Source organism: Cucurbita pepo, chromosome 6 (genome assembly GCF_057944985.1).
Source record: "Cucurbita pepo subsp. pepo isolate OVF chromosome 6, ASM5794498v1, whole genome shotgun sequence".
In the NCBI taxonomy this organism is placed as follows: Eukaryota; Viridiplantae; Streptophyta; class Magnoliopsida; order Cucurbitales; family Cucurbitaceae; genus Cucurbita; species Cucurbita pepo.
The window spans coordinates 2,732,174-2,936,399 of record NC_141803.1 but is presented as its reverse complement, the minus strand read 5'-3'; the positions used below and the strand labels follow the sequence as shown (position 1 = coordinate 2,936,399).

Below are 204,226 nucleotides of genomic sequence, written 5' to 3'. Positions count from 1 at the left end.
TGTTCTTTTTGGGACCGCCACCAAATTCACCCCCTCCAGGGTCCAGCGTCCTTACTAGCACACTATCTCATGTCTACCCCCTTCGAGAAACAGCAAGAAGGCTGGCACATCGTCCGGTGTCTGGCTCTGATACACTGTCTCATGTCTACCCCCTTCGAGAAACAGCGAGAAGGCTGGCACATCGTCCGATGTCTGGCTCTGATACCATTTGTAACGCCCAGATCCACGGCTAGCAGATATTGTCTTCTCTAGGCTTTCCCTTTTGGACTTCCCCTCAAGGCTTTAAAACGCGTATGCTAGGGGAAGGTATCCGCACTCTTATAAATGGTATTTTATTCTACTCCCTCAACCCACCAACGTGGACACCACAATTAAAGTCACACAAAAACCCTTATTTATGTTTCCTCATTTCTCTTCCCGTGTTTAGATTTTGTAATTTGTCTCTAATTTTCTTATCTTTTATTTTTTTCTCACTCTTTCTTCATTTCTTCTCGTTCCCTCGTTGGTTTATCGTCGTTCAATACAAACGACGACAACAAAATCAACAATAATGCTGAACCTCCGAGGGAGGAGTCCATTTTGAGATCTCATATCAGTTGGAGAGGGATAACTAAACATTTTTTTACGTAGAAACCTCTCCCTAGTAGATGTCAAAGCAGACAATATCTCCTAATAGTGGCCTTAGTCTATTAACAACAACAAACCCTCAAATCAAATATGGTTTTAAATTTACACGGTACAATAACAATTCTAATATGAAAAGACCTCACACACACGACTTGACTTATTCATAGATGAATCAAACTTGACAAGCCTAAAGTTAGAACGCAGTAAGTTTGACTTCAATAATAGGATACTACTATGGAACAAATAGGATAAGGACTTATAATTCCATTTTCTTTTACAAAATCATTAGAGAAAAAAAATGAGCATATTAAAAGCTGAAAAGGGTCTTAAAAAAAAGGCTTTATAATAAAAGTGAGAGTGGGAAAATATAATGGGTAAATTCGTATCTAATTAAGTGGAATTAAGGGGTCCGCCACTAGGATTGGTGCAACAACTTTGTTATATGTCGATGATTATGATACTCACTCCCCTATGATGTTGCTATTAATTTTAGGTTGGACTCTATTTGTAACTTTATTCATTTTTCGATAAGAAAATTTTATTAAAAAAAAAAAAAAATAGTTGACTTTAACTAGTATGTGTTGAGATTGTTGGAAGGGAGTCCCACATGGACTAATTTAAGGAATGATCATAGGTTTATAAGTAAGCAATACATATCCATTGGTATGAAGCCTTTTGGGAAAGCCCAAAGCAAAACTACTAGAGCTTATGCTTAAATTGGACAATATTTCAGGATACCGTGAACTAACTAATAAGTTTTATATGATAGCTCTGAGCTTAAATTGTTACAAATGATATAAGGGCCAAAGCGGACAATATCTTCTAGCTCTGAACTTAAATCATTACAAATGATATAAGAGTCAGACACGAGATAATGTGTTGCTGGGCACGAATAGGTGAGCTTAAATTGTTTTCGTGGGTAGATTGGAGATCTCATATCGTAGGAGTTTGGGGTTCTTAAAAGAGAATAAATTTTTATGGCACGTTTTGGTGGAGGTTGACATATATAGGTTTGTGTTATGTTATGTCATATTCATGAGAGCAAATTCAAGTAGTTCTCCGCACTAGAACGAATCTGCCATGTGAAAGCTCAGTAGTTTCTATCTTTTGTGCTGATTGAGCCAAAATGATTCATCCTTTCAGAGCTTCTCCTATTCCTCTAAGGGCTCAACACGTTCCAGTTCCACCACCTCTTCCAACATTTCAACGTGGTAAACCATTCTTGGGATCTTTTGCTCTCGTAAAGATGGTGGGGTATATGGCTTAACCATTTTCTTAGTGCTTTTTGGGTGCTTTTTTTGCTGGGAATTTCAAGTTTAGGGTGGAAATCAAGTGTAATCTAATGTAGTTATCCCTTTTACCCGGACCCCCTATCCTTATCTGCCTTTTTTGCATTTGCTTTAACTAATGCACACCACCTGTTTGATATTTGTCCTCATCCAAATTTTCTCTCTGTTTTTGCTTCTTCTCATATATATGGCTTCTGAGATGATGGTTTGAAGCATCACAGCAATTGATTTGTCTTTCAAGCATCACAATGAGCAGGCGTCCTGAGCTTCTTGACTTGATTTCTGGGGACAGGGAATGGGAGTTGAATAGAATTGGTGTTGGGAGTTTTGTTAGTGAGAACAATAAACTTGAGCTTAGACTTGGATTGCCTGGAGAAGAGAGGCTTGCAGAAGGAAGTAGCTGCTTGAATTTTAGCCATGAAAGTGATGAATCCCTTCTCTCTTCTGCTAAGCTCTTTCCTTCTTGTTTGAACGTTAGAGGCAACAAAAGGGCGCTTTGTGATGAATTCCAACCCCATAAGCTGGTTTTTTCTGAGAAAACAGCTGAGAAGGTGGCTCCTCTCATTCACTGTCTTGGTGCTTCCTTACCATCTTCAGCTTTTCAGAGGGAAGCCCAGAAGCTACCTCAGCCATCACAGTCGTTATATTTAGAACATTTGTTGATGCCTCAGAGATTGGACTTGGTGTCAGAGGAGCCATCAAAGTCATGCAGCTTGAAAACAGCTGAGTTTCCATACTTAACTGAGAAATCATGTCTCAATAATGGGTCAGTTCCTGCAGAATCATCTGAACCTAAACACCATGACAAAAGGTTAGTCAGCTTATCTTCACTTATATCCTGTTTTCTAGTCATTCATATCAAACTCTACTTTTTTTTTTTTTTTTTTTTTTTTTTAGCGATGGATACTTTTTTAAGCCATGACAAAAGGTTATCCTGACTATTATTATTTCGTTCCATGTAAGATCCCACATTGGATAGAGAAGAGAACGAAACATTCCTTATAAGGGTATGAAAATCTCTCCCTAGTAGACACGTTTTAAAAACCGTGAGGCTGATGACAATACATAACGGGTGAAAGCGGACAACATCTCTTAACGGTAGGCTTGGGTTGTTACAAATAGTATCAGAGCCAGACACTGAACGGTGTGCCAATGAGGACGCTGGGTCCTGAGGGGGTGGATTGTGAGATCCTACATCGGTTGGAGAGGGGAATGAAACATTCCTTAAAAGGGTGTGGAAACTTCTCCCTAAAAGACATGTTTTAAAACCGTGAAGCTGACAGTGATACATAACGAGCCAAAGCGGACAATATCTACCCGTGGTGGACTTAGGCCGTTACACTTTTACTTATAATTGGGCCTTTTTCTCATTCAGAACTAGTTTTAATTTCAAAACGTCTATGTCTTGAAGTTTTTCAAGGAAACATGTAATGCTAAGTTGCTAATTGCAATGAATTCAACATCGTGTCAGCAGGGCTTCAGTTGCATCAGCCGTTGGTTGGCCTCCCATCCGTTCTTTCAGGAAGAACTTTGCCGGCCCCCGCTCTTCAAAGCCTAACTCTCTTGTGTTGTCAAAAGAAGCTGTGCAGGATGAGAATGGCTCAAAATTATCTCACTGTTCCAACGGACAAATGTTTGTGAAAGTTTGTATGGATGGGATTCCCATTGGAAGAAAACTGAATCTCCAAGCCTATAATGGTTATGATCAACTGTCTGCTGGCATAGACGAACTCTTCCACTGTCTTCTTGCAGGTAATCCTTCAATGCCCTGCATTCAATCGATATTTTGTCCAACACTGCATATTTCTTTTGTAAATGATAATTAGTAAGTCAAATGATTTCGTTTTTAGTTTTAGCTTTTGAAATTTACGCTTGTTTCCTCCCAATTTATTTCCTCTTAGTTTTTTTCGTTTATTACGGAAACATTTGAACTCTTAGTCGAATTTCAAAAACAAAAACAAGTTCTTAAATAGTTTTCAAAACTTGGCTTCGTCTTTTTGAAATATGGGATAGAAAGTGGATAATAGATGTGAGATCTCACATCAGTTGGAGAGGAGAACGAAACATTATCAGTTGGAGAGGAGAACGAAACATTATTTATAAGGGTGTGGAAACCTCTCCCTAGCAGACGTATTTTAAAACTTTGAGGAGAAGCCCGAAAGGGAAAGCCCAAATATGACAATATCTGCTAGCGGTGGGCTTGAGCCGTTACAAATGGTATCAGAGCTAGACATTGAGCGGTGTGCTAGTAGAGACGCTGGCTCTGAAGGAGGGTGGATTGTGAGATCCCATATCGGTTGGAGAGGACAACGAAACATTCTTTATAATGGAGTGGAAACCTCTTCCAGGGAAGCCCAAAGAGGACAACAACTATCAGCGATGGGCTTGGAGTGTGACAATAAAACAAATGAACCTATATGTGAAAGTAGTGTTTATAAGCATTGTTTTCGAAATCCAAAAACAAAAAACCGAATGCTAATCAAACTAAGACTAAGTTTCAAATTAAGTTGTTATGCTGAAATTACTGCTCACTTGTTCTTATGTTCTTCCTCCTAATTAACTACAGCACAGAGAAACTATCTAGCAGCTGAAGATAGGAGAGAGGTGGAGGAAACGACCTCGTTATCTGATTCCAAACACGAAAACGGGCTGTACACTCTAGTTTACTATGATAATGAAGGAGACAGGATGCTTGTTGGTGATGTCCCATGGAAGTAAGCATTTCCCACCGCTGATCTTGTAGCCCATGTCACTATCATTTTCCTGACCAAATCGAATACAATCTTAGGAAAAGGGGTCTTTTTAGTATTACTTTCATGTTTAGAATGATTGTGAGATCCCACGTCGGTTAGACGGGAACGAAACATTCCTTATAAGGGTGCAGAGACCTCTCCCTAGTAGACGCGTTTTAAAACCGTGAGGCTGACGGAGATACGTAATGGGTCAAAACAGACAATAACTATTAGCAATGGGTTTAGACGGTTACAATGGTTACAATGCTTCCTTGCTTGCTGTTCGGTTTATGAAACAGGAACCTTTTTTAAGTCATAACTTTCGCTTTCTTTGTATGGTGGGCTTATGGGGCTTCATTTTCATGCAGCATGTTTGTTTCCACTGTGAAGAGGCTACGTGTGTTAAGGAGTGCTGTTGTTGCCACTGAAATGAAGTGAAACTCCTTTCAAAATTCACACACTTCTGAAAGGTACTGGAAATGTTCTTGTCAAATCTTTCCAAGTCTTGGCTCAGAATAGCAGCAATTTTGAGCAGCAATGGCAACAGTTTATGCCAAAGAGTGATACCAAGTTAGGATTTTCCGATATAAGTTTTCATTTTACTAGCTGCAACCTGTAAGCGCAGCCTTGGGTTTCAAGGTTGAGGCAACTGCTACCCTATGTACATATTTATATTCTGTATATTCTGAAATACGAGTTCTGGTTGTGAATTCTTCTTGGGAATTTACTGCATCCCTCTAAGTTCTGATTAAAAGAACATAAACAAGAGAAGAATGATTGGAAGACGCGGTTTTAACATGGTGGACTCACACCGATTGTGCGGCACTTATTCTAACACAGCAAACAAATCAGTCGTGTGAAGTTCGGACTTAATGGGTAACGTCAGCGTGTGCTCGAGGCTCAAGTCATGTTTAAGAGAAGTATTTTGGAAAACATGTGTGAGAAAATACGTTTAAAATAATTGTAAAGAAAACAATGTTATAAGCTAAAAGCGAGTAGGCGACAACGACTTTGATAACATATAACTCAGTTAGGAAGAATTGACAACTAGTCATATCCTATTTTAGTACATTTTGGAGTATTTTAGCCTTTGTGTGTGCAGACACCCCATATTGACATAAAATGAAACAGTAAAGACCTATCTAGGATGAAAACATGTAAAAGTGGTTTGAAACAGGCATGCGACCATGAACAACATGTTTTGGACAAGTATGACCGGGACATTTGACATGTGGCTATAGATAACACGCCTTGGACAAGCATGACCGTGACATCTAGGACCGTTGGATATTTGGGAAAGAATCACATAAGTATTTAAAATCCATATGTTATGGTTATTAGAGCGATTCTCGAATGTTCGTCAATAGTTACAAAAAGATAGCCACGTTTTGACAACCTCATTCAATAATTTTTCTAAATAAGAATACTAACAATTTAGCGTTGAAGCACCAATACCTCCGTTTAAAGATGAAGGTTCGAATCTCCACAATAACGTATACGAAACAAGGGTATTAGTGTCAATTAACACATACGAAACAAGGGAACTAATGATAATTTTCCAAAACAAGAGACAAAGCTCCAAAAGTGTGGCCTTGTGATAAAAGAGGGCTAAATATCAAAAGAAAAGGAAAGCCCTGATTCATTAAGACCCCTTCTTCAATTTCAGGCTTGGGTGGGCGCAATCACATTCTTCCAACATCCTCGCAAACAGAGCAGGCAATACCCAAAGCCGGCACGACAGCGCCACTCTGTATCTCTTATCCTACATGCTTCTCCGAGCGTCCCCTCTTCTTCGCGCCTCCCACCGTACATTCTCCTCTGGGGTTCACATGGCGCTAGCTGCCCATCTCCTTGTCTATCCCAACCATCAAAGTTTCCCTTCATGGCGATCTTCTTCGCACTTGCCGCCTGTGTGTCAAGCGAATGGCTACGACCGCATTTCGCCCAAATTAACATTTTCGCAATTTGTTCGGAGTTTCTACGTCTTGTCGGGAACACACAATAAGGTACAAAGGCCTTGTGGAAGGATTTTCTGTGGGCAAAGAGAGTATAGAAAGGTGAGGAGACGAGTTCCCAAAACCAAGAAAAAGGAATTAGAGCTCAACGTCAGTATCTGTATTGAGGAAAAGTTGCCGGACGACCCTGAACTTTTGGTATCCATTTCTTCACGTACATCTTACACTGTCCTTTAATCGGTATTTTTGTTGTTGTTGATTATACGTCCATAAATGAATTTATTTCATGATGACGGTGGGAAGAGTAGTAATGAGAGGGATCGAGAATGCTTGTTTTGGGCAATCCTGTTGCATTCTATGTTGTAATTGTGCATGATATCCTAGCATTCGTCTAGGAGTCTATAGGTTGAATTAATTTTCAATAACATTATTCTCAATCTCCACCCTCCTTTTGTTTAGACTCAAGAAAACGAGTGATTGTACTTTCTTTACGTTTACTAGCCTAAGCCAACCGCTAGCAGATATTGTCCTCTCTGGTCTTTCCCTCAAGATTTTTAAAACACGTATGCTAGGGAGAGGTTTTAGACATTGGACGGTGTGCCAGCGAGGACGTTGGGCCATTAAAGAGGGTGGATTGTGAGATCCCACATCGGTTGGAGAGGGGAATGAAACATTCTTTATAAGGGCGTGGAAACCTCTCCCTAACAGACGCGTTTTAAAAACTTTGAGGGGAAGGCCAAAAGGGAAAGCTCAAAGAGGACAATATTTGCTAGTGGTGGGTTTGGGCCGTTACAAAAAGAATCTTGGGAAATGAGAGCGAGAAAAGAAGTTAAGCTATGAAGTTCAGTTGTGTCATCAACTTCTCCCAACAGTTAAGAACATAGCTTCTCCCAGCTGCTTAACGTGCAATGCACCAAATTCATCTAGACGACAATAATTTCATATGTGGATACCAATTTCTACTTCTTGATTACAAGTGCTTTGACTTTAGAATATTTGAGAGATTGATGCTTTAAGATATCAAAGTTGGATCGGTAGAATATGTCAAGAATTAGGAGTAGAATAAGTTTTTCATGTTTGATCTCTTCTGCATTGTTGCAAGGTTCATTTTCTTATTGATCATTCAATACTGATAGCTTTCCTTTCTTTGAATGCTTCAGAGTATTGCAGAAATGCTTCGTTTGAATGTTCCTAAGGCTCTGAAGTTAGCTTTCAACAATTTAAAGGATTCACAATACAAAACTCGAGATAGTTCAATAAACGATGTTGGTTTATTTGAAAGTGTTGAGATGTCCGTGCTACTTTGTAACGACGAGTTTATCTGTAAACTTAACAAAGAATGGAGGGACGAGGATCATGCCACTGATGTCCTGTCCATGTCACAGCATGTCCCAGAACTGAAGCTTCCAATTGTAAGAACTTGAGTAGAAATGAGTACTGACTAATGTCTTTGAGAATGATAAATGATTGACTGATTTTTGTATCTTCAGCTTATGTTAGGTGATATTGTCATTTCCGTTGAGACTGCTGCGAGGCAGGCGGAGGAACGGGGACACACGCTCCTTGATGAGATTCGGATACTCATGGTTCGTCACTTGATCGCCCTTTTTGTTTTAAGATAAAAGCTTAGAATTTTGCCCCTGCATCCATATGTTTGAGAACTAGTAACGTTGCTACTATTCACATAGCATACGTGCCTTTAGGGGAGCGTGTAAGACGAAGATGGCGTTTAGTATGCGGGCATGATGGGTCCATGGGATTTGGTTTCATAATTAAAAGTTCTTGCACAATCTATACACAAACATTTTATTCCCAAGCTTCACATTCCCATGCAACACATACCAATAGGTCCAATATCACAATCATAAGCACATTTCTAACACTACATCCTTCATTTTCAAGCATTTGAAACTCATTAATGTGTATTCTAAGTCAAAATATATTTTTTATGCAAAACTTGACTTTCATTGAGAGAAAATGACAGAATATACTGACATACTGATAAGACAACCCTAATTCTCAGCCCAACGATCCAAGCTTTTGTTGAAGGAAGAACCTTTGAATCAAAGTAATTAACACCTCTTTATACGAAATTTGGATCAACCAAGAGATAAGGCTAGAACTAGATTACCTCTTACGATCGAAGATCTAGAAGCTAGATTTGGAACCTTGTTCTAAATTGAGTCACTCCACAATCGAACTTGATCAAGGCTTGATTGAATGGCTCGGATGCAATTCTACCACAAGAATTGCTTGAAACTTAGAAATGACAAAATTGATGTTCGGGTTTCTAAGAAAAACGTCTCAATTCGAGATCTCAATTTCATTCATTCACCAATCTGATTTTTACATAACATACTGTGGGTATTTATAGTCTTCCGACAAAAGACGTTTGTGGCCAGGATTAATTCTCGATCCCCTTTAATCTCCACCGAAGTCAAATTGATTTAACCCTTACATATTTTATGAAATTAAAAATAATACTTTCCAACAAATGTTGATGTGCTTGAGTGGCTAAGGCGACGGGTTTGAAATCAATTGAGCTCTCCCCGCGTAGGTTCGAATTCTGTTGTTGACATTTTTGAATCTTTTTGACATTTTTTTAATCTTCTTGGCAATAGGTTCATTTGGAACACCGTGATTCTTATCATATACAACAATTTTTTAATCTTCCTGGCAATAGGTCCATTTGGAACATCTTATCCCATACAAAAAGTCAGCTATAAGAAGGGCTTTAGGGCTTTGGTCAAGTAAAATGACACCTAACAAATAATTACAAAAAAGGCATAGAAATAGCGGCCCAAAGAGGAACAAAGACTCTAACAAGGTACCAAACAATGTTAGAAGAACTTTCTTTACCCTTGAAATTTCTATTAATTTTTCATCCCAAAGACCTCACAAAATAGCACAAATCCCACCCTATCACATCTTACAAAAAGGCGGATGAAGGAGAAGTTCCTCGATTGTCTCTATGCAACCTTGAAAGCTGGAAACACTAAAGCCAAACACCTCAAAAAAACCATACTCAAGCAAAGTCACACCTACAAAAGGAATGATCAAGGTGCTCCTCTAGCTAAGATTCGATCCAAAACGTTAACTGGACCATGCAAAACCTGCTAAACAAAGAACTTGACCTTCTTGGAAATTTTAGCCTTACACCTAGAGGAGAAATCACTAGGCTTTCAATTTACAAGTCCTGTTTTTTTCAAGGCGATGGAAATTAAACTGTCGAAGGATTCATTTCCTAAAACTGGAAAGTTGAATGATTTACTTATTCATTTTCTTTTGATTTAGGAATGCCAAAACCATGTGAAAGGAAAGAAAGGCAGTCGGTATAAAAGTATGCCCAAAATCTAGTTTAAAGAAAGGCAACCGAACTGAAACAACCATCTTTTTTCTTTTCTAGCCTCCTGAGAAAGTTTTACTATCAAGAATTCAACTAAGCAAAGGAAATTCATCATTGCATGGGGTTTGTACAGGTGCACGGATTGTTGCATCTTTTGGGATTTGATCATGAGATTAGTGAAGAGGCTGAAGTAGAAATGGAAAAGGAGGAGGAACTACTTTTGAAGAGTTTAGAGTGGAAAGGGAAAGGGCTGATTCAGAGTGCAATTGATGCTGAAACTAATTCAAACTCAGTTGCAGAAGTTTCAGATGGTAATTATAGTAGTCTGCTTTATTGTTCTACTAATGACTGCACCAATGCACCAAAATTCCTTTGTGATTATAATTAAGCTGTGTTATGTTCTGTACATTTGTTACTGTTCTTATGTTGTAAGACCATGTTCTCTGTGTATGTTCTTACTATTCACATGTTAAAGACAGGAAAAAAGAAGGAAGTCTCCGATTTTACCGCCCAAGGTTCAGCTATATTTTCTGTGATATGGATGGTAAGAGCCCTCTTGAGGCGAATCCAAATTATTCCACGACCTGTGGTGTCGACTTGTATTAAGTATATGAATTATATGTAGGTACATTGCTCAACAGTAAAAGTCAAATTACTCCAACAACTGTCAAGGCCCTGAAGGAGGCCTTGTCAAGAGGTGTGAAAGTTGTTATAGCTACTGGAAAGGTATGACATTTTGCTTGATTGTTAGGTTATTGACCTTAAGCTTGTTTTCCAACTTTTTTTTTCCATGTTCTGTTCTATAACTTTTGTCTGCTATTGCTTTATTTTCACAATTTAAGGAATAATGGTTAGATTTAATGCATGGACTAGGCCCGCCCAGCAGTAATAAGCATTTTGGAGAAGGCTGGTTTAGCTGGAAAAGATGGTGCCGTGTCTGAATTTTCTCCGGGAGTTTTCTTACAGGTTTCTATTTTTCCTCCTCTTTCTTTTTTATCTCTTTTGTTAGGAATCTCGACTCTCCACACTTTGAGCATAAGCTCTCATGGCTTTGCTTTGGGCTTCCCCAAAAAGCCTCGTACCAATGGAGATGTATTTCTTACTTATAAACCCATGATCATCCTCTAAATTAGCCAGTGTGGGACGGGACTCCCTCCCAACAATCCTCAACAACCCTCCCCTCGAACAAAGTACACCATAGAGCCTCCCCTGAGGTCTATGTAGCCCTCGAACAGGCACTCCTTTCTCTGGAGTCCTCGAACTAAGTACACCGTTTGTTTGACACATGAGTCACTTTTGATTACATCTGCGAGGTTCACAGCTTCTTTGTTCGACATTTGAGGATTCTATTGACATGGCTAAATTAAGGGCATGACTCTAATACCATGTTAGACATCATGACTCTTTACAATAATATGATATCATCCACTTTGAGTATAAGCTCTCATGGCTTTGCTTTGGGCTTCCCCAAAAGGCCTCATACCAATGAAGATGTATTCCTTACTTATAAACCCATGATCATCCTCTAAATTAGCTAACGTGGGACTCCCTCCCAACAATCCTCAACATCTTCATGTTTCTTTTTAAAGTTGATACTGGGCTACTTTTGATTATATGTTACGAATTTTCTTGAGGTGCTTTTATGTCTTGTAATGGTGATCTTTGTGTCATCAAGCGATGGAAGATCTGGATTATACGTTGGGAGACTGGCTTTAACTTTCAGTTTATTTTTATGTACTCTCCAACTTTAATCTTATGCATTATATATTCTCTTCCCTCCCTTGGTTATAGGGACTACTTGTTTATGGCAGACAAGGCAAGGAAATTTATAGGCGGAACTTAGATCAAGATATCTGCAGAGAGGTACGTCTCGTGCTGTTTGCTGTACGTACTACTCAGCAGTTTGAATGACGATTAAGTAAAGTTTTTTAAAGATGAGTCTTGGGGATTAAAGCCATGCGAGCACAAAACATTCTACAATAGATGTATCCATGTAGTGATGCTTGCCAAAGAAAATGATTCAGCTAGCGTTCCTCTCTTTTAAGTATGGTTTGAAACTAAAAACCGTAAGAATCACAGAAAATAATGATAGTTTTATGAACAGTTAACTAACAAACCTAACAAAGGAAAAGGCTTTTTAACACAAGATGCTTGTTAATGATATCTAAATTCGTGTTTGTTGAAGTGCAGGCATGCCTTTATTCTTTAGAGAAGAATGTTCCTCTGATTGCATTTGGTGAAGGCCGTTGCTTAACTCTATTTGATCATCCACTTACTGATGCATTGCACACTATATACCATGAGCCCAAGGTACTTGAACATATTTTTGTCGTGGTTTTAAGTCTTTTATGCAGTAAATATGATATTTGTACTTGAGATTCGCGTGGTAACATACCTTCTTAATTTAAAAGAGAGGGTTCGAAAACATATTTATTCTAACTCAGATGGAGAAATGCATTAGAGTACTGATGTATACCATGCACCTGAATTTACATATAATAATGTCCATCTCTTATAAAAAACAAGTCATTTATAGATATTATTAGGAGGTTCGTACGGATGCAGAGTAGTCCCTTTTTCACTCTACAAGGATCAAGATAAAATTAACGTTCATTCTCTTTCTGTCGAAAGGAGATATATTTCTAGCCTTTCAGTCAGTAATGATAAAGTGAGGCAAAAATTTTATGGTCCGGATTTCTCTGGTAAAAACGAAAGCAGAATTCCTGATTATTCAGTTTACATGGCTAACTACTGAGAACTGAATTGTTTAGCCAATTCGATTTGAATGTTGATTGATTATGTATTACAGGCAGAGGTGATGTCCTCGGTTGATAATCTTTTGGCTGCAGCTGAAATACAGGTAAGCTCTCGACTGAGATGCCTCCCTCTCATTTGTGCATTAGTAAAGAAAGAAATGAGGAACGATTGAGCATCAAAGCATACTTTCTATCAAAATGTGTGAATAAGCCCAGCATTGGTTCCCATAGCAATCATATGACTTATTTTAACATGTGAACTCATACAGAAACTTCTTTTCTTGGACACTGCCGAGGGAGTTTCACGCGTTCTTCGACCATACTGGTCAGAGGCATCAGGGGAGCACGCCTCGGTTGTTCAGGCTGTACCAGATATGCTTGAGATCGTCCCCTGCGGAACCTCGAAAGGTAGCGGAGTAAAATTGTTGCTCGATCATTTGGGAGTTTCTTCCGAGGAGGTAAGCTAAAATTCTTCCCTAAAGCGCCTCATCCAAAGTGTCTTTCTTGGACCTTAACCTGCTTGAATTCTGTAGGTAATGGCTATTGGAGATGGGGAAAATGACATTGAGATGCTGGAATTGGCATCTCTTGGAATTGCTATGAGCAATGGAGCAGAGAAAACAAAGGCTGTTGCTAACTTAATTGGTCCCAGCAATGATGAAGATGGTGTTGCAGAGGTCATATACAGATATGCATTCTAGACACAATGCGGCTTTGAGAAGCTTATGATCTGATTTTACAGTCAATTATTGTGATTGAAGGATGCAAATTCTGCCCTTCAACATATTCTTATTATTTTTCTCTCTCGACCAAGCCAAACTAAGAGAGTCAAGATTTTTGCCTTTTAGTAGGGAGACATAAGTTGCTTAGCCTTTTGATGTTTTTATCTCCATACACAGAATGTCATTGTGTTGAATTACTATTAATCCCATATTCTTTTTAGTAGTCCGGAGCTGGCTTAAACATTGTATCCTCTTATTTTCAAATGAATAAACTTCTGTTCTTACATGCTTAAGGAGACTCGTCGTTAGGACATGTTTCACGCCCACTCCGGCTGCCAATTCACCTGATCATTGAGGTGGCTCTTCACGAAAAGATCATCCACCTTTTGCTACAATGTATCTGTTGAGGATTGTTGGGAGGGAGTCCCACGTTAGCTAATTTAGAGGATGATCATGAGTTTATAAGGAATATGAGGCCTTTTGGGAAACCAAAAGCAAAACTATGAGAATTTATGCTCAAAGTGGAGAATATCGAATTATTGTGGAGAGTTGTGATTTCTAACACTATCCAGCTTTCAATGCGTCAACTTTTTGAAATCCAAGCTCAACTCTTTGCTCCCCAATCCCCTCCATGGATCCCAATCTCATTGCTGTTTCCTCGCCCCATGACATCGTGCACCGTTCTGTTCTCATCTTCAATCACCATCTTCTCCAAACATCTCTGCCTGCAATGCTCTTCTCAAGCCTTCGCTCAACACACTGCTTGGCACAGTACGCTTGCTTACTTCAATAACCAGCTGGTACTTGCCTGATGCTTCAATCCCAGATGAAAACACCCTTCACTACTGTGTTCAAAGGCCTGCGCGGGCCTTGCCCAGGTGCTCTAAGGCCAAAAAGTCCACTGTTTTGTGACCATATGGCTGCTAATCAAACCTGATCGTTAGGAATCTGGTAGATTTGTACTAAGGTGGCTTGCGATTGTATTGCACATTAGTTCTTTAATGGAATGGTTGAATGATGTTGTTTTCATGAAACACTTTGATTAGTTATTAGAGAGAAGAGGGTAACCATAAGTTCTCAGAGCCACAAAGTTAGAGGTCCAAATCCAACCATAGTAGAAAGTAACTGTATTGAAGAGCATAGCATTGCAGCAAATCGCAAGATTTTGCTTGGCAAGTTACCAGTTTGTTTGTATATAGACACAACATATGTTGAAGACCAGAGAAGAGGAAGAATTGGGAAAACAAATGGGGTGAGAATTGAATGGACATTATCGATTACTGCTTACAATCTCTCAGAGAAGTTCAAACAACACCGACAATACAAGTAATGGAGATCATTATCGAGGCCGATCAACTCTTATATACACCAGAGGGCTCTGAATTTTGGACAATCCAAGGGTGTTCGAGAACTTTGTGTAGTGGCAGCCGTTGAGAGCACTCCTTGACAAGCATCTACACAGATAACAAACAATAAAAGCAAACACAGTTCGTTCAATACGCCAAAGATTATTGAGTATATCAGCAAGGCTTAATAACGCTATAATACCTGACTGATAAGGTCCTTGGAAGTTGAAGAAATGATTGGTCTTGGAGGAAACTTCAAATCAACTTGCATAATTCTGCAGGCACGGTCACATAAAACTATATCAACCATGGAGAGAGATCTCTACCCCACAGAGAAGTTTAAAACTATAATCAGCAAGGCCCAAAAGATCAGAGATATAAAATTTCCATCAAATCTACCTCCTGTACGTGTCAGAGTGTTCCTTAGCCTCAAATGGGGGTACCCCATAGAGAAACTCATAGCACAGGACACCAAGACTCCAGATATCCACACTTGCATCGTGTTCCACACTCTCCACTGTCGAGAACAATAAGCATTAAAGCAAAAACAGTGAACGGAATTTAGAATTACTAATATTCTCTATCTCCCATTTTGAGATTCCCTCACTCTACTTCAACTGGCAAAATGTAGCTTCAGAAGAAAAGACAAGTAATTGTGATGTCCGGTCTCAATATACATACCCATTTCAGGAGACAGATAATCCAGTGTCCCACACATAGTCCGCCTACGGTTAAACGTGTGCACCGACCATCCAAAATCAGCGATCTTGAGTTCACCCTGCGTCAGGAAAGCCTCATTACTTAGTCCCAAAGAGAGAATCTAACATCAAGGACCAAGAACCTATAGATTCAATGAAACCACACCTGAGCACCAATTAGAAGATTTTCTGGTTTGATGTCTCTGTGGATTACATGTTTTCCATGACAGTAAATGAGTGCTCGAGCCAACGACGCAATGTACTGCCTCATGACCATGAATTTAAAACATCATTATAAAATCAGATTTAGCGTACATAACAACATTGCAAATTACTTGCTTATTGTCCTAATGTTATATCTGTTTCAGTACACAATATTGAAATTTAAAACCTACTTCACTGAGAAAAACCTCTACTTTGTCGGAAAATTCAGGTAGGTGGAACCAAAACCTGGGCAAAGAGGAGAGGAACTTACAGTAGCAGCACGTCTCTCACTGAAGTACTTGCACTTCTGTAGTTCCTTGTAAAGCTCACCTTTGGGAGCATATTCCAATACCAAATAAATCCGTTTCTGCAGCCACGACATTTAAGAGGGGGAAGGTCAATGGCTGAATGTAGCAGAGTGAATTTTTTAAATTACTTGATTTATAGAAGAAACTTTCAGAGATATGAAATACTTGATCGTAGAAGTATCCATAAAGGCGCAGAATGTTGGAGTGTCTAAGATGACTCTGTATTTCAACTTCCCGACGAAGCTGGTGCTCAACCTGCGACTGTTGTAACTGACTCTTGAATAAAACTTTCAGCGCCACAATTTGATTACTCTGTTTGGAATCCATGGAAATCAAGTAAGCTCTCACAAATTACGAGAGGAAAATGGTGCAACCGACTGTATAATTCCCTAACACTTGCAAGCAAGATAAATGATCTTCTCAGGGTAACAACTCTCTAAACATTTACGATTTTAATCACAGGACAAGTAAGGTTGAGAGAGTAAGACGAACCCTCTTTTCCCTAGCCAGATACACATGACCGAATTTCCCTCTTCCGAGAGGCTTCCCGATGTCAAAGTCGTTAAGCGTCCATCTTCTCTTTTCGACAGCAGAGGCCTCCGTGGTAGTGATCTGCGAAAACATTTAACATTCAAATTCCAATAATTTTCAAAAAACGATCGACGTTCCTGGAAAAAAAAAAAAAAAAGTCAACTGCTACAAGATAATTTGAAACCCTAATTAGCTGGTTTCCTTACTACAAACTCACAAACTATCATCGATAGTCCGTGTTAGTATAAACCGAAGAACTCCATTAAAATGAAATTAAAACCAGAAGACATCGACAGTATTCAATTCCCACCATGATATCAAAGATAGTACAAGAATTCAGAAGCGGAGATTTAATCGTGTTCATAAGCACGTCAGAAATTAGAAAAAAAAATTATTTCTTACATCAAATAATAAAAATCTAAAAGAACATGAACCTCGTGGTGAGAAGAGAGAAAGATAAACAAATTGAATGATTCAATCCTAATCTTGGAAGAACAAACGAAAGCGAAACCACAAAAATCACGATCAGAAACATGCTATAACAAATTTCCGTCGCTTTACCTTCTCCTGGGGTTGGTTTTCTGCAGCGACCGCCATCTGAACGAGAGGGAGGGAGACAACAGAGAGCAGATCGAATTGGCGAGAGAAGAGACAGAGAGAAACGAGGAAGACAAAGGACGCCAAATGGGGGTGTAAGAAAAAGGCATCGAGCGCGGCAACGGTCGAATTCGAATGCGTTGCCACGTGGCATGTGAAGCTCAGTGAAGTATTTAAAATAATATTGGAATTAATGTAGTACACCAACCACACATGATTTAGGATGAAAATACCCTCCATGTAACGGTCCAAAATGTTACAAAACTTTGTTTAAAAAAAATATTATTCTTTCAATTTAAACGAAATTTTTACTTTTTCTAAGTGATAAAGTTTAAATTTTCATTCGGTATTATAAGAATTTGTCGAAGTCATGATATTAATCTAGGACTTGCCACTAAAATACCCTTTACAACCCATTTCTACTGAAAGAGACGAGGCTCGTGAAAATCGCACCTTGACAACATAGAACATAAAAATCAATAAATTGTCGTAACGAGTCGACATGAGCTTGACTCAAATTTCAAAAGGAAACAAAAGGGAACCAAAAGCTTGTTAATGGGCAAAAAGCTTGCATATTTTCCTTTTCCTTCTCACGATGTGATGAGGAAATCCTTGTGAGATAAGGGCAGGCAGGCAGCTTGGCACTCTACAATAACTGAGCTCCATCCTGCTATAGCCTTAGAACTGTTGCATACCAATTACTTAAGAACTCTTGGATGCATGATGGTTTCCTGGTCCTTGGGTTTGGTTGGTCCGTAGCAGCCATGAGGGTAGAAAAGATGGGATTATGAATGCCAATATCAAGCAGATTATAACCAACCCTCCAACCCCCCAAGCTTCGTGCGGGATGCCGATAAGTAGTTCGTCACAAACTGTCACAAAAGCCAGAAACTATCATACTAAGAAATGAGGTGTTAAATGTTGCTGTCAAGCAAGCAGACTGATATGACTCCAGCATATGAAAGGGGCAAGAGGTAACAGGTTTTGGACGTTAACAGTAAACCAACAATTAAGTACATACCCCTAAACAAGGATAACAAAAAATGGAATTGACTACGTACCCTCCTAGGATGAGCCATCCTACCCTCCATCCCCTTCTTGTACTCTTCTTTTTAGCACACTTGTCAACAATGTAAGAACAACTACAGATTTCTTTTTCTTAAAGTTGGTTTAACCAGGAGCTCTTTTCAGCAGTCGGGACATTAGATATTGTAACAGGGTGTGGAAACCTCTCTCTAATATACGCGTTTTAAAATCGTGTAGCTAACGGCAATACGTAATGGCCCAAAGCGGATAATATCTACTAGCAGTGGGTTTGGGCTGTTACAAATGGTATTAGAGCTAGACATCTAGCGATGTGCCAGCGAGGATGCTAGGCCCTCAAGGAGGTGGATTGTGAGATCCCACATCGGTTGGAGAAGAAAACGAAACATTTCTTATAAGGGTGTGGAAACCTTTCCCTAACAGACATGTTTTAAAACTTTAAGGGGAAGCCGGGAAGGAAAAACCCAAAGAGAATAATATCTGCTTGGATGTTACAAATGGTATCAGAGCCAGACACCGAGCGGTGAGCCAGCGAGGATGCTGGCTGCCAAGGAGGGTGAATCATGAGATTCCACATCGGTTGGAGAGGAGAACGAAACATTCCTTATAGGGTGTGGAAACCTCTCTCTAATAGACGCGTTTTAAAACTGTGAAGTTGACATCGATACGTAACGGGCTAAAGCAAACTATGAAGTTGACATCGATATGTAACGGGCTAAAGCAAACAATATCTACTAGCGGTGAGCTTGGGCTATTACAGATATTTTCTGAGCAAGTAATGGGAAATAAATGTTTGGTTCTTAAATCATGTATGGGATCAGTTATTTTCCGTTTCATATGCTTTAATTTAAGCTATTCTTTCCATGAACTCTCGTGTCAGGACAATTCCATACCATCTTTTGAATTGACACCAGAAGCATTACTAGCTAATGTCCTGCAAATGAGATTAAACAACTCTTGGGACTGTAAACCACCAACGATGCTTCAACTAGAAAATTTTAGTTGATCTAAAGTTTTTATCCTACCCATGTATGACTTCCTTTAACAAGTCGGAAAGAAGAAAATTGATAAGATGCTCAAAAGCATATGAAGATACCTATATTGAAGATGATCGAATCCCTTTCCCGGGCGGACGGTAAGGCAACAACTCCCTCGGAAATCACAGAGACCAATACATGTGTATCAACCTGTTTCAGAACTGTAAGTTTGAAACTTTAACAAATTTATCAATCAAAGTCTACAATCATTCGCCTAAACTAATAAGGGCAGAAGACAACCTGATCTCCCTGCAAGTTCATGCTTTCTGCCTTAAAAATAAGCTTTTCAGTATCGAGTAGTTTTCTGCTCTTCTTATCAACAGGGCTTGTCAAGTCTCTCTTCAGTTCTAACGAGAAGCTGGCAGGCATCTATTATTTCCTTGAATGAGACAATCTCAGAAGGAGATTTTAAAAGAATTCAACTTCAAGAGGACAGAAAAAAACACATACAGAGCCCGGGTATGATATCTTCACTTCATACCACATATCAGGTTTAAGTCCTTGAAGATGATACAGGCGAGAACCCATTTGTAATGGTAATGTTTCCCTCCACAGCTCCTCTCCAACATTCAAAATTTTACTGTCGACCCTAGAAAATCATGTAGAAGCCAATACAATTAACTAAAATGAAAGGAAATGTATGTCTGAATGTGTAATCAAGAGTTTTCGTGATACTCACATACTACTCAGGCAGAAACTCGGCCATTTCATAATGATGACAAGAACGTGAAAAAGAACAAATAGAAATCGCTCGAGTGAATGACGCATTTGTTCCCTAAGCTGCCACAGTACAAATTTCTGTTCATTCGGATCGGTGGAGGAAGGAGAATCAAATCGTTTAGTTTAGCCACAAAGAAAACATAATTCGATACTATTAAAGCACAACCAATATACCAAAATATCGATCATTCCCAACATCAATCCAAAATTAGACTAGAACAACGCATAAACTTGAAGAAATGGAAATTTGAAAGATCATAAAACTTCAATCTCACTTGTTTGAAGAGGAGAACCGGAAAAATCCAGACGAGGGAACCAAAGCTGCGAGCCTGAGGCGCCGAGAGACGACGGTGAGCGGGAGGTGAATATCGACCGAGATGCTGAAGCAGATAACTGAAAATTAGGGCTCAGTTGGTTGAAAATTTTAGTTATAAAAATTAAATTAAAATTTTAACTAATTTAATAAAAAATATATATATATATATAATTTTGAAATTTCTAATATAAAATAATAAAATTTTGGCGATAGGCTCCATTTTCCGCCATTAACGATTGGAATGGGAAGCAAATCTCTTCCTGTGCTCAAAGGAGCTTCATCATTTTCATCGTTAAAGCGGCGAATCTTCATCTCTAGCGGCTTGCATTCGCCATCTGTTTCTAACATCAGAATCCGAAAATGTTCGACTGCTTTAGGAATTATGGCCTCTCTTCAACCTCCCGATGTCCTCCGTTTAGCTGAAACAGCTCGAATTTCTCACTCCCGGTGAGGTATGCGAGGCTCTCCCCTCGTCCATTTTTGCTTCTGTTTATTCAATTTTTTGAATCGAGTAACATTTGCTTCTTACTTTCGGGTTTGTGTTCTCTTGATTGTGTAATGCAGGTAGAAGAATTGGCGCCTAAAATTGGACAAGTTGTTGACTGGTAAGTTCATCTTTCCCTCGCCTACGCATACATACACAAACTCTCATAAACTAGCAGATCTTGAAATACAATGGTATCTTGGTCAGGTCTCTATGTAAATTATGATGGGATAACTGCTTGTTAGGTCCTAAACATTGAAGGGATCTTCACCTAGAGGTTGTAAAATGTTGTTCTCCATAATTTGTTTGGTTTACTTAAGAGTTATACTGTCTTTACCAAGGATGAGAATGAGAAGAACACGGGGCTCTTGCGTCCTCTGACACATCGCTCGGTGTCTGGCTCTAATATCATTTATAACAGCCCATCCACGGCTAATAGATATTTTCTTTCCGTTTTGGGCTTCCCAAGGCTAGTCTTTTAGAGATAGGTTTCCACACTCTTATAAAGAATGTTTCATTCTCCTCTCCAACCAACATGGGACCTCACGATCCACCTTCCTTGGGGCCAGAGTACTTGCTGGCACACCGCTCGATATTTGGCTCTAATATCATTTATACCAGCTCAAACCCACCGCTAGCCAATATTGTTCTCTTTGAACTTTTTCTTTGGGGTTTCCCCTCAAGGTTTTTGAAATACATCTGTTAGCGAGAAATTTTTACACTCTTATAAGAGGTGCTTCGTTCTCCTCTCCAACTAATATGGGATCTCACTTAAACGGATTCCTATGATTGAATGCGGTGGGAAGCTTCATTGGGAAGGACTTGAACAAATCAAAAGTGTCTACAAGAGAATTCCATATTTCTTTTTTTTTTTTTTTTTTTTTGGAGAAAGGACAATGTAGGGAGAGATGACAACAATTTTCTTTATCTTTCTTACGAAGATGCACTAGCTTGAGAGAAGAGAGAACGTGGGGTTCCTTTTTTGAACCTTTGCAGAATGCAAGCCCCCATGAGCTGGGTTCATTCCTAAAATCTCACCTTTTCAGACTCCTCCTTCCTCTAAATAACCTTAATGAACGGCTTTGAAGGGACGCCACCGCATCTCCTTTATTATTAAGGGAAACTGGAAGGTTGGAAGAGGAGGCAATTAGAATCCAAACTCCAACAGTGAATAGCCCTTTACTATTGAATTCAAACACTTTTCAGAAGAATAAATCATCTGTTCCTTTACGTCGTGAGATTCCACCTTGGTTGGAGAGGAAAACGAAACGTTCTTTACAAGAGCGTGGAAACCTCTTCCTAGCAAACACGTTTTAAAACTGTGAGGCTAACGACGATACATAATGGACCGAAGCGAATAATATTTGCTAGCGGTGGGTTTGAGTTGTTAGACACCTTCTAACGATCCAAACAAGGTTGGAGGCAAAATTAGTGAGTTGGAAATTTTGGAAAATTTCTCCTTTAGAGGTCGTGAGGTGTCCATTGATCTGTCCCAAAAGAAATAGAGACGCCATTATCCACCTTAACATTCAAAACCACCTTCATCCTCTGACTACCTTTAGCAATGAAGTTCCATGGACTTTTGCCGTTGCAGCTTCCATTTTTCCTATGAAATTGTTCATTCTGTCGACTCAATTCCCTCGGCTGTTGTACCCTTTGGTTTCCATTTACTTCAATATGATAACTTTATGTTTCAGGTTTGGGCAGCTCCAGACAGTTGATCTTCAAAGTATGGAACCTTCCATTAGAGCAGGTGATCGTCAATCATTTTGCAACTTGTTTGTTGTTCTTCTTCCACCATACCATAATACCTGTATGCAGTCATTGCTAGATATTATCCGTTTTAATCATTACATATCACCGTCAGTCTCATGATTTTAAAATGCATCTATTAGAGAGAGGTTTCTACACCCTTATAAATAATGTTTTGTTCCCCTATCCAATCGATGTGGGATCTCACAATCCACCCCCTTGGGAGCCTAACGTCCTCGCAAGCACACAACTCGGTGCCTAACTCTAATACCATTTTACCATTCTTTTTCACAACTATCTCGAGCATAATTTCCTTCTACATCGACTTGAGTCTCGGTCTCCTCAGCCTACAATAAAATCTCATGATCTTATTATTATGCATGTATTTTGAATCTTAGGAAGGAAAATAAGGGTCATTAATACCTCCTAAGCTCTCGTGTTACGATGCCTTTGATTGTTTCTCACTTTTAAGTGTTGGCTTCAAATCGTACAAGTCAAACGATGGTAGTTTTTTGCTGCACTTTCAAGTTATCTTTTGTGAACAGGATAGGCAAACAATTGTAGTGCAGCAAAAACTAGTACTAATTTTGCAACTATTTACAGATACTGGAGGTGTCAATCAGCGGAATGACGCTCCTGAAACATTTGAAAACAGGTAACCTGGTTATTTTGCAACTTGGGCTATCCCAACATTTAGCAGGAAGCTTTGGCCATAACTTCTACTATTTTGTTGACACCAGAGAGGCCATGATTCGCGCAGTTCCAGCCTTTGATGAGCCGTATATCAAAGTTCCTAAAGTTCTCAATAAGGACTAGTTGCTAAGGTTAGCTCATTCATTAATGCCATGTTCTTCAACATCTTATGGATTAGTTTTTCTATAGGTTACTAAATGATATCTGAATTACAATTCGAATTATTCATCCATTAATCTTAATCTTAGTTCAATCCGTGTAATCATCAAGCCCATCGCTAGCAGATAGCGTTCTCTTTAGACTTTCCCTTTCAAACTTGTTTTTAAAACGCGTCTTTTAAGGAGAGGTTTTCACACCCCTTGTAAAAAATATTTCGTTCCTCTCTTCAACCGACGTGGGATCTCACGCTCCCACTCTAGTTAAGGGGCTAATTACCCCCACATTCTTGTTGTCACATAAGATGTTTATCCATAACTTAGGAATCTGTCCTCATTGTTGAGCGAGCTTATGAACTCTCCTTGAAGAGATGATGATGACAGATTCAGCTTAATTTAGCCTCATCATAGGATAATAATTATATATATTTAATCATATATTTGAAACATTAAATTAAGAAATCTCATGGAGATGGCGTCAATAAAATAATCAAGAACTTGCTGTTAATCTACAGTCAACTCAGCATCGAATGTCGTGCACGCCAAGTTTCTTATAGCGGGTCGTCTTAAACTCCTAAATATATTATTATTTTTTTAGGAGACCTATAATTTAACTCATGAGATTATCATTTCAAAGGAAATTGATCGAGTCAATTGTGGTGAATTTTTCTACTCATGATCAGTGAGAAGAAGCTTCTTATTTTCAAATATTTTAAAAATCTAAGGCTTATTTAATTAAATTCTAATATTTTTTTAAAATAATGAAAATTCATGATAAGGTAATTGGGAGTAAATAAATAAAATTAGATTTTATTTTAATAGACATCGTATAATTATCCCACCTGCCATTTAGGAGAAAAATAATATCTAAAAAAAGACAAATAATAATAAAAGTTGAAAATTAGCGAGGAATATCGGGGCAGATGCAGGTGTGGTCGGTCAGGGTAGGGCAGTTCTGGGTCCCACCTGGCGTAGTTCTAGAAGTTAATAGTATGATAAAAATAAAAAATAAAAAATAAAAAATAAAAAAAAACCAAATAAATTATTTAATTGAAATAACTTTTTTTTCAAATCAAAATAATATTTAAAGGATCCAACAAACACTTTGCATGGTTTATGAAAAAAAAAAACGTTTAGAAAAAAAAAGAATTAAATTAAATTATTAGGGAATATTCAAATTTTACCATAAACTTTGAAATTTTATTATTTGATTATTTAAGTTTTAAAAATTGAAACTTTTTATTCTTTAGTATCAAATCCTAACTTTGTCATAATTAATTCGGAAGACGTTTGAAATGCGCAAGAATTAGTAATAAAATAAGCAATTAACTTTAAGTAATGCGGGTTTGACGTATTAATTAGCAAACAAGCAAAGATTAGGCGGAGCTTGAATTCATACGAGCTTGAAAAGGCCCAAAAGGATTTGCAATTTGCATATGGCAATGTTGTTGTTGTTATTATTATTGGGTTGGCAATTATCTGTTTCGAGTTCATCCTCAGATTCCGTATTCTGATACGTGTCGCCCAATGATTGAAGAAGAAGATGTGATTTCGATGAACGTCTGAATCAGTCACCACCCATGAGATTGGCGGTGCTCTGTTTCTACTTTTATGCGACCCCATTTGATTTGAAATCCCAAAAACAAAGAGAAGCCGACAAACCCACTCGTCGCTTGACTTCGACTTCAAATTCGGAGTTGCTTTAGAAATGAAATGGTGAATCGGTGTGAGAGTGGTTGCGGTTGTGGAGGAGATCGGGAAAACTCAGAATCTGAGGCGTAATACAAAATGGAGATCTCTGTATCTTCGTGTTCTTGCAGATTCAGTGCACCATGGTAATGGCCCGTCACTGATTGACGGTGGGATCGCGGCGGTCCGGCACTGTTTTCACCATTTTCCGTATAACTTCTTCAACCACTCTCCGCCTTCATCCCGCTCTTCGATCATCAACGGCACCACTTTAGCACAGTTCTATTCCTCTTCATTTGCTGAATCTTCTGGCGTTTGCTTATGGCTTCGATGGAGTCGGAAACTCCGGATGTTTTGAATGAGACGAGAAATGCGAATAAGAAGAAGAATGGAATTCGTATGGAATCGTTTTACCTACGTAAGATCGGATTCGGATGTTTCAGAGTGCAACAAGACGAGGAAGGAAACTTCGATATGGAGGTCGTCAATGGCGATGGGGAGCGTCGGAAGCCCACACATCTCCTCATAATGGTTAATGGTCTCGTTGGCAGGTTACTCCATTTTCTTATGAGATTTATTTCGGTTGCTGTTCATGTTCATGTTCATCACTCTATGATTTTTTCCCAATCAGTATTTTGATTTTGCATTTGTGTGGATATCTGTTTCTGTACCTGTTTTTGATTGTTACTATAATGAATTGGTTGATCAACGAATTATCTGTTCATCAATGGTGGGTCGTACCATTCTATTTCCAGTAGTTTTTAGCCAAATCCATGGCGTTTGGTATTTGTATTGACGATTTGTTTTTCCTTTTTGGGTCAGTGCCAAAGATTGGGAATATGCAGCGGAGGAGTTTTTGAAGACGTATCCTGAAGATATCATTGTTCATTGTGAGTCTTTTAAGTTTGATATTCTTTTACTTCGAACAATTAAGTTTATCTGAATACCTTTGTGAGATCCCACATCGGTTAGAGATAGGAATGAACTTCTCTCGAGTAGAGCGTTTTAAAATTATGAGGCCGAGAGCGATACGCAACGGGTCAAAGTGGACAATATCTACTAGTGGTGGGTTTGGGTTGTTACAAATGGTATTAGAGCCAAACACTGGGTAGTGTCGGTGTACCAGCGAGAACGCTGGGTCCCAAAGGGAGTGAATTGTGAGGTCCCACATCAGTTTGACAGCGAGAACAAACCTCTATCTAGCATACGTAATGGGCTGAAATGAACAATATCTGCTAGTAGTGGACTTGGGCTGTTACAATGTTTGTGTTCATACTATACCAAGCTTCTTGTATGAATACAATGTCTTGTTATTTGCAGGCAGTAAACGTAATTACTCGACATTGACACTTGATGGCGTTGACGTGATGGGAGGAAGACTGGCAGAAGAGGCATGCCATCATCTTCAAAACTAAGTTTGTATTTCCATATTCATTTGATTTCTTGTTCATATGACAACCTTGAATCTGTTTTGTGTTCAGATTTTGTTGGTTATCAAGAGACATCCAAATGTTCAAAAGATCTCCTTCATATGCCATTCATTAGGCGGATTGATAGCAAGGTATGCCATTGCAAAGCTTTATGAGCAAAAAGAAGATGTCCAAGTGAATGGAGAGTATAGCAAACATGGGTCTAGAGATCAAAGCAATGGAGAGGAGTTTAAAGAGAAAATTGCAGGGCTGGAACCAATTAATTTTATAACATTTGCAACCCCACATCTTGGTTCAAGAGGGCATAAACAGGTGAATAATCAATCAATGTGTTCTTTAGCTATTCTTGCTTTTTATGCTTAAATGTCCTTTATGCTACTTCTGTCATTATGAGATCTCACATTAGTTGGGGAGGATAACGAAACATTCTTTATAAAGATATGGAAACCTCTTCTTAGTAGACGTGTTTTAATAACCTTGAGGGGAAGCTCGAAAGGGAAAGCCCAAAGAGGACAATTTCTGATAGCGGTGGGCTTGGGTCGTAACACAAATGGTATCAGAGCCAGACACCGGGCAATGTTCCAGCGAGGAGGTTGAGCCTCGAAAGGGGTGGACGCGAGGTAGGACGCTGGGCCCGGGGTCCCACATCGATTGGAGAAGGAAATGAGTGCCAGCGAGAACGCTGGGACCCGAAGGGGGGTAGATTATGAGATCCCACATCGGTTGGGGAGGAAAACGAAACATTCTTTATAAGGGTGTAGAAACCTCTCCCTATCAGACACGTTTTAAAAATCTTGAGGGAAAACCCGCAAGGAAAAGCCCAAAAAGGACAATATCTGTCCGCAGTGGACTTGGGCTGTTACCGTCATAATTTGATATTGTGATAGAAAAATTTCGAGTGTCGGCATTGTGTCTTGAAATTGTGTCCAAATATAGGCTGCTATGATACCAAGTACTCTCCCTCTTTGATTTTCAGGTCCCTATGTGTTGTGGTTTTTATGCCCTGGAAAAAGTGGCTATTTGCACATCATATTTATTTGGTAGAACTGGGAGACATTTATTTTTACTTGACAAGGACAGTGGAAACTGCCCCCTTCTTCTTCACATGGCTGGCGATCATGAAGATCTCAAATTCTTGTGAGTCCACTGTTTTTGAGTTCAAGTTTGCAACACTTTCTTGTCTGATTCTAGAGGTTCTCATCTTGACCTGTAATATTATTATGGTTCTTTCTTGCAGATCTGCTTTGCAGTCGTTTAGGCGGCGTGTTACGTATGCTAATATGCGTTACGATAGTATCCTGTCATTGTTTCTCTACTTGCCTATTTTCGTATTAGAATTCTTCAATGCTTCCTTCCCAATTATTCTATAAGGCGTCTGTCTGTTTATGTATAAATCTTGACACTAAATACAGACGTTGTTGGGTGGAGTACGTCTTCTATAAGGCGTCGCACGGAGTTGCCGAAGGTAAATTTGAACATATTGAAGTTTTCTTGGTAGACTTTGAACTACTTTCTCACTGGGTTTTTACTTATTAGCTCAAAGGTTTATCAGGAGATGGCAAATATCCATACATTGTAAATGTTGAAACCCCAAAAGTTTGCAGTCCTCAATTATATGTGTTGTCTGGGGCCAAAGCCAATAGATTCAAGAAAACTGAGGTGGAAGGTCAGCATTCTATTAATAGTTGCCTATTTGAAGCTTACAGATTGTTAGTTTTGAGCATTTTTGACATTTTAGTAATCTTATTGTGATCATTGTAGAAGAAATGATCAAACGTCTATCAAGCGTGGGCTGGGAGCGGGTCGATGTTGACTTCCACAGAAGTAAACAAAGAAATAATGCACATCTTACCATTCAGGCAAGATTTTATCTGGGATACACAGAACTAGATTCGATTCGGACTTTGTTCTCGAGTAATAAGTTCACATTGTATGTTTATTTCAGGTCAACAGGTACAGAGTCAATTCTGATGGGGCCTGTGTGATCCAACATATGATTGATAATTTTCTCTTGTAGCATGTGACGAATTGAATTATTGACCATTGATTTCGAGCTTCGGTAGGGAAGGACGCCTGGTTTTGCTTTGGGTTGATCGTTCCTAATAACATCTGTACTTAGCCTGAATTGGATTGAATATCAGCTTCATAATTGTATTGTTTAGCTCAAAAAAATAATCATTGGGATAATGAAGGGAATCGACTCACAATCAGGAATGGCACTGTGCATCCATCAAGAAGGAAAGTAGCAGTATTTGACTTCTAATTCCTACTACTGCAAGTGAAGCAATCAATTTTGTGTTAGAAGGCTTTGAAGCATTAGCATTGTCATGAGTTTGTGGTGTAAAATACAATAGCAGCATAGAATTAATGTTCAAAAGAAATTTAGCTCTGGAAGCTGTAGCCTCTGTTTTTTATAAGAACTGTATTCTCCTAGACTCTTACCAGTTTCCGCCAATGGAGATCAAACCCATTAAAGTTGAGCAAAAAGTGCTATGGTGAGAATAGTATGCAGCGCATGGGAGTGCATGGTTGGTCCTTTTCAGAGATAGAACAGATGATTGCTCCTTTTGGCGCAGATACATGTTTATTTCCACTTGCTCGTCCTCATACCATTGTGTTTTGTCCGCATGGGAGTGCATGGTTGGTCCTTTTCAGAGATAGAACAGGTTACCTGGCAAAGCAAAGCTCAGCTGCACGAAGCAACCAAGGTGAGTGATTTCAAATCAAGTGCATATTTTTTTTCTTTGACTGCGTGGATAGATTTACTTGTGGATATCACATCCATCATTCTGAGCACTAAAACATTGAAATTGACTTACAGGATAAGTTTGGAAAAGATGGTGGAAATGACAACCTCCATATGATCGATCCACCATGCTACTGTGGGAGGAGGTCCACCTGTCAATTCCGCTAGCCAATTCCATCCTTGTTGTCCCACGAGCGACGCATGTAACCATACTGAATAAAAGAGAGAAAAACAGTTTAAGACACCAACTAAAGCAAAATCCTTGCTTTCAAGCCGGTTTGTAGTTTAGCGTACTGACAGCAGTAATCATTCTGCATGGCTACTCTTTAATAATGCTTTAATACATATTCAAGATCTGTTGACTCTTAATAACACTATTTGATGAAAGTTTGAAATACAATTTTTAAATTAAAAATAAATGGATGTCTCGGGGATGGACATCTTGATAGCAGCAGCAAAGGGGATAGATCATGTCAGAAATTTAACAGGAATTAAATTGTAAGAGCATGAATCTCGGGAAACATTCAAAACGGATAAACGCATGGCATGATGTTATGAGAAGATGGAGAATTCCATAATCCCAAAATTGGAGAAAACTTGAAATTGGTGTGTTAAATGAGCAACGGAATGGTAGATTAGATCAACCAAGTGATTGAATGTTCAAAAACCAGAACCTAAGAATCTGATTGAGCTCATTCTCCAGGCTTAAGAATTGATTAGCCAGTATGCTCAAGATAAGACACTTCAAAAAAGTAATTCAGGTTCCAATTTACAAATTCCACTATCTATAAAGAAACACGATAATAATAAGAAACCTAAAAATTTCGTCGGTTTTCCCGCTTAACCTAGAATGAGACAAAAAAATCATCGAGCATTCTAACAACAAAAAATCAACCACTAGGTCTTGGCCTGGGTCACGGATCGAAACACAGAGCAACTACTCCAGTCCGTGATAACACATCGTCAGCGCCATAAAAGGCGTACTACGAATATTGATTTCGGTGGAACTCAATTACTCACGGGAGTACCACAGAGATAACAAAACTAGATTCATTCTTCTAGATGCAAGAGAAAGACAATGCACACTTTCAACATGAATTTGCAGAACCTAAATTAATGGATGACTGAGATTTTTCACGAGAGAGAGATAGAGAGAGATTACTGGTAATGTTGGAGAAGACGGCGAACCTCAAGGCGTATACGTCGAGGAATTCGAATCAAACGGAGGCCACAATCGGACTGAACCGACCAGCATCAACCACCGTCGTAAAAAGGGTAAGGAATTAAAATAAAACATTTTAAAGAGTAACTTTAATTTTCTTTTTTAAAAAAGAAAAAGAAAAAGAAATAAGAGAAATTTCAGAAAGCACGTGTGTGGAGTGTGAGTGGCGTGGCGTCCGTACACAGGTCCACGTTATTAGAGAATCGGAGCCCTCGGGGTTCCAGCTCAGCCCCACGTTACCTCTTACAAACACACCTTGCGCCCCCCCCCCCCCCCCCCCCCCACTTTAGCTTCATCTTCAGCCCCCAAAAATCACGCACAAATACATAATTTTGCCTCTAACTAACGGCTTAAATCTACTGATATTGTCCTATTTAGATTTTCTCTTTAAGACTTTTTCTCGAGATTTTTAAGAGGTGGACATCGAGCCGTGTGCCAACTAGAGTGCTACTATCCCAAAGGGAAGTAAAGAGTGAGATCTTACATTGATGGGAGAGAGGAACTAGTGTCAGCAAAGACACTAGGCCCTAAAAAGAAAGGTGAATAGTGAGATATTACATTGATTGAATAGAGAAACTAGTGCAGCGAAGACACGGGTCTCAAAGGAAGAGGTGAATTGTGAGATCTTACATTGATTGGATCGAGAAACTAGTGTCAGCAAAGACGCTAGTCTCCAAAGGAAGTGAATTACAAGATTATGAGATCCTATCCTATATCTGTTGAAGAGAGTAACAAAACCTCCTTTTTATAACTCTAGGAGTCATTTTAAAAACATTGAGATAAAACTCGAAAGGAAAAGTCTAGAGAAAACAATATTGGTTACTGATGAGCTTGAACTATTATGTGATTATTAGAAGTCAACTAGACCGACCGACCCACCGACCAGGGCGTGCTAATCTATGCAGTGGGGCACCTCTTTGCTCGTCCAGTCCCTCACACACACACTAGGGTGTACAATCTTTCCATCATCATGATTCATGTCCCCTCCTCATCCCACTTCCTATCATCATCAGAGTCGGACAATTTTTCAAATTTTCTGTACGTTTAGTTCATGCAGTATATATACATACATACAGATATATATATATATATATAGAATTTTCAACGGGAATTTGGGTGGTTGAAAGAAAATCAAACCCAAAACCAAGAGAAGAATATTAAATTTGAGGTGAGGCATTATGTAATTGAAACCCCCAAGTCATAGCCTAACCAAAGAAAAGTAGCTATGGAATATTAAACCATTATAAAGGTCTCGTCTCCTCCGCCAACCAAATTCAACCAGGTTTAGGGCACCAAAATTCTATTCATTGCTGCTATGAACTCAACCAAGTAGGTTATAACAGTCCAAGCATTCAAAATTCTTTACCAAACCCATTAAAAAAGGATGGAAATCAGAAAATGCCACACCAACTATTACAAGAACAAAAAAAAAAAAAAAAAGGAAGAGAAAAACAGTGCTCTGTCCGTCTCTACTCTCTCTCTCTTACAGACTGTACAAAAACTCTGTAAAATGTTTGTTAGCAGAACCCAAATTCCACATAGACGATGGAATCAAAAATCCATCGACCACAAATTGCGCCATTTAAAAAACCCTAACGCATTCAAAAAGAAAAAGAAAAGAAAGGATCACGGGACTTGTTTTGTTCCATTTTTTCGGAGAGATTAGATGGAATCTCAAGCAACAAGATCCAATGGCTGACACAGTTCCTTCCTCAGCTTCTGAGAGAACAGCCTGCAAGCGTCCATGCTAAGATCGATGGCCGCTGCCAATGCCACGAATGCGGCCGCGTCTTCTGTGCAGTTCACGTGCTGCACGCTCACTTCCACTCTCGGCTTGCTGCATTTCCCTTCCCCTTCCACGCTTGCCCCCATCACGAACCCTCTATACACGCAGTACGGCCATAGTCCGTACCCATAGTCTCCACTGCTCCTCGGGCTGCATGCCGGCGACGTCGGATTCGCCGGCGTCGACCTCCCGTTCGAGCTTCCACCCAAGTCGATCACGAACTTCCCCCCCTTGTTCATGTTCAGAGCAGACTCTGCCAGAACAATCCCCGCCGCGCTCATCCCACCGTTCGTGTCCGGAATCAGCTCGAACCGATATCCTAAACCGTCTGATCCGCCTCGCTCGCGCCAAGCCTCGAGCCGGCCCCATGGCTTCCATGTGCCGTCTCCGGGTCGAAGAATTAGCCATGAACCGGGGTTGGACCGGCTGACTCTGTCGGAACCCGGCGACGCAACGAATGGTGTGACCATTGAAGCGGCGGCGACGGGTGAACCGGAAAGGTCGTGGACGGTGATTGACCAACCCTTCCGCTCTTTTCCTGGGCGCTCCCTTTCGCTTCCGAACGAGCTAAGCCACCCCCTTGAAATGCTTGATTCTGTAGGCAATGATCTGGAACGAATCCAAAATAGGGAACCCGACCAGGTTAGAATTGACAAGAACAAACAGTTGAATAATAGCCAAGTAAAATTACCTAAACTAGCAACATCATTCAAATGCTGAATAAAGTAAGAGATCAAAGAAAAGTGGGGCGTGGGGGACAGAGAATAATAACTGCAACTTGAAGATTTTAGTGAGGATGAAGCATTGAGAATAAAGATGCAATAATACCCATTTACAACCTTAATTTCTGTCTCTTGCTTTTTTTAGCTCTTAATCTTACATTAAGGAAAGAGTAAAGCAGAGCCCTAGAATTTAGTGTAACTTTACCGTACACTACATGGAAAGCTTTACGCATTCCGGTTTCGAGCATTCAAATTCTAAGAACACAATCTAGGAACGCGCGGAAAGGAAGAATTTGTGTGCAAGCTAAAAAGATCATAGATACGAACCGAGATTGAAGGATAATGCAACTAAAATTTTACCTCTAAAAGGCGAACATCAGTTGAAACAAATTCGACAAATAAAGAAAAAGTTATTAAGATTAGCGGAGAATGAGGGATTATCTTGTAGCTAACCTGGATCTTTGAGCCCGGTCGCCCGTTCTGAAGCTGAACTTGCAGGTGAATACGGGTTGCCTGATGTTGCCCTGAATCTGAAACACCTGTGGACTACATTCGGGCTCGCCGTCGAACTGAAACACGAATCTCGGGTCGGGTTCGGCTTTCACATTCAAATGGAATTGCGCACAAGAATCCTTGGACTCTTTCCCCACTGAAATCCACCCATTATGAAACACTGTTGCCCTAGTTTCAGTTCCCGCCAGATCCAAAGGTACAGACACTTTACCCAAGAGCCTTCCGGAGTCGACGCCGCAGGTCGTGCCTCTCCGCCCGCTATAGATGGAAATTTTGAGGCACGGTTTCGAAGCGAATAAAGATTTTCCAGCGAGCTTGTCCAGATCAAACTTACTAAGATGAAAAGTAGCCGCCGTGGACTGAACCTGCCCATCGGGAAACTGATTATCCGGTTGAATAAACGGCACAACAGCTGTTTGCACCGGTAATTTCTTAAACTTGATTTTACAAAAGCAAGGAGACGAAGAAGGATGAACAACCGAACGTGCCGGCTTAGACGCCACCGGAACCTTAAGAGCCAGATTCCCGACGGTGAGTCGCACAAATGGGCAGGGATCCATAGCCGCCCCTCTGCACTTCACTAAACACCTCAACACGCAAGAACAACTCACAACAGCAGCAGTAACAACAACAACAACTCGCAAAGAAAGCGAGAGTTGAATCTGTCAGAGCAAAGAATCTTAATCATGGAAGCAAAACCTAAAAATGCGTGCAAAATGGCGCGTAGATACCCTCAGAAACTCCATTACCATAAGAATAACCTCGATTCCACAGCGGTTCTTTCGCTACAGGGTTTGAGAAACCAGAAATGCAGTGCAGAAATGGAAACAAATAGTACAACCTAAGCAGAAGAAGAACACAAACCAAAACCCACTTCGATGGCTAACACCTAATCAATCACACTACCAAAACAAAAACCGCAAAATCGTTCACTGTTCGTAGGAGGAGAAAGTACAAAAACAGAGAAGGAAGACGAAGAATGAATTTCATGAGAGAGAAGCATTAGTTACAAACAGGCTGGGAATGGAGAAGGTTTCAGAATTTGGTGTACAGCTGTACACAGCCTGTCAATCAAATTATAATTCAGTCCCTCAATTTTTTATTTTTTAATATTCAACCCCCCGCCTCCCTCTAACTCCAATTAACTCAACTTAACCACGTCCTTCAGCTCCTACCCCTCTACCCTAATCCCCCTATACCGTGGTCCCCACCGGTCCCACTTTACATCTTTTCACTTACATTTCCAACTTTACCCTTTCTCCGGGAGCAGCCACGTCACTTGCACGCCATCCTGACCACCAATCCCGAATCTCCCTCTTCCAAATATTAAAATTGCCAACAAAAATAAAATAAAATAAAATCCACGGCGTCACACGTGTGAAGGTCACGTGGTCCCATCTGTGTGGGTTCGGACGATTTCTTGCTGGCCGTAGGATCTGCTCTTTTTTTCCCTCCAAAAATATAAACAAAATTCTATCCAATCTCCGATATCATCATGACGTCACTTCTCGCCTTTTGAAATCGAGCCACGTGTCGATCCTATGACGTGGCAAATTCTAATTAAATACAAACACCAAATCCTAGTAAGGTTAAATTAAAAATACAACAAGTTTTACCAATATGGATTAAATTCATAATTCGAGATAATTAGATAAATTCATTGAACAGAACTTATAATTCGGGCACGTAAAACCAGATGAAGTATGGTTTGATTCAACTCATTTCAGCATAACAAATATCATATTGTCGCACATCATATTTTCTAGTTTAAAAAATTGTATATTTTAAAATTTATTAAATAATTTTAAAATTTTCTATATAAATTCGAAATTGGAGGGTTAAATTGGTAATTTCACCTATTAAAAAACGAGTTAGTTTCCAAAAATTAAAAATTAATTAAAAAAACTGTAAGTCCAATTGACAGCAGAAAGCCCAATAACATTTAGCTTATGGGCTTATATAAGGGAAGCGGCCCAATAAAGTCGAACTATTTTCATATTATTTTGAAATGAAAAAAAAAAAAAAATTAAAAGAAACGAAGATAACGAATGTAATCCCATTCAGTAGGTCTCTATTGCATTTCTTACCCTGTTGCTCTGAAGGAACAATGTCGATTTCCACCTTTTTCGGCGGTAGGATTTCGGTTCCGCCATTGTTGAATTCATCGGCAAGCAAAACAGCTCCATGCTCCGGCGGGAATTTGGTGATTGAATGCTCGTCGAGGCCAAACAAGAAGGCGACTGCACACCACATGAAAACGAGGCCACGGAAATCTCAGCCATGGGACATTCGGCGCAAGCCGACTGTATATCCTCCTCTGCCGCCTCTTCCACCGGACTGGACCGTGGTTTCATCAATCTCCAGCGATGAAATTGTCGAGGTAGCCTCTTCGATTGCTTCGTCTGCACAAGCACCGCCTACGACCGAGTAACACTAGAAACTCTTCTCTGTTTTTTTTTTTTTTTTTTTCCTGTATTATTTGTATCCTCGACGTATTAATCGGACTCTGGTTGAGGAATTGTGTGCTTCAATCTCTGTTTAATCAATGCTGCTATCTGGATTTGTTTTTGTTTACGAAACGCGTCTCGATTGATTTGTTCGTATCAAGAATTGGATGTTGTTGCCCCTAACCTGTTGGTATGCTGCTCGGAGTAGAACCCTAGATTTAAGAGTCCTGAGGAAAAACTACCTAATTGTTTAGATTCTCCGTCTCTCTAATTCTAGAGCATCAATTCACAAGAACTCATGAAATAATTCGATGAATTTTATCCAATTACTTCAATTATTCTTTACATGATAATCACGTTGTTTGTGCGAATTCATTTTCTGACAATTCGATTAAACTATTTTATGAAAGCTGTTTGGTGTGCGATTTAAATGCAATTTTTAGTTTGAATCTTAGAAATTCACCCCATTTCTTAGAAATAATGAAAATTAAATTTACAAGAAAAGGAACTGTAACTAAAAATAAAAAAATTGAAAATTGTATTAATTGAACAAAGATAACTTCAAATTTGATGCCTGATCTATGACAAAATAATATTAATAATAATAATAAAAAAAAAAAAACAGAAAGATAAAAAAAGAAAAAAATGTAATCAAACCTTATAAAATGCGACTACCTCGACCATATTATTAATCCAATTTGTTATATTTCTATAATAATAAACGACAAAAACGTCGGAATTTTAATTTTATGGGATACTAAAGTTTATTGTATTTTTTAATTTTATCACAATTCTAATTATCTTATTTGTAAGGAAAGAAAACCAAGAACTTTATATGCTATTTATGAGGTAAAATGTTATTTATTTGTCAATTAAATTCAAAACTTTAATATGAAAAAATTGTTTTTTTTTTAATTTTTTATTATTTGATAACCCGGTTTTTTCACTTTCGGGTCGGGCCTAACAATGAGGCCGCAGAGTTGGGCAAACGACCCAGGGCTCTAAACCCGACCCGTCTCAGCATTACAGTAAACCAGACAGAAATTATGCAAAAGCAGACCGCAAAAACCACTCGTTTTCTTTTCAGGAATTTCAGTGTTTAGGGATTTCGTTCATTTCGCCAACCCTTTTGCACTGCTCGGAGCTCAAAACAGGACAGCATTTCGCACCGGAATTTCCATTGAAGGTGGTGGTCGTCGTCGACCTAGAATCTCATAATATTCCTGCAACTGTAAGTTCTTTTAGTAGCGGACATTCTTACTCTTCTTCAAGCTTTTCGTTATCTTGCCTTAGCCGGGTCTCTGTCTTTTAGACTTTACTGGTAACAAAACTTGCTTCATTTGGGCAATCAAGATTCAGGGTTCAATCGTTCCGCTAACTCGTGCATTTGTAAATTTGTTATGATGGAAGGAAGAGGATATTATGTGCGTGTGTGGAGAGAGAGATAGAGAGAGTGCTCCTATTCTTTGTTTTTTGTTTCTTTAGTGTCAATTTGTTCTTATTTCGACGAATGTGTTGGTACATGCAATTGGGGTCAATATACATACTGGTTTTCTAGTACAGGGCACTCCTGAAGTTCAGTTATCTTTGTCATCGGTTAATTAATTTGGAACAGTTTTTCCATGTTAGTTGCAGGAATGTCTGCTCCATTGACTCCATCAAAGAGATCACGTGATCGGAACATTGTCAAGTCCAATGGGAAAGGAAAGTGGCAGAAGACATCAGGGTCTCGTTCGCATAAGCAATCCTTCAAATTGTCTCCTGGCTATGCTATCTTTCGTGTTCTCTTTCCTGTTTCCAGAATTGACAGCCTTGTTGGTGGAGATGGAGATGTTTTGTCTAAAATTAGTGAAGAAACAGGCGTAGAAATCAGAGTAGAAGACACTATCCCTGGATGTGATGAGAGAATTGTAGTAATTGGAGGCTCTAATCAAGAAACTGAAGTGAACCCCGAGGAGAAGAATAAGGAAGACAACAAAAATTCTGAAGTCGAGGAGAATGAGGGTGATAATGCCGAGTGGACAAAGAAGGAAGACAAAGTTTCTCTTCCTGGGGAAGAATCTAAACAAAAGGAGGTTCCATATTTGCAATTGCGAAAAGCCCTCTTTCTTGTTTCTGAGAAGATTTTTGATGAAGAACCGGGGGCAGATGTTGAAGGTGATAAGCTGTCTACATTTGTTTTAAGATTGCTTGTTCTTTCTAGTCAAGTTGGGTGCCTATTGGGAAAGGGTGGCAGTGTAATCAAACAAATGTCATCTGATAGTGGAGCGCAAATTAGAATTCTTCCCAGGGATAAACTTCCTCCGTGCGCAACTTCCAGCGATGAGCTAGTCCAGGTAATTTTGGAGAGCTCGTGTGTGCACAATAATAAAAATTTGAAATTCATAGTTTATAAGCAAAAACAAAAACTCTTTTTTTTTTTTTTTTTTTTTATCCCTTATTTTGAAATCACCTCTTACTATTTATTTTTTGGAAACTTTCTGGATCTGTTCTCGTCCTGTTTAACTTGTTTTCTTAAATATTGTTACTTGGGCGAAGTTTTTTGCAATGCTCAAATGGTTAACTTTGGTTCATTAACAAGAGATATATTGAATTTTCTTAGCTTCTGTCAACATTTTCATCCTTACTAGTTTGGTCCTTAGTATATTGTGAAATAACTATTTTCCATGACTTGATTATACATTTTTTGGTTGCTGAAACTGGCAGACAACTCATATCATTAGTTGAGTAGTAATTGCATTCCATTAGACGTTTTTTAGAGTATACTATGTACTGCCCATTATTCACGTCCCTAGCATGTAACAATAAAGTGATGAACTGAAAAGGAATAAGAGTTTAAGCATTTTATGGAATACTATTGCCTGACTGCTGGTCCTGCCACGCCTGCATTTTTGCACTTTTGTCTCCTGATGAATATTTGAAGTAAGATTCAGGCAACATGGACAACTATTTAACTCATACTTCCGTTGAAAGAAAGTAGTGGTTTGGATTTTTGTAGCCATAATGCCCATAATTTTGTGGCAACATCCCAACAAAAGACTTGTTCAGTTTCCAGTTCCTGATTTTTATTTACATGATGTTACGAATGCAGATTAGCGGAGGAAATGATGTGGTAAATAGAGCTCTTGAACTTGTTTTTCAGCAGCTAATTGAAAATTCACCCCATGATAAGGATCCTGTCACCTCAAGCATGACTGCACAGTCATCACATTCATCTGGACAGTCTCGTTCTTGGGCTCATGATTATCCTCTGGGTAGTAGTTCTCTTAATGCTCATGCAGGCCCTTACTCTGTGCCTCGTGAAGTTGGCAACTTTCATTCCAGTACACCGTCTCTTGCTCCTAATAAACAGTATGAAACCAGCATTCCTGGTCGAATCAAACCTTCTCAAGAAATTTTAAGTTTTCGTTTATTATGCCCATCTGAGAGAGTTGGAAATGTGATTGGAAAAGGAGGAGTAGTAGTAAAGGCTCTTCAGCAAGAGACAGGCTGTGACATCAAAGTTATTGAAAGTGCCTTGGACCCAGACGATCGCATTATACTTGTAACTGGTCCTGCGGTAGGGTAATAATCCATTGAGTATTTGAATCATGAGATTTTTTATATTGGCCATATTGGCCCTCTATTAACTCTTCATTTATAAACTGGTTACTTTATTATTTTTCATTAACCCTTTGAGACTAATTCAACTTCGCAGAATCCAGATGACAGAATATCACCTGTACAAGATGCTGTTTTTCGCGTTCAGGCCAGGATTGTCAAGGCTGTACCAGACAGCAAGGAGCAGAACTTGGTGGCTAGGTTTCTTGTTTACTCCAATCAAATTGGTTGTCTTCTTGGGAAAGGTGGCTCCATCATAGCTGAAATGAGAAAGTCGACTGGTGCATATATTCGTATTTTAGGAAAGGAGCAGGTCCCAAAGTGTGTTGGTGAAGATGAAGAAATGGTCCAGGTTTGTTCAGTTGTTGCATTATCATACGTAATAGTAACAGGATCATACAAATTTGGTTAAGATAATATCATTGCTGATTCATGCTAAGTAGATTCTATTAATTTTGGGTATGGTATTTGGGATTTCCTTCATAATCTGGTACTATTGCATCTAACTTTAAATAATTACTGACATGTCACTTTACTGACAGATAAATGGAGATCCTGAAACAGTTCAAGATGCTATGTTGCAGATAACTACTCGGCTGAGGCAGCATTTTTTCCGCGATGCATTTCCATCAATTAATAATCATCCAAATCCTGCATTTGTTGATAGACTTCCTTCATTTCCTTCGTATTTTGGAAGGAGGGAATTGTCACCTCCAGGAATCTATTCAAATTTAGGACCCTCATTTCACAAGTTTGATGCTCTTAGTGGCATTCCTTCACTTAGTGATTTGCGAGATGATCGACCTGCTTTTCTTCATAGGCCAGGTGCTCCTCTGTTATCTGATAGAAAACCATGGAGCTCTCAGGTATTTAACTTCACTTTTTCAATAATTAGCTTTGGGTGTCTACATTCGTGATTATTTTTCAGCCTAACAAAGAAATCTCCATTAAGTTTCTGACTTGTGTTGGTCTAAAATATGCACTTACTTCATATTCTTGGGTTATCCTTATAACTATATCAAGTTACATAACAGTTTCTCCACGAATCATCCAAAATGAAGAATGTGACTTTCGAAAGTTAATAACCTTAGTCTCTCCTCTAAACTGTATTTCAGGGACTAGTTGAAGGTGGTGTTGGCTTGCCAGACTTTACAGGAGCCCATCATAGGAGAATCGCTGGATTTGGAGGGTCTGCTATCTGCCATTTATTTTACCTATTCTCACTTATGGATGTCAGTGTTTAATTTTTATTTTATTTATGCAGAGTAAATAATCCAGCTATTATTACGAGCACCACTGTTGAAGTAGCTGTTCCTCGAGACCTTGTCCCCGTTATTTGTGGAGAGAATGGTGAATGTTTGAAACAGATTCGTCAGGTATGAACATTCATTTTTGTAATTTAGATCCAGAAAAACAAAAACAAAAAGATTTTCTTTAATATTACATATTTATTTACAAAATTATTTTGAGGAACGCACATACAAATATAAGTAATAGCTCATGTCATTATATAGATGTAATCTCTTGTAGAAATACTTGAATCTTTCTTTTCTATCAATATAAGAAAAAAAAGGGATAGTGGAAAAGAAAAGAAACAAAGGAAAAAGAAAAAACGAAATTACCCTTGGCTAGTTAACATGTATTTGCTGTGGTTGACCTCTCAATGGTTGTTTTCTTTTTTATATTTTTCGATCATCTTCTTCAAAGTGAAACCCATCCGATGGATGTCATGCATGCTTTAGTTGCCTTTTGTAAATGTCCTTATACATGGAATAGTGAGATCACGGTGGAATATTGCAGTCATTTGAAAATGAAAATGAAGTTACTACTCGTAATCTATAATGAGAAAGCTTTTCGTCGTGAAAAATGAAAAGTAGGAAGGGATATCTCCAACTAGTAATCTACTGGAATGTGGATACTTTCTCACTGAACACATCTTTCATGTAGATTTCTGATGCAAAAATTACGATTACTGAGCCAAAGCAAGGAGCTGTTGAAACTGTGATTATCATTTCTGGAACGCCCGAGCAAACCCATGCGGCTCAGAGTCTTATTCAAGCTTTTGTAATCAGCGAGACAGAGTCTAGTTGATTTGTTCTGTTCAGGCAACTATAAAGTTTGGCTGTTTCGTTTGGTCGTAGGCGAAGTTTATTTCTGATTGTAGGTATACAATGACTACTTTCTTATCTCTGGGCTGATTGTTTTGGAGAAAGGATGTTGCACAGACGAGTATTAACTGCTGATACGCCTTGGGGCCGCTAGTTTTGCCATAATCTGCAAATTTTGACGAACACTTGGCAGCTGCAGTCTATAATATCTGAAGTTTATGGCCTTGGGACATTTTTCACCTCTATATGTAAACACAGCCTAACTATGGCCATATTTTTGTGAAACTCTTGGCATTTGAAAATCTTGGTTCCTTGACTGCAAAATTTGTACTAAGGGGTTAAAACAATACATAAGGGGTAGAAATTTCATTGTTTTTTTTTCCCTCTTAAGACGTATCTTCATTATGTTTTGGCTCTGTTAACATTGTTGAAATTTTAGTAGCAGTCATGAACTCAAACTCACTCGAGACAATAATATGCTTTTTCCAGGTGGTGTTTTTATTATTACTAGGATTTTGTACTAATCAGTTCAAGTTTTGAAGGGTTTGTATGTCTTGACATCTTGGGCCAAGCCTTGAATGGATCCAGCTCGAGCTCAATATCTTCGGGCCAGATCCAGGTGAAAGAGAATCTGGGCAATTTAGTACTTGCTATGTACCTCTCTATGGGGAAGTATACTGTCAATGGCCAAAACGAAGGTGAAGTAGTTGAGCTGATACTCTCCATTAAAAGGTAAGTTAATCCTGTGCTCCTTTGTTATGAATTTACTTTCCTGCCCACTTTGTGCTGCACCATTTACCCATAAAGCCATACAACAGGTTGGCAGAAGACCTGCAGGTTATAGTGTTCATTTACAGAACTTAGAACATAAAGTGATGGGAGTACTAAGGAGTTAAATGGCATTCATGTCGGAGGATTTCACCAATTATAGATGGACAAGCAATGCAGACGTTGGCCATCGTGGTCAAAGTTCTTGTCGAAACCAAGAGCAGCTTTGGGGTTTCGGTCGAGGTACGAGGAATTCTTAGGCAATCGATGTGCTGCCATGAGGGGTGGAATGGGAAGTGAAGGGGAATAAGTATGATAAATATAGGAAGCAAAAAGTGGAGAGGATATTGAAAAAGAAAGAAGTAAGAAAAAAAGGAGTAGAATATTCCAAGTCAGTACTAGCTCTTGATATTATTACCTTTTTTTTTTGGTAGGGCACATTTAAATGTTAGATACATGTGTCAGCGTGACGAAGAGAGGTTATTCATTGAAATAGCTTAATAGTAGCCTTAAATTCGTGCCCCAAACAAGGGCATGTTTGATACCTTTCAACAACGAGGGCCCTCAACCTAGTGGTGTGTTAATTAAATGTTTGAAATTTATTTAGTTATCGAGTTAAATTATAAGAAATAGTCTATAAACTCGAGAAGATTTTCCTTTTAGACAGAGAATAGGAGATGGAGATCATTTAGATTTAGTCGTGTGTGGTGTCTCCACCACATCTTTTCTTCACTGCTACTTTCTAAGTATGAATTTGAGCCTAAGAAACAAAGCCACAAGACAACCATGTATCCATCCATCCATCCACCCATCAAATCGCACTGATATCTGGGGCAGTGTCCGTGCAGTTGGCAGCAGCAGCAATGGGGTTTGAATCAAAAACACCATCATCATCAACATTCCACCAACTATTAACACATGGCTTGGCGTTTTCATTCAATGATACATACAAATACCCATTACTCATTACCCATTACCCACTTGCTTGCTTGCTTTACACACAAACCCAAACCCAAACCCAAACCCAAACTCACACTTCCAAACCAAAAGGACTCTCTCTCTCTGTCTGCTACTCTCTGCTATTCTGAGTGTCCTTTTACAAAACCACTAACACAGAGATGACATTGAATGAAAAAGTCGGTAAGAAAAAGAGAGGCCCTTTCCCTTTTCCATGCAGAGCATTGGACTCTCTGCTTCACTTTTCTCACCACACCATTCTTATTCTCCTCTACCTCCCACTTCACCACAGCCTCATGCATTGATAACACTAAATATGACACCTCTGCTGTACATCTCTTACCATGTACTCTTACCTATTCAAATCCCATTTAATACTTTTCCCTAGACATGGGGTGTTTTGCTACATCTTTTTGAGTCAAAGGCACAACAGGTTCTGAATGAATGAACCGTAATCAAAGAGATTCTGTGAGATCCCATATTGATTAGAGAGGGGAACAAATGGTATCATGTATAAGGACATGAAAACCTTTCCCGAGCATACGCATTTTAAAATCTTGAGAGGAAGCTCGAAAGGGAAATCCCTAAGAGGACAAATGGTATCAGAGCCAAACATAAGGCGGTGAATTGTGAGATCCCACATTGGTTGGAAAGAGAAATAAAATATTCCTTATATATGGGCGTGGGAACCTCTTAGGCTGTTACAAATAGAATTATAGCCAGACACTGGATGATGTGCCAGCGAGGACACTAAACCTCCAAAAAGAGGGTGGATTGTGAGATCCCACATTGGTAAGAGAGGGAAACCAAACATTCCTTATACAAGGGCGTGGGAACCTCTTAGGCTGTTACAAATAGGATCAAAGCTAGACACCGAGTGGGGTGCCAACAAGGACAGTGGGCCCCCAAAGAGGATGGATTGTGAGATCCCACATTGGTTAGAAAGGGAAACGAAACATTCCTTACATAAGAATGTGGAAACCTCTCTCTAGCAAATGCATTTTAAGACCTTGAGAAGAACCTCAGAAGGAAAAGTCAAAAGTCAAAAGACGAGGTTATCTCAACACATCTCTACTCCTTACTCAAACTACACCATTACAAACGTAACAAACAAATGCCCCACCATTTCCAAACCCATGAATTCAAACACCACTCTCATGCATTGATTGTCACTTGTCACATCTTACAATCTACTCAAAGACTGGATTCCAAAACAACCACAACAAAAAATTATTCATGATCAACAAGTTTATTTCAGCAAGGACACAGAGAACAGTATTCAGAAAGAGGTGAGTGAAGATTGATCACCTACCGCATCTTTCCTTCCTTAAATGCACCATGAATTTCAAATCTCAGGCTCAACCATTTGAAACAACTTGACATAAGTTCCTTTGTCATAAAGGATGGAAGACTTTGCAATATTCATGTCAGAAAGAGCTAGAGGTTGATACCACTTTATTTGAGAACACTTTTCTCTGTAACAAATTGAGCAATGCTCTAAAATCAAGAGCTCCCATCCATGAGAACAAGCACCATACGAAAAGCATCAATGGTGTACTCGTTTTTTGTCAATGACATCTACATAATAACTCGTCCCACGACCGAGAGAGCAAGTAAAAACAGAAAAATTCACATTGGGTTTAGGGATAATCAGGCTCAAAACGATGACTTACGTCACGTCAAGGCAACACTTTACCACTGAGTTATATATATCACTTCCCTTGCCCCCATCGAGAAATAGAACTGATTAATCCTGTCACAACCCAATATTTTACTACAAGAGAAAGGTTTGATAAAGGACGCTGTGCCCCGAAGGAGGTGGATTTAGTAGGGGTCCCACATCGATTGGAGAAAGGAACGAGTGCGCGCAAGGATACTCGACCCTGAAGGGGGGTGGATTGTGATATCCCACATTGGTTGGGGAGGAGAACGAGTGCCAGCAGACACGTTTCAAAGCTTTGAGGGGAAGAAGCCCAAAGAAGACAATATCTACTAACAGTGGGCTTGAGACGTTACAAATCCTAAGGCTAAGGGGCGAGAGAAACTCCACGCCACTATTCTTGAACAACTAGGAATTGGGTCATCTAGTTACGGAAATGAAAAGAATGGGCAAAATAATGAGAAGAAAAAGAATTCAGCTGGCTCCAATGGTTGACAATCAAGAACATTCATCAAACCATATCTTCCAAAACCTCTCAAGCTACAACATATTTCAAACAAATTGTAAACAGTAGCATCAAATGCTACAGAGTGTCAACTTCTGTAACATGAGCAATAGATTTTGTCCTCTTCTAAATCTTAAACTAAAAGTCCCTTGATTAGCAACAAATAGTAATGAACATTGACATCCAAGGGACAGGCAAAACAAACACAAAGAACAAACATAGAAGTTACCAAAAGAAGAGAAGACAAGCACAAAACAGAAATAAATGAAGTATTAAGAAGGGGAAAAAAAACCCAATAAATGAAATTTGGATAGCATATCATTATCTGGATACATATATTTGCAATACCATCAAAATGCTTCTCAAACATTAGGGATGAAGGAAAAAACCCATTAGGGATGAAGATGAAGAAAGGTATGGATGGTGTTCATCCTGGTTTAAAAGTGAAGGGAAATCCCAGAAACCCCCAAAAAATAACAAGAACAGAAAAGGGGTATGAATGTTTTACTGATTTTTGGGATAAACAAAGAAGAAAAGAAGAAACTATTATATATTTACGGTATTGTTTGCCTGGCTCCATCCTGTCTGCCTTTATGGACGCAATGAGAGGATTAAACAGAGAGAAGCTACATTGTACTGCAACTATCTGTAAATGCTCGAAAACGACCTTCGATTAACAATGGCGCAGTGAGAAGTTACCTGAAGAACCCTGAAGAACTCCACAGCCATTGAAGAAAATGGAGACGAACAAATTTGGGGTTTAGGGGAAATGGGGTTTTGTGGGTAACTTCCATTGATTGAAGGGTGAAGGAGGAAGAAGAAGAAGAAGGGTGAAGGAGGAAGAAGAAGAAGAAGGGTGAAGGAGGAAGAAGAAGAAGAAGGGTGAAGGAGGAAGAAGAAGAAGAAGGGTGGTTTCAGGCGGCCATTATCAGCCCTCCTCTCTCCGATTCTCTTTGTTCTTGTTGTGCAAGAACACTCGCCGCTTTGTCTCTGTCCCTTTCCCTTCTCTCTCCCTCGCCAATCGCTTTCAATTTGCTGCCCATTCCATTGAACCCAAATGATAAATTTTAAAATCTTTTTTATTAAAAATAAAAAATCTTCTTGTTTTCTTAGAAATTTCCTCAAACATATGAAAAAAAAAAAAAAAAAAAGTGAATTGGTGCACCCATGACACAACCCACCCATCACCACAGCTTGCATTTTGACTTTTGCTGTACAATTTGCAGGTATTAATGCCAACAAATAAATTGTTCTCAATATCTACTCATAATTTTATATTTATTTTAGGGTTTAGGATTATAAGAGTATAGAAACTTTTTCTTGATGGATGTATTTTAAAATTGTAAGGCTGACGGTGATATATAACATGTTAAAGCAAACACTGTCTACTAACGATGGGCTTGAGCTGTTACAGGTTGTAAGGTATGGAAACTTCTCCCTAATAGATGTAATGTCTATTAGCAGTGGGCTTGAACTATTACAGGTTGTAAGGTATGGAAACATCTCCCTAACAGATGCAATGTCTACTGATAGTGGGCTTGAGCTGTTACATGTTGTAAAGGTATGGAAACCTCTCCCTAATAGATGCAATGTCTACTAACAGTGGGCTTGAGCTGTTACAGGTTTAAGGTATGGAAACCTCTCCCTAATAGATGCAATGTCTACTAACAGTGGGCTTGAGCGGTTACAGGTTGTAAGGTATGGAAACCTCTCCTTAATAGATGCAATGTATACTAACAGTGGGCTTGAACTGTTACACGTTGTAAGGTATGGAAACCTCTCTTAATAGATGCAATATCTATTAACGGTAGGCTTGAGCTGTTACAGGTTGTAAGGTATGAAAACCTTTCCCTGATGGATGTGGGATGCATTGATGCAATTTAAAACAATGAGACTGGTAGTGACAATACGTAACCGGTGATAAGAACTCTAAATGGTTTGAATTATGTGAATTATAATAATTGAGTGGTAATAATTATGATGTTATTTGTAATGCATGAAAGCTTTTTCATTATTAAGGGGAAAAAATACAGAAACATTAATTAATGTGTGAAGAAGAGTTGTGTTGTTAAATATAATATGGGGAATATTAAAAATATCACCGACGTCCGACATTAATTGTAACGTGATTTGTTTTTGTTTTTTCCTTTAAAAAAGGTTGTCGTTGTCGGATCGGAACGCAGGTCGGCCACCGGCGGCGGCGGCGGCGGCGCCAACCCCAAGGGATGGTCGTTGTTGGAGACCTGCCGTCTGACACACATTATCCTTTAAAACCTTCGACGTCCCTTAATATAAATCCATTACTTTCTCTTTTTTTTTTTTTTTTTCCTTTAAATACTATTTTGGTGGTATTTTCATTTTTTTTTTTAATTTAGGTCTTTTTAAAATGCTCCTTTAAAAAAAAAAATTACTAATTTTCTTTTATGGATAAGATTTTATTTTAAATTATGTTAAATCCTGGTTCCAGACGAACTAAACATTTATTACAAGAGTGTAGAAACATCTCTACTACACGTGTTTGGAAAACTCGAAAAGAAAAGTCTAAAAAGAACAATATCTACTAATCGCTTAGGCTATTACAAAAAATATCAGAGCCCAACAACGTGTCAACGAGGACACTGGTCCACAAGGAAGGTGGATTGTAAAATCTTTGAGTCAGGTTTAAGGAAAGATTAATGAGACTCAACAGGAAGGAAAGCCTCAACCGAAAACCTTCCCTGAACCGATATTCCCTGACTTGAACCTATTTACCTTATTTATTAACCTGACCTTACTTCTAAGGGTTACTCTCATCTTCAGGAAAAGAAATGACATAAATAATCAAAGCAGCTAATCTTGACAGCTTCCATTTGATATTGAGAAAGCGATAGGCCCAGTGAACTCTCCAATAGTGCCTTGAGGGGCCGGAGAGTTGAGTAATCTTAGATCGTCTAAGATAGAATGGAACTGTCTTTGATTGAAACTGCAGAGATATAGAAAGTGTTCCGCTCATTAAGGAAGGAAAGACTCAACCACATTGATAAGGGGAAGCACGAAAATGAAAGCCTAAAAAAAATAATATCGGTTAGCAGTGAATTTAGGCCGATGTAATTATTACCCAAATATACTATATAATAATAATAATAATAATAATAATAATAATAATAATAAAAATAATAAAAATAATAAAGTACAAATTTTTATTTTGGAAGTACCCACAAAATAACGCATAAATTACGGAGACTAAGGGTGTTTGGTAGACGATTTTAAAAAATTTAGATATGTATTTAATAATAGAAAATTAATATATATTGTATAATACATATTTCAATATTATTATTATTATTTTAATGGAAGTTCAGTAATTTGTGTTGGCATCGAAATGAATAAACATTGCATTTTTTTTGTAATATCGATGTGCATGAGATAATATAGGATAAATAAATAAGAAAATTGGTTTATTATTATTAATTATTATTATTATTATTATTTTGTCGTTTTCTGTACATGGAAGATAGTGAAAGATGTTGGTGGGTGGGAGAGAGGGAATGTGGGGGCAAAGATGCCATAGGGTCACAGGGGTAATTTCCCACTCTATTTTTCTAATTAATATTTTTTTAAATATTATACTATTATTTTCTAATAAAAATGCATTAAACTCTATTTTCTAATTAATGTATTTTTTTTTTTATAATAGTAGTTTTGAATTTTTACTCAAAATTTTATAAATAAAAATAAAATTTTAAAAATTGGGTTTGTAAAAATAGTGAATATAAACTTAATTTTATTAAAAGAAATTAAATATTTGATTGAATTTTGGATAAAAAGGAGGGCAATAAATGGGGTTTTAATTTTGGGTAAATTATGGAGATTGTGAATTTGTGAGAAGGTGGTTGATTTAGGGTTCTTAGGATTAGAGGCCTTTTTAGGCAAAATCTTTGTTGGGTATAGATGGTCCGTCATTAATGCTTGCATTTACTTCTATACCCACTCGGGCGTTATTAATGGTATAAGAGCCAGGATGATGTGCTAGCCTTCTCGTTTTTTTCCGAAGGGGGTAGACACAAGGTGGTATGCCAGTAAGGACGTTGAGCCTCAAGTTGGTGGATTTGGGGGAAGGAAAGAGTGCCAGTGAGGACGCTGGGCCCCGAAGGGGGTGGATTGTGATGTCCCACATTGGTTGGGGAGGAGAACAAACCACCATTTATAAGGGTGTGGAAACCTTCCCCTAGTAGACGCGTTTTAAAGCCTTGAGGGGAAGCCCGAAAGGGAATACCCAAACCATTCCTTGTAAATATGTTCAAATTATGAGTATGACAAAACGAATAACATCGGCTAGCGGGCTTCAACCGTAAAACGAATAACATCTAGGTGAGAAAAAGAGAAAGCTCATCCACCAACCTATATTTACATCAAACTAGATTTAATTAAACAACCAAGCATTATAATATTACCATAAATGTCACCATAAATTAGTGTGTGTATATTATCATAAATGATTTATAATTGTACTAAACGATGCTTATTTTTACTATAAATCTACGTGAACTTATTTTTACTTTTTACTTTTTACTTTTTACCCTCGACGATGCTTTAGTTGGTCTTGTCTTATCATTCAAAGGAAAAAAAAAAAAAAAAAAAAAAAGTATTGGTTTATTTTTTGTTTTTGTGTTGAATGGGGGATGGGTAGGGCTAGGCTCCCACCACTTTAGTTTATGGCTTCCCCACCAAATCAAAGTGATGTTGGTTATCTTGAATCTCATTCCCCTTGGTGTTGTATTTTCAGAGTTAGGTTAGGCCGATCGACGACCCCACACCCAACTAGTTTCATAAGCTCGACTTCTATTTATGGGTCTCTATTTATTTAAAAAAAAAAAAAGTTGCTCTAAAACATCTAGTGAAAATTCAATATTAATTGGGGAGAAAATAATTTTACAGGAGTTTCTGAGTGTTGGGAGAGGCGTTCCACTGCTAATTAAGAGGTTATCATGAGTTTATAGGTAAGGAATACATCTTGATTGGTACGAGATCTTTTGGGAAACTAAAATTATGCTTAAAGTAGACAATATCATACCATTGTGAGGGATCCTGATTCACAACATGGTATTAGAGTCATGCCCTTAATTTAGCAAAAGTGACAAACACAACAAAAGGAGTTGAGCCTCAACTAAGGGGAAGATGTTTGAGGGCTTCATACAATATGTCTCAGATGAGACTAGCCTCGAAGTTGTGGTCAAAAGTGAATCAAGTATCGAACAAGAGGTATACTGTATACGAGAGCTCCAGAAAAAGAAGTTGAGCCTCACGAAAGGAAAGGTCGGGATTGAACATGTTTTTATTTTTCCTCCCTACAAAAAGGAAAAAAAAAGTTTATTATTATTATTTTTATATATAATGCTTTATTGTTGAATGTGGGGGCAAGAACAAACTAAAGATGCCCAAATCAATCAATCAATAGTTTCCATTAAATTAAAGTATTTTGGTTTGAAGTGGTGGAATTTGGAATCATGGCCTCAATTATATTAATTCAGAATCCCGAACCCACTTGGATCAATGCAACAATACTCGTCTTGTCTATACATTCATATAAAGTTTACAGATCAGAATTTCAAATACTTTTTCTTATAATTTATTCTCGATACTATATATTTTATTTTATTCGGTATCCGGATAGATCTAACCGCTAATAATAATTCAAAATATGCAACTATTATAATTTCACTCTCATCTAAACTTTATCGTTCATAAAACTCATTCTTTTAGTTATATGCTTACGAGTTAAGAAATTGATGATCGTGTTAAATAAACTTTAAAAAGATACATTTTAAGAAAAGGGTGATCTTTAAAAAAGAAATGTACGGACAAAAGATAGAGAATATCGACGAGAGTTGGCAAATCATATATCTATAGACGTATATATACTTATTTATAAAGATGCTATACGATTGAGTTGAAGATTAGGGCAAAGAGAAGGATAGTGTCGATGGGTTTTCGAGAATCATAGGTCAAATGAGTTTTTGATTCTCGTGGTGGTGGTAGTGTGTTTAGGGCATTTGTTGTGAGAATCGAGTTTGCAAGGGTCGGTTTCAATCAACAAGTGTACCACATCCTTCATGGTGGGTCTAAGTGCAGGATTCTTGTACGTGCACCGAATAGCAATCTTTAGAACTTGAATCATCTCGTCTTTAAACGATAACGAAACTTTCTTGTCCAAAACTTCTACAGCTCCTTCCTTCGTGTCTACTTTATTCGAAACCCAATATATAATATTCTTGTTCTCTCCGAACTCCGCCTCCACCGGCTTCTTCCCCGTTATCAGCTCCATCAACACAATTCCAAAGCTATACACATCGCACTTCGTCGTGGCTTTCGATGAATATGCATATTCTGTTTTACGTTAAAATCATTAGTTAACACACAGGACGCTATACCATTTGAAAATTTTGAAAGTTTAGGACATACCCGGGGCGAGATAGCCGTAAGTGCCGGCGATGACGGTGGTGGTCGAGTCCTTACCAGCTCGAGCTTGCAAGACTTTAGCAATGCCAAAATCAGCAACTTTAGGCTGATAATGAACATCCAACAGTATATTAGTGGTTTTAATGTCTCTATGAATTATAGAAGGCGAGAGATCATGATGAAGGTAAGCCAAGCCCTGCGCTATGCCCAACGCAATCTGGTGCCGTGTCGGCCAGTCCAAATGAACCCAACCCTTGTGCAGGGCGTCCCATAAATTGCCGTTGGGCAGGTACTCATACACCAAAAGGCTGCAGTCCAAGCTCGAGAAATGGCAGTATAATTTCACGATGTTCTTATGCCTTATACTCCCCAATGTCTCCACTTCCGTTTTCAGCTCTTTGTCCAAGAACAGCTGCTCCTGATCCGACCGTCGGTCTTTCCCCTTTCGTCTCCACGGCCTTTTAACGGCGACGATTTCACCGCTGCTTAGCTCAATTTTGTACACTGTACCGGCGCCGCCATGGCCGACGATGTTCTTCTCCACCATTGATTCGATTATCTCTCTTGGGTCGAAGCTGATTCGGTGGAAGCTTTTGACGTCGTATGAGAAAAACGATGAAGATTGTGTCTCGTCCTGTTCCATTTCTGTTTTTTCTCGGCTGAATCGTCGTCGGAGATACAGAGCAGCTCCGATGAAGATTATGAACGCTGATACTCCGATTGTCCAGATGGAATTCAGCCGTTTTTTGTTGAGATTTTGAGAACAAACTGGGAATTTTTGGTCGGATGAATCTAAATAAATCGAAACGCACAATCCTGGGTTGCCGGAAAAGCTCTCCACTAACCCATATTTGATCAAAGACAGAGGAATCGGACCGGAGAGTTGGTTGTTTGAGAAATTGATTGAGTTCGGCAACAATTCACAGAGGCTTTCCGGGATGTTACCGGACAGTCGATTGTCGGATAAATCAAGAACATTAAGAGATTTAATCTCAGAAAGCGAAGTGGGTATTGAAGAATTCAGGTGATTTCGTTGCAAAAGCAGCAAATTAAGCCTCTTGAGATTCCCAATTTCAGAAGGAATCGGACCAGACAAGAAGTTGTTGCTAAGATCAATCTTAACCAAATTGGTCGCTTTAGAGATTTCCGGCGGCAACTCGCCGGAAATCATGTTACTCTGCATGAACAATTCCGACAGATTCCTGGCTTCAGCAAATGAATTCGGAATTTCACCGCTAAGATTATTGTTAGCAAAATCAATAATCGAAGCATGTGGAAGACCCAAAAGTCCCGCCGGCACCGGACCTTCTAGAAAATTCCAGCTGACTCGAAACCGTAAAAGTGACTGGCATTTACCATACGCCGGCGGGATTTGACCGGAAAATTTATTTTGCAACATCAGAAAATACATTAATTTACCTTCTCTACAGACATCTGTCGGTAAGGGACCGGAGAAATGATTTTCCGACAAGTCGAGAACCAACATGGGTGAAAATTGTCCCAAATTACTTGGAACTTCTCCGGTCATGTAGTTGTCGTAAAGGGATAACATAGTGAGCGTCGTTGAATTCGAAATTGAAATGGGAATCTCCCCTGTTAAGGAGTTGTTGTAAAGCTGAAGAACTTCAAGCTTAGGAAGACGACAAATCGACTCAGGAAGCTTCCCAGTCAACATGTTGACCGACATGTCCAAGTCCACGAGTTCTGTTAAATTCCCGATCTCCTCTGGAATTTCCCCGATTAATGAATTGTAATAAAGCTCCAACTGTCTCAAATTCTTCAAATTCCCGATTTCTTTCGGAATTTCTCCGGCGAGGAAGTTGCCGCTTAATTCCAAGTCAACGAGCGCCGTCATATTCCCAATCGTCGCCGGAATTCTCCCCCCCAACATACAAGTCGTCAACACCATCGATTTCATCTTCGTCAACTCCGACAAATCCTCCGGCAACTGCCACATATTGAAATTATTATCCTCGTTGAAATTCAGCCTCTCGAGCTTCGTCAAACTGAAAACCGACAACGGAAAGTCGCCGGTGAAGTTGTTATACGACATGTCGAGAATCCTAAGGTTTCTCAACGGCGAGAAATCCGGTAACGTCCCAGTCATAGACAGAAAACTCATATCCAATTCCTCCAAAACAGAGCAATTCGTTATCCCACGTGGAAACGTCCCTCGTAAGCCACTCTGCCCAAGTCGCAACACTCTCAACTCCGGCAAATAAGTACACACATCCGCCGGAAACTTCCCAGAAACCTCCCTGCCGGAGAGATCAATCCCAACCACAAACCCCTTTTCATTACAGGTAACGCCGGTGAAATTACAGAACAAACTCCCGCCGGAAACATCCCAATCGGACGGCGAAGAATTCCCGATCAAAAGGTCTTGCATCATAGATAGAAACAGAGATCGATCACCTCCAATGGGTTGAGAAATGAAAGAGAGAAAAAGAAAGAAGAAGTAGAAAAGGAGGGCCATTGTTGATGTTGGCGGCGGCGGTGGCGGTGGCGGTGTGGCAGAGGAGGAGGCGGATGATGAGAAGTATATAAATGGGGGGATGAGTGAGTGCAGGGAGCAATAATAAGAGAAGAATGAAGTGAAGGAATAATTTGAATCGCTTCAAGAATTTGTTCAATCAAAATTGATTCCATTATGTGAAGCAATTTTACGCGTTCTGTTTCATCCATCTAATGCCACTTTATTCCTTTTGTGTTTAATTTCTTCATCTCTAATTTTTATTTATGTAATTTCCGATGTGTAATTATTTAATTTCTCAAAAAATCAAAATTCCACGTGGACAGACATGGGTCCCACAAAGGAAAGAGGAGAATCTGTATTGGGGAGGAGTTGATGCCCACTTCTAAAAAGCCACCGGGGGAATCCGATTTCGTAGCTACCACTGAACTCTCTATTTTTATTTAATTTATTTAATTAAATGGAATATTTATTTTTATCATCCTTGGGCCTAAGGTGTTTAAAGATCGGCCCATTAATTCTAATGGGCCGACAAACTGAAAAGTGGGCTCGCTCACCCATTACGAGTTCTACATTGGGCTGGGCCGATTTTTCTATAATTATCTCGTGGAGTCTTCATGTCATCTGAAAGTCCCACGTCCGCTGATTTAGAGAATGATCATGGATTTATAATCCATGAATAATATTTTCATTGGTATGAGGCTTTTGAGAAGCACAAAGCAAAATCACAAGAGCTTATATTCATTGTGGTCAATATCTCCGTGATTTCTAACAATAATTTTTAATTCTATTAATGGTCGTATATTTAACTATTATTCATGTGATTTGAGGTACATTAATTATTGAGTCGAGTGTTAGGTGCCAACCTAAATGGATTTCTACTATTTTCTTTTTATTAAAAAGGTATGAAAAAAAAAAGACAAAATATAATGTTTTTTACTTATATTAACTAAAGTAGGACTCTAATTCGAGCTACACGTACATGACATGCACGAAACTTCAAAACGCTGCGAGAACAACAATGATTTTTTATATGTCAACCAGCCCATAATTTAACGGATAAATCCTACCGACCCCAAAATAATTAAACTTTAAAAAGTGCTACAAAGTCCCAACTTTTGGAGATCGAATGATTTAGACCATCGAACCAAACGTCTATTAATTTCCTTGTCTTTTTCATAAATTCCTTCAAAAAATTTCTATACAACGTGGAAGATTTAGATTTAGATATCAATGTTGTTGATATCTTTGGCAATGAGTATCCCAAGCAGGCGACAGGGGTGGGCTTCTTCAAGCATTTGAACCACACTCCTCATGGTGGGTCTCATGGAAGGAACCCTGGCTGTGCACAATATTCCTATTCTTAATACCTTTATGGCTTCCTCTTTATATGCATCGCCAATTCTTGAATCCACCAACTTTAATACACTTTCTTTGCTCTTCAAATTGTTTGATACCCACTCTACGATCTCCTTGTTCTCTCCGAACTCCGCCTCGATCGCTCTTTTCCCGCTCACTAACTCCATCAATACCACTCCGAAGCTGTACACGTCGCTCTTCTCGTCCACTTTGTAACTGTATCCATACTCTGCATACAATTAGGGTTTACGTCAATTCACAATTCTCCAAAATGGGTATTGAGTTGTTAATCAATTTTAAAGGTTAAGCTTGAGTTTACCTGGTGCGATGTAGCCGGGAGTGCCTGCAACGATATGGCTTGTCTCGTTGAACCCACTTGTGTTGAGGACTTTGGCAAGCCCGAAATCGGCTATTTTGGGTTTGAGACATTCATCCAAAAGTATGTTGCTGGATTTGACATCTCTGTGAATCACTGGTTGGTCGCAACCGTGATGGAGATACTCTAATCCCTTTCCTGCTCCGACTGCGATTTCGTATCTTGTTTCCCAATCTAACTCTATTTTTGTCGATGTGTGAAGTCTGTCCCATAAGCTTCCATTAGGCATATATTCGTATACCAACATGCTTGAGACCTCGCTCGTAATGCTGCAGTATAGCTTCACTACATTCACATGGCGGATCGAGCTTAGAGTCTTCACCTCCGAGTCGAATTCTAACGACTTTGCTCTCTGTTTCGGTAGAATTGGAGAGGAGCTTCGGTTATTGTTGTTGTTCATTCTCTCGTATGGATCGGTGTTCCAAATGTGCTTCACAGCTAACTCTTTCCCGTTTCCGACCGTCACTTTGTAGACGTTGCCAGAACCTCCTTTTCCGATTAAATTCTCATCCTTAATGGAATCGAGTATCTCGTCCTCTGTGAATGTCATTACGTGGAATGATTTTAGGTCCCACGATTCCTTTTTAAGCGACCGATCTCGATATTTGTCGCTCTTTCTCAATTTTATGAAGCACCATAGTGTTGCACCGAGAAGAATTAATCCGACGAGGATACCAATGACGAGTATTCGAACGTCCTTGGACGTGCCAGAACTCTTTGAACATCGCCGTAAAAAGCCATCGGTCTCGCTACAAAGGCCAGGATTTCCGGTGAAGCTTTCGTTGTAAGCTCCATTCGATAGCGATAGAGGAACTGAACCAGATAATTGATTGTTGGAAAGATCGAGAAGACTCAATTTCAAATGCGAAAATGTCGAAGGGATTTCACCTGATAAGTCATTATTGGAGAGATTCAAAGAGTTGAGAACCGGAAGAAAACCTAGAGACGAAGGAATTTGTCCAGAGAAGAAATTCTCCGCCAAATTGACGATACTTAGGGAATTACACGAGCCGATCGTTTCCGGAATCGAACCGGAGAATTTATTTCCTTGCAATTCAAGGCTGTCGAGATTCTTGAGGTCACCGATAGACATCGGAAGCTCATCGGAGAACTGATTAATACTCAAGTCAACCGAAGCAAGAGATTCCGCTTGTGAAATCTCCAATGGCAATCGGCCTGAGAATCGATTATTTCCGACGTAAAATTCAGAGAGAGACACAGCCTTTCCAATATCAGAAGTAATCGAACCAACCAACTGATTTGACGCGAGATCAATTATATTCACATTCGGCAATCCCCAAATTCCCGACGGAACAACCCCGGTGAGCGAGTTCTGACTGACTCTAAATCGGTTCAAAGTGGAGCAATTAGCATAAGTCGCCGGAATCTCGCCGGAGAAATTGTTCTGAAGAATCAAAAGCTTCTGCATCGTCCCCTGCTTACACATATTCGGAGGAATCGATCCCGTCAAGAAATTCTCCGACACATCAATGAAATCAAACGCCGCCCAAGAACCAATGGATTGCGGCAGAGGCCCCGTAAGCCTATTCCGATAAAGGGACAGATTAACCAGCGACTTAAACTCCCCAAACTCCACCGGAACATGGCCGGAAAATTGATTGTCAAACATTTGCAGAGAAACCAAATTCGTCAAAAACCTCAACTCCGACAAATCCCCATGGATATAATTCAACGAAGCATCGAAATTCTTAAGGCCGGTAAGGTTTCTTAACCCCACCGGAAATGTCCCCGTTAATTGATTATTATAGAACACCAACTGCCAGAGCTTCTGCAGGCGACCAATCTCCGGCGGAATATTCCCTGTTACAAAATTGTCGGAAAATTCAAAACTAAGAAGCTCCGTGAGATTACCAATAGATCTTGGAATTTCCCCTGTTAAGCTACAATTCGACAAATACAGCAAATTAAGCCTCTTCAAATTGGTGACCTCCACCGGAAAAGTAGCGTTCTCAAAAGGGTTATCTCCGACGCTCAGCTCAATCAAACCGCTCAAATTCCCGACGGATTTCCATGGAAACTTACCGGAAAACCCACTTGAATTCAAATACAGATACTCCAATCCCGGCAACGAATGTATGTCCGGGAAAGAGCCGGAGAAGCCATTGCTGCTGAGATCCAAATGCTTCAGTTTTACACAATTGTTTAAACTCTCTGTCACTTCGCCGTGCAGGGAATTGGCGCGAAGAATCAGCTTTTCCAACGCCGGCAACTGGCAAACGGAATCAAAAGGAAAAACGCCGGTTAAACCCCATTTGGAGAGGTTAATTTCGTTGACGAACCCGTGTGAATTGCAGGCGATTCCGGTGAAATTGCATTTGGGGTTTTGGAGTCCCCAATTTTGGAAGACGGCGGCGTGTGTGTTGTGGAGAGAGGAGATGAGTTTGGTTAGGATTTGACGTTCGTCGTCGGATTTGATTCCGGTGAGAAAGGCGAGGAGGAGAGAGAGAAGAGAGAGGAAATGTAGAGACGACATGTCGTGAAAATGAAGACCGACCGACCGACGACCGACGGTCTAAGTAGATCGCGTGGGAAAAGGGTATGAATATTTCTATTATTTAATTATGGGTTTAATGGTTTTTATCGAAAGAGATGAATTTGATTCGAAGAACCGAAAGGAAAACGATAAAAAAGGTTAAATCTTTAGTTTCAACACACAGTCTCTGTAATTCTGAGGCTGGTCGTTGGTCAACGTAGCCACTTGGTCAAATTTGAAACATGCCACGTCATCAAAATTCAGGTAAAAATATCATTTTAATATATATTTTAACCTTTGAAATATTATTTTTACCATGACAAGTTACAATTTAACGTAGTTATTGCCATTCAAAAAGTTAAAAATTATTCATGAATGCTAATTTTAATTAAGATTAAGAGTGTTTCATATGAATGCTAATTTTAAAAATTTATGGGTAATTTGTAATCGAAGTATTAATAATAAATGTTTTTTTTAATAGAAGGGTATTATTGGAAAGTCATATTTTTTATTATTAAAAATTTGAAAAATTATGAGTATTTTTTTTTAAATGAAACACAAGATTTATGGATTTTTTTTTTATTATTTTAACCTATAGTTTATGCATAAATACAAAAAAATCTAAAATATATTGTATACTAAAATAATATATATCTTGATTTGTTATATCAATAATAATAATAAAAAAAAGAACAAAAATAATGCGTGAATGAAATTGAAGTTGAGAAAGTGAGTACATCCGTGAAAAGCTAGTTAATACGAACCAAAACGGGAAGCCGCCATGGTTGACTTCTGAATCTAATGACGTGGCGCACCTCCCTTCGCCACGTGTATCAAATATGGAGTACCAATAGTAATAAAAATAATAGAGAGAATTATACCCGTAATAATCCACAGTGAAAAATATGAAGGTGTTTATGTTCTTAACTAGTTGAACACTTGACTCAACACAATAATAAAAATTGTGAGATTTCACATCGGAGAAAGAAATGAGTACCAATAAGGGCTCCAAATGGGTGAATAGTAAAGTCCCATATCGGTTGGAGAGGGAGACGAAACACTCTTCCTTATAAATATGTGAAAACTTCCCTGCAACAGACGAGTTTTAAATTTTTTTTTGTAGGAAAAGTCAAATAGAACAATACCGACTAGTTGTGGCTTTGAATATTATCATCGCAACGTTTTTGTTTTATTTTAAAATATAATTAAACTCTTATCATCGAGAAGTGTAACAAGAGTGGACTAGATTTGCAAGAAAAAAACAAACAAGAGCTTAAAGAATGAATTCCACATAAAATAAAATCAAATTTAGGTCTTCCTCACAAAAAATATTAGAAAAATAGCTCAATTATTAATTTAATGTTCTTTTTCTAATTCCATACTTCCCCCATGTGGTGTACAAATATAATTATTTCTAAAATTCGATTTTAAAACGAGTCAATTAGAGAGAGGTATAACAATGTTTCGTTTCCCGCATTAACCGACATGAGATCTCACAGTCCACCATTAGGGCACTAGAACACTGTCCAATATATCCACCATCAGGGTGCTAGAACATTGTCCAGTGTCAACCGATGTGGGATCTCACAATCCACCATCAAGGCATTAGAGCACTGTCCAATGTCAATCAATAAGAGATCTCACAATCCACCTTTGTGTGCACACTACACACTGTCCAGCGTCTAGCTCTATACTCACTACTAGCAAATATTGTCATATTTGAGCTTTCATTTTCCAGCTTTCCCTAAAGGTTTAAAACACATCCACTAGGAAGAGGTTTCCACACCCTTATCATAAATGTCTCGTTCCCTATAAACGTCATTTTTTTTTCATATACCAGCTCATCGTGGTTTCCTCTATCATGGCTCGATGAAATAATAATAATTTATTTATTATATAATGATAATAATAATGGAGTAGTCAAATGTGTAGATATAATAATATAATTCGAAAAAAAAAAAACAATATCTTTAATTGTGCGACCATTGTGGGGTGGCTTTAATGGCATCCATTTGTAATTAAGATTATTTTTTAATATAAAAATGATTTTAATTAATGACATAATTTTTTTAATATAATTTAAGAATAAAATCATAGATTAAAGTAAATAAAGCAATATCTACTTTAATCGTCTGTATTTAAAAATATATATTATTCCCGTGGGTAATTAGTGACGTAAATAATAAAAAAAATTGTGTATATTAAATGAAAAATAAATTATTATTTTATGTGGCGCACCGATTTGGCAATACTGGAGTCCCTTTGAAACTAAGCACACAGCTTTTTCAAAAATAATTATTTAATGGGGAAAGGTTCATTTTAAGGCACAATTAATCCCACAATTAATAATCTAAATATATTCCAAATTAATTTTACGAAATTCAAATTATAATACTTTTTAAAAAGAAAATGATATAAGATTTATTAAATTAATAATAATATACACGTCATTTGATAATTTTGTTTTTGATATATTTTTTTTTAAAATAAGATTAATTATTCCATATTTAATTTCTTCCAACTCTTATCCATTCGTTACTTTTTTTAAAGTAACAATCAATTTTCCGAATTAAATATTAAAAAATGAATTGAATAGCGTGAAGGAAGAGGACACGTGCTCCTTCACTATTGGTTCCCCTTCGCCCACAAATTTAATTTTTTTAGTATTTATTTTTTATTTTTATTCAAAATAATAAACTAAATATTAAGGACTTCTACAATATCTAAAAAAAGACTTTAATAACTAATTTATTAAATATTGACTTCAAGTATGATTATATGAATAAATAATTAATTTTGTGTCCATTAAGCAACAATAATGCTATTATTTTACCCGATAATTTATTTATTTTTTTTAAATAAAAGATGAGATAGATGTCCCATTCCAATAATAAATTAAAAAATATATAATAATTATAAAATTTATAACGTTTGGGCTCAAGCCCATGTAGATATTGGGTGGATCGCATGAATCTCAGATTTGGGCCGACAATAGTTTTGGAATAATTATTTGAATTTTAAAAATATCTAATAACCTAATTTTTAAATTCGAATAAAATTTTATGTTTAATTTTGTATTAAATAGGTTCGTGAAATTATACTTTGACTTATTAGATATAAAATTAAAAAATTCAGAAGTATATTTAACATGAAATTGAAAATTTAGAAACGGAACATGTAATTTAATCTCTCAATTTTATTCGATTAATGTTGTTTTCTAATCACCGGAGCCACTGGCCATCCTTTTCATAGCTCAGAAATTTAGTAATCTACCTACTTAATATTTATTAAGAAAAATCATTTTTAACATTTTTGAAAAATTAAATACGTCGTTTGTTATAGTAACTCACCAAACCATCATTCCTTTTATAAATGCTCAATTATTACACAAACATTATTTTATTTAATTAACTTTATTTATTCTGACACGTGTCGTACAGTGATTGGTTGAGTTTAACGAAGAAAGATGACAAATAACTAGGTAGCTATTGGAGCTATATTAAGTCTAATCAAATTTGAAATTTTTAATTATTATAAGATAATTAGTGAACTTCGGGGCTATAAAGTATTTCATCAATAGTCTAATAATTTGAGTTGCTTGTAAATAATTAATAAGATTCCTACGTCATAATATAATAATATAATAATATCATCCGTGCAATAATTAATAGTTGATTAATTAATTAATTGATGCATTCAGAAGTTTTTAATTATAATTAAATTACACGATTTAGTTTCCATTTTGTGTATATTAGTTGGTTAATGTGTTGGATGATGAAAGTTTTACATCCACTAATTTAGAGAATAATTTATAAACTTATAATCAAAGAATACTCTCTCCATTGGTAGGAGGCATTTTAGGAAGTTTAAAGCAAAGCCATGAGAGTTTATGTTCAAAGTGAACAGTATCATATCATTGAGGAGAGTCGTGTTCGTCTAACCTAGGATGAGATGCCCTTAATAGTGTTGAAATAAAGGCAGAGGTGGCCACGTGGTTAATGACCGAATGGCCCACAACGCGGAGCTTTTAATGATAAAACCATCGTCTATCTGGAGCTGTACCCGCGAGCTCTGCCCGAAAAAAACTCCCGCTAGATCTTGGCCGCCTGCCCCTGCCCGTAAGTTCTTCGTCAACTTACTCGCCTCCCTAAATTTTCTACTAAAACCTAAGCCCAATCTTTCTCCGACAACTGCCTTTCATTTCGGATTTCTCTTCCCATTCCACCAATTTCAATTCATTGATCTCTTTTGGCACCCAATTTCTGCTTCTGATCTTCTCCTTGTCTCTAATTAACTTTGCTCTCCCGATTTGTTTGATTGCTTCGTTGAACTGGATTTCAGAGCTCTAATTTGGAGTAAAATGTTATAGATTCATGTAGTGTTGCTGAGATTTGCTTGTTTTTTTGATCGGTTGATGGCGTCGATACGGAGGACTTCGTCTCCGGCGTATCCCGATCGGCTTTATCCGAACGGGATCCCTTCTTCGCCATCTTCGAAGCTTCTTTCTAATGCTAAATACTCGTCTCCTGTCTCGTCGTTTGCCGTTGAAGCGCGGAGATTCCTCTCTGGAGCTCTCTTTCTCAAGTATCCTCTGCGGAAAGGTAGCAATAATTGGCGAAGAGCATTCTTTAGATGCCTTGTGTTTTTCTTGCTTGGCTTCTTGCTAGGTATGATGCCGTTTGGCCATGATGCCGGCGACATTCGAAGCCATGACTTCTCATTCGAGATCAAGCCGCCGCATGTGAACGCGCAGTTCGAGAAAGATAGTCGTGGTCAGGTTTGGCGAGAGGATTCAGTTGTCGATTCAGTTAATTTGTTGGTCAAGCCATCTCCGGAAGTGAATTCGACTTTCACTTCAGTACCTAAAACGCAGTTGATTGTGGTGACACCGACGTATAATCGTGCACTTCAAGCCTATTTCTTGAATAGGTTGGGTCAGGCGCTGAAGCTTGTGAATCCTCCATTGCTGTGGATTGTGGTGGAGATGAATTCAGCGTCGATGGAGACTGCCGAGATATTGCGGAAAACGGGGGTTATGTATAGACATTTGGTTTGCACTAAAAACATGACTGACGTGAAGGATAGAGGTGTTCATCAAAGGAACGCAGCTTTGCAACACATTGAGCGTCATAAGCTCGATGGGATCGTTTACTTTGCCGATGACGACAATATATATTCGTTGGAGTTGTTCGATAGCCTGAGAGATATCAGGTAATTGAGACTCATTCTGATGATTTTACATATAGATATAAAAGTTCGATATTCTTTAGTCATCATGTTAGGCTTCAAACATTCTTTTGTCCATCAATTTTTATACGTTGCTTTCAAAATTGAGGACTACTTGATCCGTCCGTTTCGATCATTATTGCATTTGTTCGTAAATTTTGTATTTTTGTCCATTCTTGGTATATATTGTGCGCTTTGATTGTTTTTATCATTATGGCAGTTTTTTAGCTGAGAAAATAGTGCATATAATTTCGCACCTATATGATCTTATCCACCTTTGGTTGCATAACTAATTTTTATGTATTTATGTTGATATCCCAATCATTTCTTTCTACGTTTAGATTGACAGAAATCTTGAGCGAAAGTGACGCCGATTAATAATCTCTTTGTTGGCAGCTTTTTTTCGTAACATCCCATCACCTTTGGTCGATATTATCTGATTGGCCCGATAGGTAGAGTAGACACTGGCCCAGTGTCCTTAGTGGCACACAGCCCGGTGTCTAGCTCTTATACAATTTGTAATCGTCCAAGTCCAACATTAGCAAATATGGTATGTTTTGACCTGTTACTTATAGAGCAAGTTTGAAAATGCGTCTTCTAGGGGAGGTTTCCATGCCCTTATAAAGGAATGTTTCATTCCCCGTCTCTGTCTCTTAGGGAGAGGTTTCCATGCCCTTCTAAAGGAATGTTTCATTCCCCGTCTTTGTCTCTTAGGGAGAGGTTTCCATGCCCTTCTAAAGGAATGTTTCATTCCCCTCTCCAATCAATTTGGGATTTTAGCTGTACGAAGAGCTGAATTTTCAGAGCGTGACTTGTAGTCTCTACCAATATACTCCAACTTAATGCTTTCTCCTTAGAAGTTTATATAATGACCCTTCGAAGGTTCATTAAATAGCTAGCATTTAGGAATCCTTTGTCATGTTTTAGATTGCTTTGTGGTGTAATATGCAACTTTTCTTTCTTTTATTTGATAGTTTGAGCTAGATTTTCTTCTGAGAAACGACCTTTTATCTTAGCGGAACATATTTCTTGTTTTCTCTACATGACTGGGATTTCTGGTCCAAATTTCTAATTTATGTTTACTCTGAAGACTCCTCATCTTAGTATACTAATCTTTCAGCCGCTTTGGCACTTGGCCCGTTGCTATGCTCGCACAAAACAAAAACAAAGCGATTCTGGAAGGTCCTGTATGCAATGGAAGCCAAGTAGTTGGATGGCACACGAATGAGAAAAGTAAGAGGCTTAGAAGATTTCATGTCGATATGTCTGGATTTGCTTTCAACAGCACCATCCTGTGGGATCCAAAGAGATGGAGACGCCCTACTTCAAAGCCTATTCGACAGTTAGATACTGTGAAAGAGGGTTTTCAGGTATTATTATGTGCCCTCTCCATAGTTCTTGTAGTTGTCATTCACATGTACGCAGTGCTATAATTATATAGCTTGCCATCCTTTTCTCTTTGGCAGGAGACTACATTCATAGAGCAAGTAGTTGAAGATGAAAGCCAAATGGAAGCTGTGCCTACTGGCTGTTTAAAAGTAATGAATTGGCATCTCCATTTGGAAGTACCCAATTTTGTTTATCCCAGCGGTTGGGTGTTTCCAAAGAATCTTGATTATGTCCTGCCAATCAAGTGATTGAACATTGCCATTGCAGTTTAAAGCTTAGAATTTTAGACAGGTACCATCTTTTTAGGCTTGCAACTCTTTTTGATCTTCTTTAGATAGGGTGTGATCCTGGCTAAATGTGTTGATATATATACAAACAATTATGAGAATGAGAAGTTTTCTACAAGATCCCACGTTGGTTGGGGAGGAGAAGGAGAATGAAACAGTTTTTATAAGGGTGTGGAAACCTCTCCCTATCTCCGTGGGAGACTAGTTTTAAAATTCTTGAGGAGAAGTCTAAAAGGAAAGCCAAAAGAGGACAATATCTGTTAGCGGTAGGCTTGTACTGTTACATTTCCTCACAATCCGGAAGCTTGCTATATTTTATCTGATACTAAATGCATATAGCTTCGTCACCATTGGTTAATACTGATAGAAAATGAAGTTGCAATATCAATGATATAAGAGACCTCGCTTTCTTTGATGGCAGTTTGATCCAAATCTGAATTTTGGTGGCTTTTGATTCCCGATTGGATCATTGCTTGAACTGGCGCCGTTGGTGATGAAGAGTACCATGGGAAGCTTGGCTTTCGACACAAAGAAGTACGAGTTCATCATTTTTCCTCGTAAGAATTTTCTTGCATATTCTTTAACACAAATGAGTTTGGTATAGTTGTAGATTTTTAGTGCTTAATTTAGAGAGTTTTTTTTTTCAACTTTCGATTGTTACAGCAAACCCTTCCAAATATTGTGGGGCGGGGACTGTTGTATATGTAAACTCTGTATTTGTTGTTAAACCGATTGATGACCAAATCAATGGGGGCCTAATCAAGTAAGGCCATTTTCTTCTAAGAGTAAGACAGTTCGCAACATTTCTATTCCCCCATCACCATCTCTGTTTTAACACACCATTTCAGAAATTATGGCAATGTTATCTCCTGAATTACCTAAACGTCTGCCCGTGTTTTCATTCTTTCCCTTCTGGCCACACGCCCGACCAGTTAGTCTCCTATAAAAGGAAGGGTTTCGTCTCTCTCCGAGATAGAAAGGCTGATTTGGATTGACTTTCTAAGTGCTGATATTTATATATATATATATATATATATATATGTACTCACAAATACTATTATTGTTGCATCTCATTTGAATTTGAGAATTTGTGAGAAGGAAAGTTTTGTATGCGGTAAAGCTAGAAGAAAGACGGTTTACATATTCACATACACACACAACAGTTGTGAGAACAAGAAATTGAACTATCAATCTCGAGAATGATTATTAGTTGCTTATCTATTGAGTTGAGGTTGGCAATAGGAAAAGAAAAGGCAAAGTTATATTACAATTTTAGTTCCTTTTGAGAGGTTCGTATCTATGACTTTTCAATTATTTCTACAAGTTTAGTTGTTGAACTTTAAAATTTGTGTTTATGTCAATTCAAACGAATGGGAACCGAATAATTTATAGGTTTCTAAAACTCAATACTGTTTATGTTCTAAAGCTTCTCACAAGCTTGATTAGCACATTTTCAATCGTTTCAAATCTGCAAAAGACTTGAAAAACAGCATTGAAAGAATAAGGTAGAAGAAACCATATAATACTGAATTAAAATTACAAACAACAAGTTTGAATAGTACAAGCCAACCGGACTACTACTAGACCGGACGAATCTAAACCAAAATGAAAAACATCAACATTTCTTTCCACTCCTTAATCAGATCTCTATGTACATCTACGGAGAATCAGCATTTCCCTTCCCCTTATTTTCTGGGGATGGCTGTTAGTCAGGTACAAACCTCTGTTCTTCTGAGTTATCTCGTTCTCACAATCACCCGGTTCATGCACCGTGGCACAGAATCATGATCAAGGTGCGATAAGTTATAGCCGAAGCAACCAAACTGCCACGGGATGATGACGGAGGATAAATCGCCTCATACTTCAAACAAGAGCTGATTAGTCAATTCCCAAGTTCTCAAAGCTCTCTGCTTTACCACTCTGGAGTTGATATGTGAACCAATGATATTCGTTGTAACTTTACAAGATGAACAGGATGCAGCTCGCTACAAACGCCTGTCGTTTTCGAGACCCAGAAGTACGAGTGTCGGTCTGCCAAAATGCAAAGTGTTCCCACATTTACTAAAACAAAACAAGATTCTCCAAAATGAATGCATATATTGGGCTATCTATTTCAGGGGGAGGGGTGATGTCTAAAGCGCCTAGATGCTTAGTTTAAAGGGTTTCATTAGTCAAAAATGGATGTTTGAAACATTATTAAGAGGGATTTCTAAATACCAAACCTTGAGGATCTTATATAAACAAATTCAGCTGACTCAAAAAGCCATTACACCCATTAAAACTAGCAAAAAGCAGGTAACAATACGCACAAGATCAAGAATTAAGTACCTAGAGAGAGTAGATTTTGTGCTGGGCTGGCTGGCATAAGCAGCAAGAGGACCTTTAAGGTTGACATATTTGTTCAAAGCATTTTCGAGCTGTGGCGGTGGTAACTACAAAAAAGGAAAACTTATTTCGGTCCATATAGAACACCAAGCATAAGAGAAAGATATCTATGTCAAACGGGTGACATCGTGGTACCTGCAGTAGTACTCGAAACGAATGAGGTTGTGTTTCAAATGCACATTTCAAGAAACCAAACCACAATTTTGGCATCCTCCAAACCTGAATTCAAAAGACAAAATAGCAGCATGGTTATTTATAATAGCAATAAGATCTAAATGAAGGACTCACAAGTTAGGCTTGGTTACATGCACGTGTTCTACCCCTTTAATAGTTTAACCAGCAAGGATAAACCCTTCTGCAGAAATAAGAACCCTATTTCAACTAGAAAGGAAACTCCACATGGGTTCATACATTCATTAGCAATTAAAATTAAGGATTAATTGAATTTATAAATGTAACAGCCCAAGCCCACCGCTAGTAGATTTTGTCTGATTTGGCCCGTTATGTATCGTTGCCAGACTCACAGTTTTAAAATGCGTCTATAGGGAGAGGTTTCCACATCCTAATAAGGAATGCTTCATTCCCCCTCCAACCAATGTGGGATCTCACAATCCACCCCCCTTAGGGGCCAACGTCCTCGTTGGCATACTGTCCGGTGTCTAGCTCTGATGCCATTTGTAATAGCCCAAACTCTCCGCTAGTAGATATTGTCCACTTCAGCCTGTTACATATCGTCGTCAACCTCACAGTTTTAAAACGCGTCTACTAGGGAGAGGTTTTCACACCTTTATAAAAAATGTTTCGTTTTCCTCTCCAACCAATGTGGGATCTCACAATAAACCATATGGTAGAGTTCAACGAGGCAATATGTATTCCCATGGCCCGAATGTAAACTAGAAATTGAAGGACAGAGTTTCAGATGGCAGAGCTTCATTTACATTTTATATATTTTTCATTCATTAGATTTGGAAAACATAAGTTGTTACCGTAGGTACCTGTCTGTTTACAAGTTTGGAAAGTATCTCCATGAAAAAATCAACCTGAAAAGAAATCACAGGTCGTACAAATGAGTAACTCATGATTTCAACAAATAATTATATTTCAAGCACAAAGCTCTGTAAGAGATCTTCTGGGAACAAAGAGGAAAGGAGCAAGAAGAATAGATACAATCTTCAATAGCTACACATATAATGACCAGTTGCACCTAAAGCAAAATAATGTCGGACATCTCAAAAAACTGAACTTTGATCGTATTTCTCAGCAGGTCGAAGCAACGGAAAAGAATGTCAATTTCGACAACAATCATTTCCTCAGTTTACTCGGTGACTCACCCGAAACTCACTCCAAAAAGCACAACATCTATAATATAGCTCCATGACAATGTTTCCTAATCCCAGAGAGCACTGAAATAGTGGATAAACTTACCAGAGTAGGAAAAGCATCAATTGCTTGAATCACAGTTCTCATGAAGAGAAGAGGGAGTGGCGTTTGTTCAACCTGAAAAAAGAAGCGTTATTAAAGTATCAAATTAAAGAAAATAAAAGGGATTAGTTTCCTAGACTTATAAACATACCATCTGGCTCAAGGCTTTTGCTAAAACCTGCTGAGTGAACACTGTACGTTGCTCAAAACAAGCTGAACAAGCATCCGTTATCTACAAAAACAAAAAGAACACCAGAAAATTATAGTATTTATTGATGCAGTAACCATAAGGTACATGTGGAATCCAGTACAACAACCTATAGAGGGTTAGAAATTAGACGGTCGCATATACATTATCTAACAAATGCACATAGTTAACTATAAGATACTAGAAGAATATTAGTCCTTAGCAGAAAAGCTTGTTAAAGAGGTAGATCGTAAGATCCCACATCGGTTGAAAAGGAGAACGAAGCATTGCTTATAAGGGTATGGAAACGTCTCCCTAACAAATGCATTTTAAAACTGTGAGATTGACGGTAATATGTAACAGGCCAAAGCAGACAATATTTGTTAGCTATGGGCTTGGACTGTTTCAAATGGTATCCGAGCCAGACACCAGGCGGTATGCCAGCGAGGACGCTGGGCACCCAAGGGGGGTGGATTGTGAGATTCCATACCGGTTGGAGAGGGGAACGAAACATTACTTATAAAGTTGTAGAAACCTCTCCCTAACATACGTGTTTTAGACCCAAGCGGATAATGTTTACTAACGGTGGGCTTGGACTATTACATAGATTTAAATGCAACAGGTTACAGTGATTTAGAGGCAAGAGAGCTAAACTGCTGAAATGCTTAGTAGCCGCCATAAATCTATTTGATATTGTAACACAATTTCATCCGATCTCATGGTTGGTTTCCTATCCAGTTGGAGGGAAAACATGATAAGTGAAGGGATATATCGAGAAGTCATTTAAAAATGTAGACTTGGCAGGAGAGAGATCTCAATTCCTGGCTAATCAATTCATTGCATATCTCAATCAAACTCTACGGTACATTATTTTTTCTGTAACTGTTGAGTATAAGATCTCCAAGGATATGGGACCTTAAAAAGTCGAACATAAAACATTTGAAACTTTGAAGGATAAAACATACGTACCCGGCCTAGTTATCTGGACCAATTCTATAACGTATATTATTCGTTTTGTTATTTGAAATTTGAAAGATAAAACATTTGAAACTCTTATGATTAATGAATACATAATACCAAAAGATGGCAACCATACCTTCTTTAACGCAAGGCCATCTTTTTCAGGAATTATGTTGTGGATGGCGATCAATACTTCAACAGGCGTTAAAGCTGGACGTGTATGTGCTGAACCCTGAAAGGAATGAAAACTACCTGTTAGCAATATTCTATTAATACAAAAAATAACAAGAATCATATTCAACTAAATATTCACTACCCCACCATGCGCCACAAATCTTATGAATATCCACAAGATTTCTTGGTTCTACTCGATTCTTATTCATGGCAACGGAGTAAAAATATCATATTTTAACATTTGAAGTATTTCAATACCTGTAATATGTGAGCCAACGCTCTCTGGAACTTCTCCAATGGAAGATCAACCAGCCGAGGAAAAACAGGTAAAACCTGGTACCACATAATGAATAAGAACGAAAAATTCAAGGATCTAAATGGAAACTGTGCACATTTTTTTTTTTTTTCTATTTTATTATTCAAACTTTAACACTTGTGTCCAAATTGGGAGGTGGCTAATGAACTTGTATTGCTGAGATTAGAGGGCAATGATGATAATACATTGCTTAAAGGTTGTTTGAGGATGGCAATTACCCTGCCAAAAAAACGAACAATTTGCAAGAAAATGCATAAGGGATACGTCCTTTTGCTACAACTATTACTGAGAACATAATTGTAACAGCTCAAGCCTACCGCTAGTAAATATTGTCCTCTTTGGACTTTCTCTTTCAGGCTTCCCCTCAAGATTTTCAAAACGCGTCTACTTGGGAGAGGTTTCCACACTCTTATAAAGCATGTTTCGTTCTCCTCCCCAACCGATGCGGGATCTCATAATCCACCCCTCTTTAGGGCCCAACATCCTCGCTGGCACTCGTATCCTTCTCTAGTCGATGTGAGACCCTACAATCCACCCCTTCAGGGCCCAGCGTCCTTGCTGGCACACCGCCTCGTATCCACCCCCCTTTGAGGCTCAGCCTCCTCCCTGACACATCACCCGGTGTCTGGCTTTGATACCATTTGTAACAGCCCAAGCCCACCGCGAGCAACTATTGTCCTCTCTGGACTTTCCCTTTTGGGTTTCCACTCAAGGTTTTTAAAACGCGTCTGCTAGGGAGAGGTTTCTACACCTTTATAAAGAATGTTTCGTTCTCCTCCCCGACCAATGTGGGATCTCAAAATAATATAAAAAGCTGTCGTGCTAGTGATTTATTTTGTAACTTCTTCATCCAAATGATGTATAAAAAAACTAGATATCATGATTAAATGAATTACAAAGTTAAGATGTATCATTAGATCAATTACACAAGTTCCAATTGTATGTCAAGCTGCACGTTAGTTTACATGATAAATGTTGTGTCAAATCCATCCCAAAAATGTGCTGAATTAACCTAAAACACAACCCACAAGCTCACTCAAATGCACATTTTCATGAGCTATGTCAATAGGTTAACCAATTGACTACACATTCTACATATCTAGAAATAAGTTATGCTTAATTGCCAACCACTATAAACGAGACCAGCGAGACTAGCATCGAACATCACTATTCAGACATTTTTCTTTAAAATAAAGAAAAACATAAAATACAAAGCGGAGAGTGAGACCTCATTTTTGGAAAGCGAGGGCAACATTGGAATGAGAATAGTCACGTCCTGGAGCGAAGAAAGGGAATCCGTATCAGAAAATAAAATTTACACGCGGGGTAGAATAGCAAAATAAATATTTTTCTAACCTTCAGTTTAGTTTCATATAAATGTTTAACGGTTGCGATCAGATCAGAAGAAGGCGTTGTCTCTTGAGTTAGTACCTGTAGAACCTGGCAAGTAAACGAACTATTAACGGAAATCTATCAAAAAGCAAACTGTTCAAGGTCCAATTACTTATTGCGCCACACAAAGACATACCATTGCTAAAAGATGTTCACTTCCAGGGGGTGGATCTGATATTATTCTAAGCAATTCAGCATTAGAAGACCCTAGGGCCGTAATAAGATTAGGGATATGTTCATGAACGGCCTGCTTCAAAGAATAACAGGATACAGACATAATTCAGTACCAGTTCTTGTAACAGTTTAATTTTGATGCAAAAAGTATTTTATGCAAAATGAAAAAGAGAGGATAAGACTGCACAAAAGTGGCATACAACAGACATTAAGAATTAACACTTGAGAGTAGTTACTTTGAAGTAAAAGCCCATAAAGAGGTATTAAAAAGTGTCAAATATCTCCTGTAAAGGGATCTCTTGCTCATCAAGGATTCTTCTATTTCTCTCCAACCAATATTCAACATAATAGCTAAACCAAACGACAAGTGAAGGACTTTCGCCATGATAGCAAGCAGAAGACCAACAGCGCCAAAATAAGAACGAAGACTATGTAAAAGGAGTAACAAGGATGTCGAATCTTCTGTTTCTATCAGTCAAAGCTTTTCTATGCCTATCTACTCAACTTCACAAGCACAAAACACTTGAAGCATGTTTCTTGTCCAGAACTATACGTATATTGGCTTTATATCTTGTTATTTTTTAATGCATTTTCCAGTTTTTGGGCTTTTCATTTACTGTTAAGCTTAGAAAGATGTAGCTTGCAATTTTTATAATATCAATGAAAAACTTGAGTTTCTCGTCAAAAAAAGAGAAGAAGAAGAAGAGGAAAGGACCTCTTTCACTGCTTTAGGAGCCCGTCCATAAGCATCAAATACAGTTTGAAGCAGACAAGGTTTCTGCAGGAAAAGGACTATAAAGTATCAATTTCACCGGGAGAGGCAATGTCAGAATTATCAACATTAAAACTAACATGGAAGATTAGGAACCTTGACGCATAGGGCAAAAAGAAGAGAAATATGTCTTTCAGCTTCTGAAAGTGACAAGGTTGAACTGGCATGTACTGTAGGTTGTGAACTCCTCGTCGAATTGTCTTCTGAGGTTCCAGGATCTGAAACTTGAGAACCACAAATGGATGTTTCCTGACTCTCACCCTATAAAACAATTTTGGCCATGGTAAAGGATAATGTCAATAAATTAATACGTATAATCGAACAGTACAAATCTAACAGACCTCTCCTCCAGTGCTTTGCTCGATCGATCCACATGGTAAAGGCTTTACATCTGTCTGATCTACGCCGTCTACTGCAGACAGGAACATGTTTGTTGCATGTTGCTCAATCCTATCTGAAATGTAACTTAACCGATAGAGTTTGTTCGCCACCTAATGAACAATGAAAACAACAGACTCATGAAACGTCGGTAGATAGATCATAAATATCATCACTTATTAGAATTGGAAATCCAGCCAACAGATTAAAATGTCCATTGTCAGGAACAAGAGTGGTGTTGCCATACCAGTCTAATAGCTGTTGCTCGAACCTTAACTTCTGAATGCATTGCACACTGCCATACAAATTACAATGTGAGGAACACAAAATATAAGTTCAACTCATATATGATTGCAATGAACACAAGCATACACATCTACCTTAGAAGGATAACACAAATAATGAAAACATGAAAAATGATCAAAATGCAAGAATTTTTACCTTAAGAGCAATATCTAAGCAAGCTTGCCGACTATGTGGACGTTTCACAATCAAATTCCAAACAGTGCCAAGACCTTGCGTGACACGTTCAATATCGGGACTGTCCTTCCCCTGGTTGTCAGTAATATCACAATAGCAAAGGTTATGTAATAGTTCCAACGTAGAGTCCGGAAAAACTGGAACTTCACCAAGAAGTCTGCTAAAAGATTTGTCTGAAGCTGGAAAAGCATCTAGCAGCGATTTAGCCTACAATTAAATATTGCAATTATGTCACTAACAAATCAAATATTATGTCAAAAAATGTGAGTGAAAGGAAAGTGGCATACCACAACTAGAAGAAACTTCTCGTACACAGCAAAAGAAGAACTTTCCACTGAATCCAGAATATTGAGTGAATGCAGGTGATATAAGACATGTAAAGCAAGCTCATGCCCCTGAAAAAAACAGTCAAAATTAAATGGAGGGCTCAAATACAGCCATGAGTACATGTGCCAATTGAATTTATTAAGAATACTATGAATCGTGGTAGAAAAATTATAATAATCAAGAAGAATCTGATGTGACCAATATATGAACAACATGATCTTGTTGATTTCAATGAACAATCTACTATTACAATACTCAAACTGTGCACATATAAACCATCTAACCAAAAGGAAAACCCCAACAGACCAAAAAACGTGATGAAGAATCGTTGTGCACCTTGAAACATGATGGTAACAACCAATTAAGAAAGTCAATAAGTTGAACATTTTATTTTACACATGCATTGCATAGTGTTATCACATCTTAATCAATGATCTTTTCTTATGTGACCACATGCTTTTTTTTTCTTCTCAGAAGTACCACTTGAACTTTCAAAAAACAGACTAAAGGGAAAAAATGAGGATTGAATGTCATTTATGCCTATCATCAAATCTACCAACAAGCTGAGATTGACTGATCAAATGAAACTTTGCCTTCAGTAAATTTCATGACACCTCATACCATGCATAAAAACACACAGGAAATGTGATACCTTTTGCTGTTGGTAATCAGTAGCGACTTGTTTTTCCAACATTCGAACAATATCATCATCAGCATCAACCTACGATGTGAAGGAAAAGAGGATAATTTTTAATTGCACGAAATATAAAAAATACAGTAGAATGGTAGATCCAACTAAACCAGTCTGTTAGAGTACATAAGAAAGGTTCATTTATATCCAGTCTTTCCCCCATGGAATTAACAACCATGCATTTGTACAGTTACACAGACACATCGTTTGGACCTCCGGTGGACCAAGAAAGAAGAAAGAACCAAAAATCATCATGTATTAAAACAATAGTGATGCATATGACTTGGCAACACGCATATGAAGCATTTCAGCTGATATCATCAAGAAATTCCAATCAAAAGCCAAAAAAGTACTAGAGTTCTTCAAAGTATTTCTCTAGTAATTTTTAATAATGCTGGATTCAATCGATATAATTTACGAAAGCCACCAAAGAACAATCCTCAAAACATAAATGAGTATATATGAAATATCACCAAAGTTCATGTAATCTATCAACCTGGGATTACATAAGCTCATAGATTCGATATATTTTATTGTCTGACATACTATTTTCAACGAGAAAACCTGTGAATCCCTAGTTCAAAAGAAAGACAATGTAAGATAAGACTCTGCAACCCTTTCCTATTGCCTTCCAAACATATGGTAAAAGCCAAAGATTCAAAACAGTAACGTATTCCTTTCGGTAAATGAATGCAGAGATGCAAAGTACAAAAGTAATATTGTAATTGGCAGAGATGATCATTACAACATGAAGCAGATGTGTCTTGTCCTTTCCAATAGGAGAAAAGTGCATAAAAATGTGGGGGCAATGTAAACCATAGGGAAGAAATACATGGAGTTAATGAAAATATACAACAATATACAGTCTATGTTCACATGTAAGACATAAATCTTCATTCATTCAATTTTCAAGTTATATTTTAATAACTCCAAAAAGTTTGCTGAATTCTAATCAACAAAGTTTAATCCACATCATTACTTTGCTCCAAGTTGATTAAGAGTCACTTTGACAAAAATTACTATGGCCTAAAGTGATAGCGATAGCTGACAGATGCAGAAGTTAACAATGATTTCATGATCGAATGCACACAAATTATAAGGTTAGACAATGTACAAATGTGGCACAACACAAACTGATCCCTTGTTCTTGCATTTTCCATTTCATGAACCTTAAAATAAAGGCTGTCAGTCAAACTTAGGTATATAGATCCCTATCTCAAATTGTCGACATTTATTTCGTAAAGTGCAATCATACAGTGGCAGATATTGAAAGGAAAAACCAGAGTTGCTCGAGTACGATAAGGGTTACTTTCAGAAGTACAAAGAAGGAAGAATCAAACAAAACTTATATGAATGTGAATAAATAGTAGCGTATATTACACTTTGGGCCTCTTTGGCTTCCTGGACAAAAACTTGAAGAATACATCTTCCTTAGTAGTTACTTATGTTCACACTAATAGCTAGCTGGAAAGCTGTTATTTACCTTATGTACAACGTGGCTGAACTTCAATTCCGCCAATCTCATTGTACAGTATAATTTTGATAGTAATCAAAGTTTGTCTTGTTAAAGAGAAAAACCAAAAAAATAATAAATAAACAATCAGACATTGCCCCCACCTGAGCAACCATTCGAGCAATTATTGCCGAGCATTTCTGATGGCAGTCTGCCCCATTTAAATTCTTGCACGAATCAAATATCTTTTCAGCTGCCAAATTTCTTACACTTATTTGCTGTTCTGGAGTCAAGTCAACGTATGGAGGAAGCTGAGGCAATTCCTCACAGGTATCTTCAGATGCAGCTGCATTCGTAACTGATGGAGAATACGGATTGTATTCTATAGAAGACGATGTATCATCCCTCTTTGTTGCCGAGTCATCGACCAAATTAACTGCAACTAAACCATCATCAGCTTTTCCAACAGCAGTAGACAAGGGATCCAGAGGGGCATCAATCTCTAATATAGAGTCAACTTTCTCAGCTCTATCAGGAGATTTTGATTTGGGGGTTGGTTGATCTGTTCCAATCGGGAATGGAGTTTCAATGATTTTTTCTTCAACTTTTGTTTTAGATATAGAAAATACTGAAGAATTCTCGATTGTCGTAGAAACAGGAACCGAAGCAGATTTTCCCAAAGATATGGAACCATCAACATCAGATGTATTTGAAATTGCCTCTTCCACACTAGAAGCAGAAGATACTCCTCCACGGCGAGGATCAAGGCGGCGGGGATCCTGCATGAGTGAGTAAAATAAACCAATTTATTTAGAGGCAGAGTGGTAGACCTAACACGGACAGAGACATAAATTAATGCATATCCACAGCTGGCTAAATTTACCCTTCTTGGATCGCGTTTAGAGTCAACAGGGAGACTATTGACAGCAGACTCAGCATAAGTTGAACCAGCGGAGGTGGCCAAAGAAAAAGGAGCTTGTGCAGTAGAAACTGAAGTTTGCACAGAACTCAATGGAGCTGATGGTGCCAGAACTTGTCCGTGACTACTTACTTGATGAGTTACAGGTAAGTCCCCATGCCTAGTGGTTGGAGGGGGGGCTTTGGGCAAGTTCTTCATGTTAGTTATGACAATATCAGACAGCAAGTCGGGATGAATATTTGAAATCAGAATTTCAAGTGATTCTGCACCTCGCTCCCCTTCAGCTAGTAAGGCACCAATCATTGCAATCATCTGCTCTGCAGGAGTCGATTCAACATCTAATGTAGGAACATCATGGGATGTCCCATTAGAGATGGCACTCTGTCGAGAACCATCTTTTCGCACTGTGGAAATTGGGTGAAAATCTGGACCTAAGCGAACTTGCTTGGAAACCTCATGGCCATTGGGAAGTTCTTCATCGTCCAGAAGCCTAGGTCTTTTTCTTGTAAGATCCACTGATACATTATGCTGATTTGATGATTGGTCATCCTTTTTATAAGATATATTAATGTTGAGACAAGAAAAGGGAAGCAGTAAGAGACATATATAGCAATAAAGAATAGTGATCATATCAGCACTTGGCCAACCGTACCTTGCCCAGCAAAGCATCACGTGAAGCTCGATCTGCAGCCTTCACCATTTTGTCCACTTGCCTGATTACCTGATCTGCAGCATCTCCAGCATTCATAGCTCTTAAAGCCTTTAGCAACCTGTCTCTTGACTGAAAACCAAGCTATCAGAGAAAAGTGAAATGGGCATCAGTCATTTTCCATGAATTAAAGTATTTATAGCCATTCTCATTCTTAACAAGAAATTATGAAATTAAAACTTCAAAAGCCCCACAAAAAACAAGCTTCTTCACTGAGGTTTTAAATTCATCCCCCCACCCCACCCACCCACCCAAAACAGATTGATAGAAAAATAAAATTTAAAAAAAAATAAAAAATAATAATAAATAAATAAATATATCCAACTAGGGACAGAAATAAATGGAGAAAATTGAGATGCTTCGTGGCAGTTTCACTAATTAATTATAGAGGTTCCACAATCAAAAGGAATAAAAACTTTCCTGCCTCATCAAGGCATCTCACTAACATGACAAAAAAATAAAATGAACTCGAGATTTTTCGCTTGCAAACTCAGCCAAAAGCAAAGTAATTATTAAGCAAAGCCAAAAGCAATTATTGAGCAACATTCTATTCTGAAGTTCCATTGCAAAGCTAGCCAAAAGCAAAGTGCAATAGATTCTTATATAATAATGACATGGTGACTCCGTATTGCAATTCCCAGGTGCACAACAAAGTAAAAATCAACATGAAAAAAACCTAGAGGATTATACATACTTGTGGGAACATGCACGATCGAAATGAAAATATAAACTCTCAAGTGAACTCACCTCTACAAACGCTGGATGCAGACACCTTAGGAATCCCAAAAGTGCAGATCTTATAGAATACTGGATACTGGCAGCATGACGCCCTTTTACCATCTCAAAACTTGGAACAAATTCCAACAGTGCCGATAGAATGATACCATAATGAACTGGTCTTTTCCTTGCTATAGCTGCTAAACTGTCAAGCAGAAGAGCAATTCATTTGAAAGAGGAAGACAGCTTGCAAATATCAAAAGTTGCAGCAATGGAGGGAAGTTTAAGCAAACAATTCAAGAATGGAAAGAAAATACGTAAACAAAGTGAATTGCAAAAATTGGAATGTTACTATAGATGACGGAAAAAATCATAAGATCAAAGACCAAGAAAGTCCACCAGTTTCCTAGCTACACAATGTTTAAACAAATTGGAACAGCAAAACCAAGTGTCACAGGCCAAGTAACATATAAATCCAAACAGATCCTTCAACAAGAGCTGCATTTCATAAATATTAACAAAAACTGTGTTTCTTTAAGAAGGTAAGAAAACTTTCCTTCTGAAGGATGAGAAATTCTCAATAAAAAATGAAGGGTCGAAGCAACAGTATACATCGATTAGCACTTGGAGAAAGACAATATTTTGTATTAATATTCGCGCATAAAAGGATATGTTAAAATCATTTGATTACTAATAGGCTGCCATATTATTTGCTCATGAACCTTCCTTTTTGACAAACATGAATCGTTCCTCAGGTTTCACCTCCTGTCTGATTTAAGTTAGAAAATGATCAAGATGACCTAATGAGCAAATCCATGTCCTTATATGATTCAGAACAGGCTAAGTCCTTTCTTTCACTGCTGTTCCGAATACAAATAATCCGATCCTTTCTTTCTTGTTCATGATGTTCCACATATAACAATTAATTTCTGGTCAGAAGGAATAAAGCATTTCAAGGAAAAAAAACTATCATAGTTCTGATTCTCAAATTTTGCATACTTCAACATAACTCCAGATGAAATAACAACCACAGTGAAATTAAATCAACAACTCCGTCACACCTTGCTGTAGAAAACACTTCTACAACCAGATACACGAAGGACTACATTATTGCCTGTGATATGGCCTATCTTCCAGAGGCAATTAAGGGGTTTCTAAAAAAATTCCTCCCCACAAGGTTACTAAGGAAAGGGGCAGCTTCCATAAGAAACGTAATGGCCAAAAAAATGAACAACGGACAAGAACATCAGACATAAACAGCACACCAGTTTTCCCCAGCAACTATTGCTACAGCTTTGGAATCCATAAAAATATAGCACCAGAACATTAATTTTAACGTTATAAACTGAATTATCCATCCTAATTAACGTAACTACAGGTTAACCTTTGACCACTTGACATAATATATGGAGAGCTTCATCATTCATCAAGGATTAGAGTGATCGGCAGAATTTCTTAGTTTATAGTTGGAAAAGTATAACAAGCCAATACCAGAAAACACTTCAACCATTACAGAACCAGTACAAAATATGACATGGCTTTTCTAAAATTTGGTTAAGGTTTTTCTATCACCTTTAAGATCAAAAAACCAACCTTCCTATAAGCAAGCATGTTTTATTTCAATATCCAACAAGAACGACAAAGTATTTGTTTTCATGTATGAATCTCAAGTAAAATGACAAGCAGAAATTCCAAGGAAATATTAGCTTCAAGTGCACATCCAGGAAGCCAATTTTCCTAGAATCCTCTCTTCACAACTACTTTTTATACAACTTATGTTGCATATACTTATATTATATTTTTGGAGCCTCGATTGTATTTGGTGTTTCAGGAAAAAAAAAAAAAAAAAACTATGGTCTGAAATATGCAATTTCAAGAGGAAAAAACTATTAAGAGCCTTAAGAATGATAGCAGAAAGTAACTGCTGATCAAGTAAGACGTGAAATGAAGGAAAATATCTGCAATGATGAAACTTTTCTTATAGAAATTAATGAAATTCAGCAAAAATCTTTATGATGAAAGAAAAATTTATTGAATTAATTCCCCATCACATAAAACCAAAATCTTGGATGCTTTACAGCCTGCCACTATCAAGACTCAACTTCACACATTTAATGGATAAACAGACTATATAAGCTCACCCTCACCCGTCTGCAAGATCATCGACATTTTCTAAGTGACGATTGTAACTGCTGTCCGAAATTACTTAAAAAGCTGAACCACAAAAGTCGTAGTAATGTGATTCAATTAAAAGTCAAGCCCACAGAATCTGGATTGTTTCTATTGTAGCTTATGCAAGTTAAGTACTTGATATATTATAATGTGATAGCTAAATAGTTCAGAATGATGAGCTCTTGCATCGAACAAATTAAAAAACTAAGTGCAATCTTAATTCTTACAAGCGAATCACATAAGCTATGAGTAAGCAGATGTACATAACAAATGCCGGTTAAAAGAAATAAGCAAAACTCCAAACCATATTGACCAAGAAAACAGGCATAATATAAAGAACAAAAGTAGAAAACAACATATTGCTAAAACGTCAGAAATTGCTGGTTAAAATGAAATATTTTATTATCTCAAGTAAAATGTGTATCAATGTCAAAATAAAAGTATACATATTCAATTAATAGCTGTAATTCCCTGTATGCACATAGAGCGTAGGAAACTGTGATAAATGGTTTTGTTAACAGTTTACAACGTATAAACTGCACTGGTCACCTTCCATCCCATTCACACAAGTAATCATTACACCAGTTATCCATTCCTATCCCTGGCCACTGGTGCTCCAAAGTACCCAAACAATTTTGCAGTCTAACACCATCTAGCATTGCTACTCCATTTTCTGAATCATCAATGAAGTATTATCCAATGCCACTAAATCCTCTAAAGTGAGCTTGTCAGCATGCAGCACTGAACGTCACAAACAAGCAGCTGAACTTGTTCAATGACCTGATCCAGGCTTCAATTGTCCCTTCACAATTTTCAAGATAGTAATGACGAGGACAAAATAAAGGTTACTGCTATGTGCTAAAGTTTTGAGGCCTCCACCGATCTGACATAATATGTGGCATGTGGATTCAGAACATATTTATATATTTACCCCCAAACATTCAGGCAACAAAGGAAAATAACAAACAGTACAGACAATACGAGGAAATCATTAACCCAAAATTAAACGCAAAGGCCCTACACAGGTTAAATACACATGTATGTTATTTAAATTACCATTAAGTATACAAGTTATATTCATCTAAGCAAAGTAATTCAGTGACAAACCAAAATGACATTCACAATACATCGTTAGTAGTAATGATGAAAACGTTTGGATCACAATGTCGTTCCTCATACACGTGCAGAATTTCTCTAAACCTCACAGAGATCGTATGTGCAACAATGAACAACCAAACATAAATTGAAGATGGCAAACTGCCATCAACTAATAAAATAACCAGATATGAGAAAGAGTGAGAGGGCTCACCTACTGACAATTGTTACTGTGTATGTACCAGCAACAGAACTGGTCTGCAACAAATTCAACAGAATACCAAGCATCCTATTAGCTTCCGACGCTAGCACAACTGGATCCAATATCGGAAACCCACCAGCAAGCCATGAAATGTTAAAAACATCCCCATTTCCTGTTTGTACGCAGGATCAAGTTAAATTTCAATCAAACAATCTTCCATAAAAAGATGCAAGCATATATTTACCTTCAAGCTAAAAGACTAAAAAAAATGATAAATGTTACAATGTGAAGCAAAAAAAACTTAAAAGCAGGCACACATTCGTGATGTCTAAATGCATACCTTCTGAGATAGCTTTTTGTGGATCATTTGTATCGGACGTAAAAAGTAGAACATATGTTTCCAAAAATTTCAAAGCCAGCAACCTCTTCCCGACAGAACCAGGCTACAATATCACATTTAAGCAGCTTCAAGGTCAGAACAGTTGGTAATTCTTCAAAAAGAAATACTGAAAATTAAATCAATTATGTAAAGCATTTCTTATCCCAAAAAAATGTTCAATTATGTATAACTTCCAATGAGTAAAATGAAAGGCATGGAAGTGGTCCGGAAAGATTAAACACACAACATTCACCGTAAGCTTTTTTTAATTCAGAAGTAAACCAATCAATAAGTTAACAAAAGTATGACACAGGGCCCATTTGGATCGCAAATACCGTTTCATGGGTATAAATAATAAATATCCGGTATTTGAATTTTCAGGATGATAAATGTTTGTATTTTTGGATAGGCAGAAAAAATAATGTCTCGGATTTAAATGTATGTGTTTGAATGTGCAAAATAATAAAGGACTGAAAATTAAATGTTTCTGTTCATCTTGCAGGATTTGTTCTGGGGATTTTAAAAATATGTTTATGAACTAAATACATTTTTTAAAACTGACTAGAAAAATTGTCTAAAATCTAATTTGGTTAGAATATTTTTTCCTTATAACTAAATAAAGTCAAATTTTGTACAATTATTATATGCATTGTATACAAACAAAAGTTTCAATGATAAATTTTCTACCTAATTTTTCTTCATCTTTTATCTTTACCTTATGGCTTTTATCATTGCGCATTGAACTTAAATTAAACAATTTAAAATCAACCTACAAATTTCACTCTCTATTTTTAAATTTAATTACAAATTAAAAATATATAAGCCATCAAATATCACATGCTCATTTTTTTACTCTCCAAATAGAATAATATACATTAAATCATTGTATATGTTTTTCTTATTAAAAAATTAATTTAGATTATTAGATTCAATTTGAAGAATATTTAAATTAATTAAAATCGTTATACTAAAATTAATTTATACATTAATCAAAAAGTAATTATTGAGTAATTTCTCTCTAGTCTCTCCTATTCATATTCAAATGAAAAAAATCTCCTCTCCAAGAAGAACTACAAATTTCCATGGTTCATGAGATATTTTCATCAAAGGACAATACTTACCTAGGTTTTAAAAAGTAATCATCCATGAAACAAACATGGTTTTTTGAATCCTTCCCAAAACCCATCTCAAAACTCATGAAACATATATTAAGATTTTGTGCATACACAACACACACATACATGTACACGGAGAGGAAGAAGAGAGTGAAGAAAAAAATATAAAAAATTAAAAGTCAAACACATACATTTAAATCCGACTATCCAAGACATTATTATAAGCCTTTTTCCCATAAAAGGTAACAACAAGAAGTTTGAAAGAAGAAAGAAGAAAGAGAGATCCACGTTTTAAAATAAAAACAATAGCAGAAAGTTTCAAGGACCGGCAGTTGGGCATTTACATACCTCTATGGCAATTGCCAAAACCTCATCTTTAAACTTCAGTATCCTCATCCACAGTTCTTCAAGCCATCTCTCAACTTTACCCCGTCGATGCAACTGAGGAATTTAAAAGTTACCATCTAATTTGTGATGTTACAAATTAAGTTATACACACACACACACACACACACATATATATCTTCATACTAATGACATTGATAAGAGGCAAGAATAATTATACATAAATATAACGGTTGATTGACCTTCTCAAACCATGTCGGCAGGCAATGGAAGATAAATTAAACATAATTCAGAAGAAAAACAAATCAAGCATTAAAAGTTCAGTAAGCCCAATAGTTCAAAAATTTCTTCAACTTTAAGCAAAAGGAGAAACCTGCAATGTCATCTCTCTTAAAGCACCACAAAATAATTTTTGCCCACTAGTAATTGATTGTCCTGCTACAATAGAGTCTTCATCCTTTAAAGATGCCAATAAAACTGACATTAACAGAGGAGAATGTTCCATGGCTCTCAATCCAATGTCTTCAATCACCCTGAGGATTTTGTGTAAAGTGAAAGCAGTTAAGGTATAAATAAATGGAAGAAAAATATTTCCAGCAGCTAACGTGCTTGAGAATAGAAGTAGAAGAATTTAAGTTACAAAAGAAGCCCAAGTGGACAAGATATGTGGTTGCTCTGAAATGCAAACATAATTGTACAAGTAAAATGAACTTGATTTAACCAGGTGTATTAATTGATCAAGGACTTTGTTTTTATGTATATATACAAATAAGAAACTATGTTTTCTTCAAGAAAAAAGGAAAAACAAGAAAATTGGCCTTCAAAAGGACAGCGTAGCAAAAGAAACCTCAAAGCTAACTATACAAAAGGGGGGTTCCAATCCAAAATAATAAGACTTAGAAACAGAGGCATTAAGTTAAAATTGACCAATCCTCCTTCCAAGAACACTCCAAATCCCCAAAAGTCTTTTGCTCCTCTCCAGCCAAGGAGACAAATATTGATCTCAGACAGAAGTAAGGCAAGATACAGCTAAAAAATTCACATATGCTAAAAGTCAACAATTTAGATGAGCTAAAAAAGTTGACTGCACATCGAGAAGAAATAAAAATGAATCTACAATAAACAAACCGACTATCCCATTAAGAATATATTGAAATTACTACATTTATCCTAACCTGTGTGTGTTTTTTTAATATGAAACAATTTCCCTTTGTCGAATAGGTAGTTACACGAGAGAAGGACAATAAATCTCCCAATCAACAATAACTGATGGAGACACAAAACTCCAAGTACTGAGAATAAGTGTGAGCACGAATTTTGAAATTCTCCCAGGTTCACACACATGCCCCTCCTTGAAAGGAGCTCGATAAATGAACCGGAAGAACGAGGACAAAGTCTCCTTAGAGCACAGCATTTAAATTCAAATTGTTCCGGCATCAAACTACAAACGTTTAGATTAAAATTTATTCTAACCAATCAACTTTTGTCTTTCAGTATGACAATTGAACGTGTACCATAATATGAGTAATAATTTCAAACACCTCTAATATTACCTCCTCTCCAATTTAAATTAATATCCACAGGCTGGGACCAATTCTCATAATCAAAGACATGCAAAAAAGTGGAATGCTGATAATATATTGTCAACGAAAATTCATCCCTAACCTTAAGGTTTGAGTTATTTAAAGTCCAGTGACCATAGCTTGATATCGTTAATCCAAATTTGATGCCGTAAATAAATACACTACCTACCAAGTAATATGGACGAGCACAATATGTAATAGACAAAATTACAGTTTAAAGTTAACCGATATTTTTGCAGATACTGCAGTATATCCAATACAAAGGTGCATTTTCCCTTGTAGTGGAAAATAGTTTTCACCAAACTTATCGTCTCGCTTCAATATTTATTAACGTTGAACTAGGACTAGGGGAAATGTTATAATAAGCATAAATAATACAAAATACATACAACAGAATGAAAATTTAGGGTTTCGAACTCACTCAATTAACAATTTACGTAGTAAGCTCTCGGGGGAAGACTGAAGCTCGACCAAGTAGGAGTAGAGCTCTGCTGCGAAAGATGGCTCGATGGCTAGTATGATATCCTTCACCTGCTTCAAAGATGAAATCTTCACCGTTAAATCGCCGTGGTTGTTAGCGGCGGCGAGGAGAGACAGTGCTCTTTCTCTAAAAACTCCTGCCATAGTAGACCTAGAAGGAAAAACTAGCTATGAAACAAAAATGGTGAGAGGTTAAATGGGGATGTGTGGAGGCTTTGAAGGAACAGGGAAATTTATTCCGGGAAAGAACAGGAAACCGACGGAGAATCAACCGGAGCGATGTGGTTGTGAGAGAATTTAAGCAAGCAGATGAGACGACGGCCTGGCGCGAAGGGCAGGCATATGTATATCACGTGGCTATGGCAATGCGAAATTGAACGTACGCCCCTTTTCACATTTTTATATCAGATTATTTTTTAATCAATTCTAGGGTTTCTTTCTTATTTTTACAACCAAAAAAAAAAACTAAACTAATAAAAATCTCTTCCAATTTAAAATTTTTTAAAAAGTTTCAAAAATAATTTTAAATTTTTAAAAAAATTAAAAAATATCTTACTCTTTTAAGAAAAATAATAAATAATTTATTTCTGTTCTATTTTTTTAACTTAAAAAATACTTCTAATTTTTTAATTTTAAGACGCGTTTCAAAAATATTAATGAATTTTTAACAATAATAATAATAATAAAGATAATATAATGGAGGCGTTGCGATTTTCGTTGGACAGTAAAAAAAATAATAAATATATTTTTATTTTTTTTAAGTGAGAGGATATTAATCGAACTTTTTAAATTTTAAAAAATATTTTTTAAACCAAGGGGAAGGGATATTTTTCATATTTTATTATTGTGTTTTATAAATAAAACACATTATTTTATCATCATATATTATACGAGGTTACAAAAAAATACTTCTAAGTTGGAGGAAGAAAATTCGCTAATTTAAAGAATATCATGTATTTATAATAAAATAATATTCTCTCCATTGATATAAGGTGTTTTGGAGGAGCCCGAACCAAATGAGAGCTTATGTTCAAAGCGACAATATCATACCATCCCATGTGTTCATCTAACAGTTGTAATTCCGAAAATGCCCTCTCTGTGAACTTCCAAGAGGCACGAGGTACCATTCCACTTTGGGAATCAGAACAATCAATCGACGGCCACGAGCCATAAAAGGGAGTTGCAGGAACCGACGCAAGTCGGAATCTCGGTTAGCGTTAGCAAAGAAGAAGTATGGAGGGTTGGGATCCGAATACCAAGTCGACGCTTACCCAAATCCCTCTGCTAACGACGAAAGCCGGGCCCAGAGATGGTGCGCCATGGACGCAGAGGTTGAAGGAGGAGTACAAGGCATTGATCGCGTACACTCAGATGAACAAGTCAAATGACAACGACTGGTTCAGGATATCGGCTGCGAATCCAGAGGGAACACGATGGATCGGAAAGTGCTGGTACATCCACAACCTTCTTAAGTATGAATTCGATCTTCAATTCGATATTCCTGTCACGTATCCGTCCACCGCGCCAGAGCTCGAGCTGCCGGAGCTCGATGGAAAAACACAGAAGGTTTGAGTTCGATCGAATTCGATTGTTTTGAAGAATTTACGTTATTCGTAGTTCAAATTTGGAACTCATTTTGACTGGATGTTGTGAATTATTTCAGATGTATAGAGGCGGAAAGATCTGCTTAACCATTCATTTCAAGCCTCTCTGGGCGAAAAACTGGTAATTTCGCTTATCTTTCTTTGAATGATGGTCTGCTCAGAACTGCTCACTTTCAGGAAAGGCCTATTATAGAAGTTTTACTTTGTGTTAGTTTGCAATTAGAAGTTTAAACAGTCTCAGCTTTAGGCACAATGCATGCTGCCTTTGATCCGTGTCTCAACAGGGTCTGTTCTTCCAAATTGTTAACAGTGAACGTCGTATTTTGTTCGCAATGGAACTTTGTTAGAAATGAGGACTCTCCACGCATGATATTGTCGGCTTCCCCAAAAGGCCTCATACTACATGGAGATGTATTTCTAACTTATAAATTCATGATCAACTCCTTAATAGCCAATGTGGGACTCCTGTTCCAACAATCTTCAACAATACTCCCCTCGAACAAAGTATACTATAGAGCCTCCCCTGAGGCCTATGGAGCCCTCGAACAGCCTCCTCTTAATCGAGGTTTGACTCCTTCTCTGGAGCCCTCAAACAAAGTACACCCTTTGTGTACTTTGTTCAACACTTGAGTCACTTTTGACTACAATTTCGGGGTCCCAACTTCTTTGTTCGACAATTGAGAATTCTGTTGACATGGCTAAGTTAAGGGTATGGTTTTGATACCATGTTAGGAATCACGACTCTCCACAATGGTATGATATTGTCCACTTTGAGCATAAGCTCTCATGGCTTTGCTTTGGACTTCCCTAAAAGACCTCACACCAATGGAGATGTATTTGTTACTTATAAACTCATGATCAACTCCTTAATTAGCCGACGTGGGACTCCTTTTCCAACAATCCTCAACGAACTTTATCTTTCATGAATCATGCGGTCATTTTTAGTTAAACCAATACGTTGAGGATTCAAAACCTTCAAAGTATTACCGTTTTGGGGCTGTTGTTGGGCATTGCACTTTGTTTTCCAGCTTGTCATTGACATGATCTAGGCCTACTGGGTAAAGAAACGGCCATCCTGATTTGGGGTTTATTTTGCAGTCCTAGGTTTGGAATAGCTCACGCTCTTTGTTTGGGACTTGCACCATGGCTTGCTGCTGAGGTTCCAGTTCTAGTCGATTCTGGTATGATCAAGCACAAAGATAACACATCGACCAGTGAATCTTAGCAGGTATATAAACTTGTCATGGCCATAAAACTGAAACTTTTGACCTTGTACATTTGTCGACAATTGGAAAATAAACATTTCAGCTCCCCAGTGTTGTAATTTAGAGGTTGTCTTTCGACTTCCCAGCCCACAAAGCAACTGCATACACATAGCTATATATTTACTGGGATTCAGTTCATAAATGTTGCTACATCAGCTAATCACCTTCTGTTTGCCATTATTCTCTCTTGGGTTTTCAAGTCGTAGTGTAGTTTACCTCCAAAAGCGATCCCGAGTGGATCGTGTCGATAATCCTCCTCGTGTAGCCTAACTTGTTCCGGTTACAACTTCCATCGTTGCAGAAGAATGGAGAAAGAAAAAAGGTCTGTTTTAGGACACCACCAAAATGAGTTCAGCTAGCGTAGGTGCATACTTGGACGGGTGCAACCATGATGAATGCTGCTCCAAACCAGGCTGAGAATGTTGCCTGTGGCTCGTTTACACCATCCTCGGTTCCAGCCACCTGATTTTGCCACAAGATTTAAGCTCAAAATGGCATAGTTAAGACCTCATTTGACAACCCTTTAATTTCAGTTTTTTTTTTTTTTTTTTTTTTTTTTTATAGAATTTTGCTATGAACTCAAATTGTTCCTTAGGAATGGTGAGGACACAAACGTAGTTTTTTAAAATTAAACGGTTATCAAACCATCCCAAGAGAGTAAGCCGGGAGGCTATTAGTCCCAAACTCGATAGCATTCCAAATATCGAACTCCTTTTCCCTCGAGTCGATTCAATGAAGTCATAATAACCCATACCTGAAGAAAGGGGGCCACATCTCCATCTTGAATAGACAGAATATGGCGCTTTGGCATTAGATAATGCATTAAACTAAGAGGTCTTTCTTCATTTCCCCAACATATTGAGTACCAAGAATGACCATTTCCTTCCTAGCAAGATTCATATCTATACTGATGGAAGAAGTCATATAGTATGAATTTGGGAATTATGACAAACAAACCTAATGAGTGTTTTGTTGACGATTGCATACATGTCGTGCACGACACAAAGAATGATAATCTCGGGCTTTGATGTCCCACATTGGTTGGGGAGGAGAACAAACCACCATTTATAAGGGCGTAGAAAACTTCCCTAGTAGACGCGTTTTAAAGCCTTGAGGGGAAGCCCGAAAGGAAAAGTCCAAAGAGGACAATATCTGCTAGCGGTGGATCTGGGTCGTTACACGGGCTGAAGACTTCGATTCCTTGAACATAGCTCAGTAGTTAAAGAATAGTTAAGAAAGGGCAACAAGTTTCTCTATATCTCAAAACTAGAAATCTTCGTCCAACATTACGTTAAGCAACATATCATAGTTAAATACATGTTGTCATGCTAGAATTGGATTGATTTTCAACTTTAAATTTTATGAACTGAACTTCAAACAGCTTGAATGTAACCGTCAAAATTCACTGCTAGCAAATTATCCGCTTTTGTCCGTTACATATAGTTGTCAGCCTCATGGTTTTAAAACGCATATGTTAGGGAGAGGTTTTCACACCCTTATAAGAAATGTTTCATTATCCTCTCAAATTGATATGGGACATCACAATCCAGCCCCTCTTGGGCCAACATCCTTACTGACACACCGCCTGATGTCTATCTCTAATACCATTTGTATCCGCCCAAGCTCACCACTAGTAGATATTGTTCTCTTTGGCTTTCCCTTTCGAGCTCAAGTTTTAAAACGCGTTTATTAGGGAGAAATCTCCACACCGAAATGTTTCATTCCCCTCTCCAACCGATGTAGAATTGATCATGTTTTAATAGAATTCTCAAGAGTCTTAAAAAAGAAATGTGAATTGACTGGAAGACTAATTCTTTGCGTGCAGAATAATGAAAAGGAAAAGAAAAGAAGAAGAGATTGTGGGGACAAGATGATTTTGAAGACAACCTGCTGAAGAACCGGTTCGAAAAGCATGCGCATAAAACGGCACGTGCGTAGTACACGTACAACCCAGCAACATCAGACCACGCGTGCGACAGTATTATCCGTGTTCCGATGTTTCTCCTTCCCATTTCCACTTCGCTCTCTTGCATCATTCCCACGCAACTCCACTAATGGGCCGCATTCAAAATGGGCCTTCTTTTTCTCTCTACCTACCACGGCCCATTCATTCCAACTTTCTTTCTTCTTTTTTAAATATTTATTAAACACCTTTTAAGATTTTAAAATATATATATTAATCACACTATATAATAACATATATTATTAAAAAAAATTATACAAAAATAAATTTTTATTTGTAGAACAAAACTGAAAAAAGAAAAAGATTTTAATGTTGGAATTTAAAAAAAAAATTAAAAATAAAACTTTTATTTAATTGTTCGCCACTAAAATGGAATGTTCAATCAATAAATTAATCAAATAAAATTCCAAAAACAGAATTTCTCCATGTACATATTAGGAATTAATTAAGAGAAATATTCGAACATTGCTACAAATTCCAAAGGAATAATGGAATATTCAAATTCATATGAACAAAAACGACATTAATTTGAAGGGAGAGCTCCGGAAATACTCTGAGAAGGTTTCTGTATTACAATTTCTACCAACGGCGCCGCCACACACGGCGGACATGCCATTGCTATAAACCTCGGAACCTCGTCGCCGGGCATCAACACCGTCAGGCTTTCCGGCCGATTCTCCTTCCATATCTTTTATTTAGAAAAAATAAGATATAAATGAAACATCAAAAACTAATAATAAGATTTATTCGATATTTAAATTCTTAGTTTAAAAAATAAATAAAAAAATAAAAAATTTCCCCGGCGGAACAAAACGCACCGTATGGACTAGCTAAACAAGAAGTAGAAGGAACAAAACGCACCGTATGGATTGGGGAGAATTTATCAGGCGGCGAGAAGGCGGGGGTTTCCGGCGGAATAGAAGGATGACGGTGGTCGGCGTGATCGGGACAGCCGAGAATTGATCGGAGCTTTTCCCAGTGAAGACAACAAGAAAAGAAACAACACATGCAGAACAAAAATGTCAACAAAAGAACCAAACCAACTGGAAAACTCAAAGAGGCGGAATCCTGTGCTTCGCGATCATCGTACTCCATTTCTTGTATCTCTCGATCTTCCTCCGATCAAATTCTGCAGATTTGTTGATGACAATTCAATTTATGCACAAAAATATTTTATTTTAATTAATTTATTTAATCGGCATGGGTAATGGGTTATGGGTATTAATTGAAAACGACCCGCTTCACTTTACATAACCAAACAAAAAAAAAAAAAAAAAAAAAAAATCTCAATTTACGTACAGTACGGACTCAAGTGGGCTCTTTTTTAATATAATTAAAATTTCATAAAATAAAACCTAATAAAGTTTATTTATTTTTAATATATATATATTTAATTAAAACATTATCATAATTTCACATCCATCAATAAGGCATTGTTTTAAAAAGAGAGCCGCTTTAATTCTTGTCACCACCTTTGGTGCAAGTAAGTTTAATTATGATAATGTTTAAATAAATTTGTGTTTAATTTAAATTAATTAGTAGTCTTTTGAAACACAAACACTATTCTATCACTTTAATGATGTGCTTTTAATTTGTCGCCTAATTACAGGTTCCAATTCCTTCAAATTTCACCCACTCCCAATCATTACATATTTCCTTTTTAATAAATAAATAAATAAAGCATCAATTTTATCATTACTTTATAATATTTTATTTTTATTCACAAGGATTCCATTTATTGCTTAATACCATTTTTATAATAGCTTGGATTTCTAATTTTATTTTTAATCACATGGGTTATTTTCCATTCATCTTAGATTAAAAAATTAAGGTAAAAAAAGATAAATATTTATTTATTTTTATCTATTTTTAGAGATGTCTATTGGTGGGACAGGTAAACCTTCCTCTCCTCATCTCTAACTCTTATTTAATTTTCATTTATTTTTGTCGATAATGAGACAAAAAAAAAAAAAAAAAAAAAAATCTCCATATTTTTGTATATGTATTTTAAACACTATATTCAAATATAATTTTAATAGAAATAAAGTGAGCCTACATAATATCTTAATATCTTAATAGAACATAATATAGTATATATATATATATACATGTAAATAAAGTGAGCCCTACATGTAATAGGGACACGACAATGATATAATCTTTTTTCTCGATGCCATTTAGCTATCAAAGCTCCCTACTTTATCCCGAAATTAAGTAGAGATTCTACATCCTGTTCGGGGTGGGTTTGTTGAGGATTATTGGGAGTGAATCCCACATTGGAATTTAGTGAATACTATCTCCATTGTGATGAGGCATTTTGGGAAGCCCAAAGCGAAGCGACGAGACCTTATGCTTAAAGTAGACAATATCATACCATTGTAGAGACTCATGATTCCTAACAGGGTCTAGTGTACAGATTTTAAAAAAGGGTTATTTTATTTTTAAATAAAAAATAAAAAATAATAATGATTTGTTAAGCAAAACTTTATAAAGTTACTGGGGAATGCATATATGTTTAATCACTATAGGAAGTTAGTAATGGCAACCTCGTGGATTTCCGTAGCAGAAATTAGGTTATGGTCTTTTTCACATGAATTCATTCCACTAGAGAGTACAAGATAGAGATAAAGGACAACACATTATCCTTTATTTCTTTATTTCCTAAGATATTATTTATATACACAATATGTTATTAAAATAAAACCTTATATTAATATTAAAACAGCGTGGGGTCCATATTATAAGATATGGTTTTAAAATTTTAATTGGGTAACAGATAGTGGAATTTGAAAGCACAAAGTGAAAGCCTGTCAAAATGGGGTTTCGCATCATGCTTGCCTTGCTGGACTTTCTGATGACGTGTCTCCTGTCGGATGAGACACGCCACCATCATCACATTGCCGCAACCTTTGGAAGATGGTCGTTCGTTGCCTGTACTCAATTCACTAATTAAATGCCTTTTATCATTTAATGCGTTTTATAAGAGTTTAATATTATTAATATATTGGACCTTGATATTACAATGGGCCGCAGCAGAACTGAGATTTCGGGCCCGATTCTGCCTCCAAGCCCAGGCCCATTCAAGTTCTGAGAAAAAGCACAGACTACAGCTGGCTTTTGAAAAGCATGCCTAAAAGCTGATCAATGAATCTTTGTGATTCCGTGTACGAATCACAGCCGTACATCAATCTTCTGTTTATAAATAAGCACCGAACAGTACAATTGAAATAAATAAATAATTTAAAAAAAAACCTAACTTCTAATATTTTATATTAAAATAATCTTTTTTTTTTTTTTTGGTGCTAATTATTTGGTGATTAACGACTTAAATTGAATAAACATTTATTATTAAAACAATGTAACACCCAAAACCCACTGCTAACAGATAGTGTCAGCTTTAGCTCGTTACTTATCTCGTCAGTCTCATGATTTGAAAAGGTGTTCGTTCGAGGTTTTCACACACTTATAAGAAATGTTTCACTCCCCTCTCGCTTTCACATCCCACAAGCTTAGATTCCAAGTGGTATAAAAGGTGTACTAGCATCAAGGACGCTAGCCCCTAAGGGAGTGAATTGTGAGATTCCACGTTAGCAGGAGATAGGAGTTATAAGCGTATGGAAACCTTTCTTTAACAGATACGTTTTAAAACTGCGAGCCAAAGTAGACGATATCTGTTAGCGATGGGCATGGGCTGTTACATCAAATCTAATTAGATTTGTTCTACGGGCATCTTCCTCCGTACCCAGCATTTTGAAATAACGCTTGCTTTACTTCTTCCGTGCTCATACGACGTCTTTGCTCCTCTCCCTATTTGATCACACGTAAATACACGTAAATACAATCCCTTCAGAAAGAATCATAAAATTAAAAAAAAAAAAAATGATATGAACATGCCTCAGAACAAGAAGCTTGGATGGCGAAGTCATTGAAGCAGCTAATGACACAGTGCTGAATATCAAGCCCCAACGCTTCGAGGGTTTGGACAGTGGACAGCAACAGCCCTGGCTTGGCCGCACAGCAAATCTCTATCCCAGTCTCCCCCGCTCGCCTCTCCACATTAAACTGCAAAATTTCAAAACCCTAATTAAAAACCTAAACCACAATTAATAATTACAATGAACCTAATTAATCGCGCATTACCTTAGCCGAATTTCTCACCAAATATTCATTCCTTTTTAAATCTCTCAAAATCCCCAACTTATTCGGATCATTCCCCGCTTCAATTTCCCTCTGCAAATTCTTGATTTTCTCCACCAGTTCCTTCACGTACTCAATCGCGTCCGCGAGAATCGCAGTTCGATCCATCTAAATTACAATTTTAATTTAATTTTTAAGTAATTATTAACATTAAATTAATAATAATAACAAATAAATAAACCTTGCTGATTTTGGGGACAATGGATCGGAGCATGGAGAGGCGATCATTGAGGCGCTTCCTCCGCCGTCTCTCCGCCATGAGATTCTTCGACGGCTGCCCCTGAAGCTTCTTCCGATTGGAATTCACGATTTTTGGCCCAAAATCGCCGGCGTTGGGAACGATTTCTTCAGGAGATTGAACAGCTTCCACTTTACAATTGGCCTGAACTTCAAGATTATGAATTTCATCCTCCAGAATTCCAAGCTCCTCCTCTTCCATATTCATAATCGGATATTCCCCATTATAAACCTCAAAACTCATCGAATCGCCGGTACTCGCCGCCGCCGTGAACTGATCGGCGGGAAAAGAATACTGACCTTGGCCATTAAGAAAGTAACTAAGGTTCAGCTCATCCATTGGCATAGAATCAGAGCAATCAAAATTCCAGGCATTAATGTCCGTGGGCATTGCAAATTCCCAATTGATTTCTCTTTTGAAAGCTAAGAGTTCTTCAAACAAGTAGTGTTCATTGAGCTCCATTTTTGTGTCTGTTCACTCAGTTGATAAAAGGTTGGAGAATATATAGAGGCAAATCAATGATTTTGACCAAATACTTGGTGGCAGAAGACCGTGTCAGAATTTGTATGGCCACAAAACGGGAGAGTAAGAAATGATATTAAATGAACAGTAATGAAGATGGGGCGCGGCGGGGGGTGGGGGCCTCATTGGCTCATACCATCCACATCCAGATGCCTCCAAATGTTTCTTTACTGCCACTCCCCCATTTTTTCAAAAATATTCAAATAGAGTTGGTGGGCCGTTTTTTTCTACACTTTTCTTACTACTTATGTCCTTATGACACCCTTCCATTAATTATCTCTAACCTTAGATCTAGATCGAGTTGAATGTCTAATATATATAAAAATAGTGTGTTAATTGGGAGACGTGAGAGTAGGTATAAGATGGATTATGAACGAGTTATAACTGTTGGATGATGGAAGTCCCACATCGACTAATTTAGGGAATGATCATGAGTTTATAAGTGAGAAATACTAACTCCATTGGTCTGAGGCCTTTTGGGAAAGCCCAAAGCAAATCCAAAGCCATGAGAGCTTATGCTCAAAGTAGACAATATCATATCATTGTGGAGAGTCGTGTTCGTCTTACATGGTATCAGAGCAAGCCCCTCCGATTGGGCTTTCTCTTACTTCCTTTATAAGGAATGTTTCGTTTCTCTCTCTAACTTGGGATCTCACACTTATTGTGAGTAGAAATGTCTATGGAGCGGAGTAGATAATTAATATTCATATTAATAAAAAATTAATTTTCAAATATAACTTCGAGTAAATATCTAAAAGTTATAATAAATCGATAATATTTTATAAATAAAAAATATATATTATACCTAAAATTATTATATTTTAGAGATTTATTGAAACCTATAAATTATAAACAAGATAGTTTTACTCAAACAATTATTTTTTACATTAATTATCACCTCAAATGTCGATAATTTAATTTAAAATTTTATATAAATTTTAAATAACAATTTAGTATAATTAATAGTAGAAATATTAGTTATTTGGTTAATTGAATGGAAAATTAAAAGTTAAAATTTATAAGAAAAAAAAGAAAAAGTGGGGCCATAATATCTACCAATACTTCTCAAACTTCTAGCAAAAAGCCAAACTAATCATAACGCGGTTTCAAATTTTAATTACTCATGGCTGCAAGCTGGTTATCGTCTCGTGAATTAAATGGATGCCATCCACGTTTTTTTTTTTAAATAAAAAATTCAATTAATGTCCTAACCTTCTTATTACTTATTATAATTATTATTAACTTTTATTTTTAACCTTGTCATGAGTTAATATTCGAAGAAATTCATTTTTTTAATATATATTTTATAACAAGTTAAAACTCCATGTTACATCATATCCTAAAAAGTTGCCACGTGTTAAAATTAATGATTTCAAGGCAGTAATAAAAACATGCCAAATTCAATTTTTTAAGTTCTAATTAATAAATAATAAATTTTAATTTCTAATTCTGGTAAAAAAAATAATAATAATAATGAAAAATAGGGTTCCCCGGTTTGGTTCAACTGCGAGCAATTAAAAAAATGGCGGTCTGACTAAACCCATTAATTAAACCATAGGCCTTACACGTCGACCAATACACTTGAGATCCAGCCAAAATTCTTCGATCTAATTCCCTATTTATTTTATTCCTTCAATGTTTTATTTAATTAATATCTTATAGTTAAGTTCATTTTGTCAAATTCATAATAATAATATATACTGCATTGAAACTTGAACCTAACACGCATGGAGAGATATCTTGTAATCTATAACCAAAAATCTTTCTTTAAATTATTTAATATAGTTTGATCGACAAATTTAAATATTAATACTAATATATACACATATAACATGGCCATGGATTAACGAGTATATTAAATTATTTTCCAATTTTATTATATATGTTTATCCCATTATTATCGTTATAAATTAACGATGCATATTTATATTTTTTTTTTAATAAATTTGAATGATTATTGGAATATTATTCTCAATAATTCATGAGAAATTATGAAATTATTATTATAATTTCTCTAATATCATTAAACTATTTAAAATAAATATAAAAATATATTATTTTATTAAAAAAATTGCATGAACTATTGTCACTAAGACGTTTGTTTAATTTACAAGAATCTCTTCGAAACGAGACGAGTAATCTTTATTCCAATAAATAATATTTTCATTAGTTAAATCGAGAATTACCTTCCTTGTTTTCTTTCCGCTTCCCACCCCAATCCGCACTTATTACACGAATATATCTATATAAATAAATAAAAAAAATATATATATATAAAATAAACAAGTTAATAAAATATTTTTTTTATTATGATTTATTATGATATTTAATATTTTTAATAAAAGTTAGGTAAGAAAAATGCAATTTATCATTAAAATGGTTTGAAATGAATATTTAAAAAATATAATAAAAAGGAATTTGTTCAATCATTACTAATAAAAGATAGAAATAGAATGGAATACGTATTTTCATAAATATCTAAAAAATATAAATTAATTAAATATTAAAAATATAATAAAATATACTATAATGAAGTAATATAAGAAAGGACGGAAGTGGAAGGGAAGCAGAAGACTTGCAGGAGGGGAGAGAGAGGGACACGTCACGGACGGCGGTGGGAGAGAAAACCGTGGTTGTTTCATTTTCCCACCACCCGACACAGAGCTGTTTAATTCCCTTGTCTGTCCCACGGGAAAAACAGCTACCACAGCACACAATATCGAAACAAGAGGTTTCTGGTAATTCCGCCCAACTTCCCAAACCGCCATTTTCTCTCTCTATCTCTACATTTTCGTCTGTTAGCGCCTTTGTCTCTTTCCCTCCATCCTCACGACGACTTCCGCCGCTAACCTCCAACCTCAGCGCTACAGTACCCCAACCAACCCTCACTCCTTTTATTTTTTCTTTTTTTTTTTCTTTAATTCATTTTTTTAGGTTAGTTCTGGGATGCTGCCCGTGAATAAATTGAATAATGCTCCTCCTCCCTCCTCCCTCCTCCCTGTCACGTGCTTTTTAAATTTTGTATTAAAAAAAAAAAAAAAAAAAAAAAAAACTTAGCTCTGTCTCTTCCATGGCCATGGCTTTGGTTTACGGAGTCACAGTCACAGACTCAATAAGGATTTCATGAATTATGTGGAAAACACATCCATCCGTGACTTACATAATTACTTTCCTTTTATTAATATTAATTTTCTCTTTTTAAGGATTTTAAAACATTTTTTAACAGAAAAAAAATGTTTTGTTCTCCTCTTTGACCGACATAACTCTTACAAATGATGCTTCGAGTACGTCCCAATCATTATACTTTTAATCGAAAAATCCTTTCTCAAGAGTAGAACACCTATCTGAAGTCGATGGGCATCGAGGTAAGCTTTTCTTCTCTCTTTTAGTTATCTGCCATTTTTTTTTTACGTGGATCTGCCATTCTGTCTTTCCAGTAGTATACTTCTTGCCAATGTTCGATATTTTTTTTAGTCACATTCTCATGTTGGGTTAGTTACCTCTATGAGTTATTTTAAAAGGGTTTGTGAGTGAGACTCGTTTTCTTCCTCATTTTATTCCGTAGAAAAGCGAAAGTTCCCTCTCGAACAGATAGGAATGAAACATTTTTTACAAAAGGTGTGAGAATCTTTCTCTAGCAAATACCAGCTACATGTAGGCTTGAGCTGTAACATTATCGCTTTATTTATATCAAAATTATATGAATAATTATTATATATATATATATATATATATATATACTGAAGGTGCATTTAAGACATGAAAATGTCTGTTACAAATTAAATAAATTGAAATTAATAAAATTTCCATTTGATTAAGAAAAAGAAACCTGCGGCAGTATATACGATTACGTACCAACACAACAAGAATATCAGATACTATAATTAGGGTTGTTTGGCGACTGGCGTAAGGTAGACTCAGTTTTAAAGATAACTCAAGTCTGTCTCGTACCAGTTTGTTTGGATACTGGCATAAGCAATTCAGCAAAACTAAGTCAATTTTGTCTTATTCCAATTTCCAACCACTAAATCTGGTCTTCAAATTTGTATGCCAGCTAATCCACAACAACAGGTCAATTCATATAAAGTCAATTTATTTATATACTATTGCTTACTAATTTAAATTCTATTTAAAAAATAGAACCCCAATAAATCATTTATTTAATTAATAATTATAATACATTTTAAATCCATACAAATTGTCTACAAAAAATACGCATTTTATTTTAATTTATTTTAACTACATATATAATGTTTGGCAACAAATTATCTATCTTTAATGCATAAATAATTATGGTTTTTTCTTTATTCATTTATATAATTCAAATCATTAATAAAACTATATTTATGGATAATATTTTATTATTATTCGAGATCGAAAGAAGGCCATGTAATGTAATTTAGTCTTAAAAACCAACAAAATTGCAGACTAATTGCAATTTAATTTAGGGACGATTTGTCCAAAATCTTATGGAAATGTCTCGTGTGACCCAAATAATAATATGAGATCTGAGCTTTCAACTCGTTCTAATTTTTTAATGAGAGATTTTTTTTTAATTAATTTATTGAACTGAAATATTTTTATTATGTTATTCAACTTGATCTAAAATACCATAATATGAAATCAATTTAGATACGGAGATTTTGGAGTGGATAGCTTATGCAACTTTATTTTAATTTTTGCGTGTTATTTATTATTATTATTATTATTTAATTAGTTAAATAATATATAATCATGGAGGCTAAAATAATAATTAAATATTCTTAATAATTAGCAAAAATGACAGTCTGATTTGAATCAAAATTAATATTACTTTTTAAAATTTTTTAATTTAAAAGCAAAAATAAATTATAATAATAAAATGTGAAATTAGATAATTCTGATTTTGTCTTTAAAAAGATGTAAAATGAAAAATAATGGATGTTTAATCAATGGAATTTTAAATTATATAAAATAAAAAACACAAATATGAAATACCTCGTATTTTTCAAAATATAATCCAATTTTCCAAAAATGTCCTCGAGAGAAAGATGTCGGCCCAATAACTCCTAAACCGAAAATAGTGGCCCATTTATTTGGACACTTCCGAAGCTTAAATAGCCCATATGCTTAATGGGCCTTATTTAGAGAAAAGCCCAAAATGTCAAATGGCGGAACAGGTGTCAACACCACAGCGATTCACAGTCTTTCATTCTCATGTTCGAATTTTCGCTCGTAAACCTTGAGAGGGAGGACGAAAATGGCTTCCGAACAGCAATCGACGGAGAGGCGTGAGCCAGTGGTCATCCACTACCAACAAACTACTCCGGCGAGTTTGGTGAAGACGATTGGCTCGTGGCGCGCGGTGTAATGTTGACCAATGGTTCAATGTCCGCCTTGTCTCATGGGCCGATCAGAGCAGCAGCAACTAATGCCATGGCGTCCGTTTGTTAAATTCCATAACTCCGAGAAATTTATGCAAATTCAAATGCTATATTTAGAACTTCTTGCGTTTCGGTTTCATTGGAAGGGCTCAATCCGCGCGCTCTTGTCCGCGTGCGACCTTTAAGGACTCTGTTTCGGTTGCCTTTGTAACAGCGACGAACATTATTATATTTCCTCATTGTTAATTCTGTTTCTCGTTTTTTTAGAATTGTGTCGAAGATATTTGCTACCGCTACACGGCTCTCTTCGCCTTCTCCTCCTCCTCTGAGAGCCTCGTCGCGTCCTTCTTCTTCCTCTGTTATTTGCACTTTTCCCGCTTTTCTGGTAGATCAACTCACTTTCACGCCATGGCGTATCTTCATCGATTATTTCGGTTGTTTTTTTTTTTTTTTGATCGGATGTACTAGTTTTTATATGATGGGGTTTGATTTATCGAGAGAAACGTGTTTGATGGTTCTCGAAATGGATCATTGCGATTGTGTTAAATTCCTTATTGTCATCTGTCTGGCAGATCATGATTTTTTTGTTTTGGCGAACGAGGCCTTGAACGAACAGTATTTTGCTTTGCTTAATTGGCTTGTCTTATTAGCTTCTTCTATTGTTTTTCGTTTTCAACCATGGCGATCCCTTTGTTTTTTTTGTTTTTTTTTTTGTCAAAAGCTGCCTTGTTTTCACTTGCTTGATCGCAATTATTCTGATCTCCAGATATGGACGCTTCAGCGGGTCGAAGTTTGTATCCTTCTCACCGTACTAAAACTATTCATCTGGTATGTAACAAAATATTTTCTCTTCTGGTACTCATCATTCGGTCTGCATTTAAGTTCAATGGTTATTGTTATTATTTTTCATTAGTTTCAATCTACTGTTTGTATATGCAAGAATTCAAGCCCTATCAAAATTAAATTTACAGGTGAGGCATACCCAGGGATTTCATAATGTGGCAGGGGACATGAACGAATATCCATCTCTTGATTACTTTGATGCTCAAGTTACCTCTTTAGGATGGAAACAGGTAAGCCCTTAATCTGTTATCACGATTGACCAGCATTCTAAAAAGATTACATATTGGCTAATTTCGTTGTTTATCATCTTGAATAAAAATGAAACTACAAATTGTTCTCTGAAGTCCAACGAACTGACGAATAATGAGTTTTTTTTCCTGGGAATTGAAGCAGGTTTGCAGTCTGCGGAAATATGTACAATCATGTGGTCTTTCTAAGAGAATTGAGTTGGTCATCACATCCCCCTTGTTCAGGTATCCCATCTTCAAGATGATTATGCGTTTTTCAGAAACTGGTTTAGAGATAAGTTATGGGGGTAAGCTTTTTATTTGTTAACTTGAACTCTCAGAAGATGGTGCGGAAGCTCATGAGATATAGTTGATAATCATGTCCAAAATGTATGAGCCAAAGCATAACAAGCTTTTGCCAATCTGAAATAAGGCAAATTGGGATTGATACATTTTTTGAGTTTGTTGGAAATTGATATATCAAAAGATTCCCGTCCTTTGAGTTCTTGTATTGAACGCATGATAATTTACTTAGATCTTTTCCATCGAACTATAAATCTATATTTACATCATGATAATTTAGGACTGCTTTTATTTATTTATTATTCTTACTTTTTATGTGTGTTTCCTGAGAGATTGTGTCAAAATATTTTTCCCCTCCTAAATTACAAGTTGTCAACTAGCATGAATCTTTGGTAAATTTTATAAATTTTTTCTTTATGCTTATTTCTCACTCTGGATGATTGAGCTTGTGTCTTTACTATGCAGAGGGCATTTTCATCTTTTAATTTCTCTCTCTCTCTCTCTCTCTCTCTCTATCCAAATGCTAAAATTTCAAGTTTTGCCTCATGATACTCATTGATCTGTCATGGTTGCTCGTAGGACTATGCAAACAGCGGTTGGAGCATTTGGTGGTGACGTTTGCCCGGATGGCATAAATGTTCCTCCATTGATGGTGGCGAATGCAGGAAATAGCAACTGCCCTGCAATTTCAAGTTTGAATTGCCCGCCATTTTTGGCAGTTGAGCTTTGTCGGGAACACTTGGTATATTTTACAAATTCAAATCCAACTTCTCAAAATTTTACATGCAAACATTAAATTTTACTGGGGATTTAAACATTTCCTTTGACAAGGAGTAACTCTGATTTTTGCCTCGTAGCTGATTCTCATATAATTATGCTCTTTAAATTCTCTCACGTTATATATTAATTAGAGAAGGACGTAAGTTGACAACAAAGTTGAAATGTAACCAATGGTGAGATAATGATTATTTTCCCTTACATGCAAATATTTAATTGGATTTCTTTTGCATTTTTCTTGGCGTGTTATTTTTCAGCTTTGAGAATACTTTACTCTTAGTTCTCATTTGATTGGATTGGAGCACCTTTTTGTTTTGGGTTGATTTCTTTTTTTTTTGTTTTTGTTTTTTTGGATGCCCTTGTTTCTGAATCAATGAAAACTTGATGTTTTTTTCATAAAGAAAAAATTAATCAAATCATTATATCTTTTGTGCAGGGAGTTAACCCATGTGACAAGAGGCGAAGTATTGGGGGATGTCGGTCTCTTTTCCCTGCAATTGATTTTTCAATGGCAAGTTGCATTTGTTTTGTCCATGTTGCTGGATTATGTTGCTTTTCTCTGTGACTATTTTTCATCTCTATTTTTAGAATTCAACTTATTTTTATTAAAGAAAACATTGCTTTACTTTTTCTAGATTGAACACGATGAAGATATCCTGTGGAATTCAGACATCAGAGAAACCAACGATGAAGTTGCAGATAGGGGACTTAAATTTCTTAAATGGTAAATGTCTACTTCACTTATCTCTATGTTCTTTTTGTTTCTAGTTTTCGTTGCCCATCAGATGTCTGTGTCGTTAGCTCTGTTTGCAAATTATTCTCTTGGAGACAAAGATACTCGGGAATTAGGATAACCAATTAGGCCACTTGTTTTTGTTATGTGATTTTGTGCAATTCTTTTGGAACTATTCTCAACATGTCTGGGTCGTCCATTGCTCTCCCACAATGATCCGACCTGTTTTTTATCTCATGGTTGAGGGCCATTCTTTTAAAAGGGAGAATAAGCTTCTTTGGATGAACTTCATAAAAGCTTTCTGCTGGAGTGCTTGCCAGGCAAGACAGGAATCGTTGAAATTGTTTAAGGGAATAAAAAAAAAAAGCTTCTTTGGATGAACTTGATAAGGCTTTTATGTAGCTCCAAAGATTACACTTTTTCTCAAGTGTTAAAGTATTGATATAATTAAATTTTTCGTGATCTATTAGCTTAAATTGTTGGCTTTAGTGGTAATTTAGCATGATGCTTTTGTGTTTCAACCCTATGTCATTTTTCCAATAATATTGATTCCCATTTATTGGTCTTTACAAATTTTCAAGCCTACAAATAAGGGGAGCGTTAAAGCACTACAAGTAATGTTGACAATGAGACACTTTTTCAGATGTTGGTGATATTTCCCCATTCCAGTCAGTTTTGTATATTTTTCCTTCTGAATAAAATAAAAGATAGAAAACACTAACTGAATACGACTTCTTTATCGACTCTCTTGTTTTCCTTTTCTATTTTAGTGGTATGAATATTTCTTCAAATTCACACAATAATGTTGATAATAGGTCGATAGACATGTTCTATTAGTCAAGAATATCACAATATCCTTTTTTTTTTTTTTTTTTTTTTTTTTTTTTTTTTCCATTCTTCAAATTATGGTTTAAAAGTTCAATTTTTTTTTTCTTTGGATATTTTGAGCTTCTTGAATCTTTTATATAAAGTGCACGTCTGTCAATATGTAGTAGTAGTAGTAGATTGATTCGTTACATTTCCTTAATTATGAGACTTCTGGTCCATGGTCTGTATGAACTCATGTTTCTGGCTTGAATCGAAAAATTTGATACTCCTCCTGGCAGATACTAGGGATGTAATAGAGTAATAATGTTACAGCTGATAATTTTGTTAGTTATCCAGGGGGAATATCTTATCCCATTTGCTGGTTACTATATGAGGTTCCTGTTGTATCCAGGGGGAAGCCATGAGAATTGGAATGACCATAACAGGTTCTCTTCTGCGGTCAAGAGGTTGACCATGTTATCGTAATCTTCAAATTTTGGATTCCTTTGACATGAATAAACTAGTGCAATATCGTTTTCCAGTAGGGAAATTATTTGGATGTTAATGCTTTCCATTTGATAAACGTTGATGTGGCGCTTGTTGCAGCTTCCTATAGGTTCTTGCTGCTTGAATTTATTGTTCTTGCATATCATAATATGACAGCGTCTTCATTTCTTTATCTTTTGGTTTTCTACTCCGATCACCAGGCTTTGGACCCGGAAGGAGAAGGAGATTGCAATTGTCAGCCACTGTGGATTCTTATTTCATGTGTTGAGTGTGTTTGGGAACGACTGTCATCGTTCTATAGAGGATGAAATCTGCAAACAGTAAGCATTACTCTGATTAGGTCCAACATTGTTTATTGATGTTAAATGGGGATTTTAGAGGAGTATATATTGGCACACCATAACGATAGGATTCGTGTTCGTGCTGTTTAACGTGTACTACATTTGATATTAACGATCGAAATTCGATTTTGTTGTTCTCATTTGAAGCAGACTCACTTTTTTATGCAGGTTTGCCAACTGTGAGCTTCGTTCGTTTGTTCTTGTTGATTGGAGGTAAGGGTAAGCACATTCCTCAAATACGTCTTTCCCTGGTTCAGGTATTCATGCGTCTAGACTCCATCAATTTGGTACATCATTTGCAGCATGATCGGGTCAGAATCCTCACCGAGGACAACAACGACGAGGAGGACGACAACGAGGACGATGACGACGACGACGACGACGACGGCCAATTGCCCGAGACGATTACCTACGAAAGGAATCGATCTTCCCAGTGATGTTGCAGCCGAAAAACAGCATCCAGGAAGGGAGTTACAGATGAAGATGTGGGTGGAGGAAGATACTACATGGCACCATATTGAGAAACAAAGATTTCTAATTATTTTCTTCGTTTCCTCCCTGGGAGCTTTGATACTCCGACAGTGTTTCTCATGATTCAATATTGTTTTCATGAATTTTCTACCCAAATTCATTTTTGGGAGAAATATTTTATCTACAGGGCTTGTTATTAAGGCCTCCTCTTTCTGCAACTCAACTGGATTTGGAGGTGGAGGCAAAATGTTTGTCTGTATCTCATCCATCAGCTGCCTGCTTTGCAGCCAACTTTTAACACCAATTTGATATGACAATATGATGATCGCTCTCTCTTCACTATCATTTCTGTCTTCCAATCCCCCTTCTCTGTGCCCCCCCCATTCATTTATCCTTCTTCACCCATGCATTTAAAACTAAAACCCATTTTTAGCATGGGTTTTCAATCCGTCTAGTACGCATGAACTTATTACACGTAAAATTGAACTTATTAGACCGATAAATTTAAGAAGCTTAGGGAGTCGACCAAATGGTCTTCCCCCGGTCGAACCGTTGAGTGTTGTCTAGTTTGAAAACTTCTCTTACTTGGAACTTTAATTTTTCTAAGGACAATTTTGTTTGGTCTTTTATTTACGGGATACATATTCAGTTTTTTTGTTTTCATCATATATATGGTGTCGATGAACATAACCTTTCAGTTTTTTTTGTTTTCGTAATATACTATATATGGTGTCATTTTGCATAACCTCAACTTCTATTGGCGAATCCACCCGACCCCTTGTTAAGGATCATTGAAAGGAGTAGTCACACGTTGACTAAGAAAAGAAAGAATCACTAGACAACATTTATTTGGGCGGGCCGGTTGGGCAATTTATTGAAAAGCCCAAAAATATGAAGATCCCATTTACAATCTTCTCCTATGTTCGAATATTCGCATATGGAGACGCGTGAGAGAGAAGACGACGAAAATGGATTCCAAAAAATCAATCGGAGGGGCGTCAGCTACTGGCCCACTACCGACAACTGCTCCGGCAAGTTTGGTTAATGGGATTGGCTCGTAGCGCGCTGTGGAACGTAAACCAATGGTTCAATATCCTCCTCTTCACATGGAACGATCAGAGGTGCAGTAGCAGCAACCAATGCCATGGCGCCCGTTCGCCAAGTTCCAAAGCTCTCAGAAATTTATGCGAATTCCAATGCCAATTTTAGAACCTCTCTCGTTTCGGTTCCATTGGGACGGCTCAATCCACGCGCTCCTGTTGGTGCGCGGCCTTTAACAACTCTGTTTCGGTTGCCTCTGTAATGGCGATGAATATTATTATATACCCTCATTGTTTATTCTGTTTCTCGCTTTTTAGAAACGTGTCAAATCAATTTGCTTCTGCAACACGACTCTTTTCGCCTCCTCCTCCTCCTCCTCCTTTGAGTGCAGCCTCGTCGCGACCTTCTTCCTCTGTTGTTTGTTCTTTTTCCCGCTTTTCAGGTAGATCAATCAATCCACGCTTTCTGCTTGAAGTTTCTTCATCGATTATTTCGGGTTGCTGATCCGATGTACTATTTTTTATATGTTGTGATTTGGTTTATCGAGACTAAAATGTGTTTGATAGTTCTGGAAATGGATGCTTGCCGATTATTTTGGGATTCTGTGTATTAAGCAATTAGTTGTCGTTCTGGTTGATTATGAACAGTATTTTTCTTTGCTTAATTGGATCGTCTTATTAGCTTCTGCAAGTGCTTTTCGTTTTCGATCGTGGAAAATCCTTGTTTTCACTTGTTTACTTGCAATTATTCTGATCTACAGAAATGGACGCTTCAGGGGGGATAAGTTTGTATCCATCTCACCGTACTAAAACTATTCATCTGGTTTGTAACGAAATACTCTCTTTGGCTCTCTTCTTTCGATGTCCATTTAAGTTCAATGGTTATGATCATTGTTATTTATTAGTTTGAATCTATTGTTTCTATTCACCAAGCATTTGAACCTTATTATAATTAAATTTACAGGTGAGGCATGCCCAGGGATTTCATAATGTGGCAGGAGAGAAGGACGCGAACGAATATCTATCTTTTGATTACTTTGATGCTCAACTTACATCTCTTGGATGGAAACAGGTAAGCCCTTGTTGATCTGTACTATTTTTTTTTTCCAGAATCTCTATAACTATTCCAACTTCGAATGTGAACCTACGTTTGAGAATTGAACCTTTACACGTAGGGAATTTCAGTTATGAATTTGAGTGTGGTGATGAAATTTTACTCTGTTATCATATGACTGATTCAACATTCTAAAAGTTACAAATGGCTAATTTCATTGTTTATAATCTTGAGCAAACATGAAACTGGAATTTGTTTTCTGAAGTCCAATGAACTGATAGATAATGTGTTTATATTTTTTACTGGGAATTGAAACAGGTTGCCAATCTGCGGAAACATGTACAATCATGTGGACTTGATAAGAGAATTGAGTTAGTCATTGTGTCCCCCTTGTTCAGGTATCTCATCTTAGAAATGGATATTATTTTTAAGAAACAGGTTTAGTTATAAGTGGCGGGGTGGATGAACCTTTCCTACATGTAAAAATTTTGAACTAAGGATTGGGATTTCTGGAGTTTGAGTTTCTTCATGGGAACCGTCTCACTGAAAAATGATGCGGAACTCGAACTGAATCGTATCCAAAATATATGAGCAAAGGCATAACAAGCCTTTGCCAATCTTAAATGATGCAAATTGGGATTGGTACCATGCCTGGCCCATTTATGAGTTTGTTGGATATCATTATGTCCAAAGATTGTTTTCCCTTTAGTTCTTGTTTTGAACCTCAGATAATTTACTCAGGTCTTGTCCGTTGTAGTTCAGCTATAAGGCAAGTTCAGTTTCTCTTTGAAGTGTTTTGAATATTTGTTTAAATATGTAGGGCGGATTTTTGAACGATTTTGTGCAATTTGACAGATTGTGTTTCAATATTTTGCCCTCTTAAATTCCAAGTTGTCAACTAGCATGAATCTTTTTGTACCCAAATGCTAGAATTTCATGTTTTGCCCCCTAATAATCAAACATCTGTTATTGTTGCATGTAGGACTATCCAAACCGCGGTTGGAGCATTTGGTGGTGAAGGTTACTCGGATGGTATAAATGTTCCTCCGTTAATGGTATCAAATGCAGGAGATTGCAACCGCCCTGCAATTTCAAGTTTGAATTGCCCGCCATTTTTGGCAGTAGAGCTTTGTCGGGAACATTTGGTATATTCTATAAATTCAAGTCCGACTTCTCAATAAAGTTTTCTTTATCTTCATTATGAATGATAGTTTGCAGACTTCTTTGCTGTAATGAAACATGGATTTGTATTTTAAATGTTCACGAGTTCTATGGTGTTTCCTTTCTATTGCAAATGTCAAATGTTGGTGGGAAGTAACCTGTTGCATTCATATTGAGTGAAACTTCTTGGATTTTATGTTTGTCTTTAACTGTATAAATTCTTCCATATGGGCAACAATTAGAGAAAAGGACGATAGCTAAAGAATGAACTTCAAGAATTCTCTCGAATTATTTTTCTCTACATGCAAATATCAAATTTTAGTTTTATGTCATTTGTTCGGCTGATTTTTATGAATGCCTTTTATATTCTTTTGTTTATCAATGAAAGAATGATGTTTTTTCATAATAAAATAAAATAAATATAACAAATCATTGTATTCATTGGTACAGGGTGTTCACCCATGTGACAAGAGGCGAAGCATTAAAGAGTATCGGTCTCTTTTCCCTGCGATTGATTTTTCAATGGCAAGTTGCATTGTTTTGTCCGTATTGTTGGATTATGTTGCAATTCTTGTTTTTCTTTTGCAATCTACTCTTAGAATTTAACTGATTTTTATTAAAGAAAACCTTGCTACTTTTTCTAGATTGAACATGATGAAGATAAACTGTGGAGCCCAGACATTAGAGAGACCAACGATGAAGTGGCAGATAGGGGATTGAAGTTTCTTAAATGGTAAATGTCTACTTCATTTATCTCTATGTTCTTTTGGTTCTTTGTTTTCTCTTCTATCAAATGTCTGTGCGATAGCTCTTTGAAAATTCATCTCTTGAAGACGAGGATACTTTGAAATTAAGATACCAATTATTGAAAAAATAAAGTTGCCCGGGTTTCTCGACCTGGAATCCTGCACATCACATTCATGATACTACATTCAACTGTGTCCCGGAGACATGGTTGAAGCACGACCAATGTGCTTCTTTCATGACATGCTCTGGTCCCGGGTGTCTTCCAGTGGTCTCCTAGCGTTAGAAGAAGTCGTGTCCGTCTTGGACATCTACAATGTCCTCCCACACTTTTTTTTAATTTTATTTTCAATATAGGACAATGTGAAAGGAAAGTAGAAGACATGATAACTGAAAACAACTTTTTCATCGTCTCTATCTTTTTCTTTTCTATTTCAGTGGTCTTGCATGCAATATCTGTGAGAAAAGTGATTATTCGTTTAGGTAATTTAGCATTGATAGCTCCATTTCTGTATCTTTTGGTTTTCTTCTCCTACCAGGCTCTGGACCCGGAAGGAGAAGGAGATTGCCGTTGTCAGCCACAGTGGATTCTTATTTCATTCATTGAGTGCATTTGGAAATGACTGCCGTCCACTTGTAAAGGACGAAATCTGCAAACAGTAAGCATTACTCTGATTCGTATAAATGGAGATTTTAGAGGAGTATTGCCCATACCTTCATAGTGATAGGATTCGTATTGTTTTGTTCTACTGAATCTGATACTAACGCTTGAAATTTCATCTTTTTGTTGTTCTCATCGAATACTTCACTTTTTTATGCAGTTTTGCCAATTGTGAGCTTCGTTCCTTTGTTCTAGTTGATAGGAGGTAAGCACATTCCTCAATACAAAATTTAAACAGAATTATCCGTACTTTTTACCCATAAAATTACTCGTGTTTAATCGAACTTTAAATTTTCAATTTTGTAGTCAAATGATATGTTCAATAGTATCTGACAGACGGTCATTTTTAATGTCTAATATCACATTTGATTTTCTAAACGTTTTTTTTTTTTTTTTAATGTGAGAGCCCTATTAGATATAAAATTGGAACTTTAGGAATCGACTCAGAAATTTACAAGACATTTTTTATAGTTTAGGGAATTGTGGTCCTGACATGAAATTCTGGATCTGCCCCTGCTTTTGTACCTCTTTCTTTCGCTCAAGTATTCATATTGGAATTCATGGATTCTCTGGTAGAGGGGAGTCGAGGTTGAATTCTTTGGTGGGCTGACTCCATTGTTTTTTGTTCATCATTTGCAGCATGATTGGGTCAGAATCCTCAATGACCAATTTCCCCGGCGGCTTACCGAAAGGGCTCGATCTTCCCAGTGATGTTGCAGCTGAAATGCAACCGGAGAAGAAGGGAGTTCCCAATGAAGATGTGGCTTGAAAATATAGTACTTAACATCATTTTGAGAAGAAACAAAGACACTTCTATTTTAATTCAATTTTCACGAGTCTCTTACCCTCTTCATTTAGGACAATTATTCTCTACAGGGATTGTCAAAGAAAAGGCCTCTTTCTGCACTGGATTCAGAGGTACTTATTTTTATCCGTATCTCATCCATCATTATGTTATGCACAATAATTAACTTTCTCAAATAAATTATGAGTCCATTATACATAATTAAACTTGTAGTCATAATTACCCTAATGATTTAGCAGAGGAAATCATGAATCTCTGGAAAGTGGAGTCTGGCTGGTATATATTTTTAAATGAATTTATAGTCTGGTGAGGCATTAATGTCTCTTCAATTATTACCTTCACTCATTTCTGTCTTTTTTTTTTTTTTTTCAATAAACTAACCCATTTAATGCTTCCATGTTTAAATATTTTAAACCCCTATTTGCTCTCGATCTACTAGCCTATTCTTCTCACCTCTCACTATGCCACCCAGTAGTTGGGACTGAAACTGATTCCGCATCTAGCCCTCCCCATATCTATTGAAATTTAGAAGTAGGACGAGTGTCTAAAGCCTGGGTTATCTCTCTCTAAATCAGCTTATTCATACCCTGCCAACCTTCGTAACCAAAGCGTCACGACAACATCCAAAAGTCACTTCCTTGCTTTTAATAAAGCGGAACAGGGCCAATTTCTCGTACTTGCTCTGTGTGCTCCCCTTTGGTCGAGTGCTATTTATTTTTTAATGAATTTTTTTTTTTCTTTTGGCAAGTTTATAAGTTAAAATAATATTATGGAAATAAAATAAAAACGTGTGTCACGACCTAGGGACGCAACACTACATATTAAATCATTTTATTGTCACAACTCCTGGAATTCTGCATTTTTTTTTTAATTATAAAAATCTACATCTTTAACAGCTAAATATCCCCCTATCCAACTAAAAAACTAAGATAAGATGAGATATTTTGAATATCTCAACTTAGAATACAAATATTTATTAAATTAATGGTCACATCATGGAGTAGTTGAAATTTATCCAAAACAGTTGTATTTGGAAAGACACGCGTCCATTAATGGGCCTAGACAGATAATTGGGCCGACTGGAGAAAGCCCAAAAGCATAATCAGGTTACACGTGTCCAACAACTCTCGACACGCTTAGTCCAGTGAATGGCCGCAATTGCATGTAAGCCGACATGTCGGTGACGGTAACTGACAATTTAACGGTTCAATGTGCTTCCAGACGTGGCCGTAGCGTACGTTACGGTTCAGGACTTTCCTCTGATTCTCTCTCTCTCTCCAGAAAAAAACAAAGAGAACATTTCTGCTGATTGGAACGACAGCTTTTTGGCAATGGGCTGAATTTGATGAAAATAATTTAAAAACTCATATAAACTGAATTTGATGAAAATAATATTAGTTTAGTATATTTATTAATATTTAAAAGTAATGAAATATGTAGATATTTATTAAAAAAATTAATTACATTTTTTAAAATATTAATAAAAGAGTAAATTTAAAATGATTATTGAGCATTTATTGCGATGGCTCAAACCGCGCGCTTTTGAATTTACCGCACTGCCTCTGTTCTTAAATATTATAAATGTACATGCTATTCGCGATGTTCTCCAACCAGATCAACGCTCCGTACCAATTATTGTCGCGCCAATTCTCCCGGTTCCCTCCGTCTTCGAGCTGCATCGCTGTGTTCTTCCTTCACCGTTCTCTCATCTTCCTGCTCTCTTCAGGTGGAATTTGGTTACGTACTCTTTCTGTTTTATTTCTTACATTTTTGTTCCTTCAAGAACTTTGACGGCTTTGTTCTTTTGCTATATGATGTCGCCATTGAATGAGGAGTTTTTTTATTTTTAATTTCTAGAGAGACTGTAAAATGTGGTTGATTCCGGTGGATATGGAATGGCTGTGATTATTGACGTGGATTTCTTGTTTTCGGAGTTTCTTTGTTAATTGTTATTTGTTGTCGGTTTTGACCGATTTTGATTTCGTATTTCTGAAGCATGATGCCTCGAATTAGTTTATATTTTACTCTGCGTATGAGAATTGCACTATTTATTTCGGCTCTTTGCTTTGTCTTCTCGACTTCCAAGGCTTTTCCCCTCCTTACTTCTGAGATGTTGTTGTTTGATTGTCTGTGCTCTCTGTTTTGTTGATTTGTAGATATATGGAGTCTGCAGGAGGTCTCAGTTTGTATCCGTTGCACCGTTGTAAGACTATTCATCTGGTTTGTGACGAATTTTTTTCTCTCTTGCACTCTTCTTGAAGTCAGCGATTTATTTTTCTTGGATTTGGATCTGTTGCTTGTTCATATCGTTGAGTTCGTAGCTGTCTGTTTCCATTTTTCAAGCATTTGAAACTTTGTACTAATTTTACAGGTGAGACATGCCCAGGCAGTTCATAATGTTGCGATGGAAAAGGATCGCAGTTTACTTCAGTCTTATGATTACTTTGATGCTCAACTTTCCGATTTAGGATGGCTACAGGTATATGCCACAATCCCTACTATTATTTATACTCCCCCTACGTATGAGCCTACATACTGAAATAGAACATTTACATAGGGAAGAACAGTTATTAATTCATCATAAGATGATCGAATCGTACTCCTCTTATCAAGATAGATACAACGTTCTTAAAAGATTCGTATGGCTAGTTTAATCATTCATCATCTTCATAAAACATGTAGCAACAATTTGTTCTAAGATCCGAAAATAATATATTCCCTGGATTTTGGAACAGGTTGACAATCTGGGCAAGCATGTGCAATCATGTGGAATTTCTAAGACAATTGAGTTAGTCATCGTCTCCCCCTTGTTAAGGTATCTCATCGGTTCAAGCCAACATAACTTTCCTTGATAAAAAAAAAGTATTTGCTTATCCTGAAAATTAAGATTACTATAAGAACTTGTATTCTCATGCTTATGTATTATAATTTGCCCGTCAAATTCTATGATGCCCCCCTTCTAAGATAAGAAATCCACTTTTTTTTTTTTTTTTTTTTTTAATTTTAATTTTATTTTTTAGATTCAACGGAATCAACATAAGTTGTGAAATAAGGATATAGAATTGAACCACTATGCATAAGATAATTAACATTACATTTATGAATTGATATAATATCTCAATACCACTTAGCATGCTTTAATGGCGTTAAAAGAGAGTAGGACTGAAAATCTGCATATTTCTTTTTTTTTTTTTCAGAAAATTGAATGACCTAGACAGGCGTAGACTAGAATTAAGACACAAAATTCAAGCTCGTGCATTTCCTTTATGACACAAAATTTTGATCCGTCCTGTCCATGCCTTGCATTAATCAATTTTTTAACTAATGATTTTTAATATATTTCAAGCAAAAAGGTAATTAGGAACTGAAATTAACCATTTAGTAGCAATAAATGCAAGGAGTTCACTTCTTTAACCTCCTCGTTTTAATAACAAGGGTAAGATGATAAACGTTAATTTGTAGCCTTAGTAACTTTAGTTTCTGTCCCATTGAGATGTTTGAATTGTAAACCAAATGGGTGCATTGCATCATGATGATATTGAAGCGTATTAAAAAAATTTGAGGATTGAGCTACGATAATTTGCTTTCTGGAAGAAACTTTAGTATAACATAACTTGATTCTTTTTGTCCAGATGCAGGAGTTTATTTTTTCCCCAAACTAATCAAACATTTCTCGTTTCAACCATCAATGGTTGCACTGTAGGACTATGCAAACAGCAGTTGGAGCCTTTGGTGGAGATGAGTACAAAGATGGTACGAATGTTCCTCCATTAATGGTTGCAAATGCAGGGGGCAGCAACCATCCTGCAATATCAAGTCTAAACTGCCCACCATTTTTAGCAGTAGAGCTTTGTAGGGAACGTTTGGTATGTTTCATAAATTGAACTCAAAATCAAGGTTTCGTTTCGATATTTCAACTTTTCTTCTGCATCGGAATACTTGGTATTATAATTCTCCTCTTGCCTCTTGAATTCTCACGTAGAGATGTTTATTAGGGAAGAGTATATATAGAACCTGAACAATGAACTTGCAATGTTTTCTAGAATTATTAATAATAGATTTACTTGTCTTTCCATGCGATACTTCTAGCCTTTGAAGCCGATACATATCTTAGTCTCTGTGAATTTTCAATATAGTTGGGTTTCGAAAGAAATTCTCAATATGTTTGCATTAATTATACACGAGGATATAAGCTGGTCAAGTTCTTGGCTTAGCTTGCAATGAATTAAACAACTAAAAGGTTAGATTTTGCCCATGTTTTTCAGATTTTCTGATGACGAATAATCATATTCAATGTACAGGGTGTTAATCCATGTGATAAGAGGAGAAGCATCAGCGAATATCGGTCTCTTTTTCCTGCAATTGACTTTTCAATAGTAAGTTAAATTATTGTTCATATTTCTGGATTATGTTGCTTTTGTTCGTATTTTTCAACTCTTTTTACTTCGTCTAATTTGTTTGCATAAATCCTTTCTTCATCTACTCTAGATTGAACATGATGATGATATCCTATGGACACCAGACACTAGGGAGTCGAATGACCAGATTGTAGAAAGGGGACTGAAGTTTCTGGATTGGTAAATTCCCACTTTATTTATCTCTGTGTTCTTCAGTTCTGATCACTACGAAATGTCAAGACGTTTGAGTATATATTTTTTAAAATCTTACTCTACTAGATTAAGAAACCAAGTATGCAAACAAAGCTCATTTGTCCTGTTTTCTTAGCTTTTTTTTGCATGTCAGTATTACTTGGTTGTCTCTTGCAGTTAAGGAGTTCGACTGTGTTGTCTCTGCCTTTTGTTTAGGAGGAGAAATGTTGCTTCCAGCCAGTAAGTTGAGAAATAAGCTAAGAAATAATAAGTTAAGAAATAGTCTCGAGGATATTATTCGGTAGCCACTTTATGACCTTCGTTAATGCCTTTGAAAGCTGACATGTATTCATTACAGTTATATATAGGTTGTCATAAGCTGAATTTTCTAAAAAAAATTACGACCTTTTCTATGCATTATCTCTGAGAAAACAAAGATTCTGCATTTGTAGCCCTGTCTTCTGTGTGTTGTCACTCACAGCTCCTGACTTTTTATGCCTTTTGGTTTTTTATCCCTGGCCAGGCTGTGGACTCGGAAGGAGACAGAGATTGCAATTGTCACCCACAGTGCATTCTTATTTGAGCTCCTGAAATGTTTTGGAAATGACTGCCATCCATCTATTAAGAGCGAAATCAGCAAATTGTAAGCATTACATTGATCAGAATGACAATTTTTTAAAAAATTGAGTATCGAACTACATCCGTTTGCACCAATATAAAAACGTAAACACTTGGACAACTTGAGCCCCGCTTAATTGAGAGGGACACTTTTTGTGAGATCCCACATCAGTTGGAGAGGAGAACGAAACATTCTTTATAAAGGTGTAGAAACCTCTCCCAAGTAAATACATTTTAAAAACCTTGAGGGGAAACTCGAAAAGAAAAACCCAAAGAAGACCATGTCTGCTAACTGTGGGTTTGGGCTAACTTGACGTAGTGTCTTGAACTTGCTTCCAGTTTTAACTCATGAAATTCACACCAATTTGCAGTTTTACAAACTGTGAGCTTCGATCCATGGTTCTTGTTGACAAGAGGTATGCACCCTTCTTTTTCAGCTCTCTCTTCATCACCTCTTTGCACGGTATAGTAGTTCTATTTGGAGCATGGGATTTCATATCAGTACTTATCCAATCAGAACCCTTATTTGCAGTATGAAGGGATCAGATCCCTCGAGGACCAATTACCCTGGCAAAATTCCTCAAGGCCTTGATCTTCCCAGTGACGCTGCCACTGAGAAGCATCCAGAGAAAGGAGCTACAGGTAACGCTGTAGCTTGAAATAGATACGCCGTTCATTTTCTCTTCATGGGAACACCAATTCAATCCTATCAGCAAGGTTCTTAGTTCATTCCATTTTTGGGGGCTTTTTTACTCCAATGAAAGTCTTCAAAATTCAGTTAGGCATGAATTAGGTCAGTTCAAGCCTGCAATATGGCAATGGTGGAGCTGTCTCCTCAGATCCAAGGTACATGCTTCTGTCCATATTTCAGTAGTTGTGGGTATCTATCTGTACTCTTAATTTGATTTACAGTTAATAAAATTTACGCCTTCCATATGCAAAACTTTCTATTTTGATTCGAGCATGTCGAAGACTTCATATTGGTCAATTCTCAGGCAAACTTAATCTTGTCGTGTGTTAGCATGTCACTGTTAAAAATCACGGACCTCCACAATGGTATGATATTGTCCACTTTGAGCATAAGCTCTCATGACTTTGCTTTGAGCTTCCTCAAAAGACCTCATACCAATGGAGATAGTAGGACACTAGGCTTCGAAGGGGGTGGATTGTGATGTCCCACATTTCCGGGTGTGGAAACCTTCTCCTAGAAGACGTGTTTTAAAGTTTTGAGGGGAAGCCCGAAAGAAAAAGCCCAAAGAGAACAATATCTGCTAGCGATGGATCTGGGTCGTTACAGTTACTAACACAAGATCTATCTTAATGACCTTCCCAAAAGTTGGTGTATTTTCTAAAATTTAACCCATTAATAATTGGTGCCTCAAACTTTGAAATTTATTCTAATTGCCATTGCCATCGTTGTCTGCACACCAAACAACGAAAATGATGTCTGAAAATGAAACAATTCCACATCAACACAGGCGTAGATAACGTCCCAATTCTCGCTCTTAAGACAAACAAAACAGGTCGTAGTGAATTTTAATACCAGAACAATACAAATACGTCCCAGGATACTTCCTATGCAATCATCATTATGTTTATTATTATGTTTATTTTTTTCATTATTATTTATATTTATTTTAGAGTTTCTTTGTCATCCGATATTTCCTAGGTTGGCCGGCAATTGTGTCCCATCCTACTAATAATCCTGAGTGCTTTGTTTCCTCCATTGTTAATAAGCCTTCTTCTATGTTTAAATAAATTACGTAAAAAATGACAAACAAATTAAATTAACCATTTATTTTTCATACCCAAGTTCACATATATTCAATCAAACGCCGCTGTCAAACTATTAAGCAAACAAGACAGAAGCTTTATATTATTAAAAAATGTTGTAGAGTTGAGAGGAATTATTATTTACTTTTTATTTAAGAAAAATATTTATACTTGAACTACAACTATTTTCTCCAAAAAAAAAAAAATTCAAAAATATTTTTTAAAATTAATGATCTTTTCATAATTTAATAATTAATTATATACCAAATATGTAATCACTGGTCTTTCGAGGCTAACCAAGGGTAGAAAATGAATGATTGAACATTAAATTATCATCACGTCAACATTGACATCTATATTTTAATATATGTTTGAGCAGGTATATAAAAAGTAAATTGACATTTTTAACCATGAAAACTATATTATAAAAATATATATATATATATATATATATATATATATATATATATATATATATATTAATAAAGCCCGTGTTGAATTTAAAACGAAAATTAAAAATTTTACAATTTTCTATCCGACTCAATAAAAATTTTCAACTAATGGAAAGATTTGTACAAGTTATACCTTTCGTCACCACTTTGTAGAAAATCGTTAGGTATGAATATGTTAGATACCTGTGGCTCGATTGGTGAAATAGTATCTCTCTCCAAAAAAACATGTTTTTTTACCGCTGCCATAAAGAAAATATTTTATCATTTTATTGATGAATTTGGTATATCAATAATATAATTTGTATTTCTTACATCGCTGATAGATCAATATATCGATATATAAAATACAAAAATATATTAGATATATTAACGATATATTGGCGATAAATTGTATAATAAAAAAATAGAGTTATAAAAATTTTAAAATAGGGCTAAAGTTTATAAATATACTAATGTTTTGTGCCATTTTTACGGTTGCCCCTTTAAATTGTCGCTCATATAATATTAAAATAATAATAATAAATCTAACCAGTTCCTCTACTTATAGTTACTGGATTTTCAGATTCCGTTATCATAGCCGGTGCCATGGGGACGGAGGCAACAGAGACGCCGAACACGGTGGACCAACTGCTGGAAAACGACGAGATCTCTCCGATAGAGGAAGTCCGGCTAACGGTGTCCACGACGGACGACGTGTCGCAACCGGTATGGACATTTAGGATGTGGTCACTAGGGCTGTTATCCTGTTGCGCCATGTCGTTTGTGAACCAGTTCTTCAGTTACCGTAAAGAGCCACTGGTGATCACTCAGATCACCGTCCTCGTAGCGTCGCTCCCGATCGGACGGTTCATGGCCTCCGTTCTTCCCACCGGAAAGTTCCGGATCCCCGGGTTCGGGTCGAAAGAGTTCTCGTTCAACCCGGGTCCGTTCAACATGAAGGAGCACGTGCTTATTTCTATCTTTGCCAATGCTGGAAGCGCTTTTGGCAGCGGGTCGGCGTATGCGGTGGGCATTGTGACCATTATCAAGGTCTTTTATTGGAGGAGCATCTCTTTCTTTACCTCGTGGCTTCTAGTTATCACTACACAGGTGATTTTTCTCCCTTTTTTATTTTTTAAATAATTTTAAATGCATTAAAGTAAGACTAACACGACTCTCCAGATATGATATTGCCCACTTTGAGCATAAGTGTGCGTCTCGGCCTTTTGGGGAAACCCAAAGCAAAGCTATGAGAGCGGACACTTTGAGCATAAGCTCTCATGGCTTTACTTTTAGAGGCCTCGTACCAATAGAGATGATATTCTTCACTTATAAACTCATATCTTCCACTAAATTAGTCAATGTGGGACTCACTCCTAATAATAATCTTCAACACAAAGTACACCATAGAGTGTCTCCTGAGAGATCTATGGAGTTCTCGAATAGTCTCCCCTTAGTTGATGTTCGACTATTTTATTTGGAATCATTGAACAAAGTACATCATTTGTTCGACACTTAAGTCACTATTTTACTATACCTTCGAGACTCACAACTTATTTGTTCGACATTGAAAATTCTATTGACATGACTCTAATATATGTTAGAAACTACAATATACACAGTACTATGATATTGTCCACTTTGAATATAAGCTCTGGTAACTTTATTTTTTTGTTCCACAAAATGTCTCAGAGTAATAAAAATGTATTTTTTACTTATAAATTCATTATCTGAGCGAATGCCTGTTAAAAGTGAAAACCGGTGTCACAGGTATTGGGTTATGGGTGGGCGGGGTTGTTGAGGAAGTACGTGGTGGAGCCGGCGCATATGTGGTGGCCAAACACTCTCGTACAGATTTCCCTTTTCCGGTAATAACGGTATCAAGTAAAGAACAGTAAAAAAAAAAAAAAGAAATCAATAATAAAATAAAAAGAAATCTAATTCAGGCATTGGCAGGACACTACACGAGGAAGAAGAGGAAGGGGAAAAACGAATGACACGTGTCAAATTCTTCATAATAGCACTAGCAGGCAGTTTCACATGGTACATGTTCCCAGGCTATATCTTCCAGACGCTTCAAAGCATATCATGGGTCTGTTGGGCCTTCCCCCACTCAGTAACGGCCCACCAAATCGGGTCGGGTTTCTCCGGTCTCGGGTTCGGAGCCTTCTCTCTGGACTGGTCCACTGTGGCTTCGTTCTTGGGTAGCCCTCTGATCAGCCCGTTCTTCGCCATCGTCAACATCTTTGTCGGCTACGTGGCGCTCATCTACGTGGTGATGCCTATTGCCTACTGGGGCTTCAATGTCTTCAACGCCAAGACGTTCCCCATATTCTCCGCCGATTTGTTCACTTCCGACGGGCAGGTGTATAATATAACCTCCATTGTCAACGACAGGTTCGAGCTCAACCAGCAGGCGTACGGGCAGGTTGGAAGGGTCAGTTTGAGCTCCTTCTTCGCTATCACTTATGGATTCGGTTTTGCTGCCATTGTCGCTACTCTCACTCACGTTGCCTTGTTTCATGGCAGGTCAGATTTTTATTAATTTATTAAGAAACTTAGGAGCCATTAATTTATAAATAATTATTGGTGGCATGTCGAGGATTGTTGGGAGAGAGTCCCGCGTTCGTTAATTAAGGGGTTGATTATGAGTTTATAAGTAAATAATTCATCTTCATTGGTACGAAACCTTTTGAAAAAACCAAAAGTAAATCAACGAGAGTTTATGCTCAAAGTAGACAATATCTCATAAAGGTTCGTGATTTTTAAAATGATATAAGAGTCATGCCTTTAACTTAATCATGCCAATAGAATCTTTAAGGGTGAAACAAAGAAATTACTAGTCTCGAAAGTGTAGTCAAATGTGACTTAAATGTAGAATAAATTGTGCATTTTGTTCGATGGCTCCAGAGAAAATGAGTTGAGGCTTAAAGGGGAGACTCTAATATGGTATCAAAGTCATACTTTTAATTTAGTCATGTTGATAGAATTTTAAATGTGAAACAAAGAAATTACTAACCTCGAAAGTGTAGTAAAAAATGACTCAGTGTCGAATAAAGAGTATACTTTGTTCGAGAGCTCCTGAGAAAGGAGTTGAGTTCCAATCAAGGGGAGGCTGTTCGAGGGCCACATAGGTCTCAAGGGAGGCTCTATGGTGTACTTTAGGGCTACATAGGTCTCAGGGTAGGCTCTATGGTGTACTTTAGGGCAACATAGATCTTAGGTGAGGCTCTATAGTGTACTTTAGGGCTACATAGGTCTCAGGGTAGGCTCTATAATATACTTTGTTCAAGGGGAGGATCGAGTCCCTAATTAAGGGTTGATCAAGAATTTATAAGTAAAGTAAACAATATCATACCATTGTAGAGGTTCGTGATTTCTAACGTTACATCGTTATATTACAATATCAGGGAGATGGTACAAAAATTCCGAGCATCTTCAAAAGGAAGGGAAGACATCCACACGAGGCTAATGAGGAGCTACAGGGACATTCCAGCGTGGTGGTTTCATATACTTCTATTTGTAGCAATCGCCGCCTCCCTTGCGCTCTGCATTTTCTTGAAGAAGGAGGTTCAGTTGCCTTGGTGGGGTCTTCTTTTTGCAGCCGCCCTGGCCTTCATTTTCACTCTCCCAATAAGCATTATCACAGCCACCACTAATCAGGTAATTAACCCTAATTTTCAGCATTAACACATCATTATAATATACTAATTGTGTTTACGGAACAGACTCCAGGCCTGAATATAATAACAGAGTATCTGATGGGAATCATATTGCCTGGAAGGCCAATAGCCAACGTGTGCTTCAAGACTTATGGATATATAAGCATGGCTCAGGCCGTTAGCTTTCTAAGTGATTTTAAATTAGGACATTACATGAAAATCCCTCCAAGATCTATGTTCCTTGTTCAGGTACATTTTCTCTACATTATTCTTCTTATTATTTATTTATTTATTTATATTTTCGTATATTTTAGTGTTAATTTCTCTTAGATTCTATAATTATCCTATTGATTATAAACTCATTGATTATAAACTCATGATCATTCTCTAAATTGGCCGATGTGGGACTTTTAAAGTGATTATACTATTGATTATAAATCCATGATCATTCGCTAAATTAACCGATGTGGGACTTTTAAAGTGATTATATTATTGATTATAAATTCATGATCATTCGCTAAATTGGCCGATGTGAGACATTTAAAGTGATTATATTATTGATTATAAACCCATGATCATTCATTAAATTAGTCAATGTGGGACTTTTATCCAACACCTCCCCTCGAATAAAGTACGCTCCCTTAATCGAGACTCGACTCCTTTTCTTTTAAAGTATTAGTCATTTTTTACTACGCCTTCGAGGAGCCTCGACTCCTTTTCTTTTTGGAGTCATTTGTTCGACATTTGAGGATTCTATTGATATGACTAAGTTTAGAACATGACTCTCATAACATGTTAAGAGGAAGCATAAACTATAGTAGCTTAAGAGGAAAAAATAAATTATTCTAACATCCACGTGTACGCAGCTGATTGGCACAATAATAGCGGGGACAGTGAACATCAGCGTTGCATGGTGGCTTTTATCCACCGTGGACAGCATATGCCATCAGAGCGCTTCCTCGAACAGCCCCTGGACTTGCCCGAGTGACCGCGTGTTTTTCGACGCGTCGGTCATATGGGGCTTGGTCGGCCCAAAGCGAATATTCGGATCCCAAGGGAACTACCCAACTCTCAACTGGTTTTTCCTCGGCGGCTTCCTCGGCCCCCTTCTCGTCTATGTCCTCCACCGATTTTTCCCCAACCAAACCTGGATTCCTCTCATCAACCTCCCCGTCCTCTTCGGCGCCACCGCTTACATGCCCCCAGCCACGCCGGTTAATTACAACTCCTGGCTATTAGTCGGCACGATCTTTAATTACTTCGTCTTCCGGTACCGGAAGAGATGGTGGCAACGGTATAACTATATTCTGTCGGCGGCGTTGGACGCCGGCGTGGCGTTCATGGCGGTGCTTATTCACTTTACATTGGGTGTTCGAAATGTGCATATGAATTGGTGGGGCTCCAATCCTGTTGATACGGATCACTGTTTGCTTGCCAGTTGCCCCACCGCTAGAGGCGTGGTGGTTGACGGCTGCCCCGTATTTTAACTGCTTTCTTGAATTCTCCGGTAAATCTCTTGTTTGTAGTGATTTCGACATGTCGTTCCAATGTGAAAAATGTAATTTTCGCTTCCCATCCCCCTCTTGTCTACGTGTAGTTTGAAACGCAAGCTTGTATTTCAATTGTGAATCCTAGGATAAATTAAAGTTGAGTTCATGGGGTTTGTGTACTTAGTTCATGTATTTAAAAAAAAAAAATGAACAAATCTTTAAAATTTTAATTTTGTGTATAATATGTTAATTATAAATTTAAATTTTTTAAAAGTGAATTAATTTATTATATATAAATTTAAAATTTTTAAAAGTGAATTAATTTATTATATTTATATTTATAGTTGGTCAATTAAAAAAAAGATTAAATTTATAGTCGTGTGTGTGGATTGTGAGATCCCATATCAGCTAGGGAGATCGGTTGGAGAATGGGGTCTCACATCGGTTGGAGAAAGGAACGAGTGCCAGCGAAAATACTGGGGTTCGAAGGGGGTGAATTGTGAGATCCCATATCGATTGGGGAGGGAAAGTCCAAATAAAATAATATCTATTAGCTATAGGCTCGGTTCTAAGTTTTGAAACTTATTTAAACTAACTAAATTATTGTGTTTTTCTTGCTTGATGGTATGGTTCGATCAATAAATTATGTTATGTAAATATAATAACAAAAATGAAATTACCCTTTAATTCATTCCTTAAAAAAATTGCATGTAATAATAACCATATTATATAAACTTGAAATAATTTAAGAGCTTCTATTTATTTGACAAATCTACCCCCCACCCCCTGTAATTCATTCTATACATTATATTAATATATAATATATATGTATATATATATATATATATATAAAAAATCTTCTATTATTTCTTTTTAGGTGGTGGTTTGGAAGCAACAGCATATCTTGCAGAAAAGGATCGAGAGGATCCTTCTTCATCATCGGCATTCGCCAACCCGTCGTCGAAGTTCTGAGCGTAGCTTACTGCGTCGTAGCTGAATTTCCCATGCTCATTTTTCGACGTCGTCCCCTCTTTTTTCCCCGACGAAATCTTCGACTTCAAACACTTCCAAATGGACGTAGATTCTTTGCTCTTCTTTTTCTCTGGTCCCTCTATTTCCATGGCTGAAAAAATTCAAGGAGTGAAAATATAAAGGAATTGAATGCCAATTTATTTATTTATATTGTTTTTTTATTTTACCGTGAACGACCGGGGGAGTCTTGTCCATTTCGATTTGATGTTCGTTCGTCCAGTGGAATCTCGTCTGCAACGGATGAGTTGGATTGGATTGAGAATTCGGTATTTATAATTAAATTTTTGGAAAAGGAATTGGAGAAAAAGAGTTTAAAAAACAATTAAAGAGCATTTAATTTAATGCTTTTATTTTCATTAATTTTTTAAAATATTTTATGACTATGTTTATATTTAGGTGTGCAATTTTTTTTAAAATGTGTATGCACTTTGTATTTATTTTACAGGAGAGGGTGTTTACACGTGTGAAATATGAATTTGAATAAATTTTAGGGGAGTGTGCTCATGCAATTATTTATACATATGCAAAATTTTAAAAATAATAAGATCTTTCTTCTCCGAGTCGTGGTGCAAAAATTTAAGAATTATAACAGTCCAAATTCATTACTAGCAGATATTGTATATTTTGGTCGAGTTTATTATGAGAAATTTCTATACTCTTGTAAATAATGCTTCATTATCCCGACCATAATAGAATAATAGACCAAAAAAAAAGAAAAAAATCAAATGCTGGAGCCAAAGGCTAATTTTAAGAGGGCTGAGACTCTAGTGAATTAAAGAGCATATATGAACTGAAACCGATGCTTCCAAAGTAAATAAGAGCATAAAATATCATTAAAATTAAATATAATACTGTAAGAAGTGAGTCTCGATCGTGGGAATGGAGGGAGTTAAATTTAATGCCTTCGACGACGGTTTCATTTTCTCGTATCAGAAATTACCGCTTTTTTAATCTTGAATTTACCGCTTTTTTAATCTTGAATTTCCCGCTTTTTATTGTTTTCAATTCGTTTTACCGCATCTTTAGGCATTATTTAACCTAGATTTGGGTAAAGCCTAAAATATCTCCATCCTAGAAAATATCTTAGTACAAGTGGCACTTGAGTCCTAAAATATCTCCATCCTCTCATATGCAGAAAATAATATTTAAATTGGGTTAATTATTTAACCTTTTCCAACGCCCGACACGTAGCAAGAAAGAGGATTCCCAACTCACGTTCGTCCTTTTATCTTTTCTTTTAAGTAAATTAATTTAAAATTACCTTTTTTGTTTATAATTTTTTTCTTTCTTGTTCGAGTTGTCGGTAGATATTTAATTATTCATTCTCTTTTGGGATTAAAAAATAAAGAAAAATATCTGAATTAACCGTATTAATTTATTCCTTTTTCATTTTTTTTATTATGAAAATTTAGAAATTTAATTAATGAGCATTTATCCAAATAAAATATAATAAATAAAATTAATATTTGAGAATTTAATTCAAATTAATACATCTATTCTCTAAATCTAAATCAGATAATGAATTTATAAGTAAAAGAATACATCTCCATTGGTACGAGTCATTTTGGAGAAACCCAAACAAAGCATGAGAGCTTATAAGACAATATTATACTATTGTGGAGACAGGTCATTCTTAATCCAAAAAACTTAAAATATAAATTGATATTTTCTTGTAGTCAAATTTATTAAAATATTTTTTAAATTGAAGAATTAAATATTGGGAAGCGGAAGCTGTCATATTCTTAAATTCGATAAATGCACAATATTGGAAATATTTTATGATATTATAAATTATAACCAACTACAAAGTACGAAGCGTGCTATATCCTCAGGTCTTCTTCCGTCTCATCGTGACTATAAATATCTCCCTAATTCTCGTTTTTAGTTTTCTTTTCGAGTGTCTAGAGAAATCAAACATCAAATTACTCTGCCTCTTCGTCGCCCAGTCCCAGCGTTTTCGGTCTCCTCCCGCGAGTCATCGCATGCTATCCATTTCTTCTGTTCAGGTTTTCATTCGTTCTCTTAGAACTCTTCCTCGGAGTTTTGTTCTTATAGAACTTACATTGATCTCCATTTTCGTGCTTCTCAACTTACATTCATGCTTACTACGCGCGTCTTTGATATAACTTCCCGCTCTGATTTTATTTCAATACAGTTGAGTTCGTATTCTGCTATTTTTGTGTCTTCTCAGTTCGATCACTTCCTGCATCGGCATGGAATATCGCCTCGGAAGATAGTTCTCAGATCTGTTTGGTTAGCTTCAATCCGCGAGGAGAAGAAAACTGAAAAAAGCGAGAGTCCGAGCTCAACTGTTCCTCTGTGCCTGCGGATTACCAGGTAATCTTGTTTCTAGCGTATTCTTGTGAACCGAACGAAGTATCACGATGTGGAATCGCTTGATTGTAGATTCACTTTTCGTCGTAAGTTGTCTGCTCGCTTTTACGTACTTACTACGTTTTTTCTTACTGAGAAGCAGTGCTTGATCTAGTGCACGATATTTACAGTTCGTCTTTCCGTTTCACACTGCATCTGTTTGGATTAATCTGAAGCGAACATAAAATTATGAGTGAAGGACTGATGCGGTCTGGCATTTTATTTCACCTGTCTCTATGTGTCCGCGCGTGTATGTGTGTGACAATATAATACGACTTTGTTTATTTGTTTTTATTTTGTCGTTGTTCGCTTTACTCGTCAGATCATTTGTTATATTGAGATATTGACAAGGATGCTTGCTTTTGTGCTTGTACGTAATCTTTAAACACGAATTTCATAGCACTTGCATAATACGATAGTTGAAAATGGTAGAGCAGGATGTTTCATTGCTTCAAGTGTTTGGTTCTTTTGATACCGTACCGGATTTAAGTTCTCAAAGTATTCTGGAGATGACCTTTAGTTTTCCTTTATGTTTTTGTGTCTTTATGCATTAGAGATTCCATGGACAAGGTTATCTGTTTTTATATTTGCGCATCCGTAACTTGTTTGGTCGTAGGCACACGAAATGAAACTGACTTGTTTATAAGAAATTAATTATGGATAATATTTATTAATTAATAATGAGTTCAGATTCATGCTCTGTTGAATGCTATATTTGTCGCATTCATTAAAATCATGCTTTTAGTAGACTTAGTTACACAAGATCATCTTCGATGCCTTTGTGTGTAGGGTACTGTAAGTTTCGTTGTTACTTAGTACTCATATGAGTTAGTAGTTGTTAACTCGCCTCCTGAAGCATGGTAGCAATCTTGAATAAGCAATAGTTAAACACTATTTATTCTTTTATTCTGTACTTTTAATTGCTTTGGCAAAAACGTTGGAATCTGAAGACACGTCTGTTTACTTTTGCTCTCTTTTTTTTAAAGTTCTGTTTGCAATTATCTCTAGATGATTAACCTGCGTTTAGGAAACAATCTTCAACATTCATTTGGTTGGTGTTGTATGGGAAAAGTCATCACGATCTGTTTATTCCTAGGAGAATGCTTTCTTGGGGTCCTGACAACAATACATTATATATATATATATATATATATATATATAGATAGATAGATAGTTGGAATTTTGGGATTAGAATTAAGACTGTAAGCTATGAGTGAGTTACTTATATAGTGTTTTTATAATTGAGCTAAAAATTAATATACATTGGTTTGAACCAGTTAGCCAAGCCCAGGGCTTGGCTTTTCGTTACCTTTTCCCTATTTTGATCTATGGTACAAATTTAAAACACATGACATTAGTTGGTCAAATAGCAGTGGCATCGCCCAAACTTGAACTGGAGACCTTTAGTGTGTTAGACTAACGTGATAACCAACTACACCACGATACCAAATGATACACAAATATTGTTCCGTATGAAGATACAATATAATAAAGACTGTAAGCCTGCTGCTATAAGAGTACAAACCGACGGTGGAGTAAAAAGAAAGATGAAATAAGGGTTTTAAACCTTAGTTCCGTGGCCATCATTAAAGAAAAGATTGAAAACAAGGATATGTTTTTTACATTTCAAGAAAGACCACTTGTAAATACAGTCTTCAAATTTGAATTTGTGAATCCGTTCTGTAGTATATGATACCTACATAGATTGTTCAAAAATGGATGATAGCAGTTGTTCTAGTCTAAGATCATTCTCTCTGATGTAGAACAGGAATTGTAAGAATGTGAGAACCATAATAGTGAGGATGGTAAACAGACATTGAACTAGAGTTATAAACGCCAATTTATTATAGGTTTGGATTGAACAATATTTTGTTGGGTGTAGCACCACTGCACCACACCCCTATCTGTGGTGTTCCATCATGTGTCTGGTGACCATCATTGAATTAAGCTTACGATGAAGGTTCTTTGGGGGTTTTTGTATTAAAAAAATGTACATCACCCCACATCCAAGATGGTCCGCTCCTCTTGTTTTGATTACAATCACTATTATTTGTGCTAAAGCCGTTTTCATCCTTATATCCTCATTGATGTAATTTTATTCCTGATCGTGTTGTTACCTAGTTTCTTCCTTTTTAGCTTTCAAATGATCTTTTTCAAAGTCAGTGTCTTATTTTTTTTATTTTTTTATTTTTAATAGGAAAGGAACATTTCATCGATAGATTGAAATAAACTACAAAAGAGTCCGAACAAGAGGATTTACAAAAAAAAAACTCTTCCACTGTGAAATGAGGGAAGAAGGGGTGTAATTACAAAAGGAGGTTGTGTTTTTTACACCACAAAAGAGAAAAGCAAGTAGTATTCTGCATGGTTGTGTCAAAATTTGGTTGTTTTTCTGTGAAGACTCGAGTGTTGTGTTCTTTCCAAATACTCCAGAATAAAGCTCTGATGAGTTTTTTTTCCTGTTTTTATTGGATGTCCTGTGAGAATGTCGGAAAGGAAAGTGTGATTTTTGTTGGGGAAGGCAGTAAACCAACCGAAGGATGCAATCAGCATGATCAAGTGTATCTGTGTTTCAGCATCCCTGTAACAAAGAGGACATAATTGTGGGAGAGATAGAGCCAAGGGAGCCTCCTTTGTAGACAATCTTGAGTTATGATGCATGAATGGCTGAGCTCCCATATAAAACTTTTGATCTTCTTAGGGTAAGCCCCTTTTCCAATATGAGAATAAATGTTATCACCTCCCGTGCAAGAAGAAGTCCATGTTTGAGAGAGGGACTTCGAAGAAAAAAATCTCATCCTTTTCAACGTTCCAAGGCCAGTAATCAGCATTCTGTGAGGAGGTAAATTGGGAAAGCAAGTTGGAGTGATTAACCCACTTTTCAATTTCAGCTTCTCTAATGTTCCTTCTGGAGAGAAGGTTCCCGGATCGATTCTCAGAGGACCAACAATTTCTTGCAGTCACCTGCATTCCGTTATCTGTTAGTACCTCCCATAGGCATTTTATATCTAATAATCATAGGTGTTCATGCATGCCATGTTTATTTTTTTTGTTACTGAAAATAGGAATAATTTAACTAGATCATTCGCCTATTCTATTTATGCATTGTGCACATTATTGAAGGTCAGTGGCTCTAAGCTAGCTAGGAAATACATACAAGTTGGTAGCTAGATTATTTTCGATTCTCTAGAGGCCTCGTTTAGTTTATAAGCTGTTATTAAGATTGTTCTCTGCGAAAGTACTTTGAATATTGATTGTTTCTGTGATGTGCAATGCAATATGTTTGAGAACCATTTGTAATTCTTTTTCCATCATTTTCTGCCATTTATAACATATCTATTTGGGGAAGTTCTTGTTTGTGTAAGGTGGTCCCAAACTTTATGTGTATATTAGCAACCTGGCGAGCATAATCCTTCATCCAGTTACACTATATTGCCAACAATTGGAACATCTCATATATAACGTCTATGGAGTTGGGCTCTTCCCTTCCATATTTAATTGATTACTTACCTTAAAAATTGAATTTATGCTGTTGGGAAAATCATTATTTGCAGTGATGTACTGATTAAATTATTGTCTTGGATTTATAATGACTCTGTTTAGTAGAGATGGTTTTTTTTTTTAATAATAATTTATTTATTAAATTTCTTTGCTGAATTGTGGCTTACTCTAATGTTATGCAAGTTATCTGCTAAACAGACTGCTGGAACAGTTTACTGTAGTTGAGCAAGAGAGATTCAAGGTAAATACTATACGTCCTTTCATGATGAATATCATAAACAACTCTTGGGTGGAAATTAGTATATAGGATAAATGTTATTTTTAATCTACTTGTTTCCTTTTCTGGACGATTCTCCAGAATTTTCCTTTATTATATCGCAAGCATCAGTCATAAAATAAGTATGAACATTTGAACCTAGCCGATTATAATGAAGATAGCAAACAGACCTTAAGATTTCTGGAAAATGAAGTGTGCATGCTGGTGCGGTTCCAATTATTTTTTGTTTTGCATAGTCTTCTCTTCACATAAATACGCTTGTTTTAATCACCACAAACTAGACAAATCTGGTTTCTTTTGGTATGGAATAATCCGCTACTCTACCACATTTCGTCGATTGAAAGATAATTAGCAACCATACACCGTTTTCTTGATGCAAAATAAGATACATCTTCCTGGTTGGTGTAGGGTGTCTTTTTGCTAGCGTAGCTATAGTCTGCTGCAACCATCAAAAGAACAAGATTGAAATAGTGACCCTGGAAAAGTTCATTTGTATTCATGTAGAACATTTATGAATTGTTTCATAATTGTACCCTAGTTTTGTAGCTCTTTCTGGTGCCTCATGGTCTTGTGGCTGTGGCTGGCTGAGCTGAAGGTCGATAGGTATGCCTGCATCCTCTCCAACACTAAGTCCGTTTGTAAGACTGCTTATGTGTGCTCCATTGGCATCTTTTGTTCCATAGACCTAGGATGGTGAAAATTTTGTTTTCAGGGTAACTAAGCAACACAAAGTTTTATTGGTTTAACAATTTAATCCTTCAGTTTCTTTTCGGGAATAATTAAGTTGTTCCAGTTATCTACATCTGTACCTTTTCGTGTAATTCCAGATTTTCTTGACGAATTAGGTTTACCTTCTTATAAAGTTCCGTATTGTCTTGGTGAATTAGGTTTACCTGTATCAAAAAGAAGGATATTTAGCATCCAAAATAATTAAGAACAGGAATTTCAGAGCCGTAGTTCCTTAACCTTTCTATTTAGGTCTTGTATCTCATCCATTAAGATTTTGTCCTGCTCAAAGAAGCGAAAAGTTCAGTAAAACACCAAATGCATTTAACAATGGATTTAACAAATGCATTTAACAATTGATATAGTTAGATACCTTCTTCATACGGATGCCACGGAGACTTATCTCCAATTGATTTTCTAGATTCTGCAGATCTTTGACGCTTAGACCAGTCAGCTCTTCACCCATCATTTGCCTGTAATTATTATCTATTAGTTATGTTTTGAACTTTTCTAAGTTTCATTTTCTCTCAGTTTGCGTATCAGCTTTAACTTGAGCAACATGTGGAAGTATGTTAGGAAATATACATTTGGATCATGCTTTTATCAAGTAACATGTAACGACATAGAATAGAATAGGATATGTTAGTACCGATGATTTTCATGTAAGCTCTGCAGTTGCTGCCGTAACATTGCTGCTTCCCTTTGCCAATACTACTGATTAAAAATCAGAATATAATTTCCTTTCTATTTAGAAATATAGGAGTATGCCTTCTATATACAGCCGCAGAAATGTATTAAGCTAGCAGAGTATATCGAGAAGCATTTCTGAAAATGAAGGTAGTTAACATGATAATTGTTGAAGTTTAAGACTGATGTAATTGTTCAAACACATTTCTATCACTATATGTACAAAGAGTAATTGAATGCATCAATATTCAAATACAATAGCATGAAAAAAAAAAAAAAAAAAAACACTAGAGAGAACCTTTTTTCTATATTGCTTTCTTTTTTGATCCAAGAGCTGCTGAATGCAGCAGGAGAGAAGAGAATGGGAAAGAAAAAGGAACGACCATTGAAAGAGTGATGGAATCAATTGACGAATGGTAACAAAAGCAATTGGCGAAGGGATGACTACAGGTGGTGGCAAGCGATGAAAGCTGGGAGGAAAGGAGGAGAAGAAGGGTAGTGGGCCCAAGAGCTTTTGAACGAGGCAAGAGAGAAGAAATGAGGATAAAAAAAAAAGACTGGCAAATGGTGACGGAAACGACCAACAAACCGACCGGAAAACAACGAAGGGACAACAACCGGCGGCTTCTGTGGCACGCAAGGGGGACTTTGAGGTTTGTCATTTCATTATAACCAAAAAAAAAAAAAAAAAAAAAAACATTTTTCAGATTTGTCTTGTTGATATTTTTATGCGTACTGCTCTTTGTTTTTATCTTTCTGGACTTAGTGCTGAATCATCTGTTTGATTTTGTTCAGCAACATCACTCGCTCAAGAATCCCAGATTCATGCTCTCACGACTGTTGTTTAGGATCTTTCTTTCAGCATGTCAGGTAAATAGAAGGTTTGTGTAACATCTCTTTTACGCAAAATAATTTGCATATATAATTTTAATGTTTGTCTCAATGAGGTATAAATATGTTCCTAACACCTTGACAGAAGTATCGATGGGTACTAATACGTCCAAATTCACAATCATTCTGGATGCAACTAGCAAAGCCAGTAATTCACCAGGTCTGTTCTTCTTATCCTAGTCAAATTTCTAAACCCTCCTCTCCTCCCCACCCCCACATTCCACAACATACTCGTACTAGCAATAACTGTGATGTGCAATACCTATTAGTCATCATCGTATCAGAATCTTTACTAATAGGAAATCTAGAAATTTGTGTTTCAACAAACATACATGATTCTTTGGCTAATATGTCTGATATCCAGAGGAAAGGAAAAATAATAGTTCTTGTGCTAAAGAATACCTTGACTTCAGAAGTCGAGTTCCCAAGCTGATGGTGCTCCTCTTTTGTTTTATTATATCGTTCTATTAGTGTTTTCATGCTGGTAATACAACAAATAAACCATGAGTTAGAGATGGAAGTCCTCTTCCTATTTCATAAATGGATTATCATATGAAAAACATAATGATATTTGCAAGAAATGAAAATTTATTGGGAAGACATGGAAAGTTGAAAATAAAACAATTACCTTGCGAGCCTTATCAATAGGATGACCCTATTTACTCCTGATTCCTTTTAATCTAGTTTTCCCAGATAAACCTAAACTCTTAATCTCATAAAGTCGGCCCTTTACCTTTTCAAGATTCTCCTCAGAATTCTATGGAAGAACATCAAATTTTCTGGTAGGTAGAATGAAATTTGTAGTCTCATGACAACATTAGAGGGGTGGTAAATAAGGTTGCCTAACAATTGAACGAATCTTTTCATTAAATCCAATGGCCAGTTTATCCTACGATATCCAAAGTTGAATTCAAACAAATAAATTTTAACAAGTTCACCTATTATGCAGATAATAATGAAATAATATTCAGAACTATGTTCAAAACAATACATGGTCAGCAATAAAATTTACAATTTATCAATGAATTCATATTAGAGTATGAACAGCACTTAAATTGAAGAGGTGGGATAGAGAGTTTAAACACAAATTTGCGACCTATGATGAAACCTAATTCTCAATGTGTCTCCATGAATATTTTAGTGCCAGCCAGTTCTTTTGTTGCCTAACTTATTGCATGGAGATATAGGTTAGCGAATGGGGCGTTGATAATTGAATATATTGCCTTTTCTAATCTGTAGAGACATGCATCATGCACTTTAAATGTCTTCCAGTTGAATGGTGCAAATTTTAGGTATCTACATTATGGAGTGTCACGTTGCTCAAAGTAAAGGATTCCTTGCACTCATCGGTCAGGTATGCCTACATATTCTTAAATCTTCCATGGGTTAGTTGTATGATTTAAGCCCTAGAATGTTTAATCTGAGTTAACGTAAAATTTTATGTGAATATTTATGGTGCACTCTTTTACCCTCTTTGTTTTGCCAATCATCTTGCTAGTTACAGAAACGAGAAATTCATTAAACTGAAAACATGACCAAAAAAAAATTTAAAGATAGAGTATCTCGTAGAAAATTATGATTATAAGGTTCACTGGGGAAATCTTCTGTTTTACATAGGAATAAAACTTCATCAACGAGACACAACTGTAAGACAAAAGCTAAAGGAGTTGCAAGAATCTTCTCCATTGGCACAAACCACTCAGAACCATTACAAAGACCCAATAACGAACAAGAAAAAAAAAAAAAAAAAGGACTCGTACAACGAAAAACACTTGAGCAAACAAAACAAAGTGAAACTTGCAAAGAAAGAGTCTAAATAACCAAAAACGCAACCTCAATGGCCGCCCTCAGAAAACCAAGAAGACAACGCCTGAGAACCATAGAACTCCGAAACAAAAGGCCCGAAAACAGAGCCAAATAGAAAAATAGAGGAAAAACTAAGATTCCTCAACCAAATAGAAAAACCACCAAGGAGAAAAGCAAAATTGAGCCCCATAACACCAAGAGAGAATCACTGAACCCAAACCTCAAGAGAACAAACAAACATCAAAAACAAATTCCTGGTGAGTCCATGGAAGGAATTGTACGCATCTCAAGACCACAAGCATTTATAAAAGGATTTAAGTTATGCATTAGTAGAGGTAACAAAAATTCAGTTTTTCCGAATGACCTGCCTCTCTTCTTTTAAAAAGAGTCTTCTATCTACAATGCCCAGAAAATGGTCTTAATGGCATTGAGCCTCACCTCATTTCTTTCTTATGTAAAAAAATGTTTTCCTCTAAGCTTCATACTTGGGAAGTCAAAGAAATAGGAAATAATATAAAGATCCTCAAGATGTGATTTGTACGAAAGGAACCAGGTGTACAACTTTCAAGCTCTCCTATCTATCCTTACCCTTACCAGTTAGCATACAAACATCGAACATACCCATAAGAGAAATTCACACCTTGACTTCTATAGTCTGAAAACCTCTTGTTACCAAAAGGCCCAGTCTTAGGAAATCTTCACAAAAATAAACCAAACCCCTCTCATTGGTTCATTAAAGGTCTACAACAATTACCGTTGACTCTAGCAATTCGAAGATGGTAAATAAAGAATATATTCATAACGTCGTGAATGGATTCATCTGCAATTTTAAAGGGCATATAAAAAAAAGGCAGCCTAAGAAGAGGAGTCAAAACAAAACCTGAACCAATTACATGGGGCCCTATACAATATTTACAATAATTCTTAGAAACATTAATGAAAACGGAGGCATTAAACTAGGTGAGCTACGCCTCAGAAATCTTTTCCTACTCCTCTCAAGTTAAATGCCCCATAAAATGGAAAAACAAGCAACGCACTAAAGATATTGTCTGTTAAACCCAATAAACAAAACTCTTATCCTTAAACAATAATTCGGTTACAAGCCAAGCCAAAACCAAAGGACTCCTAAAGAACTATATAAAATGGCCAAAGTATATGATTTAGATCCTCAAGTACTTATCTTTAAAGAATCCACCACTACGACCCCAACGACATGGACGAATTCCTCTTCATATGGTCCGTAGTGTTAACTCTAGTTCAAACTTAAAGCGAATAGAGAGTGCCTAGACGAATGGAGACCCGATCAAAAATGGATGAAGAGCCAAATTAAAGCTCCCAAGACGGATTGGAGGTCAAACACAAACGTAGAAATCGCTTGTTTCCTTATCCAACAACCTGATATTACGGTTATCTAAACAACCTGATATAGAAAAGCCAATGAGAGGTTCACTGTTTTTCAAACAATTGGAAGGGAACCTCCCCCAAATTTTGCTCTTCCTAAGAGACGTTCCTGAAGATCTCTATGCACCTAATTTAATTTAAAATAGAAAACTGCTCTCCAGATAAGCAGCATGTTTTGACTTGTTCAAGTTGTTAGATGATAGCTTTTTTTCTTTTTATTTGATAAGAGTTAGGTTTTTAGTTTTTTCTGTTTTCTAAATCATATTCTTTGTTAGTTTAGAAATATATCATTCATCAAAATGTTATATACTAAACTAAAAAAATGATAAAAATTATATTAAAAAAAACTGACAAACTCTAGGCCATACATTTTGAATTTTTTTTAAGATTCACTTTTTGTATCGAAAAGATAATTCATATTCAAGTGTTTTATAATTTTTGTACTTGGCAAGTTATTTATTCATATTCAAGTGTTTTTTTTTATTTTAAATAATGGTTTATTTTCAACTAGATAAAATGGTATGATAAAAATTATATACACACATGATAATAGAACTATCATTGTTTACTTTTACTTTCTTTTTAACAAAATAAAATTCCATGTATTTTTCTTTCAACTTTTTATTGTGTTTATTATTTTTAAGAATAAATGCATCTGGCTGGTAGTAATTTGTTTATTCGCTATATATTTTTAGAAGCGGGTCCAACTTATTAAATTTAAACATTGAAGTATTAAACCTTCTCAATTAATACCATGGCGATGAGTATCCACCATTTTTGTTAATTAATTTTAATATTTAGTTATAGTTAATATCTGATTAAAAGAACCTAACTCATAAAGCATGAAATGAAAGTTAGACACTTGGAATTTATGTAGCTCTAGCTTTCTTGGTGAAAAATATTATGTGATCTTTCCTTTAATTGTATCGTGTAATGATGTGATATCATGTGATCTTTCCTTCGGCAGCAATGAAACCTTAAGTCAATCTGAATTGTTACCTTTTTCATTTCTGTGAATATTTGTGAAATTTTAAACAGCTATATATATATTTTTTAAAAAAATTATAATTCAATTTCATGATTACTTTTAAAAATGATTTAACTTGATGATGAATTTATTTTTATATTTTATTTCTTATTTTCATTATATGCCTCTATAACTCGGGTGTTATCCTACAAGTACGTGATTTTTTTCCATTGTTTTTAGCCTTTTGTTTTCTTTTCTGGAAAATAAATTTGTTTGATAATCACAACTTACAATTTGAAATTTTTTTGAAATTATAAAAAAAAAGTTTTGAAAAACACAATGAAGCAAGTTTTCGAAGCAGACTTTTTTTTTTATATGTTCTCTCATTTTCTTTTTTCTTCTCTTAATTCTCTGTCTATGTTTGATATCGCTCTCATTACTTTTCTATATCTATCTGTATACTTTTTTTCATTCTAATTTTTTTCGTCTAAATTGTTTGTGCTTATTTATTTCTTCTCTACTTGAAAGTTCTCTAAAATTTTCCCCCAAGTTTGATTTCTAATATATGACTTCTTTCTTTTTTAACCGTTTTTACAAAACTAAAACTAAGACTTTGTTAGAATCATTTGATTTTATATTTTTGTTTTTGAAAATTAAGTTATAAATAAAAAATGTAACAATTTTTTCAAATGTTATTTATGTAGGCAAACTCTTGTGTCTATAATTTTTTCTTATTTGCTTTGTTATCTTCTTTGATCAAGTTAAGTTTTGAAAACTTTTAAAATATTTATTTTGTTTTTGGAATTAGATTAAGAATCCAAATGTAATTGAAATTGTTAGGAAGTTATTATTTTGTTTTTAAAAAGAGACCAAAAATAGGAAATATAAATATTTATTTCCAATTCATTAGCTGTTATGAGGATATGAGCTTTTAGAATAGCCGTTACTAATGGGAAGAGTGAAGCCATTTATTATTGATACTGGGTATGATTTTAGGAAGAAGCTGTATTGGGAAGAAGTGGTTTCAAATGTTTTTTCTCCTCATTTCGTCTATTTGTTTCATCAGGGAGAAATAACCTATTTTTTGGTTATATGGTACGTGTTGTAATCAGAGATTGGTTGTTGATTTCTCTTTTTCCTTCTTTAGATAATAGACCTTTTTCCCCATTTAGATTTTTGTAACTTGTAACTCGGCACTTCTAAGGAACTTTTCTATTTAATACATTTTGTAGAATTATTTTATACCTTTTTAATGAATTGTAAAGGTTTAAGTTCTTGGAGAACAAGTTTACATCTATTTATAATATGTTCAAATTGGTGGGAAAATGTAGGTTGGATTCGTTTAATTTAGGTTCACTTTTTTAAATTATTTTTAAAATTTTGCTGATATTTAATCATAAATCTAATATTACTTTTAAAGTTCTTTTTATACTATCGTTTTAAAATATGAATTTAAATTATTGATTTAAAAGTGCATATGCATTGAAAAAAAATAGAATTTATATCAAATGATAAATAAAATAATAAAAATTTTAATGTCCTATCACAAGAAAAAGAAAAAAAATACAAGACAGAAACTTAAAAATAATCACAATAAAATGAGATGCAATGATTAGTTTCTACGATTTCTGTCATGTTACTTCTAATAAACTTTAAAATGTATTATGATAATAATGTCATACATTATTATGTGTTAAGTCTTCACCTTTACGTTTGTGTTTACTTGAATCTTTTATTAGACACAAAGGTTTAAATTTGTCATTTAATATTTTTCATTAATTTTTTCGCTTATATTTAAAACTTTTAACTATATTTTACTATTTCCAGAGATTTTCTCTTAAAAATAATTCTCTTACTAAAACCTTTTATTTTTTTTAAAAAAAACTGATGTTTCTGTAGAGGTGAAAGTTTTCCTTATGTTAAAAGACTAACATAATTTCACTAGTCTCTAAATATCAACATTTAGACGAGTAACTTATGGTATATTCTTCTATCTTCCTACTTAGAAACTACTCATGTTAGACTTAGTGGAAACCCTAAAAGAGAGATAAAGGGTGATGAAGTAAATGTTCTCCAGGGTTAGACTTAGTGGAAATCCTAAAAGAGAGATAAAGGGTGGTGATGGTGAGGATGATTGATATAAATTTACTATTTATTTATAATATTCCTAAGATTCCAATTTTTTTTCCAAAAAAAAGAATATATATTGTTTGGACGTTGCCCAATCAATAATCCAACCTTCTTTAAGAATAATAAAAAAAAAAAAGCCGGAAATTTGATTAAAATTTTGCATATTTGTGCAAAATTATTAGTGGAAGCTGGAAAGTAGGTTGGACAGCTAAACACCTAAGTTTTTCCATTTATCCAACCATCCCTTCACCTTTTCTCTCTCCTCGTACCTCGTATAGATCAGCTTTTTGTGAGAGAATAAAGTTGAAAGGATGATCCCTCTCCAAAACACCTAGGAATATCAATAATCTAAAATTTACTAACTCGTCAACGTGACATGGATGAAGAGGGTACATAGAGTAGTCAACTACTTTGAGTTTTAAAGATGTCCAATAAAAATATGAACCTTTAGTTCGAATATCTTTACTTGAGGTAAGAACGGATAGTCCGTTCTTTATCACTTGTATATGAATTCAAAATAATCCTAAGTTGACTTTAAGGTACTATAAAGAGGTTCTAATTGAATTACATTCAAATTTCAATAATTAATTACCTTGAGAATTAGATCTTACAAACCTTTTTAACAACCTAACGTGTTATAAAATATCGAGGACTAGTTCATGAAGAGTGATTGGCTTGATGTTAGTTTCTAATGAGTGAGATGATGATTCACAAAGAGTGGGGATGACCAACTGAATTGAATTGAACCGACTTAATATTGAAAGACACTATGAAAATCACAAAAAAGATAATACCATAACGTTATTTATCCTTCTTGATCAATTGAACTTGGGATTCATTGAGGCCAAGTGATTCAAAGCAAAACATGTGTGGTGTGTTGTGCTCAGATTTTAAAACTTTTTCCTATTTCTACTCCGACATATATATTTTTTTTCTCTTTTTCTCAGTATACATATACTATTTCTTCCAAATTTCTAAAAAAAAAATAATAATAATAAAAAACAAAGAAGAAGAAGAAAAGAAAAAAAAGGGGAAAACCAAACATTATTTTTCGATTGAAATAGCAAATAAAATTGATCAGCTAAAAGACCTTAGTAACATTACTCTAGTTTCAAACAAAATATATACTTCGGTAAATGTATGAAAGCTTGTACTTAAGAGAGAGAAAGAGAGAAAAAAAAAAAAAAAGACTAATTCAAGTGAAAGTTGAGACTATACGCTAAACCAAGATTTTTTTAAAAAAAAAAAATAAATAAATAAATAACCAATACTCAATAAAAATAGCTTGTGAAATGATATTTAACTGTCCAACTTAATGGCCAATCTAAATATCTTTCACCTGAATGTGTATTTTCGACGAACAAATCTAAATATATTTTCGACAAACAAATCGGACAAAAAAAAAAAAAAAAAAAGTCTGACCAAGAAGAAGACAAAAAATCTGCACCGCCTTTTAATGTAACTATACTCGAATGCAATTTATTTTAAAAGCAGAAAACAAAAATTAGAAAATTTATTCTCAAGGGTAAACTACTCGGAAGGTACGAGTACACACAAACCGAACGACACAACATGCAAACTATGTGAGACAGCCTGACGAACTTCTGTCCATGCCTAATCCTATTTCATAGAAGTGGTTATCCTTGGGGTCTAAAGCTATTGCTCGAACCATGCTTCTTTGTTCTTTGAGAATATAACACTAAGAATGTGGTATAAGTAATTTGAACCTACAGAAGGAGGTATTAAGGTCTAACCATAAGTAGTTATGAATGTGAGGTCAGAAACTACGCTTTCTTTTATTTCTACACTCTTACCTTATATAAGATCTGGTCCTTCAACTCCAATAGTTGAGTTCAGAATTAATTCTGAGTCGAACTATAACAGTTACAGATGAAATAGTGTACTGTTGACCATTTTATTCTATCCAACGCGGGAGGCATAGATGGAGCTACATTGACGGATCAATTAGGCCGTGCAGATCCCACTTTAACTAAAATTAGCACAGAAATCCACTCTTCCAACAATTTCACTTGGCGTCCGTTACAATGAAACCGATTATATGGTGCGAAACGATCTGGTTATCCAGCTTCCAGATCGTGCACGACCTTCATCTCCATCGGTCGAGTTAATGCACTCATTACTTATAAGAGAATGTACATATTTCCTCGCATGATCTAACTATATTTCTCAGAAGTAGTATCAATTTTCTCGGATAAGCCACATGCCTCTCTGATAAAAATGCCAATGAGCATTCTAACCCTACACTTCCGATTATAAACCACCTGTTCTGATGATACTTATGTTGCAACACTGGAGATCTATTATCGCTGCAACTCATCCTAAAGCGAGGCATAAACTAATTAAGTATCTAAGGACACTTGCTATTCCAATCGAGGTTATGAGCGGAGTAGTTTAAAGCTGAAACCGGAGAATTTTCTGCGATAGATAGTTAAAGCAAATGACAGAAGTGAGCCTCATAAAATAACAAAAACGAACAAAGATTGACCTGAAACCAAAAGACTACGGCTCTAGAATTCCTATTTCTCAGTGTGCACACGTCGTATTTTACGATAAAGCATCAGTCATAATCGTGATTCAAGGTGCACACTCGCCAATGAAATGAATAAAAATTAGATAAATTAAATAGAGCGATGCTACCAATGTCTTGTCGCACTAGGTATTAATCTATTATACTGGAGTACGGAAATGAAGCAATTATTCAGACTGAAAAAAGCAGAAGAAAATAGAGGCAAACAGTAGAAGAAGCAGAAGATGAATATATAGAACCTGGAGCTGGAGTATTCGTAGAGTTTGTTAGTGCTGGAGAAGATGATGACTCCAACATCGGCGTCGCAAAGGATCGCCAGTTCTTCCGCCTTCTTCAGCAGTCCGCTCCTACGCTTCGAGAAAGTCACTTGTCTGCTCGTCGAATTATCGATCCTCCTAATTACAATCTTGCATCTCCCCATGCTTAGATCCACCACTCGTTTCTTCTATCCATTTTTCGGAGAAAGTTACAGAAAATAAGCGAAACTCCAATAAATTTCACAAGTAACAAGCTACAAAGAAGATCACAACAAAATCTAAAAAAGGAAACGAAAGAAAGGCTCTAAACACTTCGTTTTTCCTCGATATCGCACATCGAGGATACAGATACGAATTTACGGCATGCGATCAAAAAGAAAACAGAAGAAAATACTCCGATAACAGATGAAAAACGACGGACATGAAAACGAAAAAGCGAAGCAATCATGAAAGAACGTGAGAGAAAATGCGCAGGAAATTTCCAGGAAATCGTAACTTACTTTTGCGGTTGTGTGCGGAGCTGGTACGAATCAAGACAAAGAGAGATCAAACAGAATCAACGCTTTTCTACGGAGCGTTGTACTGAAACAGATTCACAGCATTTATCTGCACAGCGCCATATACGGAAAGGGGTCTGCGTCCTTTTATTGTGAATACCCCTCAAGCCTCTGGGGTTTTTATCTAGTGTGGCAAAAACCACTGGCGACTTCATACTTATTAGGACACGTGGCCCAATCATATCGCGACATATTCACCTGTTTTTTACTCCTCGAGGTTCGAGTCGTCCGTGATATTGATCATCGACGCGTGGGGCTATAGCTATGGGATACGGACACTGTTAAACTAGAGAAATTACTCTTAAATTTTAGAGTAAATTTCTAAAATCTCAATTATACCTTATATTATTAAACTTTTAAATTTGTCACAAGAAAAAAAAAAAAAAAATATATATATATATATATATATATATATATATATATATATATTTTTTTTTTTTTTTTTTTTTTTTTTTGTAGTTAAAATAAAAATTGAAAGCATGTGTGACATTATTTATAACTCATTCACATTGATAAATGTCATATAAAAAGATATAAAAATTGATTATGTAAATGAAATAAATAAGAAAAAATAACGATAATCCTGTGGAATTATTATTATTTTTTAATAATTTTAAAATTTATTTATAATTTGAAAATAAAATTAAAAGGGTAGAAAAGTTTAAATAATTAATTAAAACCAACTGTGAGGATATATGTAAATAATGTAAATAAATAAATGTGTATTTAATTTAATGGTATTGGTAACATATAAAACCATATTTTACCTTATATATTATTAATATTTACTGTTTCCTATTTTCTAACATTTTATAATTAATTATATTTATGGTTTAAAATTTTGGGTAAATTTTCCTCGTGAACGGCGGCGAAAGCTTCCCCTCAGACGTTCCACTAAAGAACCCCACCCTGAATAAGTACAATACTAAATATGGAGGGGCAAAATGGGAAGAAAAGTTTCTCTATTATTCATTTGTAGATATATTATTTAAATTAGGGACTGGGGGAAGAAGACAGTCACGTCACGTGGGCCACGTCGGCACCTCCACTTTCTTTTCTATGCTTTGTGCGGCTGGGGAAAGAAGAATAATGGAAACAGCCGGTGTCTATTTGAACATTTTAAGGTTTCTAAAACTGGCAAATCCCGAAATCCCACGTGTCACCCCATCAAACCCTTTCTCCAACTCACATTCCCGGATCCCCCGGTCATCAACTATTCCTATGACCTTGAAAAACGAACACATATACAGTTACCTTTCTCCATTTAATTTATTAATATTATTATTACTTCTCTCTCAAATATCATTTATTTGTTTTTTTTTTCTTTTCTAATGAATATTTATTTTCAATAAATAAATTAAATATTTGAATTTTTCAATTTCAAATCTACCTTTTAATTTGACTTAATCAATAGTATCTTTATTTCCTCAATTTAAGATTATAATTTCACAGTAACCAAATTTGAGGAGATTTGCCCAAAATAACGTGTTGGGCTCAAATTGAGTTAGGCCCAGCCCGTAGGCCCATATTCTTTTTAAAAATAAAATATTAATATTCCCTTGTGATTACATTAGATTATTACGTCACTTTCGTGGTATAGTTTAGTGATAATTTATATATAGTAGAGATGTTTACGAGTAAGGCTAGTATCGTTTCATGAATGGGTAGTAATCTACCTCCTATTTCAATTATATATTTATTTCTACGAGAATTGGGATTGAAATTAAGTGCATAAGTTTTTTCTTCATTTTTAAATATTTTTGTTTCAAAAAAAATTTAATGTATATTTTTCATTATTTTTATTAAAAAATGTGAAACATTTTAATAATTTAAATAATATTTTATAAAAAAAAAATTGAATGTAATGTTAAATATAAATTCTAAAATCAAATATATATAAAAAAAAACTGTTATGAAAAAAAAAATCTCAACAAATTTTTTTTTAAATTTAAGTAGGAATTAAAAGCGAAAAAAATTAAATTTAAAATTTAAAATGATTAATGAGATTAGATAAATTGTGAATATCTTAAAAAATAAATTTTAAATTAATGAAATTAGATAAATGGTGAATAATAATATTTACAAAATTTTATGATACGGTACAAAAAAAAGATTTTGAAAATATTATCAGTTACATTAAATCTATTTTAAAAGCGATATTAAATGTATCTGGAAATCAAGTAGTTGAGCTAGAGTTTACTCTAATTAATTTATTTTAGTTAATAATTATTTTTATTATTCCCATAAGCAAACGGAATTATATATAATATATATATATATGTATATATATAATGGGATGGTAAAGGTATTTAATAGGCGCTGAATGCTCTGAACGAACATTTTCTTCTCTTTTGGTAAAGGGTGGGTGAGGGTCTTCGTTCGTGAAACTCATTCACTTAATTACAAGTAGTTGAATCCAAGTCGGTCGGTCCTCGTTCTCGAAACGTTATCGATCCACGGCTACAATTTCTTGGTAATTTTCATTCAATCTCAGAGTCTTTCCATTTTATCCTCCTTTTTGATCTCCTCAAATTTCTCTGCAGCGCTTCAATTCTACTTCCCCTAATTTTGACATAATCGGACCTTGAACGACGATCGTCTACCTTCCGTCACGATGGCAGTTGCATCTGAAGAGACCACAAGCATATGCAATCACTGGTATTGTAATTCTGGATGGATGTATAGTTTTTTTTTTTTTTCTTTTTTTCGGCAAGAGATCTCTTGATTTGAAATTTTATTTCAATTTATTTTATTTCTGGCGTTGATTTTTGTTGATGTCTTTGTCAATCGCGATTATCGTTTGTGATTGTTTCGGAATTTCGATTTATTCCTTTCAATTGTGTTTGAGATTAGATTGTTTTGGGGGATAGAACCCTCATCCAATTTAGGCACAAATCTGCCAAGGCAGGATCGTTATTTTGTTTTTTCGATTTGGAAAAAGAACTGTTTGGTAAGAATTTGAATCGCCTGATTATCTATTCTTCTTCGTGATGAATTTGTTATCTGATCCCTTTCCTAGCAGTTGTTCTTCTATTGTGATGATCTGGATGGTAAATGCTTTTATTTCTCCATTTACAGCGGCAGAGACATTCCGTCGACAAATATCGATCTGCATTCTGTTCATTGCGCGCGGAATCTAGAAAAATGTAAAATATGTGGCGATATGGTTCCTAAAAGACATGCGGAGGAACATTATCTGAACACTCATGCTCCCGTACGATGATTTTTCTTTCAAACATAGTAAATTTCAATTTCAAGTGCTTATGACCTTATGTTTGGACTGTTTTGATAAGAATTAGTGGTACAACTCTTAATTATTGGAATTTCAAGTGCCTATGACCTTATGTTTGGACAGGTTTCCTGTTCGCTGTGTAGCGAGACCATGGAACGGGACATTTTAGCCATTCATAAAGGCGAAAACTGCCCTCAAAGGATTGTCACTTGCGAGTTCTGTGAGTTCCCATTGCCAGCAGTAGATTTGGCTGAGCATCAGGTATGACATATTGAATTTGTAGTTAAATGAGAATTTCAAAAGCGATCTCCATGTTATACCTTTGTTGGTTCAAATGTACAGGAAGTATGTGGTAACCGGACTGAACTTTGTCATCTGTGTCGTCGATATATCAGACTACGAGAACGATATAGCCATGAAAATAATTGCAAGGGTGTCACAGCTGCAGATACCGTTGCTGAATCTTCCAGGTATTTCAACTTGCAATTCTTGAAAGTATTCAACTTATTCTATACTGATAACTGCTATCTCTCATTGAGCCCCATAGGATGTCGATTTTTGATGCTATATGCAGTTGGTAGTGCTTAGTTTAAGGTTCTGTATAGTTATCCCATGGCTATGGCTTTCTTCTTGTGGATATCGAAAACCATGGAAATTTTAGATACCCTCTCTTTTCATTATCATATATTAATTAATGTTGATCAATTGGTTATTTAATCTGTCTTAGTATTCATTTGTTACTTCTATAAATACGTTTTGAAATTAAATCTCTGAACTTTTCAGTCTCAATCTTCACTCATCAAGGAAAAACCAAACCCTTTCAACTATCTATGTAACAGCCCTTCCCTTCAAGGTTTTAAAACGCGTCTATTAGGGAGAGGTTTCCACACTCTTATAAGGAATGTTTTGTTCCCCTCTCCAACCGATGTGGGATCTTACAATCCACCCCATTTGGGGACCGATACACCACTCGGTGTTTGGCTTTGATACCATTTGTAATAGCCTAAGCCCACTGCCAGTAGATATTGTCCTCTTTGTACTCTCTTCTGGGCTCCTCCTCAAGGTTTTAAAACGTGTCTACTTGGTAGAGGTTTCCACACTCTTATAAGGAGTGCTTTGTTCCCCTCTACAAACGATGTGGGATCTCACAATAGATGAGTTCCAAGGATTCAAGTGCTCAAATGGAAACTTGCATTGTATTTGAAAACATCTCCCTGGTCTTTTGTAAACTTAAACTTCGGCAATAAATGAGTCTTGATGGTATTGTACACATGAGTGCCCTGTAATTTGCGCGTTCTTTGTTCTTCCTTCTTCTCAACGGAATGACGAAGGTTAGCATCGTTACATGGCGCACCGATGTGCCTATGCTGCCATTAGGGTTATCTTCCAATTTATACTGGGTCGGTTAGGAATATACCAGATCGAATAAACTTAATAGTATGTGGGTATGATTCCTGGTACAACTTGGAACTCAACCCTCAGTTCTTTACTCACGTTCATAACTTCTCTTATTCTATATGTTCAGTTTGTTATCTTCTAATAACGTGCTTAATCATTCTAAACTGTATCTGAAGGGATGTGGGGGCAGCTCCAGAAAGAGATCAAGTTAGAGATCGAGGCGCTCGACGAAGACAGCCACAGGAGTTTTCTACCCGACGTCTTATATTCACTATTGCAATAACGGGCATTGCCGTTCTACTAGGATCGCTATTTTTCCAGAGAAAGGCCGAGAGCAACATCATGCACTGATCGATGGTAAGCTCTTACCTCAGATCCTACAACTTCCATTTTTCTGCAGCAAGAATATCAGAACACTACTGTAAACTTATGAAACACATGGGCGGATAATTTGATTATGGCCTGATGCTCTGCCTCCTCTGCTCTTTGGGGGATTTTATTTATGTTCGTTGGAATTACGTGGGAAGAAAAAGTAAATTTAATTTACAAATTTAATTCCTAGCGATTTTTTTTTTTTAACTTTACAATTTGTTATTAGCGTACTGAATGAGTTCCCATTTTGTGAATATTTGGTTTTTAAAGAGATAAATATTATTGCTACTTTTTAAATGTCAAGAATTTAGAATCTGCCACTGTCAGAACTTTTTTATTTTTTATTTTTTATTTTTTATTTTTTATAAGAATAATATATCTTCTTTTTATATAATGATAATAATAATACTAATAATCGGAGGTCAATTAGGAAGGAGACAACATTAAATTTTAATCTTTTTATAAGAATAATATATCGTCTTTTTTTAATATAATTATGAATTTATTTATTTACAGAAGAATTCTTAGAAGAAAAAAATAAATATAAAATTAAAAATATTATTGTTTATGAAAAGTTGTTGATCCATCTTTAGAGAAAAAAAAAACTAGTAAATTGATTATTCTATCATAATTATTTTTAATTAATTAACTAATAATTAATATTAATTACTTAAAAGTCAGTATTTTAAAAATTTAGACAGAAATCTTAAATCTAGATATTTAAAAAAAAAACTAAATTTAAAATCCAAGATATAAAAATAATATTTTAAAATTCAATTATACATCAAATACAAATTTAGTGACCAGAATAGTATTTTGTTGATAATTATTATTAATATTGTTTATAATTGATGATGTCACTCGAGATCAATTGGATGCATATTAATTAATTTAAAATAGTCGAATTCTGTTATTGATAATATTATTTAACAATTATTACTGATAATTGAGGATAATTAAACTGGCGAAATCGTTGACTTGGATAATAATCTATATATCTCATTTACTACTATTGAAATTATTATAATTTGAAGCTATTTCTAATAATTCACTTCTTAAATTGCTTGCTTACATGTAAATGTCCCCTAAACAATGTTCTCTCTTCTATTGTATATCGTTTATTTTGGTGTTAGTTTGAACGAAAGTGTTATTTGTAATAGCCCAAGCTCATCACTAGATATAGTCTGCACTGTTGACTGACTCTAATATTGTCTAGTCTGCACTGTCTGTTGACTGGCTCTAATATTGTCTGCACTGTTCGATGACTGACTCTAATATAATTTGTAACAGTCCAAGCCTATCGCTAGCAGATATTGTGTTAGTGACAAGACCTGATACTAGTTGTTGACTGGCTCTAATATTGTCCGCACTGTTCGATGACTGACTCTAATATAATTTGTAACAGTCCAAGCCTATCGCTAGCAGATATTGTGTTAGTGACAAGACCTGATACTAGTTGTTGACTGGCTCTAATATTGTCCGCACTGTTCGATGACTGACTCTAATATAATTTGTAACAGTCCAAGCCTATCGCTAGCAGATGTTGTGTTAGTGACAAGACCTGATACTAGTTGTAGTAGCCAAAACTCATTGCTAGATATTGTCATTACTGTCCAGTGACTAACTCTAATATCATTTGTAACAGTTCAAACCCACCGCTAGCAGATATTAGCCACTTTGACCTATTACATATCTCTGTCAACGTCACGATTTTAAAACCACGTTGCTAAGGAGAGGTTTTCACTCCATTGTAAGAAATGCTTCGTTTCGACCCCAATAATATTTTCGTCTTTCTTTTGTTAGTGCCGTTGGGAGTAGATTAGAAAACACTTAAAACTTTTCTTTAAAGTCTTCCAACTTCCCATCCTTTCCTTCAACTCCCAGATTCATAGTTTTGAAATTAAATGTACAAAACAAAAAATGGCACTATAAATATTTCCTTTTCCTAACTGAAAATGTTGTCATTTCATAAAATCCAACAACTTCTGAGGTTTAGCCTTTGTTAAAAATGGCCAATCAGACGATACTCCAATTGGATATTCACGATCATCATGTAAGTCACAATTCTTTCTCCGATACTAAGAAACATGTTTTTAACCATTCAAAATCACTTCGATCGTATGAAAATTATGTTTAAAAGTGAAAAATCAAATATTAAATTGATTTTGAATGATGATTTTAACCATTCCAAAATCGCTCGGGCTGCAGGTAGTTATGGACAATGGTATACTGGCCGTGACACTGTCGAAGCCATATGGGAATGTTATAGGGATAAAATACAACAGCATTGACAATGTTTTAGAAGTTCGTGATAAGGAGGCTCATAGAGGGTATATGATTTTGCCTTTACTCTTATCAATTATCATGCCTCTTTATCATTTTTCTACTTAATTTCAAACCATATGGTTACTCATGTTAGGCGAACACGACTCCCCACAATGGTATGATATTGTCCACTTTGAGCATAAGCTCTCGTAGTTTTGTTTTGGGATTCCCGAAAAAGGCTCGAACCAATGGAGAGAGAGAGTATTCTTTGATTATAAACCCATGATCATTCCCTAAATTAGCCCATGTGTGACTTTCATCCTCCAACAACTCAGATTTATGAATGAAGTATATGACTCAGGTACTGGGACCTCGTGTGGAACTCCGGCACACCAGGAACGACAGGAACGTTCGATGAGTATGTCGGAACTCATACTAACTATTAATTCGAAGTTTTAATTTTACGTGAAACCGTTAATATTTTTGTTTCAAAAATATTTTGAAAGTTTACATTTTTATAAATACTCTCAAATTTTCTTAAAATTTTAAAATATATATTTAATTTTTTAAATTTTTTTTTTAAAATACTCTCTATCAACGTAATATTTTAAATACACCTATATTTCAAAAGTATCATTATTGTCTTCAATTTTTAAATTTTCATTAATATCTTTAAATATTTTTAAATTTTTTAAAAATATATTTAAATTAAAAAAAGAATTCAATAATATTATTACCATTAGTAAATATTTAACCATCGGTCCGATTTTAAATATACCTGTGAACTTTGGACAGAATCATTTTACTTTTAAATTTTTTAAAAAAAATTAATTTTTTCACAGTTAATATATAGACATAAATAATTTATCTACCCTCCAAATAGTTAATTTCTTTAAATTTATTACACGGATATTTTTTAAAGTTTTTATTAATTAAATCGCTTTAACCGTGCGAAATATTTAAAATTGTTTCAGGATGAGAGGGAAAGAATTTGAAGTGGTTGTGCAAAATGAGGAACAAATAGAGCTGTCATTCAAAAGGAATTATTCATTTAAGGACAAGGAAGTTCCATTAAACATAGACAAAAGGTGGCTTCAACTTTTGCCCTAATTAACCCAATTTTTTTTAATAATAACTTGAAAATAAAGCTTATGGAAGTTCCTTTTTCAGGTTCATAATGCTTCGTAACTCCTCTGGATTCTACTCCTACGCCATCTATGAGCACTTGAGGGAATGGCCGCCATTCAACCTTCCTCAAACTCGGATTGTGTTTAAGCTAAGAAAAGACAAGTACGACCCGATACACTCCGTGCTCGTATATTTCTACTTCCTGTATATTTAGAAGAGAGACAATTTCATCGATGAATGAAACGAAAGGAGCTCTCGAGTTCCTATTGTTAGACGAACACGACTCTCCACAATGGTATGATATTGTCCACTTTGAGTATAAGCTCTCATGGCTTTGCTTTGGGCTTCTCCAAAAGGCCTCATACCAATGGAGTTAGTATTCCTCACTTATAAACCCATGATCATTCCCTAAATTAGCCGATGTGGGACTTCCATCATCCAACATCCATCACTTGCGTGCGTTACAAAAGAACATGTCAATAGAAATCGAACGAAGATGAAAAGCCCGGAATGATATCGAATCTAAAAATTTATCTATATTCGAGAAAACATGTGAGATCCCGCTTCGGTTGGAGAGGGAAACGAAACATCTCTCTAATTGATGCGTTTTAAAACTGTGAGGCTGATAGTGATACATAACATGTCAAGGGGGATAATATCTGTTAGCGGTGGGTTTGGGCTGCTACAAATGGTATCAGAGCCAGACACTGAGCGGTGTGCTAACAAGTACGTTGAGCCCCCAAAAGGGGTGGATTGTGAGTCACCACATCGGTTGGAAAGTAAAACGTAGCATATCTTATAAGGGGGTGAAAACTGACACTAACAGACACGTTTTAAAACCATAAGGTTGACGGCGATACATAACAAGTCAAAACATCCCTAAAAAATGTTGAGGGATATCTATATTCGAGAAAACATGTGAGATCCCGCTTTGGTTGGAGAGGGAAACGAAACATCTCTTTAATAGATGCGTTTTAAAACTGTGAGGCTGATGGTGATACATAACCTGTCAAAGTGGATAATATCCGTTAGCGGTGGGTTTTGGTTGCTACAAATGGTATCAGAGCCAGACACTGAGCGGTGTGCCAATGAAGACGTTGAGCCCCCAAAAGGGGTGGATTGTGAGGTACCACATCAGTTGGAAAGTGAAACAAAGCATCCCTTATAAGGGTGTGTAAACTGTCACTAACAGACGCGTTTTAAAGCCATGAGACTGACGGAGATACATAACGAGCCAAAACATCCGTAAAAAACGTTGCATTTCTTTCACACTATAGAAGGGATGACCCGCAAAAGCTCCCGAAATTCTTACCTAAAAACGAGATGCATCCAAAGTTTAGGGTTTCGGGTTTCGGGTTTAGGGCATTCTCGGTTCTAATGGTGATGTTTTTTTTTGTTTTGTTTGATTGTAATATAGGTTTCATTACATGGCGATAGCAGATAACAGAAAGAGATGGATGCCACTCCCTGAGGATAGAGTAGGCCGCAGAGGCAAAACCTTGGATTTTCCTGAAGCTGTATTACTAGTCCATCCTAGAGAAGCTGCGTTCAAGGGAGAGGTGGACGATAAGTACCAATATTCTTGTGAAAATAAGGATCTTAAAGTGCATGGATGGATATCCATGGATCCTTCCGACGACCCTCCGGTGGGTTTCTGGCAAATCACTCCGAGCACCGAGTTCCGATCCGGCGGACCGCTCAAACAGAACCTCACCTCTCATGTGGGGCCATATGCTCTTGCGGTAAGTATTACCTCTTAGATATTGTCCACTTTGAGCCTAAGCTCCTCTCCCAACGATCCTCAATAATACTCCCCTCGAACAAAATACGTCACAGAGCCTCCCATGAGGCCTATGGAACCCTCGAACAACCTCCCCTTAATCGAGGTTCGACTATTTCTCGAACACTTTAGTCTTTTGACTACAATTTCGAGGCTTCCAACTTCTTTGTTCGATATCTGATAATTCTATTGACATCACGTATTTCTTATAAATTTATGATCAACCCCTTAATCAGCGGACGCGAACCATGGTCTGTATGAAAGAATTTACATAATTGGCACAAATTTCAGATGTTTCTTAGCGCTCACTATGGAGGAGAGGAGTTGGTGCTGAAGCTGAATCCTGATGAGCCGTGGAAGAAAGTGTTTGGGCCTGTCTTTTTCTATCTTAATTCTGTTCCTAATGGAACTGATCCACTTTCTTTGTGGGAAGATGCTAAAATTCAGGTATTTTTCATTTATTTATTTATTTAGTTATTTATATTATGAATATATATTTATTTTAATCTCACTAATTTCTCAGATGACGAAGGAAGTTCAAAGCTGGCCCTATTCTTTTCCAGCTTCTGAGAATTTCCCACCACCAAACCAACGTGGTAGATTGACTGGCAGCTTATTTGTCCTTGACAGGTACGTAACAACTCAACTCCACCGCTAGTAGATATTGTCCGTTTTCGTCGTTACGTATGGCCGTTAGCTTCCTTTGAAATCTAGCAAGGAATCTAACAATCTACCCTCGTGGGGTCCAACGTCATAAATGACACACCGCTCGGTGTCTGGCTCTGATACCATTTGTAACGACTCAAGCTCACCGCTAGTCAATATTGTCCATTTTGGCTCATTATGTATTGTGTTGTGAGATTCCTCGCTGGATTGTGAGATCTGGCATTGGTTGGAGAGGAGAATAAAATATTTTGATAAGGGTACTCATATATAACGGGCTAAAGTGGACAATATCTAGTAGGGGTGAGCTTGGATTATTACAAATGGTATTAGAGTCAGACACCACCGAATGACGTCCTTCCTTGTAAAAGTGTGGAAACTTCTTCCTAACGGACGTGTTTTAAAACTTTGAAGCGGACGGCGATAAATTATTTTTATAAAAATTAATAGTAATTTCACTGCATTTGTGAGCAGATATGTTAAGCAAGAGCAAATGCCGGCAGCTGAGGCATATGTGGGACTGGCAGCGCCCGGAGATGCTGGATCATGGCAGACCGAAACCAAGGTACTGAGCGATTGATTATTTTGTTGGATGATGGAAGTCCCACATCGACTAATTTAGGGAATGATCATGGGTTTATAAGTGAGGAATACTAACTCGATTGGTGTGAGCCCTCTGGGGGAAGCCCAAAGCGAAACCATGAGAGCTTATGCTCAAAATGGACAATATCATACCATTGTGGAGAGTCTGTTTGTCTAACATATTTGATTTACACCAAATAATGAGAACTAAGAAAATGATGTTATTTAAACCATGATCAGGGCTACCAATTTTGGACCAAAACAGATGCATATGGCTCGTTTAGCATTGAAAATGTACGCATCGGCGACTACAATCTTTATGCTTGGGTTCCTGGCTTCATTGGTGACTACCGTTACCACGTTGTCATTAGCGTCTCTGCAGGTTTTGATTCACATTTCAAATATCTTTGTCATTAGCGTCTCTGCAGGTTTTGATTCACATTTCAAATATCTTTGTCATTAGCGTCTCTGCAGGTTTTGATTCACATTTCAAATATCTTTGTCATTAGCGTCTCTGCAGGTTTTGATTCACATTTCAAATATCTTCCTTTAATTAAGAATAAGATATACATAATAAATTTAGAGGTTAGACGTTCAAATTCACAAAAGACAAAATTCTATGTGAATGAAGCTTATAACTCGAGAAGGAAGAACTCTGAACATTTGTAATTATATTCAGGTAGTGATATGGACGTGGGAGATCTTGTTTTTGAGCCGCCTAGGAATGGTCCAACGTTGTGGGAAATAGGCATTCCTGATCGCTCTGCAGCTGAATTCTATATTCCTGATCCTAATCCAAACTACATTAACAAATTATACGTCGACCATCCAGATAGGTACGAGAGTTTTTCTCTTTCAACTACAGTTAATCGCTTCTCTTAAACCTTAGGTTGATTTAATAATATATTAAAGAATGCCTATGAAGCGGGGACGGGTTCCAATCTCCACTCTTACAAAATTTTCATTTATTTTAGCCTTTTTTTTAGTCTCGGGGAAATCTTTCTCCACTGGCTCTCCATTTTACATTCGGATTGGGACTGGTCTCCACCGAGCCTTAATTCCACAAATTAAATGAAAATCTCTAACATATATTATTAATTTCAAAGCTAGTAGTGACAGAAGAAAATAATTAAATTAAATAACTTAAATTCTTAGAATATTACTGTTGAGCAGATTCAGGCAATATGGACTGTGGGAGAGATATGCAGAATTATATCCTGATACAGACTTAGTATATACCGTTGGAGTTAGTGATTACACAAAAGATTGGTTCTTCGCTCATGTTAATCGGTAAGTTCCAATATAATGCTAATATGTCAATTAAAATATACCAAATTTATAAGCTTTTTAATTAATTAATTATATTTAAATTAATTGCAGGACCAGAAATGATGGGTCCCATTTACCAACCACCTGGCAAATCAAGTTTACACTCGATAACAACGTAGATAAGAGCCGTATCTATAAATTGCGAGTGGCTCTAGCCACTGCCAATGTTGCTGAATTACAGGTACTCGTTCTATTATATTGTTAACTTTACGAGATATTTGGTGATATAAGATTTTTTAGATCAAACAATTAGCTGCCTGATTTAAGGAATGATTATAAGTTTATAAGCGAGTAATACTAATTCCATCAGAGTGAAGTCTTTTGAGAAGTTCAAAGGAAAGCCATGAGAGCTTATGCTCAAAGTGGACAATATCATACCATTGTGGAGAGTCGTGTTCGTTTAACATGGTATCAGAGTCATGTCTTAAACTTAGTCGTGCCAATAGATTGGTAAATCCTCAAATATCGAACAAATGACTCCAAAAGAAAAGGAGTCAAGCCTCATCGAAGTCAGTAAAAAATGACTAACACTCCAAAGAAGTTGAGCCTCGATTAAGGGGAGGCAGGGGAGGCGTACTTGTTCGAGGGGAGGTGTTGGATGATGAAAGTCCCACATCCGCTAATTTAGGGAATGATCATGGATTTTTTTTTAGATTTTCATCTTTCATTCATTTTATTTACTCTTTTGGACAAAATTTACTTACGATGTGATATTATTTTTTCTTTTCAAATAAAAATAGATTCGGGTGAACAATCCAGAAGTAGAGCCGACTCTATTTACGACAGGACAAATTGGGCACGATAATGCAATTGCAAGACATGGAATTCATGGACTCTATCGACTCTATAGTGTCGACATATCGGGATCTGTACTGGTGGAAGGAGAGAACACCATCTTGCTTTCACAAATTATAAACAATTCATCTTTCAACGGCGTCATGTACGATTATATCCGTCTCGAAGGCCCCCCATCCGACGTCTCTACACATCCATAAAATATATGTTTTTTTCTTTTTTTTATTTCAAAATTTATAATTATAGTCTTAGTCTTGTAACTCAATAATGTTGTGAAGTAAAAGTTTCTCAGAAATTTAATTGCCGAGTCAATTTTTAACCGTTTAGAATAAATTTTAACGGTGTCAATGTGAAAATATAATTTTTCACCATTAAAAAACATGGAGTAGGAGTAATATTTTAATGTTATGAAACCTTTTCTTTATTGGGCCGGGCCGAAAGTGTTTATTGGGCTTACGAGCGTAATGGGCCGTCGAAACTCAAAACAGGCTTAAGGGCCCAAAATGATTCAACAAAGTCGCTTTCTAGGGAGAAATTCGTCATTTTGATGAGCTTCTATTCCGTCTCTTTGCTGCTATATATACCCTCATCTACAAAATCTAGGGTATAAAAAGCCCCAAATTTCTTCGCTCGCGAAAAGCTTTGGAGCCATCGTTGTCCCGGTTAGAATCAAGAAACGAGAAGAATCACATACTTACCAACAATCTGTAACTACAATTCCTTGCTTGTACTCTCTCTTTAATTTTATTTCGTTCCTTTTAGAATTGATCTCTCGCTTTTATTTCGAAGATTTTGCCAGCTTTCTCGAATTCTGATGCTATGTTTCAAAATTTTCTGAAGATTTTGTCAATTCCGGACGTGTATTTTTTGACTAAATTTGATATCTTAGCTAAAGAGCTTCCATATTTTTCAGATCTTGTTTTCTGAAGAAGAATGGCAACGTTTGAACTCTACCGCAGATCGACGATCGGAATGTGTTTGACTGAAACTTTGGACGAAATGGTCCAGAACGGTACTCTTAGTCCGGAGCTTGCTATTCAAGTTCTTGTCCAGTTCGATAAGGTACAGTCAAAAGCTGTTTGGAGATTTTATATATTTTTGGATTTGTGTACGGAATTAAGGTTTAAGGTCTTGTTTGATTTAATTTCCTTCCACTTTTGGCTTTTGCAGTCCATGACTGAGGCTCTGGAATCACAGGTGAAAAGCAAGGTGTCTATCAAGGTATCCTTTTTTTCCTTTTTCTGGCTTATGAATTTGGCGAATCTTTTAATGCAGAGATTTATGTTGCTAAGTAAAGTCAACATTATAAACTTGAAACGTGATTTAATAACTGGTAAGAGGAATTTGTTGTGTCTGCCTGTTCTGAGATTGCTCTGTTTGTGCTGTAGTGCACGTCTAGCCTTGAGCCAAATTGTTTAGTAGAATATTTTTCCGTGGTCTTTGGTTTCATATACAAATGCACAGCATACAAACATTTGTATTTGAAACGTGGAAGTTTCGTTGGTGGTACTTTTGATTAGGTTACTTGTGTTCATTCCATTCCTTGTTTGTTTTCCCCTGATTCTTGAAACGTTTTCAGTATAAAATATTGCACATTGAATAAGTTTCTCTGGATTGAACTAAATTACTTTCTGTTTTTGGAATCTGGCGATAAAGTAATCGATGTCATTAGGGATATGGCCTTGCTACAATATCAGGTTCCACAATGAGTCTTAACGACTATTCAATCGGAAGGATGTCGATTTTCTCATGATACTCGGTTGAAAGTTGATAGTGCATAGATTATATGATAAGTTTTCTTTAAAAGAAATGATGAATTTACAATCACACAGCAATATTTAAGGTGTTATATAGTCATCGGGCCTGGCATTCTTTTAGATCTTCCCAGCCATTTCTTTTGACCCTTTCTTTCATAACACCAATCCATTTGTTTTTGCCAAGTGAATGTATTTCATAACGCCCCCCCACCAATCACCTATTCTGTGTTTTGCAACAGGGGCATTTGCACACCTATCGGTTCTGCGACAATGTTTGGACATTCATTTTGCAGGATGCAACATTTAAGAACGAGGATTCCCAAGAGACTGTTGGAAGAATTAAAATAGTAGCATGTGACTCAAAGTTACTCACACAATAAGCTTGATGATGAAATTTGCATAATTATTTGATGATGGTAGAAGGAAATAGTCATGGTGACGAAATGGCCATCCGGGCAGTGTCGCGAGTTGGAAGCGATTCAAACGTGATTCTGTAAAGTCATCGACCCGAACAGCTAAAAGTTACTTTCACGCCCATTGACGATACATTTGACTGTAATTGGCATTTAAAGCTGATTACATAACAATTATACAGCCCTTCTAGTGTAATGATAATAAAAACATGATATCTATTTTCATATTATGCTTATCATATATCTTTGTTTCTATTAGTTTCTTTCAAACTCAAAACTTATCCCAGAGTTTCACTCTCATATATTCCTCTCCTTTGTTCAAACCTTTTTTCTGTACATGAGAATTCAAGTTTCCATGATTCCATTAACCTTAGCATTTTATTGGCATTAAGTATCTGTAACCTTCCATTTTGTCCCCAAGGCGTGCTCAATACGACATCGAAGTCTTTAGATTTCCAGAAACGCTTAATTGGGCAATGCTTAATTGGGCAAACACGATCCAAACATTTTTATCCCTCGATCCCTTCTACAACAATATAGGGAACCCTCCTTGATTAGGAACAAATTTGAAAGTATTTGGTGGTCTATAGCCTCCTCAATTGAAGGCTTTCTCGAATGAGAGGCATGGAAAGAAAGCATTCCTCTTCATCTTTAATAGCCTCAACTCCATCAAAACTTCTTCACAGACCCTATCAGTTACACCACCCATCCTAAAAGGCAAAAATGAGTAGTTACTAAACTTGATCCCTTGATTTAATGCCTCACCACAGCAGTCCCTTCTAATTTACTAACAAGCATGTCTGGGTTTGGACGATATTTAAACCGATATTCGCACATTTTCCCTCCCCTTCCCGCTTGGAATCATTTATGTTGGAGGTAATAAGCTGCAGCGGCGCCTCACTGAGGCAGTACCATCCTATAGGCCAGCATTTTCACAAGCGCAAAGTATCCTTGTAATCCGATGTGTGCCTGTGGCAGGTCAAAGCCAAAAAGTTCAAGATTTGTGATTGGGTCGGGATGTAGTTCTTCAATTTCAATACGGTAGTTGTTGATTGGATCTGGGTCATATAGAAAAAAGGGAAACTAATTGAGGTGATTGGTTGATGAGAAAGTTTGAAGGAGTAGAAATGAAAACGATGCTGATAGTGAAACTTCAGCGAGCCTCCAAAACAATGAAGCGAGCACTACTAACCAAGCCCAACTTCGCAAACATAATGCTCAAGCTATTGAAAGAGCTGATCTTGCTTTACCCAAACCTTTCCACAAATGATGATAAATGTTGATGCGTAGCTATGGTCAAGCATCCTAGTCGTCCCTTGATCGAGCACACCACACCAATGTGGTGATTTATCCCACACATTTTGATGCTTAAGTTAGTACCGAATTAACCAAGACTCTTACATTTTCAGTGAAAAAGATGTCGAGATAAGTCTGACAATGTTCAGTCAATTAAGCTTTTGTGTAACATGTTCAGTCCTCGGCTTGGCCTTCATGGTCTCCAAGAATCTTCGTTTTCTTTTCTGGATGCGTGGGCCTATAGGCATCGTGGGTTCAAACCCATGCGCCACCGCATGATTTTACTCGTAACAATATTATAATCAAAACAATGAAATGATAATTCATATTCCAAAATGTCGGCTCCTGATGTTGCTCAATCACAATTATTGGCCGTTTCTTTATAATATTGATGTTTCAGATCCATAAGCCTGAAGCCTGAAGCCTGAAGCCTGAAGCCTGAAGCTGAAGCAATTGGTCTTTCACTGATTCAGTGCTTTGCTTTGATGGCAAACGGCGGCGTTTTGCACGTAGTGGTATTCCCATGGCTAGCCTTGGGCCATCTCATTCCCTATGCTCGTCTCGCCATTTGTTTAGCCCAAAAGGGCCTCAAAGTTTCCTTCATATCAACCCCAAGGAACCTCGGTAGAATTCCCAAAATACCCCCACACCTCTCCTCCGCCGTAAACCTCGTTGGCTTCCCTCTGCCCCCCGTCGACGGTCTTCCGGTCGCCGCCGAGGCTTCCTCCGACGTACCGTACAACAAGCAACAGCTATTGAAGAAGGCCTTCGACTCTTTGGAATCGCCGTTGTCCGATTTGCTTCGCGATTTAAATCCCGATTGGATTATCTACGATTACGCCTCTCACTGGCTTCCGCCACTCGCGGCAGAGCTCCGTATATCGACTGTTTACTTCAGCCTCTTCACCGCCGCGTTCCTTGCCTTCCTCGGCCCGCCGTCGGAGCTGTCCTATGGCGGAGGTTCCCGGTCAACGGTGGAGGACTTCATGAAGGTTCCTGAGTGGATGCCTCCAGAATCGAACATCCTCTTCCGGTACCATGAGATAAAAAAATCCTTAGATGGAGCAACCGGAAATGAATCCGGAACGTCCGATTCAATCCGATTTGGTGTTTCAATCGAAGAGAGTGTGGCTGTAGCCGTAAGAAGCTCCCCGGAACTGGAGCCGGAATCGTTTGATTTGCTCACAAAACTCTACCAGAAGCCAGTCATTCCGATTGGATTCCTACCTCCTTTAACGGAAGACGCAGAGGAACTGAGCGGAGATATCAAAGAATGGTTGGAGAAACAGAAACCTAACTCAGTTTTGTACGTTTCATTTGGAACTGAGGCATTTCTGAGTCAAGAAGACGTCACTGAACTAGCCTTCGGGCTGAAGAAATCTGAGATTCCATTTTTGTGGATTCTGAGAAGAAATTCACATAAGAACGAGTCAGAAATGTTACCAGCCGGATTCAAGGAGCAAGTCGGAGGCCGAGGATTGCTTCACGAAGGATGGATCTCACAGGTGAAGGTACTGAGTCACAACTCGGTTGGCGGTTGTTTGACTCACTGTGGATGGAACTCAATCATAGAAGGGCTCGGATTTGGGCGAGTCATGATTCTGTTTCCTGTAGTAAACGACCAGGGATTGAACGCAAGACTGTTGGAGGAGAAGAAACTCGGAATCGAGATCGAGAGGAATGAAAGAGATGGATCATTCACGCGCGACTCAGTTTCAGAATCGGTGAGGTCGGCCATGGCAGAAGGTTCAGACACAGGCAAACGGTTGAAACAGAGAGCAATGGAAATGAAAGAGTTGTTTGGAGACGGAGATAAGAATGAACATCACCTGGACGGGTTTGTGCACTTTCTTAAGTCAAAACGAAAATAAACGGTCTAGACCGTTCAGTAATAAAATATAGATTAAATTATTCAAAATTCCCTAAAAACTAAATTACTGGACTGCTCATGGCCCATCTATAATTTGGGCCGGTCAGCTCAGGCCCAAACTATAATTTGGGCCGATCAAACTGTCATGAGCCCAACCCATTCGGATAGAGATGATCCTATGGCGTTTAACAAATTCCCACGGCACTCTCGAATCATTCAGGCTTCTTTACATTATTTTAAATGACTAATATATTCGAATTTTTAACTATTGTGACATAATATCATTTAAAAAAAATATCTAAATATATTCTAAAATATTTCAAATAATATTGTTATGAATTACAACTCTCCACAATAGTATGATATTGTACACTTTGAGCATAAGCTCTCATTGCTTTGCTTTGGGCTTTCCAAAAGACCACATACAAATGTAGATGTATTCTTTACTTATAAACTCATGGTCATCCCCTAAATTAGTCCATGTGGGACTGACTCAAAACTATCTTTGACAGATGCAAGAATATATGGGACATTTTAGATTATTCCCTAAATTAGCTCACGTGGGATTCACTCCCAACGACACTCAACGGATCGACACTCAACTGATGCAAGAATATTATGGGACAAAGGGAATTGAAGCATGACATCGATGTTGGGCGAGGAATAGAATGGATCAATGCCCCTCCCCGGCTCCCAAGAGCCTCCAAATTTTGTCCCTTTGGAAGCCCAGGGAGACAGAATATTCTCCCCCCTATTTAACTCTCAATTTTAATTTTATTTTAATTATTAAATCTAAAAGAAACAAAACAAAATAATATATATATATTATAAAAGGGACAGATATTTATTCTAATTTAATTTCGTTTTTCTAACTTTTACAATATTAATTTTTATCCCTATCACCATAAATTTCGGTTTTTATTTAAGAAAAATATTGCGCCACCTATTACACGTGGCTTAATAATTATTCAAATGATCTCACATATAATTTCCTTTTTATTGGATAAATCGTCTACGGTCGTTTTCATTGATAAAATATTAAAATTATAATCAGCCCAATCTCCTCCATCCAAATCACATGAATGGATTCTAATATAATTCAACTAAATTTAATATCAATCTCTTTTAAGTATAATGTTTAAATAATATAATTTATTACCATTAAAATAAGGCAAAATTAGAGATTTTAATATATGCTCTTGTGTTAATTCAAACAAAAAAATTATTTTAGAAAGTATAAATATATATATATTATTCACTACGAATTCAGAAATTATGATGTTTACAATGGGCCGGGTCATGAAGAACAACAAAATTGGTGGCCCCATGTGACGAACGACGTCGTTTCGGTTCGGCCGTACGCTCAGAAAGGGTAGAGAGAGAGAACGACAAGAAATTTCAAATTATTCCTTGAACTTAATTTGGTTCCAAACATAGGGTTAAGCTTAGTAGAAGTTAGGATAAAATAATTAGTGAAAACCTATGGGAACGATAGGGTTATATATATTTTTAATTTAAAAATTTTTAAAAATCAAATATTAAAAATTAAACCATATATTTAACCAAAAAAAAAAAAAAATCCCCCCCCCCCCCCCACTGAAAAAATCGGGATTAATACGGCTTTCTAAATTTGGATCGCCACGTGGCGTGAATACCAGCTTTGAGTCTCCTATTTTCCTTCGTGCATGGGGTTCTCCACGTATAACACGTGATAATCGTCACCAGTCCTCGTTCATCGTATCTTCCTTCTGTTTCTTTTTTCCCCGATTAAATGTAGTCGTAGCGTCCTTGCATTTTCAAAATAACAATAATAAATTAATGTTTTTATTAATATATTAAATAGTCCATGCTATGTACAGCATTTTTTATTTCAGAAAAGCTCCGAATTTCCCCCTTTTTTCTTTTACATTTTATTATAATTATTAAGAAATTCACAAATAATGCTTTATTTAATGTTTAGTAGTTGGTGATTGATTGCTTACGTTTTATTTTTAATATTAAAATAAATGGATATTCACTAAAATTGGGTGAGTACTATAATTTTGTTGTGATCCAATTTATATATTATAATATTTTTTTATTACAATTAAAAAAATCATACGAAAAATTAATAAAGAATTCACAAAAGATCGGTTGGTTAGGTTTTATAGATAATTCAAATCATTACGGTAAACACAACAGTAAATGGTTAAAGTAAATTGGCGCCAAATAGTAATTCAATGAACTTAGACTAATTACCCTAATAAAAGTAACCGTTACGCCCCTTTCTCCGTAGGACGAAGGGCACCAGAAATTGCCTCTGTCCAACGCCTTTTCTTCTGTTTCCCTGCGCATAGGGTTTTTATTTATTTATTTAATAAAAAAGCTCACGAATTAGGGAATTAATGACGTGGCAAGTCCTCCTCCTTTGTATGGTTTAGTTCGTAATTTTAATTTGTTGTTTATTTATTTATTGTTATTTTCGTTTTTAAAGTTTTAATTTAATATTTTAATATTTAATCCTTGCTTTCATTAATAAATTTTAAATATATTTCTAAATTTAAAAAAATTGAACCTAAATTTGACGAGACTAATTTTTTAAAAATAATAATGAAATTAATAGAAAAAAATATGATTCTCGAATTTTAAATAAAATCAATTACTATTGAATTATACTACATTATTTTTTACATTTAGAAAATAAAATAAAATAATTTTGATTTTAGTTTCATGGGACAAGGTGATAGGCACATCTGTTATACGGGTGATGGTAACGTTTTCTTCCATAGTTAATGGAGTCGTGAAAGCGAAACCATCGTTCACACCCACTTCGTCTAATGAAGTCATTCAATTCATGCGTCTCCACATTTATTAAAATTATAGATCATCTTCTCATTAAATGGATTCTCATTTTTTCTTGGAAAAAGTTATTTGTTATTTATCTTTTAACTTTATCATGTGAATCATACCCCTTAGCATGGGTAGAGGCACTTTTTAAAGTATTAAATTATTTATATAAAAAATACTAAAGCTATATAGATTTAATTAGAGATGTTCATTTAACTCGTGCGATCAAGGGTTTGTGGACTCCGCTAAAACGGGAATTCCTCGTTTAAATAAATTGAGTCGGTGTTCCCGTCTCTGTCCCTGTCCAATTTTTCGACCTGCTTGATATAAATATGTTTTGAAAGAGAATCTTATTTTATATAATTGTTATCTGAATTTAGAATAATAATGGTGAATTGGTTGGATTTAAGGTCACTGTAATTGGGTTATTAAATATATTTGGTCTGATACTTACATTACTATTATATAGTCAATCTTATTGGGTGGATTGAAATTTGGATAAGTATTCTAAAAATAGGAAAGAAAAGTAGCAATAATAAAATACAAATATAGAGTGCCTACTCACCAAAAACAAAATGAGATCCACCAACTACTTCCACTGTCTTCCATCGGCTGACTCACGAGGTTTAAATAAAAATAAACTAAATTAAAAAAACCAAAATTAAAAATTAAAAATTAAAAATTAAAAACCCAAATTCTATTTTTTCCTATTGAAATTTGGTTAAATATTTTTAAAATCATTGTAATAGCGAAAAAAAATTCATAAATAAACAAATAAACAAATAAAAATAATTATAAAAAAATAGTTAAATAATAATAATAATAAATAAAGAAATAAACTTTTCCCAATTTCTCTCCACTCACCTTTCATCCTCTTCCCACAGTTATATTTTCTCAACCCATTCTTATGCACAATGTGTCAGCCTTCTCGCTGTTCTCCAAAGGGGTAGACACGAGGCCGTGTGCCAGTAAGGACGCTGGGCCCCAAAGAAGGTGGATTTGGGGCAGTCCCACATTGATTGGAGGAAGAAAAGAGTGCCCAGCGAGTACGTTGGACCCCGAAGGGGGTGAATGTCCCACATTGGTTGGGATGGAGAACAAACCACCATTTATAAGGGTCTGAGAACCTTCTCGCGTTTTAAAGCCTTGAGGGAAAGTCTAAAATGGAAAGCTAAAAAAGAACAGTACCTACTAGCGGTGGATTTGGGTCGTTATAATTATAGAACTAAAAATGTTACCGACCTACGTGTCCACAATCAACATAAAAGTCAGTAGGGGACAAAGCTTTTGACGAGCTCACCAAGTCTTCCAAATTCAGGACGTATATCGCGAAGCTATAAGGTCAACTGATCTATCGAGTTTAGTGTAAACCGAGTCGAAACACATGTATTATTTATTATTTGCGTAATTTTCATTGACATTATTATTTGGAACAGTTGAAAAATTATATCAATAAACAAGACATATCTCGATACATTTTTTATTTAAATGTTAATTTAAGCATTTATAGAAATATTTTGGATGATAAATATAAAGGATTGAATAAAGATATTTATAAAAGTATAATAAAATGTGAAAATGAGACAAAAAAAAAAAAAACATATAATATATTTACAATTTAATCAAGAAATAAAGGAAGAAAATACACTGATATTTTCCAACGGATGCATCGTATTGATCCAAAAAGAACGCTGTCGTATTGTCACATCCAAACAAAGAGTATGAGGCCACGAAATTAGCGGTGACGAACAAAGTGTGCGTACCTTTTTATTCCTAGGATAAATTTTATCTTCAAATTATATATATCACTAAAAAATTTGGATAAATTTCAATTACGTCCTTATATTTTAATAAAATTTCTTTTTATTCCTTAAATTGGCAAACAAATTTTCTTATTTCTAAAATGGGCCCAATTTTTGTAAATGGACCGTTTTAACCCTCGATTAACACAAAACTACTAAATTGCCCTCCATACTTTACCGAAACTGACAATCACTCGGAGTTTCAAAATCTCAATATATAATTTGTATTAATACTTTTAATAATTAAAAAAACTATACGATTGCTAACCCAAATATATTTCTTTTTTTTTTTCTATTTAGATTAAAAAAAATATTGTTTTAAGAAATCTAGTTTTATTTTTATCTTTTTTAAATACTACAAAAATACTTTTAAATATCTAAAACCACTTAATTATATTATTGGAAAAAACTATAATATTAAATTATTAAACACACACTAAGCTATGCACATTATCCACTAGCTCATTAAGAATCATTTTAAGATATAAAAGGAAGAATTTAAAATTGTATTAATTTGCAATAATTTATTTGTACCAATAAAAAATAAAATAAAATAAAATAAAGCACTTTCTAGCTTCCACACATATTCCATTAAATATAAATATATATATATTAAAAAAATAAAAGTAGGTATATGGTTTATTTATTTATTTATTTATTTATTTATAGTAAAAAGTGGAAAGGGTATGGCTAATAGGCTTCCATATGAAGAAAAGTGAAAGGTTTTGATTTGAGGGCATCAAAAGACTCAAATCTTATTATTTATATATCTTGAATTGAATTATATAATATAGTTTAATTAACATTATAATATTAATATTATACTGTCAACTGTTGCTTAAGCTACAGTCAATTCCTTGTCTCTTTCCAAATTAAGTTATTTATTTTTTAAATAAAGATTAGAAATTATTAAAGGGGGAACAGTAGACTGATAAATATTCTATTCTGTCTTCCCTTGCCTCTTCACATCATGTGCTTAATGCTTTCCCTCAATTATTTTCCCTAATATATTATTTATTTTTACCTTTTATTTAAGTTGTGATATTTTTAATATGAACTCTAGACTATTCCTTTGTTGGATTCGATACTGGCATAGATTACAGCACATTTTTATATATTGTATAGTATAAGTTATTTTCTTTTAAATAAGAATAATAAAAAAATGTCTACACTTTTATAACGTGGAGCTGCATATATTATGGATTCTCTGACTCCCAATCGAGCAGGTCTTCTCTGTACAAAGCTTCACGAGCATTGCCTTGTTCCTTAATCATATGTTTAGATGTTGCAATATTACTTTTGAACAGAAATCAAGATCTATAATTATGTGACAGTGTCCTTGAACATGTTTCGTCCTTATTCATATGCATTCTAGAAAAATTCTTATGAAGTTATTCAATATAGAATTGCTCCAAGTAAAACACGCTTAGGTACGAATTCTTGTGATTGAGACACCAAAATGAAGGTGCACATTGTTGGTATAGGTAGTGACTTTCATATCCTTAAAATTAATGTCATTATGTGATGTCCCAGGTTGGTTAGAGAGTAGAACAAAACATTTTTTTACAATGATGTGGAAACTTTCTCCTAACAAACACGTTTTAAAGTATTGAGGGGAAGCCCAAAAAGACAATATTTGTTCCGTTACACATAAATGTGGTCTCCGTTCATTACTCGAGTTTTGCAATTTTTTTTATATTTTGTCTAAAGATTTTGTAGGTCAAAATAAAAAATAAAAAAAGGAGAAAATTTTAGATAATATAAACATTATTTCTTGTGACACAGCAATCTAAGCTACAAAAATCTAGACAGTCAATTATTAATTAAAAAAAAAAGTCTAAATATAACCCAAATTTAATATTAAAAATGATACGAAAATGTAACAAATAAATGCGAGAGCAATAAATAAAATATTTAAAAGTATTGAGGAGATAAATATATAATATAATTTATTAATCGGTTGATCTAATCTAACCTATAGCGAGGAAAGAATAAAGCAGGCAGGTAATGGCCCCCACTCATCTGTATCGTAATTGGACCAACCATCCATCCAATCCCCAACTAAGAAACGGAAATAAAGTGGGATTTTTAGTCATCGAATTTATTAATTTTCGAAATGCACAATCATAAGCTCCCAGAATCACATTATCGAGATCCGAATATTATTTATTTTATAATTTATCATATATATTATATTTAATCTTTTGTTATAGTCAAATATTTAGATATTTGCTTTCCATTATATTAAAAGGAGTTTGGAACAGACATGCAACCTTAAACAAGCAAGATCGGAATATCCGTCATGCGGCCAATGACAATACGTCTTGGACATGCATACTGTGACATCCTCCGCCATTCAATTGGTTGACAAAACAAGCAAGACTGGAACATCTGTCATGCTTAATCCTCCTCCTCCATATTTTTAATACTATTTAAAAAAAATATATTTTTTAAATAATTGATACTATATTATTTTTATATGTAAGAGGACCATTAAGGCAAATTCAAGTGGGCCCAGGGAAGTGGAGAAGCCATTAATCATGTTGATTTGTTTTGAGCAGACACAAACCCGTGGTTAGTTAGAGAAATAGATTTTAATTAACTATTTTAAGTAGAGAAAGAGAGTGGTCGTCAAAGAGCCACGGCCGTTGGAAGTTACATTAATTAAACTCTAATTTAATTCTTAATACCGCAATTAGAGGAAAAGCTATTATTAATTTATACTAAAGGTTGATCATTAATTAATAACATAAACTAATTTAAATATGATTAAATTATGAACAAATTTGAAATTTAGATAATTAAAATTTATTTTAAAAAATCCATATAGGAGTTTGGAAGATTTTTGTGAATATATATTTTTATTTAATAAATTGGGAGACTAAAAAAAGGTGAAATGGATAGAATTATGTGTCCTCGGGTAGTGTAATATCATTAAAATATAAGGAAAAAAATAAATATTTATCTGGATTATGATTGGTTTAAAAGAAAAGCAAACTAAAAAGATTTATTTTAAATAAAATGGAAAAGGTAATATTTAATTTTTATTACTATTTTAAATTAAAAATGGGCTATTATGAATAAAATGTCGTATATCGTTTTATATTTTTTAAATCTATTTTAATACATTATATTGGCGAGGTAATATAATTATTACATTTTTAATAACGAATAATACGAAATAAATAATCGTGGGTCTTCCATTTTTTTAGATGGCTATAAAATAAAATTTAATTTAGTTTAAATAAATTATTAAAATGCGATAATTTTTTCTAGTTTAGAGCATGACTCTGATATCATGTTAGACGAACACGGCTCTTCACAATGGTATGATATTGTCCACTTTGAACATGAGCTCTCATAGTTTGATTTAAGATTATCTAGAAGAACTCCTACCAATGGAAGATAGTATTTCTTGATTATAAACGTATGATTATTCCCTAAATTAGCCGATGTGCGACTTTCATCCAACATATACAACTGAGAGATACTATCTCATCGATCGATAAAATTATGCTAAAAGTGGACAACATTATAGATTTTAATCCCCCTACCCAAATAGTTATATACTGCTAAGCCGTTGTTGTTGTCTTTGCTTACATGCTATATAACACCGTTTTCAATCTCTCTTTCGAAAATCTCTCTGCCCCGTTTTCTAAAAGCTCATTCTTAAATCGGGGCCAGAGGCTCGAGTATACATTGTCTAGCCGTAGGCGACGTGCAAACGAATTGACTTAACTTACTTGTTGTCGCATATGAACGGATACGTATAAATAAAGTTTGGAAATAATATTTTTGTTAAAAATAGAAAACGAAAATGTTAAAAAGAAAAAGAAAAAGAAAAAACCGCGAATCGCATAGCAGAATTCAGATCTGTCCAGATCGGCTCGTAAGCGCTACGTGTCGTTACGGCGGTTGAGCTTAGTCTTACGTGTTGGTTAACAACGCAAGGCGCGCATGTACGCCCCCGCCCCCGCCCCGGTTTTCTCTATTTCCACCATTCTTATTTATCTATTTTATTTTTAATTTTTAATTTTATTTTATTTTCCCACCGATTCATTTCATTCACCTCATTTCCTTCCAATTTTTTCGTGCTTAAAAAACTCACTCCCAAACTCCTTCCATTGGTCTCCCATTTTCTCTCTCCACCGCCACCGTCTTTCTCCTCAAATCCAACCTTCTCCATTTTCGAGTTGCATTCCACATCCTACATCCATAAATTAGATAAAGTAGGTATACTCTACGTTTCTACTGCTGGTGGAATCTGTATCTCCGTCTTCCTCCCCTTGCCTCGTCGTCTTGTACTCACGGAATAAGCTACTGTATTCATTCAGGTTGCTATTGAAGCTGCTTTGGTGTTTGTTTTGTTTTCTTCGCTTTGTGGAATTCGGATATGTTTTTTGTTGTCTTTTTATGTGGTTTTTGAAGTGGTTTGAGTGCGAGGTGTTTATAACAACTGTTTGATTATGCTAACGGAACTGGACATTGTTTGTTGTTCTTGATCGTATGCAGAAGTGGTAAAAGAAGGCGAAGTTTGTGATTTAACAGAGGATTCACAGCGAGCGAGCGAGCGAGAGAGAGAGAGAGAGAGAGTTGAAGAAGTGTTGCGCAGTACTTTGGTTGATTTCGTGTTTGCGTGCGGCATTCTTTCTTCTTGGTGGTGACTGAGATTCTGTGAAAAATGCCGCATAGAACGACTTACTTTTTTCCCAGGCAGTTTCCTGATCGCGGATTTGATTCGGCGTCAACCTCCAAACACATTTCGGATCACGAGAAGAAAATCAACAAAGACACTTTTAGTACTGAAAGCGACGCGAAACCGACCCCGCGGCCTGCGCGCGACTTTAGCGTCACGAAGAGTTCGGCTGTATCGGATCTTTTCACGGGGGACAAGGCTCAAAGCAACAAGAAACTACCTGCTTTTTACGATTGGTTGGTGGATAAGAAAGCAACGCGATCGGCAACAGCTCACGTGAAAACTTGGCTTTCCAATTGCGACGAGGACCGCGAGCTCTTGCTTCCACCGCCTACCTCGGAGCCGGAGCATAATACAGCGTCGGTTAAGGATTGGAGTGTTGACCGGAACTTTGACCGGCAAGTTTCACTGCCTAGAGTATCAAGCGGGAGTAGCTATGCCGGGAGTTTGTTTTCAGGCACGGGAACGGGGACAGTGGATGGAAACTTTTCCAGCGATGTCAAGGATTCATCTGCGTCCAAGATATTGTCCTCGCACACGGCAAGGCCGGAAGAGATTGAGGTTGGAGATGGTAACGAAAGCATAGCAAAGAAAGCTAAAGAGAGTTATTACCTGCAACTTGCTTTGGCTGCCACGCTTCGTTCCCATGCTAGCCTCGCTGGCGATCCTGTGCTTCTGGAGGAAGGCAGGGTGGAAATTGCGGACGCTGAAACTGTTTCTTATCGACTTTGGGTATATGCACTATCTATTCTAACTTTCTGACTTGTGTACATTTGGAATTCTAATATTCTGAGTAATCGAATGGAGAAAGTTCAGATATCTTTTGAAATTTTATTTTATTCTCCTTAACATCAAGCTCTGAATGATTTCAAAGGCACGTCTCAAATAACGGCGTTAAGTGTTTTGTTTCCGGAGTGAGTTTCTCAGATTTAATCAGTCGACGGAACCTTAGGACTATCTCGATCTTCCTTGATCTTTTATTTTATCTTCCTCGTTTCAATTGCGTTAATAGCAGAAGTTTTTAATTGATCATTGTCAATGTTGGTCTGTGTAATCTGCTTATAAATTCTGTTCTAAATTATACCTATCATCTTTGTGGAATTTGTGCTATTGATTGATTACAAGCTAATAGTTGTCTTCCTTGCTACACTGTAAGCTTCAAATTTGTTATTTACGACTCTAGGTTCACATATTCTCAGGTAAGTGGTTGCCTGTCTTACTCCGACAAAATATCAGACGGATTCTACAATATTTTGGGTATGAACCCGTATCTCTGGGTTATGTGCAATGGTTTTGAGGAAGGTAGACGGTTACCTCCTCTGATGTCGCTTAGAACCATTGAACCAAGTGAGACGTCAATGGAGGTGATTCTTGTTGATAGACGTGGGGACTCTCGACTGAAAGAACTTGAAGACAAAGCACAAGAACTATATTGTGCTTCCGAGAGCACCTTAATGTTAGTGGAGAAACTAGGAAAGCTTGTTGCGATCTACATGGGGTACGTCCTCATGGTTTGACAGCTGAACACTAATTGCGTAATTATTTCTTGTTGCTTCGTTTAAAATCTAATGTTATTTTAATTCCAATAATAGGGGAACTTTTCCGGTGGAGCAAGGGGGGTTGCACCTCCATTGGAAAGTGGTGAGCAAAAGATTGAGGGACTTCCAGAAATGCATTGTTCTTCCTATTGGTAGTCTTTCTATGGGACTATGTAGGCACCGTGCAATCCTTTTCAAGGTAATGCACTATATGGTTTGTTGATTCCTTCTTCAAGTGTTCCTCCTTGTTCTTTGAGAAACTATTTCTATTTAGCTTGTGATTTTTTGTCATCTACGCATGTTTGTTGGAGAAGAATTCCTCACTTCCCAAGCTCATGATTATCTAGTATAATTTCTGTAAATAATATAATAGAAGAATGTGATGGCTCTATAATAAGTCATAAAAATGATTTTAATTTGGAGCATTGCCATTAAAGGAGATTGCAACTGAATTAGACGGATGAACTCGCACCAAATTTTATTTCGTTGTTCAGTGAGTTGACAGAATTTTATTCAAATATGAGAACGAGGTCTCTTGCTCATTCTGGGTGGATCGCTTATTTTCCTATAGACTATTTGTTGGTTTAGTGGATCAGGGATGTACTTTAATGTGTTCATAGTCTTGCAACCTTCAGTATTTAAAGGGTAGATTTTACAACTTTGATAAGTGGAATCTGTTCTCTGTCCTCTTCCCTACATGTGCATGTGTTGGGACTTGGAGATGTACCTCATGACAACACAGTACAAACTTGTAAGACTTAAATGATTAGCTGTTTTCTTTCAAGCGTAAGCATAATAGATTTGCCAATTACTGGGAATGTATTTTCAATATATTAATTGTGTGAGGGTTATTGTTTTGTGTATCAGAAATTGGCAGATTATATAGGCTTGCCATGTCGGATAGCTAAAGGTTGCAAGTACTGTGTTGCGGATCATCGATCCTCTTGCCTTGTCAAAATTGAAGATGACAAGAAATCGTTGAGGTTAGATAATCAAGCTTTACCTCTCGGGAAATTTTTTCACGACAAGTTGCACAATTTTCAGCTGTCGCATTGAAATCCTTGGCATTTTTATCTCGTTAAATCTTTTTCATGGTTTACTGACTAAAAGTTTTGAGGATTTTTAACTATGTTGTATCACAACCAAATAGGATATTGATGAAGTTTCCAGTAGTCCAGTCGTACGCCTATATCATCCTGAAAGTTGTTGCGTTACTCTTTTGCCTACACGGATTTGGGAGTTGGCAATTTATAAGTTTCCCTTCTAGCATTACCTAGTAATAATTATAGATACAGTTTCTGCTTCTTACAAATCCGTCCGTCTGTTCATTCTTTTTTTTTTTTTTTTCCTTTCCTTTTTTGAATTAAATTAATTTTTTTTCCTTATATATGTTAAACATCATGGATTTAGAGTTGCATCACTGAGGCAGTGGGTATCCTGTTGTAAAATATCCAGAAGTTTCCAATACACCAAACACCAAATAAAACTCTTCATATGCATATCTTATAACTTGGGCTCCAAATTGTTCTTTAATCAACAAGTTTGCTTCATTGCTAATGGAGTCAATACCTCTAAATTTGTTTAGTTCATATGAAGCTAACCATATATTGGAACAGTGCGCACTCAGTTTTGTTATGCAGTATAAGATGTCTTGTGTTATTTATGGATACTCATTTGCTTAACAGGGAATATGTAGTTGATTTAGTGGGGCAACCAGGAAATGTACATGGTCCAGATTCCTCAATTAATGGAGGGTTTCAATCTTCAATTCCTTCACCGCTCCACATTTCTCATTTAAAAGAGTTTCAAGAACCTTATGTGGAAAGTTATTTCCGTCATCAAACTGTTGGGTCGAAGCAAATCGGTGGGTTGCCTGAAAATCCTCTACGTTCAGGTTTGTTAGCACTTCGTTTTCCTTGAATGTATGCTTTTAGTTTTTCAACATCCTTTTTCTATTTTTCACTTTGTTATCCTTGAATGCAAATAGGTGGGTTTGATGTAAAGTTGGAGCTGCTTTCTTTACATCCTTTTTCTTCTTGAAAATAGGCTGTCTTCTTGATACAGCAATTCACTACTGTTAGGAAATTATGCTTGCATTGGTCATGTGTGCTTTCTGTAGGAAGTCTTTTTAAACATGCACGTTTAGTGCACCTTAGTGTTGCTGTTGTATGAGGTTGCATGTCCCTTAAATTGGAAACAAGCATGACGATATCTCTTTTTGGATCAATGCTTTGCAGGTTTTGGAGAGCACCAGATGAAAGGGGGAAGCACTTTGCATAGAAGTTCAGGGGCTGAAATTGATAAATTGGTTGATCAAGCTCCTATGAGTATGAGATCATCTCAGCTGCGTGTGGAAACAAAAGTGAGCAAGGAGTGTGTGCTTAAGAATCAAATAATGCCATCCGCTGATGCCAACGGCTGTGAGGTGTTGGGTTCTATTGGTGGTGCATCTTTATGTGAAAACAAAGTTGTCATTGAAGAAATATACCAACAAGAGGATGTTGTTGCGGGAATTTCACTAAATGAAACTAGCATTGATCTGTCCAAATTAAGCTTGTCAACTCAAACTGATTCAAAAGAGGTTGAGGGTAGGTCTCAAAATTGTTCAGCATCAACATATCCAAAATATCTAACACTTGAACCATCACTTGCAATGGATTGGCTGGAAATTTCATGGGACGAATTACATATAAAGGAGCGTGTTGGAGCTGGTAGTTCCACATCTTGTCATATCTGCTTGGTATTAAATGTATAAACGGATAGCGGATCCTGAATTTTCCCCTTCATTGTTCTTGCAGGCTCATTTGGTACTGTGCACCGTGCTGAATGGCATGGATCGGTTAGTCTCTTTTATCTTTCTCTTTAAATCATGATTAAACATTTGTGTTCAGTTCCTAATGTATCAAGTTTCAACGGACTAGTCTTTTAATCCAATAGTTTTCTGTTCCCCTACCTTGTTTATTTTCCAAGGAGAATGGTTAGTTGGAAGGTTAATTTTCTTTGCTGGTCTCAAGAACCCCCATGAAAAGGAAACAGCATATCAAAATAATTCAGTTAAAATTTTAATTGGGATAACAATGAGAAATGCATTACCTTGCCCTTGCTTCTGGACCCTTTCGTTTAAATTATATTATTTGCAATAAATACTGTGATTGTTGATATTTCAACTTATTAATTCATTGAAGAATTTATGTATGTTGTTTTGGTAACACTTATAAATAATTACATAACATCAAATGCTTAGACTGAATTTCGATGCGTAAATTTATTAGTTTCAAATAACTGTATTGAAATCAGGAGAATTCCTACGCTACTTTTTATTGGAATCTTTTAAAGATGGGGATTCTTTCCGCAGCCTCCTTATACCTTTAACTTGAAACATAAGCTATGGTTATGCTTCCACTTATGAAGACGTTATTGATGAAAAAAGATGTCTGGTATAAGATTAGGGGCCTCTTGTTTCCATTGCTGGTTCTCTGCTCGTTTTTTTAGCAACATATTTCGATATTTCTATTTGTTCTAATACACACATTTTTCTGTTTAGGATGTTGCTGTCAAGGTTCTAACCATGCAGGATTTCCATGATGATCAGTTAAAAGAGTTTCTAAGGGAGGTACGAACAGAAGTTTATAATGGATGGTGAAAATTTTACAATAGTAATTTACTTATACACCCGCTCTTCCCTTTTTAGTTCACTTGCTATCAATACCTGATAGTGCATAGATCTTATCTATTTCTTTAGAAGGTGAATTGAGCTTGGATGCTGGTATACTCTTGCAAAACATTGTAACAGAGGGTCGTGACTTGTTTTTCCAATATAATAATTAATCCTTTCATTGCATTTAAGGAAATATATTTCTCAAGTTGTTCCATTACCTATGGTATAGTCACTTTCCGTGTAGTCAAGAGTGATGAGATTGCTATGGCTGTAGCTCAGTTGTACTCTGTATAATTTCCCAGGTTGCGATAATGAAGCGGGTGCGCCATCCGAATGTGGTACTCTTCATGGGTGCAGTTACAAAGCGACCTCATCTTTCAATAGTGACCGAGTATCTGCCCAGGTTATTCCTTGTCCTCCTTTATTATTTAATTTATCAGTCCATTATGAATTGTGTCTAATTTTGAATCTTTGTAACAGGGGTAGTCTATACCGTCTAATCCATCGGCCATCTTCTAGTGAATTGATGGATCAAAGGAAACGATTGCGCATGGCGTTGGATGTGGTGCGGCACTCTTTTTTCTTTCTGTTCTGTTTTGTACAATTATTTAAATTAGCAAAATAATTCTTACTTTCTTGCAGGCGAAGGGAATCAACTACCTACATTGTCTCAATCCTCCTATAGTACACTGGGATCTTAAATCCCCTAACTTGTTGGTTGACAAAAATTGGACGGTCAAGGTACTGGAAACATGTGCTGTATAATTTACAACTTTCATTAATGAGAGTTCCGTTGAATTCCCGTGCTAATTCCATGTGTTTGTGTTAGGTTTGTGATTTTGGGTTATCCAGATTCAAAGCAAACACTTTCATATCATCAAAATCTGTTGCTGGAACGGTTAGTTGCTCTTCCTTATATCAGTTGCTCTACCATATTGGTATAACGTTGAATACTACTTTGAAATAAATGTCTTTATTCCTACGTGTGTTAACACAACTCTTGGGTTTGTGTGATCAAAACATTTGGAGTTTACAAATATTGGTTTCCTAGGATTTTGAATAATTGAAGTTCCTCTACCATGTCCTTGATGGCTAGATAAGATTATTCCTTGGTCTGCTCAACATTATAAATGACAGGGTCTTGGACGTTCGGGATTTTATACAACTCGTACAACTGGGTTACCACATCTTGGGTGCCCACTGTTTTAACCATATAACTATTCCTAACATGTTCCAATACTAGGTATAATGGTTATGCCCATGAACCCAAATCAAACACCCGATCCCATTATATCACCGAATATAACTATTATCTGATTTTAACCTTTTCTAGTTGGTTCATCTGGAATGTTCATATTATTTCTATTGCCACAGAAAGTCAGTTCTTGCACCAATATTTTGCAGGTTAGATTTTTACTCAGCCGTCCATCAATCAGCATGTAACTCTGTTGCTTTTATTTTCAGCCCGAGTGGATGGCTCCAGAATTCCTTCGTGGAGAGCCTTCGAATGAGAAGTCCGATGTCTACAGTTTTGGGGTGATCCTCTGGGAACTAGTAACCATGCAACAACCATGGAGTGGGCTTGGCCCGGCTCAGGTTAGCCCCAGCATTCATGTTTCACACTTATTATCTTAGTTCTAGTAAAATAGGCACTGGAATGGTCGTTTTCCTGCTGTTTCTCCCTTAACATGTTTGTACAAACTCTTAGGTTGTGGGAGCTGTCGCTTTCCAGAATAGAAGGCTTTCTATCCCATCAAGTACTTCTCCATTGTTGGCTTCCCTAATTGAATCTTGCTGGGCAGAGTAAGTTATCCCTTCCAATTTATATGCCGTACTTGGCCTTTCTGTTTATTTTCCTATGCAGTTTAGTGTCCTTTTCATTTCTTCCTCTCCAGTAAGGATTTTCAATAAGGATATCTTAATTTGTTCATGGTAGGTTATTTGGAGAGACTGAATATGGTTATGTCGATAGACCAGAAAGATCGAAAATAGAATCTTATATTTCCTTCTTTTTTTTGGCAGCGATCCTGCTCAACGTCCATCCTTCACAAGCATAGTTGACTCCCTAAAGAAATTGCTTAAATCTCCACAGCAATTGATAGCAATGGGTGCAACGTGAAACACCTCCAGGCAGCTGAAGCCGATCAGGGAGAGCTAACCAATTATATGCAGTAACTGCAAACCTTGGTAACCATTATCTTCAACTGACTGAATTATTTTGGTCCTTGGCAACTGTAGATTTTGGTGGTTATATAAGGCTGGATATATAGCCCATTAAGCAGATGAAAGCTCAGGTTTTTAGTAGTATCCCATAGAGGCAGTAAATTCTACGTCCATATATGGGTTTTGCATTGGGTTTATAACATCGCAAAATCCACTTCCGAAATTACTGGGAACGTATTTTTAGTGCTAACTGCATCGTTCCACTACCAGGCCTGTAATCTTTTAAGAACCTGCAGTATGTTTATTGCCATCCTTAATGGCGAAAGCAGAAATAAAAAGTTAAAAAAAAAAATTACATCTTTTTCCTTCGCTTGAATTAGATTTAGGTTTATAGCAGGAAGAATGCTCTCTTCTATCAAATGAAATAGTCCCTGCCCAGCAATTTTGTGATCGGCAAGCCACAACGGCCTGGTGCTGCCTGCTTTATTCTAAAAGTGGGCCTAAGGTAATGGCTCGTGTTCATGGTTTCATGCTTTAGTGCCTTATATCTTGTGAAGTCTAGCGTTGATTATCTATAGCACGAGTTTTCATATCTTCGAATTTATGGAATCTCCATTTCCTCACCATATTTAGCTATAAAATTGTTTTCCATTTCGTGCTGTGCATCACGGTCTAGTCTTGAATTAGGAATGCAGACAGCTTTTTCCAATCTGCGTTGATGACTTTATTGGACTTAAAATTCAATGCTAACCAGTGTTTCTTACGCCATTGGAATGACAAGGTCTCACAAACATTAAAGGTACGTTTTAAACACTTTGAACACCATGAGGACACACAATATCATGTTGTTACTTCTCTCTCTCTCTCTCTTTCCTTCCCACATGATTTTATCATCTTGTTAGTAATCTCCAGGTTCATAATTTTGATAAACGAATATTGTTTGTTTTTATTAAAAGAATCGTATGCTTCATCAACTATGACCTTAGTAAACAAATTAACTTCCATGTGTTTCTTTAGCAACAGAGGCCTCTTTCCAACTTGGGCTATTTGATTCTCTTCGAATTTCTGGTCTTTTTAGCATAGAGTGTAGGATTTAGTGTGCCCTCCTCACGTTTGATTTGTGTGCTTCAGAGTCCAGCGCCATGATTTAGCCAAATGACATGCTAATCTATGATTGATTTTAGGTTTTGAGATGATTTTGGTTGCTCTTTTAGATAGCTAGCTGAAAAGTAGACTAAATCAAGTGAGATTAAAATTTTCAGATATATGTAAGGTTATATGTGTGTGAGATCAGTGTTTTCCCCCTAAAAGTGGAAGAAACGTCTTCATAAGTACTTTTTGTTGTTTTTCGAATGTTACCTGAATTCATAGAAGTTTCAACATTAAAACCTAGGAAGTTATCCGATTTACTATGATACATGACATGCATGCGTTTTTCGTGGGGACTTTCGTGTTGACACAGGATCTACCATACTCCATTTGGTTTATATAAAGTGCTAGAAAATTATCAAACTACATGATGAAGGGGATCCCCCGTCGTCTTTATAGTATGCTTCATCTGATTATTTTAGGGTGAGAGAACTATAGCTTTTCCATTGTCAGCACCACTTCCTAGTGTTTTTGTTGCTTTTGATATCTTCTGATCGCACCTTACTTAACTAGCCTGATTTCTTTCTTGTTGCCGGGTATGCATCTTGAATCCTTTTTTTCTTAATTGAAGCCGTCACAATAATAACTATGGAGTGAATGAATCTGGAGGTCTCTTTAATAATTGTTGGGTTTATAATTTTATTTTTCTTCCGAATTAGTTTTTGTACACATTTTTCTGTGTTTTGCCGAGGTATGACAATTGACTTTAAAATTCTTAGCAACACATAAAATTAGAGTCCTAAAAGTTAATAAATTTGGAGTTGGGTCTTGTGTGCAACTTTGAAAGTGAATTAGATAAACGTACTTGAGGTGACTTATATATGCTTTTCTTACGTTCGCATAAATAAAGAAAAAAGAAAAAAAAAAAAAAAAAGAAGAAAAAGCCCTATGCTAAGTAATATCTACCAGGTTCATCAAATCCTAATAGGATTCAGACAAAAGTTCACCAGTTGAGATTTGTGTTGAGCAAGTCTGACAACACCAGAAACATTTTCCTTGGATAAATAAATTTAATGAATAATCATAGCACAACTGAACCTAAGGAGAAGGCAAGCAGGTATTAATGAACCTTCTGTAGTTCTATGCATGAAAATTTCTAGCGTCGAGTTTCTGAAAATTTTCCAGGAAGTCGCAACTCATGATCAGTGGACGAACGCTCCTTCTCAAGATTCATTTTCAATGATATCGCGTTATACGACTTGATGTTTTGATGCAGTGCACTTTCAACCTATAAAAGACGAATCAACGGAATCAATTAGTGGAAATTATTCACTACGAACAATAGTTTCGATTTATGAAACGCATGAATGAAATCGGAGTCCAGACTGATTCACTACACGCAAAAACCTTGTCGAGAATTGAAAAAAGAGCTTCAAATCTTGTGAAGTCAAATGACAAATTACTACTCCGAGTCTTCTCATTGATACTCGATTTGATGGAATCTCCTTTAGAAGTGTTCAACTGCAAGTTTCTTGTAGCTCGAAGCTGCATACAAATACGAATTCATTTCCAGTAAGAGAAACTGAAAAACATAATAGTGATGATGAATTCAAATATTGTACTTCTTTTGACAGTGTTCTACGAGCAATGGAGATTGCAGATCAAGAAGCTTTGCGGCTTCCGCCATTGAAGCTTCTTCTTCCTCCGACTTCTGAGGCTTGCGTGGCCGTCCGTGCATTCCGGTGAACTACGTGTTCTTCGATAGGATCAAAATCAACGAAGCATAAGAAGATTCAACACCAAACGAAGAAACAAGAGAGAGAGAGAAATTATGGGCGTTCATTTTGAGTTGAAGCGCGGGAGGAGAATAGGGGAATGAACGTTGAGCTGTTTTTGGCAACTTTATTATGTACTCAATTAAACGAATCATGACACGTGTATTTTTTCTTTTTTTCTTTTTTCCTATCCATCCAATATCATTCAAATTTTATTTATAAAAATAAAAATTATAGTGTGAATATGAAGGTAGTTAGGTGTTCTTTTTTAATTCTAATGAACTTAGTCACAGTTAGAATAGTTAATTTTATTGTTAATGCTTTTATTTTAGCATAATAATTATTTGATTTTTGAATCCGGAAATAATTAGCTTAGAATTCAAAATTTACTCTCCAAAAAAATTAAATTACAAATTTAATATGAAAAAATTAAAATTTAAATCTTGATAAAACTAATTTATCATGTTTGTGAGATTTAAATTTTCACTTTTTATAATTTTTTTTATCAAATTAAATATTAATAAAGTTTTATAAGGATGAGCTACAAATTTTTTTTTTTCAAAAAATTAAAATTGTAATTAAAAAAAAAAATAATTTCGGGACGTTTTTAAAAAATAACAATATTTGCAATTTATAAAAGTGGGTAAGAAGATTTGGTTGGTTGATGTGAGCCCCACTCCTGTGCCTGCTTGTCTATCGTCGACCAGTGCACCCTCACCGTCTCCGATAAGTCGGTATTTTGCAACTGCTCCACATCGGTTTTCCGGCGTCTTTAAACAATTACGAGAAGTCTCGTCGGACGGTCACTCTGCACTTGTAAGTTTCTCTGTTCTCCATATATATATATATATATATATATATATTTTTTTTTTCAGTACTTCACTCTATGGTGACGATTCCATAATTTTCTCTGTCGTTCAAGTATTTGCAGGGTTTAGGGTTTTGGCTGACTTTCAATTTGAGGATTTTGTTCATTGTTGTTTCTACAGGCTTCTCTTACTTTTTCGGTTCTTTTCATGCGATTTCATTACGGGCTCTATAATGATTGAGATCAAAGAGAAGCCAAAGAAAGGAACAATCAGTAACGAAGATAGTTCCGCCGTATTGGAAAGGTATTAGGCCTTCTGATTCATGCCATTTTTTTCGTTCTGTTTATGGCTATCTGTTACTGCTGAGTTTTTGACGTCAAAATATTTGGATGCCCTTTAATGAGGGATTTTCTTGCTTGTGTGACAGATATTCAGTAAGGACGATATTTACTTTGCTTCGGGAGGTGGCTCATGTTTCGGAAGTGAGAATTGATTGGGACAAGTTGGTGAAGAACACGTCAACTGGGATTTCTAATGTTCGGGAGTATCAGTTGTTATGGCGGCACTTGGCTTATCGTCATACGTTACTGGAAAACGTGGATTCTGTTACTGATCCATTGGTCAGTTTTGCATTTTTTTCCTCAAGTTTCTGTTGATGCCATGATATTTGACGATGCATTTACCTTTTTTTTTCTTTAAGTATTAGAATTGTGAGCTTAAGAAAGTATGAGAAATCAATCTGAATTGGATGTTCACCAGAAATGGAAAGAAAATATGATTTTACTAATATAGCTTTTCCTATCAAAGTAAATTTGACAGTTCTTGTCTGGATTTTTTGAATTTAAAGTGCCTTAGAATCCAGTGGGAATAAATTGATCTTACCATTATATGAGATGATTTTGTGCTGCTATGCTTTCCGCCACAGGTGGTCGTTGACTGTTTCGTTATGATTTGTATGATCTTTGAGTTCATTCTAGGTTTTGCTATTTCATTCATGCCATCTGGTTTGTATGATCCACTTTTCTTGTTCACTGATATTATAAATTGTCTCATTGTGTGGCTGTTGGGAGCCTATTCCTCCAATAATTTATTTGATTTTGGGTATATATCCACTGTACTACAGCATTTTGAACCAGACTTTTGACATTTGAAAGAGTCTTTCTGGAAGAGAAATAGTTGAATTTGATGGCACGCGATTACAAGCGATTATCTAAGTTTAAATTTGCTAGGGGGAGATGCTCATAATTTGAAACTCTTACATTACATTTCTGATTTTCTTATATAGATGTTTGGTTTACAGGATTATGACAGTGACTTGGATTTTGAAATAGAACCTTTTCCATCTGTTAGCAATGAGTCCTTGAATGAAGCTGCCGCATGTGTGAAGGTCAGTCCATTGGTCGTGGAACGTTTTTTTTTTTCCCCTTGTGATCATGTGCTTTTGAACTTTGATGTCCTCAAAATTTAAGATAAAAGTTTTTCCGGACAATGAAAATCTGTTTGCAGTTCCAGGTTTAGTTAGACTGCATCTTTAGTTTCGAATTGATGTGCTGGCAGGTATTGATTGCTAATGGTATACCAAGTGAGTCAGATGTTCCAAGTAGTTCTGTAGTTGAGGCCCCATTGACTATCGGTATATCATCGAACAGTCGACCATTTAGAGCCAGTCTTGAAAATCCTCAATCTGCTTGTTTGATGCAAGGAATGTATGTTACCGTTCCTATTTCGGTTCAGAGACAGCCTCTTCCAACACCATCAGCAACTGAAGTATTTGACGTGAATGGAGCAGCTGGTGGCAATGCAGCTTCTCGAAAAAGAAGAAAACCTTGGTCGAAGACGGAGGATTTGGAATTGATGGCTGCTGTGGAGAAGTATGGTGAAGGGAACTGGGCAAATATCTTGAAAGCAGACTTCAAGGGGGATAGGACTGCGTCACAGCTATCTCAGGTGTTCTTTCGTACTTTCCCTCCATTGCAATGAACTTTGTTTATGTACATTTTGCTATTGTCTACTACATATAAACAAGGTATAATTGGGGATAAACTTAAAAGAGATGAACCTCAGAAGGTTACTTCTACACCATTATCCACTGTTGTGGGGCCATGGTGTCTGGGATTTCACCATGTTTTCCCCGGAATCCCAGCAACAGAGTGTTTCATCGTATGAATCTAAATTTTTATGATGTCCTAACTGCTCAAGCTCACTGCTAGTAGATATTGTCCACTTTGGGCTTTCCCTCAAAGTTTTAAAATGCGTCCACTAGGTAGAGGTTTCCACACCCTTAGAAGGAATGCTTTGTTCCCCTCTCCTACCGATGTGGAATCTCACAATCAATCCTCCTTGGGGGCCCACCGTCCTCGCTGGCACACCACCCAATGTCTGCCTCTGATACCATTTATAACAGCCCAAGCCCACTGCTTGCAGATATTATCCTCTTTGGGCTTTTCGTTCCGGGTTTCTCCTCAAGGTTTTAAAACGCGTCCACTAGGGAGAGATTTCCACACTCTTAGAAGGAATGCTTTGTTCCTCTCTTCAACCGATGTGGGATCTCACAGATGTTCTAATCAAGTAATAACTTCTTGTTGTCGCCTTAAAATTTTGAAGTCTTGTTTATGATTGAATATTCATTCCTTTTTGTTTCTTTTAATTTTAATTTCATTGTCCTTAGAGGTGGTCCATTATTCGGAAGCGACGTGGTAAGTTGAGTGTGGGAGCTAACACCACAAGTACTCAGACATCTAAAGCTCAGATTGATGCTGCACACCGCGCATTGTCCCTTGCCCTTGATTTGCCTGTGAATAACTCAAAATCAGGTTGCTCTATAACTGACCTTCCATTCAAAGTACTGATTTTGCAACCTCTGAAGCTTCTAACACTTGACGTGGTTATTGTTTAAGTTTGATATCTCAAGTTTGAGGAGGATTGTAATGAATTTTGTTGCATTTATCTCTCAATGGTTTTTGCTGCTTCCATTTCTACATATTTTGAATGTTTTCTATGTTTACCTGTAGCAGCAAATTCAAACATGAATAGTAGCACTGTCTCTTCTACAAGTGGTGCCGAAGCTCCGGTTCAAATACAGAATCAGTCTCCACAGGTTCTCGTGCCCTTACGGCCTCTGCAGGTGAAGCCTTTACCTTCAGCAGCGAAATCAGGAATCAACACTGCCAAGAATACGTTGATGATGAAGTCTACTCACAATTCTGATTCTATAGTTAGAGCAACTGCTGTAGCTGCAGGGGCCCGGATTGTTTCTCCATCCGATGCTGCGTCTCTAATGAAAGCTGCACAGACTAAAAATGCCATCCACATAAAATCCAAATGTGTTTCTTCAATCCAGCCACCCGTGCTTGGTAATGCATCGACGCACTTGGATGCACGGCCCAGTGTACATTATATTTCTACCGGAAGAACAGCAACTCCAGGCTCAAACTACGTCGGTGGTAAATCTACTATGGCTGGTAAGTACTCGATGAAGTATGTCTCCCCAAAAGCTCCGTATAATTGTTCTACTGCTGTTTCGACAAACCCACCATCAAATCAAATAAGCCCAACAACTGAGTCTCCATTGAAGCAAGAGGTTAAGAGTTCAGAAGAATGCAAAATTTCCAAGCCAATCATTACTTCGAAAGACGATTTTCGAGAAAATAGAACTGTCGTAAGAGATGTCTTTGCTTCACAAATATCAGATTGGGAATCGGGAAGTCGTTCAACTTGCATTGAGAATCAAAATACTTCTTTGAATATGGAGATAGATGAAAATGATATTAAAGCGGCATGCCCCAAGCAGGACGAAAATAAAACGAAGGCAAATGATGTCAAGATTAGGGGGTGACCAAATGTAGAAGGAAACAAGAACAAATCTATACCATATAATCATGGGAGCCATAGCACAAACAACGAACAGCAGAATTCGACATTGCAGTAGGTAGAAGCACAAAAATTGTAGGTACTATTGTACAAATGATGAACAGCCAAGCTCGACGAGCATGGTATTAGTAGGCGAATGCACAGAAACATCAGTAAGTGTAAGTAGTGGGTTATACAGCAACAAAGAATTCCAGGTTTTCTTGCTAGAGAATGAACATTAATTTTTCAGTTTTTTTTTTTATTTTTTATTTTTTTAAAATTCTAATAATTAGTTTAGTGTGCATATATAGTGTTTCCGTTCCTTGGATTCCCTTCTCCCGAAGTGACAGGGCTATTTTGCCGAGTTCCTTTTGGGTTTGGGTCGTGGGGTCGATGCAAATCCCAATGACGATACTAAAATTTGGAAGCTTATATTCTTCAACGGTAAAAGAAAAATGTATAGCTCTTTTTATCTGTAATTGAAGGTATAATTGGTTCTTGAAATATATGGATTTTTCTTCCTTTCATGTCATTGGCGAAATTACACCCTCAAAATCTCATCACTGAGGTAGAGGCCCTTCTAGATCACTATATTGTTTCTGTAGTTGTGGATTTGAACATTAGAAGAGTGATGGCTTTTGCTTCTTTAACTTAATCCCAAACAAGAAAGACTGTAAAGGAATTCGTGTTCGGATTAGTGATTTCGATTGAGATCGAATGCTCTTGCCTGCTGAAATATCAAATTCTTGATCAAGTCGTTCCAGAGCCTCCTCGACGTGGGCTTGTAGTGCTTTTACCCGAACCTGACCGGCTTGTAATTCGTCGGCTATCTTCCTATTTTCCTGCTTCATGTTGAGTACTTCACCTTGAAACTTCGCGGATTGGTAATCACTCAGTTCTGTCTTTTCTTCAGCTGAACCTTCATCTGTGATTATTGATATTTCATTTTGTATGTTGGTTAAGGATGAAAATCTACTGCTTACTTCATCTTTCAGTACTGCACTGTGTTCCAACCAAAGCGATAATTCGGTTTGTATCTCTCTCAATTGCGTGTATATTGGCCGAGCATCAGATTCCGTTGTATGTTGATGAATATGTTGATGTTTCACGCTTCCTTCTTGCTTGTTTTCTCTCAACTTTTGCAGCTCTGATTGCAGATCTTGGATTGATGTCTGGAATTTTTGAATCTGGTGGACTGTAGTGCTAAATCTCAGCCAGAATTCGAGATTCATCTCTAGTTGTTCATCGATATCGGAGCGGATTCTTTCTTCTATCGGTGACATGGTAATGGATTTATCAACCCCAGTTGCCTTTTTGTTTACATCCTCTTTTTTAGGCAAGCTTCTTGCATTTTTCAATGATCTGTTGCTTCCTTCTGTTGGCTCATTACTTGAACAAACATAAGAATCAGGAGTCGAAACTTGATCTGTATATGGAGTTGAGGATTCGGAATGCAAGTAGCTAGGAGCCTCGTGAATGCCATCTTGGGGTTGTTCCTGGTTCGTATCCATCGTGTTAGTGTCGTCATCTGTTTCAGCATTATTCACTAATGATTTTATGACGTCGTCTTTAGACGAAATAGTGTTCTTCAGTTCTTTAACCTGCTTTGCCAATTCAAAGATGCTATCGCGGTTCTTTTGTTCGACTTCACTTAACTTGTTTCTTACATCCTTATAGTCCCTTAGAACTGATGTATACTCCTCCAGTAAAATATTCTCTCTATCTTCTAATCCCTTTAAGAACAGCTGCCTCAAGGTCGGACGCTGCTTTTCTTCCTCCTGCAATCCATTTTCCTCCAAATCAAGGAGCCGCGGTCTCTCTTCTGGAATCGACTGTTTCTGTTCCTCATCACCGAGCTTCGAAGTTTCTACTTCCCTCCTCTCCAATCCTAAATTTGTTGACGATGTTGTTGTTTCCACATCGGGATCGACCATCATCACATCTTGTAAGAAGTCACAAGTTTCAACATCATCCATCTTCATGGTCTGCAACTTATCAGATAAGTGATCAAGATTACAACTTGCTTCAGTGAAATGGGTTTGAAGGCTGTTGTTTTGTATTTCTGCATTCTGGTTTAGATTTTTCACTCCGGCTAGTTCATCCTCCAATTCCTTTATCTTCTTCTTCATGTTCTCTGAACCCTCCACAAGAATCTCCTTGTCTTCTTCCAATTGCTGGACTTTTGCTTCCAGCATATCCGTTTCGGATTTTAGTCGGCTTACGAGAGATGTCTGAGAAGAAACTGCAGCTTCAATTGTCACAATTTTATTTACAAGTTCGTCAATTTTCTCAGCCAACTCAGAAATGGTGAATGAGCTGTTTGAATCCATTTCCAGCTGCTCCCTAATCTTCTGATCAAGTAGCTCTATATCATGTTTGTTTTCTGCCGTGCAAGCAACCAGTTTGTCTGAGATTTTTGATTCTGATTCAATGCTTGAATCCTCTTGTAAATCACTCGATTCATAATGATCGGTTGGTGATGGAAGGAGCTTGCATTTGAGGCTCTCAAACCTCGCACAAACTTCCTTGATTTTACTGTTCTTTAGTCTTGTTTCTTTAACTGTTTTCTCTTGTTCCTCTTGCAACTTGGCCAGAGTTTCTCGACAGGATTTTAAAGCCGTTGTCGTCATTAACGTTCGAGCTTCGTCATTGTCAATGATAGTGCCAATGCCGAACTCATCCTGTAAGTTGCTGACTCTTTTTTGCATATTTGTGATACTTTCTTCAATGTCCCAATATTTCTCGCACTCACGTTCGTATAAGCTCTTCACGAATTCCATTTCGGTCTGTCGGGCTAGAATTTCTTTTTGTAGTATATCGATCTCTTTTAAGGCTTCTGTTTTGTTCAGCCCTGATTTTGGAGTTGAAGCAGCTCTACTTCTAGGAGTGCTAGTATTTCTCTTGAGTTTTGAGTTTTTTATCATGGAAGGACTTCTAAAACACTTCTTAGGAAGCTTCGGAACTTCTGGGATTCCTAGTTTTGGTGAGCCGCCATCCAATTCATTTGGAAACTGGTGAGGACTTTCGGTTGAAACAGATTCTCGAGGGAAAAAATTAGCTTCACAGTCGTCGTCATCAATCGTGTAATGAACTCGTTCAGGATAGATCGAAGCTATTGTCCGATTTGCGCCTTGAAACTCTTTCGATAGGTGATCATATTTCTCTGCTAAAGCTCGGTATGACCGGAAAGAATCTTCTACATGCTCTACAAGTTCAGGTCTCTTCTTATAATACATTTCAGCTCTCTCTGCAAATGAATCCCCATCGCCTTCAATGATTCTCATCATGTTATCAACCTTCTCCTCCATGTCTACAATTCCAGAAGCATATCCATGTCAGTTCAAATTTCATTTTAAAACCCTAGCTGCTAATGATTTTACAGTGAACAAAGTCTGCAATCTTCTAGCTCAGATAGCGAAAAAGAAAAAAAGAAAATCGATCAAATACAGGTCTTAAACATTCCAATACAACTGAATCATCAGTACACACCAAAAATACTACAATTTAGGAACAGAGCATTGATACCTACAATTTACGCACTCACATTACGCGTAAGATAACTTTCAAACTCAAATCAATCAATGCTCGGGGCGTAAAACCAGTTAGGGATTCATAATCGAGAAACTTGAATCAAGAATGCAGAGGAAGAAAAGCAAATGCAAACGTACCGTGGAGGTTCTGTTCGAGCCATTTTGATTGCTTCGTCCTGACGTGACTAGCCCACCACCATGAATACGCATTACTAGCAGCTCTCTGCAACATCCGAAGAAAAGAAGAAAACGATCGCCGATGATGATAAACGCGTAACGAACAACAAAAATGTTCGATACGGAAAGATCACAGGCGGTAGCAGGTTACAGTAGTGGAGGAAAATCTTCAAAAATGTCTACAAAATCGCAAAAAAAAAAAAAAAAAGATAAAGATGAAGAGAAACGGCGCCAGAGAGCAATGGAGATGAGATTGAGAACAATGCGAGAGAGATCACAGGCCGTCTTCTGTCATGGATGAGAGGATGCACCGGCTTGTTTATAGGTGTTGGGAATGGAGGACCAAGCCCTTCTATCAGTGCCAGGTGGCAATTCCAGGCTGGCCTTTCTTTTTTATTTTTTTGATAATGTTGGCCAATCTTTCTTCTTCACACACTGTCTCTCTCCATTCTGTTATTAAAATTTTATCTTTTAATTAATTTAAAACTAATCTAAAACTACAAAAGAAAAAGAAGAAAAAAAAAAAACAATAATAATAACAAATATATTAAATAATAAATAATAAAACTGATCTAACTCTTTCCGTTGTCTTCGTTGAAACATGTTTGTTTCTTTGTTAAATCGCTTCACCCGTTCAATAAAATCGTATGTATCGATTCTATTAACTGTAGTGACGTGATATTAATGAAAATGAGTATATTCTACAATAATATTTAAACATGACCCATCTTTATAACAACTTAAGTTCACTGTTAGTTGATATTATCCGTTTTGACCTGTTACGTATTGCTGTCATATTTTAAAATGTGTTTGCTAAGGAGAGGTTTCCACCTCCTTATAGGAATGTTTCGTTATTCTCTCCAACCAATATGGAATTTAAAAAAAAATTTAAAAATTATTTTTGTTATCTTTCATTTATATATATATATATAGTCAGGGCGGGTCGCTTGAGTGTCAAAACCAAGCGGTGGTTGTTTTTTCTTGGCTTATCGAACCAGCGTATGTCCATTCCTCCTTTGATGAAGTAGGTCAGCCTAAGCTTAAAGTAAGGGAAAGGCCCTCGTTCATTAGTAAGTTGTCTAAAGGTATTTCGTAGCCCTTTCATATTTTTTTAATAGAATTGGTAAGCGCTGCCGCCATTTCTAGGACCGACCGACGCCTCACCTGCACAAATACCTACGTAGCGTAGTGTCGGTGGCACATTCAACATAACGTTCGGACTCATGTACCTTCCTGAACTAGGGGTCTTCGAGCCTGCTACATATATATATATATGCGTGTTATTGGTTTGTTGCTTATTCCTTAACTTTTTTAAATAAAGGGATAATAATATTTCGTAACTTTTAACTAATAAATTATACTTGAAAATATTGATAACTAAATAATGTTATTATATATTTATTAATTGATTATTTGGTGCATTATGACGACACTCGCTCGTGACACATCACGTATCGAAGCAGAAATAGAAGGTAAATATTAATATTATTCCTTTAATATTTTCTTAATATACATATTTTCATTTAAGACAATTATTTCATACATTTATAATAAATCTATTTTTAAATATATTTATTTAACATTTCATAATTATTTTGATCATACTACAAATTTCATTCTAAATAGTCAGTACATTTAGTTGTTCATAAATATAAATTCATTGTATTTGTTTGTCACTAGTATCGTGTTATTATATGTATCATTTTTTAAAAAATAAAAAATAAAAATACCAATACATTAAAATATATATATATATATATATATATATATATGTAATATTACTTCGCATGAAATTAAAAAAATTATAAAAAAAAAAAAAATTATAAAACATATTTGATTTTTTAGAATTAAAGTTTTTTTAGAAAGCCAAAAATATATTTTAACCAAGAAAAAGGGGTTTTCAAGGAGGGTTTAAATATATCAGGCAATCCTCAAAATATCGCGACACTATACAGCTCGAACTAGCCGTCGGACTCGCCGTCAGTCGTCAGATTCTCCGGCTGCCGAAGATGGATTGCTTGACCTCCTACTTTTTACCCGCCACATTAGCCTTCTCTAAGTCCTCCGTTTCAGCTTCTAAGCTGCCATTTTTCGCCGCCGCTCGTGGAGCCTTGCCGGTGTTTGGTGTTCTCAGAGCCTCTCGTACCGCCGATGCGCCGCTGTCCGTCGACGATTCGCCGGAAAACCGCGATGATAAGGAGGTTAAACTTTGGGGCGGTCGTTTCGAGGAGAGCGTTACCGATGCGGTTGAGCGATTTACCGAATCGATCTCCTACGATAAGCAGCTTTACAAGCACGATATCAGAGGGAGTCGAGCTCATGCTTCAATGCTAGCTAATCAGGTTCTTTTGATTCCTCTATTTCTTTGACTAAATACAATCGAATTTGTTAAATATCATTGCATTTCGTTCAACTTCACTAACAATCTTGCAGAATAATAGAAATGAATTCGTTTTGCCATTGTGAGGGGATTTTATCTTGTAGTTTCTTTCCTGAGAAGTGTAATTGAGCGTATACATTGATTTAAGATTGCGGATAACATTTAAACTCCTTAGCATAATCGTAGTTTACCAGTTGGCTAGTTGGTTGAATTTGTTCGTGAATATTTTCCTTTTTGTGTCTTTAAAGATTGGAAACTTATTACTTTAGGGATTGATGAGTGTTGCTGAAAGGGACAGTATCATTGAAGGTTTGGATGAAATTGAGAGGCGAATTGAAAGTGGTGATTTTGTTTGGAGAACAGATAGGGAGGATGTTCATATGAACATTGAGGCTGCCTTGATTGATATGATTGGTGAACCTGCGAAGAAGCTACATACTGCTCGAAGCCGCAACGATCAAGTTCTAACTGATTTTCGATTGTGGTGCCGGGATGCAATTGATGCTATATTAGATGCTATTAGGTACCTTCAAGTTTCCATGGTAACTCTGGCATTGAAGAACGAGGGATTAATCGTTCCGGGCTATACTCATTTACAAAGAGCGCAACCGGTTCTACTTCAGCATCTTCTCTTAGCCTTTGTTGAGCAGGTAAGCTTCTTCTGGTACAGTTCCTCTGCCTTCCTTTGCCGCAGCCTAAGAGCTTGTTTTCAACTAATCAGTATAAGCAGTAGACAACATGTACATGCATGAATATTTTTCATTCCTTGCAATGGATGCTAGCAGTAGCACTATGCTGCTACTTGATGGGATTATGTAACTACTTGATGGGATTATGTAATAGTTCAAGCCCGCCGTTAGCACATATTGTCCTCTTTGTTGGGCTTTCCCTCAAGGTTTTTAAAACGTGTCTGCTAGGAAGATGTTTCCACACCCTTATAAGAAATGCTTCATTCCCCTCTCCATCTGATGTGAGATTTCACAATCCACTACCATTGGGGGTCCAGCGTCCTCGTTGACTCACCTCCCAGTGTTTGGCTCTGATACCATTTGTAATAGTCTAGTCCACCGCTAGCAGATATTGTCCTTTTTGGGCTTTCTCTTATGGGCTTCCTCTCAAGGTTTTTAAAACGTGTCGGCTAGAAAGAGGTTTTCACACCCTTAAAAGGAATGCTTCGTTCCTCTCTCCAACCGATGTGTGATCTCACAATCAACCCCCTCTAGGAGCCCAACGTCCTCGCTGACACACCTCCCGGTGTCTGGATTTGATATCATTTGTAATAGTCCAAGCCCACGCTAACAGATATTGTCCTCTTTGGCTTTCCCTTATTTATACCTTCATTTTTTAGTCAGAAACAGACATTCTTGTTAAATAAAAGAACTATAGCTTATATTATATTCACACATAGGTATTGTCATTCTATATATCATTTTTTAGAAAGCCATGGGAGCTTGTGCAACCTCAATTGTACATTGAAAACGTTAGGATTTATATGTTGATCCTTTGCTATTGGACAAATCAATGGTGGTTATCTGATCTCACTTTGATTGATTTTTTCCTTTTCTAATGATCAGTTTACAAATGAATCAATAGTTTATCGTTAAATTTGCACTACAATCAACCTTGATCATGGTTTCCTAAATAAAATGAGGTTATAAGCAGTTTCTTACTTCTCTCTCTCAACTTAAAATTTCTAGAGGTCTTGATCGTTGTAAAATCATTGTTTTATAGCTTGAAAGAGATGCTGGTCGTTTGTCGGATTGCAGAGTTAGGCTAAATCTTTGCCCGCTAGGTGCATGTGCGCTGGCTGGCACTGGCCTTCCTATTGATCGTTTTATGACTGCTGAGGCTTTAGGGTTCACCGCTCCCTTGAGAAATAGGTATTACGCTTCACTAAAAAGATCATCTTCTTGTGTGTGTGTGTGTGGTAGTTTATATCAGCGTGCCAAATTTACGATCGTTGGCACGTGAATGTATGTATGTATGCATATACTCTTTTGTCTCCTTCACTTTAATAAATAATTTAAGCCATAAATTTAAGCCATAAAACTCCGTTGGGATGTCTACTGCTAACAGATATTGTCATCTCCTTAGCATACGTGTTTTAAAGCCGTGAGGCTAACGGCCATACGTAAGGGGCCGAAGGGGAACAATATCTACCAGAGGTGTGCTTGGACCTTTACAAATGGTATCAGAGCCAGACACCGGACGGTGTGCGAGCAAGGACACTGGGGCCCCAAGGGGGGTGGATTATGAGATCCCACATTGATTAGAGAGGGGAACGAAGCATTCCTTATAAGGGTGTGGAGACCTCTCCCTTGCATGTTTTAAAACCTTGAGGGAAAATCCAAAGAGGACAATATCTGCTAACGGTGGGCTTGAGCTGTTATAGGAGAGGGGAATGAAGCATTTCTTATAAGGGTGTGGAAACCTCTCCCTAGCAAACACGTTTTAAAACCTTGAAGGGAAATCCAAAGAGGACGATATCTGCTAGTGGTGGGCTTGAGTGGTTATAGAATGAACCAACTTCCATGTTAGGAGGCCAATGAAATTTAGTTGATTCTGCTTCCACTGTCTATAAGGAGTTTAAATTACTTTTCTTTTCGTATCTAGTTGTATCATATCAGTAGTGATTGTTCTTTATCTTTACAGTATCGATGCAGTTTCAGATCGAGATTTTGCCTTGGAATTTCTTTCTGCCAATGCCATCACCGCCATCCATCTTTCAAGGCTAGGAGAAGAATGGGTGTTGTGGGCTTCCGAAGAGTTCGGATTCATAACACCCAACGATTCTGTTTCAACTGGAAGTAGCATAATGCCTCAGAAGAAAAATCCCGATCCGATGGAACTTGTTCGTGGGAAGTCGGCTAGAGTCATCGGAGACTTGGTCACCACTCTCACTTTATGCAAAGGTCTGCCTTTGGCCTACAATCGTGATTTGCAGGTAAATCTTTACACATTTTGTTTTGACCATTTGTAGCATGTATGAGAAAGGGTTGACACTTCCAAGGTGAATGCTGTTGAGCCTTACACGACAGGAGTGTGTTTTTGTTGTTTAGGCAATTTTAGTTCCCTGGTGAATGCTTCATTTTACTGTATGCCATTTTCTTTGTCATAAAAAACGTTTCAATATTGAACAGGAAGACAAGGAACCTGTATTCGACAGCGTAAAAACAATATTGGGGATGCTCGAAGTGTCAGCTGAGTTTGCTCAGAATATTTCGTTCAATCGGGAGAGAATCGAAAAGGCTTTACCTGCTGGTTATCTCGACGCCACAACACTTGCCGATTACCTCGTGAAGAAGGTAACTAGTCCCTATTGGTTTTCCTCAAAACGTAGTTCTTGCAATAACTATATCGAAAGCAGCATCGAGTCGTCTGTTATCGTAATGAGTAGCATATTTATATTAGCCAAACGACGACCTCATTTCAATACTTCTAAGGTCATCGAGGCCTCCATTGTTGAATGCTTTATTGCGTAGAATCGAATCTGATACATTCAATGACATTTCAATCCGACTATCAGTCCCCTTAATGATGCTTCTATTTGTCTCTCTTTTGAAGGGAATACCTTTCAGAACAGGCCATGATATAGTTGGAAAGTCTGTTGCCTTGTGTGTCACAAAAAGTTGCTGCCTCCAGGACTTGAGTCTGGATGAGCTAAGAAGCATAAGTCCAGTATTTGAAGAGGACGTTTACGAGTTTCTCGGGGCCGAGAACGCGATTAATAAATTTTGTTCGTATGGTTCCACAGGAGCTGCCTGTGTTGCTACTCAAATGGAATACTGGGTTAATAAACTCCAAATCAATCTGTAGATCTGGTTTGCAAGCCATCTGGAAATGGCTGTTTTCAAGTCCAAGATCCTGCAGTGCAAGCATTCTGGGGCCACAGGTACGAGTTCTAGGCAGAGTATGATGGATAACTGTGGGTTGAAATTAGGATATATTAAGGTATTTTATATGAATGTTTATTGTCGAATTTTGTATCTCTTAACTAATCGTTGATGGTTGGATTACTCTCAAAACGTTAAATAAACTTTAGTTATGACCTTCATCCCTCAAAGTTTTTAGAACGTGTATGTTAGGGAGAGGTTTTCACATCATTATAAGGAATGTTTCGGTCTCCTCTCCAACCGATGTGGGATCTCACAATTCACCCTCCTTGGGGGTCAATGTCCTCGCGTGACCGTTCAAACACATCACTGACAAATATTGTATGCTTTAGTCCAATCTGTTAGCTTTACTGTTTTAAAATATGCCTACTAATGAGAGGTTTCCACATTTTTTAAGGAATGCGTTTTGGGTATTAGAATGTATATTTTGAAAGTTAGAGAGCTAAAAAAAGCAAATGAAGAAACAAAAATTAACTAGTTTGGTCATGAAATTCATGCTAAAGAACGTGCTAGTTAGGGCAAAAGAGTCTTTTCAGTGGTTCCACTTGACGATAGTTTTCCAAATTGCGAAAGAACGTGCTAGTTTTCCAAATTGTGAAAAGGACGTGCTAGTTTTCCAAATTGCGAAAGAACGTGCTAGTTTTCCAAATTGCGAAAAGAACGTGCTAGTTTTCCAATTGCTAAAGAACGTGCTAGTTTTCCAATCGGAAGCACGCTTATCTTATTTTATTTTTGTTTTTTTTCGGTTCCCTAACAGACCCGCCAATTTCGGGAAGAATCGGAGGAAAATTTGATGGAAAATTCCAACAAGGTTGAAGCAGAACGCTTGCTTGGAATCGCTGAGAAACTCTTGCACAACCGTGATTTCACAGGCTCCAAAGATTTCGCCATCTTAGCTCAAGAAACAGAGCCTCTTTTGGATGGCTCCGATCAGATCTTAGCGGTTGCGGATGTGTTATTGGCGTCGGAGAAGCGAATCAACAACCACAATGATTGGTATTCCATTCTTCAGGTTGAACGGCAATCTGATGATTCGGATCTCATCAAGAGGCAGTATCGGAGACTCGCGTTACTTCTACATCACGACAAGAACAAATTTCCTTACGCTGATCAAGCTTTCAAGCTGGTTGCAGATTCGTGGGCTGTATTGTCCGACCACTCGAAGAAATCACTCTATGATAATGAGCTCAGTCTCTCTGCTAAGATCGATTTGTCCCAGCAGAACAAATTTCCGGTGCGCCGAAGCCAACGATCCAGTTGGAAGAAAGAGCACGAGTTTGAGAGTAACGATGGCACCAAGGCCGATCAATCTCCAAATCAGCGGGTGAAATTATCGAGTTTCTGGACCGCTTGCCCTTACTGTTACGTGTTATTGGAGTATCCTAGGGTTTATGAGGGTTGCTGTTTGCGGTGTCAGAATTGCAAGAGGGCATTTCAGGCGGTGTTGCTTCCGTCTCTTCCGCCGCTCGTTCAGGACCAGGAAGCCTACTATTGCTGCTGGGGTTTCTTTCCGATGGGGTTTGCCGCTCAAATTCCCGAGAAAGGTGGGAAGGACGGCGAAACAGCGGCACCTGCGACAGCGTTCCCCAATTGGATGCCCCCAATATTCTCTAACAAGCCGCAAGAAACTAGTGGGAATGGAAAAACTGCGGCGGCGGAGGAGACGGAGACGGGTAGTGAAAGAGCGGCGGCGGTTGCTAGGACTCCGATTGTGAGTGACATTGGCACAGGGAAGAAGAGGGGCAGGCCGCGGAAACCGCCGATTGCAGCCTAAGTTATTGTAAATTTTTTCGAGAATTATGATAATATTTATGGAGCCGATTGGAAATGCCTGATTCTCTCGTTGTTGTAGTCTTTATATTGAGCGGTTATATTCAGACGAGTTAGAACAAAGACGGCGGAAGCTGGGGAAACCTGAGGTAACATTTGGTGCAATGTTGAGCTTACTGTTTTCTTTGTTGATTTTAGGCTTCGGATGTAGAAACTAGATGGGTAGTTCCTGATTTTCCTCTGCATGTTCATATGTAATACGTAACTTTATTCAAACCACCAATGATAATTTGGAGTTCTTTATCCAACCCCATTTGAGGCTGCCACTGCCAACCATTTTCTGCAGGTTGCTATGAACACATCACAGTTCACGCCTATCATCTCATGAACTGAATTATGGATTCGAAATGGGAGTTGCCCATTTCACAGTTAATAGTTCTGTAAGTGGCTAGGTTCCTTTAATCCTGGTTTCTTCTTGAACTAAGCACCAACTATCGAACCATTTTGCAGTTAATAGTTCAGTGCCCGAGGGGGGTGAATTGTGAGATCTCACGTTGGTTGGGGAGGGGAACGAAACATTCTTTATAAGGGTGTGGAAACCTCTCCCTAACATATGCATTTTAAAAACCTTGAGGGAAGCCCAGAAGGGAAAGCCCAAAGAGGGCAATATCTGCTAACGGTGAGCTTGGGCTATTACAAATGGTATTAGAGCCAGACACTGAACGGTGTGCCAACGAGGACGTTGGGCCCCAAAAGGGGTGGATTGTGAGATCCCACATCGGTTGGGGAGGAGAACGAACTATTCTTTATAAGAGTATGAAAACCTCTCCCTAGCAGACGTGTTTTAAAAACTTTGAGGGGAAGCCCGAAAGGGAAAGCCCCAAGAGAACAATTTCTACTAGCGGTGGACTAGGGCTTGGTCTTCCTTCCCGTTGCAGATTAATTTGCACAAAAAGGTGGACTTCGAGAAAATTGTTGTTGCGAAAAGTCAGTTATTAATCAATTTGTTTGTTTCTTGATCTTGTTCACTTAGCTGCTTAAGCGTTGCTCTTCTTCTATCCGTCGTCAGCATCGACCTAGTACAATTGGCTATGGCGAAGTTCTTCCCTTCAATCAATGTTGGATTTCTGTTCGACTTCAGTCGGTAAGCAGATCAAAACTACACGTCTTATGTAATGTATCTATCAGCTTTATGACTTATAAATTAATGTGTTGAGACTGAATCTCAACCTGACTTGCTACTGTTGGTTTTCATAGTTATTGGACCTATCCATGCTTTTTTTTGCAATCTGGTTATGGGCCATAGTTGCTTTTGGTTATACCCTCTGCCCCTTTATAATCTCTTATTCAAGTGGGGTGGGGATGCGGATCTGGAAAAATAAAATTCCCCTTACTACTTTGAAGTATATATTCCCTTCATCAGTATACAGTAGATAAATTATTCTATTCTGTGAGATCTTCACTCTGTTTATAGATGAAGGAAAGTTTGTAATGCCGTAACACTTATAATTTCTCGAGGAACGACCTTATTTGAACAGGATCTGTACTATAAGTTGTACATCTGTCTCGAGTTTTAAAACTATGAATTTCTCATGAAACATATAAAATGGTTCTTGCCGAGTGTCACACTTGGCGATACGATTGTGTCCTCGAGAAAGTCATCGAGTATGATGATTAGATTAAGTGGGGGAGAGTGTCACAAATCAAGACGCTGCACGGTTGTCCCGCAGCAAGCTGGAATGCAGTAAATTCTGGCTTATTTGGTTGATTTCTGACTGATAGGTAGATTTTAACCTGATGGATAACACTATTGTGCTGGGTGTTCTATAAGATAGTGTAAAGTTTATAAGACATGGTTGACTCGGCATCGTGAATCCTCTTGATTTCGATATCGCCAAGAGCATGGATGAAGAAAGTTAGAATGATATGCAACTTCCTTGTCGATCATAGATTTTTGTTTTGAGATCTTATCCTCGAAAACTTAGCTTATTTTCCTATCTGTACACCTCTTGTATCTTCTTCTACTCCGCTCTATCATATCGCTATCCCGAACCCGATAGGAACAAGCTCATTTGTGGCCAACTTGATTGATTTGTCTCTGATGGGTTGATTTCAACTGCAAGTTCTACCGTTGGATTCTTTGTTTGTATTTGGCAGATGATCAAGGGAAGGAAAATATGGCCTTTGCTTTTCTAGGTTGGTTTGCTTTCTCAACCCACTTTTGTTCAAAGAGATGTCCTTCTCTTGCCTCTCTTCTTAGCCACTTGACAACTTGAAGGAGAAAAAAAGAAACACTTGGATTCATACCATCCTATTTTGGCCCGTGACGAACGGTTCATAGCTAATGAAACTAGACTCGACTCGACCAAACCGAAAACACAGATTACACAATCTCGAACTTTGATAACGATTCTTTTGGGGATCCCGACGTTTTGGTTTCTTCAAGTTACATGAATTCAGACTTGAAGTTGCAAATGTGTTGTTTCTATAAGAAATTCTTGAAAAAAAAGTAGGCTCAGCCTGAAAGTGAAGTGGGGAAAGATAATGACTTTGGGAGCTAAGCTAAGCAATCATGTCATGTTATTTCAAATCCTTATTGCCTTCCAAAATTTCAAATCTTACACTTCATCATTATCATTCCACCCTTCCACATGGGTTTGGCAGAGGCCAAAATTGATGGGTGTGGGTCTCTCTTTTTCTTTCCTTTTTTTTGTTCAAGCTGGAAATCCATGCGTGTATCGGGCATGAATCGGGATGGATAAAGGGTTGAATTCTTGGATTTTGTGAAAAAACTGCCAATATCTTACGTTTTCTTTCATAAATCATCAACTTTCATTCATCAGCATACTCGTTCAACCTTGACTCGGGAATAAGATTTGCTCATAAACTATAGGTGCGAGGTGTTTGGAGGTGAGCTAAAGTGGAATGACGGAAATTAAATGGCCTAAAAAGTTGGGTAAGATTTGGGGCGAGCGGTGGGCTACATTACACACACATATATATATATATATATATATATATATTCATTTTTTTATGATGCCCTTTATATGTAAGGACAAACTCTAAGGGGAGCTTTCTTTCCCTTTTTCCATTCAATCCATTTGCATAAAGAGAAAGAAGAATCTCACGAATTCAATGAACTATATAAACTAGAGAAATTACCAATTACTATTTCCTTTGGGATATATGACTCAAAATTTAAAATATGAAAAATATTCAACAATGAAAATAAAAATTCTAATTTTTTAAAAACAAATTTATTAAATTATAAATTTAATTAGTAAATTTCTAAGCGGTCGCTCAGTTAGATTATATATTTTCAACATTTCGTAACATACATAGATAAAAAAAAAAGTGAAATGATGCACGTCTTTTATATATATATATATATATATATATTCTATTTTATTTATTTAATATATCTATAAAAATTTTAAAAAATATATAAGTACGTGAAACCTATAAACAACAAAACGAAAAATTGAAAGTTTAATAATAAAACATTTAAAAATTAATCATATAATCCAATGGAAAAAGATGGCAGAAAGTAATAAATTAAAGAATGGCATCAAAAGTTTATGGTCCCAAATGTGTAGAGAGAGAGAGAGAGAGAAGTGGAGATCAAATCTTCCATTTATAGAAATAGTACTACAGATGTCGTCTTCCTCATTACACCTTTTTTTCTCTCTCTATTATTTCTTTTATTAAATAATTAATTCTAATTTTAAACCTTTCTTTTCTATGTTAATAACTATTTTTTTAATTATATTATATACTACCTTGCAACCTTTCTAAAATTATAGAAATTAAAAATTAATGTGAATTATTAAATCAAATTTAAAATATATTAGGTTCTAAGAGTTTGTAATAAAAAAATAAAATGCAAATATCTTAAATATTTTCTTTTATTTTTTTCCCGGAAGATTCTACATACCCTTTCTCTTTCCCATTATTATTATTATTATTATATTTATATTTATATTTGTTATTTAAAAAAAATGAAAAAGAAAAGGAAAAAACATGCGGAGAATGCTTCTTTACGCAATCTAAATCGAGAGAGAGAGCGGAAGTCCGTCCTCCAACATGTTCCCAAAGCCCCACCACCAACCACCGTCCCATTCTCATCCTTTTCCTCGCTCCTTCCCCGTCGCTGCAACTCCGCCGCCGCGCGGTTCTCCCTCCGCCGTCGATGAGGCTTCCGCGGCCGGCCCTTCGCCTCTCACTCACGCCATGTTCCCCAAAGAATCGGCATCCGCCGGCGACGGAGCTTCCATAGAAGTCGTCCGCCGCCCCCGAGGTCGTCCGCCGGGGTCCAAGAACAAGCCGAAGCCGGCGGCCGTTGTCGTCGCCGGCCGCGACGCTGAGCCGGCGATGAGTCCTTATGTACTTGAAGTTCCCGGTGGTAGCGATATTGTCGAGGCGGTTGTCCGATATTGCCGCCGCCGAAACACAGGGCTTTGTGTTCTCAACGCTTATGGAACCATCGCTGACGTCACTCTCCGGCAGCCGCCTTCGTCTCCTGTGGCGACCGTCACTTTCCGTGGACGATTCGATATCCTTTCCGTCTGCGCTACTTTCGTTCCTCAAACGACGTCGTTTCCTATACCTAACGGATTCACCATCACGCTAGCGGGACCACAGGGCCAGATCTTCGGCGGCTTGGTCGCCGGATCTTTAATCAGCGCCGGAACCGTCTATGTAATCGCCGCCTCATTCAACAATCCGTCGTATCAGCGGCTGCCATCGGAGGACGAGGTCAAGAAATTAACCTTCAGCGACGTGGAAGAAGACCACTCTCCGATCTCCGGCAACAAAGACAGCGAAAGCACCGCCGCTACCGAAACCTGCGGTCTTCTCCCGATGTACAGCACTCACTCATCATCGGACGTAATATGGACGCCGGCCGCCAGACAAGCGGGTCCGCCGCACCACCGCCAGTACTAATTAGTTCGATTTCCGTGTCCAATTCGTTTACCAAAATCAATTTGTGAAGTTTTCTTAGGTTTGAATTAGGGTTTCCTCTTTTGATTTTTGTTGCGTTAAATTTCTGAGTGTTTAGGGTTTAGTCCTCGAAGATTATAGAAATTCCGAAAGCGACCCTCGGAAACCCTTTGAAATTTGAACCGCCTTATTAAGAATATGATCAACACCAAAATTTTCTTTTTATTCATCTTAATATCGCGTGTTGGAATTTAATTTCCCTTTCTGAAATTCGTTCATTCATCCATTATTTATTTATTTTATTAATTGTTATGAACAACTTTTGCTAGATGAACACGACTCTCCACAATGACATGATATTGTCTACTTTGAGGGTAAGCTCTCGAAGCTTTATTTTGTGCTTCCCCGCTCCAAAAGGCTTCATACCAATGGAGCCAGTATTATTTGATTATAAACCTATGATCATTCTCTAAATCAGTGGACGTGTGAGTTTCATGTTAGAAGTTTTGTCTCTCTCTTACTCTCTCCAATTTTCACTTTTTTTTTTTTTTTCTATTTAAAAAGTTGTTTAGGGTTATTTAAATCACAATTTAATTCTCAACTAATGTAATTGAGGTAAAAGCTTACTAAGATTTAATATTTTTATAGGACTAGATTAAATTTCTTTATAAATTATGAAGGAAGAATAAAAGTAAAATAAAAGCTTACTAAGATTTAATATTTTTATAGGTTATTGTATTTTTTATTTAATTCTAAGAATTTTATAACCGGATG

At 36.6% G+C, this 204,226-nt stretch overlaps 32 protein-coding genes across 73 annotated transcripts; 22 read left to right on the top strand and 10 right to left on the bottom strand.

Moving 5' to 3' along the window:
* Positions 1 to 1,663: 1,663 nt before the first annotated feature.
* On the top strand, positions 1,664 to 5,360 carry LOC111796678 (auxin-responsive protein IAA16). Of its 2 annotated transcripts, none has more exons than XM_087124940.1 (4): positions 1,664 to 2,727; positions 3,388 to 3,668; positions 4,483 to 4,630; positions 5,017 to 5,360. In XM_087124940.1, the coding sequence occupies exons 1-4, from the start codon at positions 2,165 to 2,167 to the stop codon at positions 5,084 to 5,086; spliced, it is 1,062 nt and encodes a 353-aa protein (XP_086981066.1). In that variant the 5' UTR covers positions 1,664 to 2,164; the 3' UTR covers positions 5,087 to 5,360. The 2 variants fall into 2 exon arrangements, with proteins under 2 accessions (XP_086981066.1, XP_023535170.2); XM_023679402.2 differs by having other exon boundaries at positions 1,666 to 2,727; positions 3,391 to 3,668.
* Positions 5,361 to 6,283: 923 nt separating this feature from the next.
* LOC111796469 (haloacid dehalogenase-like hydrolase family protein) lies at positions 6,284 to 13,713 on the top strand. Of its 2 annotated transcripts, XM_087124938.1 has the most exons (12): positions 6,284 to 6,801; positions 7,764 to 8,015; positions 8,094 to 8,189; positions 10,083 to 10,260; positions 10,425 to 10,493; positions 10,575 to 10,675; positions 10,823 to 10,915; positions 11,741 to 11,812; positions 12,140 to 12,259; positions 12,759 to 12,809; positions 12,975 to 13,163; positions 13,239 to 13,713. In XM_087124938.1, exons 1-12 carry the CDS (start codon positions 6,415 to 6,417, stop codon positions 13,404 to 13,406), a joined length of 1,776 nt encoding a protein of 591 aa, XP_086981064.1. In that variant the 5' UTR covers positions 6,284 to 6,414; the 3' UTR covers positions 13,407 to 13,713. The 2 variants fall into 2 exon arrangements, with proteins under 2 accessions (XP_086981064.1, XP_086981065.1); XM_087124939.1 differs by lacking the exon at positions 10,823 to 10,915.
* Positions 13,714 to 14,539: 826 nt separating this feature from the next.
* Positions 14,540 to 17,236, bottom strand: LOC111797214 (serine/threonine-protein kinase Aurora-1). Its single transcript, XM_023680164.2, has 9 exons — positions 17,076 to 17,236; positions 16,476 to 16,595; positions 16,149 to 16,295; positions 15,947 to 16,042; positions 15,638 to 15,733; positions 15,455 to 15,551; positions 15,173 to 15,290; positions 14,976 to 15,048; positions 14,540 to 14,881 (listed from the first exon to the last, which is right to left on the bottom strand). Exons 1-9 carry the CDS (start codon positions 17,109 to 17,111, stop codon positions 14,780 to 14,782), a joined length of 885 nt encoding a protein of 294 aa, XP_023535932.2. The 5' UTR covers positions 17,112 to 17,236; the 3' UTR covers positions 14,540 to 14,779.
* A 313-nt stretch (positions 17,237 to 17,549) lies between these two features.
* On the bottom strand, positions 17,550 to 20,329 carry LOC111796539 (uncharacterized). 2 transcript variants are annotated; one of them, XM_023679201.2, is made up of 6 exons: positions 20,188 to 20,329; positions 19,872 to 19,972; positions 19,643 to 19,781; positions 19,433 to 19,561; positions 19,252 to 19,342; positions 17,550 to 17,983 (listed from the first exon to the last, which is right to left on the bottom strand). In XM_023679201.2, the coding sequence occupies exons 2-6, from the start codon at positions 19,958 to 19,960 to the stop codon at positions 17,814 to 17,816; spliced, it is 618 nt and encodes a 205-aa protein (XP_023534969.2). In that variant the 5' UTR covers positions 19,961 to 19,972; positions 20,188 to 20,329; the 3' UTR covers positions 17,550 to 17,813. The 2 variants fall into 2 exon arrangements, with proteins under 2 accessions (XP_023534969.2, XP_023534968.2); XM_023679200.2 differs by having other exon boundaries at positions 19,872 to 19,990; positions 20,188 to 20,327.
* Positions 20,330 to 20,468: 139 nt separating this feature from the next.
* LOC111796540 (glutamyl-tRNA(Gln) amidotransferase subunit C, chloroplastic/mitochondrial) lies at positions 20,469 to 23,419 on the top strand. The gene is given in 6 exon segments (XM_023679203.2): positions 20,469 to 20,663; positions 20,665 to 20,680; positions 20,793 to 20,833; positions 22,410 to 22,465; positions 23,068 to 23,119; positions 23,205 to 23,419. Coding segments are annotated over 6 exon segments (435 nt in total). The 5' UTR covers position 20,469; the 3' UTR covers positions 23,281 to 23,419.
* A 1,438-nt stretch (positions 23,420 to 24,857) lies between these two features.
* On the top strand, positions 24,858 to 29,549 carry LOC111797094 (putative lipase ROG1). Of its 2 annotated transcripts, XR_002815475.2 has the most exons (11): positions 24,858 to 25,552; positions 25,824 to 25,891; positions 26,322 to 26,392; positions 26,483 to 26,743; positions 27,408 to 27,568; positions 27,669 to 27,724; positions 27,844 to 27,896; positions 27,968 to 28,097; positions 28,193 to 28,290; positions 28,377 to 29,139; positions 29,253 to 29,549. XR_002815475.2 is itself a non-coding variant. In XM_023679990.2 (10 exons), the coding sequence occupies exons 1-10, from the start codon at positions 25,323 to 25,325 to the stop codon at positions 28,446 to 28,448; spliced, it is 1,200 nt and encodes a 399-aa protein (XP_023535758.2). In that variant the 5' UTR covers positions 24,858 to 25,322; the 3' UTR covers positions 28,449 to 29,140. The 2 variants fall into 2 exon arrangements, 1 of the variants encoding a protein (XP_023535758.2); XM_023679990.2 differs by lacking the exon at positions 29,253 to 29,549 and having other exon boundaries at positions 28,377 to 29,140.
* Positions 29,550 to 31,782: 2,233 nt separating this feature from the next.
* Positions 31,783 to 34,482, bottom strand: LOC111797093 (uncharacterized). Its single transcript, XM_023679989.2, has 2 exons — positions 33,361 to 34,482; positions 31,783 to 32,794 (listed from the first exon to the last, which is right to left on the bottom strand). The coding sequence occupies exons 1-2, from the start codon at positions 33,978 to 33,980 to the stop codon at positions 32,074 to 32,076; spliced, it is 1,341 nt and encodes a 446-aa protein (XP_023535757.2). The 5' UTR covers positions 33,981 to 34,482; the 3' UTR covers positions 31,783 to 32,073.
* A 1,045-nt stretch (positions 34,483 to 35,527) lies between these two features.
* LOC111797389 (large ribosomal subunit protein cL38-like) lies at positions 35,528 to 35,851 on the top strand. The gene has a single exon (XM_023680374.2). It carries the CDS (start codon positions 35,528 to 35,530, stop codon positions 35,849 to 35,851), a length of 324 nt encoding a protein of 107 aa, XP_023536142.1.
* A 1,066-nt stretch (positions 35,852 to 36,917) lies between these two features.
* LOC111797293 (RNA-binding KH domain-containing protein RCF3) lies at positions 36,918 to 42,050 on the top strand. Of its 3 annotated transcripts, none has more exons than XM_087124937.1 (8): positions 36,918 to 37,098; positions 37,503 to 38,203; positions 38,959 to 39,426; positions 39,565 to 39,819; positions 40,010 to 40,333; positions 40,583 to 40,656; positions 40,732 to 40,843; positions 41,415 to 42,050. In XM_087124937.1, the coding sequence occupies exons 2-8, from the start codon at positions 37,505 to 37,507 to the stop codon at positions 41,556 to 41,558; spliced, it is 2,076 nt and encodes a 691-aa protein (XP_086981063.1). In that variant the 5' UTR covers positions 36,918 to 37,098; positions 37,503 to 37,504; the 3' UTR covers positions 41,559 to 42,050. The 3 variants fall into 3 exon arrangements, with proteins under 3 accessions (XP_086981063.1, XP_086981062.1, XP_086981061.1); XM_087124936.1 differs by having other exon boundaries at positions 37,497 to 38,203; XM_087124935.1 differs by having other exon boundaries at positions 37,483 to 38,203.
* Positions 42,051 to 51,332: 9,282 nt separating this feature from the next.
* LOC111797589 (receptor protein-tyrosine kinase CEPR1) lies at positions 51,333 to 54,603 on the bottom strand. The gene is made up of 2 exons (XM_023680638.2): positions 51,907 to 54,603; positions 51,333 to 51,831 (listed from the first exon to the last, which is right to left on the bottom strand). The coding sequence occupies exons 1-2, from the start codon at positions 54,377 to 54,379 to the stop codon at positions 51,443 to 51,445; spliced, it is 2,862 nt and encodes a 953-aa protein (XP_023536406.2). The 5' UTR covers positions 54,380 to 54,603; the 3' UTR covers positions 51,333 to 51,442.
* Positions 54,604 to 55,509: 906 nt separating this feature from the next.
* Positions 55,510 to 58,652, bottom strand: LOC111797388 (receptor-like protein kinase 7). Its single transcript, XM_023680373.2, has 2 exons — positions 56,055 to 58,652; positions 55,510 to 55,964 (listed from the first exon to the last, which is right to left on the bottom strand). The coding sequence occupies exons 1-2, from the start codon at positions 58,603 to 58,605 to the stop codon at positions 55,600 to 55,602; spliced, it is 2,916 nt and encodes a 971-aa protein (XP_023536141.2). The 5' UTR covers positions 58,606 to 58,652; the 3' UTR covers positions 55,510 to 55,599.
* Positions 58,653 to 62,664: 4,012 nt separating this feature from the next.
* Positions 62,665 to 66,290, top strand: LOC111796454 (putative beta-1,4-xylosyltransferase IRX9H). Its single transcript, XM_023679062.2, has 4 exons — positions 62,665 to 63,816; positions 64,952 to 65,201; positions 65,298 to 65,511; positions 65,929 to 66,290. The coding sequence occupies exons 1-3, from the start codon at positions 63,020 to 63,022 to the stop codon at positions 65,466 to 65,468; spliced, it is 1,218 nt and encodes a 405-aa protein (XP_023534830.2). The 5' UTR covers positions 62,665 to 63,019; the 3' UTR covers positions 65,469 to 65,511; positions 65,929 to 66,290.
* A 709-nt stretch (positions 66,291 to 66,999) lies between these two features.
* LOC111796877 (uncharacterized) lies at positions 67,000 to 86,712 on the bottom strand. 2 transcript variants are annotated; one of them, XM_023679673.2, is made up of 27 exons: positions 86,276 to 86,712; positions 84,645 to 84,804; positions 84,275 to 84,367; positions 82,773 to 82,875; positions 82,445 to 82,604; positions 78,994 to 79,168; positions 78,190 to 78,330; positions 77,502 to 78,086; positions 76,783 to 77,397; positions 75,127 to 75,195; positions 74,435 to 74,542; positions 74,109 to 74,354; positions 73,915 to 73,962; positions 73,631 to 73,780; positions 73,386 to 73,550; positions 73,233 to 73,295; positions 72,480 to 72,590; positions 72,308 to 72,391; positions 72,180 to 72,227; positions 70,894 to 70,968; positions 70,598 to 70,693; positions 69,466 to 69,546; positions 69,318 to 69,389; positions 68,888 to 68,932; positions 68,028 to 68,111; positions 67,836 to 67,939; positions 67,000 to 67,538 (listed from the first exon to the last, which is right to left on the bottom strand). In XM_023679673.2, exons 1-27 carry the CDS (start codon positions 86,476 to 86,478, stop codon positions 67,493 to 67,495), a joined length of 3,930 nt encoding a protein of 1,309 aa, XP_023535441.2. In that variant the 5' UTR covers positions 86,479 to 86,712; the 3' UTR covers positions 67,000 to 67,492. The 2 variants fall into 2 exon arrangements, with proteins under 2 accessions (XP_023535441.2, XP_086980837.1); XM_087124711.1 differs by having other exon boundaries at positions 78,190 to 78,318.
* A 738-nt stretch (positions 86,713 to 87,450) lies between these two features.
* On the top strand, positions 87,451 to 91,294 carry LOC111796876 (ubiquitin-fold modifier-conjugating enzyme 1). 2 transcript variants are annotated; one of them, XM_087124400.1, is made up of 4 exons: positions 87,451 to 87,900; positions 87,998 to 88,059; positions 89,037 to 89,166; positions 91,029 to 91,294. In XM_087124400.1, the coding sequence occupies exons 1-3, from the start codon at positions 87,568 to 87,570 to the stop codon at positions 89,161 to 89,163; spliced, it is 522 nt and encodes a 173-aa protein (XP_086980526.1). In that variant the 5' UTR covers positions 87,451 to 87,567; the 3' UTR covers positions 89,164 to 89,166; positions 91,029 to 91,294. The 2 variants fall into 2 exon arrangements, with proteins under 2 accessions (XP_086980526.1, XP_023535439.1); XM_023679671.2 differs by lacking the exon at positions 91,029 to 91,294 and adding an exon at positions 89,505 to 89,850 and having other exon boundaries at positions 87,452 to 87,900.
* Positions 91,295 to 91,531: 237 nt separating this feature from the next.
* LOC111797482 (uncharacterized protein At5g65660) lies at positions 91,532 to 92,328 on the bottom strand. Its single transcript, XM_023680491.2, has 2 exons — positions 92,028 to 92,328; positions 91,532 to 91,854 (listed from the first exon to the last, which is right to left on the bottom strand). The coding sequence occupies exons 1-2, from the start codon at positions 92,259 to 92,261 to the stop codon at positions 91,690 to 91,692; spliced, it is 399 nt and encodes a 132-aa protein (XP_023536259.2). The 5' UTR covers positions 92,262 to 92,328; the 3' UTR covers positions 91,532 to 91,689.
* A 2,155-nt stretch (positions 92,329 to 94,483) lies between these two features.
* LOC111797342 (transcription factor bHLH93) lies at positions 94,484 to 96,095 on the bottom strand. Its single transcript, XM_087124552.1, has 4 exons — positions 95,545 to 96,095; positions 95,307 to 95,471; positions 95,057 to 95,228; positions 94,484 to 94,969 (listed from the first exon to the last, which is right to left on the bottom strand). Coding segments are annotated over exons 1-4 (858 nt in total). The 5' UTR covers positions 96,064 to 96,095; the 3' UTR covers positions 94,484 to 94,967.
* A 5,282-nt stretch (positions 96,096 to 101,377) lies between these two features.
* Positions 101,378 to 106,840, top strand: LOC111797058 (phosphoglycerate mutase-like protein 1). 4 transcript variants are annotated; one of them, XM_087124436.1, is made up of 10 exons: positions 101,378 to 101,871; positions 102,253 to 102,314; positions 102,458 to 102,559; positions 102,723 to 102,802; positions 103,439 to 103,601; positions 104,073 to 104,147; positions 104,272 to 104,360; positions 105,884 to 106,003; positions 106,193 to 106,237; positions 106,327 to 106,840. In XM_087124436.1, the coding sequence occupies exons 2-10, from the start codon at positions 102,255 to 102,257 to the stop codon at positions 106,616 to 106,618; spliced, it is 1,026 nt and encodes a 341-aa protein (XP_086980562.1). In that variant the 5' UTR covers positions 101,378 to 101,871; positions 102,253 to 102,254; the 3' UTR covers positions 106,619 to 106,840. The 4 variants fall into 4 exon arrangements, with proteins under 4 accessions (XP_086980562.1, XP_086980560.1, XP_086980561.1 ...); XM_087124434.1 differs by having other exon boundaries at positions 106,175 to 106,237; XM_087124435.1 differs by having other exon boundaries at positions 102,720 to 102,802.
* Positions 106,841 to 107,443: 603 nt separating this feature from the next.
* Positions 107,444 to 112,166, top strand: LOC111797057 (phosphoglycerate mutase-like protein 1). Its single transcript, XM_087124432.1, has 10 exons — positions 107,444 to 107,978; positions 108,297 to 108,358; positions 108,500 to 108,607; positions 108,908 to 108,987; positions 109,572 to 109,734; positions 110,201 to 110,275; positions 110,395 to 110,483; positions 111,034 to 111,153; positions 111,316 to 111,360; positions 111,795 to 112,166. Exons 1-10 carry the CDS (start codon positions 107,798 to 107,800, stop codon positions 111,922 to 111,924), a joined length of 1,053 nt encoding a protein of 350 aa, XP_086980558.1. The 5' UTR covers positions 107,444 to 107,797; the 3' UTR covers positions 111,925 to 112,166.
* A 1,360-nt stretch (positions 112,167 to 113,526) lies between these two features.
* On the top strand, positions 113,527 to 118,110 carry LOC147792168 (phosphoglycerate mutase-like protein). 3 transcript variants are annotated; one of them, XM_087124429.1, is made up of 10 exons: positions 113,527 to 113,686; positions 114,117 to 114,180; positions 114,332 to 114,439; positions 114,696 to 114,775; positions 115,664 to 115,826; positions 116,262 to 116,336; positions 116,449 to 116,537; positions 117,073 to 117,192; positions 117,539 to 117,583; positions 117,700 to 118,110. In XM_087124429.1, exons 2-10 carry the CDS (start codon positions 114,121 to 114,123, stop codon positions 117,824 to 117,826), a joined length of 867 nt encoding a protein of 288 aa, XP_086980555.1. In that variant the 5' UTR covers positions 113,527 to 113,686; positions 114,117 to 114,120; the 3' UTR covers positions 117,827 to 118,110. The 3 variants fall into 3 exon arrangements, with proteins under 3 accessions (XP_086980555.1, XP_086980557.1, XP_086980556.1); XM_087124431.1 differs by having other exon boundaries at positions 113,567 to 113,696; positions 114,117 to 114,163; XM_087124430.1 differs by having other exon boundaries at positions 113,601 to 113,686; positions 114,117 to 114,163.
* A 1,753-nt stretch (positions 118,111 to 119,863) lies between these two features.
* LOC111797575 (oligopeptide transporter 4) lies at positions 119,864 to 124,679 on the top strand. The gene is made up of 6 exons (XM_023680622.2): positions 119,864 to 120,481; positions 121,142 to 121,239; positions 121,328 to 121,900; positions 122,782 to 123,034; positions 123,100 to 123,282; positions 123,900 to 124,679. The coding sequence occupies exons 1-6, from the start codon at positions 119,978 to 119,980 to the stop codon at positions 124,518 to 124,520; spliced, it is 2,232 nt and encodes a 743-aa protein (XP_023536390.2). The 5' UTR covers positions 119,864 to 119,977; the 3' UTR covers positions 124,521 to 124,679.
* Positions 124,680 to 127,388: 2,709 nt separating this feature from the next.
* LOC111797322 (uncharacterized) lies at positions 127,389 to 139,437 on the top strand. 16 transcript variants are annotated; one of them, XM_087124643.1, is made up of 8 exons: positions 127,389 to 127,561; positions 127,711 to 127,892; positions 131,628 to 131,670; positions 133,193 to 133,269; positions 133,467 to 133,772; positions 133,915 to 133,989; positions 134,096 to 134,170; positions 135,303 to 139,437. In XM_087124643.1, exons 1-4 carry the CDS (start codon positions 127,538 to 127,540, stop codon positions 133,259 to 133,261), a joined length of 318 nt encoding a protein of 105 aa, XP_086980769.1. In that variant the 5' UTR covers positions 127,389 to 127,537; the 3' UTR covers positions 133,262 to 133,269; positions 133,467 to 133,772; positions 133,915 to 133,989; positions 134,096 to 134,170; positions 135,303 to 139,437. The 16 variants fall into 16 exon arrangements, 11 of the variants coding, with proteins under 11 accessions (XP_086980769.1, XP_086980776.1, XP_086980775.1 ...); XM_087124650.1 differs by lacking the exon at positions 133,193 to 133,269 and adding an exon at positions 132,253 to 132,309 and having other exon boundaries at positions 133,470 to 133,772; XM_087124649.1 differs by lacking the exon at positions 133,193 to 133,269 and adding an exon at positions 132,253 to 132,309.
* On the bottom strand, positions 130,169 to 143,735 carry LOC111797321 (MADS-box transcription factor 23). 5 transcript variants are annotated; one of them, XR_015421383.1, is made up of 10 exons: positions 143,620 to 143,735; positions 143,102 to 143,307; positions 134,413 to 134,491; positions 133,082 to 133,143; positions 132,806 to 132,905; positions 132,673 to 132,714; positions 132,516 to 132,599; positions 132,240 to 132,391; positions 131,877 to 132,145; positions 130,169 to 130,892 (listed from the first exon to the last, which is right to left on the bottom strand). XR_015421383.1 is itself a non-coding variant. In XM_023680300.2 (9 exons), exons 2-9 carry the CDS (start codon positions 143,281 to 143,283, stop codon positions 132,136 to 132,138), a joined length of 711 nt encoding a protein of 236 aa, XP_023536068.1. In that variant the 5' UTR covers positions 143,284 to 143,307; positions 143,620 to 143,735; the 3' UTR covers positions 131,745 to 132,135. The 5 variants fall into 5 exon arrangements, 1 of the variants encoding a protein (XP_023536068.1); XR_002815513.2 differs by having other exon boundaries at positions 131,877 to 132,142; XR_015421384.1 differs by having other exon boundaries at positions 132,558 to 132,599.
* Positions 143,736 to 145,988: 2,253 nt separating this feature from the next.
* LOC111796494 (TRAF-type zinc finger-like protein) lies at positions 145,989 to 148,861 on the top strand. The gene is made up of 6 exons (XM_023679133.2): positions 145,989 to 146,149; positions 146,220 to 146,334; positions 146,755 to 146,890; positions 147,032 to 147,169; positions 147,251 to 147,378; positions 148,483 to 148,861. Exons 2-6 carry the CDS (start codon positions 146,291 to 146,293, stop codon positions 148,655 to 148,657), a joined length of 621 nt encoding a protein of 206 aa, XP_023534901.1. The 5' UTR covers positions 145,989 to 146,149; positions 146,220 to 146,290; the 3' UTR covers positions 148,658 to 148,861.
* A 1,777-nt stretch (positions 148,862 to 150,638) lies between these two features.
* LOC111796720 (uncharacterized) lies at positions 150,639 to 157,460 on the top strand. 2 transcript variants are annotated; one of them, XM_023679463.2, is made up of 13 exons: positions 150,639 to 150,731; positions 150,887 to 151,008; positions 151,918 to 152,031; positions 152,114 to 152,233; positions 153,489 to 153,813; positions 154,143 to 154,298; positions 154,375 to 154,481; positions 154,989 to 155,079; positions 155,337 to 155,478; positions 155,776 to 155,932; positions 156,270 to 156,386; positions 156,477 to 156,606; positions 157,166 to 157,460. In XM_023679463.2, the coding sequence occupies exons 1-13, from the start codon at positions 150,687 to 150,689 to the stop codon at positions 157,418 to 157,420; spliced, it is 1,881 nt and encodes a 626-aa protein (XP_023535231.2). In that variant the 5' UTR covers positions 150,639 to 150,686; the 3' UTR covers positions 157,421 to 157,460. The 2 variants fall into 2 exon arrangements, with proteins under 2 accessions (XP_023535231.2, XP_086980884.1); XM_087124758.1 differs by lacking the exons at positions 156,477 to 156,606; positions 157,166 to 157,460 and having other exon boundaries at positions 156,270 to 156,390.
* A 308-nt stretch (positions 157,461 to 157,768) lies between these two features.
* On the top strand, positions 157,769 to 159,615 carry LOC111797716 (transcription initiation factor IIA subunit 2). 2 transcript variants are annotated; one of them, XM_023680823.2, is made up of 4 exons: positions 157,769 to 157,927; positions 158,134 to 158,282; positions 158,391 to 158,441; positions 159,217 to 159,615. In XM_023680823.2, the coding sequence occupies exons 2-4, from the start codon at positions 158,154 to 158,156 to the stop codon at positions 159,355 to 159,357; spliced, it is 321 nt and encodes a 106-aa protein (XP_023536591.1). In that variant the 5' UTR covers positions 157,769 to 157,927; positions 158,134 to 158,153; the 3' UTR covers positions 159,358 to 159,615. The 2 variants fall into 2 exon arrangements, with proteins under 2 accessions (XP_023536591.1, XP_023536592.1); XM_023680824.2 differs by having other exon boundaries at positions 157,825 to 157,947.
* Positions 159,616 to 161,131: 1,516 nt separating this feature from the next.
* Positions 161,132 to 162,796, top strand: LOC111797714 (UDP-Glycosyltransferase superfamily protein). The gene has a single exon (XM_023680822.2). The coding sequence runs from the start codon at positions 161,172 to 161,174 to the stop codon at positions 162,555 to 162,557; it is 1,386 nt and encodes a 461-aa protein (XP_023536590.2). The 5' UTR covers positions 161,132 to 161,171; the 3' UTR covers positions 162,558 to 162,796.
* Positions 162,797 to 171,255: 8,459 nt separating this feature from the next.
* On the top strand, positions 171,256 to 179,600 carry LOC111797203 (serine/threonine-protein kinase CTR1). Of its 2 annotated transcripts, XM_023680152.2 has the most exons (16): positions 171,257 to 171,518; positions 171,697 to 172,612; positions 173,080 to 173,378; positions 173,473 to 173,617; positions 174,286 to 174,401; positions 175,104 to 175,312; positions 175,656 to 176,129; positions 176,217 to 176,257; positions 176,963 to 177,031; positions 177,379 to 177,479; positions 177,557 to 177,641; positions 177,719 to 177,817; positions 177,906 to 177,974; positions 178,541 to 178,672; positions 178,785 to 178,879; positions 179,099 to 179,600. In XM_023680152.2, exons 2-16 carry the CDS (start codon positions 171,866 to 171,868, stop codon positions 179,193 to 179,195), a joined length of 2,778 nt encoding a protein of 925 aa, XP_023535920.1. In that variant the 5' UTR covers positions 171,257 to 171,518; positions 171,697 to 171,865; the 3' UTR covers positions 179,196 to 179,600. The 2 variants fall into 2 exon arrangements, with proteins under 2 accessions (XP_086980857.1, XP_023535920.1); XM_087124731.1 differs by lacking the exons at positions 178,785 to 178,879; positions 179,099 to 179,600 and having other exon boundaries at positions 171,256 to 171,518; positions 178,481 to 178,621.
* A 3,165-nt stretch (positions 179,601 to 182,765) lies between these two features.
* On the top strand, positions 182,766 to 187,016 carry LOC111796458 (uncharacterized). 5 transcript variants are annotated; one of them, XM_087124980.1, is made up of 8 exons: positions 182,766 to 182,919; positions 183,093 to 183,215; positions 183,340 to 183,532; positions 184,213 to 184,299; positions 184,470 to 184,859; positions 185,337 to 185,480; positions 185,581 to 185,725; positions 185,927 to 187,016. In XM_087124980.1, exons 2-8 carry the CDS (start codon positions 183,145 to 183,147, stop codon positions 186,745 to 186,747), a joined length of 1,851 nt encoding a protein of 616 aa, XP_086981106.1. In that variant the 5' UTR covers positions 182,766 to 182,919; positions 183,093 to 183,144; the 3' UTR covers positions 186,748 to 187,016. The 5 variants fall into 5 exon arrangements, with proteins under 5 accessions (XP_086981106.1, XP_086981104.1, XP_086981105.1 ...); XM_087124978.1 differs by having other exon boundaries at positions 185,924 to 187,016; XM_087124979.1 differs by having other exon boundaries at positions 183,035 to 183,215; positions 185,924 to 187,016.
* A 10-nt stretch (positions 187,017 to 187,026) lies between these two features.
* On the bottom strand, positions 187,027 to 190,912 carry LOC111796457 (protein NETWORKED 2A). The gene is made up of 2 exons (XM_023679066.2): positions 190,430 to 190,912; positions 187,027 to 190,071 (listed from the first exon to the last, which is right to left on the bottom strand). Exons 1-2 carry the CDS (start codon positions 190,521 to 190,523, stop codon positions 187,382 to 187,384), a joined length of 2,784 nt encoding a protein of 927 aa, XP_023534834.2. The 5' UTR covers positions 190,524 to 190,912; the 3' UTR covers positions 187,027 to 187,381.
* Positions 190,913 to 192,385: 1,473 nt separating this feature from the next.
* Positions 192,386 to 196,902, top strand: LOC111797568 (argininosuccinate lyase, chloroplastic). The gene is made up of 6 exons (XM_023680614.2): positions 192,386 to 192,810; positions 193,118 to 193,498; positions 194,580 to 194,728; positions 195,501 to 195,792; positions 195,989 to 196,153; positions 196,413 to 196,902. The coding sequence occupies exons 1-6, from the start codon at positions 192,478 to 192,480 to the stop codon at positions 196,662 to 196,664; spliced, it is 1,572 nt and encodes a 523-aa protein (XP_023536382.2). The 5' UTR covers positions 192,386 to 192,477; the 3' UTR covers positions 196,665 to 196,902.
* A 540-nt stretch (positions 196,903 to 197,442) lies between these two features.
* LOC111797386 (uncharacterized) lies at positions 197,443 to 199,799 on the top strand. 3 transcript variants are annotated; one of them, XM_023680371.2, is made up of 3 exons: positions 197,443 to 198,660; positions 198,858 to 198,951; positions 199,545 to 199,799. In XM_023680371.2, the coding sequence occupies exon 1, from the start codon at positions 197,535 to 197,537 to the stop codon at positions 198,513 to 198,515; it is 981 nt and encodes a 326-aa protein (XP_023536139.2). In that variant the 5' UTR covers positions 197,443 to 197,534; the 3' UTR covers positions 198,516 to 198,660; positions 198,858 to 198,951; positions 199,545 to 199,799. The 3 variants fall into 3 exon arrangements, with proteins under 3 accessions (XP_023536139.2, XP_023536140.2, XP_023536138.2); XM_023680372.2 differs by lacking the exon at positions 198,858 to 198,951; XM_023680370.2 differs by having other exon boundaries at positions 197,443 to 198,951.
* A 2,632-nt stretch (positions 199,800 to 202,431) lies between these two features.
* LOC111797310 (AT-hook motif nuclear-localized protein 28) lies at positions 202,432 to 203,681 on the top strand. Its single transcript, XM_023680288.2, has one exon. The coding sequence runs from the start codon at positions 202,595 to 202,597 to the stop codon at positions 203,453 to 203,455; it is 861 nt and encodes a 286-aa protein (XP_023536056.2). The 5' UTR covers positions 202,432 to 202,594; the 3' UTR covers positions 203,456 to 203,681.
* The last annotated feature ends 545 nt before the right edge of the window (positions 203,682 to 204,226 follow it).

What these genes read in the sequence shown, in the direction of transcription:
- LOC111796454 (XM_023679062.2), top strand. Translation starts at nt 63,020, where the DNA reads ATGGCGTCGATACGGAGGACTTCGTCTCCGGCGTATCCCGATCGGCTT. An exon ending in GATAGCCTGAGAGATATCAG is followed by an intron (nt 63,817 to 64,951) that starts GTAATTGAGACT and finishes CTAATCTTTCAG; the next exon opens with CCGCTTTGGCACTTGGCCCG. An exon ending in CTGTGAAAGAGGGTTTTCAG is followed by an intron (nt 65,202 to 65,297) that starts GTATTATTATGT and finishes TCTCTTTGGCAG; the next exon opens with GAGACTACATTCATAGAGCA.
- LOC111797094 (XM_023679990.2), top strand. Translation starts at nt 25,323, where the DNA reads ATGGCTTCGATGGAGTCGGAAACTCCGGATGTTTTGAATGAGACGAGA. An exon ending in GTTAATGGTCTCGTTGGCAG is followed by an intron (nt 25,553 to 25,823) that starts GTTACTCCATTT and finishes TTTTTGGGTCAG; the next exon opens with TGCCAAAGATTGGGAATATG. An exon ending in GAGGAAGACTGGCAGAAGAG is followed by an intron (nt 26,393 to 26,482) that starts GCATGCCATCAT and finishes TTTTGTGTTCAG; the next exon opens with ATTTTGTTGGTTATCAAGAG.
- LOC111796876 (XM_087124400.1), top strand. Translation starts at nt 87,568, where the DNA reads ATGGAGGGTTGGGATCCGAATACCAAGTCGACGCTTACCCAAATCCCT. An exon ending in TCGATGGAAAAACACAGAAG is followed by an intron (nt 87,901 to 87,997) that starts GTTTGAGTTCGA and finishes GAATTATTTCAG; the next exon opens with ATGTATAGAGGCGGAAAGAT. An exon ending in CCTCTCTGGGCGAAAAACTG is followed by an intron (nt 88,060 to 89,036) that starts GTAATTTCGCTT and finishes TTTATTTTGCAG; the next exon opens with TCCTAGGTTTGGAATAGCTC.
- LOC111797575 (XM_023680622.2), top strand. Translation starts at nt 119,978, where the DNA reads ATGGGGACGGAGGCAACAGAGACGCCGAACACGGTGGACCAACTGCTG. An exon ending in GTTGCCTTGTTTCATGGCAG is followed by an intron (nt 121,901 to 122,781) that starts GTCAGATTTTTA and finishes TTACAATATCAG; the next exon opens with GGAGATGGTACAAAAATTCC. An exon ending in TCACAGCCACCACTAATCAG is followed by an intron (nt 123,035 to 123,099) that starts GTAATTAACCCT and finishes TTTACGGAACAG; the next exon opens with ACTCCAGGCCTGAATATAAT.
- LOC111797589 (XM_023680638.2), bottom strand. Translation starts at nt 54,379, where the DNA reads ATGGCCCTCCTTTTCTACTTCTTCTTTCTTTTTCTCTCTTTCATTTCT. An exon ending in TTACGGCTATCTCGCCCCGG is followed by an intron (nt 51,832 to 51,906) that starts GTATGTCCTAAA and finishes AACGTAAAACAG; the next exon opens with AATATGCATATTCATCGAAA.
- LOC111796494 (XM_023679133.2), top strand. Translation starts at nt 146,291, where the DNA reads ATGGCAGTTGCATCTGAAGAGACCACAAGCATATGCAATCACTG. An exon ending in ACAAGCATATGCAATCACTG is followed by an intron (nt 146,335 to 146,754) that starts GTATTGTAATTC and finishes CTCCATTTACAG; the next exon opens with CGGCAGAGACATTCCGTCGA. An exon ending in ACCGTTGCTGAATCTTCCAG is followed by an intron (nt 147,379 to 148,482) that starts GTATTTCAACTT and finishes CTGTATCTGAAG; the next exon opens with GGATGTGGGGGCAGCTCCAG.
- LOC111797203 (XM_023680152.2), top strand. Translation starts at nt 171,866, where the DNA reads ATGCCGCATAGAACGACTTACTTTTTTCCCAGGCAGTTTCCTGATCGC. An exon ending in TGAAAATCCTCTACGTTCAG is followed by an intron (nt 175,313 to 175,655) that starts GTTTGTTAGCAC and finishes AATGCTTTGCAG; the next exon opens with GTTTTGGAGAGCACCAGATG. An exon ending in ATTGAATCTTGCTGGGCAGA is followed by an intron (nt 178,880 to 179,098) that starts GTAAGTTATCCC and finishes TTTTTTTGGCAG; the next exon opens with CGATCCTGCTCAACGTCCAT.
- LOC111796877 (XM_023679673.2), bottom strand. Translation starts at nt 86,478, where the DNA reads ATGGCAGGAGTTTTTAGAGAAAGAGCACTGTCTCTCCTCGCCGCCGCT. An exon ending in CTACGTAAATTGTTAATTGA is followed by an intron (nt 84,805 to 86,275) that starts GTGAGTTCGAAA and finishes CAAAATCCTCAG; the next exon opens with GGTGATTGAAGACATTGGAT. An exon ending in TTTTGGCAATTGCCATAGAG is followed by an intron (nt 82,876 to 84,274) that starts GTATGTAAATGC and finishes GTGATATTGTAG; the next exon opens with CCTGGTTCTGTCGGGAAGAG.
- LOC111796457 (XM_023679066.2), bottom strand. Translation starts at nt 190,523, where the DNA reads ATGTTGCAGAGAGCTGCTAGTAATGCGTATTCATGGTGGTGGGCTAGT. An exon ending in GCTCGAACAGAACCTCCACG is followed by an intron (nt 190,072 to 190,429) that starts GTACGTTTGCAT and finishes CTGGAATTGTAG; the next exon opens with ACATGGAGGAGAAGGTTGAT.
- LOC111797389 (XM_023680374.2), top strand. Translation starts at nt 35,528, where the DNA reads ATGTCGATTTCCACCTTTTTCGGCGGTAGGATTTCGGTTCCGCCATTG.
- LOC111797322 (XM_087124642.1), top strand. Translation starts at nt 127,538, where the DNA reads ATGCTATCCATTTCTTCTGTTCAG. An exon ending in TATCCATTTCTTCTGTTCAG is followed by an intron (nt 127,562 to 127,710) that starts GTTTTCATTCGT and finishes ATTTCAATACAG; the next exon opens with TTGAGTTCGTATTCTGCTAT. An exon ending in CTGTGCCTGCGGATTACCAG is followed by an intron (nt 127,893 to 131,612) that starts GTAATCTTGTTT and finishes ATGTTATGCAAG; the next exon opens with TTATCTGCTAAACAGACTGC.
- LOC111796458 (XM_087124978.1), top strand. Translation starts at nt 183,145, where the DNA reads ATGATTGAGATCAAAGAGAAGCCAAAGAAAGGAACAATCAGTAACGAA. An exon ending in AGTTCCGCCGTATTGGAAAG is followed by an intron (nt 183,216 to 183,339) that starts GTATTAGGCCTT and finishes CTTGTGTGACAG; the next exon opens with ATATTCAGTAAGGACGATAT. An exon ending in TGTGAATAACTCAAAATCAG is followed by an intron (nt 185,726 to 185,923) that starts GTTGCTCTATAA and finishes GTTTACCTGTAG; the next exon opens with CAGCAAATTCAAACATGAAT.
- LOC111797714 (XM_023680822.2), top strand. Translation starts at nt 161,172, where the DNA reads ATGGCAAACGGCGGCGTTTTGCACGTAGTGGTATTCCCATGGCTAGCC.
- LOC111797293 (XM_087124935.1), top strand. Translation starts at nt 37,490, where the DNA reads ATGTTAGTTGCAGGAATGTCTGCTCCATTGACTCCATCAAAGAGATCA. An exon ending in GAAAACCATGGAGCTCTCAG is followed by an intron (nt 40,334 to 40,582) that starts GTATTTAACTTC and finishes ACTGTATTTCAG; the next exon opens with GGACTAGTTGAAGGTGGTGT. An exon ending in GTTTGAAACAGATTCGTCAG is followed by an intron (nt 40,844 to 41,414) that starts GTATGAACATTC and finishes TCTTTCATGTAG; the next exon opens with ATTTCTGATGCAAAAATTAC.
- LOC111797214 (XM_023680164.2), bottom strand. Translation starts at nt 17,111, where the DNA reads ATGGCGGTCGCTGCAGAAAACCAACCCCAGGAGAAG. An exon ending in ATGGATACTTCTACGATCAA is followed by an intron (nt 16,043 to 16,148) that starts GTATTTCATATC and finishes TCGTGGCTGCAG; the next exon opens with AAACGGATTTATTTGGTATT. An exon ending in ATCTTCTAATTGGTGCTCAG is followed by an intron (nt 15,552 to 15,637) that starts GTGTGGTTTCAT and finishes TTCCTGACGCAG; the next exon opens with GGTGAACTCAAGATCGCTGA.
- LOC111797058 (XM_087124433.1), top strand. Translation starts at nt 102,255, where the DNA reads ATGGACGCTTCAGCGGGTCGAAGTTTGTATCCTTCTCACCGTACTAAA. An exon ending in CCTCTTTAGGATGGAAACAG is followed by an intron (nt 102,560 to 102,719) that starts GTAAGCCCTTAA and finishes TGGGAATTGAAG; the next exon opens with CAGGTTTGCAGTCTGCGGAA. An exon ending in TTTGTTCTTGTTGATTGGAG is followed by an intron (nt 106,238 to 106,326) that starts GTAAGGGTAAGC and finishes CATCATTTGCAG; the next exon opens with CATGATCGGGTCAGAATCCT.
- LOC111797310 (XM_023680288.2), top strand. Translation starts at nt 202,595, where the DNA reads ATGTTCCCAAAGCCCCACCACCAACCACCGTCCCATTCTCATCCTTTT.
- LOC147792168 (XM_087124429.1), top strand. Translation starts at nt 114,121, where the DNA reads ATGGAGTCTGCAGGAGGTCTCAGTTTGTATCCGTTGCACCGTTGTAAG. An exon ending in CCGATTTAGGATGGCTACAG is followed by an intron (nt 114,440 to 114,695) that starts GTATATGCCACA and finishes ATTTTGGAACAG; the next exon opens with GTTGACAATCTGGGCAAGCA. An exon ending in ATGGTTCTTGTTGACAAGAG is followed by an intron (nt 117,584 to 117,699) that starts GTATGCACCCTT and finishes CCTTATTTGCAG; the next exon opens with TATGAAGGGATCAGATCCCT.
- LOC111796720 (XM_023679463.2), top strand. Translation starts at nt 150,687, where the DNA reads ATGGCCAATCAGACGATACTCCAATTGGATATTCACGATCATCAT. An exon ending in CCATTAAACATAGACAAAAG is followed by an intron (nt 152,032 to 152,113) that starts GTGGCTTCAACT and finishes TTCCTTTTTCAG; the next exon opens with GTTCATAATGCTTCGTAACT. An exon ending in TACGTCGACCATCCAGATAG is followed by an intron (nt 155,933 to 156,269) that starts GTACGAGAGTTT and finishes ACTGTTGAGCAG; the next exon opens with ATTCAGGCAATATGGACTGT.
- LOC111797716 (XM_023680823.2), top strand. Translation starts at nt 158,154, where the DNA reads ATGGCAACGTTTGAACTCTACCGCAGATCGACGATCGGAATGTGTTTG. An exon ending in TTCTTGTCCAGTTCGATAAG is followed by an intron (nt 158,283 to 158,390) that starts GTACAGTCAAAA and finishes TGGCTTTTGCAG; the next exon opens with TCCATGACTGAGGCTCTGGA. An exon ending in AAAGCAAGGTGTCTATCAAG is followed by an intron (nt 158,442 to 159,216) that starts GTATCCTTTTTT and finishes GTTTTGCAACAG; the next exon opens with GGGCATTTGCACACCTATCG.
- LOC111796539 (XM_023679201.2), bottom strand. Translation starts at nt 19,960, where the DNA reads ATGCGTCATTCACTCGAGCGATTTCTATTTGTTCTTTTTCACGTTCTT. An exon ending in AGTTTCTGCCTGAGTAGTAT is followed by an intron (nt 19,782 to 19,871) that starts GTGAGTATCACG and finishes ATGATTTTCTAG; the next exon opens with GGTCGACAGTAAAATTTTGA. An exon ending in TGAACTTGCAGGGAGATCAG is followed by an intron (nt 19,343 to 19,432) that starts GTTGTCTTCTGC and finishes GTTCTGAAACAG; the next exon opens with GTTGATACACATGTATTGGT.
- LOC111797386 (XM_023680372.2), top strand. Translation starts at nt 197,535, where the DNA reads ATGGAAAATTCCAACAAGGTTGAAGCAGAACGCTTGCTTGGAATCGCT.
- LOC111797093 (XM_023679989.2), bottom strand. Translation starts at nt 33,980, where the DNA reads ATGGATCCCTGCCCATTTGTGCGACTCACCGTCGGGAATCTGGCTCTT. An exon ending in GACCGGGCTCAAAGATCCAG is followed by an intron (nt 32,795 to 33,360) that starts GTTAGCTACAAG and finishes GATTCGTTCCAG; the next exon opens with ATCATTGCCTACAGAATCAA.
- LOC111797482 (XM_023680491.2), bottom strand. Translation starts at nt 92,261, where the DNA reads ATGGAGTACGATGATCGCGAAGCACAGGATTCCGCCTCTTTGAGTTTT. An exon ending in AATTCTCCCCAATCCATACG is followed by an intron (nt 91,855 to 92,027) that starts GTGCGTTTTGTT and finishes TCTAAATAAAAG; the next exon opens with ATATGGAAGGAGAATCGGCC.
- LOC111797321 (XM_023680300.2), bottom strand. Translation starts at nt 143,283, where the DNA reads ATGGGGAGATGCAAGATTGTAATTAGGAGGATCGATAATTCGACGAGC. An exon ending in TACGAATACTCCAGCTCCAG is followed by an intron (nt 134,492 to 143,101) that starts GTTCTATATATT and finishes TTGTATTACCAG; the next exon opens with CATGAAAACACTAATAGAAC. An exon ending in TACAAGACCTAAATAGAAAG is followed by an intron (nt 132,600 to 132,672) that starts GTTAAGGAACTA and finishes TTTTTGATACAG; the next exon opens with GTAAACCTAATTCACCAAGA.
- LOC111797568 (XM_023680614.2), top strand. Translation starts at nt 192,478, where the DNA reads ATGGATTGCTTGACCTCCTACTTTTTACCCGCCACATTAGCCTTCTCT. An exon ending in TCTTAGCCTTTGTTGAGCAG is followed by an intron (nt 193,499 to 194,579) that starts GTAAGCTTCTTC and finishes ATTGTTTTATAG; the next exon opens with CTTGAAAGAGATGCTGGTCG. An exon ending in CCTACAATCGTGATTTGCAG is followed by an intron (nt 195,793 to 195,988) that starts GTAAATCTTTAC and finishes AATATTGAACAG; the next exon opens with GAAGACAAGGAACCTGTATT.
- LOC111796469 (XM_087124938.1), top strand. Translation starts at nt 6,415, where the DNA reads ATGCTTCTCCGAGCGTCCCCTCTTCTTCGCGCCTCCCACCGTACATTC. An exon ending in TATTTTCTGTGATATGGATG is followed by an intron (nt 10,494 to 10,574) that starts GTAAGAGCCCTC and finishes AATTATATGTAG; the next exon opens with GTACATTGCTCAACAGTAAA. An exon ending in CTATATACCATGAGCCCAAG is followed by an intron (nt 12,260 to 12,758) that starts GTACTTGAACAT and finishes TATGTATTACAG; the next exon opens with GCAGAGGTGATGTCCTCGGT.
- LOC111796678 (XM_087124940.1), top strand. Translation starts at nt 2,165, where the DNA reads ATGAGCAGGCGTCCTGAGCTTCTTGACTTGATTTCTGGGGACAGGGAA. An exon ending in CCTAAACACCATGACAAAAG is followed by an intron (nt 2,728 to 3,387) that starts GTTAGTCAGCTT and finishes ACATCGTGTCAG; the next exon opens with CAGGGCTTCAGTTGCATCAG. An exon ending in CTTCCACTGTCTTCTTGCAG is followed by an intron (nt 3,669 to 4,482) that starts GTAATCCTTCAA and finishes AATTAACTACAG; the next exon opens with CACAGAGAAACTATCTAGCA.
- LOC111797342 (XM_087124552.1), bottom strand. Translation starts at nt 96,063, where the DNA reads ATGGAGCTCAATGAACACTACTTGTTTGAAGAACTCTTAGCTTTCAAA. An exon ending in TTGTCCCCAAAATCAGCAAG is followed by an intron (nt 95,472 to 95,544) that starts GTTTATTTATTT and finishes ATTGTAATTTAG; the next exon opens with ATGGATCGAACTGCGATTCT. An exon ending in TGGTGAGAAATTCGGCTAAG is followed by an intron (nt 95,229 to 95,306) that starts GTAATGCGCGAT and finishes GAAATTTTGCAG; the next exon opens with TTTAATGTGGAGAGGCGAGC.
- LOC111797057 (XM_087124432.1), top strand. Translation starts at nt 107,798, where the DNA reads ATGGCGATGAATATTATTATATACCCTCATTGTTTATTCTGTTTCTCG. An exon ending in TTCTTTTTCCCGCTTTTCAG is followed by an intron (nt 107,979 to 108,296) that starts GTAGATCAATCA and finishes TCTGATCTACAG; the next exon opens with AAATGGACGCTTCAGGGGGG. An exon ending in AGCTTTGTCGGGAACATTTG is followed by an intron (nt 109,735 to 110,200) that starts GTATATTCTATA and finishes TCATTGGTACAG; the next exon opens with GGTGTTCACCCATGTGACAA.
- LOC111797388 (XM_023680373.2), bottom strand. Translation starts at nt 58,605, where the DNA reads ATGTCGTCTCTACATTTCCTCTCTCTTCTCTCTCTCCTCCTCGCCTTT. An exon ending in TCCCGGCTACATCGCACCAG is followed by an intron (nt 55,965 to 56,054) that starts GTAAACTCAAGC and finishes AATTGTATGCAG; the next exon opens with AGTATGGATACAGTTACAAA.